At 35.9% G+C, this 288,358-nt stretch overlaps 8 protein-coding genes across 18 annotated transcripts in view; 4 read left to right on the top strand and 4 right to left on the bottom strand.

Annotated features, from left to right (window-relative positions):
- Nucleotides 1–31,871, top strand: part of LOC129758051 (uncharacterized) — a 159,116-nt gene extending 127,245 nt beyond the window's left edge. Inside the window, exons 10-12 of the mRNA XM_055755479.1 lie at nucleotides 9,749–9,941; nucleotides 16,175–16,275; nucleotides 16,695–31,871. Of these exons, the coding sequence (XP_055611454.1) occupies nucleotides 9,749–9,941; nucleotides 16,175–16,275; nucleotides 16,695–16,853 (453 nt within the window). The 3' untranslated portion in view covers nucleotides 16,854–31,871. The remainder of the gene's footprint in view (nucleotides 1–9,748; nucleotides 9,942–16,174; nucleotides 16,276–16,694) is intronic.
- A 24,803-nt stretch (nucleotides 31,872–56,674) lies between these two features.
- LOC129756990 (uncharacterized) lies at nucleotides 56,675–123,021 on the top strand. Of its 2 annotated transcripts, none has more exons than XM_055754072.1 (7): nucleotides 56,675–57,953; nucleotides 114,589–117,415; nucleotides 120,718–121,340; nucleotides 121,404–121,578; nucleotides 121,653–121,795; nucleotides 121,893–122,028; nucleotides 122,183–123,021. In XM_055754072.1, exons 2-7 carry the CDS (start codon nucleotides 115,127–115,129, stop codon nucleotides 122,384–122,386), a joined length of 3,570 nt encoding a protein of 1,189 aa, XP_055610047.1. In that variant the 5' UTR covers nucleotides 56,675–57,953; nucleotides 114,589–115,126; the 3' UTR covers nucleotides 122,387–123,021. The 2 variants fall into 2 exon arrangements, with proteins under 2 accessions (XP_055610047.1, XP_055610046.1); XM_055754071.1 differs by having other exon boundaries at nucleotides 121,875–122,028.
- Nucleotides 123,022–132,760: 9,739 nt separating this feature from the next.
- On the top strand, nucleotides 132,761–140,703 carry LOC129751508 (bromodomain-containing protein homolog). 2 transcript variants are annotated; one of them, XR_008738733.1, is made up of 6 exons: nucleotides 132,761–133,810; nucleotides 133,973–135,625; nucleotides 135,689–135,837; nucleotides 139,271–139,696; nucleotides 139,766–140,344; nucleotides 140,559–140,703. XR_008738733.1 is itself a non-coding variant. In XM_055747046.1 (5 exons), exons 1-5 carry the CDS (start codon nucleotides 132,917–132,919, stop codon nucleotides 140,226–140,228), a joined length of 3,585 nt encoding a protein of 1,194 aa, XP_055603021.1. In that variant the 5' UTR covers nucleotides 132,761–132,916; the 3' UTR covers nucleotides 140,229–140,441. The 2 variants fall into 2 exon arrangements, 1 of the variants encoding a protein (XP_055603021.1); XM_055747046.1 differs by lacking the exon at nucleotides 140,559–140,703 and having other exon boundaries at nucleotides 139,766–140,441.
- Nucleotides 140,704–141,780: 1,077 nt separating this feature from the next.
- LOC129751509 (cytosolic non-specific dipeptidase) lies at nucleotides 141,781–150,452 on the bottom strand. Its single transcript, XM_055747047.1, has 4 exons — nucleotides 150,197–150,452; nucleotides 149,815–150,049; nucleotides 141,952–143,070; nucleotides 141,781–141,895 (listed from the first exon to the last, which is right to left on the bottom strand). The coding sequence occupies exons 1-4, from the start codon at nucleotides 150,232–150,234 to the stop codon at nucleotides 141,848–141,850; spliced, it is 1,440 nt and encodes a 479-aa protein (XP_055603022.1). The 5' UTR covers nucleotides 150,235–150,452; the 3' UTR covers nucleotides 141,781–141,847.
- A 10,434-nt stretch (nucleotides 150,453–160,886) lies between these two features.
- LOC129754603 (OCIA domain-containing protein 1) lies at nucleotides 160,887–162,749 on the bottom strand. The gene is made up of 5 exons (XM_055750751.1): nucleotides 162,446–162,749; nucleotides 162,230–162,364; nucleotides 161,987–162,165; nucleotides 161,400–161,575; nucleotides 160,887–161,332 (listed from the first exon to the last, which is right to left on the bottom strand). Exons 1-5 carry the CDS (start codon nucleotides 162,509–162,511, stop codon nucleotides 161,055–161,057), a joined length of 834 nt encoding a protein of 277 aa, XP_055606726.1. The 5' UTR covers nucleotides 162,512–162,749; the 3' UTR covers nucleotides 160,887–161,054.
- A 3,868-nt stretch (nucleotides 162,750–166,617) lies between these two features.
- Nucleotides 166,618–199,600, bottom strand: LOC129757882 (dnaJ homolog subfamily C member 5 homolog). Of its 7 annotated transcripts, none has more exons than XR_008739841.1 (9): nucleotides 199,169–199,599; nucleotides 186,844–186,982; nucleotides 186,627–186,779; nucleotides 186,421–186,552; nucleotides 185,080–185,154; nucleotides 168,827–169,034; nucleotides 168,529–168,605; nucleotides 168,253–168,334; nucleotides 166,618–167,775 (listed from the first exon to the last, which is right to left on the bottom strand). XR_008739841.1 is itself a non-coding variant. In XM_055755257.1 (7 exons), the coding sequence occupies exons 1-7, from the start codon at nucleotides 199,186–199,188 to the stop codon at nucleotides 167,759–167,761; spliced, it is 744 nt and encodes a 247-aa protein (XP_055611232.1). In that variant the 5' UTR covers nucleotides 199,189–199,599; the 3' UTR covers nucleotides 166,618–167,758. The 7 variants fall into 7 exon arrangements, 1 of the variants encoding a protein (XP_055611232.1); XR_008739839.1 differs by having other exon boundaries at nucleotides 168,537–168,605; XR_008739837.1 differs by lacking the exon at nucleotides 168,529–168,605 and having other exon boundaries at nucleotides 199,169–199,600.
- A 3,389-nt stretch (nucleotides 199,601–202,989) lies between these two features.
- Nucleotides 202,990–207,895, top strand: LOC129757878 (protein FAM91A1). The gene is made up of 9 exons (XM_055755249.1): nucleotides 202,990–203,296; nucleotides 203,363–203,447; nucleotides 203,524–203,664; nucleotides 204,538–206,247; nucleotides 206,309–206,421; nucleotides 206,485–206,745; nucleotides 206,810–206,913; nucleotides 206,977–207,046; nucleotides 207,107–207,895. Exons 1-9 carry the CDS (start codon nucleotides 203,201–203,203, stop codon nucleotides 207,215–207,217), a joined length of 2,691 nt encoding a protein of 896 aa, XP_055611224.1. The 5' UTR covers nucleotides 202,990–203,200; the 3' UTR covers nucleotides 207,218–207,895.
- Nucleotides 207,896–213,084: 5,189 nt separating this feature from the next.
- LOC129757881 (glycine receptor subunit alpha-2-like) lies at nucleotides 213,085–263,680 on the bottom strand. 3 transcript variants are annotated; one of them, XM_055755253.1, is made up of 9 exons: nucleotides 262,304–263,680; nucleotides 234,298–234,404; nucleotides 229,566–229,866; nucleotides 229,415–229,497; nucleotides 220,702–220,866; nucleotides 220,378–220,616; nucleotides 220,049–220,237; nucleotides 213,965–214,152; nucleotides 213,085–213,884 (listed from the first exon to the last, which is right to left on the bottom strand). In XM_055755253.1, the coding sequence occupies exons 1-9, from the start codon at nucleotides 262,324–262,326 to the stop codon at nucleotides 213,719–213,721; spliced, it is 1,461 nt and encodes a 486-aa protein (XP_055611228.1). In that variant the 5' UTR covers nucleotides 262,327–263,680; the 3' UTR covers nucleotides 213,085–213,718. The 3 variants fall into 3 exon arrangements, with proteins under 3 accessions (XP_055611228.1, XP_055611229.1, XP_055611231.1); XM_055755254.1 differs by having other exon boundaries at nucleotides 213,085–213,875; XM_055755256.1 differs by having other exon boundaries at nucleotides 220,714–220,866.
- Nucleotides 263,681–288,358: the final 24,678 nt, after the last annotated feature.

Here is a 288,358-nt window from a genome sequence, read left to right as displayed (position 1 = left end):
TTCGATGAATTATAAAAATCCATCCTAAAGACGAGGTAAGGTTTTGGTATGTCAAGTTGAGAGGGTTAATACAAACAGTTAATTAAATTGCAAATCGATATTTAGAATAAGAAATAAGTTTCCAATCGTGAACGTCATATAGTGTCGTAAAATGAAATGTCTTAAGCCCAGAGTGATTTAAGACTAAATTCCGCCAGAGGCGAGCCAAATTTCTGACTTGTTTGTTAACACTTATTTTTAAACATTTTACTTTACTAACTTACTTAATGATCCCGCGCCGATCCTCCGGTGCATAGGGCCGTGGTAAAAGACCTCCACTGTTGACGATCCGGAGCCAGCGTCTTCACCTGGTCCCAGTCAAGATTCTCGTCGACAGTTCGGATTTCAGCGGCTAGGCTTCGCCGCCACGAATTTCTGGGTCTGCCTCTTCTTCGATGACCTTCTGGATTCCAATCTAGCGCCTCTCTGCAAATCTCGTTTTCATCTCTTCGCAGCGTGTGCCCAATCCATCTCCACTTACGTTCCCGAATCTCGATTTCTAGCGCCTTTTGATGACACCGGCGATGTAGTTCCTCATTCGAGATCCAGTTGCCAGGCCACCAAGCGCGGATGATATTCCGCAGGCAGCGGTTTACAAATACTTGCAGTTTTCGCGTCGTTACCGCATATGTGCACCAAGTTTCGCACCCGTACAGCAATACGGATTTGACGTTTGAGTTGAAGATTCGGATTTTTGTTCGTAGAGAGATCTGGCGTGACCGCCAGATGTTTCGGAGACTCGCAAACGCAAATCGGGCCTTTCTGATCCGTGTTTCGATGTCTTTTCTGGTACCACCATCAGGCGTAATCTGGCTACCAAGATACTGGAAGCACTCCACTTTCTCAACTTGTTGCCCAGCTACCATGAAACTGGAGGGATTTCCTGTGTTGATCTCCATCGACTTGGTCTTTCCGACATTGACTTTGAGACCTGCTGCCTTGGAACTTTCGGTGAGGTCGTCGAGTTTGCTCTGCATATCTGGTTGTGTTTGGGCGAGCAAAACAATATCGTCAGCCAGGTCAAGGTCGTTCAGTTGCTCCATTGTTGAAGGATTCCACGGCAATCCTCGGTTCGGTGCAAAGTCAATCGATCCAATCAGAATCTCATCCATTACGATTAGAAAAAGTAGCGGTGATAGAATACATCCTTGTCTCACTCCAGCAGTTACCGGGATTGGTTCGGACAAGACACCGTCGTGCAAGACCTTGCACGAAAATGCCTCATACTGTGCTTCGATGAGATGGACTAGTTTCTCTGGGACCCCTCGTCGCCTTAGAGCCGCCCAGATGTTTTCATGGTTAAGTCGGTCGAATGCTTTTTCGAAATCAACGAACACCAGCAGAAGAGAGTCCTGGAATTCGTTGATTTGTTCCAGTATGATTCGTAGCGTTGTGATGTGGTCCACACATGATCGTCGAGATCGGAATCCAGCTTGTTGCCGTCGGAGTGTAGCGTCTATTTTCTCCTGGATCCTGTTCAGAATCACTTTGCAGAGTACTTTGAGGGTTGTACAGATCAACGTTATGCCTCGCCAGTTACCGCACTCTGTCAGGTCTCCTTTCTTCGGGACCTTTACGAGGATACCCTGCATCCAGTCGGCCGGGAATGTTGCAGTATCCCAGATGTCAGCGAAAAGACGGTGCAACATTTGTGCTGATAGGGCAGGGTCGGCTTTCAGCATTTCAGCAGGGATGCAATCGATCCCAGGTGCTTTGTTGGATTTCATGTTTTTGATTGCCGCTTCTATTTCAGCCAGCGAAGGCGCTTCCGAGTTGACGCCATTTATGCGACTTACTGTTGGCGCTTCGAGCTGCGGGTTCTGTTGGCCATCGCTATTCGTGACTCGGAAGAGTTGTTCGAAGTGCTCAGTCCATCGTTTGAGCTGATCTGTTCGATCGGTCAATAACTGACCTGCTCGGTCTTTTAGCGGCATTCTTGCATTAGTCCTTGCACCACTGAGGCGGCGAGAGATGTCATAAAGTAATCGGATATCTCCATTGGCGGCGGCTCTTTCTCCCTCTTCGGCTAGGGAGTTTGTCCAGGCTCTCTTGTCTCGTCTACAAGCTCGTTTAACTGCCTTTCCCAGCTCCGCATATCGTAAGCGGGCGGCTGCTTTGGCTGACCCAGTACATGCCTGCTCAATTCCGACTTTCGCCTTTCTCCGATCATCGACCATCCTCCAAGTTTCATCCGACATCCATTCACTCCTTCTTCCACAAACTTTACCGAGAGTACCATGGCTCGTCGTGATAAAGGCATTCTTGATTCCACACCACTGTTCTTCGACTGTTCCGTCTGTCGGCAGCTCCGAGGCTCGGGATTCTAGCTGTTCAACGTATGCCCTTTTCACCTCTGAATTCTCCAACCGGCGGACGTCGTATCGACACCCGACTTTCTCCTCGCGCCGGTGGACACGTGCAACTCTCAGTCGTATCTCGCCAAGGACGAGGTGATGGTCAGATGCAATGTCTGCGCTTCGCTTGTTGCGGACATCAAGAAGGCTCCTTCTCCATTTTCGGCTGATGCAGACTTTTCACACTTTTCAAGATCAAGTAATTTTCCGATACCACGGTGAAAATTTTATTTGGAAAAAGTCTTCATGAAGGGGTTAAACCAAGAATAAGGGTGATAATGAAATAAAGAAAAAAAATTGAAAGCAAAATTTCCAAGTTGTAAAATTTATGAAATTTGTCGAAATTTTTGGTGATTGTGTTCAAAAGGAGTTTGGCATTAGCAGGATTGAAACCATCAACAATTACTCCATTCAGTATCTAATGCTAATCAGGCTAATGAAGAACATCAAACGCAACAAAGAGATAAGTAGGGGAGAATGAGGATACTTGATCCCTGGGGATACTTGATTCCTTAGCTATTCTTGAAACTGGAATGTCTTACAAAGATCAAATGTTCTAGAAAAATGTGCCAAAATGAGCAAAATAACAATGCTTGTAGTTTAAATTTTTTTAACAAAATAATTGTTTCAGTACATAATTGAACTTTGTTCGAAAAATTTCACAAAATGTAACTTGAAGATCTTTTTTTATCACTTTAAAATGTTCCTTACATGGTAAAATTATGAAAAAAATATTTGTTCCAATGTATCAATCGTTTGAGCGTAAAATGAACTTCATAATGCCATATTTTCAATGCAATAGAAAACACTCAACTTTTTTCAGAAAAAGTTTTCTAAAATGTTGATTATGGGTACATTTGATCCCCTAGAGTTGGGTACAATTGATCCCCCTTCCAAACGGCATATTCTTCTTCTGAATTGATCGTTATGATTGCGGATTACGAAATTACTAATATTTATCCAAAAACTAAGATTTATCAAACAATTGTCTGAAGAAAAGAGCAAAAATAATTAATTTTCTCTTAATATTAAAAAAAAAGCGCCTTTAAGTATGCAATGTTATTAGCGTTGAGACAAAGTTATAGAATTTTCTTCTTATGTCTGCTATAAATTGTGAAATGAGAACAAACATGACCAAAATAGTCAATTAACATTCTATCTTGAGGTTTTGTTTGATTTTTATACAAAGATTAAGGCTTCCTGAATAAAAGATCAAGTCTCCTTCAATAGGGGATCAAGTCTCCCCTAACTTCAGAAAAATCGCAATATTTTTACTCCCACGAAAATGCTTCTAGTTCATCAACGGGTTCAAGTATCGTTCTAATTTTTGGAGCATAGAAACTTGAAGTTACATGCTGCCAGAAAATGTCAAAGACGGCGAGTTGCTAATTTTTTTCCAAAAAGATATGGTGAAAATAAGAAAAGGGGATCAAGTATCCTCACTCTCCCCTTTATTTTTGTGATCGGAGACCATCGAAGACACAGGCCACAGCGGAACGAACAGCATCGATTTCGGATGATGCTTGTTGCTGCTGCTTACGACTATGTTGACGAACAAAATTTGTTGCCATATCATCCTCGGCCACTGCTAGTTTTGTATTATTGTCCATAAATCACCGAATTAGCACAACCTGGACGACATCATTAACCAGCACACCCCTAGAATTCAGTTTGTCAGTCGTGAAATCTTAAATATTTCCGTTCGCTGCTCGATAAACAAATTTCCATAAGAGAGTAAAAAAGGTTTACGCCAAGAACTGTCATTTGGCTGCCAAGGGCTGCCTAGAAATAGAAATGCGAAGTTAATCGAAAACAAGAATAGCTTTTTAGAATTCGATCGAAAGTATCCGTTCGAACGAAAGTCAGATACGCCATAAACAGAAATAAGGGTGATTGTCAGTTGTAAGAGGAAACACATCTTACCTGTTGTCCACTTATGGAATACGAGCCCTAGAGTTGTCTTGCCGATACTGGGAATCGAACCCAATTAGCCTGGCTTACCAAGACCAGACTCGAGCCAGCCTATCCGCTAGACCACATCAACGCTTATAAAATACCTAAATAATTTAATAAATGTCCAAGTACTTTATAAAAAAAATATCGTTTCTTCTTGATTTTTTTTGTATGTTTCCTGGGTTTTGACGTAATTTGTCCGGTTATTGCCCGGATTTAGGGTTCAAAATTTTGAAATCAAATGTTTTTTGTTGACCTAGCCCGATTTGGCCCAGACTGGATACGTGCTTAATAGTAAGCATAATAGATCTATCGCTTCTGAGAAACGTCTGCTTGTTGCAAAAAATCAAGTCTTTTGATGTTGGCACAAACATATTTCAGCTAATTGATACCTTTGCGAAAATTTTACTCACTCGCATGCTTTGGTGATTTTTTCCATTCTCAAAGTTAATTTCCTAAGTTCCAAGATTCTATGAGTAGAAACATTGCTGTACAAAACCACGCCAATGGATACCAAAAGTACCAAAAATGCCAGTCGGCAGTCCCGCTTCCAAAGCCGAGCTAACAGCGACAAATCCTTGATACGCGCAACAGGGCCTATTTGAAATGGAAATGTGGAATAAATCCTATCCGCTTTTCCTCGCAATCAGGAAGAGGGCTGGATCGTCCGAACCTGCATAAACATTCCCAAACAATCCACCCGACACGGACATCGAGACAGAAAGCCTGCCATGTGTCTTGTGGCTCAAGGTGACACGCTCCAACCTTATCTTATAGACATTTCTTATCGAATCTTTACATCATTTTCCTGTGCGTAGGAGGTTTCTAATATTTACGATTTGTATCACTGCTGCAACAAAACATAAACAGTGAGACCAAGCCCACCGCAAGTTGCTATTTCGGTCGGTATTTTAGATGTTTTGTTTGGTTGCGTTTTTATCTACTTACTTATTTTCGCACCCATTGTTGCGATCCAGGTTGGTATTTGTGTTTGTTTATTTTCTGATAGCGACTATCGGCTGCGTTGCTACCGGGTTGCTACATAAACTCATCCTGTAACAACCTACTGCTCGAATGCTATTTCTCGAATCAAGTTAGCAACTGTTGGTGCGATGATGGGTTGATAAATATGTTGCTGAATGTACTCGATTCGAGGTTTAGCAACCATTGGTGGGCTTAGTCTGAGTGAAGGGGGTGGTAAAATTCCATATTTGGGGGACGAGTGTCGATTTACATCATACAGTGGGCAAGTGTATTCTTACTGTTTGTGGGAAAACAGAGAAAGCTCAATCGACACAATACCGAAATCCACTCGACTTCTCCGGGGTGGGCGGCTCTTAACGTTGATTGGAAAATTGAGCCTCTCGAAGTGATTAAATGGTATAGAAAGGAAGGAAGTAAGTGGCAGCCGGGAAATGCCCGGAATAATGCTTAGGCCCGTTTGCCGGAATGTTTGTGTACCGATGAGTATTGTTGGCTTTGTTTATTTGTTGTTCATACGAGGAGGATTTGGCCAATTAGGTGACAGTGTGAGTAATTACAAAGGAAGAACTGGTATTGTATGTGAGATGCTTGTTGAACATCTAGAGAGGCTCCAAAGTACTATAGATCATTTGAGCAAATGTTGGCAATGCTTTTAGAGATTATTGTCCATATATGTTGTCCATTTTTATCATTCAAGGTTCTGTTGATTGAAGAGTTTGTTTGCTGAGTACGCAACAACTTTTTTTTTGCAATAAAAGGTCTAATGTCGTAACTTTCCTAATTGGAAAATTATTTGGAAAAAAAGTTATAGGGGAACTGGGGGTAAGACGCACACGTTAAGAAAAATCTTTTATAACTCGTATATGACGAATGTAATCCGACAAAAGTTTTGAAAAGGGGACTGTTGTTCACCAGAAGTATATAAACAGGAACTCTTAAACTAATAATATACGTCATGATCGTTTAATTTTGGAAGGGTTTCTGAAGTATGATTTCCATTTCGTTTGGGGCAAAGTGCGCATTTATTGATTCATATTCATTTCATTCATATTCATATTCATATATTTGCAGAGTTAAAACACTTCACAGGGGGAAAAATGGAGTGCTGCCAGATATACAGACATTCTTGGGAAAAGTTGTTTGAATCTATATGAAATTCTTAAAATTTCAGATATTTCCGTTTACATAAAAGTTATGATTTCCAATTCAACATAGATTTTTTTAAAAAGTTTTGTGATGAAAACTGCACAAAAATTAAAACCTTGGCATAATTTTTGAAAATCGTTCAATTAACAGAAATCATAATTTAATTAGGAATTTTTTTCGTTGTGTGATCAGTGTAAAGATTAGTGTTCAAAATTAGAACAGATGACAGCTGATTTTTTTTTGCTTTTAGATGCCGTAATTCTGTATGAGAAAAGTTTAAAAATTTCAAGAAAAACTCTTTAAAATTATTGTTTTCGTTTTACATCAAATTTATGTTATACAGACAACATAGGAAATCTATGTCTACAAATGTAAATTGAAATAAATTATGAAAATTTTGTAAGTTTTGCAAATCTTGTAAATATTGTAATTTTTAAATTTTGTAAATTTTTTATATTTTGTAAACTTTGTAAATTTTGAAAATTTTGTAAACTTTGTCAATTTTGTAAATTTTGTAAATTTTGTCAATTTTGTAAATTTTGTAAATTTTGTAAATTTTGTAAATTTTGTAAATTTTGTAAATTTTGTAAATTTTGTCAATTTTGTAAATTTTGTAAATTTTGTAAATTTTGTAAATTTTGTAAATTTTGTAAATTTTGTAAATTTTGTAAATTTTGTAAATTTTGTAAATTTTGTAAATTTTGTAAATTTTGTAAATTTTGTAAATTTTGTAAATTTTGTAAATTTTGTAAATTTTGTAAATTTTGTAAATTTTGTAAATTTTGTAAATTTTGTAAATTTTGTAAATTTTGTAAATTTTGTAAATTTTGTAAATTTTGTAAATTTTGTAAATTTTGTAAATTTTGTAAATTTTGTAAATTTTGTAAATTTTGTAAATTTTGTAAATTTTGTAAATTTTGTAAATTTTGTAAATTTTGTAAATTTTGTAAATTTTGTAAATTTTGTAAATTTTGTAAATTTTGTAAATTTTGTAAATTTTGTAAATTTTGTAAATTTTGTAAATTTTGACAATTTTGACAATTTTGAAAATTTTGTAAATTTTGTAAATTTTGTAAATTTTGTAAATTTTGTAAATTTTGTAAATTTTGTAAATTTTGTAAATTTTGTAAATTTTGTAAATTTTGACAATTTTGAAAATTTTGTAAATTTTGTAAATTTTGTAAATTTTGTAAATTTTGTAAATTTTGTAAATTTTGTAAATTTTGTAAATTTTGTAAATTTTGTAAATTTTGTAAATTTTGTAAATTTTGTAAATTTTGTAAATTTTGTAAATTTTGTAAATTTTGTAAATTTTGTAAATTTTGTAAATTTTGTAAATTTTGTAAATTTTGTAAATTTTGTAAATTTTGTAAATTTTGTAAATTTTGTAAATTTTGTAAATTTTGTAAATTTTGTAAATTTTGTAAATTTTGTAAATTTTGTAAATTTTGTAAATTTTGTAAATTTTGTAAATTTTGTAAATTTTGTAAATTTTATAAATTTTGTAAATTTTGTAAATTTTGTAAATTTTGTAAATTTTGTAAATTTTGTAAATTTTGTAAATTTTGTAAATTTTGTAAATTTTGTAAATTTTGTAAATTTTGTAAATTTTGTAAATTTTGTAAATTTTGTAAATTTTGTAAATTTTGTAAATTTTGACAATTTTGAAAATTTTGTAAATTTTGTAAATTTTGTAAATTTTGTAAATTTTGTAAATTTTGTAAATTTTGTAAATTTTGTAAATTTTGTTAATTTTGTAAATTTTATAAATTTTGTAAATTTTGTAAATTTTGTAAATTTTGTAAACTTTGTAAATTTTGTAAATTTTGTAAATTTTGTAAATTTTGTAAATTTTGTAAATTTTGTAAATTTTGTAAATTTTGTAAATTTTGTAAATTTTGTAAATTTTGTAAATTTTGTAAATTTTGTAAATTTTGTAATTTTTTGAATTTTCATAAATTTCTTTGATTTTGTAAATTTTTTTAAAGTTTTGTAAGTTTTTTTTAATTTCGTAACTTTTGTAAAGTTTTGTAAATTTTGTAAATTTTTGTAAATTTTGTAAATTTTTGTAAATTTTGTAAATTTTTGTAAATTTAGTAAATTTTTGTAAATTTTGAAAATTTTTGTAAATTTTGAAAATTTTTGTAAATTTTGTATATTTTTGTAAATTTTTGTATTTTTTTGTAATTTTTGTAAATTTTTGTAAATTTTGTAAATTTTTGTTTATTTTTGTAAATTTTTGTTAATTTTTGTAAGTTTTTGTCAATTTTTGTAAATTTTTGTAAATTTTTGTAAATTTTTGTAAATTTTTGTAAATTTTTGTAAATTTTTGTAAATTTTGGTAAATTTTTGTAAATTTTTGTAAATTTTTTGTAAATTTTTGTAAATTTTTGTAAATTTTTGTAAATTTTTGTAAATTTTTGTAAATTTTTGTAAATTTTTGTAAATTTTTGTAAATTTTTGTAAATTTTTGTAAATTTTTGTAAATTTTTGTAAATTTTTGTAAATTTTTGTAAATTTTTGTAAAGTTTTGTAAATTTTTGTTTTTTTTTGTAAATTTTTGTAAATTTTTGTAAATTTTTGTAAATTTTTGTAAATTTTTGTAAATTTTTGTAAATTTTTGTAAATTTTTGTAAATTTTTGTAAATTTTTGTAAATTTTTGTAAATTTTTGTAAATTTTTGTAAATTTTTGTAAATTTTTGTAAATTTTTGTAAATTTTTGTAAATTTTTGTAAATTTTTGTAAATTTTTTTAAATTTTTGTAAATTTTTGTAAATTTTTGTAAATTTCTGTTAAATTTTGAAAATGTTTGTTTTTTTTTGTAAATTTTTGTTAATTATGGAAATTTTTTTATGGGATTCGTGGTTTTTGCTTCACTCTGTATCAATTTCAACTAAATCCAAGGTTCAAATTAATGATACGATAAATTTTAATACATATGCAGCTATGATCCTCTTTGGCCGAATGCCATTGCATTAGGCAAATTTACTATCATCGTGGCCAGGAGAAAGCGCCAGGTCCGGAAAATCAAGGAATTCGACCTTTTTCTAGAAACCGGTCATCACTCATCCAGACCCCAATCCACTTTCCACTTCATTTGGCCCCATTTTTCCCGAGAGTTCCATCCATGTGAAACGGTACTAACCGGCCCCCGGCCAGCGAAAAACTTTTCATTCCTGTCCTCCCCCGAAATGGACTGGATGGACAATCTCGAACGCACTCAATGCTGATTGCTGCCCTTCTGCTCTTACTCTTTCTATCTACTTGCCAGGTGGAAAACTCGTTATCAACCTACGAACCCCATGCCTGCGTCGTTGTCTATTCGATCGTGGATCGGAACTCGTTCCGCGTGGCCGAGGAAATCCTCAACTATCTGTGGTCCGAGAAGTACACCAAGGAGAAGGCCGTCATCATCGCGGCCAACAAATCCGATCTTGCCAGGTCCCGGGTGATCAACACCGCAGGTAAGAAGCGAAACAGTTCTCGATCTTGTACTATCAACAATTTTATTGAGTTCAGGTGAGTCCAGGAGGGTCCAGCAGGCACGCGACCCAAATTCTTCTGACAGGTCCCGGGCGAGAGAGGCCTGCTAGAAATATGGGTACCGAAGTTTATAAGCCCATTTTGGAAGGCAGATCACGTTCCTCCCTATGCTCCTCTGCTAGCTTGAGAAGTTAAACTTGTTTCGAATAAGTGGCAAACAAATCCGTGCTTGGTATTCATAATTTTAAGTAAAACTGTTACTTTGAAAGTAACCTACTTAGGGCAAATTTGTAGGCCTTTAACTCCAAACATCTTTTCCGGAGGGTGTTGCATAAATATAAGATTGACTTCCATTTGTCAATAACTTGATTTTTTATCGTGTGACCGTGACATCCTTAGAGGAAGTTCATACTACTTTTGGAGAATAATTTCACCTCTAACATTCCAATTCCAATTTCAAATGAATTATCATTATTCTAAGCGCTGGATTAATCTGACCAATATAAATTGTTCAAGAGATGCTTGTAATGAATTCAAAAAAAACCTTCAAATCACAATAAAAATTCATTACAAAACAGTATTAGCTAACTTTGCAGTGGCTAATTAAGGTCGCGAAGCTTTTCACAGAATTGAATGTTTTCCTTCTACGTCATTTAAAAAAAAACAGACTATATCTATTTCATTCCAAGTAGTCGAGAAATATTTTTATATTTTTCCATTTTTACAAAATCCTACATATTATTTGTAATTACAATTACATATGATGCAATAAATATTTTTTATTTGGTTACAAGATAAAGAGGTACCCAAACATTACAAAAATGGCCAAAAATTCAATACAAATACAGAAAGAACAGTAATTTAAACAAATGAAAAATAACGAAAAATACAAAAACGACAAAAAGAATTAAATACAACAATTGAAAACAAAGTACCAAAGAGAAAAAAGTTAATTGCAAAATGTAACAGACTAGGTCAAATTGACAAAAATGAATAAATGACCCAAATTGAAAAAATTAACAAAAATGAAGCAAATGACAAAACTGGCAAAAATGACAAAAATGACAAAAATGACAAAAATGACAAAAATGACAAAAATGACAAAAATGACAAAAATGACAAAAATGACAAAAATGACAAAAATGACAAAAATGACAAAAATGACAAAAATGACAAAAATGACAAAAATGACAAAAATGACAAAAATGACAAAAATGACAAAAATGACAAAAATGACAAAAATGATAAAAATGACAAAAATGACAAAAATGACAAAAATGACAAAAATGACAAAAATGACAAAAATGACAAAAATGACAAAAATGACAAAAATGACAAAAATGACAAAAATGACAAAAATGACAAAAATGACAAAAATGACAAAAATGACAAAAATGACAAAAATGACAAAAATGACAAAAATGACAAAAATGACAAAAATGACAAAAATGACAAAAATGACAAAAATGACAAAAATGACAAAAATGACAAAAATGACAAAAATGACAAAAATGACAAAAATGACAAAAATGACAAAAATGACAAAAATGACAAAAATGACAAAAATGACAAAAATGACAAAAATGACAAAAATGACAAAAATGACAAAAATGACAAAAATGACAAAAATGACAAAAATGACAAAAATGACAAAAACGGCAAAAATGACAAAAATGACAAAAATGACAAAAATGACAAAAATGACAAAAATGACAAAAATGACAAAAATGACAAAAATGACAAAAATGACAAAAATGACAAAAATGACAAAAATGACAAAAATGACAAAAATGACAAAAATGACAAAAATGACAAAAATGACAAAAATGACAAAATGACAAAAATGACAAAAATGACAAAAATGACAAAAATGACAATAATTACAAAAATGACCAAAATGACCAAAATGACATAAATGACAAAAATTACAAAAATTACAAAAATTACAAAAATTACAAAAATTACAAAAATTACAAAAATTACAAAAATTTCAAGAATTCAATTCAATTTCAGAAATTTTATTAATTTTATCAATTTTGTCAATTTTGTCAATTTTGTCAATTTTGTCAATTTTGTCAATTTTGTCAATTTTGTCAATTTTGTCAATTTTGTCAATTTTGTCAATTTTGTCAATTTTGTCAATTTTGTCAATTTTGTCAATTTTGTCAATTTTGTCAATTTTGTCAATTTTGTCAATTTTGTCAATTTTGTCAATTTTGTCAATTTTGTCAATTTTGTCAATTTTGTCAATTTTGTCAATTTTGTCAATTTTGTCAATTTTGTCAATTTTGTCAATTTTGTCAATTTTGTCAATTTTGTCAATTTTGTCAATTTTGTCAATTTTGTCAATTTTGTCAATTTTGTCAATTTTGTCAATTTTGTCAATTTTGTCAATTTTGTCAATTTTGTCAATTTTGTCAATTTTGTCAATTTTATCAATTTTGTCAATTTTTTCAATTTTGTCAATTTTGTCAATTTTGTCAATTTTGTCAATTTTGTCAATTTTGTCAATTTTGTCAATTTTGTCAATTTTGTCAATTTTGTCAATTTTGTCAATTTTGTCAATTTTGTCAATTTTGTCAATTTTGTCAATTTTGTCAATTTTGTCAATTTTGTCAATTTAGTCAATTTTGTCAATTTTGTCAATTTTGTCAATTTTGTCAATTTTGTCAATTTTGTCAGTTTTGTCAGTTTTGTCAATTTTGTCAATTTTGTCAATTTTGTCAATTTTGTCAATTTTGTCAATTTTGTCAATTTTGTCAATTTTGTCAATTTTGTCAATTTTGTCAATTTTGTCAATTTTGTCAATTTTGTCAATTTTGTCAATTTTGTCAATTTTGTCAATTTTGTCAATTTTGTCAATTTTGTCAATTTTGTCAATTTTGTCAATTTTGTCAATTTTGTCAATTTTGTCAATTTTGTCAATTTTGTCAATTTTGTCAATTTTGTCAATTTTGTCAATTTTGTCAATTTTGTCAATTTTGTCAATTTTGTCAATTTTGTCAATTTTGTCAATTTTGTCAATTTTGTCAATTTTGTCAATTTTGTCAATTTTGTCAATTTTGTCAATTTTGTCAATTTTGTCAATTTTGTCAATTTTGTCAATTTTGTCAATTTTGTCAATTTTGTCATTTTTGTCAATTTTGTCAATTTTGTCAATTTTGTCAATTTTGTCAATTTCGTCAATTTTGTCAATTTTGTCAATTTTGTCAATTTTGTCAATTTTGTCAATTTTTTCAATTTTGTCAATTTTGTTCGTCAACTTTGTCAATTTGGTCAATTTTGTCAATTTTGTCAATTTTGTCAATTTTGTCAATTTTGTCAATTTTGTCAATTTTGTCAATTTTGTCAATTTTGTCAATTTTGTCAATTTTGTCAATTTTGTCAATTTTGTCAATTTTGTCAATTTTGTCAATTTTGTCAATTTTGTCAATTTTGTCAATTTTGTCAATTTTGTCAATTTTGTCAATTTTGTCAATTTTGTCAATTTTGTCAATTTTGTCAATTTTGTCAATTTTGTCAATTTTGTCAATTTTGTCAATTTTGTCAATTTTGTCAATTTTGTCAATTTTGTCAATTTTGTCAATTTTGTCAATTTTGTCAATTTTGTCAATTTTGTCAATTTTGTCAATTTTGCCAATTTTGTCAATTTTGTCAATTTTGTCAATTTTGTCAATTTTGTCAATTTTGTCAATTTTGTCAATTTTGTCAATTTTGTCAATTTTGTCAATTTTGTCAATTTTGTCAATTTTTTCCATTTTGTCAATTTTGTCAATTTTGTCAATTTTGTCAATTTTGTCAATTTTGTCAATTTTGTCAATTTTGTCAATTTTGTCAATTTTGTCAATTTTGTCAATTTTGTCAATTTTGTCAATTTTGTCAATTTTGTCAATTTTGTCAATTTTGTCAATTTTGTCAATTTTGTCAATTTTGTCAATTTTGTCAATTTTGTCAATTTTGTCAATTTTGTCAATTTTGTCAATTTTGTCAATTTTGTCAATTTTGTCAATTTTGTCAATTTTGTCAATTTTGTCAATTTTGTCAATTTTGTCAATTTTGTCAATTTTGTCAATTTTGTCAATTTTGTCAATTTTGTCAATTTTGTCAATTTTGTCAATTTTGTCAATTTTGTCAATTTTGTCAATTTTGTCAATTTTGTCAATTTTGTCAATTTTGTCAATTTTGTCAATTTTGTCAATTTTGTCAATTTTGTCAATTTTGTCAATTTTGTCAATTTTGTCAATTTTGTCAATTTTGTCAATTTTGTCAATTTTGTCAATTTTGTCAATTTTGTCAATTTTGTCAATTTTGTCAATTTTGTCAATTTTGTCAATTTTGTCAATTTTGTCAATTTTGTCAATTTTGTCAATTTTGTCAATTTTGTCAATTTTGTCAATTTTGTCATTTTTTTCAATTTTGTCAAATTTGTCAATTTTGTCAATTTTGTCAATTTTGTCAGTTTTGTCAATTTTGTCAATTTTGTCAATTTTGTCAATTTTGTCAATTTGGTCAATTTTGTCAATTTTGTCAATTTTGTCAATTTTGTCAATTTTGTCAATTTTGTCAATTTTGTCAATTTTGTCAATTTTGTCAATTTTGTCAATTTTGTCAATTTTGTCAATTTTGTCAATTTTGTCAATTTTGTCAATTTTGTCAATTTTGTCAATTTTGTCAATTTTGTCAATTTTGTCAATTTTGTCAATTTTGTCAATTTTGTCAATTTTGTCAATTTTGTCAATTTTGTCAATTTTGTCAATTTTGTCAATTTTGTCAATTTTGTCAATTTTGTCAATTTTGTCAATTTTGTCAATTTTGTCAATTTTGTCAATTTTGTCAATTTTGTCAATTTTGTCAATTTTGTCAATTTTGTCAATTTTGTCAATTTTGTCAATTTTGTCAATTTTGTCAATTTTGTCAATTTTGTCAATTTTGTCAATTTTGTCAATTTTGTCAATTTTGTCAATTTTGTCAATTTTGTCAATTTTGTCAATTTTGTCAATTTTGTCAATTTTGTCAATTTTGTCAATTTTGTCAATTTTGTCAATTTTGTCAATTTTGTCAATTTTGTCAATTTTGTCAATTTTGTCAATTTTGTCAATTTTGTCAATTTTGTCAATTTTGTCAATTTTGTCAATTTTGTCAATTTTGTCAATTTTGTCAATTTTGTCAATTTTGTCAATTTTTTCCATTTTGTCAATTTTGTCAATTTTGTCAATTTTGTCAATTTTGTCAATTTTGTCAATTTTGTCAATTTTGTCAATTTTGTCAATTTTGTCAATTTTGTCAATTTTGTCAATTTTGTCAATTTTGTCAATTTTGTCAATTTTGTCAATTTTGTCAATTTTGTCAATTTTGTCAATTTTGTCAATTTTGTCAATTTTGTCAATTTTGTCAATTTTGTCAATTTTGTCAATTTTGTCAATTTTGTCAATTTTGTCAATTTTGTCAATTTTGTCAATTTTGTCAATTTTGTCAATTTTGTCAATTTTTTCGGTTTTGTCAATTTTGTCAATTTTGTCAATTTTGTCAATTTTGTCAATTTTGTCAATTTTATCAATATCGTTATGCTTTTTTTTATTACAAAATGCTGAATTAGACATGCAGTGTATTTTTTACCTTATCAATTGGTTTACAAGCATCAAAATTTCCATTCTTTTTTCTAAAAAGCAAAATAATTTTGACTGCTATTTCTAACGATCATCTGACAGTTTGGAATGTCTTAGTTCTACTGTTTAGGTGATTATTGCATAACATTCGAATGTCTGGATGGGTTTTCGGTAGCTTGATCTAGTTCTAACTTGAGGAGGGACATTCGAATAAAATTACCCAAACGGGAATCGTGACCTAACGGCGCTGTTGCTTGCTTGCTAGCGATGTATCAATTTCATTCGGTATCCCAGTCACAGAAAAAGGTGTCTATCAAACTGCCCCATAGAAGTAAATTCGTTGATGTTACTGCCTTTGGCCTGGACCCTGACACTGACTGGCACTGGCACCGGAACATTTAGCTTCCAGATATTTGCATTCCCGAAAGCACCTCTCTGTCTCTCGTTTCACATTGAACTCGAACCCATCATCTAATTCCCGTTTTATGCGGTTTTTCGTTTTCTTCCCGCCCCAATCGACATCGACAAACACACATGGATCGCGGATCGACAACAAACAACAACAACAACTGGAAACCGACAACCCAATCTATGTGTGTCAATTGCAGAAGGCAAACAGTTAGCAACATCGCGAGAGGCGAAATTCATCGAAACGTCCAGCGGAATTCAGCACAACGTCGACGAACTGCTGGTGGGTGTACTGAAACAGGTGAGATGCCGCATATACTAACTACTTTTAACTATATAGTTGAACATATTTTTTACCCCTGAATGCATGCAGTTGTCGTTTGCTATGTTGGCTGCTAAAGAGGCAGGGGGAATTGAACTAAATCGGTTTAACGACAGAGCTTTTGACTCTATTGCTACTACCCCAACAGAGAACACCCAACTAGTTTGGAGTTTGGAGGCTTGGGGGTCTCTCGTCGTTTCTTGGACCGTTTCCACATTTTTTTCTCGCCCCCCTGGGAAGAAAACTTGCTCCATTTGTTAGCTATAATCGGGCCATTGCTGCTTTTGAAGGGACCTCCTTATGTCGTCGACTGGTTCGGAATTCCGACACATGCTTAGCAACTTGAAAGCAGCTTTTCTGTAGCCCGAAAATAAAATCCACTTTTAACTTTTTTCCAGATCCGGCTAAAGGAACAGCGCGAGAAGAGGGCGAGTGCCACCAATCTTCGAAACTCCCGCACCCAGATGTCGCTGCACATCGCCAAGGAGATCCTGCACAAAATTTGCCTCACCGACATCACCAAATCGAAAAGCTGTGAAAATCTCCACGTGCTGTAATGAGCCGGGCACAAAACAAATTAAAACTTGCCAAGTACCTAACCTTGTTCCTCGTTCATTTATTCCTGGAGACTGGAGCTCCTCAGACAGAAAAAAAAACATCCCTAGCACTGCTCAACCAAAAAAAAAAAAAACATAACCCCTCAAAAATCTATGCATGAAAACAGGTCCAGAAAAAAATCAGATTTCATTTCATTTGATAAGTCAACTCGGCTGGTATCAAAAACACTCATCCAAAACAAGAAAACAGAAGACAAACAGGTAATCCTTCTAAGCCTTTTGAGTTTGAGGTGAAGGTGAAGAAAACATGTGAACCAAGTTTGAAGAAAGAGATTTGCTCCCAATAACTCGAGACTTAAAACCCGAAACCGAATGAGTGCGTATTCATTTTAATAGGTACTAGAGTACTTTGCCAAAGAAGATAATTTAACTGTCAGTCAGACAGTAAAAGTCGTAAACCTACTCAGCTTCGAGAAAAAAAACTCCTAGCACGATTAGATCTACACATATGGAAGCTTGGAAAAACTTAATGCCGGTTAGTTTTTGGTGACGTGCTCGAAAACTTTTTTTCCTCCTTACAACTATATTTTTTTTTGGTTCCCTTTATTCAATCTTTTTTCTTCTGATTACCGATCCGACATGTTATAACTTCGGATTTCGGACTCCTGACATCTCCGACTTCTATGTTCTGACTTTTGACATCTGACCTCTGAATCTCGGAATTCGGGCTTCGAATTGCATGAACACTTGGGTGGGACTTCGGACTTCGGGTTTCAGATTTGGAATTTCGGAATTCGGAATACGAACTTGGAACTTCGGACTTTGGACTTCGAATTTCGGAACTTTAAACTTTGGGCTTCGTGCCAGAGGTGCCAGGTGTCCTGATAAATCAGGATTTGTCCTGATTTTTGGAAACCGTCCTGATTTTTTGAATTGTCCTGCACAGCGAATTTTCAATTGCTGGAAACCAGCAAAATTTCGTTGGTTTTTTTCCCGCTGATTTTCCAGCAAAATGCAATATGAATTGCTGGAAACGATCAGCAAATTCAATTGCTGGAAAACCAGCAGTCTGAAAAATATATAAAACCCTACAAATGTTTGGTTCATAAATTCAAGGGTGTTTTTCATTCATATTTCCGGAATTTACAATTTTTGAATGCTTTTGTTAGATATAGTTTGCTTTATTTATATCAGACACAACGTAACATGAAGAATCTAAATGTTTTCCAGCATCTTTCCGCGGCGAGAAAAGACAGCCCTTAATTAAGGTTTGACCAACGAAATACGCAGCAGTTGCTGTTTAAAGGCGTTTTCCGGCAGGAAGTAAATATTAATAAATTAATTACTCAATCTGAGATACTTTAAAAACTATCTTACCTCGAAGCGGTTTTTCAAAAATTTCGCGAAACAATATGTCGTTTCAGGCAAATTTACAGAACTAGGAAAAAAGAAACAATTCTCATCTACTGTGTGAATTGTCCTGATTTATCAAAAATGGGCTTTAAAATGTACTGAACTATCCTGATTTTCAAAAAATATCTAAATTGTAATAGAATTCATAGTAAAATCATCATGATATCGAACAAATTTGTAATAAAATAATTTAACCAATACTAATCTTCGGTTCAGATGATATTTAAATGGTGTTTTTTTCGTATAAACTTCAAGCCAGGCCATTGTTGCATAATTTAAGGCGTCTTTATTTAGCCTTTATTTAAGCAATTTAAGCAGATAAATCCTGGTTTTTTTCTTCATGGTGTCCTGATTTCTGACAAGTCTGGAAGATTTAAAAAAAAAAAATATGTCTGGAAAATTCTTGACAGCGAACCCTCTTTAGGGGAGAATGAGGATACCTGATCCCTGGGGATACTTGATTCCTTAGCTATATCTCCAAACTGGAATGTCGTACAAAGATCAAATGTTCTAGAAAAATGTGTCAAATAGAACAAAACAGCAGTGGTTGAAGCTCAAAAAACTTTAACAAAATAAGTTTTTGGGTTATTGAACTTTGTTTGAAAAATTTCACAAAATGTGACTTGAAGATCTTTTTTCATCATTTTAAAATGTTCCTAACATGGAAATATTATAACAAAAATATTTATTCCAATACATCAATCTTTCGAGTGTAAAATGAACTTCAAAATAAAATATGTTCAAAGCGATGGAAAACTCCCATCTTTTTTCAGAAAAGGTTTTCTAAAATGTTGATTTTGGGTACAATTGATCCCTAATATATGGGTACAAATGATCCCGGTATATTCTTCTTCTCAATGGATCGTGGTCATTGCTGATTACGAGATTAGTAATATTTATCCAATAGCTAATATTCATCCATCAATTATCTGAAGAAAAGGGCTAAAATAATTGATTTTCTCTTGTTTATAAAAAATTGCTCCCGTAAGTGTGTAATGTCATAAGGATTGAGAATAAGCTATAGAATTATTTTTATCTGACAATTATAGATTGTGAAATGAGAACAAACATGACCAAAATAGTCAATTAACATTCTATCTTGGGGTTTTGTTTAATTTTTTCCATGGATTAGGGCTTCCTGAATAAAGGATCAAGTATCCCTTAACTTCAAAAATATCGCAATTTTTTTACTCCCACAAAAATGCTTCTAGTTTATCTGCGGGCTCAAGTTTCGTTCTAATTTTAGGAGCATAGAAACTTGAAGTTACACGCTGTCAGAAAATGTAAAAGAGTGCAAGTTGCTAAATTTTTCCAGAAAGATATGGTGAAAATAAAAAAAGAGGATCAAGTATCCCCACTATCCCCTATATGTTGATCTTTGTTTTTTTTTTATCTTCAAATTTCAATTATGCAGTTCTGCGCATTCATATAATCATATAGTGCTGCCATTATCCGTGTCTAGATCGATGCGTGCTATGCTTAACTTCTTGCTTCACTTGTATCTTCGCAGCATTCCCCATTACAAATACATTTCAAACACTTTACTTATGTTTCCTGCAATTACACCATGAAAACTTTGAATTTTCATTATTGTAGCACAATTCACACCAAACCGATAAGTCTGAAAGTCTGGAAACTTAAAAAAGTGTCTGACGAAAGTCCAAAAAGTCTGGAAGATCAAAGGAAATCTGGAAGGTTGACAGCACTGCTGTTGCGGACTTTGGATTTCGAACTTTGATTTTCGGACTTCAGATTTCAGACTTCGGAAGGACTCTGGACTTCAGGCGTTGCTGTGGTTAGACGCAAAACGAAACCAGACTTCGTTTGGATTTCGGAGTGCATTCAGATTGCAAACCGCTCAAATCCTTAGATTTGATCAAAAATTAACTTTACTGATTTTGCGAAATAAAACTTAAAGACTTTAACTGATTTTTTATTCGTCAAATAGAGTTATCTTTTATTTATAGAATTCCCTAATAATTTTGATAATCCTCGAAATCCTTAGGAAATTGGTGAAAGTCCACAGAATTTGGTCATCGATCTGTAGATCTGTACGAGTGGTCAGAATCCTTAGATCTATGGGAAAATCCGTCGATTTGGCCACGTAAGTGATAACCAGGAAAAGGTCATAAAGTTTTATTTTATCAAAATCAGTACCTACATGTTTCGTTTCGCGTCTAACCTACGAATTAAAGCGGTACCAACGCCTGAAGTCCGAAGTCCACAGTCCGAAGTGTGAAATCCGAAGTCCGGATCCGAAGGCCGATAATCGAAAACTCAAAGCCAAAAGTCACAAATCCTAAAATTGAAGTCAGAAGCATAGTTTGCCAACTGTTTTTCAACAAAAGTCCGGAAGATTTTCAAAAAATCTCTGGAAAAGTTTGGATAGCAATCTTAGTAAATGGTGACCCTTTTTTTTGGACGGCAGATCTCAATTTTGAAGATATAGTATACAAATCATGACTTGTATAATCCCGTATAATACGCAGATATTTCTGCCACTATCAGTTACATGGGATCACACGTGCTATGTTTAAGACCCTGTGCAGAATTTCACTCTCTAGATCATTTTTACAACTTCATATTTCCTATATCATCATTACCTACCATTAAACCTTCATAAAAAAATTAATTTCTATTGTGCTGTTGAATAATTTATGCCTAAACCCAAAAGTCTGGAATTGTCTGAAAGACATCTCACAAGTCTGGAAGCATGGAAGCCTCAAAAAATGTTTGGCAGAATGCCAAAAAGTCTGGAAGATCCAGACAAAATCTAGAAGGTTGACATCACTGGTCTAAAGTCCGATGATCGGACTTCGGGCGGAGTTCGGGCTTCGATCGTACTAGGGTCGGAGTTCGGACTTCGGACTGCAGTTGGACTTCGGACACAAACCAGCGTTGCCAGATCTTCAGATTTCTCTGTTGATTTACGGATTCTAGGCACTTCTACGGATCTACGGATCGATGCTCGAAATCTACGAATTTTCAGCATTTCCTATGGATTTTTAACGGAATATCAAAAAAAATATAAGGATTCTGCGGATAAACGAAAATTCTATTTGACGACCAAAAAAAATTCATCAAATTTCCTTTTGCCGAAATCAGTCCATTTTTCGTCAAACCAACAGATTTGAGTGGTTTGCAATCTGGCGACTTTACGCTACTTCGAGCTTCGGACTTCGTGCTTCGGAACTTCGGGAATTTCGGGCCTCGAGCCTAGGGATTCGTGTTTCATGCTTTGGATTTCGGAGCACAAACTTTGGATTTCAGACTTCGGGCTTCAGACTTCAATCGTAAGATTTCGGATTTTTGGTTGTGGATCTGAATTTGGATTTGGCTTTGGATTTTTGACTTTGGACTTCAGACTTCGGTCTCCGGACTTCGGACTTCGAGCATTACTAGATTGCAAACCACAAAAATCCATAGATTAAACGAGACACGAAAAATGTACTGCTGTTGATGAAATAAAACTGGTAGAATTTTAGTTACTACGTAGAATTCCCAAAAAAAACTTGGATTCCGATCGGACTTCGTTCGGATTTCAAAGAACGTTGCCAGACTGTAATCCACTCGCATCCATAGATTTGAAAAAAAAAAACGAACTATAGGGGAGAATGGGGATATTTGATCACTTTTTCTAATTTTAATCAAATCTTTTTGAAGAAAATTTTGCAAATCGCCGATTTTTACTTTTTTTTTTATAAGGATTTTTATTCTTTTAGGATGATTCATCCCTCTTCGCCGATTTTTACATTTTCTAACAGCGTGTGATTTCAAGATTGTATGCTGCAAAAGTAGAAAAGGTTTCGTGGGACTAAAAAATTGTAATATTTTGAAAGTTGATCCTTTATTCAGGATGCCCTAAGCTTTGGCAAAAATCACGCAAAATCTAAAGATAATAGTTCCCTTGACATTTTTGGCCATATTATCAGGAAATTATTGCATAAATATTAGTCATTGCATAAATATAAATAATTTCGTGCTAAGCAATGATCCACATCCATTCAGAAGAGATAGGATCAAGTGACCCCATAACATACATTGTAAAGTCGTGAAAAAGATCTTCAAGTCACATTTCGTTAGATTTTTTAAACAAAGTTCAAGAACTCATAAAATAGTTTTTATTTAGATAACAGGTTTGATGTTTTGTTCAATTTGGTAAATTTTCAATAAAAAGTTTAATCCATGTCTTTGTAAGACATTCCAGTATCGAGATATAGCTGAGAAGTCAAGTATTCTCCCCTACAGTTTTTGCGAAACAAAACTCAAAATACTTTAATAATAATTATATTTGTTATATTTGTCATTTTTGTCATTTTTGTCATTTTTGTCATTTTTGTCATTTTTGTCATTTTTGTCATTTTTGTCATTTTTGTCATTTTTGTCATTTTTGTCATTTTTGTCATTTTTGTCATTTTTGTCATTTTTGTCATTTTTGTCATTTTTGTCATTTTTGTCATTTTTGTCATTTTTGTCATTTTTGTCAATTTTTGTTTTTTATGGTCTTGTTTAAGGTTTTGTCTTTTTTTTTGTTTTTCTTTTTTTTATTGACGTTTTTCGGCGAGATTTTACATGTTAAAAATTGTTTTTTTTTTTCAGTTGTCCAGACGTTTCGAGCTACTCTGTCATTCGCTCCTCTTCAGTGGACACAAAAGTTAAATTTACACACCTTGGAACTTTAGCCATTAGTCTTATAACTTGGGACTTTAGACTTATAACTTGGGATTTGAGACTGGAGTCTTGGGATTTGGGACTTTGAACTTGAGACGTCTGACTTGGGAATTGCAACAAGTGGCTTTGAACTTGGGACTTGGGACTTTGAATTAGAGACTTGAGTTTTGGAACCTGGGACTCTGGGCTCGAGTATTGGTACTTGGGATTTTGAACTATGGACTGAGAAAGTCTTCAAACTTAGGACTTTGAACTTATAAATTGGCACTTGAAACGAGGAACTTGGGATTTCTGATTTCTGACGTGTGACTTGTGAATTGAGACTTTGGACTTGGGACTTTGAGTAATGGGAATTGGGGCTTTGAGACTTGAGTTTTGGAACTTGAAGCTTGGGACTTAGAATTATGGGCTTTAGAAGGTCTCGAATCTTAGGACTTAGGATTTATAAATTGGGACTTGAAAATTCGAACATGGGATTTCTGATTTTGGACTCGGACTTGGGCTTGGGGCTTGGAACTTGGGACTTGGGACTTAGGACTTGAGACTAAGGACTTGGGACTTGAGACTTGGGACTTGGGACTTGGGACTTGGGACTTGGGACTTGGGACTTGGAACTTGGGACTTGGGACTTGGGACTTGGGACTTGGGACTTGGGACTTGAGACCTTAGACTAGGGACTTTGCACTTGAGACTTGGTACTTGGTACTTGAGACTTGGGACATTTGTGGGTCTTGAAATTCGGGGCATGACACTTAAAATTTTGGTCAGACTTCGAAGCTTAGGCTTTAGACTTTCGGTCTTCTGGACCTCAGAGTACCAACTTTTGATTTCATAAATCTTATTCTTCACTAAACATCTATATTCTGGCTTCTTATTACTGACATCTATATTCGGATTTATTAGTTCAATCTGCAATCAGTTGGATCTTCAAAATATTTGATAGTTGTAGAATTCTACAATATTTGTAGAATTCAAAGATGAATTCTATGTATTTCAAAGATTTAGCAGTGCATATTTACAAACATGAAAATATCACTCGAAAATAGACAAACTTACTAATTACAGTACAGTGCTAAAGAAAATCACAACTTTATCCGGCATGGAAAAAGCTCTAACAAAGCATATCAACAAGTTTTGGGAGGAGGGCATCTTAATCTTTCTATCTCTGAATATGAGTGAGCTATGTAGGCGCGGCGTTTCCTAGCCTGTGCAAAGATGAAAGTGATTTGAAAGACTTCACGTGTGGCAAAAAAAAAAAGCTTGACTACTCCACAGTCCATCTTCTCCTACGTCACTAGGTATGTATAATGTTTTGCCACTTTTCCCGAATGGGATGAAAAATGGTCAAAGTAAATCATCGGCATCGCACGAGCACGTTCGCTTGAAATGCTGCTTAGCTCCTGCTTATGGGAGGGTGGTTTTTTTTCTACTCCGAGAAGGGTGAACACTGTGAACAGTGCGTTTCATGTGGTTATTATCTAGCCGGTGTAAAATAATGGTTTCTTATGTTTCCATGCACAACATTTGATGGGACAAAATTTCACAATATGAACAAATATTATCTGTTAAAACTTACGGTTTTCTGTTTCGGATTTGAACGAAATCCGTCTTCTTCGTCGACACAACCAAAACTCAATGTTTTGGTTCTCCGTTTGTTTTGGTCGATTCGCCTATTGGGAACCATAGCGATTGATCATCGATGATTGTGGAGGACAGGTGATAATGGTAAATACGGTACAAATGTTTACATTATCACACTGTAAACTGAAACTACTCATACTGCGGTTAGCAGTTACACTGCAGTGTTGACTGTTGACAGACAGATATAATAAGTAGTAATCGCATTTTACTCATTGAGAAATGAGTACTTTCCCGCTGAGGACCGCCAATGCAGACACGAGCTAGCAAGATGTCCCAGGCCAGCAGGCTGGTTCCACCAGAGGTCGAGTGCGGGAAGGTTTGTGGTCCGAGAGAGTTACTCTCGATGCCGTCACGAGCCACGCTGCGGTTATTAAGCGTGAGCTCACGTCCGACGGCCGGGAGGAGTCTTAAGATCCGCAACCAGGCTACGCAGAGGTCGACAGGTCCGGCTGCAGCAACACCCCGGTTTATCTAATTGGGTACTGATTGCCGAGAGGGTTACTCTCGGGCTTTGGTTTTGCTCTGTAGTTATGAGTTGGTGGGTGCAAGCGCAAAGGACCACCAGCGCAGAGGATCATCAGTGCAGAGGCCACGAGATGCTCCAGGTCAGTCAGAAGGTGCCACAGGAGTTCAAGGACGGGAAGTTGGGTTCTGAGAGGGTTTCATTTCCACACGGTTTCATTTCCGACGGCTGGGAGGAAGACGCTCGGGATCTACAACCGGGATAGATCAGATACGAATGCTCCAGACCAATCCCGAAGGATTAGCTCGTATCGTAGATGGGAAGAAGCTGTTTGCCGAGAGGGTTACTCTTGTGATTTGGAGCTACGCTGCGATCAGTACGCGTGAGCTCATCTAAACCTACAGTACGTTTTTTGTGGCTTTGGAGGAGATGTTTTTGGCGACATGTTAGTTGCCAGCAACTTCAACAACTTTTTGGAGCGCTCGAAGCGTTGAAGAAACGGAACGAAAAGCCATGAAGCTGCAAGTCGAGATGATTATTACCGTGTTGGAAGCTGTTCCGGGTGCGTCGGAGGAGATGGTTTAAGCGACGGTTAGTCGCCAACGATTTCAACCACTCCTTGATTTCTGAGGCATTATGGATGAATGCTACAGATCGAAGTCTGGCTAATTTCGGACCCACCGAGAAAGGGCCCTGTTAGCGCAAAGAGGATGCTTTTCTGGGGTTACCAGAATGCAAATTGAGAGACCTGAATCAACGAAAGACACGAATTCGTCATCGATTCTGGTGCTACGCGGCTAACGTAGTCGTTGTTATTGATGAGGGGCAACTTCAGAATATCAGCGATTTGAAGCGCCGGGACGACTGGGGTTTATGGTTAGCGGTCGACTTACCCCAGGCCATTCTGTTCTAGACACGAACGTTCGCTGGACGCAATCGGTCAAAGATTTGATCGGTTGTTTGTAGTTTTGACGACATCTTCGGATATCTGTGCAACGGTTAGCGCACTGAGCAAGAGCAGCGTGTTCAACGATACCATCTACACATGATCGATAGGGTGTTGGTAACACTGCAACATGACACCGAAAACACTAATCGGATATTCAGATGCAGATTATGCCGATGATTTCGATTACCAAAGATCTGTATCGAATCACATAAACATGATCTTAGGGAATTTCATTTCATGGTCCACGAAACGTCAGCAGACGGTCAGTTTGTCGACTGAAGCAGAGTTCAACATCCCTTGTATGCAGTAACTGGAGGGAGCGTGGATCCATCAGCGGTTAAACTATATTAAAAGTTCATCAGCGAGATCGTGAGAAGCGGTCAGCTCTTTTTGCGACACATCTCTACTGAGGACCAGCAAGCTGATACGTTCATGAAGACGTTACCGAGGGCGAGGTGTGCAGAAACTATTCAGCATTCTCAATTTACGAATTGAGGGAAGGTGTTTAAGCTTATGGTTTTCGGTTTCGGATTTGGACGAAATCCGTCTTCTCCGTCGACACAAACAAAACACATTGTTTCGGTTCTCCGTCTGCTTTGGTCAATTCGCCTAGCGATTGATCATTGATGATTGTGAAACTACTTATACTTCGGTTAGCAGTTACACTGCAGTGTTGACAGATTATAATGAGTAGTAATCGCATTTTACTCATTGAGAAATGAGTACTTTCTCGCTGAGGGAATATGTATGAGAAGTGGAAAGTGACAAATAGCTACCGCTAATGAAATGAGTTGTTATTAAAGGATTTGACGAACAAACTCGATTAAAAATTAACTCTATTCCGGAACGCTGAACTTATCCTTGGCCGTGAAAACAGGTTGCCGGAGATCTGTTTGAAGTCGGGCTTCACATATGTTTCGTTATCCATGATGCAGCGTTCAACTTTCGTCAGCATGTTGAGGTACAACTTCTGGCACGGGTTTTGGCATACTTGTTCTGGTTCTCGTCGTGGTAAGGGACCTTTTGTACCTTGAACGTTCGAAGCCCAGCCTTAGGCTTTCAAGACTAAACTTCGGCTTAGGTGCAGCTTCTTAGCCACAGCCCGAAAGGAGGCGTTCGGGTGTCGGTAGAAGGCCCCAACTAAGCAGTTGTGATTTGTGGTGTTGTACTTTTTCCTTCACTTCTAGGCTTCCGATCGGTGCTCAATCGTTCCTCGAACCACTTAATCACTCGCGACACCGTGGAATTCGCGATTACCAACGTTTTGGCGATGGAACGATGCGAGAGATCCTTGTTCTCGTGATAAATGCGCAAGATTTTATCACGCACAACCTGTTCGTTCGATTCCATTTCCGCGAGTTTTGATCACAGGACTTTTCAACTTGCACGATGTAAACAATGCACTATGAACTAAATTCACCCAAGTTTTCATTACATTCTACCCAATGGTTAAAAAGTTAGAGCAACTTCAAAGTGTGGCAAATTTCATTTAAGATGTCTGGTAAACATGAAATGTCGTCAGTGATGTCGCCGTCGCTGATTTTGACGAAAACTCCAGTTTGAGAGTTTAGCGACAATACCGTTGTCATCGACTCAGCTATTCGTTCCATTCTTTTAATCAGGCGTTCAGAATTTCCAAATGAACTGCCGTTTCTGGACAGTTTAACCAAAAATGTTGCGTTTTCGGTTACTAAAAGATAATATTATAAAAGGTGAATTAACGCCTCAGGCCGTTAAACCTTCTCGGTTCACACACGTTTACCACTCAGTTCGACGCAAGTGGTAAACACACTACTCAAGTTTAAATTTCTGAAGAACAGAATTATTTGATATCTAAGATGATTATGACTATCCTACCTACCTACCTAAGGGTCCAGCGCCGATTGACCGGCGCATAGGGCTGAGATAAAAGATCTCCACTGCTGGCGATCCGGAGCCAGCGTCTTCACTTGCTGCCAGCCAAGGTTCTCGTCAACTGTGCGGATTTCAGCGGCTGGACTTCGCCGCCACGAGCTTTTGGGCCTGCCTCTTCTTCGATGCCCATCTGGATTCCAGTCAAGCGCCTCTCTGCAAATCTCGTTTTCATCTCTTCGCAGCGTGTGCCCAATCCATCTCCACTTACGTTCCCGAATCTCGATTTCTAGCGCCTTTTGATGACACCGGCGATGAAGTTCAACGTTTGAGATCCAGTTGCCAGGCCACCAAGCGCGGATGATGTTCCGCAGGCAGCGATTCACAAAAACTTGCAGTTTTCGCGTCGTCACCGCATATGTGCACCAAGTTTCACACCCGTACAGCAATACGGATTTGACGTTTGAGTTGAAGATTCGGATCTTAGTTCGTAGAGAGATCTGGCGTGACCGCCAGATGTTTCGGAGACTCGCAAACGCAAATCGGGCTTTTCTGATCCGGGTCTCGATGTCCTTCTTGGTCCCACCATCAGGCGTAATCTGGCTACCAAGATACTGGAAGCACTCCACTGTCTCAACCTGTTGTCCAGCTACCACGAAATTGGAACGATTTTCTGTATTGATTTCTATCGACTTGGTCTTTCCGACATTGATTTTGAGACCTGCTGCCTTGGAGCTTTCGGTGAGGTCGTCGAGTTTGCTCTGCATGTCTTGTTGTGTTTGGGCGAGCAAAACAATATCGTCTGCCAGGTCGATTATGACTATCGGCCTTTAAAATTGATCACTGGCTGATGCAGCTGATAAAATATTATCTTGCACATACTCGGGAATGCTTGAAGAGCCATGTTCAAAACAAAAAAAAGTTAAGAAGTTAAAAATCCAGATAGCTATTCTAAGGCTAAGCATCCGTTTTCGAGCGAAACACCCTGTCAGAAGTGTTGTAAAAATTCACCACAAACATCACCTCCCCTCAATCAAAAAGCATCACGACGAAAATCCCCCGAAGAAAGAAAAGTAGTCAAACCTAAGAGTTCCGAAAAACCTGACCTTTCACTTGGGGGGTGACAGACGGTGTCCCTTAATGGTAGCAAGTAGGTATACTATAACCGACCCCAGACAGTCGGTACCTTCATACATATATGCAGCCAAGCCGATAGATCCGTCGAAAGTTATTCATTCATTATTTATTTTTCTCTCCATCGCATCGCTCGCTCATTGACCGGCCCGGACTTGGGATTGGGGCCTGTTGGTTGGATCAAAGTGTACGCAACCGCAAAATGGAATGAGGACCGAGGAAAAACATAACATTGAGTTCGAGACTAAGTTTATGTTTATCTAGTATAACCTGTTGCATTTCGCTGCTGCGTGTACGGTGTTGACGAATGGAACCCACATTAGCTGGGTTTTTAGCTACGGATGATAGAAAACTTTTGCTTCAGAAAAGGTAAAGCGATACATATGGATGGATCGATGTTTGTGGAAAAAGCAAAAAAATCTTTCACGGAAAGTTGCCCACACTACAACGACTCTAATGCCATTCACTGATCTTGCAAACCGGGCCCGTGTAATTTATTAGCAAATATGGACGCGTTTATCACTAAGATGGTTACTTCCAGCGGGGAGTCGGTTTAAATGGGCATTATTACAGTATATTTGTTCAAATTATTAATTGACTCTTAAGGGGATAAAACCGTGAGAATCACTATTGATAACTTAAAAGTTTTCAAATGACTGAAACTAATGACCGTACAATTTGACAACTTATAATATATTCCTATTCAGTTCCTATTCTGTTACACTTCAAGGCCCACTAGATACTAATTTTCGGTATTCTTATCCCTTGTCCTTATCCATATGCCGCCTCTAGAAGCTTCCAAAGCATGAAAATCGTTTTCCGAAATAAGCAAACAAAACCAAAACCAAGCTATATTCGTAACGTAATACATGGATGAAACTGCAACGTTTCCCACCGAAATTAGAGGATGTTGTTTCGTGTGTGTATTTTAGGAGCCTTGCGCAAAACTTTTTTAGTTTTAGTTTCCGTAAACTGTACTTGCCGTGTAGCAGCTATTTTAAGGTTATGTGTAATAAGCACCAAACGCCGAAAGTTGACACAAAAGTTGAACCTTCGGGGAAAGATAAACAATATCATAAACAAACGATAGGAGGTATGGTCCCATCATTAAAAATTGTACAGTTGACAGGAGGACAGCTTGAGCGAATTTGTTGATCGATAGTGGTTAAGATCCTAACCAAATGTATTGAAAATAAGTGATTAAGCAAGCATCTAACTACATTCTGTAAGACTGGCTCAGAAACAACACATATTTAACCGACACGCAACCGCGTAACTTGGTAGGATTAATGCAGATTGCACTGTAAAAAAAATCGTAAGCAAAATAATTTCAATCGGCCTACACACCGGACAAATTGAAGCAGCTAAATAGTGGAACCTTGCCGTGGCCTAGCCATTGAATGATTACGGAAATAGCATTGGAGAGACACGAGTCCGACGATTAGCGGTGGACAATTATTACACTGTTAAATAAAATTAAAAAATTATATAGGGTATTTTCGATTGGTAAATTGAAAGTTCAGTGTTTAGCTATGTACCTATGTCTAATGTTTTGCGCACGGAAGTTAGCTGAAGAGCACCCGCGTTACTTTGAACTTAGTAGATAAAACTAGCAACTTATTGCAACGAGTTCGAAAAATTCTAAATCGCAAAGTCTGTGCAGTGTTTCTCGCAGACTATCCCTCTACTTTGCTCTGCTTTCCAGAGAAACAATCGTTGAAGCTTTAACGTTTTCTTCTTGTTGCTGTACCGTACCGGTCTATGCTGATTTGAGCACAGACATAAGCTTTAAATGGAATTACGCTTTAAACTTAACCTAACTTAGGTGCGAAAATTCAATGTTTGTATTTAAGACATTCCAAGAAGGGATCAATTTGAGAACAATATCACGAAACAATCCGATTGCTTTGTTAAGAATATTTTCAGTTGACTACACATTTAAACAGTGTTTTTCAAAACCACTAAAATGCACCCATTAACAAAAAATAATGTGTTCCACGAAGAAAACAGGTCTTTTGAACATAGCGAAACTTAAAACTCGGTTTCAGGACCAAGGGTTAAAACTAGAAGCACGGAAAGAAATCCTCAAATATTCAACATTCAAATTAATCAGAGATTAAAAATAATAGAATAATGCTTGATGAAAAAGCAGATACATACCTTCTTATATTTACCATTAAACACAAATGTTTTTTTACGGCAAACTACCGCCTACTAGTTTTCTGATCAGAGAAGCAGAAATCTCACAATTCTGTCAATTAGTACCGAAAAATGACTTTCAGAAAAAAAATTAAAATAAAATCACGAATTCAAGAGATGAAGGATTAGTTTTCAATTCTCGGAGATGGCCAAAGATTGTCAAATGTTGGGACAGTTAGTCGAATAAGCCAATAATGTTGAAAGGGCCTCGAATGCCAAGAAGTAAAATGTCTTCTCTTTCACAAACGAAAACCATCTTTACTGATCGGTGTGCTTGTTAAATAAAACACAGTAGGCATAGTGTGTTCCAATTGAGAGGGAGTTGTTTCTCCACACTGGTAAGTGATCTGATACATAGTTTCTAAGTCATCTAATATATACAGAGGAAAGAATTTAAATCAGAACAATATCCAAATACACTATTCTCTTTGCTGTCCATTAGTGGCATCATTCAACGTTGTTTATTTTTATACAAACTACTTTTTAGGAGTATACACATTAGAGCGAAAAACATAAAAAGGCCATTATATTCTTCTATACATAAAGTAGTTATTGATAAGAAGCATCTATAAAATCAAACTGACTTAATGGAATCATAAAAAAAGCGATGAAAAACAAGCGGTAATCAAACAATGCAGCACTGTTTCTCTACAAATGCTTTGAAACTGAAAAAATTGAATAAATTTAAATGAAGAAATAGGGATGTTCTATTCAAACAAATATCACATCTCCTTGAAAAAGTTCGTCTGAAAAACTGGAATAATCTATGTGTCTAATTTTAATTTTTTTTTAATTATATAAATTTTGACATTTTTGACATTTTTGACATTTTTGACATTTTTGACATTTTTGACATTTTTGACATTTTTGACATTTTTGACATTTTTGACATTTTTGACATTTTTGACATTTTTGACATTTTTGACATTTTTGACATTTTTGACATTTTTGACATTTTTGACATTTTTGACATTTTTGACATTTTTGACAATTTTGACATTTTTGACATTTTTGACATTTTTGACATTTTTGACATTTTTGACATTTTTGACATTTTTGACATTTTTGACATTTTTGACATTTTTGACATTTTTGACATTTTTGACATTTTTGACATTTTTGACATTTTTGACATTTTTGACATTTTTGACATTTTTGACATTTTGAACATTTTTGACATTTTTGACATTTTTGACATTTTTGATATTTTTGACATTTTTGACATTTTTGACATTTTTGACATTTTTGACATTTTTGACATTTTTGACATTTTTGACATTTTTGACATTTTTGACATTTTTGACATTTTTGACATTTTTGACATTTTTGACATTTTTGACATTTTTAACATTTTTGACATTTTTGACATTTTTGACATTTTTGACATTTTTGACATTTTTGACATTTTTGACATTTTTGACATTTTTGACATTTTTGACATTTTTGACATTTTTGACATTTTTGACATTTTTGACATTTTTGACATTTTTGACATTTTTGACATTTTTGACATTTTTGACATTTTTGACATTTTTGACATTTTTGACATTTTTGACATTTTTGACATTTTTGACATTTTTGACATTTTTGACATTTTTGACATTTTTGACATTTTTTGGCATTTTTGACATTTTTGACATTTTTGACATTTTTGACATTTTTGACATTTTTGACATTTTTGACATTTTTGACATTTTTGACATTTTTGACATTTTTGACATTTTTGACATTTTTGACATTTTTGACATTTTTGACATTTTTGACATTTTTGACATTTTTGACATTTTTGACATTTTTGACATTTTTGACATTTTTGACATTTTTGACATTTTTGACATTTTTGACATTTTTGACATTTTTGACATTTTTGACATTTTTGACATTTTTGACATTTTTGACATTTTTGACATTTTTGACATTTTTGACATTTTTGACATTTTTGACATTTTTGACATTTTTGACATTTTTGACATTTTTGACATTTTTGACATTTTTGACATTTTTGACATTTTTGACATTTTTGACATTTTTGACATTTTTGACATTTTTGACATTTTTGACATTTTTGACATTTTTGACATTTTTGATATTTTTGACATTTTTTGACATTTTTGACATTTTTGACATTTTTGACATTTTTGACATTTTTGACATTTTTGACATTTTTGACATTTTTGACATTTTTGACATTTTTGACATTTTTGACATTTTTGACATTTTTGACATTTTTGACATTTTTGACATTTTTGACATTTTTGACATTTTTGACATTTTTGACATTTTTGACATTTTTGACATTTTTGACATTTTTGACATTTTTGACATTTTTGACATTTTTGACATTTTTGACATTTTTGACATTTTTGACATTTTTGACATTTTTGACATTTTTGACATTTTTGACATTTTTGACATTTTTGACATTTTTAACATTTTTGACATTTTTGACATTTTTGACATTTTTGACATTTTTGACATTTTTGACAATTTTGACAATTTTGACATTTTTGACATTTTTGACATATTTGACATTTTTTACATTTTTGACATTTTTGACATTTTTGACATTTTTGACATTTTTGACATTTTTGACATTTTTGACAATTTTGACATTTTTGACATTTTTGACATTTTTGACATTTTTGACATTTTTGACATTTTTGACATTTTTGACATTTTTGACATTTTTGACATTCTTGACATTTTTGACATTTTTGACATTTTTGACATTTTTGACATTTTTGACAATTTTGACAATTTTGACAATTTTGACAATTTTGACAATTTTGACATTTTTGACATTTTTGACATTTTTGACATTTTTGACATTTTTGACATTTTTGACATTTTTGACATTTTTGACATTTTTGACATTTTTGACATTTTTGACATTTTTTACATTTTTTACATTTTTGACATTTTTGACATTTTTGACATTTTTGACATTTTTGACATTTTTGACATTTTTGACATTTTTGACATTTTTGACATTTTTGACATTTTTGACATTTTTGACATTTTTGACATTTTTGACATTTTTGACATTTTTGACATTTTTGACATTTTTGACATTTTTGACATTTTTGACATTTTTGACATTTTTGACATTTTTGACATTTTTGACATTTTTGACATTTTTGACATTTTTGACATTTCTGACATTTTTGACATTTTTGACATTTTTGACATTTTTGACATTTCTGACATTTCTGACATTTTTGACATTTTTGACATTTTTGACATTTTTGACATTTTTGACATTTTTGACATTTTTGACATTTTTGACATTTTTGACATTTTTGACATTTTTGAAATTTTTGAAATTTTTGACATTTTTGACATTTTTGACATTTTTGACATTTTTGACAATTTTGACATTTTTGACATTTTTGACATTTTTGACATTTTTGACATTTTTGACATTTTTTTACATTTCTGACATTTTTGACAATTTTGACATTTGTCACATTTTTGACATGTGTCACGTTTTTGACATTTTTGACATTTTTGTCATTTTTGTCATTTTTGTCATTTTTGTCATTTTTGTCATTTTTGTCATTTTTGTCATTTTTGAGATTTTTGACATTTTTGACATTTTTGACATTTTTGACATTTTTGACATTTTTGACATTTTTGACATTTTTGACATTTTTGACATTTTTGACATTTTTGACATTTTTGACATTTTTGACATTTTTGACTTTTTGACATTTTTGACATTTTTGACATTTTTGACATTTTTGACATTTTTGACATTTTTGACATTTTTGACATTTTTGACATTTTTGACATTTTTGACATTTTTGACATTTTTGACATTTTTGACATTTTTGACATTTTTGACATTTTCGACATTTTTGACATTTTTGACATTTTTGACATTTTTGACATTTTTGACATTTTTGAGATATCTGACATTTTTGACATTTTTGACATATTTGACACTTTTGACATTTTTGACATTTTTGACATTTTTGACATTTTTGACATTTTTGACATTTTTGACATTTTTGACATTTTTGACATTTTTGACATTTTTGACATTTTTGACATTTTTGACATTTTTGACATTTTTGACATTTTTGACATTTTTGACATTTTTGACATTTTTGACATTTTTGACATTTTTGAAATTTTTGACATTTTTGACATTTTTGACATTTTTGACATTTTTGACATTTTTGACATTTTTGACATTTTTGACATTTTTGACATTTTTGACATTTTTGACATTTTTGACATTTTTGACATTTTTGACATTTTTGACATTTTTGACATTTTTGACATTTTTGACATTTTTGACATTTTTGACATTTTTGACATTTTTGACATTTTTGACATTTTTGACATTTTTGACATTTTTGACATTTTTGACATTTTTGACATTTTTGACATTTTTGACATTTTTGACATTTTTGACATTTTTGACATTTTTGACATTTTTGACATTTTTGACATTTTTGACATTTTTGACATTTTTGACATTTTTGACATTTTTGACATTTTTGACATTTTTGACATTTTTGACATTTTTGACATTTTTGACATTTTTGACATTTTTGACATTTCTGACATTTTTGACATTTTTGACATTTTTGACATTTTTGACATTTTTGACATTTTTGACATTTTTGACATTTTTGACATTTTTGACATTTTTGACATTTTTGAAATTTTTGACATTTTTGACATTTTTGACATTTTTGACATTTTTGACATTTTTGACATTTTTTTACATTTCTGACATTTTTGACAATTTTGACATTTGTCACATTTTTGACATGTGTCACGTTTTTGACATTTTTGACATTTTTGTCATTTTTGTCATTTTTGTCATTTTTGTCATTTTTGAGATTTTTGACATTTTTGACATTTTTGACATTTTTGACATTTTTGACATTTTTGACATTTTTGACATTTTTGACATTTTTGACATTTTTGACATTTTTGACATTTTTGACATTTTTGACATTTTTGACATTTTTGACATTTTTGACATTTTTGACATTTTTGACATTTTTGACATTTTTGACATTTTTGACATTTTTGACATTTTTGACATTTTTGACATTTTTGACATTTTTGACATTTTTGACATTTTTGACATTTTTGACATTTTTGACATTTTTGACATTTTTGACATTTTTGACATTTTTGACATTTTTGACATTTTTGACATTTTTGAGATATCTGACATTTTTGAGATATCTGACATTTTTGACATATTTGACATTTTTGACATTTTTGACATTTTTGACATTTTTGACATTTTTGACATTTTTGACATTTTTGACATTTTTGACATTTTTGACATTTTTGACATTTTTGACATTTTTGACATTTTTGACATTTTTGACATTTTTGACATTTTTGACATTTTTGACATTTTTGACATTTTTGACATTTTTGACATTTTTGACATTTTTGACATTTTTGACATTTTTGTCATTTTTGACATTTTTGACATTTTTGACATTTTTGACATTTTTGACATTTTTGACATTTTTGACATTTTTGACATTTTTGACTTTTTGACATTTTTGACATTTTTGACATTTTTGACATTTTTGACATTTTTGACATTTTTGACATTTTTGACATTTTTGACATTTTTGACATTTTTGACATTTTTGACATTTTTGACATTTTTGACATTTTTGACATTTTTGACATTTTTGACATTTTTGACATTTTTGACATTTTTGACATTTTTGACATTTTTGACATTTTTGACATTTTTGACATTTTTGACATTTTTGACATTTTTGACATTTTTGACATTTTTGACATTTTTGACATTTTTGACATTTTTGACATTTTTGAGATATCTGACATTTTTGACATATTTGACATTTTTGACATTTTTGACATTTTTGACATTTTTGACATTTTTGACATTTTTGACATTTTTGACATTTTTGACATTTTTGACATTTTTGACATTTTTGACATTTTTGACATTTTTGACATTTTTGACATTTTTGACATTTTTGACATTTTTGACATTTTTGACATTTTTGAAATTTTTGACATTTTTGACATTTTTGACATTTTTGACATTTTTGACATTTTTGACATTTTTGACATTTTTGACATTTTTGACATTTTTGACATTTTTGACATTTTTGACAATTTTGCCAATTTTGACAATTCTGACAATTTTGACAATTTTGACAATTTTTACAATTTTTACAATTTTACAATTTTGACAATTTTGACAATTTTGACAATTTTGATAATTTTGACAATTTTGACAATTTTGACAATTTTGACAATTTGGACAATGTTGACAATTTTGACAATTTTGACAATTTTGACAATTTTGACAATTTTGACAATTTTGACAATTTTGACAATTTTGACAATTTTGACAATTTTGACAATTTTGACAATTTTGACAATTTTGACAATTTTGACAATTTTGACAATTTTTACAATTTTGACAATTTTGACAATTTTGACAATTTTTACAATTTTGACAATTTTGACAATTTTGACAATTATGACAATTTTGACAATTTTGACAATTTTGGCAATTTTGACAATTTTGACAATTTTGACAATTTTGACAATTTTGACAATTTTGACAATTTTGACAATTTTGACAATTTTGACAATTTTGACAATTTTGACAATTTTGACAATTTTGACAATTTTGACAATTTTGACAATTTTGACAATTTTGACAATTTTGACAATTTTGACAATTTTGACAATTTTGACAATTTTGACAATTTTGACAATTTTGACAATTTTGACAATTTTGACAATTTTGACAATTTTGACAATTTTGACAATTTTGACAATTTTGACAATTTTGACAATTTTGACAATTTTGACAATTTTGACAATTTTGACACATTTGACAATTTTGACAATTTTGACAATTTTGACAATTTTGACAATTTTGACAATTTTGACAATTTTGACAATTTTGACAATTTTGACAATTTTGACAATTTTGACAATTTTGACAATTTTGACAATTTTGACAATTTTGACAATTTTGACAATTTTGACAATTTTTACAATATTGACAATTTTGACAATTTTGACAATTTTGACAATTTTGACAATTTTGACAATTTTGACAATTTTGACAATTTTGACAATTTTGACAATTTTGACAATTTTGACAATTTTGACACATTTGACAATTTTGACAATTTTGACAATTTTGACAATTTTGACAATTTTGACAATTTTGACAATTTTGACAATTTTGACAATTTTGACAATTTTGACAATTTTGACAATTTTGACAATTTTGACAATTTTGACAATTTTGACAATTTTGACAATTTTGACAATTTTGACAATTTTGACAATTTTGACAATTTTGACAATTTTGACAATTTTGACAATTTTGACAATTTTGACAATTTTGACAATATTGACAATTTTGACAATTTTGACAATTTTGACAATTTTGACAATTTTGACAATTTTGACAATTTTGACAATTTTGACAATTTTGACAATTTTGACAATTTTGACAATTTTGACAATTTTGACAATTTTGACAATTTTGACAATTTTGACAATTTTGACAATTTTGACAATTTTGACAATTTTTACAATTTTGACAATTTTGACAATTTTGACAATTTTGACAATTTTGACAATTTGGACAATTTTGACAATTTTGACCATTTTGACAATTTTGACAATTTTGACAATTTTGACAATTTTGACAATTTTGACAATTTTGACAATTTTGACAATTTTGACAATTTTGACAATTTTGACAATTTTGACAGTTTTGACAATTTAGTTAATTTTTACATTTTGCTTATTTTTTTAATTTTATTGTGTCATCATCAATTTTGTAGGGCATTCAATAACCTAAAAAATAGAGAAATGGATTGAAATTTTCCGTCGTTTCTATCAGCTTCAAACATCGTTAAAACTAGTTTTGAAGTGTTTTGTGTTTTGATTTTTCAGTCAATTGTTTGAATGGCAGAGCGTTGCAAAATTGTATCGCGAAAACTTTAAAAGCAGCAAACAGCAAAACAAAATGGAAAACCGGCAGTCGATTGTGATGTAATACTCAATAGACAGAAGGAAAAAAAAAGTTCCACTGACTTCACCGAAACGAAACTCGACCAGAGGGCCCTCTCGAAATGACAATAGGGAGTGTAATTGTTCATACAACCAGCGATTTGATTGAGTTTTCTGCTGCATGACTTTCCACAGTTTGCCAGTCTAAATATCTGGGGTAGGTATGTTATTTTGCATGTTGCTAAAAGAGGGATGGGTAGGGGGATGATTTTGTTTTTTTTTTCTAGCTTCACCGGGAATTGAACAGCAGCAGGGAGGTTGCGTGAGGGCCCTTAAACATGCCTACAAAGTCGGTGATTGCGTTGCGTGCCTCGCGATCAGAGATGGGTTTGGGGGTCTTCTGTTTTTTATTTTCTTATTTTGCATGCTCTCTAGCTCAGCATGTGAATTTTGCCTTTGTTTTGATGATGAGTTTGGTAAAAATGTCTTACTTTCGATTGCTACTTTGAATGCATCCACAGCGTGCGGAGAGAAATTGAAAAATTTCATTCAGTTGCACTTCCTGAACTAATGAAGCCTTATTCAGGTTAGCGGTAGCCTCATTTTCAGATAATCAATTTCGGTACTTCCTGAGTTGCTTTTAAAATGTCATTGTGGCAATCGTACACTATTATCCATTCACGTTTTTCCTACTTAAACAATAAGTCAGTGTATCATTTGATTCAAAAACTTTACTAAATCGTACAGGTTTTTGAAACGTACATTTAAGAAATTAATCCTGATTTCCTTAAAATAAATCAGTTTGACAAAAGCTCAATCATTTTTTTTCTAAAACCAAATGACACCTTGACGCTAAGTTAATAATCCTCCCTCGTCTGGTGAAATAAAATCAGAATTAAATCCACCCAGCCAACCGCAAACCCACAATCTTAGAGCCTCTCACGGTAGCTGGCAAGAAAAACCACACTAAACAACGTCGCTCTATCCACACGAGCTTTTTCGTTTCGGAAGAAGAAAGCATAACATATCAACTTTTTCAACTTGGTATAATATTCAAATATGTTTATTCTAACGAACACTTTTTCTATACACAGGTTTCATTCCAGACATGTTTAGAACTGATACTGATTAATATAAATAAAAATGTTCTTAAATTTCGACCTTTTGATAAAGAAGACAACATTGCATTTTCATTTCTTGACCACTGTCAAACGATACGTATGAACGGGCTGTTTGAATGGGAAAGACGGTTGATGACCATAAGCTCAGTGATATAGCTATCACGATGTTATGATTCGACTGGCGATTGTTTAGGGTGGCTCAATTTTTCAGCTCATGTCATGCTCATGGGTTGAACAAATTAGAAAGAAAGAAAGAAATATTTGGTTTATATCACCAATTTTCCAATGTAACAGTTCATTGCAATAAAAAATTAATATAAGTAAATAACACCAATGATGGTGTCAACGTCGACAAACTATTATTTTCAACACAATTTGATTGTGTGAAATTATTAAAATTCATGAACAGTCAATGTTGAAAGATTATAAACCATATCTTATGTTGAGCTTCAACAATAGAATTCGCTCAGATAAAAACCCTTAATAAGAGAAAAACGTTCCTCCAAACAGGCTTTGGACGCTCCTCAGAGCCCTACAAGAGCGGTGTAACTTTCTGCTCCGCTCTTTAAATGATGTTGTGAGCGGAGCAAGAGTGGTCAATAGGATCAGAGTGACAATTAGTGATTGAAATCCTCAACCATTTTCTCATCAGAGGCATTCAAAATACACACTTTGAGGCCTCTTATAGTAATACAGGAGACGATACATATACATTCATTCAAACCTCCCCCCATGAGGAGGATCTGCTCCGAGAGACACTATCCGTTCGCTGCTCAGAACGAACTCTCTCAACGTTCGGTCGCTACATGATGCATGAAGTAGACGAGGCACACATACTCATTTACGTTATTGAATTTGATGGACTCAAGCCGATTGCTGTCCGTTGAGGAGAACATCTTCAACCTCGCCGCAAAGCAGCGTTGCCAGATTGAAAACCGCTCAAGTCCGTAGATTTGACGAAAATCGAAAAATGTACTGATTTGGGCGAAATAAAACTTGATGACCTTTTTTTTTTTTTTGGTCGTCAGGTAGAAATTTCATTTATCCGCAGAATCCCTTGAAGTTTTTCGATAATCCGTAGAAAATCCGTAGGAATTGCAGAAAACCCGTAGATTTCGAGCATCGATCCGTAGCTCCGTATCAGAATGGGGGTAGGCTTAATAGCGGCACGTTATCCAAACATACGGGAAAATTGTGCCTAGTGCGTAGATCTGGCAAGGTCGCCGCAAAGGTTGAGGCAACAACGACAACAACCGAACTTATTGCGTTGCATAGGCCCGCAACGTATGGAGCAAGGAGAGGGGAGGAAAAGAAACGAAAAAACTAGCTGCCTGCGTGCGGTTGCTGTGCAATAATAGCAATAGCAGAAAAACCTCGGGTATTCGATCCAGGCACAAACGAGGAGACTCGGGTTTGCTCTGCCTTTTGAATTCGGTTCCCTCAAGAATGTAACAGGAGATGAGTGAGAGCCATTCGTTTGGTTTTTTGGATTCGCTGCCTCGAATGTACCTATATTGCTCCTTGAAGGCGGGCCATGTGAGAGCGTATGCATCATCGTTTTTGTCGTTTTCGCTGCCTCAAAGCAACCTTAGCTTACGAGTAAAGCGTTGAGCGTGAGATGGTTGATCAATTCATGCTCAGCAAAATTCAATCACTGGTGACAATACACATAGGGAGCGTTTTTCGTCACTCAAACAACACTCAAAATTGAAATGGGTACTCTATAAGTGCGTCTCCCAAAGAGCACTCTGAAAGTGTACACTTAGTGCGTCCAAGTAATGAATGAATTGATGGTGTTGTTCGCTTTGGTTCGTTTTTTGCTATGTTTTCCGAAGATAAATCAAATAGATAATAATGTCAAATCGGGATAAATGAATCTAATAAACTTTGGTTAGAAAATTGGCATTAAACTACAGGCTTCTTTATTCTTCTAAAATCCTTATTGACTATCCCGACCAGCGGCAATCTCTTAACGGTTAGGTCCGAATTTGCAACTTTCAAAAATGCCAAATTGCGATTTTCTTCATTTTTAGATTTCGTTCATTTCATTGCGGGATGACCTGCTTCAATTTTAAATTTGTTTATATACTTCTGTGTGTGTTGCAACACATCATATTATGAATTCCATTCGAATTAAATAATTAAAAAAATTCTTGAAATTAAACTTCAACTTAAAATCACTTGAACTTTGAAAAAATCGAAAAAGGTGGATCGATTTGGACTGCAAGCCAGCCAAGAAACTGGTTACTGCTATTGCATAAATCAAGGCGTTTTCAGCACCTGGATTCCGCCTTTGTTTATGCAATATATGCAGAGCTGCTTACGATTTCCATGAATCAAGAGATCGCATGAAAAATTCTGATTTTTTGCTGTGAATTATCCTGATTTTTAACGAACCAACTTCGCAACCCTGAATTGTGTTAAGATGTAAACCATCAATTACATTACATTATAATAATATCATAAGACCCTTGGAATATGAACCTCTGCACGACTGCTTGCGAGCTATGCTTTCTGTGCGTCTTTATTTTTGTTACGAAAGGAAGGGCGGTTGCCTAAAACACACTTAATTTCCCTCAGTGTTAACACTAAGAGTACACTCTGAGAGCGACACTTACGGAGCACACATCACTCATGTAAGTGAGTGTCGAACATTTATTTTCCGGGAAGCTTGAGCAAAGTGTGTGCGGTTTGCCGCTCACAAGAGTGTGGGTTCCACACCTCTTTGTGAAGCTTTGCTCTTGCACTTCTGAGCGACACCTCAGGAGCCGTCCGAAGCCTGCCTCCAAAACACTTATTTCCCATGGTCCACGATCTTCCACTTTCCCCACCTTTTTCGGGCTATGGAAAAATATTTAATGAGACTGCAAATTCTGCTCAACGGATGCTGTTTTCATGTTTTGAACCAAGAAAAGTTTACATAGGGTGAAATCCTGAGAAATCAAAATGGATGGTTTCAGGTAAAACTTCATGACAGAAAAAAAAAACTACTAGGCAGATTTATGCAATATCCAGAGATTTCCCACTGGAGCTCTTGGATTGCGGCCTTTGACGTCGAGATCTTCCGTTCACGAGCTGCAATGTAAAGCTTCCTGTTGATTGTGACATTCTTCTCAACCATTTTTACTGGACTATACCCTCCGAGTCCCGCGTTATTACATGAAATGAGCTTTTTCCCATCAAATTTCATCGGTCTTCCGCTGCGGAGAACAGGGGCGGTCCTAGAGTTGGCTCTTGGGGGGGGTGATTTTCCAAATTTTCAAAAATCAGTCAATATGAAGGACCGTAATATCTGATGAAAAAAAAATCATTTTGAAAAAGCGAAAAGAGAGGGAGGGGTGGCGGAAAGGGGGCTTGTTTGAAGGTCTGCCACTTTCAAATGAGTTCAATGTAAGCTGCACACTGCTCCTCCTCCCCCACTTCCATTTCATTGAACAAAATCAGATGTATTTCGAAAAATATGAAATAAGAGAAGAACAATGAAATCTTTTAACAATATTTATAGAGCAACCAGCAAATCTATAATATTCACTCGAGGAAGAATGACCTTAACGGGTTAAACTCCTATCAAAAAAGAAAAAAAAATATAATATTCACTGCAAAAAAGTTAATAAAAAAGAAAATTGTCATAATTTGTATATCTGGTAGTTTGAAATTGTCAAATTTAAAGATCTTTAAAGAATTTCTTGATATAAATGTCATTTTACAAATGAAAATCATACACACGTTTTTGAGCTTCTGAATATTAGTGCTAAACCAAACAAAAAGTATAGTTTTGAGATAAGTTTTAGTTTATTGTTGCAAAGCATTTGAAACTGATTAATGGAGATTAAATTTTTCATTGGAGAAATTTACTGAATAATGATTTGGAAATTTCGAAATATTATTTTCAATTTGGAAACACAATGCTTGTTCAAAATTCTGGTTTTGATTTTTCAAATTCTCAATAATAAAAATCAACACTCTAAATATAAATATAGTTTGATATAAGATTATCAACATCATATACTGAAGTTTGAAGCTTCTGGAATTTAACTTTAATGGATTTGCTCTTAAATTTCAGGTTATAATACAACATTTTTAATTTTAATTGTATTGAAACAAATGAAAGAGCAACAAATAAATTATAAAGAAAATGAAAAAACGTTTTTTTTTTCTTCATGTATGTAGGTACTTATTCATAATTCCAAACTCTTGAAATGATATTGATTTATAATAAAAAAAAAAACATAGAAAGAAGCCATGAAGGATTAATTTAGTGAAGAGTGTTTATCAATTTCAATTGAAATAACCAAACTTTCAGATATAGAGTAACAAACCTTAAACTGGATTTTAACTTAAAATTTCAAAATAATTATGTGGATAAGCTGAAAGCTGTTTCAGCGATATATTTGATGTATATCTGTATATCTTGAAATCCAGTAGTATAAGTCAAAAGTCACTAAAAGCTCTTTCCTTGATGCATTGCCTTGTTGCCGAAAAAATAATCGATTGATAACGGGAAAATTTTAAGCTACAGGGCAAAAAATAAAACATAGGCAAACTGATTTTGGAAAATTTTTGCGTCCTTAACTCGATTTTTTGTCAGAAAACTAATAAGTTTAAAGTTTAATCGATCAATGATAACTGATGAAGCAACTGACTTACATGAACAACAAATAATTATTTTGAATCTATAAATTATCTTTTATTCATTCATCGATGCAGATTTTAGGGGAGAACACCACTAAGTGGCAAATTCCCGTAAAAAACGATACTGATATTGTTCCTAAAAAACAACGATTTGAAAAAAAATAGATTGAACAATTTTTTAATTCTATAACTTTGTCGTCCAGAAGTCACCGTAAATTACCCACAGTCTTCAGAAAAAATGATCATGAAGTTGGAACCTTTTTCTTAATCTTTTTGATAATGTACACAATTATTTTTAATAAATTTTAACTTTGTATTTCCAAAAGTTATACCGAAAAACAGCGCAGATAGAAAAACACAAATTTGCATCCGGTCAAAGTCATTTTTCAAATTATTTGCACTTCGGAAAATATGAATTTTGTTTCCTTGTGTTATAATTGTGAATGCAGATTTCGAGTTTTGAAGATGAATTTAAATCTCTTTCTTAAAACACAAAACGCTTCATATTGAAACAGCTTTTATAAATAGTTTTTATTCCTTTTTAGCTCTAAAAACGCATAGGGAACGCAAAAATTACAAACACTGCCCACAATTTCTCTTTAGGTTTATTGTTGCTCTGGAATCTCTTGTGTTTTATTAACGCATTAACTTGAATTAAGAAATCTTTAAAAGGTATTTAAAACTTAAACTGTAACTATTAAAATTTAAAAATTTCATTTTCAATTTCTGATCGGTAGTATGTACTTGAAACTTTTTACGGTCATCCATTATATGAATGCTTGATGTGATAGATTTCAAACCAAGTTAAATAAAATTGGATCTATTTTTTTTTTAATTTCTTAATAAAGTTTAGTTTTAAGTTTCATAATTCATATTTGAATGATGTAAAATCGAGGGAGAGATGAATTCGTGCAAGAGAATCTTTACTGTGATTCAAAAACTCAATTGTTATTTTGAAATCTAATTATGGATTTCTTCTAAACGCAAGTGAGAATAGTACTGCATCGGATTTTGGAATAATATAGACATCATTTTGTAAAGATTTAAAATTTTCAATTAACCAACTGTAACCAAATGATAAAATACAGAATTGGAAATGATAATTTATAATTGAATTTCAGATTCGTCTAATCATTTTATTCTTGAAGTATAGTTTAATTATAATATTTGGTCCCGATTCCTTCGGTTTTTTAAATATTTTGAACTACAAATAAAAATTATGATGAGGAAATTTCCGTTGTCGTTGTTTATTACGATTGAATTTATTTTGTGAAATATTGGTGTCAAACAGAAAGATTAGAAGATACCAAAGACTGTCAATGGAAGTCACACGTTTCTTAACCCTTCATTTAATGATTTTTTATATTCCCTTAAAAATCATTTTTAACAGTTGGAAATGATGTGTACATTAAAAAAAAAACTAAAATAAAATACGATTTTTCATTAATTATTGCAAATTTGTTACTTTATAAAACGAAGGGTTCAGCGTCTACTGAAAAACTGATCACTCCAATGCAGAATGTGACTACAATTTGAATTTCTTACTAATAAGGCAATTTAACACTTAAAATCCAAAAGGTATTTTTTCACTTCTTCGATGACGAAGATCTGTAAATCCATTAAACATGTAAGTAATTTCTGAAAATTAAAGGAAATTGCCAATCTAATGATTCCGTACATATGTATATATTTTGAGTATTTTTATTGTTTTCTTCTATCTGACCGAATAAAAATAAAACTGCATGGTAAAGGCAATCAAAGTATGACATCAGAAGAAAAGATATTCAAGTATTTCAGTGTTATAACAATACTCGCTCTCCTATTTGACTTTTTCAAATTTGTCGTTCCACTAAAATTCAAAACATAATGAAGAATTAAGAAGCTCAGATTTTGAAACAAATACAAAATTTATCACAATTTGCTCATGTTAATTTAGGCATATGAGGGATATTAGTGACAATTAAAAAAAATGTCTCTACATTTCATTACCGAGCTCAAATGTTAACTAGATAAATGGTTAGCAAATTTAAAGTCAACACTCTAAGTAATTCAACAGAAGTTGGTTGGTATAATTCGGTCCAGGGAATTGCAAGTTAAAGCTGTCTGAGTTTGGTAGGCCGACTTTTCTTCAATCTTGAGCCTTGAAGTGATAAACAAACTTTTTCGTTGATCAAACACCCCCACGGAGTGGAAAATTTTTGAAAATTCAAAAGCACATCTACTAGGGGAAATTCAAAGTTTTTATAGAAATTCGAGCATTTACGGATTTTTGTAACGGTTTTTTGCCGCTTGGGGGGGGGTGATCACCCCGATCACCCCCCCCATAGGACCGCGCATGGCGGAGAAATAATCAAACATAAGGTCACGGTGTTTTTCGTGCTGTAGAATTGCCTTTTAGAACAGACGAAAGCATGCTTTCGCTTTGCCCAAATTTAACCAATTGTTGTAAACGAAAACAATCTTAAAACGCTGAGAACTTATTCCCCACGCTAATATAATAGAATTTATGAGCTTCATTCATCGATCATCAAAATAAACAATGTAGTGACGATTTAAATATAAAAAAAAATAAACCAACTAGTTTTTAAGATTATTTTAGTTTAAATTTTTGATTCGGATCGCGGGAAGAATCGATTTATTTATAATTAAAGGGCTTGTGGTGATATAACTAAAAAAAATTTAGCACGATCTGAGGCATATGAACTGAGACATAAGACCTCAGACATAGGACCTTACACCTGAGACCTGAGAACTGAGGTACATATGAGATTTGAAATCAGAGACCTGAAATGAAATGAAAAATGGAAACTTAGACATGAAGTTTTTTTTTATTATCTGACAACTTGCGCCGAAGGTCTTCAGATCTTCCCCCATATTGAAAATTGGGTTCATTTTTACGACATAAAAACAGATGTGTTTTTTAGATTTCTAACATTTTTATTTTTTGAATTAGATTTTGTTAGTTTTTTTGTAAATAATAATTAATTTGAGTCGATCAGTGTTTGGCATCGCTAACTGAAAAATTAGCGCCGCTAATTAAATCGCTATCTCATACAAAGTTAGCGATCGCTAATTAAATACGCTAAATATATCAAAAAAGTTATCGCTTTAAGCTAAAAGCGCTAATCGCTAATCGCTAACTGTTAACCAACATTAAGGCCGGAACAAATATTAAAATTTTCTTTAGTCACGCACCTCCCCCTTTCGATTTTTCCAACTCCCCAAGGGGAAATTAATAAAGTTTCAAGGATTTAATTTAAAATAAGATAAATTAATTTAAAATAAGATAAATTTATCGTATTTTCATAAAATTATATGAGCAAAACCAAAACTGTCAAAGAGTTTTAACGAGTCTCTGTGTTCTATAAACGATTTTCGAACAATTAAAGAAAGAGCAAAAGAACAGAATGTGGCAAATGGGAGCTATATCTCTGTTTTTTTTTATTTAAATTTTGATTAAAAATTTATTTGATTAATTGGTTTTGTGCAAAAAAGATAGTATGCAATTTTGTTGCAAATAATCTTTTGTGCAATTAATTCTTTTTCTGTTTTGGCATTATTTTACATAATCCTCTTTGAAAATCTTTAACCTGTTTTCCCCTTTTTCAAATTTGCCGGAGCAATGTCAAACGTTTATACAATTTATATTTGAACTTAAAACGAAGGCTACAATAGTGATTTTATCTTATTTTAATATAAACTGATCTGTAAAATCTCAAGAAAACTGTATTGTGAAAAGTAAATAGCTCAACCACTTGAAAACAAATACTTATGAAGAAATGTTGAAAATAGTTTTATATTGTTTCACACCTTTTATTTATATCTTCTTCTGTAAAAGTTGCTAAAAAGAGTGCTTAAAGAGAGAAAAATGACACAAAATACATCTTTTCTCTAACTCTAGTACGCATTCCTCAAATGAATCCAATTAAGCAATCAGAATGATGCACAATGTCACTTTGACTTGATTAATGAAAAAAAAGTTTATTCTATCACAAAGAATTCGAGAGATTGATACAAATATATGGGTGTTAGCGATCTTCAATTAGCGGAACCAAAAAATAGCGGAACTTTTCAATTCGCTAAATCAATCCAAACTTAGCGGCAAAATTAAACCGCTAACAAAAAGTTAGCGTACTAACTAGCGAATAGCGGATTAGCGCTTTTGTGCCGAACACTGGAGTCGATTATTCCTAATCAGTTGAATCAGATCTTTTTTAAGTAGAGGTCTCTTTGATTTTCAAATATCATCATTAGATGTAAGGACATCAGATGACTTGTCACTTCTAGGACGTTTATCACATAAGAGATTGATTTCTAGTGAAATCTGGGACAAAAGATGTCAAAACAGGTGCAAAGCTATTTGAAATTGCTTTTTTTCATATCGAATTAGATGAAGGTCGAATTTTTGCTAGATATCATTAAAAGAGTTGCCAAAAAGAACGATGATCTTTAATCTTCAGCATGCAACTCTTTCTATGAAACGTAGCCACACGGCCGGGTCTGAACGATTGAAAAACTTGTAAACAAAGAGAAAAATCGGAACAGAAACTAGGCATTATTCTCAAACATACAAGAGGAAAAGAAATGAAATTACTTGAAATTTAAAGATTTCAGCGAATTACAACAGCAGTTTTCAAACCGTATCTAACGAAAAACCATTTTCTAAAACAAAATTTAAAAATTTCCAAAGAGACATTTGATTTCTTTTTATTTTATTTTTTTTTTCTCCTTCTTGCGACTGGCGAAGCTCTACACATGGTCAAATTTCTCTTGCGAGTGACTGGCTAAGCTCTTCACAGAAATCTAAAAAAAAAAAATGTGTTTTTGAGTTGTAAAAATCAACCCAATTTTCAATTTTTGGGAAGATCTGAAGACCCCCGGATGTCAGATAATAGAAAAAAAGCTTGTGTTATTTTTGAGGTGAATAAAAAAAATATAAAAATCTTTGAAATACATCAAATCACCAGATGTGGTATACCTCTACAACATGAGTTTAGAGTGAAAAGGTCCAACTATTAGGAGGAAAAATTGTTGCTTGACGCCATTATTAATAGCGGCTTCCGCTTCTCTTTTTAAAGCTGTAAATTACTAAAAAATCTCATGAAACATCCATTATATGCGTATTGTGTAAATAAGCTAAACGCGTAGAAGTCGGATTTATTGTCTGACGACGATGGCGGCATCCGCTCAACTTGAAAATGCTGTTAATGACTGAAAATCTTATGAAACCCACAGAATATGGGTATAAGTTGACAGGACTCAACGAGTAGAATTCGAATTCCGCAATCTTACGCCATCTTGAAATCTTAACAAGAACAAGAAGAAGTCGAAGTGGCGACTTCCGCTTATGTTCAAAATGCTGTGAATCATTGAAAAGTAAATGGAACCTCCACAATATTAGTATAAGGTGAAAGGGCTATACAAGAAGAAGTCGAATTGGGCATGCTGACGCTATCTTGAAATCCAAAATGGCGGTTTCTGCTTTTCTTTTCAAATCTGTTTATTATTGATAATCGCTTGAAACCCTCATTATATGGGTACAAGTTGAAGGGCTAAAAAGGAAGAAGTCAAATTTCGCTATATGACGCCTTCTTAAAATCCAAGATGGTGGCTTCTGCTGAACTTAAAGTTCTGTAAATGACTAAAAATCGCATGAAACCCCCGCAATACGGGTATTGGGTGAAAGGGCTAATCGAGAAGAATTCTAATTTCGCTGTCTGCCGCCATCTTGAAATTCAAGATGGCGGCTTCCGCTTAGCTTCAAAATACTGTAAATCACTAAAAATCGCGTGAAACTCCCGCAATGTGTTTTTGCGGGGGTTCCATGTGATTTGAAGTCATTTACAACATTTTAAAGGTAAGCGTAAGCCACCTTCTTGGATTTCAAGATGGATATTCGACTTCAACTTATGGTATCATTCCATTGGACAGTTTCAACCAATCCTTATTGATTTCATTTAAAAAGTCTGCCCTCATTTACTGTACCACTAACCAACAACTCAGAAATGAGGAATTCATTCTACGCATATACATAATTGGTTGGCTTGCGAGAGAAATGTCAAATTTCAGCTATTTATATGGCTTTTATAAAACCGTTATAAAACTACAAAATCGAATGGCACAAAATGACGCCAAGTTGATGGATTCACAATGTCAAGTTTTTGGAAATAATTGTTAAGGCCTATTTTCAATCAATTCCATAAGCTATGCGATGTTATTATGTCATGTTTTATAAAAGCTTTATAAAAGCACTGGTGATCAAAATTTTACAGCATGATGGATGATTTTATCAAAGAATTAAAAAAAAAGTCATGATAACTCCAAAAAGCCAGATTTTAGCTTCATTAGAGTTCTGGTGATGTATAGAATGCGCTTTAGCATTTTATGAAGATTAATGCTATAGTTCTAACGAAGTGGTGCTGATCTTAATAAAGTTAAAATCGTTACTTGGGAAGTGAAATGTAAGGAGTGAGACGTGATAAGTGAGAAACTATACATGAGAAGTGAGACAAATGTGACGTGAAAAGAGACAAGTGAGACTTGAAGAGAGACAAGAGAGACATGAGAAGTGAAAAGTAATAAGATAGCCCCTGAGCCAAGATTCTTTCGACTTCAAAAATTTTCATAGAAAAGGACTTATAATATTTTTCTCTTAGATACAGTTTTATTTCCGAAAACTGTGTATAAACTAAATATGGTTTTAATTTGTTCAGAAAAGAGAATAACAGAGATTTCTGGAAGAGTAGGCGGCTGTCAAATGAAGAGCACGTGGTTTTTGTTTGCTCCGAATGTTGCTCTGAAAAATTAAAATCTTATATTTCCAAATAAAGTGATTTAAGTGAATACCGTTGGAATTTTGTGAACTTAAAGTGCTGAGAGTGTTTTGGGTCACGGAAATCAGATCCATGGGTAAAGCTTATGGATAAGTTACTCCATGTTCACCTGGTTGAAATTAGTATCCTGCTTCCCAAAAGCGGATGAATGAAACGAGAGGTTGTGGTTGCATTTTTGCACATTTAGAGAAAAGTGTTTGTTAGTCCAAATCCTTGGATGCTACTTAAAAAAAGACGTCAAGTTGAAAGCATGAACATTAAAATTGCTGTGCTATTTTGAATGTTATTTTCAAAATAAACTGGCGAACATAATGCTGGTGTAAGAAAGAAATTTATGTTTGGACGATCGCTACAAATTCGGCATGCTGCGACCAGTCAAACCTTTTAAATATTCCCGATGCCTTTTATGGTTTGAAGATAAGTATCCTTTTCAAATGGTAGAAAGGTAATTTTTTTTTGTTTTTGATAGGAATTTAACCCATTTAGGTCATTCTTCCTCGGTAGAAAGGTAAGATGTTTAAAATGTATTTATATTTATACTAGCTGACCCGGCAAACTTCGTTAAGCCTTAGAAATGAACATGTAAATAAGCAGAAAATAGGTAAATAATTATATACGCTCATGAAACTGGATTGTTACCTTCAAACGGAGTGAATCGACACAGTTTTTTGACTATTTTTGTAATACTTCTGTCATATTATGGTAGTGCCTACCTCCAGGGGCAAAAATTTTCGAAGAAGATTGACTTACAACAAAACTGGAAAGCGAATATCTTCTGGGATAAAGTTAAAAATCTATTTTCTTCCGTTTTAAATTTTTTTTTTCATTTACAGAGGATCCTTAACACCAATATGTTCAATTTCTATTAACCCCAAGATAAGTGCCAAAAAGTGTTTTGTTGAAATGTGTCGTCATTTAAAGCAGTTTTGATCAACTGTCTTTCCTTTTTCGCCAAAACCATGTTTGAAATTTTCTTCATCGTATAGGTACCAAATTTGTAGAAATGGCACAACACTTTTCATGGTATGAAATTTCGGGATTTTTTTTATGCTGCAAATATATAAATATCAACAAATTTCCAAATCAACAAACAAACAACCATTCTGTTTTTCGTTATCTATCATGCATTTGATATGTTCTCTGTATTAGATAATCTCCTCTTAATTTTTAAAATAATCTTTTTTATATCGACTTTAACTTTATCATATTTATCGAGAAATGGATGCTTAAGCACTGAACAAAGAAAATTAGAACATTCAATATATGTGTATGTACATGGAATTTTCATTCACAGCAATTTCAAATGAAACGGTTATGAAATCTTTTTTTACTTTGAGATCTTGAATTTAAAATCAGAAATGAAATTCAAAAAAGTCTTTGCAAATCTATTCAGTTTTCATTATCTCTGTTTTGGATCTTGAATCATATTTTCGTCGAGACTTACATTTTTATTTTCCAAGCTTCTTGTATTTGAAGATGTTATTGAACCAATTATCTGTTCTTGATTTCTGATACTGAGTGTTGGATCAAATTATGAATTTTATTTTTACAAAGTTAACCCTATTTATATCCTTAATTTTGTATAGTTTTTTAGCACCTTTGTATGGAAGGAAGAAGTGGATAGTCCTTGGTTTTCTGATGAAATTCACATAGAATTACACAGTTAGTATCATTCTATTCTCGAACTAACTCATTACATTCTTAACGTTTACAAAAACCAAGTAAATAACTATTAATTTATAACACTAGTTTACAAAATTTTGAAAAAATCGTGAACTTTATTGACCGACCTATATTTTTAATGTGAAATCAGGCGCTGAATCCGAAAATGAAATTCAAAAAACTCTCAGTAGAACAGTTTTTGAGTTATGCTCTAATTATGAAAAATTGGAAAAAATAAAAAAGTACTTTTACTTAGATTATAATATATCTCGGACTGCATAAAAGTAATTTGAAATCTCTGTTTTGCATATTAAAGGTGGATAAATTTTATATGGATCATTTGAACTTCATTTTGGCGTGTGATCAACAGTATTGTTGATATTCGTGACTTCACGCTAGAAATTATTAAACCATTTATGTTTCAAAAATAACCATTTTTGACCTTTTCCCGGAAAATGTCATTTTATGAGTTCTCCATGAGAAGTCATAAAATGACTTCTAGGGGAGAAGTTCGAATATGGTTATTTTTCAACCGAATGGGATTCTAGCGGAGAAGTTGAAAAAAGGCTATTCTTTAACCGTTTTTTTAAAGAGCTGCTGTGTAATTTGCAGATTTGGAAGAGTTTCTAGTAAAATTTTCATTAAAATCTCCGCTTTCTATTCAGTATTCTTATTTATTTAAACCAATTCACTATATTAAAACAGTTATCGCTGTTTATCGAAAAATCCACATGACGTCAACAATATACAATTGTATTTTTTGAATTAGGTATTGTCGGGATTGAGCGTCACTTTATGCATTTCTCCTTCACTTCACTCGTACGAACTTTCCTTCGCAAAGTCACTTTCCAGAATCTTCGTAGAAAGTTCGTACGAGTGAAGTGAAGGAGGAATGCATAAAGTGACGCTCAACCCCGACAGGTATGTTCTGTTTTCCAAGTAAATTTTATTCATACCGAGATGATACTTTATAACAAGATTTTAAGGCAAGATCGCTAGATGAACACAGTTGAAACACCCGGTAGCATCAAAGGCCCCTCTCCTCCCACTACTACCGAATAAAAAAAAAAAAAAAACTAACATAACACCGGTGCCGGACAACGCCGGAAGTGGCGATATACCTTGGTGACATTTTGTAGATGAAAATGGTCAAAATATCATTGACTCCAGTACTGTTCGTTCACGAGGGGGTGGGGTATTTATTTTTGACCAGCGGGTGATGTGTTTAAAGCAGTCCAGCCCGTTCCAGCTTTTCCCGGATGGTGAAAAAACAGTCAGAAGAGTAACAATACCTAAAACAAAAAAGCTTTATTAGATAACCAACCTTTCCATCCTTGGAAGGATTCAAAAGTATTTTATGGAATGCTAAAACTTACGGGGAGTGTAATCCGGGTTCTCCTTTTCGTGCGGGGTCATATCTCTTCGGTGTCCTTAAATTTAATTTGATTTGTTTATTGTGAGGTTGCAACTTTTAGATGACGAAAATTAAAATATTTACCTTTGATCACCTCCAACAGATTCGATGTGTTCCGAAATTACAAGGACCGATTTAATCTGGAACCAGTTACGCGGAATAATCGAGTTGCCTGCAAAACGCGTTTGTCTGCAAATTGGCAATTTTCAAAATGGCTACGATAGGAAAACCAAATATCTATCCAAACCAAATATAATATATGTATATTCTCTGACAGCCAGGCCGCTCTCCGGGCACTAAGTACGTTCACATGTTACTCCAAGCTAGTATGGGAGTGTATTGTTGCACTAAGAAACCTGGCCATACGGAACAGAGTATTTTTATTCTGGGTTCCAGGCCACTGCGGTATCCTAGGGAACGAAGAAGCAGACCAGCTAGCTAGGGAAGGATCTCAGGGCCTGTTAATTGGACCTGAACCTTTCTGCGGAGTATCGAGGAGTGCCTTGAATATGGAACTCAAGAACTGGGAAAGCACCACTATTGTCTCCAATTGGAGAACAGCAGAGGGAGCAGCTCAGGCGAAAAGATTCATTGAACCAAGCGCACGACTCTCCAAAAACATGTTGAACTTAAGTAAGCATGAGTTAAGTACTTACACAGGTCTCTTGACCGGACATTGTCCAACAAAACAACATCTCAAACGGATAAACATTATTCAAAACGATGACTGCCGGTTCTGCGGGCTCGAAAAAGAAACTGCAGAGCATCTTCTATGCAACTGCTGCGCCCTCCTTAACAGGAGAGAGCGTGCTCTTGGGGCAAAGTTAATAAGCGCACAAGACATATGGTTGCATATCAGCCCTAAGAAGGTTATATCATACATCTTTGATATCATACCCGATTGGGATAAAATGCTTAATCAGCAATCAACTGTCACTTCAACCCATAGTGCAGGTGAGCCTGATAGCATATATTAACGCGGGGTAATTACCACAATAGATCAACTACTGGTCGCAGTGGGCTCTCCCCTACAAGGAAAAAAAATAGGAAAACTTTTTTTTTTTTTTTTTTTTTTTATTTTATACGGGATTTTCATCCTCTGGGATGATTCATCCCTAAAAATAGGAAAACCATATTATTCAAACATTTTGTGGTTAATGCTCAAGAACTACAAAAATGGTTTAAATTTGAGAAGGAAATATTCTTAAAAAAAAAACCATATTGGCAGTTTTTGGGTCAAAGTCATAAATTGGTTATTTTTGAACCGAAAATGTTTAAATTAAAATGAGCGTGTTCAGTTTACTTAGTTCAAAAATGCTGTAAACTAGTGTAATTAGACGTTCTCTTGATGTTATACCATAAATATGAACAGAAGATTCTGTAATGGAATATTTCATTGTTATCTGTCCAGTTGTTTGGATATGTCAAAACTTCCACAGTCATACGTAGAATATTATTTTTCTGGAATGGATTTAAGAAATTCTCGACTTAAATTTTTAGTAAATTTATTCCATTAAAAGTACATACTTACATTATGCAACATGATCAAATATGAACCACTGTAATACTCAACGCTGCCCAAAAACTTCGGACAGGCGTCGTCGTCGTTTTCGTGTGTGCGATCGCCGGCTTTTGCTTCGACGAAACGACGCGGACGCGGACTCCTCGATCGAAGCCAAAGACCCGAGCCAGAGCCTATCAGTATGTAACTTCACCGTCTTGGTTCGACTCCTGCATGAGTTAGTACACTTTTACCACCCGGAGAAATCGGTCGTACGCCAGCCAGTAGCTTCTCGCGGACTTTTTTGTTTTTTTTTTTCGAAGTTAAGGGGGTTCGTCGCTTCTTCTCCGGTGAAGTCACTCTGTGCTGTGGAGAAGGAAAAGCAGAGGGAAAAAGTTTAGAGCTTGGTTTGTGTGAATGTGTTGGCCTCAGACATAACTTTCGCGCCGTGTTTAACCCGTTGTTGGTACCCTGGAGAAGAGAGTCGTCGTGGCTCATTCGAAGATCGAAGGAGTGCTGCTGCTGATGAAAGGGGAACTGTAAATTCCAGCCAATTGCAGTTGCTGTGGTTGGGTTTTTTTTTGGTTTCATCTCACCAATACGCACACAAACAGCCGTGGTACTTGCCGTCTCGGTGCGATCGGGGAGTTTTTTTTTTCTTATTTTCGACTGCCTTGGGGGAAGAAGAAATATTTTCACCTGAAAGTTTCTGTCCGGAGGAGAAAACACCCGTATGCATGGTCGGATCGGCTAGATTGGATCAGCAAAATGGATGGGACGAGGGCACAAAGTAGGGTTTTGGCCGAAGTCGACGTGTCCACTGCATCCGGTTAAGGATGCTGCGTCGATCGCGAGTGTGCCTGATAAATCTTCTGCCAGGAATCCTGGGAAATGTATTCTAGTTTAATTGGTAACAGTGTTGACAACACAGTGCTGTGAAAATAGAAAAATTCTCATCCATATCGGAAAGCCGACGTCGTCGTGTCCAGAGTGCCACAAAACAAAGTGCGAAGCGCCTCCAAAGAAAAGGAGAGTGTTGCGAGGTGTAGAGAATTTGAATTATGATCTTGGCATCCGCAAACGTCCAGCGTCAGCGCAAGATATTACGCTATACTTTCCGCCCCGTCGAAATGCAAATGGGCTGAATGAAAGAAGGTGGTAAATGTGTATTTTTTCTTCTTTCTGTGTTTATTTCCTCCACTCGATCAGCGATATTTATTACTCTGGCTGTTGTTGGTGCAATAAAAAGCCTAAGCTAATTTTGTGTTGTGCGACCGAAGGAAAGTGAAAGAAGAGAAAGAAAGGTGTAACCTCTGTTATGCGCGCACGAGAACGATCCATTCGATACGGTCTGGGGCAGAGATTTTTGCTGCCATTAGTGTAAAAGTGAAACTGACTTCAGCCCTCAAAAGGAATTTCGGTTTGATTCCAAAAGGGATTAGACGAAGAACCTCACAAGGATCGACGACCGCCAAGATCGAGACAAACAAGTTCTTGAAGTAAAAGAGAACTAAGAAAAAATACGACAAAAAACATCAACCTCCCAGAATCCGGATTTTCCACTTTTGAGCCACAGCCGAAAGACATGCACCTTTAAATCACCAACCAATAACAGGTATGGATGCGTTCACGAAGCCACAGGTTCAAGACAAAGCCAGGAAAAGATGAATTATTATCATTAATAGGTCAGTTAATGACTGCTCATGGGCTTACGTTTTTAAGACCTCTTATACTTGTATACATACGTACGCAAGCCCGAAAAAAAGCCGAACGATGTGTAAGTTTGAGTTTCCACTAAACGCCATCATACTCGTTGTGGCTCTCTGCTTTATGGTCGATTTTTCTTTTGGGTGCTACAAATTTTGGCTCATCGTTTTACAGCATCTTTATCATGTTGGGTTTCCCTCAGATTTTTTTTGAAGACCGCATCTAAATAAACGAATTAGAAGTTATGGGGTTTGAATTGAACCTTTTCTAATATGATACAGCAATCGATTCGTTTTAAGTTCTAGGGGGGACTGAATTTCGAAAAACCCTTGAGCTTAGAGTAACCGAATTAAACCATACAAATTTCATTACCATGTTCAATGATTCAAATTATGTCCTTGGCCCTAACCGTGATTTTTTATCGGTGTGCTGACGTTGAATCAATAAAGAATTGGATTACAGGAATCAAATTTCAATATTATGTTTTTGAGTGCTTTTGAATCAAAGCAATCGAAACATTCCCTTTAATTCAACCAGAGTATAAGAAAAGTTCAGATACCAGTATTTCAACAGCAACTTACTAGCTTCTTCAGTGAGCGTTTTCGATTGATTACTGAAACAGATAGCAAGTTGCTATCGAAATACCGGAACCTAAACTTATACGAAATGTTTCTATTGCTTTGATTCAGTAGATTCATTCATTATTCAACCAAGTAGACTTACAACATATATAAGGATACATATACTGCTGTTATAAAAGCTCTCTCAACAAACATTTTGGCTGATTTATAACGACAATTCGCTGAACAAATGCTAAGTTGAAGCGTGATGGCTGTTTCAGCTTGTTAGCTGAATAAAAGCAAACTTGGGCGCTTTTTCAGTGTATAAAGAATTTATAGTACAGCCGATGCTCGATGGCGGACTTTGAAAGGAGATTTTTTTTTGTTTTCGTAAGGCATTACATTTTTCAGAATTTTGATGAAAAGCCTTTTTTTGTTGAAAAATGTATATGTATGCTTTCTCTGATGGTTTTTTATTATTTTGGTTCATAAAATCTAAACAAATCTGTCCATCGGTCTCATAAGAATAATTCCTTTTATCTAGCAATCTTGGTCGCTTAAGAAGGACAAATTTTCTTCGCGCCGCAGACGCCATGATAGGTTCTGCGTACTACAGCATGCAACTAATAAGCCGGAGGATTAAAGTTTGAGAAATAAGGGGAACAGAAAAAAAAACTGAGGGGAAAAGTGGGTGCCCAACATCGGGCCGACATCGGTCATCATTTTTTTTATTTCTTTTATTTTGGTTTGATGACACTTTCGCTGAATAACTTCTTCAAACCTGGATGATTAAGGGCTGAACAGCAGATTCTTTGTGAATTTTGGTGGGCTTCTTTCAACGAGTAGGCTGATTGAAAACTTAGCAGATATTTTTTCAGCCTTTTTTCAGCAAAAATATGTTTGTTGGGCTGATACCCAAATCACAAAATAGATGGGGAGTTTAACAATGTTTATGTTCCTATTTATTTATTTATTTATTTATTTAGAATTCTAATACTTTATTTGAACATTCATACCAAACTTTTTTTATCAACTGAAATGTAGTTTTTCATATTCAATTCCGAGAAAATTTGGGAAATAAGTATCTTTTAATTTCACTAAATTCAGATTTAATTATTACACTTTTAATTTATTGTTATATACTGCTCATTGTTTTCATTATGTCAACAATCTCAAAGAATACATTTTAAATTTCGGTTTTAAATGTCAAATTGAAAAAAAAATCCCTTGAGCTCTGAAAAGGATTTTGAACTTTTAATATTTCTTCGATTTTCTAAATGAGTACCGTAAAGTGGGATGAATCGAAACATTTTACGTAATAGTTCTGGCAAATTCTGGCAATAATTCGATTTTCGTAATAATTCTGGCAAATTCAACGTAATCTACGATTTACGTTTAATGATGTATATTCTGATTCTTAACGAAACTGAAACAAATGAAAATAAAAGTAGTAAGAATTATTTATAATTCACCTTACAAAAATACTGAAATTTGGGAAAACTATACAAATTTTGTTTTGATGTTTGTACATAATTTCCTATTAAATTTCAATATTATTTTGGTAGATGCAACCTCTTTAAAATGAATGCTGCAGTAGGAGTTTCATATTGTAATACAAAGACGAATATTTAAAATTTTCTGATTTTTTTTCTTCATTTTTTAAATTTGATCAAAATTTTGTGTTTTAATCATTGTTTTCAATTTCTCGAGCTATGCACAAAAACTGCTTACGTCCTCTGAAAGAAGAGAGGGATCTTAATTCATCATAGAAATATTTTTAGTATGCAAATACCTATGTAAAATATGGTTCCTTACGGTTGATGAGTTCTCGTGTTCTTTCATAAACGTTGTATGGGAATTGGGAGCTCTTCTATCTCTCTTAGAAGAAGAGGGAATAGAGGGGTCTCAAATAATCAAGTAAACATTTCTCGATCACAAAAATAAACCCATGCCAAATTTGGATTCAATTGCTTGATTAGGTAGTGCGCTATACATAAAACAATTTTTTAAATTTTGAGCTCCACAACAATTTTTCATGGATCTCTCTTTCTCTTCATAGATTACGAATAGCTATTTTTGTGCACCCTCCAAATGAATAGGGACATTGGTAGGTGAATTGGGAAACTCCTAAATAAATATGTACCAAATATTCGACCAGTCGAACATTATTTAAAAAAAGTTCGTGTTCATATTTATAGCAAAACAGTTCACAGTTTTATTTGGTTTTCTAAATCTTGTTAGATAATTCACAAAATATTTGAGTGCAGTGCTGAATATTTAGCAACACAATTACTAAAAACTTAAGGTTGAAGTCCTCAGAGCCTAAGGGGTATAAGTGACAAAATAGTCGATTTTGAGTTAATGATGCCAAACAAATCTTTATATTTCAAACTATATTTGGTGTTTTTTTTTTCAGATTTTTCGAATTTTTTTTTCATGATCCATTTAAACCATGACCCGCGGGCCACATGTGACCCGCGACCAAATTTTTGTCGCCCGCGAAGCTCTTTTTAAAAAAATTTTATTCTAAGAATTGATCGGTTTTTTCAGTCTGCGTATATCATTTGGAAAAAAAAATCTCAATTTACTCAAACTAAATTTAATACAAGATTATACAATGTCTTTGAAGTGATCTAAGCCAAAGGGGTAAAAGTGTATCGAAACAAATTTCAAGAAAACACGCTTTTAAATTGTTGTGTTTGGTCATTTTCCATGAACATTCGAACGTTTAAGTAAGCGAACATAATTTTAAAAATCTAAAAAATACAACATTGAGAATCGTTTGAAATTATTGACTCAGAATAGATCATTTTTGCACTTATACCCTTTTGGCTCTGCAGGCGTCATATAGTTGTAAAACATCGAAATTTCGGTATCTTCAATTCTCTTAGAAGAACGACTTTTTTTAAGCATAATTTTGATTTACAAAGAACTCAAATCCGTAGGGGAGAGTGGGGATACTTGATCCCTTTTTCTTATTTTCACCATATCTTTTTGGAAAAATTTAGCAACTCGCACTCTTTTACATTTTCTGACAGCGTGTAACTTCAAGTTTCTATGCTCCTAAAATTAGAACGATACTTGAACCCGTAGATGAACTAGAAGCATTTTCGTGAGAGTTAAAAAATTGCGATATTTTTGAAGTTAGGGGAGACTTGATCCTTTATTCAGGAAGCCTTAATCCATGGAAAAAATCAAACAAAACCCCAAGATAGAATGTTAATTGACTATTTTGGTCATGTTTTTCTCATTTCACAATCTATAATTGTCAGAAAAAAAATCTATAGCTTATTCTCAACCCTTATGACATTGCATACTTACGGGCGCAATTTTTTATAAACAATAGAAAATCAAATATTTTAGCCCTTTTCTTCAGATAATTGATGGATGAATATTAGCTATTGGATAAATATAAGTAATCTCGTAATCAGCAATGACCACGATCCACTGAGAAGAAGAATATACCGAACAATCTTAAAATAACGACATGTGAGGATAAGAATGGGTCGCTAGTTGCAATTTTTGCCTCTGGACTACGAAAAAATGCACAATGTTTGCCATTTTTTAGGATTTTTTGTTTACCAAGCTTATTTTAAATTCACAATATTATCAAAAACGTTCGATAGCAAAAGTATTAAGATTAATGAAAACAAAGATAAAGCATAGACACATTTTGCTGAAGCTTCCATTTGGTTTCCATCTTTCTATTATTGTCCATTCTTCTCATGCGAGAATGTCATTTTCATGATGTAAATAACCGAGGCATTCACATTCACGTTATTGGATTATTTCTGACATGATCCATGACTGATCATTTTTCTGTGGGATAGTGATCAAAAATAAATTTTTCCCATCCTTGTGAATGAATGAATATTTTAAAGCCTGCCCCTTTGGCTCCAAGGGCCTCAAATAATATTTTTGTAAAGCATCACAACGCTTATGTAATTACACTCCTAGAATTTCCATGAAATTAGCTTTCTTGTGAATATAAATTTATAGCAGAAATCTTGCGTAAATATATTCAAAATCCATTGAAAAGTTGAATTTAAGCCTTAGAAAATCTGATAAATTGCACATTGTTAAAAGTTGAAACGTTGAAAAGTTGAAAAACAGCTCCCTTTGAAAATTTGTAAAGAAAAACTCTGTGTTTCGTATCTTGACAATCTGAAAATGCAAAAGTGTGCCAAATCACGCCGACTTTTCAATCCTTTTTTCAAAATTTTAGTAAAAAGTACGGTTTTTACAACACTTTTTTACATTTTTTGTGATCATGATCTCGAAAAAATTTAAAAAAAAATCCTTATGTGCAACGTTTAGCTTCAAACTTCAGCTTTCTTGGACACTAAGTGAAAAAAATTTCAGCATTCCGAAGCTGTTCTGTAGATCATCTATAGATACAGTCTTTTTCCGAAGCATGGTTTTTCGGATTGTTTTTTCTTAGACTTTGTATAGCGGAAAACTTGAAGTGTTGAAGGTGAATAATGTTTGAAAAACATATTTGTGTTACATTACGATATCCTTGATTTTACTATTTTTTTTTTGATAAAACCTTACAAGCGAATCTTTAAAAAAAAATCAAAAATTTATCCATAATGAACATATAGCTCCCAACTTCTGTTTACCAAATCATAGGTGAAATTTTTTGAGCATTTGATAAAGTATGCTTCATTTAATATTGGAACCAGGCTTGCAATTTCTCTGACGAGAATCACCGACGTGCTCGGTTTTCGATTCTCGGTAGAGATTCTCTGAAACGCACCGCAGAGATTTTTGGCCGAACCTCTGTAGAGAATCTGTAAATTAACACGACAGAGCTAACACACACTACAGTGAAAAAATGTTTTCACCACGGAGAGCGACAGCGACGGCAGCTGGCTTGGCTTGTTGCGTTTACCAACACATACGAAGCTGAACCACTCGCCCGAAACATTCATCGTTTGTTGATGCTATTATTATGCACACCGTCGTGTTTGTTTTTGTTTTTGCTTTTTGGTGGCTTCAACTAGTCGGTTCTGTGTTTTCACCGGGGTGCTCTACAGTGACAAATCGTCGCACGCTGGAGCTATTGAACTAAGGTGTGTGTGGCTTTCGAAACCGGGGTGCGAATAATGTGTGGAGAGGATCGAAAAATCTCACCCGGGTGATTTGCAACTATCGCACGGGGGTGTTTTTTTCTCCGTTCTCCGTTTTTCTCTGCAGAGAATGGCATCTCTGATTGGAACAAATTCTTTTGCTCATTGTGGCGCTCCTAATGGACGGATTTGGAAACTTTTTTCACCCACGTGTCGGGAAATTCATTACCTTTCACCATGTATTTATGTCATAACACCAAACGATAGCATTTTGTAAACAACCGCCATGGAAGCCGAACGGAGAGATCAAATTGTGCACAGTTTTCTTGAAAATCCATTGTTGTCGGCATCGAAGCAAGCTAAACAGCTTAAAATGCCCAGAAATACCGTATGGCGTGTTATCAAGCAGTACAAGGAAACTTTGACGACGGCTCGGAAGCCGCATTCGAAGCGTCGGAGTGGAACTGTCGACCGGAAACTGCATGGGAAAGTCATCAAGGCCGTCAAGAGGAATCCCAATCTTTCAGACCGCGATTTGGCCAATAAGTTCCAGGCCGCTCACAGTACGGTGCGACGAATTCGTCTCCGGGAAGGAATAAGGTCATTTCGAGCCAGCAAACAGCCAAATCGGACGCTGAAGCAGAACAATGTGGCCAGAATCCGTGCTCGAAAGCTGTACGACCAAGTGCTGACCAAGTTCGACGGATGTATTCTGATGGACGATGAGACCTACGTGAAGGCGGACTTTGGGCAAATCCCAGGTCAAAAATTTTATTTGGCGACGGCTCGGGGGGATGTACCTGCAAAATTTAAGTTCGTGTTTGCGGATAAATTCGCCCGCAAGTACATGATTTGGCAGGGGATATGCAGTTGTGGACAGAAAACCAAAGTCTTTCTCACTGACAAGACAATGACATCAGAAGTCTACAAAAAAGAGTGCCTACAGAAACGGATTCTGCCGTTTATTCGTGCCCACGACCGTCCAGTAATGTTTTGGCCGGACCTCGCAAGCTGCCATTACAGCAAAACGGTTATGGAATGGTACGCAACGAACGGGGTCAGCGTAATACCGAAGGACCTCAACCTCCCAAACTGCCCCCAGTTCCGGCCGATAGAGAAATACTGGGCAATCACGAAGCGGAGGCTTAAGGCAAAGGGAAAACTTGTTAGGAACATGACTCAAATGAAGAACTGGTGGAATCAAATCGCCAAAACGGTGGATGAAAAAGGTGTGCGCCGCCTAATGTGCCGTATTACGGGAAAAGTACGAGAATTTCTTCGAAACAGCAATGAATAATTTTTTTAATTTTTTTTTTATGAAAGAGTAAAGAAAATCCTACATTTGTATGAAAAACAAATTATGAATTCGTTAATAAATGACTGAACTACACGCAATTGTTTGTGTTCCAATATTAAATGAAGCAGACTTTAGCTAATTTGAAACATATTTTCATAAAGAGGTCTAATAAATTTCTGCATCCATGTTTTACGTTCATAGGAGTCCAGTACTGGTTTCAAAAATATAAAACATGCCACATTCCCCTCAACAGAAAAAATAATCAAAATATATTGAAAAAAGTGAAGAATATTACCCCGGATTACGGTACTTCAAAATGAGCTTTAAATAAAAGTGATTGAGTCATCTAGTAGAGAGGTAAACACATTATTTTTTGAGATTTCAATTTTAGAGCTGTCATGTTTTCAGCAAGTTTTCAAATTGTAAAAAGTGTAGCAGTTTTGTTGGAAACGTCAACATCGTAGGAGCAAACCATAAAAAGTAAGAAGGGTTAAAAAATAAAATTATTTTTTTCCAAAATTTTCAGCTTTCTAACGATATTCTTTCAGGCAGATCTTATACATGTAAAGTATTTTAAAAGAGTTTTGAGTCCCTTAAAATGGAACATTTTAGTATTGTAGAACATACCTTCTTAATATAAACATTTAGACTGAAACGAGATACGTTTAAGATACTACGAATTAACATCTGTTTTCAAACAACTGTATCTTCCTAGTTCGGGTGAGTTCGGTTAATGTTTTAGTTGCATTATAATCAGGCAGATATCAAGTTTATAAAAATCTATAGTTTTCAACGTTAAACTGTTCTTTAAAGCTTTAATATGGATTTAAGTTAGTGATTGTTAAAACTGGCAAGCAACCGTTTCGTTTGGTCAAAACTTTATCCACCTCCCTCTCTCGCACGCAGAAGACATTGTTAAAGCCTCTCGGAAAAGGACATCTGAACGACCAATGATATGTTTTCAAACATTAAGCATTATTAATTTGTATTCGTTTTACTATTCTTATTCTTATATACTCATTGTAATAAGTTTACATTTTTCTTTACCTGAATTATGCCTTTGTTAAATTTGTATTCATATGCTAAATTTATTTTTATTGATTGATCAATTGAAATCAAAATGTTATGAACAAAAATGATCATTTTAAAAAAAAAACTTAAAATATAGCATTAAAAATCATTAAGCTACAAAAAACGATTTAACGACGAAAACTGAAATATTTTTATAAACGTAATATCTGCTCCATTATAATGCAACCAAAACATTAACCGAACTCACTCAAACTAAGAAGATACAGTTGTTTGCAAACAGCTATTTTTTCTTAGTTTTTTTTTTTTCAATATATTTCGTTTCAGTCCGAATTTTTTTATTAAGTATGTTCTACTTAACTGTTCCATTGCAAGTTACTCAAAATTCTTCTCAGCATACCTTGCATGTATAAGCTCTGTCTGAAAAGATATCGTAAAAATTCTGAAATTTCAAAAATATATTTTTGAACCCTTCTAACCATTGAATATTTCTACGAAGTTGACGTCTTCAATAAAACTACTACACTTTTCACAATCTAAAAACTTGCTGAAGACATGACAGCTCTAAAATTGAAATTTGAAAAAATAATGATTCTATCGCACAACTGCGTGATTTAATGACTTTTATTAAAAGCTTATTTTGAAGTACTTGTGATGTAGGAAAAATTTCCCGAAGACACTATAGGTCTATATCGCTTCGTTTTGGCGTAAACAACTTTGATCACATTTTTGTATCTTTTTCCCCTGTGTCGTCAACGTTCAGTTTTTGTTTTAAATTATTGTTAGCACTATAAATAGCTGCGTTCTGTATAGTTTTCCCCTACCAAAACAAAGTTTTGCAAAATCGTTGTTATTGTGTCGTTGAAAAATCTAAAATTTAATAAATTAATAGCACTCCTCCAAAATGGTAGTTTGTAATCGTTATTGGTTTTAAATTTGAATAATAAAAGTTGTATGCTCTTCTGAGAAATATTCACTTCTGTAACAATTGCGCGAATGACCTCCACGTTATGCTTGAGCACAAAATATTATGACAAACAAGGTAAGGGCAGTCAGTAAAAAAAATAGAAGAATTATGCCCATTACAGTTGGATTGCAACATTTTTTCACTGTCTCGGTATGGGTGTGTTACTTCGCGACCCTAAACCTATAACAACAGTATGTAAGAGCACAGATTTCTGCGAGAAAGACCCCGTCGATCGGAGGAGAAAGAAGAAAAGTCTTTCTCTTCTGCATGCTGCTGCAGACTCCTTTCACTTTCCAAATCCGCCGCGACGACGACGACGACGACGCGCGATGACGGAGAAGTGAGTCGGTTAAAGAAGAAAAAAAACGCTATATATAAGCGCGGATAAATTGATGGCGCAATCCAAAGTGGGCATTTTTAACTCTATCGTTTACGTGATTTTCTACTGTTATAGGAGTCCGAACTTTTCACGGTTTTGGGTGGAACTTTGCCTTTACCTTTGCTCGGCTCGTATGATCTTCAGTTTTTTTTAGATAAAACTCTTTGAAAAACGAAGAATTATTCATCATGGATATTTTTATTAGTTTTGTCTTGAAATATTTCAAAAAGAAACCTACAATAATGTACAAAAATTTCGAAAAAGAAGTTAAAATATTGATCATCTACCTATTGCACACCGTATCTGGTCGAGCAAGTCGCGCTTCGTAGCAATTGAATGGCGAAGTTCGGTCCGACTCGCTGCAGTTGCTGTGAATGTTTTTACACTTCTATCAATAAATATGGTAAATGATGTGTGTGCAAGCCGAGAAAAGAGCTCGCTTCGCCAAGTGTTATATATGCATTACCATTGCTGGCAAAATGAAAGCAAAACAACGGCTAGTAAAAATCATGTTTGGCAGCTTCTTTTCACTATACGTACTTATGGAGGAAGGCCTACCCATATCGCAGAAAACCACAACACAGTGGGCAAAAAGTCCGCTCGCCGATGATGATGGCCATTTGGCGGACCATGGCTTTTCTCTGGAAAAGTAACGACAAAACAACTGGCGGACGGTCACAAGACGGAACGAAACGGATAACAGGGCACCGAATGTGGTTTACTGTAGTTTTTATTTGTTTTTTTTTCCTTCAACCGATTTCACGGTTTAATGTCTTATCTTGCGGTACTTCTGGCATGTAGAACAGTTTCAAATGGAATTCGCTACTTATGTCAGACTGTTTCGTTTTATGTTTGTTTATGTAGGAAAAATGTTAGTCATTCAGATTACAATACAGTTGAGCTAATTGAATTAGCCCAATATCGTGCTTCCAACAATCTACTGTGACCAGCTTTCCAGATAACCTCTTGATGTTTGGTTGATCCAAACCAATTTATTTGGGGAGAAACACGTAAAACTAACCACAACAATAATGACTTTTTTTAGTGTTTTCAGTTCTTTTGGATGCGCAGATACATTTACTGAGAATCAATTTTCCATAGTGAGTGTCAAATTAACTGGATTTCAATCCCCGTTTAGGAGTAATCAGGATTCTCCGAAAAAAGCCATAGCTCCTCAAAAGAAAAATCATCTTATGCAGATAAAAAAATTTATTAACATCGTGTTTCTGTGCAAAATCACATGTTTGATTCAATGTCACTAAATATGTCGATGTCTAAAATGAATCAACCAACATGTGAGGTTGAATCAACAACGCAGGATTTTTCAGAAGCTCTCAATATTGCTAAATAAATGAAATTGATGCTTTGTTGACTGGACTGAGTCATTCATTGTGGTTGATTCCGAAGAAAATGACTCTGATGACTCTGATGTGAGATTTGACCTTCACAATTTCATATTAACGACATATAAAGATGATTCCTTGGGAACCACCTGCACGTTGTTGGCGGTGTACCACTCCATGGCCTTTTTATCGAACCTCGCCATTACCACGCAGTCAAACTTCGTCAGCATCGTCGTGTACAGCCTCCGGGATCGCGCTTTGGCCGTCGTATTTTGTTTATCATCGCGATTTGGAGTCACTACCTTCTTGTAAGTCGATAGTACGGCTCGTTTTTTGCTCGATGCACGGTTGTAGGCGATACACCCAGCTTATTTGCGGCATCTCGGAGAAAAAGGTCAGGGTTTTGCTTGAAACTACCGGCAACTCTCTTTGTCGTCTCAGCGGCTTCCGGTTTTCGATTCCCCCCGATCCAGACTTCCTGGCTGTCGACAAACGTTCCCCGAACACTTTAATTACATTTGTAACGGTTGATTTGGCAAATTTTAGCGATTTTGCCAGCTTTGCGTGCGAGTAGCTCGGATTTTCGCGATGCGCGAGCAAAATTTTGATACGCTGCTCTTCTTCCTTGGACGGCATTTTGACAACTGAAGAGTGAATTCCAAAATCAAAATAGGAGCAACATTCTACACACACACCTTTTAAATGAGGGGTGTTCAAGTTTCTTAAATGCAAAATTGAAAGAAATACGTCAAGTTGATATTGACCCAATTTCGACCGTATCACCCTTTATGTTGATATAAAAGAAAGACAACGATCTGTTCACTATACTGAGGCTATTTTTCAAGCCTCCTCAAGCCTACATGAGTAAATTTAAACTTTTCGGTTTGTATGGAAAAATTAAATACATATATTGTTTTGAAAAATCAACATCTTTTTTTCTTTTTTTTTCAGTGGAACCGAGCCTGCAAATAAGTTTTGTGCCAATTTTAAAATTCATTAAATTTCGAAAATACCTCAGTTTTTCTAAGATTGTTGACAAAAACAATGCATGTTCTATGAGATATTAATTTTTAGATTTTATCAGAAAATTATGAAAAGTATCACACTTTTGACTAAAACATACTTGAATCAGAACCTTATCGAGAATGTGATGTTCATGGCATTCAGAGTTATCCCTGCAATCGCAATGCCAACTGCATAGTGAAAAGATCGTATAAAATGTCGTCTGGAGTCAGTTTAAATCGGATATGATAAAAAATCCGACATATTTGTAAACTTTTAAATGAATTTTTCCGCGCTTCAGTGAGAAAATCATTGTCAAATTCCCTTTGCAACCAGCAGTGCATCCAGATGGCTTAAAATCAGATGGGAATTGAGTAATATTGACCAATGAGAGAACTGAAAAATATTGCCGCCGGTAACGATTTGAAGGCTATGAGAAGAGTAGCCAACTGTTTTTGAGAAAAGTCTAGAAGACTTAAAAAAAAAAAAGAATCGTCTGGAAGAAATGTCAAAAGGTTGGAAGCATGGAAAACTTAAAAAAAATTTGGAAGGCTAAAAAGTCTGGCTATCAGAGAGGAATCTTGTGCTGGGTGGGATGGCACCCAATTGGTGTAGTTTTCGTCGTTTTGGAAAGAAATAAAATTTATGTGGGGTTAGTTGCCCTACTTTGGACCTTTTGGCGGTGGTTTCAAAAGAATCATGCTCATAAACAGACGCAAAGTTTATATCTTTCAGGAAATTTATTGATATGTTTTTTTTTTAATATCTTTATTATAGATATTATCGGCTTTCAGCTGGTTTATCACTTGTTTATTAATATTTCATGATCTTATCTGTAAGTTTCAATGAGAATTTTCAACATGGGTTTGCCATTAAGGAGTGAATTCGAAAAAATGCAACACCTTGTTTTGTGAATCATTTTTGGAGGCGTTGATGGAAATTGATGAAATTTTCAGCGAAGTTACCTAGTAATGTAATGTTTACATATGCAAATTTTTGTGATGTTCTGTCAAGTTGTTTTTGAGATAGCGTCCGATGCATACTTTAAACCACCTATTTTCAAATCAAGGCAATTTTCTATTACGTTTGCTGTTTCCTGAAGCCTGACCTTAAAAATAACTCAAAATTTTGAATTTGGTCGATGTTATAACAAATCTAGCCGATTGTCCTCCTTCGGCACAATAACAACATATTTGACATTTTATCACTCCACCATCGTTTTTACGTAATGATACCATTCCAGATCCAACTTGAACAGAGTATAAACTTTGTAAAACCTTTTGAAGAATTTTGCAGAGAAAACGGTCACATTTGGAGACAGTCTTCTTTGTATTTTTAGCCATTCATCCTGTCAATCGTTATGAAAGAATGAGTAATTTGCAGTTTCTCAGATCGTTAACATCTTCTATACTAGACATTAAATTTTTCAATTGTTATTCTTGTTTATCTCCTGGAAATACAGGCGAGAATTGTCAACGAAAAGTTTCTGGTTGGAAACCTGTCAGGTGATCGCTAAAGAGTTCGTACTAAATTTTTCAAAATATCTCTCCACAAGCAGTCTGAATATTTTGCGCACGATTTTACCACCGTATTTTGTTTTTTTTTTCTACCGGTGGTCAACCTTTCTACCTTGTAGAAATAAAATCAAGTCTATCTATAAAACTAGACAAACCAGTCAGGAAAAAAATGACTTTTCAATCATTTCCTTATTCGTATTTTCGTATTTAGCTTGAAAAAACCACTCACATTCCTCTCACTTCATGAAATCAACAATCTTCACTTTTATTCAAATTTTGGCTGACTATTGGGTCCTCTAGGACTTCTTAAACGATTTACCATGTGAAATTTGGTCGAATAGTTGATTTCCAGCTCCTTTTGGGTCTCCGAATGGAACTTTACTAGATTTTTCTCGATGCTGCCCCAAAAATTTGGCAATGAACTTCAGTATTGGACGCTATCTCAAAAACCACTTGACAAATTGTCACTACATTTTGTGCACGTACACATTACATAAGGTAGCTTCCCTGAAAATTTCATCAATTTCAATCAATGCATTTAAAAGTGTTTCACGAATTTTCGAATATACTTCTCATTGATAAATTTGCTTTGATATGGATAATCAAAATTTCCATCTTTGAACCTACTGGTCCTGTTTTGGTATTGAACTGGTACCTTTCATTGGACCTATAATTAAAATATTTTTAAAAGTATGATTTTTCGAAAATTATTAAACAAATTCATTAAAAATGTAGTCATCAATCAAATATTATCATAAAAAAGTGTCACAGCTGTTTAACGATTAAAAATACTTCAATTTCTTAAACGGGATTTTTCCTTACTCACTCTAGTGTCTCAAAAACGCGCCCCAATAATTGAGCTGCCTGATTCACCACTGATGATAAGGTACATTTTTAAAAACGTTGAAAATTTTTTCGGAAAGGACAAAAAGCGGTATGGTAGGACTCAGAAAGAGTTAAAGGTCATTGTGGGCATTGGAGTATTTATCATAATCCTATACTAGTAAAATGAATTATTTACAATTTTCGGCATTTTAGTGCTGAAGTAGGCTCTAGGTCCAAATAAGGAGCACTCACCCTATGTATATTGCCTCCACTTTGGTAGGTAAATGATTTTTTTTTTCAACTTTCATACGATCATTCTATATTGTATATGGAACGTACACTGCCGGCCAAAAGTTTGGGATCACCCACTAAAAAACATGCAAATTTTGATCGTTCATATCTCAGCCGTCTTAGCACATATTGAAAATCTTCTGATCTCATTTGAAAGATAAAGAGCAATAGCTATCTCGGAGGTGTTTTGCCCAAATATAATGTTTTAGTTTTGAACTTAAAACTTAACCTAAAGTTATAACATTTTCAAAAAATCGCACTCAATATTCAAAGCCGATCATCTCGGGATAGGGTGGACCAAATTTCAAAATTTGAGTGGCATTAGAATCCCTATTCTTTACTTCTCAAAACACAATCAAAAAAATTTGAGAAAAAATCAAGAATGTAATTTTAATTTATAAAATAGACACTTGAGTTATCGTCCAAAAGTTTGGGATCACCTCTTTGTATGGTGAGTTAGGGATCATTCTTATAAAAACATGCAAATTTATTTTATTCATATCTTTCTCATCAAACATCGTATTGCAGATCTGAAGGGTTCATTTGGAAGCTTAGGAATTGTTGTTTCTTAATAAATTCATTCAAAAATTATATTTTGAAGTGATAACCATAAAAAAATCATCTAAAATTAATTGTTTTTTTGAAAGTTCCCGGTTTTTTTTTATAGTTCTCACCTTAAAATATAATTTTTGAATGAATTTATTAAAAAACAACAATTCCTAAGCTTCCAAATGAACCCTTCAGATCTGCAATACGATGTTAGATGAGAAAGATATGAATAAAATAAATTTGCATGTTTTTATAAGAATGATCCCAAACTCACCATACAAAGGGGTGATCCCAAACTTTTGGACTATAACTCAAGTGTCTATTTTATAAATTAAAAATACATTCTTGATTTTTTTCTCAAATTTTTTTGATTGTGTTTTGAGATGTAAAGAATAGGGATTCTAATGCCACTCAAATTTTGAGATTTGGTCTACCCTATCCCGAGATGATCGGCTTTGAATATTGAGTGCGATTTTTTGAAAATGTTATAACTTTAGGTTAAGTTTTAAGTTCAAAACTAAAACATTATATTTGGGCAAAACACCTCCGAGATAGCTATTGCTCATTATCTTTCAAATGAGATCAGAAGATTTTCAATATGCCCTAAGACGGCTGAGATATGAACGATAAAAATTTGCATGTTTTTTAGTGGGTGATCCCAAACTTTTGGCCGGCAGTGTATACCCCGCGTCGATTCTCCGGCGCATACACAGCAAACGAATATTACCGAGTTCGTTAATTATTTTACCAAATTTCTAAAATTTTGGAATTCGTTAAACTGATTGGTACTTTTTCATGACCGAGAAGTGACTGTGGTCAATTATTACGGTACTTTGTTCAGTGCTTTGTTGGTAAAAAAAATTACCGAAACTCTCCAGCTCCGAAGCTGTCCATAACTAAGATCATCTGTCAAAATATTAACAGTTGTCAACTTGACTGCTCGTTATAATACCGAATAATCGGTATTGTTGAACCGAAATATCTGTAATAATTACTGTATTATTATTGTTTAGCCAAAAAACTATAAAAGCTCGTTAATATGTACCAAATAACCTGTAGAGTGTACCGAAAAAGCTGTAATTGTTATCGAAAAACCTGAAATTATTACCGAAATACTTGTAATTTCTGTTGAATAATCTTTAAATTTTGCAAAAGTACCCTGATTTTTTTACAGAAAAGCTGAAAGAGATCTTTCGACGGGGGACCAGATGATTTATTTATAGCTGAAAAGAAACTTCTAAAAGAGGGCATTTAAATTTACCAACAGTACCTAATCTCTTCCACGGCTAAAAGAACACTAAAGTAAAAAAAATTGCAATAACAAAAAACTCACCTGATGCTCAAAGTTTCGATTCAGATTTTTAACGTTGTGCTAGGCGTCCTTGGAGTGATGCACCCGTCTGTAATTTCATTTCCGAATCTTTCCGCCACACTAGGCCGCACGAGCCACACCACCCGCGTCATTCCCCTCCGTTGAATTCCAGTGCTGCAGCTGGAATTCCAACGACTGACGGAAGTGCCGTCCATCTCGCAGCCGCCAGAAAATTTTATTAAAACACGTCAGAACGCGAGATGACAGCGAGATGACAGCGAGATGACAGCGAGAATGAGATAGGAAACTCAGAACGATGAAACAGCCAAAACTGATGTTTATCTTGAGATCGACGCTAAACAGTTTTGTCTTTACTGATTTCGGTGTTTTTTTATCGAAAAAACTTTGTTTACATAATTTTTAACATACTTCGAAAAGTCAAGAATCGATTACCGTTCTGTAATTTGATAAAAAAAATCGGTATTAATTTACAGAACTGTTTCGGTGAAATAAATTACCAAAAAAGAAAAATTACTGTGTGGGACCGTGGTAAAAGATCTTCACTGTTGACGATCCAGAGCCAGCGTCTTCACTTGGTTCCAGTCAAAATTCTCGTCGACAGTTCGGATTTCGGCGGCTAGGCTTCGCCGCTACGGGTTTCTGGGTCTGCCTCTTCTTCGATGTCCTTCTGGATTCCATTCTAGCGCCTCTCTGCGATTCTCGTTCTCAACTTTTCGCAGCGTGTGCCCAATCCATCTCCACTTAAAAGTCTGTGCTTCAATTTTCATAATTTTCGTGAAAATGGAAGAAGTAAGCATTGGAGCGGTCCAAAATATTTACGTTTCGGAAGTGTGGAGAGGAAAGCAGCTTCGTGAATAAAACAAATCTGGGACCGGTGGACAAAACTTTGGACTGCAAAGTCATGTGTGCTTTCGCTTTCGCCAGTAAGAAAACAACATCAGTTCGGGATGTGGCCAAAAAGTGGGATCTCCTCTCAATCTACCTAGAGATTATGCATCATACGTTATTTGGAAAGTCACGTTGATCTTTTCAGCTAAAGTTCCTCTTTCCCTCTTGATTGTAAACGAGAATCTAAAGCTTTTAAACTACCATTTTCCAATCGATGACTTGTTGGTGCCTCTGTATACGAGATTCATACTTATTAATTGAAAGGGGGGTCCCGATTTACTTTTAATCAGTTTTTCAATCTCTCTCGGTCCAATATCGGTCAGTCGGAAACAACTTTGTTTATAGGCGCGAAAAAAAACCCCCAAGCAGATTCCACCTGTGAATAATAATTGCTTTGGGCAGAAAAGCAAAAAAAAATCGAAAGTCCATTCCTCACGAAGGCCAATGGGAAGTATGCCGACAGGTAAACCAACCTGTACCTGCACTACTGCAAGATGGGTGAAACGAATTGGTGAAAAAAAAATTATCATTACCGGTTCGATTGAGTTCAAATGGGTCCCGTCCTCCAGACCCATCCCTCCCAAGAAGCTCTTCTGGATGTTAAGGTTGGTGGCAGCAGGCACGACGCAGGGATCACGCAGCGAATCTAAATCTGTAGCCCCATTTTCAATTGATGTGCGCCTGTTTTTCATGCACAGCACACATTCATGAAGTTTGCCGCATTCACGAGGACGGGATCAAGCAAGTTCCAATTGCCAGGTTTCATTCGCCGTTTCGTTTCGTTTCAACCATTCATCGCTGATAAGCAAAAATGTGGAAATTCTAACGGTGCAGCCGTCATTTCGCGTCTTACATACGCAAAAAGGCCTTGGAATCTGGCTTCAATTTTGTTTTTATTTTCCTGTTTTCGTTATTACCATTTGCTATTTTGTGTGTGCTCTTTCACCTGGCTGGCATCGCCGTGATATCAAGCGCCGATGATTTCGCGCCGCTCACTCAAATTGCTGCCGGTGAACTCAAAATAAAACAGGAAAAGTAGCACTCTAGCGGGACGCTGTCAAGTCTCTGATTCCTGGTTTTCAATGGAGCAATATCGAAAAATAATGGGAAAATAGAAATAACGATTTTATCGCAAATTGTGAGCCAATCCAATGCATGCATTGCATTGAAAGGCTCTCTAGAAATGAATTAAAAAAAAAAACATTTTATGTGAGAGATAAAAATTGTTAATAACTTCTAAATTCCACACTTGAATTTGAAATAGAGCTATATTACATAGCAGTATTCAACCAACGATCGAATTAAAAACCGTTTATTTTCGTTTTCAGAAAAAATGGGTAAAATCAGGTTCGACATCTCTGAACATGTTTTATGTAGAAAACAGAACTCTCCTATATTCAACGCACTATTTTCAAAACAAATGCATCGGAGGGTTTCAAATATGGTTGTCAGAATTTTCCCGAATTTGTCCAGGCCGGGAAAATCCGGGCTTTTTTTATCTAAAAACCGAGCAAAATCCGGGCATATGATTTCTAAATTTTCAACTAAAAATCTGAACTATATCCGGGGAAATTTAGTGTAAGCACAGGAGTTATTCAACGAAACTCAAGATTTAAATACTTGAAAAAAAAGTTTTTCATCGAATTACATCATTAGTTTTTAAATTTTGTTTTAGGCATATTAAAACCGACTGTGACTATTTTGAAGAAATTAAAAAAAAAGATTCGTTTTTAGCCGCAAAACTACAAAAATATAATAGCCTAATCTAATTTTCGATTTATTGATTTTGCAAATTATGTTAATAAATCTGGGTGAAATCTGGGAATTTTTTAACGAAATCCGGACAACCGGAATCTTTTCCAAATTTCGTATCATATATCCGGCAAAATCCGAATAAAACCGGGTCATCTTGCAGTCTTAGTCTAAAACTTTTTTTTTCAAGTTTGGGTTCAAAATTTACATTTTTATACTCAAATAACGGTTACAGTTTATACAAATTAAAAATTCACAATAATTTCAATGGAGCTGATTTTCAACTTGAACTTTGACAAAATTCATAAATGTTGCAGGAAACTAAAAATCATAAGTGAAGATTTACTAGAAATAACATCTCTCGGAATATTGATATTTTTTATAGAAAGATTTTTGTTATATGATTTTATTCGCCGTAATTTTGTAGTCAAATAAAAAGATTCCATTATCGATAGTATAGTGTCGAAAGTCTAGAATATCAGAACCCAAAATTCAAAAGACAGTAAAACAATATGGCAAAAACTAAACAAAAGTTATAATATCAGAAATATTCCAATTATCCAAAATATCTTAAATATCAGAAATATCCAAAATATCCATGCTATAAGAAAAAAATCCAAAACATCCAACAAACAAAAAATTCAAGAATATCTAAAATATCCTAAATATCCAAAATATCCAAAAAATCAAAAAAATTTCCCAAATATCCCAAATATCCAAAATATCCAAAATATCCAAGAAATAAAAAATATCAAAAATATCAAAAAATATCAAAAATATCCAAAATATCCAAAATATCCAAAATATCCTAAATATCCAAAATATCCAAAATATCCAAAATATCCCAAATATCCAAAATATCCAAAATATCCAAAATATCCAAAATATCCAAAACATCCAAAATATCCAAAATATCCAAAATATCAAAAATATCCAAAATATCCAAAATATCCAAAAACCAAAATATTTAAATATCCAAAATATCCAAAATATCCAAGAAATAAAAAATATCAAAAATATCAAAAATTATCAAAAATATCCAAAATATCCAAAATATCCTAAATATCCAAAATATCCAAAATATCCAAAATATCCAAAATATCCATCCAAAATAACCAAAATATCCAAAATATCCAAAATATCCAAAATATCCAAAATATCCAAAATATCCAAAATATCCAAAATATCCAAAATATCCAGAATATCCAAAATATCAAAAATATCCAAAATATCCAAAATATCCAAAAACCAAAATATCTGAAATATCCAAAATATCCAAAATATCCAAAATATCCAAAATATCCAAAATATCCAAAATATCCAAAATATCCAAAATATCAAAAATAACCAAAATATCCAAAATATCCAAAATATCCAAAATATCCAAAATATCCAAAATATCCAAAATATCCAAAATATCCAAAATATCCAGAATATCCAAAATATCAAAAATATCCAAAATATCCAAAATATCCAAGAATCAAAATATCTAAAATATCCAAAATATCCAAAATATCCAAAATATCCAAAATATCCAAAATATCCAAAATATCCAAAATATCCAAAATATCCAAAATATCCAAAATATCCAAAATATCCAAAATATCCAAAATATCCAAAATATCCAAAATATCCAAAATATCCAAAATATCCAAAATATATAAAATATCCAAAATATCCAAAATATCAAAAATATCCAAAATATCCAAAATATCCAAAGTATCCAAAATATCCAAAATATCCAAAATATCCAAAATATCCAAAATATCCAAAATATCCAAAATATCCAAAATATCCAAAATATATAAAATATCCAAAATATCCAAAATATCCAAAATATTTTGGATATTTTGGATATTTTGGATATTTTGGATATTTTGGATATTTTGGATATTTTGGATATTTTGGATATTTTGGATATTTTGGATATTTTGGATATTTTGGATATTTTGGATATTTTGGATATTTTGGATATTTTAGATATTTTGATTTTTGGATATTTTGGATATTTTGGATATTTTTGATATTTTGGATATTCTGGATATTTTGGATATTTTGGATATTTTGGATATTTTGGATATTTTGGATATTTTGGATATTTTGGATATTTTGGATATTTTGGATATTTTGGATATTTTGGATATTTTGGATATTTTGGATATTTTGGATATTTTGGATATTTTGGATATTTTGGATATTTTGGATATTTTGGATATTTTGGATATTTTGGATATTTTGGATATTTTGGATATTTTGGATATTTAGAATATTTTGGATATTTTGGATATTTTGGTTATTTTTGATATTTTGGATATTTTGGATATTTTGGATATTTTGGATATTTTGGATATTTTGGATATTTTGGATATTTTGGATATTTTGGATATTTTGGATATTTTGGATATTTTGGATATTTTGGATATTTTGGATATTTTGGATATTTTGGATATTTTGGATATTTTGGATATTTTGGATATTTTGGATATTTTGGATATTTTGGATATTTTGGATATTTTGGATATTTTGGATATTTTGGATATTTTGGATATTTTGGATATTTTGGATATTTTTTATGTTTTGGATATTTTGGATGTTTTGGATATTTTTGATTTTTTGGATATTTTGGATATTCTGGATATTTTGGATATTTTGGATCTTTTGGAAATTTGGTATATTTTGGGTACTTTGGGTATTTATAATTTTTTTGATATTTTGGACATTTTGAATATTTTGGATATTTTGGATTTGTGTGATATTTTGGATATTACTGATATTTTGGATATTTTGGATGTTTTGGATATTTTGAAAATTTTGGATATTATCAATATTTTTGATGTTTTGGATATTTTGAATATTTTGTATAGAGGAGATGTTGTGGATATTTTCAATATTCCTGTTATTTTGGAAATTTTGGATATTATGCATATTTTGGAAATTTTGGATTGTTTGACTTTTTTAGATATTTCGGATATTATGGATATTTTGGATATTTGAGATATTTTAAGGATAGTTGGGTATTTTTTATATTTTGGATCTTCTTGATACTTTGGATATTCTGGATAATTTTGATATTTTAGATGTGTTGAATATTTTTGATATTTTAGATATTTGGAATTATTCTGATATTATTACTTTTGTTTAATTTTTGCAATATCTTCCGGCTTTCAATTATACACTTTTGAATTTTGGATTCCGATATTTTCGACTTTTGACTTATGACTATCGATACTGGAATCTATGTATTTGCTTTTTGACTTCTGGAATTTTCTTTTGAATTCTCGTTCGAATTTATCCAATTTGATTCTGGTTTCATTTGACGACGGTCGATCGAGAAATATAATCAAATTAAGTTTTCAAACCGAAAGTACCTTCCAAAAGGATCAGTTTTTTAAACAAGAATATAAAAAAAATCATTGTGATCTAAATTGACACACTGCGTTGTCCTCAGGTTAAATAAAACTATAAATTTAAGTAAGCCCCAAAATTGGAAAAAATGTTACAATTCTAATTGAAAATCAGTTTAAAGCTAATTTCATTTTGTTCCCTGTGGTCACAATTTTTAATCAAATTATGATTCAGAAAATTAAAAATTCTCAGTTGTGATTCCAGAACAGATTCCAAAATCAAAGTGGAATTCTAGAAATCAGGAATTCTGAAAATCTAGCAGCTGAAAATGCATTGCTCCTCGTGTGTATGCCAGCCAGTAAAAGCAGCTCAACCTAAGTTGCCGCACCAGTTCGAGTACTGTTTGTTGTACACACTCGATTTGGCCCCATTTTCCAATGCCAAACTGCAGCTGTTTTTGGTATGGTTAAGTATGGAAGCATCCAATTACACCACGGGCCACGGGATGCATCCGGCTGGCTAGTTAGTGGAAGCAAACAGACATTGGCCATGCCGCAGCTCATCTCGATGTTTGTTGGAAAAAGCGGCGAGCGCAAAAGTGTGCAAAAAAAAGGCTTTTGCATCCATAGACAAACATGGCCGAGTGCAGCGAAAGTCGGACTAGGCGAGACCTACTTTAGCTAACTAAACTGACCGCCACCAAGCCAATTGGTAGCCACATGTGGTTTGCTAGGACCTGGGGAGGAGCTGCCTCAACTAAGACCAAACACAGAAGGGGTGGACAAGCTTGGCCTTTATTTTTTCGCGCCATTGCACGGATGGAAGCTGGCGATGATCTACTTAAGTAGGATTGAAGAGTGGGGCCAGCCCAACAACGGAGCCAACGGAATTTTTAATCAGCCGACAAGATGATACGGTTACGTACGAGACGATGTTGAGGAGCCGCCGATAGAGCGTGCTCTTATCCGGGTGGAAGATGTATATCATAAATCACAATCTCCGGTGGGGTTCCTACCTACCTACCTAAGGGTCCAGCGCCGATTGACCGGCGCATAGGGCTGAGATAAAAGATCTCCACTGCTGGCGATCCGGAGCCAGCGTCTTCACTTGCTGCCAGCCAAGGTTCTCGTCAACTGTGCGGATTTCAGCGGCTAGACTTCGCCGCCACGAGCTTTTGGGCCTGCCTCTTCTTCGATGCCCATCTGGATTCCAGTCAAGCGCCTCTCTGCAAATCTCGTTTTCATCTCTTCGCAGCGTGTGCCCAATCCATCTCCACTTACGTTCCCGAATCTCGATTTCTAGCGCCTTTTGATGACACCGGCGATGAAGTTCAACGTTTGAGATCCAGTTGCCAGGCCACCAAGCGCGGATGATGTTCCACAGGCAGCGATTCACAAAAACTTGCAGTTTTCGCGTCGTCACCGCATATGTGCACCAAGTTTCACACCCGTACAGCAATACGGATTTGACGTTTGAGTTGAAGATTCGGATCTTAGTTCGTAGAGAGATCTGGCGTGACCGCCAGATGTTTCGGAGACTCGCAAACGCAAATCGGGCTTTTCTGATCCGGGTTTCGATGTCCTTCTTGGTACCACCATCAGGCGTAATCTGGCTACCAAGATACTGGAAGCACTCCACTGTCTCAACCTGTTTTCCAGCTACCACGAAATTGGAACGATTTTCTGTATTGATTTCCATCGACTTGGTCTTTCCGACATTGATTTTGAGGCCTGCTGCCTTGGAGCTTTCGGTGAGGTCGTCGAGTTTGCTCTGCATGTCTTGTTGTGTTTGGGCGAGCAAAACAATATCGTCTGCCAGGTCAAAGTCGTTCAGTTGCTCCATTGTTGAAGGATTCCACGGCAATCCTCGGTTTGGTCTACAGTCAATCGATCCAGTCAAGATCTCATCCATTACGATGAGAAAAAGCAGCGGTGACAAAATACATCCTTGTCTCACTCCAGCAGTTACCGGGATTGATTCGGACAAGACACCGTCGTGCAAGACCTTGCACGAAAATGCCTCGTACTGTGCTTCGATGAGATGGACTAGTTTCTCTGGGACCCCTCGTCGTCTAAGAGCAGCCCAGATGTTTTCGTTGTTCAGTCGGTCAAATGCTTTTTCGAAATCAACGAACACCAGCAGAAGAGAGTCCTGGAATTCGTTGATTTGTTCCAGTATTATTCGTAGCGTTGTGATGTGGTCCACACATGATCGTCCGGATCGGAATCCAGCTTGTTGCCGTCGGAGTGTAGCGTCGATTTTCTCCTGGATCCTGTTCAGGATCACTTTGCAGAGTACTTTGAGGGTTGTACAGATCAAAGTTATGCCACGCCAGTTACCGCACTCTGTTAGGTCTCCTTTCTTTGGGACCTTTACGAGGATACCCTGCATCCAGTCGGCCGGGAATGTTGCAGTATCCCAAATGTCAGCGAAAAGACGGTGCAACATTTGTGCTGACAAGGCAGGGTCGGCTTTGAGCATTTCAGCAGGAATGCAATCGATTCCAGGCGCTTTGTTGGATTTCATGCTCTTGATTGCCGCTTCTATTTCAGCCAGCGAGGGCGCTTCCGAGTTGACGCCATTTATGCGACTTACTGTGGGCGCCTCGAGCTGCGGGTTCTGTTGGCCATTGCTATTTGTAACTCGGAAAAGTTGTTCAAAATGCTCAGTCCAACGCTTGAGCTGATCTGTTCGATCTGTCAGCAGCTGACCTGCTCGGTCTTTCAGCGGCATTCTTGCATTAGTCCTTGCACCACTAAGGCGGCGAGAAATATCATATAATAATCGGATATCTCCAATGGCGGCGGCTCTTTCTCCCTCTTCGGCTAGGGAGTTTGTCCAGGCTCTCTTGTCTCGTCTACAAGCTCGTTTAACTGCCTTTTCCAGCTCCGCATATCGTAAGCGGGCGGCTGCTTTGGCTGACCCGGTACATGCCTGCTCAATTCCGACTTTCGCCTTTCTCCGATCATCGATCATCCTCCAGGTTTCATCCGACATCCATTCACTTTTTCTTCCACGAACTTTACCGAGAGTATTATGGCTCGTCGTGATAAAGGCATTCTTGATTCCACACCACTGTTCTTCGACTGTTCCGTCTGTCGGCAACTCCAAGGCTCGGGATTCTAGCTGTTCAACGTATGCCCTTTTCACCTCTGGATTCTCAAACCGGCGGACGTCGTATCGACACCCGACTTTCTCCTCGCGCCGTTGGACACGTGCAACTCTCAGTCGTATCTCGCCAAGGACGAGGTGATGGTCAGATGCAATGTCTGCGCTTCGTTTGTTGCGGACATCAAGAAGGCTCCTTCTCCATTTTCGACTGATGCAGATGTGATCGATTTGATTTTCTGTTCGGCCATCTCGGGATACCCAAGTGACCTTATGTGCTGGTCGATGGGGGAAGAGCGATCCACCGATCACCATGTTGTTGTTGCCACAAAATTCTACAAACAGCTCTCCGTTTTCGCTCATCTGTCCTAGGCCATGGCGCTCCATGATGCGCTCAAAGTCCTGATTATCGGAGCCAATCTTTGCGTTGAAGTCGCCTAAGTGGATTTGAATGTCACCCTTCGGAATTCTCTCAACCACGCTGTTCAATTGACTGTAAAACTGCTCTTTCTCCTGCAAATCGGCAACGTCAGTTGGCGCATAACACTGGACCATTGTAAGGTTTCTAACCCGTGTTCTGAATCTGGCTACGATTATTCTTTCGTTTATCGGTTCCCATCTTATGAGGGCCGCATGGGCCTGCGGGCTTAACAGGAAACCAACTCCTCGTTCCCGAGTAGCATGTTCTCCTCGTATGCCAGAGTAAAGCAGTACTTGCCCGGACTGTGTCTTGTGTTCTCCAGTGTTAGGCCAACGGACTTCGCTCAGTCCCAATATCTCTAGCTTGAGGCGGCTAGCTTCTCTAGCAAGTTGAGCCAGCTTTCCTGGCTGGGCAAGGGTCAAAACATTCCAAGTTCCAATTCTAGTCCGTGTTTTCATGCTAAAAGTCGTTGCCAAAGTTCCAATTCGGTTATTTCTTCTCTCAGTTTCTGTAACAATACAAGATATCAGGAGCAGTAGGTTGTTAGCCTAAAGTCCCTATCCCGCGATGGGGCTGCCATCTTGGACTTAGCTGGCGGGAGCTGCATTTCATAAATTCAGCCGCTCGCTGCGAGACAGACGCTGCTTGAGCCGCCCCTGACCTGGAGAACAGACGCTCGGTTGTTGTTGCACGCCGCCCCTGACCTGGGGAACAGACGCGTGCGGCCACCTTCTCAGTCTGCATGCGACCAAAGCATCCACCGGGGTTGGGTACCCGATCTCCGCTTAGGTTACTCGCACCCCAGCCGGCACCGCGGGGAGGTAGAGATAGGAGTTGTGAATAAGAGGTGATATGACCACTATGGGGTCTCGAGTTGCACATTATCCACCGTTTACCAGCCGGTGGGGTTCGGGCGATAAGGAAATAGGAAGTCATTTGCCCAAGTGTGTGATATGTTTTAAGAGGGTTCGTCTTTTGATAGTTGAAGTCTTTTATTTGATGGTGTTCCCGAACAAGAGGAAGTAAATCACCTATATTTAAAATTTGTTTAAAAAAAAAAAAAAAATATTTATATTTAAAATTTATTTTTAAAAAATATTAAAAGATAAAATCTTATGATTAGAAATGCATCTTCATAAGACCATCAAGTTGCCATTTCGTCAGGTTGTCAGGTCTTAAGGCCGTTAGATCTCCACTTCTTTAGGCCGTCAGATCAGCAAACTATCAGATAGTCAGCTTGTCACGTCGTCGATTCATCTCATCTTCGAGTCAATATGACGTCATTCATCATTTCGCTAAAGTCATTCATTAGGCAATTATGTCGTCAGGCCATCAAGTCATCAGATATTTATGTCGTTAGATCTTCAAGTCGTCAGGTTATCAAGTTGTCAGGGCGTCAAAGTTATCAGGCGATCATGTCATCTGATTGTCTGATCATCAGGTCGTAAAGCTTTTAAACCTCAGGTCATGACTTCGGTAAAATATCAGATCGACTTCTTAGAAGGTCGTCAAATCGTATCATCTTCGAGTCGATGAGGCGTCAGGTCATCAGACAATCAATTCGTCAGACTATTAGGTCGACAGGCCGTAGAAGTCATCAATCCATCAAGCCGTTAGGTACCGGCCGATCTGTTTACTCGTCACATCAGGAAAGGCCCTGGAGAAGGTGATTCAGAAACGACTCCAGACGGTACACTGAAAGTGAGGGCGGACTCTCGGAGAAACAGTTTGGTTTCCGTAGATGACGCAGAACCGTAGACATTCTGTTATTAAAATAGCGGACAGAGCCAGGCTAATGAAGAGGAGAAGGTTCCGCTTTTGCACGTTGGTTACTCTGGACGTGAAGAACGCCTTCAGCAGCGTCAGTTGGTTGGACGACGATTGCGACGTCGCTCAACAAAATACACAGCAAAAATTATTTCCTATAAAATTACGCAAATGTCCTGTAACAAAAAGGAGCAGGAGCAGTTTACCGTAATTTCACAGGTCGAAAAACAAATTACGTGACATTTAATTTTCAGTGTACAACTTTTTTACAGGACATTTGCTGTAATGATAAATTAATCTTCGTTAATTTTCAAGGAAAACAATTGAAAATTACAGGTTTTGATAATTACAGGTTGATTTATTTTAAAGGTTGCAGTTTCAGTGACACGTAATAGTCAAAAAAATTTTCTGTGTGAGGGCCTTGGCTTATCTGTATAGGCTTGAGAAAAGTTATTTCTACAATCGCCAATACAGTTTATGACCGGTGAGGGCATACGGACACACGAGGTTTGCGGCGAATGAACCACCCATCGGGAGCTGAACTCGTAGGATTTGCAGATGATGTAGTCCTCTTGGCGAGAGGCTCCTCAACAGCAGTAAAGCTGGATGCATTCCAAGTGCCTGCGGCCAGCCCACGACAAAACCGAGATGGTGCAGATCACTAACCTGATCATTAGACGCTGAACCTGCAGAGACTTGGCAGCGTTCAGCGTCTAATGAACCTGCAGGTTATCACTGGATACCGGACCATCTCGTCCGAAGCCGCCCATCTCTATTGCTATTTACGATAATAAAGACACGCCCAACGTACGAGAACTCGCTAATGAGAACTCGATATCCAACTGGCAGCTGCTGTGGAACAGCTCAGCGAGAGGAAAATGTACCTATCGCTTATCCCGCACATCAGGAGCTGGATCGCAAGAAGACACGGTGAAGTGGACTTCCATATGACGCAATTCCTGACTGGTCACGGATGAAAAGGTGGTGCAGAGGATGTGTACGGACTCCAACACTTGGAATGCGGTCAGCGATGGGTTCACCCGGATCATGACATGCAGCTGGAGTTGGGGAGCATCTGAATAGTGTGCGTCCGTTCCCTTGATCAAAGCTACAAAGATAAGGTATCATCTTCAGCGTAGTGGAGGTCACAAGTGCGCCGCGAACGTGTGTAGGATACCCCACCGCCGAGGAGTATCCGAGTATTTAGAGCCGCTTCCTACGGGGGAAACTGCGGAGATAAGACAATATCTTTCTCGTAGCGGACCTTGTAGGAAGGGGGTAAACCACTGTCGGGGGATACCCACGGGTAGAGAGGTTTTCGAGAATCTCGAGTCGGTGTAGGATATCGTCAATGTAGGGAAACATCCGAGTCGTAGCGTTCATAGTCCCAAATGCGTACCGTGACAGGCACGGGCCAATAATTCTAGGGTTGACAGCAAAAGGGATACAAGAAGACCAGACAACGGTCGAGTACACTGACTCCATCAACGGGGGACTGTCGAGTAGAGTTCGTCCGACCCCACGGTTTGAAGCTACAAAGATAAGGTAACATCTTCTGCATAGCGAATGCCTAGGGTACGCCGGGTTCGTGCGTATAAGATGCTGCACCTTAGGGGAGTATTCGAGTAGTGTGATTCACAACGAACGAAGCTGCAGGGGTAAGATTTTCTCCGCAGTGGAAATCGTTGGGAAAGAGTTATTCCAAGATCGGGGGAAAACCCACGGCTAGAGTGGCTCTCGACGCCGGGTGAGCCATTCTAGTCGAAGTAGAATGACGTCTTTGTCGGGAACCATCCGAGTAGTTGCGTTGAGTCCCGCGCGTGTGCTGTGGCAGGCTTGAGTCTAGCATATGCTGTTCTCGATCGGCACACGACGGGCATAAATGTGGCAAACCTCGAATCCTGGAAATAAGAGGTCGGGCTTCGAGTCGTTAGAAGAAAGGTTTGCGTAGAACCCACAAGAGTAGAGATCAGGCCTTTAATCAACAAGGGGAGGGGTATAAGTGGTTACCTCGAGTGATTACGAAAAGAGGTCAGATCTCGAGTCGCTAGAGGAGAGATCGTGCCTTGAGTCGTGCAGAGGAGAGGTATGTGTACGTCAACCTCGAGTCACGAGGTTGACTCGAGTACGAATTTCGAGTAACTGCGAGGAAATGTCGGTTCTCAAGTCGTTAGAAGGGAGTTTGGACTTCGAGTCGTAAGGATGAGAGATTTAGCTGAAAGTGGTCTCGTCTAGTCTATGAGTATTGCCTTGGAGCGCTCTAGCGCAAAAAGACCTCTCACTATTGAAGCATAGTGAGTTAAACAGTTCCAGGTGGGAACTAGGTCTCCGTCCCCCCCAGATGGAGTTTAGGGAGTAGGAGGTATACACGGAGTGTATTACGAGTTTTCCCATTGTACCCATGGACTCATAATAACTGGGAGGGCACCGTGCCATGGGATACAATCCTTAAACCGGGATTTACCACCTGCGGTTACCAACTAAAAAAAATGCATTCAGTTCATCAATCCCTCAAATCGTCGACCCATAAGCTCATCAGATCTTCCAGTCGTTAAATCATCAGATCAGCAGATAGTCAAGTTGGCAGGTTGTCAAGCATATATGTTATCAAGTCATCAATTCGACTAGGCATCCAGTCGTCAGGTCGTCAAGTCCACAAGTCGTCACTCTTCAGTCATGATGCGGTCAGTCTATCTGTTTGTCAATTTTTTAGATCAGTAGTTCGTTATGTTGTAAGGGAAGAACGCTGGTAGATTTTCAGAGTCTCAAGTTTTATGGTCTTCCGATCATTCAATAGCCAAGACATCAAGCTGTCGATATTGTCTTAGGTCTTCAATGCAACAAATCGTCAGACCATCCTGCCATCAGGACATTTGAATAGGAGGACCTCAATCTGTCTGATCACCAGGACGTTAAGTCATCAGGCTACTAGGCCAATTGGTCTTCAGATCATCAAAACATGAGTGCCAAAAATAAACTCAGGATATTTACTTCTGTACAGGGTCTGTATAGGGTCATTTCTAAATAGAACTTAATATGTACCTCAGAATCAATTGTTTAAAACTTCGGTATAAAAAAGTATTTAATTCAAATTTGTGATATGATGCTCAAAATGAGATTGTAACTCAAAAGAGACACTCAGTATTGCCAATTGGTCAAATTTCTTTAAAAAGGTGAAATTATTCAAAATTTCGACAACACTAGAAAATAGTTACACCAGTGGCCGTAAAACCATATAATATTTTTTATGTGATGAAAGTATTTTTAAAACAAAATCCACACAGAAATTTTTTTTTCTGGAAAAAATTTTGCTGGTTTTTTACCGCTGATTTTCCAGCAAAATTTCCAGAATTTAAATTGCTAGAAAAAACAGCAAACGTTAATGCTGGTTTCCAGCAATTCAAATTGCTGGAAAATCAGCAATCCAGGTTGCTGGAAACCAGCTATTTCTTTCAAAACAACCAGTTGTATTTAGTACCTATCAAATTAATATTTCAATCCAAAATTAAATATCGAATACTGGCTGTGCATATAATGAGCAATAAAAAAACAATTCCATTTTCAATTATGTTTGTATTTATTTCGAAGAACTTTTTTTTAATTTTCTGGAGTAGCAGCTTTGAGCCAAAGTGTTTATCATTCACGACCTGAGAAAACAGTTCTGATTAGTGTCTTTTATGAAATATCTGGCTGTCCAATAAAAACTCACCCCTGATTTGATGTCTGGTTTCTAGAATTTAGAGAAAAATTAAGAAAAATTATATTAATCTAACCCAAAATTCGTGAAATAGAGTCTCACCTTGCTTCAGCGTACGAAAACTGACAGACTCCAATTTGACAACACGATTGCAGATCTTCCAGCAAAAATGACAAGAACACAAACGAATACTGAAAAATCCAGCAATTAGAAAACCGTTTGCTGATTTACAGCAAAAATTTGGATTGCTGAATGTTTTCAGCATTTTTTTTGCTGGAAATCGAAGCAAAAATTTACTGTATAATGTTTGATTCGCTGGAACATTCGTAGATAAATTCTTTATTCAATAATTTAGAGAATGCGTTGTTTTCATTTTATAGTAGGGAAAGCATTCTAAATCCTTCGGACTTTTACGCACGTGCCGGGGATTCCAAAGCAAGGTAGACAAGTAAAGCAAACTGCGGTCCATCCTGGTTGTCAGAATATTGTAAAACCACGTTCGTACTTTGTTGCTACGTAAAAAAATTGAAACACAGTTGAGCACAGTTTTTCTGAGCTAGCTTTATCTAAATAGTTGTAACCAATAACAACATGAGGTATTTCTTTCAATTTTGCATTTAAAAACCTGAACACCCCTCATTTTGAAGGTGTGTGTGTGAAGAATGTTGCTCCTATTTTGATTTTGGAATTCACTCTTCAGTTGTCAAAATGCCGTCCAAGGAAGAAGAGCAGCGTATCAAAATTTTACTCGCGCTAAAAGTTGCCAAATCAACCGTTACAAATGTAGTTAAAGTATTTGTGGAACGTTTGTCGACAGCCAGGAAGTCTGGATCGAGGGGAAATCGAAAACCGGAAGCCCCTGAAACGACAAAGAGAGTTGCCGGTAGTTTCAAGCGAAACTCTAACATTTCTCTCCGAGATGCCGCAAATAAGCTGGGTGTATCGTCTACAACCGTGCATCGAGCCAAAAAACGAGCCGGACTATCGACTTACAAGAAGGTAGTGACTCCAAATCGCGATGATAAACAAAATACGACGGCTAAAGCGCGATCCCGGAGGCTGTACACGACGATGCTGACGAAGTTTGACTGCGTGGTAATGGACGACGAAACCTATGTCAAAGCCGACTACAAGCAGCTTCCGGGACAGGAGTTTTATACGGCAAAAGGAAGGGGAAAGGTAGCAGATATTTTCAAGCACATGAAACTGTCCAAGTTCGCGAAGAAATATCTGGTTTGGCAAACCATCTGTACCTGTGGCTTGAAAAGCAGCATTTTCATAGCTTCCGGGACTGTTAACCAAGAAATTTACGTGCAAGAGTGTTTTAATAAACGTCTGCTGTCTTTCCTGAAGAAACACGGTTGTTCCGTACTGTTTTGGTCGGATTTGGCATCTTGCTATTACGATAAAAAAGGCCATGGAGTGGTACGCCGCCAAAAACGCGCAGGTGGTTCCCAAGGACAAAAACCCTCCCAACACACCATAGCTCCGCCCAATTGAGAAATACTGGGCTATTGTCAAGCGGAACCTAAAGTACACAGCAAAAAAAGTATTGCGATATTACATCAAATACCTGCACACAACTTGAATCGCAAATGGTACCTAATTTTACATTGTCTTGATGTACCCGGCTATTTGGAGTTGAAGAACATGATTCGTGTCGCTCATCCATACGGGTCAAATTTCCTAAAAAATGAAAAATAATGAAATTATTTTTCAAGCTGTGGGTTTGCTTATATTTTTAATTAATTTTTGTAGTACTTACAAGCCAAACAAATATAGCTGAAGTCCGCAATCCGTTTCTTAATTTTTGAAATGAAATCAAATTTGAACGTCAACAGAAGAACACATTGACTATTTGATGCAATATCACATTGAAGGTTGCGATATTACACTTCACGACGTATTCGCGTTGTGTACATCATTTAGATGTACTATCACAACAGAAATCCGTAATACAACATCATCTCCAGAAATTACATCGTCCATCGTTACATTTTGTTTTGCTGTGTAGACCAAAAAACTGCTAAGGACCAGCTACAGTTTAAGGCAAACTGGTTTTCTGCGGCGAAGAAGGTGGACAAGGTGGCTGTACAAAATCTGATGGCAGGGGTTAAGCATAAGGCCCGGCAATTCGGATTTGGAAAAGCGGAAGCCTAACTGAATATTTTTCCTGAATTTTATACTAAGTAAACTTGAAAAAGAAATTTAATTTGTTTTTTTAAATAAACGATTTCATCGATTTACACGCGTTTTTCCTTGACCAAGTTTTGACCGTATACCCTTTAGGAGTTCGAAAAACTATTTGAAAACTTCGGACGTGTTCAAATAAAAATTAAAATTCGAGGTGTTTTCCTCACTTTCTTCTTGATTTTTCTACTACTTTTTTCTTTGCTACATAACTTCTTCATTATTAAAAATTCAATGAGAAATAAATGTTTTGGTTTTTTATATTCCTAACGTATCATTGGACAATTTTATTTATATTTTTTAAAAATTTATTTCCCCGAGTTCTGACCGCTTTAAAAACGTTTTTTTTATTTTGAAAAATGCTGAAGAATCGTGGGCCACCAAAAGTCAATGGTGACACCCAGGCCCGTGCGAAGGACGCGTCCATGGGGGGGAGGTTTTCGAAATGCAAATTTAGCTAGAAATAATAACCATTCCAAAACCATTTTCATACTCATAACCATTGCACAATCTCGCAAAATTAATAAATTTTACTTCAATTTTCTTTTATTTCGAAATACCGGAAAACGAATGCGAATTCGAACTTCAAATAAAACCAGAACTTGAAGCTTCGGACTTAAAAATCAGTGCATAGAAATCCAATACATCAAATATAACACCAGATTAAGAAAGAGCTTAAAATCGAAACCCAAAAAAAATCAGACCAGGTCAGAGATTAACCATAATTTAAAATTGTTTAGCGAAATGATAAAAATTGTTAATTCTTATCATATTTATTTATATTTCTTTTCTTCATTTTCAATAAAAGGATTGATTGAAAAACTTCTCTGTATTATCTTTTATTAAAAAAAATAAGAACTCTTGTTTCTTTCATTTTGTAACTTGAAGAATTTAAATCTAAAAAAGCATTTTATCACTGAGTACCAGAAATTATATTTGATCGATGGCTCTCTTGAAATTATTATTTTTAAAATCAATTTAATCTTCATCAATGTATTTTTAATAAATTCTTCTGAATTCAATATGAATATTTTTTCCTTATCGATAATTTATTTGTGATTAAATTATTTTTAATCAAATTAATTTTTTATTTAATCGCTCATTCATTCATTAAATAAAATTTAATCACAGTTTTGAAAGTAAATTATCGAAAAAAAAATATTCATTTTAAATTTATAAGAATTTATTAAAACCACATTGATAATGATTGAATTTGATTTAATTTTTTTATTTAAATAGTGCCAGCGATCAAATAAAATCCTCTGGTACTCAGTGATTAAATCTTTTATTTTTAATTCAATTTTAACCGGTTGGGTCGATAAATTAAATTTGTAAACAAAATCATGGTAGTTTAATCATAAATCATGAAGATGAAAAAGATAAGTTTTTAAAATTAAACATTAAAAAAATTTCAAAAAAACTGCTGATCATTTCAAAAACATATTTATAGCATTTAATTGATAATTTTGATGCCTTTGTTCTAATGATTGATTAAAAAGGTATTGGTGTCATGAACTGGAAAATTTTGTAAGATTATGTCTATCATCTCTCATTTTTGGATATATGGAAATTAAAAGTTTAAAAATGAAACTTTTTTGTGTGAAATCAATCATTGATAGCTGATGAGCTTACAAATCCACATGAAAGGAAAAAACTGATTCTGAATTTGTTTATTAAACTTTACTCAATCAAGAAATAATATTTCGATTGTGATGATGATCATGATGATTAATTTAAAAGAATCGAATTCTACAGTTAAAAAAATTGGAATAACTAGTGTTTCCAACACGACTGAAGAATATTTTCAAGAACAAAAGTTTCATTTCATTTGAGGCTCTTGGAGCCAAAGGGGTATAAGTGCTCAAAAGCTTATTTCGAGAAAACACGCTTTTAATGTTTAATGTTTAGCCATTTTCCATGTATTTTTGAAGAATTTGTATATTTTTTTAATGTTAAAGTATGTAAACAAAACTTAAAAAATCCGAAAAAAAACCTCAAATATAGTTTGATATATGAAAATTTTTTTGGCATCATTATCTCAACCATTTTACCATGTATACCCCTTTAGCTCTGAGAGCCTCATTTAACAAATTTGTTGAAATCTGCTAAACGATTTGATTTTTGCTTTTTAGAATATCTGAAGTTCAATTAGGTAATACTCTTTTGAAAATTGGCCAAAATCTGTTATTTTTCAGAAATGGTAAAATTAAACAAATATAAAACATCTTTAACTTTTTCTCAATAAAATTACTTGTACTTGTGGCCTTGAAGAAAGATGATAAGAACCTTGATTTAAGAAATATTTTTAATGTTTAAAAGTTTTGTCAGAAAAAATGCAGATTTTTCTTCGATAATTTTCAACCTATTTTCAAAAATTTCAGAGCACAAAAATAATTCAAAATTAACTCTTGAATTTATTTCACCTCAGAGAAATGTAAATTTTGTGGATTTTAGTAACTTATCAAAATCCATTTGATTTTGGATTTCAGGATGATTAAAAACAAGAAACACAAAATTAAATTGAGACTGAAATGGGTTTCTTGAAGAATATTTAATATCCGTTTAAAATTTGTACTGATATAGACGATATTTTTTTCTAGGTGATAGGTAATAAATTTATAATTTATGGATGAACTTAGAAGAATTTCTTAAAAAAAAAAACAATTTTGAAGATGAGGTGGCGTTCATGACACACAGATTTGAGTTTTATTTCAAAAGGTTTATTAAATAGCAAATTGAAATGGAGAATTGAAAATTGGTTTCAATTCGTGAACGTCGTTATTGAATGAAATGTCTCAGGCCTGGAGTGAGATAAGATTAAAAACCGCCGGAGGCGAGCCGACTTTTGAACATGTCTGTTAACATTGTTTTCTTAACACCTTTTCATTTCTTGAACAGAAAAATTTCATTTGTAAAAAATCTCCATGGGGGGGGGGGTTACACCCCTAAACACCAATAATATGACAGTATTTTTGACATACCCTATCCTTGGAAAAGCCAATCGTAATTCACCTGTGATCCCATGGGAAGGAAAGGGATAAGTGAATCTGAATTGTTCAAGTATACTTTAAGTTTCAATTCAAGTTTGATCAAATGTAAATTTACAAACTTTTGCATACGGTTTTATTTTGTTGACAGATTATTCCCTTATGTTCTCCAAAATTAAACCACAATGCTGATTCAAAACGAAGTGGCTGCACGTGATTTCTCAGGTGTTATTATCACGTTTGGTACAATTTAGACATCTCGGTTTCTGTTTTTTATGGGTTGCGAGATCTATGCATGCTGACGGTAGGTATTTATATCATCCACCGGAACTAGTTTCAGCGTCGAAGAGCTTTTGTTTTTAACTAAGCAGCAGAGATGAGGGAAGCCAAGAAAAAGTAAATGGAAAACAAAACAAAGTTCCGGCCTAGGCTATTAAGTTTTCCATCCCACAATTTTCCACAGCTCGGAATTACTATATATTAGCGGCGCGATCATTCCGCACGCCACCACCCGGGTGTGTGGTTTTTTTTGCTAGCAGTTCGCAGCACATTGCATTGATGCGATTAATTTTGTGGCAAAACAAATTCCACCACCGACCGCTAGAGTACAAACATCGGAAAAAGTTATACCATACATCGGCCGTGAGTTGAGGAACTCGAAATAATTACTTTTTTGTGATATGCAATGCAAGCAATGTGGTGGTGCTCGGCTTTCCGAAACGTGGAGCAACTACACCGATCTAAAATAAGCACTCACATGTGTGAATTCTCCACTCGCGCACAGCAAAGAAAAGAAAGTTTTTCTTTTGTTTTTCCCTTTTGACTCGGTGCTTCGTCGGCTGATTATGATCGTCGTCTGCATTGTTCCATCGTCATTCATCAACAGCATGTTAGGCCGACGAAGACGGACGCCAGCCGAAGCCGAAGATATGCAACAATAAACGTATTGGAAGCTGCTTAATAGCCGAGAATCGTTGAATTAGATGAATAAATGATGGGTTGCTGTTCGTTCATCATCATTATCATCATCCTATATAGTATAAACACGTGTCAGGTTGGCTTCCCCGAACTACCAATTCCTGAAGTGGATTTTCCGTTCAAGGTTTCGCTTCGGTATTGCTTTTAATATAATAAAAAGGCTTTCTTAAGCACTTCCTCCATTTACCCAAAGATATTCGAAACGTCATATGTGGACGATACGTTTTGTTTTGCTCTCACCTACAACGAAGTGATGCTACTTTCGCGCATTTCCATCGTGCGGTAGGCGGTATTATTAGTGAGGGAAATGAAGGTTGGCAGATTTCCGGATAGCGATCTACATATGTTGGTACGAAGGAAACAAATGATGCAATTAATGTTTTTTCTTTGACGTTATCCAGAATCATAACTAATGAGAGTCGGGGAGATTTTGATCTTCGTAACGTGCGTATGTGAACAAATTGTAAAGGTTATTGTTTAAGATTCGATCTAATGTACTGCTTCCACTTTACTTCATATCGACAAAATATTTATATTGGCTTCATTTATCAACTCGAGCAGTTTGAATAAATAAGAAGATGTGAAAAAAAATTTCAATTTATACATAGAGTTCATAGTCTAGGTCATAGGTCGGCAACTTGCGGCTCGCGAGCCGCATGCGGCTCTTTTGATGCAAAGCTGCGGCTCTTTAGTTCACTGCGCTAATATTATATATATATTTTTGATTAAAATAAATATTAAATCGTGCTGAAACGATAATTGAGTCTCATAACCTGGCACACTGATGTTTATAGGTCCAGAAGAGAATCTTAAGATTGCATCCGCTGTAGGAACAAACGGAAAGGACCAAAAGTCTTAATGGACGCCTTATTTTACTTTTTTTAGCTTTTTACTGTTTTTGAAGCCTCAGAATAGAGATCATGATTTTATTTATCATTAACCGTAAATGCAAAAAAAACACTAAAATAAAAAAAAGGTGTATATAGTTTTGAATCAATCGAACACAAATCCAGCAAAATTAAAGTTGATTAGTTTCTAGACAGCTTCTGTGTTGTCAGCATACAACGAAACTCTCATCAAATTTTACATTTTTAACACTCGCAACACTATTTTGCCCTCTTTGAAAATTAATCTGTTGAAATTTTCTAAATCTTGTAAGAACTACTCAACCATTTCGAAAAATATTTACAACTTTGCGCGTTTAAACATAAAAATATGGGAAAAACCACCTCAATCCTATCATATTTATTTGAATCGGAAACGAAAATTTTAATGTACCTGAATATTAAATTTTATGTATTGAATATCTCATAAGCACTCCAGATTGCCCAGATTTCCAAAGAAAAAATTGGAAGATGCCAAAACTAAGGTTGACCAGATATCGAGGAAAATGGCCCGATTTTTGAGGATTATTCACAATTTTTACGAAATTCCAAATTTTCATCTTGTTCTAGCGAAATAAATTCGCATGCCATTTTTTGAAATTGTGAGTGAGTGAAATTGTAAAAATCATTTTCGTGTGTCTTTTATTAGCTTTTCTCTTGACTTTTTATGGAAAATCCTAGATATTGGCTAGATTTGCCCGGATGTTGACCGGTTTTGAGTTTAAAATTTTAAAATCAAATGCCCGGATTTGCCGGCCTAGATACGTTCAGAAAAATTCTGGAAAACCTTCTCATTAAATTAAAGGTTAAAAAAAGTGAATAGATACATGAAATTCAAATACAAAATTCCAAAACTAAGAATTAAGTTTAACAAATTAAATTTGGACAGCTTTTCAAACTCGAATCAGCATAGAAAATTAATGAAATTTTCAATTCTGACCTTCATACCCCGATGTAGTTTTTTTTTTATAAATAAATTTTCTGTATTGAAAAAAGAAATGCAAACCCTTTAAGTCTTTGAACCAAACCAAAAGCACATAAGTTTTGAACGAAGTTTCAGTAACGGGCATATTTTTTTTCATTTTCGATTAAGAGTTTATCACCGTACCTTTTTTTTTATTAATTTTCTTTTAAATCTTTTAAAGTGTCCTTAAACTGATTTGTCAGTTAAAATGAACTGTTTCTTTATAATTTATCATGAATTTCCTATGAAAGCTACAAAATCACATTATTACAGAGTTATACAAGCAGCGGCAGCTTTAGCAAGCATTGATGAATAATATTGTGATAATAATATGTATTGAATTTCATTTTTCATTCAGTTGGACGTAGAATACTGTAGAATCACATGTGACATAAAATGAGATTTTTTAATTTTCCGTCTGCATAAAGTTCTGAAGGCACGTTCGATTTATGTCATGAAATTTGAAAACTCTGCCAGTAATCAGGAGCATAATTTTTGAAGATTAAAATTTTCTATTACATAAATTTTAGTTCAATTTTACCTCATAATTCTGGGTTTTGGAAAGGATTAGCTTAATCCGGAGAATGATTTAAAATAGCTTCATAATTGTGAGAAAATTTATTTCCCTTCAATTTCTCATTTTAAGAGCTTTTTTTTGCCAAAGAAATTATAATTAACCTGCTTTTGTAAATATGTTAAAATTTTCACTTCAACATCATGCAAAGTGCACTGCCGGCCAAAAGTTTGGGATCACTCGCCTAAAAACATGCAAATTTCGATCGTTCATATCTCAGCCGTCTTAGGACATATTGCAAATCTTCTGATCTCATTTGAAAGATAATGAGCAATATCTATTTCGGAGTTATTTTGCCCAGAAATAATGTTTTAGTTTTGCACCTAAAACTTAACCTTAAGTTAGAGCATTTTCAAAAAAACGCACTCAATATTCATAGCCGATCATCTAGCGATAGGGTGGACCAATTTTCAAAATTTTAGTTGCATTGGAATCCTTATTCTATACTTCTCAAAACACAATCAAAAAATTTTGTGCAAAAATTTAAGAATGTACTTTAAATTAATAAAATAGACACTTAAGTTATCGTCCAAAAGTTTGGGATCACCCCTCAGTATGGTGTATTGGCCAAAAACATGCAAATTTATCTCATTCATATCTTTCTCATCTAACATCGTATTGCAGATCTGAAGGGTGCATTTGAAAGCTTAGAAATTGTTGTTTTTCCATAAATTCATACAAAAATAATATTTTAAAGTGATAACCATATACAATTTACTTGAAATTAATTGTTTTTTGAAAATTCACACTTATGATTGTGAATTTTTTATGGTTGTGGATTTAAAATATAATTTTTTAATGAATTTATGAAAAAACAACAATTCCTAAGCTTTCAAATGCACCCTTTAGATCTACAATACGATGTTAGATGAGAAAGATATGAATGAGATAAATTAGCATGTTTTTGAAAAAATGATCCCAAACTTTTGGTCGATACACCATACTAGGGGTGATCCCAAACTTTTGGACCCCTATCGCGAGATGATCGGCTTCGAATATTGAGTGCGTTTTTTCGAAAATGCTCTAACTTTAGGTTAAGTTTTAGGTGCAAAACTAAAACATTATTTCTGGGCAAAATAACTCCGAAATAGATATTGCTCATTATCTTTCAAATGAGTTCAGACGATTTGCAATATGTCCTAAGACGGCTGAGATATGAACGATCAAAATTTGCATGTTTTTTAGCGGATGATCCCAAACTTTTGGCCGGCAGTGTATTCATTTGAGCTTAACATGGATTTAAAACTTTTTTGACTCTATATTTGCCAACGTATCAAAATTTATAAACAATCAAACTATGTTAGAAAAGGTGACAATCCAGATGAAAATCCATGTACTTAATGGTTATCAGAAACAGATTAAAAAGAAAAATCCAAGAGTTTGAAAAAAACTCTAATGGGGTTAAAATTATTTTCGTAAACCTAATGTTCATTGATCATTCGTATATTATGATTTTTTTTTTTATTAAAAAAGGGAAAAAAATAATCTATAATGTGGCTCTTTCAAACTCTGAAATTTCGAAAATTTGAAGTTTTTGGCTCTTTTGACTCAAAAGGTTGCCGACCACTGGTCTAGGTATCTGGTCAAACTGCCGTAGTCAACAATTACTTTAAGACAAAACTTCGTAGAAACCGTACAAGTTTATGAATAAACGTCCGAGGGAATTTATTGATTGCGGGTCTAAAATGATCGCAAAATGGTTCAAATTATCATATTTAAGAACATCCAATGAAATATACAAAATACCATCGTAAACATTCTCCATTACAAGAGTTTTTCAATTCAACATTCATACTTCAGTTCAATTACCAGAATCCCGCTAAGTGCCGCAAATAATAATGGAATAATTATTCAGATATCGGCTTCATAAGTAATTTTTCTCAACTAAAACAAAACGTTTTAGATGACGCAGTTTTCAACTTGAAATATTTAAAATTAGGATTGGGAAAAATTTTCCAAATGGAGATTTAAGGATTGAATAAGGTCGGAATCAAAATTAAATTCTTCTTTTGTCCCCCTTCGTTTTTTTCGAAAATCCGGAAGGGGGAAATGAAAAAAGTTTATGGTATTTTATTGAAAAATTTCATGAATTCTTCGATAATTCATACAGTTTAAAGGACAAAAGTCAAACTGTAGATGGTGGGAATTTTATCACCTTTTGTATTTGAGATATTTTCAAAATTTCAACATAAAAAACTCGAATTTTTGATTTTGTGCAATTTAAATTGTATGCAAGTTTGTTGCATGCAAGCTTTTGTCCAATTTGTTCCATTTTATTGAAAATTTGTATTATTTTTTATTGTCCCCCCCTCGTGATGTTCCAACTCCAAGTGACAAAATTAAGAAGGATTTGTTCCGGCCTAATGTAAACTGAAATAATGGACGAAATACATTAAAAAATCTGCAAAATTATTAATCTTTCTGAGATTGCAACAACTTTTTTCCAAATCTCAATGCAATGATCTTATACGCAACTTAGAATTTAAAACATTGTTTTATTATTTGTAAAAAAAAATAACACAGAATAAAATTGTATAAAAATTTCTCGGTGACACGCACATAAAAATGGAATTTGTGAAAAATAATTTCAATAACCATTCAAGCGCCGATGTGGTCTAGCGGTTAGGCTGGCACAAGTCTGATTTTGGTATGCCGGGAGTACTGGGTTCGATTATCGGTATAGGCAAGAAAACTTTTGGGTTCGAATCCCATAAGTTGCCGACATGTAAGATGTGTTTTCTCTTATAACTGACTATATAATAAGAATGTTCAGTCAGTTGCCAGCTGGCCAGGTATATATACGAATGCCGGAATACCTGTAAGTACACTAGCCCACCTGATTGACTCATTCTTCCCAAATATACCCTACATCAATACAATTCATTCACTACATAACAGTTCATACGAAGCCATAGGGTCCGGGTATGGTGTACGCGCTGCATTGGAGATTTGTCGAAAATAATAATCCATGTGAGCACATACTTTGGCAGAAACTGCGGTGAATCCGTGCACCCATGGTGGATAACCAACATACAACATACATTAATTTCAATAACCATCCAACGTTCAATGCCAAGAACACTGTGATTGCTATGTGTAATAATAATAAAAATACGCACGGCAGGAGGAATGTTAGTCAATGAATTTCGATAAAGGTTAAACGTTTAACGCAAAAGAGAATGATTTTCAAAACAAATATATTTTTCTATAGGCCTACACCTTTTTACTGTGGTATAGTCTAAAGGTGCCAGAATTTCTTTAGCACGTATCCAGGCTGAGCAAATCCGGACATTTTTTTATCCAAAAACATGACAAAATTCGGACATTTGATTTCAAAATTTTCGACCGAAAATCAAGACAAAAAAATTATTTTTATTTTCAATCAAAACTCATTAGCAGACTTTAAATCGTAATTTAGGCTTCCAAAAACCCTTCATACTTAGTTTTATAAAACTTGCTTAAAAAATTTCGTTTGGGCGCATAAATGAACCATTTATAAAACACAATTTGTTTTTAGTTGTCTGATTAAGCAACTAAAAGAACAGATCAGGACAAAATCCGGGATTGAATGAAATCCGAGTAACGGGGCTGGAAAAAACTTTTCCCAAATGTTGTATTAAATATCCTGGCAAACCCGGATCTGGCAAGCTAAGAATAGCTTCAAAGTGATGAGAAAAAGTACAATTTGTAGTTGTTTTTTTTCATGTTTGGTGTTTTTCGTGTTTGGTAATAAGAAAAAGTAAATCAAATGATGTATCTGTTTACCAGCCGAAATTGAGAAGAAGTTATATCACTAAATCTTAGTTAGTGTTTATGGAAAATTCCAAATGATTTAATTTTTTTATTAATTCATTCGAAATTTTACATAAAAATTAACAAAAATTTAGTGATAAACCTTTTTTATCAATTTTTGCTGGTATTGTCTGCTATGCATTTGAAAAATTATGTTAAATTTCCTATCCAACATTTCAAATTATACACAGATGAATTAGTTTTGCTTTCTTTTTTCAGGGTTTTATTCATCAAATTTGCTATCATAAAATAATGACCTTTCATTTTAATTCTATCCATTTTAATTCTCTCTCTTCTTCCAAATTGTTAGTAAGTTATATTTTGAGTGCGGTCCGAAAAAAAAAGATTTTAAATTTAAATCGGCCGGTTTCGTTTTTTTTTCTCAGACTTTCAATAACATAAAACTCAAGTGTTGTAGTTGAATATTGTGTGGAAAACATACTATCACAGGATTTCCAAAACTATAAAATTTATACAAATCATTTGAGAAACAAAAGAGATATAGTGTGAAGTTGACACTCCAAGAACTCTAACGGGCAAAATTTCTGGAACGGATGAGAGATAAAACTGATTCATTTCAATTGATCTGAAACCTGAGACCTCGGATCTGATCTTTAAGAACTTAGACCTTACACAGCAAAAATTTTTTCCTGTAAAATTACGCAAATATCCTGTAACAAAAAGGAGCAGGACATTTACCGTAATTTTACAGGTCAAAAAACAAATAACGTGACATTTAATTTTTAGTGTACAACTTTTTTAAAGGACATTTGCTATAATCATAAATAAATCTTAGTTAACTTTTAAGGAAAACAATTTAAAATTATAGGTTTTGTTAGTTACAGGTTGATTTATTTTCAAGGTTGCAGTTTCAGTGACACGTAAAAATCAAAAAAAAATTTCTGTGTAGTCGTGAGATTTGATACTGAGAACTGAGATATGAAACACATTAAATACAAGACGTGGAACGTAAAACTACACAGATCAATTTTTTGACTATTAAGTGTCACTGAAAACTGCAACCTTTAAAATAAATCACCTGTAATTAATGAAACCTGAAATTTAAAATTGTTTTCCTTGAAATTAAACAAAGATTCATTTATTATTACAGCAAATGTCCTGTAAAAATGTTGTACACTAAAAATTAAATGTCACGTAATCATGTTTTCGACCTGTAAAATTACGGTAAATGTCCTGCTCCTCTTTGTTATAGGGCATTTGCGTAATTTTCCAGGAAATAATTTTTGCAGTGTATGGAGAAAAAAAAGAAGTGAGACGTGTGAAGTTAAAAATGAAAAGATAGAGAAAAATGAGACGAAAGACGTGAGAAATGGTAAATAAAGCGAGAAGTGAGTCATGAGAAGAGAAAAGTGAGAAGTGAAAAGTGAGAAGTGAGAAGTGAGACGAGAGAAAAAAGACGTGAGACATGAGACGTGAGAAGTGTGAAGTGAGAAGTTCGACGTGAAGCTGATGTGTAGCCTTCAACTGCAGAATTTTTTTTTACAAATTTCAACCAAACTTTAGGATTTCAGACTATTTTAACCCATTAAAAATAGATTTTTTTCCAAAAAAAATATGAAAAATATGTTAAAAATTGTTTACACTGTTTTAACAATAAAAGCTTTTGATTCACTTATGTATTTACGACTTCAATTTCTTAGAAGATGCCAAAAATAGAATTGTTATTCCATGATTTCATAAATATTACATAAGCATGTGTTACAGTGAAAATGTTAGATCGAAGTGTTTTCCTCCTTGATTATTACTGAATTATTCCTGGGTTTGTCCAAATTTTTCCGGAAATAGCCCGTATTTGGGGTCGAAAATTTTGAAATTTAAAACATGGTTGCTTGATAAAATAGCCTTGATTTTCCCGGCTGTTTAAATGCGAGGAAAAAAACCGGCAAACTTTTTGTATTCAAGGGTTTAGATTCGTCGTGTGGAACAATTTTTGAATGTTTTCATTTGGATTTTACAACCTCATTTAATTTGTTACAGATTTACATCTTTCAAGCTAATAGCAGATCAGCAAAAAAACCTTCAAATTTTTCTCAACGTGATGAATCGCTCCGCAAACAACTGTTACATGACCCATGATGCAACGCATTGCGCTTTGTTGGCTTAATAAAAAGATAAATCCACAACGGAGACCATCGATGGTTCATATATGGCGGAATGAATATCAATAAACTGTTATTAAAATCGATTTGGAGAGTGTGAAATGCCGCTGCCTCGATCGATTGTTCGGAAGCAAGAAAACAAATTCGCCAAAATAAACCGTAGAAAATTTAACTGGGTGGTTGGTTTGGCAGCATCTAGGAAGGAGTGAAAGCACATTCGAGAAAAAGATCCATCGATTGATGGGCACCTGAGCTATAATGTGAACACGTGAGTGTTTTTTGGTTTTTTGTTGGTAGTAGGTACTAATGATTTGGGAAATTGAACGGTTTCGATTAATGCTGCTACGCGTAGCGCATCTTCTATGCCTGCGCCTTAGTTGTTTTGGCGCAACGGAGGGGAGCTAAGGTGTTCGAGATAGGTTCGTGACGAAGAGAAAAAAAATCATGTAACCTGCTCAGCGTTTATCTGGGGCAGCATCTGCTGGGCGCAAGTTTTCGATTGGCTTCGTTTTGAGACTCCTGAGGAGAGCTAACTAAGTTTGTAAACAACTTGCTAAATTGCTATAGCTGTTGATTATCAAATGATTTTTTTCTCACAATCTTAGAGCAAGTTCACTCGTGTTGGGAAAACGTGGTTGAAATTTTGACACTTGTAGCACACTTTGCTCGTCTACCAAACACTGTTTTTTAAATCAATATGAATGTATCTGCTCTCTAAACTTCACATTTAACTATACTTCAATTCACTTTATCCTTTCCAATGAAAAAAGTTTAAAGTACATTAAATCCATAGAAGAAAATTTGAAGAGGGTCTAAGAACGTAGAAGGAACGCACTACCGAAAAAAAAACACGACCGTATTCGTCCAAGGCCAACCTTGTTTTTTTCTTTTTTGGGCAGGAAAATGTTATGTATGTATGTATGTTGTATGTTGTTGAACCCACCAGTGGCTGATAGGTCTTTCGACCCGAGGCAGTACGGAAAGTCTCGATCACACATTCAAATATTGTTCATGCTTAACTCACAAACAATAATTGCAGCACAACCAAGGGGTCCGTTACCACTGGCTTGGGACAGGTTTGACTCATCTTACTCACTTCAAACTGTTCGAAACAAATAAAGATACCTGGAAAGGTCCCTAAGAAACCTATTCCAGATTCCAAATTTGCCGAGATACTCCGGCTGGCTTGAACCCACAATCCATTGTATATCAGTTTTCCGCTCGTTTGATGCCCTGTCCAACCCCCCACTAGTCCCCAATAATAGAGTTAAGCTATTTTATTATTTAATATAATGAAATTTAAAAGATCAATGTTCAAGTGGTACTTAGCTGATTTTATTCCTTCGTTGATTCCTTTCGCCTTGAAGAAATCCAAACAATCTACAGGAAAAAGCTTCGACGCTGGCACTCTTATTTTTCTACTGTACCCGGAAAGAATCTCCCTTGTCAGAAAGATAATAAACTTTAAAAAAATCACTAAAGTTTCTCCACCTTCATCACTGATTCAAAATAACTTTCTTTGAATTTTTAATTCAAATCGATAAAAAATCCTTCCGGATCTAAATAGACATCTTCTTCACTCCACAAATCGACAAAAATGCACGGATTGAACTCGAATTCTATTACCGGTTTTCCCGAAAATCTATCTACACCAACATCAAGAATTTTCGTTATGTTTAAGTAAATTAATCACTACAATGACTAACTTCGAAAAAAATCTTAATAATGGAAAACAAAAATTTAATTTATAGAACACAGAAGAAAAACGCGGTCGCGGAAAAACAAACGACCGTTCTCGAGCAAGGCCAACTTAGCTCATTTTCTTTTTTGGGCAGGAAAATGTTATATGTAGAAATCAAACTTTTAACACTGAGTCAGTGCTTTCATGCTGATTAAAGCAGTGATTAAAGTTCGAGAAATGGAACCAACCGTACTCTGGAATAGTGGGCCATCCGAAGAAGCAAAGTCGGCAGTTTCCCCAACATTATCTGATCCAGTCAAGCCACGTTCCCAAATATTTTAGCCTAAGTTGAAGTTATTTCTGCGTCCTGAATAATTCGTCGTCATAGTGTTTCTGTGATTTGGTGAGCCCGTCCTGTATTATTTTTAATCTGTTTTAAATGTTCCTGTATCTTTTGCGTTTATCATCACATGGTTGGCCTGGCCTTAGTAGTACCTGCACAGTAGACTGGCCCATAACAAAAAAAAACCTTATATTCCACGCGGCACCCCCTTGGTTGGTGCATTAAGGTGAAAAAATGACTTTCTGAAAGTTTCAGATCATTTGGAAGAAGCACGAGCTGGCGCAAAGGACTTGAAATTTGTATGGAGATTTTCGGCAAAATGTATGAAAAATCGACATACTTTCACTCTTTGTGTTCTAAAATATGTTTCCAGTATGCTAGAAAGCTCAGAATTTCAGGAATTGTAGTTCAAACAATGACAAACAAGTTTGTTGAAGATTGTGACGCGATACGAGTCGACTGTCATGAGTTATACGCAATTGAATGTGTGATTTTTTTCTCATTTTATCGATATATCGTGAACGGTGCATAGGTGGATTTATAGTACTAACTTGATCGCATTGTCACACAATGAGAATTACAGATAGAAAGTTTGTGTCTTCGGCAAAGTTGTAGCTTATTTTATAATGAATATCTTTGCAAAAATGAAAGAATGGTTTGAAAAACTATAAACTGCTGCATTGTGCGACGACGCGATCAAGATAGTGCGATTATTAGCCCATACACCGTTCACGATATATCAATGAAATGCGAAAAAAGTCACACATTCAATTGCGGATAACTCATCACAGTCAACTCGTATCGCGTCACAATCTTTTACAAACTTGTTTGTCATTGTTTGAATTACAATTCCTGAAATTCTGAGCTTTCTAGCATACTGGAAAAATACTTTAGAACACAACGAGTGAAAGTATGTCGATTTTTCATACAATTTGCCGAAAATCTCCATACAAATTTCAAGTCCTTTGCGCCAGCTCGTGCTTCTTCCAAATGACCTGAAACTTTCAGAAAGTCATTTTTTCACCTAAATGCACCAACCTAGGGGGTGCCGCGTTGAAAAAAAGTTGAAAAAATCATCCCATACAAATTTGGGCCAGTCTACTGCACAGCATGTTCTTTGTATTAGATACAACGTTGAAAAAAAAAGTGGAACGCAAGTTCATCATTTTCCAAGATTTATACAAGTTTTCTGTTTTCTATTAAAGATTGATACTACAGATGAGACTTTAAACTTTTCAAACGTTTTCCTTGATGCATTTCAATTACAAACCCACACATCTAATGCTAATAATTAATTCCAGTTTCAAGAATTCATCCGTTATCTCCAAGATTCTGGGAAACAAAAAGTGAAAGTATTCTTTATAACTGCCTAAAATTAGGTTATTAGAACAGAGCTGTATGCAAACTGTTAAGCCAAAAGCCAAAATTGGTTCCGAAAATTGGATGATTCGAGCCGGGTAGAATTAATTCGAAAATGCGCCGAAAATAGCTGATAATTGAAGTGTTTCTGGATTTAATAGTTCCACGTTCACCACCAGCACTGGAATCATTTTTGAATGAATTACTGCTAGAAGAATTTCTCCGTTAAAGATAGGTAAACAGAGAAAGACAGAGAAAAAGGAAGGAAAACAAAAGATGCAAACATCATTAGCTTGTGGCAAAGCATCAATTTCTCAATGGGCTCTCTTGAGAATAATTGGTTGCTGCGAAGACCTGTCGATTAGAAGGTGTAATTGCGTTCGCACAATCCTATTTTGTTTTTTTTTTTTCGCACAGAACTGATTGAAGATTTTTTTTCATCTGTGAGTCAAAATTTAAATTACCATCCATTAGTAAGAATGATATATATTGTTCCGTTCTTATATTGGTTCGGGTTTCACACAATTTTTAAGCTAGGAATTAATTTATTTAATCTTTTCTCATAAATTCAACCACCTTAAAAAAAAACTACCAAAACATAACTTGATACTAAGTTGACCTATCGGGCAGACTTCAAGATCTGTCGAAAATGAGGGTCTGATAATCTGATGGTCTAATCACTCGACGATCTGGTTGCCTCAGGCTATCGAAGACTTCAAGGGATGATGACTTGATGATTGATCACTTAACAACTTGATCACTTGTTATCTTGACCGTCTGACGACTTGACGGTGCGACAGATAGTTGACACTCATGTTCTGATGATCTGAAGACCAATTGGCTTAGTAGCCTGATTACTTGACGTCCTGATGATCAGACAGATTGAGGTCTCCCTATTCTAATTCTAATTGTTCTTACAAAATCAGTTATTGAATCATAGACACCAAAATGCTGTACCCTTGTGAAATTCATTGAAAATTTCAAAGTTTTATCGGTATCCAGAACTCATTCCATTTAAAGTATTATAAATTTAAATTTCAACATTATCATCTTCTCGGACTTTGCATAATGTTTTCAACAAGCTTAAAAATCCTTCTCAATCGACAAAAAAAATCGTTCAGGTGAGTGCAGATAAAACTCGAATAAAAAAAAGTCTAGCTACACTTTACGCAAGGTGGCATAAGTGCATCATAATTGCTCCAACATTGTCACTGATTTGTATTCAAGAGAGCCTTAATAACCTATGACTAACCACACACCTAAACAAACAAAACAAACTCGGCAACAAACAAATGATTGCATAGACAAAGGCGGACAGGCAGCGGTTGCAATTTGTTACGCAAAACTCCGCACTTGCCGGGTTTTTAACTCAACTCAGCTGACTGACTCAGTTTTTTTCCAGTCGAGCACAAGGTAGCATAAATATTGTATGGATCCGTGTTAGTCTTTCGTGGGTCCGCTTCGCTTTGTTGACGATTCATCGCAGTTATACGAGTCCAAGGGTAGTGGATTTTCCCTCCGTCAAGAAAATGAAAAAAAAATGGAGACCCCTCCACACAGGCCATAAGCACAGAGCAGAAGACGGATCTGTTCAGATGAAGAAAAAACAACCGAACGAAATTTCAACCAAACGCGTACGAACGTCATCTTATGGTTCCGTTTTGAAGTTGGACGTTGAGTCTCTACGGATGATTAAAAAGATTGCATTCATCATTCTTGATCCGGATTCAAACGACCAGTGATTTTCACGATTATGTATGAATTAATGTTTCCTAGAGTATCATGAACTTCAGACAGAAGAAAAATTAGCAAATTACACATCATTTTACAGAATTTGTTATTTAGAGAATAGAATTAGGAATTCACAGTTTTGGAATCTTTATTGTTTACATCATTCCTCGTGGTTTTTTTTAAATTTTTGTGGTGGTTATCTTTGAAAAGTTATTCCAATGACATGCAACTTTTTCTTGATCGAACTTCCTTGTTCGAATCTAACAATCCGCAGCAAATGATTCATCCGGTCCTATTATGAAACATGCGAATAAAAATTTCTCCGGCACTTCCAAATAAGTACCTAAGTAGGTTTCAAACCGCAACTGGTGGCAAAAAGCGATGACAAAATTATCGAACACGGGTTCATGTACCTCCTGCGTACGGCCCAAGCGATTATTAAGTCATCGATGAAATGTAGTATGAAGTGAAGTTGCTTATTGTCGTTACTGTTGTTGTTATTGCTGAAATTGTAGGACAAAAAATTATCGCTAGCTTTAATAGTGTGTCCCTCATACGAGACACCGAAAAAAAGCTGCTGGTTGCTCACTTACGCCACGATTCGATATGGCAAACTTGGAATTGTGCAATTGCTGTGGCGCGACGCGCGTGACACATTGCGGCGAACGCACCGCAAAGCTAAGTATGGTGACAGCCAGCTGATAATGGCGATTCACCACTGTGAAGGGGTGATTGTTTGATGTTTTAGGGTCAAACTGGCGGATCGCGATCCGAAACCGATAAATATTTGACCTTGATTTGCGAAAGTTTCGATGGCGAAGGAGAAAAACCTCTTAAAAATTCCGAGATCTCAAAAATAAGCACATCACAACAAATTTGTCAACAAAAATCTTCATTGACAAATCATTGACAATCATAAATTTTGACAATTTTGACAATTTTGACAATTTTGACAATTTTGACAATTTTGACAATTTTGACAATTTTGACAATTTTGACAATTTTGACAATTTTGACAATTTTGACAATTTTGACAATTTTGACAATTTTGACAATTTTGACAATTTTGACAATTTTGACAATTTTGACAATTTTGACAATTTTGACAATTTTGACAATTTTGACAATTTTGACAATTTTGACAATTTTGACAATTTTGACAATTTTGACAATTTTGACAATTTTGACAATTTTGACAATTTTGACAATTTTGACAATTTTGACAATTTTGACAATTTTGACAATTTTGACAATTTTGACAATTTTGACAATTTTGACAATTTTGACAATTTTGACAATTTTGACAATTTTGACAATTTTGACAATTTTGACAATTTTGACAATTTTGACAATTTTGACAATTTTGACAATTTTGACAATTTTGACAATTTTGACAATTTTGACAATTTTTACAATTTTTACAATTTTTACAATTTTTACAATTTTGACAATTTTGACAATTTTGACAATTTTGACAATTTTGACAATTTTGATAATTTTGACAATTTTGACAATTTTGACAATTTTGACAATTTCGACAATTTTGACAATTTTCACAATTTTGACAATTTTCACAATTTTCACAATTTTGACAATTTTCACAATTTTGACAATTTTGACAATTTTGACAATTTTGACAATTTCGACAATTTTGACAATTTTAACAATTTTAACAATTTTGACAATTTTGACAATTTTGACAATTTTGACAATTTTGACAATTTTGACAATTTTGACAATTTTGACAATTTTGACGTTTTTGACAATTTTGACAATTTTGACAATTTTGACAATTTTGACAATTTTGACAATTTTGACAATTTTGACAATTTTGACAATTTTGACAATTTTGACAATTTTGACAATTTTGACAATTTTGACAATTTTGACAATTTTGACAATTTTGACAATTTTGACAATTTTGACAATTTTGACAATTTTGACAATTTTGACAATTTTGACAATTTTGACAATTTTGACAATTTTGACAATTTTGACAATTTTGACGTTTTTGACAATTTTGACAATTTTGACAATTTTGACAATTTTGACAATTTTGACAATTTTGATAATTTTGACAATTTTGACAATTTTGACAATTTTGACAATTTTGACAATTTCGACAATTTTGACAATTTAGATAATTTTGACAATTTTGACAATTTTGACAATTTTGACAATTTTGACAATTTTGACAATTTTGACAATTTTGACAATTTTGAAAATTTTGACAATTTTGACAATTTTGACAATTTTGACAATTTTGACAATTTTGACAATTTTGACAATTTTGACAATTTTGACAATTTTGACAATTTTAACTTTTTGACAATTTTGACAATTTTGACAATTTTGACAATTTTGACAATTTTGACAATTTTGACAATTTTGACAATTTTGACAATTTTGACAATTTTGACAATTTTGACAATTTTGACAATTTTGACAATTTTGACAATTTTGACAATTTTGACAATTTTGACAATTTTGACAATTTTGACAATTTTGACAATTTTGACAATTTTGACAATTTTGACAATTTTGACAATTTTGACAATTTTGACAATTTTGACAATTTTGACAATTTTGACAATTTTGACAATTTTGACAATTTTGACAATTTTGACAATTTTGACAATTTTGACAATTTTGACAATTTTGACAATTTTGACAATTTTGACAATTTTGACAATTTTGACAATTTTGACAATTTTGACAATTTTGATAATTTTGACAATTTTGACAATTTTGACAATTTTGACAATTTTGACAATTTTCACAATTTTGACAATTTTCACAATTTTGACAATTTTCACAATTTTGACAATTTTGACAATTTTGACAATTTTGACAATTTTGACAATTTTGACAATTTTGACAATTTTGACAATTTTGACAATTTTGACAATTTTGACAATTTTGACAATTTTGACAATTTTGACAATTTTGACAATTTTGACAATTTTGACAATTTTAACTTTTTGACAATTTTGACAATTTTGACAATTTTGACAATTTTGACAATTTTGACAATTTTGACAATTTTGACAATTTTGACAATTTTGACAATTTTGACAATTTTGACAATTTTGACAATTTTGACAATTTTGACAATTTTGACAATTTTGTCAATTTTGTCAATTTTGTCAATTTTGTCAATTTTGTCAATTTTGTCAATTTTGTCAATTTTGTCAATTTTGTTTTTTTTTCAATTTTTTCAATTTTTTCAATTTTGTCAATTTTGTCAATATTATGTGTTCATTTTAACATTCATCTTTCAATCCGAATGTTTAGTATCTATAATCTTATAAATAAAACTAACGAATTTTTTATTTTAAAAAAAACTGAAATTCAGGAAAGCGGTCTCACAAAGTTTAAAATCTGGGGTCGAATTTAAACGTTTTGATAACTTTTCAGTACACTTGCATACAAATAAATAATTGGAACAGTTCAATCTGGTTGATTCCTGATTCAGTTTTCATGTTCAGTTATAAATTTTAAAAATTTCAATTTTCGAAGTCATTTGGAAATTTTGATTCCATATTTCAAAGAACCATTGCTCAGAGTCCGAGGCTGAAATTGTTGTCTCAATATTCTCAAGCCGAATTTAAGTTTTTTACTTAAACTGCATATCAATCACAATCATATCTTTACACTTGACTGGTTTTTGACTATGATTTTTTATATTGAATATCTTTATTGTGTTACCAGTTTTTTCGTAATTCATTTTAATAAATGTTACTGCCGAAAAAATACTATCACTTGATGCTAATTTGCAGTGTTCGGCACAAAAACGCTAAAACGCTAATCGCTAGTTAGTCCGATAACTTTTTGTTAGCGGTTTAATTTTGCCGCTAAATTTTGATTGAGCTTGCGAATTGAAAAGTTCCGCTATTTTTTGGTTCCGCTAAATTAAGAACGCTAACTTCCATTTACTTGTTTCAAATTTACAAATTATTACTGATAGAAGTAGACTTTTTTTCATTTGACAAGTGAAGGAGACATCGGGCATCATTCTTACACCAATATGCGCTCCAAGTGAAATGGTCACTTCGAATGGTCTCAGGGCAGAGTGCCTCATACAGATTAACTTTTCTTTTCTCAACATTCTCAGACAAACAATTCAATAAATATTGTTAAACAGTATTAAACTATTTTAAACATCATTTATATAATTCAAAGCTAGAAGGTCAATTTTTAGAAACTGTTTTTTGCTTGCAAAAGTACAGTAAACGGCATACTTGATCAATATTTTACATGACTTAAGCATGGTCGTCCACATGTGGTGATTTGTTGAAATGTTGAAATTTTTTAGATACACGTTTGGTAATGCTTCTATCATGAGAATTTTGCATTATACTATTTTGAAAGTTTGAAAAAAAAACTGAAACCTGGTTAAAGATTTTTCTACAGACTGGGCACAATAAACAATCTGCACTATGTTTGTAAAGTATTTGAGCAAACGAATTGAGATACAACCATAATCCATGCTGTTACCATCCTGTTTACGTTATTGTTCATCAACAGTTAGCGATTAGCGATTAGCGCTTTGAGCTTGAAGCGATAACTTTTTCCGCTCATTTAGCGGTTTTAATTAGCGATCGCTAGATTTGAATGAGTTAGCGATTTAATTAGCGCTGCTAATTTTTCAATTAGGATGCCGAACACTGCTAATTTGTTGGATTTTCAGTATAACTGCTGATGAATTTGGAATGACAAATTTCGATTTTCCATGAAAACTTCCATTTGAAATAAAAACTCGTTGCACTAAATGAGGACTGAATAAATCGTTTTAAAAATTGACAGCGATTTTTTGACTGTAAAATTAACCAACAAAAGTAATGAGAGTAGGTATATGATTTTTTTTTCACAAAAAGCCATCAAAAACAAAGCTCCTTAAAATAAAAAAAAAAACAATAATGAATCTACAATCAATCAATCACACATTAAAATGGTCACAATTAAACCAAATTCAAGCATCATTAGTTCGCATAATACGATTTCATTTGAATTGTGATTTAAACCTTGTAATTAGCTGAACATTCCAAGTCGGTAATTAAAACATTCCTTCCGCACTCATCTCAGTTATTGACCCCGGCGGGCTCACGTTTTGCCGCTCTAAAAAATGCGTGAGCTCTCGATGATGTTACTCAACTGTCACGTCACGTGTGGTCAAAAGAGGAGGGGATGGGGAAGAAAAAAAAAACTTTCCCACTTGTGGAATTGTTTAACGAAAAATAAATGACACAAAACACAAGCAACATACGAAGAAATTTCTCCCCCGATCGAGGCACCATAACCAGAGCAGATTCAGAGCGAAGAGAAATGGTTTCTTCGGGCCTCCCGGCCTCCAGCCAGTGGCCATTGATTCGAACCAATCGATCATTCATGCATGCATGCATGAACACTGAACATGGCGCACGACGACTACCAACTGAGATTAGTTTGATCAATCCGTCTATGAGTCTCGTCTTTGGAAATGTCCGTCATGGCAAGGAACGGCCATTGAAGACATACCCTCGGAGATACGGATGACTGAGGCTACCGTACCTTGCCCTAGGGCATGGAGTTTTGATATTTTTTAATTGTTTACCCGGACATGGGCGATGAAATGTGGATGGATGAGAAATCGAATAGGGAATAGAAACTTTGAGGTTCATCGCTTAAGCTACGTTAACCAGCATTGAAGTCTCTCGACTATTTGGGGTACAATTATGAAAGACATTAATCATATTTTTCTAATTTGAAGAATCGTTCATCAGTTCTGATAGAAGTTTTCGCTTTCTTTTTCATTTCAGGATCCAAGCCTTGTTCGAAATTGCTTTTCCGTTCCAAATGAAATCTTCGGAAGATGATCATCCGGCAGCATCCTGGCAGAGTAACAGTAGGAAACAAAGAAACTTCTTCAGCGAAAAAAGCACCCGGCTGAGCCATCGCCAAGTTGTCTGCATCAATTATTGCCGCCATCACTGATTACCGTCATCAACGACGCGTCGGCGAAGCGTAGCCACACGCTAACTACTAAGAAGTAAAACACAAAAATTGCCATCAAACCAAAAAAAAACAACACGTAAAGAAAAAATAAAATTAAAGAAAACAAGATTAAAATCACTGCTCTAAGACACAATAAGACAAATTAACGCGACGATTAAAGTGTGAAATTGTTTCACAATTGAGATTTCGCGCTCAAGTCGAAACGAAACGAGTCAAAAGGAAGTTCCTCGTCGTTGAATGAAAGTAAAATCAGCCTTAAAACAAAAGAGAAGGAAGGAATTTTGCAATCTTTCGAACACACATACTCTTTAAGTCAAACAACAAGAAACATATAAATAGAAAATGTCATCCAAACAGTTTCGCCTGGCCATGCTCATTCATCGGGCGTACGTTTGCAGCTTGATGGGTTTGCTCGTTACGGCGCATTTCGCGGCTGCAATTTGCTCGGATGCAAACGCGGATTGCGAAAACGACACAAGCGCAAGCAAATCGAAACGATCGGCCTTGCCCATACTGAACAATGTCGAGGGGCGCGGCAAAGATTTTCTGATTTTCGACAATCACAATGAGGTAGATCAGGATGTGAAACCTTCTGCCGCATTGGTGAAGCAGCGAAGTGGGAAAGATCTACTGGATGATTCCTTCCAGTACAATAAGAACGTGGCGATGAACTTGACTGGAAAGTCGCCAAATACCCCGCCTTTTATAATGGCCAATAATCTGCACAACGGGCGGCAGAATTCGAATCCGGATATTCAGGATATTATAACTGGGATTGTGAAGTTGCTGAATGGTAATGTGAATGTTCATGCCAATACTCAGCCTACGAGGAGATATTCGGCTACTCGAATCAATAATCGAGGGCCTCCCCGCATTTCGGATGCCAATCCTGCGCCAAATGATTTCGAAAATGAACAAACTACTTCATCAAGACCGCCTTACAATTTCGAAAGACCTGAAACTCCAGTGAGGCCTTTCATAACAGGGGTTCCTATTCCGGAGCAGATCGTTCCTTCGATGCAACAGACCTTTAGGCCAGGATTTGTATCGCAAAACAGGCCTCCATGGCAGAGACCTAAGCCTCGACCTCCTATTTCACCCAATCGACGCCCGATGCCTCCTTACAAACCTTATCCCACGAATGTGGAATACGGAAAGCCAGAAAGCGATCCTGCCAACCACCCCGTTACGACGAATGACAACATTCTTCAGAGTGAAACTACAACCACAACTACGGAGAAGTACCAGGAAGAGTCCGATACGAAAACAACAACCGAAACCGACAATCACGAGATCATTACCGAAATTCCGATCAGCGAAAACAAGGAAGTGACGAAACCTCCACGAAAAAGTGAAAAGCCAAGAAAACCTGCGCCCGAGGTCAAATACACCATCGATACTCCAACGAGCAGCTCCGAAACTCCGATCGAAATCAGTACGACCACATCCTCGGAACAGTTCCAAACCGAAGTTCCCAGCGTCTACGAAATCAACTCAATCGAGTACTTGCCCTCGGATTCTGGTTCAACGGCCAGCTACTCGCTGGAACCATCAATAAGTGGAGAATCTTTCATCACCACCAAGGAACTGATAACTCCTACCAAAACCATGACTTCAACCACATCTTCATCAACTTCCTCAACAACCACCACCTCGACTGTGATCAGTTCTTCATCAACGACAACAACCATGGCACCAAACCACAAACCAGAACAAATCACCACAACACCATCGTCCTCTTCCTCAACCCCTACACCGGCACTAACCAAAACCACCACCGACTACCGGTTCCATCCACGTCCGGGTCTTGTTCTAGACGACCCCGATTTTAAACCCGGTGGCAACAAGAATCCCATCCGAACCCAGAACCCCTACATGCAGGCACCAGACATCCAGACTCGGCCCCAGCTCCCGCCAAACTACGGCGAAATCTTCGACGTCACCCTCTCGGCCATCCAGGGTCCGGCAGGTTCCGGATCCCAGCAAACCGTCAAAATCAACCCCTACTACAACCGACCCCCGCAAAATCAACCCAACGATCCAGACGATGCCAGCATCATCCTGACGGCCAACGGCAACGACGGCTTCGTCTCGATCGACGGCAAACGGTCCTACATCGATCTGTTCGGTGAATCAAAAACCACAACCCAACAACCGCCCGTTCAAATCATCCCGACCACAACAACCACCGAACCCCTCACCCGGCCAACGAAACAAACCCTGCAACCCGGAGTAACCGGAATCGGTCAAGCCGTAGCCGAAACGGAACCTCCACCGAAAACGAACAACCCTAGCAACAAACAAAACTCCCCGATGCAACATCGACCTCAACAACACCGTCCCAAATACCCCCTGCCTCCGGTTCGAATCGATACCTGCATCGTTGGGGACGACTCGACCTGTGATCAGGCCCAAAATGAGCGTTGCAAAACGGAAAATGGCGTATCCAGCTGTCACTGTCGACCGGGCTATGCCCGTCGTAAGCATCGGGAACCCTGTCGAAGGATCGTATCCCTGATGCTATCGATGCGGGTTGACAAGATCTACGAGCGGCGAATTGTGTGGGACAGTGTGCTGGCCAACCGGGACAGTGAGAAGTTCCAGCAGCTCAGCTATGAGGCGGTGCGAGCGGTAAGATTTGAATTTTATTACATTTGCGAATTGAAAATTGTTTCAATTGTGTTGAAATAGATGGATATCAATCTCACAACACAATAACAATGTTAAAAATTATCTATAAAATAATATTTTAAAAATTAACAAAAACTGACAATTGTCAAAATTGTCAAAATTGTCAAAATTGTCAAAATTGTCAAAATTGTCAAAATTGTCAAAATTGTCAAAATTGTCAAAATTGTCAAAATTGTCAAAATTGTCAAAATTGTCAAAATTGTCAAAATTGTCAAAATTGTCAAAATTGTCAAAATTGTCAAAATTGTCAAAATTGTCAAAATTGTCAAAATTAACAAAATTGTCATATTATCAAAATTGTCAAAATTGTCAAAATTGTCAAAATTGTCAAAATTGTCAAAATTGTCAAAATTGTCAAAATTGTCAAAATTGTCAAAATTGTCAAAATTGTCAAAATTGTCAAAATTGTCAAAATTGTCAAAATTGTCAAAATTGTCAAAATTGTCAAAATTGTCAAAATTGTCAAAATTGTCAAAATTGTCAAAATTGTCAAAATTGTCAAAATTGTCAAAATTGTCAAAATTGTCAAAATTGTCAAAATTGTCAAAATTGTCAAAATTGTCAAATTTGTCAAAATTGTCAAAATTGTCAAAATTGTCAAAACTGTCAAAATTGTCAAAATTGTCAAAATTATCAAAATTGTCAAAATTGTCAAAATTGTCAAAATTGTCAAAATTGTCAAAATTGTCAAAATTGTCAAAATTGTCAAAATTGTCAAAATTGTCAAAATTGTCAAAATTGTCAAAATTGTCAAAATTGTCAAAATTGTCAAAATTGTCAAAATTGTCAAAATTGTCAAAATTGTCAAAATTGTCAAAATTGACAAAATTGTCAAAATTGTCAAAATTGTCAAAATTGTCAAAATTGTCAAAATTGTCAAAATTGTCAAAATTGTCAAAATTGACAAAATTGTCAAAATTGTCAAAATTGTCAAAATTGTCAAAATTGTCAAAATTGTCAAAATTGACAAAATTGACAAGATTGTCAAAATTGTCAAAATTGTCAAAATTGTCAAAATTGTCAAAATTGTCAAAATTGTCAAAATTGTCAAAATTGTCAAAATTGTCAAAATTGTCAAAATTGTCAAAATTGTCAAAATTATCAAAATTGTCAAAATTGTCAAAATTGTCAAAATTGTCAAAATTGTCAAAATTGTCAAAATTGTCAAAATTGTCAAAATTGTCAAAATTGTCAAAATTGTCAAAATTGTCAAAATTGTCAAAATTGTCAAAATTGTCAAAATTGTCAAAATTGTCAAAATTGTCAAAATTGTCAAAATTGTCAAAATTGTCAAAATTGTCAAAATTGTCAAAATTGTCAAAATTGTCAAAATTGTCAAAACTGTCAAAATTGTCAAAATTGTCAAAATTATCAAAATTGTCAAAATTGTCAAAATTGTCAAAATTGTCAAAATTGTCAAAATTGTCAAAATTGTCAAAATTGTCAAAATTGTCAAAATTGTCAAAATTGTCAAAATTGTCAAAATTGTCAAAATTGTCAAAATTGTCAAAATTGTCAAAATTGACAAAATTGTCAAAATTGTCAAAATTGTCAAAATTGTCAAAATTGTCAAAATTGTCAAAATTGTCAAAATTGTCAAAATTGACAAAATTGTCAAAATTGTCAAAATTGTCAAAATTGTCAAAATTGTCAAAATTGTCAAAATTGTCAAAATTGACAAAATTGACAAGATTGTCAAAATTGTCAAAATTGTCAAAATTGTCAAAATTGTCAAAATTGTCAAAATTGTCAAAATTGTCAAAATTGACAAAATTGACAAGATTGTCAAAATTGTCAAAATTGTCAAAATTGTCAAAATTGTCAAAATTGTCAAAATTGTCAAAATTGTCAAAATTGTCAAAATTGTCAAAATTGTCAAAATTGTCAAAATTGACAAAATTGTCAAAATTGTCAAAATTGTCAAAATTGTCAAAATTGTCAAAATTGTCAAAATTGTCAAAATTGTCAAAATTGTCAAAATTGACAAAATTGTCAAAATTGTCAAAATTGTCAAAATTGTCAAAATTGTCAAAATTGTCAAAATTGACAAAATTGACAAGATTGTCAAAATTGTCAAAATTGTCAAAATTGTCAAAATTGTCAAAATTGTCAAAATTGTCAAAATTGTCAAAATTGTCAAAATTGTCAAAATTGTCAAAATTGTCAAAATTGTCAAAATTGTCAAAATTGTCAAAATTGTCAAAATTGTCAAAATTGTCAAAATTGTCAAAATTGTCAAAATTGTCAAAATTGTCAAAATTGTCAAAATTGTCAAAATTGTCAAAATTGTCAAAATTGTCAAAATTGTCAAAATTGTTAAAATTGTCAAAATTGTCAAAATTGTCAAAATTGTCAAAATTGTCAAAATTGTCAAAATTGTCAAAATTGTCAAAATTGTCAAAATTGTCAAAATTGTCAAAATTGTCAAAATTGTCAAAATTGTCAAAATTGTCAAAATTGTCAAAATTGTCAAAATTGTCAAAATTGTCAAAATTGTCAAAATTGTCAAAAATGTCAAAATTGTCAAAATTGTCAAATTCAATCTGTTTTGATGTTTCGGTGAATTCGAAATGCTTGGCCTGTATTCCTTCTTTCTTGGAAGATATAATTAAAGGTTTTTAGTCTTAGTTTTAGATCTGAGATGCAAAATTATACTTAATCATACTGCGAGCCTTCTTTCAATCAACTGCATGTTTACCTCAGCGGAATCCCAAATTGATTTTTTTTTTTGTACATTTATTTAACGAGGGTATGTAACATAAGTTTTCACCCTTCTTAAAACTAATTGTTATTTTACACTATGATTACAATTTTTCAATGAGTTTGGTTTCATTTAAAAAATCAATTAGTAATTTTGTCCTACTCACATCACCATACATGAAATTCTCCTGGCTTATCTTATATTTTATCCTACTCTCTGAGTAAACCTCACATTCAAACAAAATATGATTAATAGTGATTTGTACCTGACAAGTATCACATATTGGTGATCCCAAATTGATTCGACTTCGTTTCGTTTGGCAAATCGCTTATTTTCTCCCATGTGTAGTTACCAACTGCCCGATAATGGCCAGTCCATCCCAGCACCGATACAAATCTTGGCTAAATTGATGAAAACTCGATCGCGTCTCTATTTACTTGAATTAATGTTATTTCTCTCTCTCTCCACTCCATTCCATTTCTCTTTCCATAAATGTGCGTGAAAACCTGTGCTCATCGGGGGAAATCTGCGCGCCCGGCAGATGGACTCGGCGATGTCGATGACACCATTTTCGGACGAATTTATGGACGCACGGGTGAATTCCGTCTACACGACCAATCCGGCGGCCAGCGGTATTAAAGGGGTTTTCGTGAACTACACGATAAGTTTGGACGAAAATGCGGAAACGCTGAGGCCTCAACTGAAGTCGGACATCCAGCGCCACCTGTTGGGAGTTTTGCACCGGAGGAACAACAACATCGGTAACTCGGCGCTTTATGTGGACAGTCCAACTGGGGCGGTCTCCAGTGTTCAGGATGTAGACGAATGTACCTCGGAGGAGCTGAACGATTGCGATGAGGAGGCCAGCTGCTCTAATCTGTTTGGAACGTTCCGATGCGAGTGTAACTTTGGGTATCGGGACCCATGGGCAGATCAACCTCAAAGGGCTGGAAGAGAGTGTCTTTCCTGTCCGGATTCGTACTGTAACAATCGAGGCAGCTGTATGTTCGATAACGCTAATAACAAGCAGGTCTGCAAGTGCGTCGGCAGCTATTACGGAGCCCAGTGCGAGATTGACGGTGAAGTTTTGGGCGTGGCCGTAGGAGCTTCCGTGGCCGCTGTCGTGATCATAGTTTTGACGTTGATCTGTTTGATCATGTGGAGGTAATGTTGACATTTTACTTTAAACGGAGAGATTAGTCTCTAAATGTCTATTGTTTATTTTAGCCGCAAATGGCAGCGTGAGCACAAAAACGCCATGGGAAGTCCCGTTTTCGGTTACATGGGTGGTGCTCAAGTCAAAACTCCGGTCATGGGTCAAGCACCGTACCAGGTCACCCTGGAAGATCGGATGCGTTGGGCCCAGATTGCTGATGTGATGGCCCAGGCCAATCATTACGCGGTAAACTTTTTGAACCCTAACCTAGTTTTGGATTATGACCTTTATTAACATTATTTTATAACTTCCATGAGCAGGCAGAACCAATAGCCCCTCCCCGGCCAGCGTCAGCCATGTTTGGATATCCCGGCCGGCAGATGGGAACGCTAAGCACCCTGAGCATGCACGGAACATTGCCCCCGATGCATGCCGGCACGTTGCCACCGGTTCCGTTACCCAGGTCCGTAATTTGATGTTTACCCTTTTGAAAACTCATCCTAAAGGTCTAAAGAACCTCAACATCTTTACACTGACAAAAGATTTCCTATCCTCGACAGGTCCCTTGGCATCGGACGTAACGGCATGCGGACCCTGGAGAATTCGAGCTCCAGCGAAGAGGAGGACCGAGCAGATCTGCTCGGGCGGAACTTTAACGTGCCGCGACCGAAAAGTCGAAGCAACGCCAGCGTAACGGTGAGTAACGCCCCAGGTTCAAAAAGCCTTTTTTTAACGAAAGTTAGCTAATTTTCACAAATCGTGTATTCACGCTCAAAGAATAATACCCACTTTCGGGAAGTTGTTTCCTCAAGAATTCAAATATATAAAACTCCTTCTCTACACTCCGCAGTCCGGAATCTACTACGACGTGGATTACGCTCCGACGGGCGCCGATCAGATGTACGGCATTAGCAGCAGCCTGGTTGGACCGGCCGGAACCGGAAGCGGAGGACCTGCACCGTCGATACCGGCTTCCAAGGGTCAACCCAGCATACCAATGAGCACCTACACTTCGTCCAGCACCCGGCCAGTACAGACGACCTACTACAAATAGGGTGGCGCCCAAACTGGGCCTCCGTCTAATCCAGCAACAACTATACTCAAGACTGTGTCCTTCTGAAATCGTTTACTTTTCTTAAAATTATTCGGAGTCTCTCATCCCAGTGGCGTTAGAAAAGTTTCTCCAGGAAGCTTGAAATCATATAATCTCTTAGCTCCTCTAGTTAGAGGAGATCGATTTCTTAGTCGATAAAAACTGTTTAAGAGAGACAATAAAAGCACATTGATTGATGTGCTAAAAGTTTTTTTCTTTAAGAATTAGAAGAAAAAATACAAACATATTGAAAAGCTTAATTTGGATGTCTTAAGTTAAAAAGTCATACGGAAAACAAAAGCTATTAGGTCGTTAGTTTAGTTGATTGTGTTTGTGAACAAATCAAACAAAATGTGTTCTGTTAAATAAAAACATAATCGTACGCTGTACAATGTAGAAAAATTGAAAATCAAACAAATAAACAAAAAATCGAATTCTGACAAAACAGCGCTAATGGACTCAACTGTATAAGTGATAGTTAGTGTAATATGATGCCTACTTCTACTTTGGTCTGTAAGCTTAATAGAATCATGCTCAAGCAAGCAAATGATTATGATATTGATGCAAGTATTAATAATAGTAATAAATGGTTAAGTGTCGTGTTAATAAGGGTATTAAATCGATTTTATTTTCCGAAATATCCCTCAGTTTTCGATTGAAAAAAAAACTTATTTAGACTTTGCTAAATGGTCTTAATTCAAAATTTAAATCAAACATTAAAATCGATTACTAATTTAAAATTTTAGATTTTTAGTTTTTTCTATCATTTTGTTAAAAAAAAATCTTATTCTGATGATATTTTTATATAATTTTTATCATCGACATTCAACGATTATAGAATTCAGATTCAGAATTCAGATTCAGAATTCAGATTCAGAATTCAGATTCAGAATTCAGAATTCAGATTCAGAATTCAGATTCAGAATTCAGATTCAGAATTCAGATTCAGAATTCAGATTCAGAATTCAGATTCAGAATTCAGATTCAGAATTCAGATTCAGAATCAGATTCAGAATTCAGATTCAGAATTCAGATTCAGAATTCAGATTCAGAATTCAGATTCAGAATTCAGATTCAGAATTCAGATTCAGAATTCAGATTCAGAATTCAGATTTAGAATTCAGATTTAGAATTCAGATTCAGAATTCAGATTCAGAATTCAGATTCAGAATTCAGATTCAGAATTCAGATTCAGAATTCAGATTCAGAATTCAGATTCAGAATTCAGATTCTGAATTCAGATTCAGAATTCAGATTCAGAATTCAGATTCAGAATTCAGATTCAGAATTCAGATTCAGAATTCAGATTCAGAATTCAGATTCAGAATTCAGATTCAGAATTCAGATTCAGAATTCAGATTCAGAATTCAGATTCAGAATTCAGATTCAGAATTCAGATTCAGAATTCAGATTCAGAATTCAGATTCAGAATTCAGATTCAGAATTCAGATTCAGAATTCAGATTCAGAATTCAGATTCAGAATTCAGATTCAGAATTCAGATTCAGAATTCAGATTCAGAATTCAGATTCAGAATTCAGATTCAGAATTCAGATTCAGAATTCAGATTCAGAATTCAGATTCAGAATTCAGATTCAGAATTCAGATTCAGAATTCACATTCAGAAAGAATTCAGATTCAGAATTCAGATTCAGAATTCAGATTCACCAGTAAAGGCCGCACCCTACTCGTTGCTCGTTCAGAATAAGACTCCCTCCTCGGTGCTTCGGCTGCCGTTACTCGCTGCTCGCTGTGCACACACACAGACACCTGCATGGATATTATTATTCACAGTGTCGTATGGGGGTCCCTACTATCTACAGGGTTGTCGTCAGTGGTACGATACTACATCTACTTTCCCTTTTTGAATTGTTTTCAGAACAATGATTCACTTTATGAAAGTAGTTCACTTGATGACGCTCTATCAAATTCTTAGTTTCCCAGTGATAAGTTCTTGTTGCAACTGGCGAATTTTTGCTGATGATATCTCGAACAGAAGCTCAGGCCGTTGAACTTTCAACTGGATACTCCTTATTTTTTTTTAACTTCTACTCAAATGTTTTATTTATATTTTAGATTTTTATTTCTCAATTTCTGCTCTCAACTCACATCACCAACATCAACATAAGTTTTTTCTTCCTTCCAATCTCCCACTTCATTTTATTCTTCTGAGTTTTAAAATCAATTTCCGAATTGCAATCTCCAACTATCCATCTTCTTTATCTGCAACTAGCAATTTTCTCATTTACAACTTTTTATGTCGATCTTACTGCACATACAATACCTTCTATCTATATCTTCGTCAAAAATTAAAGAATTTCATATTCCTTTTTTTTTCAACGGTTTTCTACTCCACTACTACTTAATGCATTGTATTAACTTTTTTTTATCAAGTTTACTAGTCGGAATTCCAGCTTCCAACCTTAAACTTTTAGATACCAACTGCTAGTTGCTCTAGTTTTTTCTAACGTACAATTTGCAGAGCAAAGCGAGTATTGAAAAGGTTTAGTATAGTGTCGAAGGCAGTCAAGTAAGGAAATACAATACGTCGTGTATGGATTTTCACCGAACAATTCTTTCCGAATAATTCTATTTCATACACTTAGATATATATTCATCGGATGCAGAGATCTGAACCGTCTAGCATCATTTAACTCTCCACTTTTTCCGCTATTGCAAATTTGATACTTCCAAACTCATCAGTTCCGACTGCTTCAACAGGCATCCTCGATATTATTACAGGCGTCTCAAATTGGGGCGCACAAACTGCTTCATGATCGTTATTCTTGAGTCCCTAGACATATGCCTTTTTGAGATTCCAACAACAAGATTTGATAGTGGAAGTGGATCACAACTCACGTTCGATCAGAAACCGCACCTTCCTTCCCCGAACCATGCATTTTATTTCTATTTTATTCAGATGACACCTCAAACAGTGATGAATTCAAATTAGCACCCACACAAAAAAATTGAAGAACACCACAGTCACTTCTTAGGTATACGCCTTTTGTGTATAAGCGTATCAATTTTTATCTTCTACCAAACAATCACCTCAAGCAGTGATTTGCTTCAACAACTCTCAATCAAATATCAAAATAGTCGATAGCACAAGCTTTAACATTCAACCCTTCAGACTATCGATCGCTGCTGGTTCCGCACGGTTTTATACAGTACGGGTTCTTACAATTTGTTTTTTTCTTTTTCTTTGGATTTTCATCCCGAAGGATGATTCATCCCTCCGCTTTTACAATTTGTACAATACTAATTCTACACGTAGAATGAACAAGCCTCGCTTTGGAAGTAGGCTCTGTGAATTACGAATCATCTTTCATTTATTTGTATTCGGTCAAATTCCATTAAAACCTTCACATCACCGAGTCCACGATAAGTCGCTAGTAAGTTATCCATATTCTCTTCAACAGTCTCTCATATTGAACAAGAACCTCTCGATCTAGCAACGTCCATATTGGCAGCAATATCGATTGGACTGTCTTTTGTTTATACAGGTCCTTTCCAATTTTTCGAAAAAAAAACGCCCTTAACTTTTTGCATCTAAAATAGACCCATGCAAAAATTTAACGACCCTAACACTAAAACCGTATAAAATCTCAATAACGTACAAACGTATCGTGCTTCCATTGTGAATCATGTAAGGCCTTTGATCTTCAAAACTGCCAATCCCAATACAAATATTCCAGATTCGCTCCCCATCACAGCTTAGTTATTTTAGCTCAGTTATTTTGCTCACATCCATGGAACATTCTCTATAAATAAACAACATCCTTAGGGGATTCTACATATTTCTAGTCTCTCTAAGCAATTATATTTTCAACCATAATCCACCATCGCTGAAAAAATTGCACCTCCACTCTTAGAATATATTCTACCTTTGCTGCTGTTGGCTGTTTTCCTGCGACACTTTTTCCGAAATGTTCACACCGATAGACCACTTTAGAAATACTACGTGAGTTTCTAGTTCAACGCAGCACAACAGACCAAAATGAATCAAGACATTGCAGACGTGCCAAACTGCAAATCAAGGCAATCTATCATCATCTATTAAAAAAAATCCTTAAGTTTTATTCAATTCAGTTAGCATCATCTGACCCATAGACATCTTGCAAAAGAATCTACCAACATGACAACAGTTGAACAATACCTTGTCTACTCCTTCTAGTACTAACATGGTTTAGCCAGACCAAACAAACGCATCGTTTATGAAACTACAAAACCCAGTCAGAGTGTACGGCAATACAACAACAAAACTTTTTTTCATATCCCGCTGTAAACACCACCATTATGCTGACAATCCCATTGGTTACCTCTCGCCTAGTGCCGCTCGATATCAACATCATCAGCATTGACCGCATGGCAAATCATAATTTCCATCTAAGCAATCCATCCAAATCTCAGAACAACATGTTTCCACATTCACACCCACATTGTCAATTCTCCGTCTTTTTGGGAAAAATTCTTCCTTCAGTTAACATCATCTAGCAATCATTGCATATCTACCTCTTTTCTCTCATTCTCATTCAACAGACAGCCTTGAGCCAGCATAATCTACTAAGGGACATACTGCCCATTGCTTCCTCCCTGTTCCATCTAACACCACACACTCCACCCAGGCCACTCTGCCTTGCGAAGAGTCTTGTCATTCTATCACTCAACAATCAAGCAAGCCTATAGGCCAACCGCATTTAAGCGATTCACGTTTCTCCATTTCTCCTTAAAAGGCTTCAATTTTTTCCAATCCGCATTTAAGCGATGACATTTCTTTCCGCATTTAAGCGATGTCATTTCTTTCCGCATTTAAGCAAGCCATTTTTTCCTGCTCTCCCGCAGAATAGAACAGACCCAACTTTTCGTCCGCATTTAAGCGACTGTTCTATTACTAAATACTTCCCTGCTTTCACGCAGAATGGAATCAGACTTCACATTTTCCGCATTTAAGCGACTGATCCATTTCACAACACAATTTTTCTCTCTATTTTCTTCAAAAATATTTACTATTCAACTCACCAAATCAATCGCCATTTTCATCCTCGTCGTCAATGTAGTATCCAGTAAAGGCCGCACCCTACTCGTTGCTCGTTCAGAATAAGACTCCCTCCTCGGTGCTTCGGCTGCCGTTACTCGCTGCTCGCTGTGCACACACACAGACACCTGCATGGATATTATTATTCACAGTGTCGTATTCATGGGGGTACCTACTATCTACAGGGTTGTCGTCAGTGGTACGATACTACACAGATTCAGAATTCAGATTCAGAATTCAGATTCAGAATTCAGATTCAGAATTCAGATTCAGAATTCAGATTCAGAATTCAGATTCAGAATTCAGATTCAGAATTCAGATTCAGATTCAGATTTAGAATTCAGATTCAGAATTCAGATTCAGAATTCAGATTCAGAATTCAGATTCAGAATTCAGATTCAGAATTCAGATTCAGAATTCAGATTCAGAATTCAGATTCAGAATTCAGATTCAGAATTCAGATTCAGAATTCAGATACATAATTCAGATTCAGAATTCAGATTCAGAATTAAGATTCAGAATTCAGATTCAGAATTCAGATTCAGAATTCAGATTCAGAATTCAGATTCAGAATTCAGATTCAGAATTCAGATTCAGAATTCAGATTCAGAATTCAGATTCAGAATTCAGATTCAGAATTCAGATTCAGAATTCAGATTCAGAATTCAGATTCAGAATTCAGATTCAGAATTCAGATTCAGAATTCAGATTCAGAATTCAGATTCAGAATTCAGATTCAGAATTCAGATTCAGAATTCAGATTCAGAATTCAGATTCAGAATTCAGATTCAGAATTCAGATTCAGAATTCAGATTCAGAATTCAGATTCAGAATTCAGATTCAGAATTCAGATTCAGAATTCAGATTCAGAATTCAGATTCAGAATTCAGATTCAGAATTCAGATTCAGAATTCAGATTCAGAATTCAGATTCAGAATTCAGATTCAGAATTCAGATTCAGAATTCAGATTCAGAATTCAGATTCAGAATTCAGATTCAGAATGCAGATTCAGAATTCAGATTCAGAATTCAGATTCAGAATTCAGATTCAGAATTCAGATTCAGAATTCAGATTCAGAATTCAGATTCAGAATTCAGATTCAGAATTCAGATTCAGAATTCAGATTCAGAATTCAGATTCAGAATTCAGATTCAGAATTCAGATTCAGAATTCAGATTCAGAATTCAGATTCAGAATTCAGATTCAGAATTCAGATTCAGAATTCAGATTCAGAATTCAGATTCAGAATTCAGATTCAGAATTCAGATTCAGAATTCAGATTCAGAATTCAGATTCAGAATTCAGATTCAGAATTCAGATTCAGAATTCAGATTCAGAATTCAGATTCAGAATTCAGATTCAGAATTCAGATTCAGAATTCAGATTCAGAATTCAGATTCAGAATTCAGATTCAGAATTCAGATTCAGAATTCAGATTCAGAATTCAGATTCAGAATTCAGATTCAGAATTCAGATTCAGAATTCAGATTCAGAATTCAGATTCAGAATTCAGATTCAGAATTCAGATTCAGAATTCAGATTCAGAATTCAGATTCAGAATTCAGATTCAGAATTCAGATTCAGAATTCAGATTCAGAATTCAGATTCAGAATTCAGATTCAGAATTCAGATTCAGAATTCAGATTCAGATTCAGAATTCAGAATTCAGATTCAGAATTCAGATTCAGAATTCAGATTCAGAATTCAGATTCAGAATTCATATTCAGAATTCAGATTCAGATTCAGAATTCAGATTCAGAATTCAGATTCAGAATTCAGATTCAGAATTCAGATTCAGAATTCAGATTCAGAATTCAGATTCAGAATTCAGATTCAGAATTCAGATTCAGAATTCAGATTCAGAATTCAGATTCAGAATTCAGATTCAGATTCAGAATTCAGATCCAGAATTCAGAATTCAGAATTCAGAATTAAAAATTCAGAATTCAGAATTCAGAATTTAGAATTCAGAATTCAGAATTCAGAATTCAGAATTCAGAATTCAGAAATCAAAATTCAGATTCAGACAAAATGACAAAAATGACAAAAATGACAAAAATGACAAAAGGCAGCATCCATAAATTACGTAACGCAAAAAATGCACTTTTTTGACCCCCTCCCCCCATATGTCACAAATCGTAACGCTTAGACGTACCCCCTATGAAAATTACGTAACGCTGATACTAACCCCCCCCCCCCATCTTCTCATGTTTTTAAACACTGATTTTTGAAGATCAAAAAAAATTTTAACATTAATTTTTTTAACGTTCTTCAAAACGGAATAATTATCTATCCAAATCGCTTCTTAGTACTCATTGATAATGACTCTCTGATAAAATAAATTGATTGTCTTTTTACGAGTTGCTCTGTGCTTGTTCATTGATGGTCTTCATTTTGTTCATGGAGCATAACTTTTTATGTAAAATATACTCCACTTAGTAATATTCGTCGGAGTAATCAATATTGCATTCTTTAAATCAATTGAGAAAAAAAGTAAAATTTCCGTCTTGAGGTTGAATTGAGTATTTGGGGGTAAATGTACCTAATATTCGATTTTCCAACGAATATTTCACGTATGTTCAATACACATTTTAAGGAGTCTATCTCAGAATCTTTAAATAGAAAAGATCACAAACCACCTTCAACCATTTTGAAGCTTACAAGTTTTAAGGATTTTGGTTTGCTTATCATTTGCAAAATTTGCATGACATCAATATAGCTATTAGTTGCGATTAAGTAAACTGAAGTTTTTAATGAAAAAATCGTTACGTAACGATGAGCATACCTCCCCGCCTCCCCTATGACACAATTCGTAAAGCTTAAGCTTACTGCCTCCCCCCCCCCCCCCCTAGGAGCGTTACGTAATTAATGCTTGCCCCTTAATGACAAAAATGACAAAAATGACAAAAATGACAAAAATGACAAAAATGACAAAAATGACAAAAATGACAAAAATGACAAAAATGACAAAAATGACAAAAATGACAAAAATGACAAAAATGACAAAAATGACAAAAATGACAAAAATGACAAAAATGACAAAAATTACAAAATAACAATAATAATTCTCCGCTCGGTTAGATTTTCCAATTCAGGAAAAATTTACCGAACGACGAATTTTTTTTTTATTTATTCAAGTTAATGAACTTTGAATCAATGATTAATTTAATTATCAATTTTCTAAAAAAAAAACTTTAAAATAAGGTTAAATTTTTTGCCAATTGTAATTTTTTGTATAGCCACGAATGCCTTCAAAAAGGAATAGAAATTTAAAATTTTAAACAAAACAAATAATTCTCGAAACTTTATTTTTAAATGAATTAAAACTCAATACATTGAACTAGCTTAAAGCATTTTTTTTTTCTCACCCTGGCGGCAACCCAGTTGTGCACTAACTGCTGTCAACTTCATATAAAAAAGCTATGACAGCACTTAGTGCACAACTGGGGTTGAAAAAAAAAACAATATTAGATACACTGAACCTCAAAAACAGAGATGTTAAAATCGCGAGTCTACATACTCGCACTTTGCCCTTCTTTGCAGAACGATTTTATTTCGTTAAACTCAATCTGCAATGATGCTATCTAAAGATCAACTCGGAAAGCATCAGAAAGTAAGCTTCGGATAAACTCGGCGGGAGTAAACAGCAATCGGGGGAAACATCAGCAGTGTTACCACATCCAAATCTGTACCGTTCATCGAAAAAATCTTTTTCATCTGTACCGAAAACTCAAAAATCTGTACCAAAATCTGTACCACAGAGAAAAAAGTTCTGCATTAAATATGTTGATATGTGAAGATTTTGTTTCCTCTTTTTTAATCTTGAAAAAAATAAATACTTTATTTCACTAAGTACAGTTTTTAAGTTAAACACTTTTTGTGAAACTCATTTAATCATTTTTATTTTCTCTCTTCAAAAAACTTACATTAAAAAATATTTTTCATTACAAACACTTTCTAATGTTCTTGATGTTTATATATAGTTATATTAAAACGATTTTAGAGCGTCATATTTAATACGACATTTTTCGATCCGCCTTTTAATCTTAAATAACTTCTCGTTTTGAAGATAGCGTCCAATGGGTCAACACTCAGACGATTACGAACTTAAGTTTTATTGACATTTACTTACGAGAAAATGCGCTCAACCACTGCTGACGAGTTGGGGATTATAATCAGATATTTAATTATTTGTAGCAAATTTGGAAATTTTATTGTTCCATCGTGTACTTCCCAGTAAGGAACTCCTATCGTCAGAATAATAAAAGCTAACTTTTGACTTATTTTCCATAAAGTTTTCAATAAACTGGATGAAAGTCAAAAAAGTCTAAAATCTGTACAAATCTGTACCAAATTTTGAAAATCTGTCATCTGTACGTACAGATTCTGTACCAAAAATGAGCTCAAAAATCTGTACCTGTCTAGATAAATCTGTACATGTGGCAACCATGAACATCAGCGAAGCAAACGAACAGTTCTGCGAATTAAAAAAAAATCGTTTTCGTTCGGCAGCCGAACACATCAATCGGACAACGCATGGGGGCGTGGCTATAATTGATAGATACAAGGGAACGGGAAACGAGCGAGAGAAGGGTGCGAGGAATGTTAACTCGGTCCGTCGGGCAACGATCGCTCGTGAGCATTCGTGTACGGTAAGCTTCGTTCTGTTGTTTCGTTGGTGTGATTTTATTCCTGCAAGTCATCGAAAACATCAATTCGGAACTGTTCTCTTCGTTTTGTGTGCAATCGCGTCATGATTGGTACGAAGATAAAATCAATCTGCACACAACAAGTTAAACTCGGAAAAAATCAGCCGAATGATTCTTTCCGAAGCGAGTCTACACACCGCTGCTCAAAAATACCCAAACTTTAGAACTTTCCCCGCCAACCCCAATGAAACTCCCGCCTTACAGGTTTGGCTATTGGTGGCATAACCCAAAGTTAAGCTTTTAAAGGAGAACTCATCCCCCAAAATCTGATACCGCAATAAAATGGAAATCAAAATAAAAAAAATTACTGCAGGTACGGGAATCACACCCATACCTGCAATGGCTCTGTAATTACCATCTCAGGATGCTAACCGCTCGACCACCGAAGAGTTGTTGAGAGAGGCAGCTGCATCATCGTATATGCGAAACTTTCTGCGAATGAAGCAGGAATAAAAGTTATCCCCCAAAAAAAAACAGTTCTTCGCTTTGAACTGACCCCCCAAACCTTCTTTTTCCAACTGAACAACCCTAATAATTTTTTGAATCACCCCTCGCCATGACAGTTTTTTCCGCACCGCCGATTGCGCCGCGATGCCCAAAATCGGAGCGAAACGTAAACAATAAACAGTGTCCGGAGCGCAGATTTTCGCGTTATGTTCTGTCCTTAATCCCGGTAAACGGTAAAAAAAGTGTGCTATATTAAGTCGTTCCGCCGCGGAAAAGGTCCACCCATTCGTTTTGAAAATGGGTTTGGATAGTGCCATGCAGGACTACCTTAAGTCCCTGAACAAAAACTGTCCCCCCTTTCAATGTCCCAAGTGTGACAAAAAGTACAAATCGGTCATTGGTTTGCAGTACCACTTGAGCAACTATGACCACGATAATCCGTCACCGTCGACTTCCGGTGTGACACCATCAACTTCGTCGGCTGGTGCTGCTGCCGGGAAGTCTGATGAAACTCCGATGGAAGTTGACCCGCAGACACCGGTAAAGGAACAGCCTTCCTCGGATGATGAAAAAGTGAAGGAGAAGGTTGCTATTGAAGAGGAGAAATCGGTTCCAGCATCGGAGAATACGAGGTCCAAAAACAAAAGAGGTCAAGGGGAAACGCCCCTTCGGCCACCGAATAACAGTCGGCAGAAAAGTCAGAAGAAGAAGGGTCTGGGAGCTACTCCCAAAAATAAATCTAAACCACCTCCGCCGAAGGAATGTTTGACCTATCTGGAAACGGATGGGTTGGTCAAAATTGAGTTTGGTGGCAAGAGCATCAATTTGATGGTGGAGGAAGAGTTTGAACTTCTGGGGATCGATGAGGTGAAAGCCAGTTTGGAAGAGGGCCAGGAACTGATGGCGGTTCCTCCGCCCACTGAACCGGAAGTCAGCTTGCCGCAAGGTGTTTTCAAGGAGATCGAAGAGTACAACATTGCCGATGCACCGCCGAGACCGAACGCGTACATTCGATATATTGAGAAGAGCAGCGAGGAGCTGGACGGGGAGGTGGAGTACGATGTGGACGAAGAGGATACCACCTGGTTGGCAATCATGAATGAAAAACGGGCTGGGCAGAATCTGTGTCCGGTTCCGGTTGACTCGCTGGAACTGCTGATGGATCGACTGGAGAAGGAATCCTATTTTCAGGTTCGAACGTTTATTTACTTTGCCTTGTTCAGAGGGCTGGAGTTAATAATCTTAACTGGAAAAATTCAAAAAAGAATTTTTGAGGCTCAAAAATATTCAAATTTTACAATGACTATGAGGCTGGGGGGTTTGTGGTTTTGAATAACACGGTTTTTATTCCAGGCTGCAGTTACCGGTCAAAATGGTGCGATTGTAGACGATGATGCCGTTTGCTGCATTTGCATGGACGGAGAATGTCAGAACACCAATGTAATTTTGTTTTGTGACATGTGTAACCTGGCGGTGCACCAGGATTGTTATGGCGTTCCTTACATCCCGGAAGGTCAATGGCTGTGCCGGCGTTGCCTACAAAGTCCCAGCCGATCGGTGGATTGTGTACTTTGTCCCAATACAGGTGGCGCTTTCAAGCAAACCGACAGAGGCCAATGGGCTCATGTTGTTTGTGCTCTCTGGATTCCGGAAGTGCGATTCGCCAATACGGTGTTTCTGGAACCGATCGACTCGATTGAGACAATTCCTCCAGCTCGATGGAGATTGGTTTGCTACATTTGTAAACAGAAGGGAAACGGAGCATGCATTCAGTGTAATCGGAGCTCGTGCTATGCAGCTTTCCATGTGACATGTGCTCAACAGGCCGGTCTTTGCATGCGTATGGATCAAGTTAGGGGAAACGATACCCATCCTGTAATCGTTCAGAAGACGGCCTATTGCGATTCGCATACGCCGCTTAATGCTCTAGGATCACCTGAATCCGGAGCCGAAGCCGATCCAAGAGAAGCTTCCCGAGAACGGATGAAGAAAGCCCGAAAGATGCTCGCCATGAAGAGAACTTCTGCTCCGGTAATTCTCATTCCGACAATTCCACCGAATCGTGTGGAAGAAATTTCCAGCTTGGTGAACTTTGCCAAGAAGCCTCAGTTCATCCAACGTTTGATTGCCTACTGGACGCTCAAGAGACAACATCGAAACGGAGTTCCCTTGCTAAGACGTCTCCAAAGTCAGGGACAATCAAACAGCGCGCCTCCACCTATTCTCCCTCCGGCAGCAATAGCTGGCAGAGAAAAATCTGACGGCTCCCCCGATACTCGTGAACTCTACCAACAACTGAAATACTGGCAACATCTACGTCAGGACTTGGAACGTGCTCGTCTTCTCTGCGAGTTGGTCCGTAAACGCGAGAAGCTCAAACTGATCCAGATCAAAACCGTTGAACAAGCAGTTATGACCGAACTCAATCCCATGGAAGGAGTCCTTCACAAAATCCTTGACCAACTCGACGCCAAGGATATACAGGAAATTTTTAAAGAACCTGTTGATACCGAAGAGGTTGCCGACTATCGGGATGTCATCAAAAACCCCATGGATCTGGGAACCATGCGTCAGAAGCTTAAAACCGGTTACTACACCACCATCGAAGATCTCGAAGCCGATTTCACTCTAATGATCAACAATTGCTTGACCTACAACAACAAGGAAACGATTTTCTATCGTTACGGCATAAAAATGCGCGAAGCTGGTACGATAATTTTCCGTACCATCCGGAAGGAACTGGAGCGAGCTGGGCTGCTCGAAAAGCATCACCCACCGGTTGTGGTGGAAACGGAGGACTCGCTGGCGGTCGACATCGAGGCTGAGCTGCATCTGCTGCAGCAGGAACCGCTCAGTTTGGATGTGATCGAAAAACTGCAGCAGCAAGTCACGAAAGCCAACGGCATAAAGCACGCCTTGACGCGAACCAAGAAACTGAAGGCACTTCGTGCGGAAATTTCCAAAGTTAAGCGATTCCTCGCTAAGGAACAGGAGAAACAGGAACCGGTAATGTTTCTGCTGATTATTTCCCAAGGATTGTTTATAAAATATTATTTAACTTCGTTCTAGGCCGTCGAGATTCCGGTGCTGGAGACGCCGAAAAAAACTTCAACTGAACCGGCGCCGTTTTCGAAGTCCCCCAAACAGCAGCAAACTCCGGCCGTTAGCCCCCTGAAGGCTCTGAACAGTAGCCCGTCGCCGTCCGGTGTCAACAGAAGGTAAGTGGCTGATTCACAAATTTCAATTTTTAGAATAAGAACTCTTACATCGATGAAGAAAGGTTTTCTAAAAGAGTAATATACAGGGTTTGTTCGGAAAGTAATAGGACTGATTGTTTTCGCTGCGGTACGAACGTACTCAGATGGTCGTGCCATCTACCAGAGCTGCGACTTTATGCTTTTATAGTGATGGGAAAGATGCAAAAGCGCTTGATCGGGTGGTGGCCGATCAACTCACGAATGTGCCGGTTTAGAATCAAGGGCCGGTTCTTCAACATCAGCATCATCAACGTGCACAGACCTCACCTCGGAAGTACAGTTACCCAAAACATGATATCAAGATCGTCATCGGGGATTTTAATGCTCAGGTCGGCCAGGAGAAGGAATTCAAACCGACAATTGAAAGGTTCAGTGCGCACCAGCTGACCAACGAAAACGGCCTCAGACTTATTGATTTTGCCGCCTCCAAACGGCCGTACGTAGTACCTTTTTCCAGCACCGCCTCCCACACAAGTACACCTGGAGATCACCGTACCAAACGCAATCACAGATCGACCACGTTTTAATTGACAGCCGGCACTTCTCGGACATCATCGACGTCAGACCCTGTCGAGGCGCCAACATCGAGTCAGACCACTATCTGGTGATGGTGAAGATGCGCCCAAAACTCTCCGTAGTGAACAACACACGAAACCGGCGCCCGCCTCGGTTAAATATCGCACGACTGAAGCAATCTGAGGTCGTGGCAGACTACGCGCAACCGGTCGAAGCAGCGCTGCCGGCAGAGGGCGAGCTTGACGAAGCCCCTCTCGAGGACTGTTGGGATACCATCAACACAGCCATCAACAGTGCTGCGGAGAACGTCATCGGTCGTGTGGAACGAACTCGACAGAACGACTGGTTCGACGAGGAGTGTAGGAGGGTGATGGACGAAGAGTATGCCACGCGGGCGGCAGTAGTGCAAAGAGGCACCCGTCGAAATGTGGAAAATCACCGACAGCGGAAGAGGCAGCGCAGCAGTCCGACTTTTCCAGGAGAAAAAGCGCCGCCTGAAGGAGGAGGAGCTCGAGGAGCTGGAGCAGCTGCATCGTTCCCAAGATACACGAAAGTTCTATCAGAAACTCAACGCATCCCGCAAAGGCTTCGTGCCGCAAGCCGAAATGTGCCGGGATAAGGACGGGGGCATCCTGACGGACAATCGTAAGGTGATCAAAAGGTGGAAGCAGCACTTGGATGAACACCTGAACGGCGCACATGGAGGAGATCAAGACGGTGTGGAAAGGTACATCGCCGGCGTAGCCAACGACGTAGAGGAGCCACTCCCAACAATAAGTGAAGTTAAGGAAGCCATTCGCCAGCTGAATAGAAACAAGTCGGCTGGGAAGGATGTTATCGCAGCCGAACTCATCAAAATGGGACCGGACAAGTTGGCCGATTGCCTGCACCGGTTGATAGTCCGGATCTGGGACATAGAACAGTTACCGGACGAGTGGAAGGAGGGGGACTGTGAGAACTATCGAGCGATCACTGTCCTCAATGCCACCAACAAAGTGTTGTCCCGAATCCTACTCCGCCGCCTAACGCCACAAGCAAACAGATTCGTGGGAAGTCATCAGGCCGGCTTCATGGAGGGACGGTCTACGACGGACCAGATATTCACATAACGGCAAATCCTCCAAAAATGCCGTGAACACCAAGTCCCTATTGTCGAGTTCATTTGAATCGCGCAAGAAGCTTCGACAAAGTGATGGTCTATCCTGCATGAAGTTCAACGTGGCGCTAGAAGGTGTTATTCAACGAGCGGTGGGCAAAATGCGAGGCACGATTTTCAACAGATCCAGTCAACTTATTTGCTTTGCCGATGACATTGATATAGTCGGCAGATCATCTGCGGCGGTGGAGGAGATCTACCGCAAACTGAAACGCGAAGCAGGAAGGATTGGATTGATGATTAATACGTCCAACACGAAGTACATGCTGGCCTGTGGATAACAAGGTCACGATCGACGGCGACGAGCTGGAGATAGTCGAAGACTTTGTCTATATCGGCACACTGGTGACCGCAGACAATGACACCAGCCGTGAGATCCGGAGGCGAATTATCAGCGGAAGTCGTGCCTACTATGGACTCCACAAGCAACTGCGGTCGAGAAGACTTAGCCCTCGCACGAAATGAAACCTGTATATGACGCTCATTAGAGCGGTTGTTCTCTACGGGCACGAGACATGGATATTGCTCGAGGAGGACCTGCGTACACTCGAAAGATGAACCACGAACTCGCGCGACTCTACGGCGAACCCAGTATCCAAAAGGTGGTGAAGGCTAGCCGGAAACGCTGGGTGGGACATGTTGCGAGAATGCCGGACGACTGTCCTGCAAATCGTGCTACGAATCCAGTAGGAACAAGACGAGCGGGGTCGCAACGAGCGAGGTGGTTAGACCAAGTGGAGCGTGATCTGGCGAACGTGGAGTGCCCGAGAAATTGGAGAACGGTTTCCGTGGACCGAGTGAATTATAGGAATTTTGTTCGTCAAGTTATGTCGTGAGACGGTATACTATGTTAATAAAAAAAATAATGTTTTCGCTGCGACTGTACGTGCGTGCGTGTGCGTGCGCACACCGACTGGATTAGGTAAACGACGTTCCTAGACCAGAGGTACGCGATTTTTTATGTGTGAAACTCGGTAAATCTGCAACAGAGACGTTTGAAATGATCAAGCAGGCTTTCCCAGATGTTGCCAGAAGAAGTGATGTGTTTCACTGACAAGCCTTTTTGGAGGGCCCAGAAAAGGTCTGCGATGAAAACCGTGTTGGAAGACCATTGACTTCGACAAACACCGACAATGGTTCGAAGGCTTGACACGGATGGAAAAGGGATGAATCATCATAAAGGATGAAAATCCCGGAAAATGGGTCGCAGGTCTTCCATCGCAGTCTTCATCGCAGACCTCTTCTCGGCCCTCCAAAAAGGCTTGGTGCCAGCGAAACACACCACTTCTTCTGGCAACATCTGGGAAAGCTTGCTTGATCATTTCAAACGTCTCTGTTGCAAATTTACCGAGTTTCACACAGAAATTAACCGCGTCCTACCTCTCGTCTAACGAAAGCTGCATTTTCGGCTTGTACCGCTCACAGAAAACGTCGCCGCTCCGAAGTACAATCGCGACGGAAAACAATCAGTCCTATTACTTTCCGGACAAACCCTGATGATGGAGAAATCTTTAGATTTGCGCCTTCTGAAAATGGAAAGAAAATCATCCTCTAAGAACATATTGAGATTCAGGGCTACACGCCCTCCAATTATTTAAATGTATTCAATGTATGTATTCTGAATCCAAGATAAGTTGCTGCATTCTATTTTTCAATTTTGAATAGCAACTTCTCATTCAAGTAGGTACAATAAAAACCAAAAATCTTTCCTTCACTTCACAGAACGGCCGTCCTGTTCACCAGGAAGGCCCAGGCAGCGCTGAAGAAGCCGGAAAACCCTTCCAAGGAGGAAGCCGCTATCGCAGAAACCACCGAGTTGCTGCAGAAAACGGCCAAAAAGGGTGGCCGTGGAAAACGGGGTGGTTCCAGTAAAACCAAAGGTAGCGGCGCCAATGCAGCAGGTCCCAGCGGTCTTGGAGCGGGTGGCGATGGTGCCGGCTTTCTGGGTCTACCGGGTCCCTCGGGAACCAATCGCCGATCGGGCGAGGAGAAGAAATCTTTCGATGCCATCCCCGATAGTTTCCGCGTTTATCGCGGCGGTCAGGATCGGGAAATCTCCGATTCGGAGGACAGTAATCTCAGTTTTACCGGCAGTACCTGCAGTAGCTGTAGCGGGTTCAGTGGCAGCGGAACGGATTCGGAATTCGGGCAAGTCTCTTGATTGTTTAAAATCTAATCCACAGCTTGAAAATTTATTCTTTTTATTTTAATTTACAGAAGCTCCAGCATGGATGACGATCAGTCATTCTGTGACTCGGAAATGTCGACCAGTGAAACGGAGGTATTTCCGGAGAAACCATTGCTAGAGCCACTAAAGTTGGTATGGGCAAAATGTCGAGGCTACCCGTGGTATCCGGCGTTGATAATCGATCCGGAGATTCCGACCGGGTTCGTTCACAATGGAGTTCCGCTACCTGCGCCACCCACTGATGTGCTAGCCTTGAAGGCAAACTACGAAGAACAAGTATTCTTGGTGCTGTTCTTTGACGTGAAGCGAACCTGGCAATGGTTGCCGGCGAACAAGTTGGAGCTCCTCGGAGTCAACAAGGAGCTGGACCAAAGCAAGCTGGTAGAATCGAGGAAGCCCACGGAACGGAAAGCTGTTAACAAAGCCTACCAGGAGGCGTTGCACTATCACAGCCAGGTATCGAGTGCCGACGGGCCTGTTGGGAAGTTGTGAAGCAGTTGGACGTTTGTTGTGTTAAACGTTGAAGCAGACGATGATGAATACGGATAAATGTGTCTTTAGTATGTAGAAGTTACAATTTTGACATGACGATACAGTCACTAGTAGCGGTAAGATCATTGTTTTAACAAGTGAAATAAAATAAGTAGTTTTAGATGTAGACCATCAGTGTACTATTCCTAAAAAAACCGGCACCCTGACCCACATTCGAAGTTCAAATTGAATTAAAATAAACATTTAAACGTACACTTGTTTGCCTTCATGACTATCACATTTGTGAAATTAACTTAATTAATTTAATAATTTTTAATATTTGTTTTTCAGCCCTCCATGTAACCTACTTGCAACAATGGCCAATGTTAAGAAAAATTAAGATTTTGAAAGAGAATAGAAAAGAATTAGAAGGAGAATGCACTGAGTGGATGCAAAGGAAACAGCCACGAACCGATGATGAAAAACCAATGATTTTTGTTCGTAGCGCCACGAGTTCGGTAAGTGGAAACTTTTGATTCTATGTATTCTATATTTTTCACTTGACATCGAGGTATTCTTAAAGTTACCGAAGCACAAATCACTCCTAGATAATATAGAATATTTGTGTGATGTGTATCAATTGTTGACTAAGAATGTTTTGTACTTTTAATTTATTTTCGACGTAAGCGTTGTAAAGTTTCGTCATTCGGAACATTGGTTCCTTTCTAGCGTAATTCTGTGTCGGATTAGCTAGTTGAAACAGCCTTACACTACGTAAACTGCTGCGACCTTCGTTAAGGCAGATAAAAGATGATAAATAAGGCGATAATCTTCCACCGGTTAAATCCTTAAAAACAGTTTGTCGATCGATTGCCTTAGAATTTCCAGAGTGTCCAGTCCTACCAGCATGCCCAAAACTCGATACTCCGTCATTTCTGCTTGCCACCCAAAGTTTCTGGAAGCGTATTTCAGGAACTTCATCTGAAATCTCTCTCGTCTGTTTTTGTGAACGTTGTAATACAGTCCCCAAATATACTGGCGTTCTCAATAACGATCCGAACTAATCCAGTGTAGATTGAAACAATCATAGAAGAATCATTCAACTCGTTACGGATTCTACTGACCATTCCAAATAAAGAATTTGCCTTTGCTACAACTTTTTCTACATGTTTTGAAAAATTTTACTTTGGTTTCAACTCTATTTCCGAGTTTTTCACAGAATTTTGCCGAGCAACAATGTAGTCATTTTCTAAGCTGTTCTTGAGTAAGACATTGTACAAAGTCACACAATCCTTTGGGTGACGAAAAGGCTGAAACATTTTTAACTCGTCGGCATATACCAGCACGTACACATCATTCAGCTCTTCGGTAAATTCGTTCATAACAGTGATAAAGAAAAGTGGTCCCAAGTGACTCCCTTGTGGTACAATGCCGAGAGAAGAGAGTTTATGTTGATCAACCACCGAAAAGTAGGCTGACAATTTTGAATCAAATGTCAGGTTTTGTTAGCGAAAAACCTTAGAATTATCTCCGATGTGATATTCCTAATAACTTACAAATATGTTCAAACAAATAGTGATGTAAGCTATAGTATATTTCGTGATGCTTGGCATTGATAACAAATTAAAAAAAAAACTGCCTTACTTAATCTTAGAGATTTCGTACAGATAGGCTCCCAACAGTTTTGTCTGAAAAAAAAAACAAATAAATATATTAGACCAACAAATTAATATATCCAACTTACTCCCTCGACGTAGTTGCGGACATCGATCTTTTCGTTCTGCGAATGAGCTCCATCATCGGCCGCTCCCATTGGCAACAGTAAGACGTTCTTGCCGGTTGTTTGTTGCAGTGTCAAGGTAACCGGGATCGACCCACCTTCTCGGGTCATATCCGGATCCACTTGGTACACATGCTGGGTGGCAATTCGGGCAGCTTGGTAGTGTGGATGATTTGGATCTTCGGTCCACGGTTTGCCGCCATGAGCCATACGAACTGCGAAACTGTTGGCGGAACCACGTTCGGCCCACTTGGCAGTCAGATACTCCCTAACGTACTTTTCGATCAAATCCGGCGTTTGATCAGGCACAATGCGGATCGAAAACTTTCCGATCACCCGCTTGGGGATGACGGTTTTCTGGCCAGGCTCGTAGAAAGCTCCTTCTATGCCATGGATAGACAAGCTTGGGTAGCGCCAACGGTGCATCAGAATCTTAGTTTTGTCCTCATTGTGCATCAACCGTTCGGTTCCCAGTTGTCGCTTGTAATCTTCCACGCTGAAATCGATCGCATCGTAGATCGCTTGTTCATTCGGCAACAACGGAGCTACCTCTTTGTAAACGTTGGTGACCAAAATCTTGCCGTTCTTATCTGCCAGTGTACCCAAAAGATAAACCAGATCGTTCATGGCTTCGAAAACGGTTCCTCCGAAAACTCCGCTGTGCAAATCTTTTCCGGCACAACCGACCTCCACCTCGAAATAGCAAATGCCTCTCAAACCGTAAGTGATACAAGGCTTATCGGTACCCAGCCAATAGTTATCGGAAATGCATACATAGTCTACACCGGACAGGAAATCATCCTTCCGTTTGTACAACAGCTCATCCAATCCCTCGCTGCCGGATTCTTCCATACCCTCGAAGACGAACTTCAAGTTCACCGGCAGCTCCTCGCCAATCGCTTTGTAACCCTCGATGGCATGGATCCACCCCAGTACCGGTCCCTTATCATCGCTAGCTCCTCGGCCGAAAAGTTTGCCATCTTTTTCGGTCAGCACGAACGGTTCCGTGTCCCAGCCGTCTTCCAGGATGGCTGGTTGAACATCCAAATGGCCGTACAGCACTACAGTTTTCTTCGCCGGATCCTACGGGGAGTGGAGAGAAAAGGTGATGAGAGTTATGCATTATTTCATATTTATCTACCGTTGAGCCCCGATAAGAGTGTATTATGTATGACAATACCAGTGCTCGAGATAACTAGCTAAGCCTATTGGTGGAATTTTAATGATAGTACCGTGGCTTGTTGATCACCAATCTCCTTCACATCTCTTGGAGTCAAGAAGTTGTGGAATTTCACAGTGTGTTAATTGATTTTCATCATGCAAAACAGATGTAATATTTACATTGTGAAATATTCTATTCTCTAATTATAGATTTCTCTCTTGAAAATATTTGCATCTAGACTCTACAGTGTAAAACCAAGTTGACGTCCTTGGGATACACGTAATGTGGCGTTGAACACAATTTGCAGTGATACGGCTTTTTATAAAAACTAAAAACTATTTTAAAAAGTCCGATTTTTGATATTGTGCGTTCTCGAGTGCTTTGTACAGGTTTTTTTACAAAGTTCCTATCAATTCTTTGGAGAAAGAAGTACAAATCCGAACAAAAATCTTTAAAAAAAAATTGAATGCCAAAAGTCTTGAAGTTTTAAATTGTATAAATCCTAAAATTTAACATTATTTTGTTTTTTCATATGCTGTTAAATGGATCCGATTAGAAAAAAAAGAGTCAGAACTATGAAAAGGTAGAAATATTCCCAAGCAGACTTTTGATGACCAAATTGAATGCAAACTGATAACTGTTCAAATAAGTCTTAACTATCTGACTAGCGAACAAAGAATGAATTTATTTTCTATATTTTCACATGACATGAATTTCTATGTTACTGCGATCAGGCTGCTAACATTTCTCCCTTCTATCTCCAGAACACCAGGTAAGGCTCGAGACGGGAGGGCATCCGGACGGTTCGTTGGGACCTGACCCGTTCAGGAACGCTTGAAGATTGGTCGTCTGCTTGATGTGTTTCTTCTGCATCTACGAACTCTTCACTGCGAGCAAGGCTTTGTGGCTTAAAGTGTCCTCGAAAACAACAGATGAAGAATCTGATGTACCCTCGGATTGTTGGACTGGATGTTCAACCGGTAGTGGAATAGCTGGATCTTGAGCTTCGGTAGTGCAAATCGATGTTGGAGCCACGGATTGAGATGATAGACCAAACATGTCCACCAAAATATTTAGTGGAGAGCTTGGATTGGTGGTGTCTTGATTACCGTTGAGTCGAGGTTTCAATTGATTGACATGGGAGCGAATCAGCTTTCGTCGGCCATGCCAGGAATCCAGGAGCACGTTGTAGGTAACGCTGCCGATTGCCTCGATCACATGTCCAGGAACCCATTTCCAGCTGTTGGCTTTCTGAATTTTGGCGTAAACCTCGTCATCAACCTTAAAACGTCGGGAGCGAAGCGTGCCTTCACTGGGATGCGACTGCGGCTTGAGTAGTAAATCCAGTGTAGTGCGCATTTTCCTTCCAATCATCAGTTCTGCCGGAGATTTCCCTTTGAGAATCCGACTGGGAGTGGAGCGATAGGTTTGCAGAAAAGTTTGCAGAATCAGTTACGATTGTTTCTGGAACGCCAAACCTTGAGAACAGCTCGTTCCATTTTGAGTGGGCATCGATGATAATCAGGAAATGTTGGTTGAAGAATGGACCAGCGTAATCGAGATGAATTCGTTCCCAGGAATGTTTAGTTGCTAGCCATGGCTGAGGTGATACCTTTGGTGGGGATTTGGAATGTATGGCACAGCTGCTGCAACGTTTGATGTAATCCGTGATGCATTTATCGATTCTGGGCCAGAACACGTAGCTTCGGGCCACAGCTTTTATCTTTTCGATGCCAGGGTGCCCTCGGTGAAGTTGCTTGAGTATTCGTTGACGCAAACTGTTCGGAATCACCAGTTTGTCGGCCATCATCAGGCAGCCTTTCACAACTGCTAGCGATTCACGATTGGAATGAAACTGTTTGACCGTTTCATGCTGGATACTGCTGAGATCGGAAGGCCATCCTTTTTGGGTGAACTCGGTAACTTGCTGGAGGACAGGACATTTGCATGTCACACGTTGGACCAATTTGAAGGAAACAGGTAAAGATTCGATGGCTTCATCCAAAGGAACTTCAACGTCTTCTTCGAGTTGGAGGGATGCGATTATGAAGTCTTCATCCGGCTTGGTGTGGCTACTGTTCAGACGGGATAGAATGTCTGCATATCCGAATTGATTGGTGGATACGTACTGGATGTCGAAATCGTAGCACAGGAGAGTAAGCGCCCAACGTTGGAGACGATTCGCTGTATGTAGTGGTATGCCCTTTTTGGAACCGAAAATTCGGAGCAAGGGCTAGTGATCCGTCTGCAGAGTGAACCGTCGACCGAGCAGCATGCGATGAAATTTGGTAACCGCAAAACCGGCACCAATTCCGGATTTCGATGCGTCAGCAGCACCGATGATGTCCAAGCTCGGATCGAAGTGGGTCAGCAGTAGATCTGATTGGAGCGTCGTCTTGAATTTCTCGAAAGCTTGTTGGCATTCTTGAGACCAGATAAACTTGACGTCCTTCTTCAATAGTACATCAAGAGGTCGCCTAAGTTGGTGCATAGCGCGTACAAACTTTCCGTAGAAATTTACCGCACCAAGAAATGAGCGGAGAGATGAGACGTCTGTTGGTGCTGGCATTCGGGCGATGGCTTCAATCTTCGTAGGATCTGGGCGTATACCTTTTTCGTCAACAATATGGCCCAGATACTTGATTCGCCGCTGGAGCATGTTGCATTTGTCTTCTCGAAGACGGAACCCATACTCGCAGAGCCGGTTGAAGAGTGCTCGGAGTCGTTTGTGATGGTCGGATTCGGTCTTGCTGAAAACGATGATGTCGTCCAGGAACGTTTCAACGCCTTCGAGATTCGCTATCATTCCGTTCATCAACTGCTGGAACGCCCCGGGAGCGGATTTGACACCAGGAGCTAGTCTGTTGAAACGGTACAGTCCTCGATGGGTGTTGATTCGTCGTCCACTTCAACTTAGAGATAAGCATCGGACAAATCAATGATGCTAAAAACCTTGGATCCAATCAGCTTGGTAAAGATGTCGTCCGGCACCGGAAGAGGATAGTTGTGCGGCTCTAGAGCAGCGTTCAGACCGGTTGAGTAGTCGGCAGATTCTCACTTTGCCACCCGCCTTCTTGACAACGACTATTGGGGCGGCCCACTGTGAGAAATCCACTGGGGAAATGATTCCGAGATTCTCAAGACGATCCAATTCTTCTTCGACCTTCGGTATGGACATGAATGGAACCGGGCGTTTGGGCTTGAAAACCGGTCGTGCGTCTGGCTTCAAAAACAGCTTGACTCGAGTTTTCGTGCAATTTCCGAGTGAGTTGGCAAACACCTTGGGAAACGCTTTCTTGTACTGGTGGATCGGTTCGCGTGGTCTTCTTGAACTTTGTGGCAGATCGATGACAGTGGAAGAGACCACAGTCCGAACAGCTCAATCCAATCAAGGCCGAAAAGATTGAGGGATGGTTGATTGGCGACATAACACGTTCCAAACTTGGTTTGGTTGCCCATGGTGACGTCGCATTATATTTCGCCGACAAACTGCAGAAGTTTGCCAGATGCTGATTTTGCCTGTTTGAGAGTTGGTTGTAGAGGTGGAGATCCCAGCTTCTTCCATGTTGGCTTGAAACGACGGTTATATCGGAAGCGGTGTCGAATTGCAGCTCAATATACACGCCATTGACTGAGACGTCGATGAATTTACGTCGTAAGCCGCTGCTGATATGGTTGACAGCGAACTTCCCGTTGATCGATTTTTTCTTGCTGTGCTGCTTCGCTGAGAGACAGTTACAGTATCCCTCTTTGTTTCCGGTCTTCCCACAGGATTTGCAGAGGTGCTTGGTGAAGGGGCATTCTCGGACGAAATGCATACCTCCACATTGCCAACACGGTTTCTTGGGTAAGGTTGATTGTTGCTTGCCTTTCTTCGGGGGTTGATTGTGCGGTTTCACCTGCTGCTTTTTTTGTTTGAGTGCACATACTGAAGCAGCAGATAAAGATTGCTTCTGCTCGACCAAAGCGGTATCGTGCTTGAGGTTCTGGAGTCGTTGACATTCGACGATAAGCGTTTCCAACTTGCAGTCTCCTTCATCCGATTCCAGCTTGGAAAGTAGTCTGGTGCGGATATCGGAATCCTTCGACGATTGGAGGCCTCGGATAAAGATCAGCGTCTTGAATTGATCCGATGTGATCCTGCTTAACTCGAAATCCTCCCAGCATTTGTTCACCGTTCCGGCATACGCCACGAAATCCTCCTCCGGCTGCTTGACAAGTTGAAAGCAATTGTACCTCTTGCTGAACAGAGAAATCCGGGTTCCAAAGAGCTGTTTTAGTTTCTCGACAGTCTCTTCGAAACTAAAATCCCGCGGATGTCTCGGCAGAACAAAGTTCAGGTACCTGTCGTGGACTATCACGTTCAAACTCCTAAGCAGCAGCCGTACCTTGGCCGCATCGTCCAGCTTGGCTTCATTTTGAAGAAAAAAGACCTCGTACTTTTGGTACCAAAGGTCAAATGTAAGACCGTTTTCCGGATCGTAGCAGAACTCTCGAATATTGGACGACAGAGACTCGATGACCAATTCGGGGTTGTTAGTTGGCTGGTTGGGCACTGCTTGAGTGGTGAATCTCCATGACCGCCATTAAACGCGCGTTCTGTTCCGCCATCTGCCGATTCTGGCTCATGATCATTTTGAAAATGTCTTGCATTTGGTTGGAACTTCCTTCGGATGGATGGAACATCTTGTTCGGAATAGGCAAGGCTTCGTAGATTCTTCAATTACTCGTCGCCAATTGATAACTGTTCAAATAAGTCTTAACTATTTGACTATCGAACAAAGAATGAATTTATTTTCTATATTTTCACATGACATAAATTTCCATGTTACTGCGATCAGGCTGCTAACACAAACTGATACCCAAATGAGGTGTCAACAACAAAATGATAACAGTTTTCTTCTTGATTTGTATGAGATAGCAAATCTAGGCATTACTGAGGGTATAAAGACGTTCTTTTGACAGCAAGATGAAAATTAAGTAAGGCGTTGGAACCAAAAAAATGGAATAAAATTCCATTTTAATGACGAACTACACAAGCTTGTGAAGTTAAGTAAAGTAATTTTTTAGGGTAAAAAAATCGAGTGCTTTGAGGTATCCCAAAATCTAGTCCGGTTGAGCAGAAATTTTGCACAGTTTTGCAATTTGCACAATTATTTCAGAAAAAAAAACTCTGATAAACATTTGAACTGTTAATTGCCGAAATTTCGGAAAAAATGAAATCCCGATTTTTCAGCTTATCTTCTTACAGGCGGTAATTTCCTTTTATATCTAACTTTTTTTTAACTTTGTAATGTACCAATAAAAACGTACTTACAAAATTCAGAAAAACAAATCTTAACACATCAGATTATTGTAAATCAATTCGAAATGTGGTCCAAAAATTTAAAAACATTTAAAAAAAAAACCTTGTGACGACAGAACTGCAGCTACCAGTCCGTACCGGTACGGGTCATTGCACTGCGTGTTTTCATTTCTGGGTACGACGGATAGCTTTCGAATTCAATCGGAAGAAAGAAACACAAAACTGCACACTGTCGCCTTATCGCCTTAAACAAATACGCCTCCACTCGTTCCGCTGGTTCTTATACTTTTATTTGGTTCGTTTTCGCAACAGTTAAAAAACGCAACACACAAACACCCTCGCCCAGAAAAAAAAATTGGACGGGGTTCGTCCAAGCATTCCAACGACTCTCAAATTTCGTTCGATTCATTGTTATTTAAGAGTTTGGCCCTTACTTCAACTACGTCACGTTACTGGTGGTGACCCGTTCTTAGTAAAAAAAATTGTCTTAATTCCTGAAACATAAGTGTAACATACGCGTCATAACATTACAAATAACAGTGGCATCCGATGTCGGCCTTAAACTTGATCCAGTTCGGATAACCTACTAGGTACATACATGTATTAAGTTGAAATGACTCCTCGTGCAGACAGCGCACATTTAACCCGAGCGATTTGTTTAGAACGCACGTAAAGAGACTTGATACCTAGAACTGCACTTGAGTATTTTATGAATGGAAGAAAGATTGAATAAAATGAGTCAGATCGTTAGGAGAACTTGGCAAAAAAAACTTGATAACGTCGCTTTGTCCACTCATTGCTATACGGAGCAGTGTTATGAAACCGCATCAACGGAATTCTGCGGTAATTGAACAATCAGATAAATAGTTAATACGTGACCTTAGAACCAGTTCTAGGAAGTGACTTGAATATCCTAGCAATAAGCAGATTTTCTCATAGATTTATTTTGACCACTATGTCAAACCAAATGTTAAAAGATTCAAAGGTTAGAAGAACGTTATCAAGAGTGATGGTAATTATGAGAACACTTGGAAAAGAAAGAAAAAGATAAGCCCACCCATTGTGGTCTTCTCAGATTGGTCGTTAATAGCCAACAATGGCTTTCATATCATATAAGCCTATCAATCAAAAAGTTGTTCATATATGATATTATTGATAGGGTGAATGCATTTACGTTTGAACATACAAAAAATGAGGGAAACAATAAAGTTGTGTAAATAACTGAATATCTCCCGTAAAATCGATCTTCTTCTGATGAGCTTGTTTCGCATAGATACAAAACTACAATACAATACGGAGAGAGGCACTTCACGATAATCTTAAGGTATGTGATGATATTGATGATGATGATGATACTCACATTACCGAGGGTACCCAAAATCACATGGGGCAGATCGAGCACTCGACCATCGGAAAGGGTTTGCTTGCCAACATCGGCCAGCTCGATTGTAGCACCCAGCGCCTTTAACCGATCCGCGACCCAGTTGACCATGCGGAAGATCTCCGGACGAGAATCGGGCCAAGCCGAGACCGATTTGATAGCGACGGCTTCGCTCAAGGCCTCGATGTATTTGGCTTGGTTGGCATCGATATGGCTGCGATATGGAGACAAAAAAAAAGTGATGAAATGCATTAGTCGATGCGATAGCTCATCGATTGGAATTTACTCTACAGAAGAAAATGGTTGATGAGTTGGACCTCATTTTTTTGATCTGGAGTGTTTTATAATCTAGCCAACTCACCTGAACAGCTTTTGCAAAACCGCTGGTATCTCAGCCATTGCAGTGATTCTATCTCTAATAACTTAATATTCCAACAATAGAAAAAAAAATCAACTTTATCCGAAGCGAGACGAAGGGTCACAACGAATTGCACTTGAAAATCGACCGTACCGGAATGCAACTCACCGCAGACTAGTCGTTGGGGCAGATTTAGCAGAACAACATATATCGATAACAAGCGAATGTGCCGGTCGGTCCGCCGTTTTGCAGACAGAAAACGGTACACACAATGAGAGCCGGCCAGCAGCCAGACGATAACAAAACGCACATACGGTTTCTGTGGCCGCTTGTTGTTGACACAACCACAACAAAACCGTGGTAGGTCAGATTACACTGTGCAACGCGAGATTGATATTACGTTATCAACGGTATGACTCAATGAGGTAAATATGAAAAGAAAGAAAATTTATTTATGACTTATCTTAAAACAATATTGGCTGTCATGAGCTTAAACGTCAAGTAGCATCCCTAATGGTCATTGGAAATTTTCTTCAAAAGTGTTTACGATGTACCAGGATGTACCTAGTCTTAGAATTTTGAAAACGACAACTTCTGGGCGTGAGAATGCGATACAGACAGATTGTGTCAACTGTTTTGAATTAACTTTATATTTAAACACTGGCGCCTAAGCATTGTCAGCATCAGCATAAGGCCTTATGATCGGTGCTGTAACTAAAAGTCAACACCTTGTTTTCTGGTTCTCTGCGTCCTATTATGAGAATCATCCTAACGGTTTGTCAACCTAATGACAAGTACAATCTAACATAGCCTTGCTTTCTTCCTAATGAATTCGACCGAAGACAGATACAATTCTTAGTTTTCGTTATCGAGGATTTTTGGTCCATTTCGATTGAACGGCCCCCCCTTCTCAATCTTGGGTGAACACGATATTCCATCATAAAAAAATCTTTGGATTACCCAGAGATATGAAGTATTCATTTGAAACGTGAGAAAAGCACATTGGTAGCACAGCGGAATGTACGCTGGAACGGGCGGAAATTCACCAGATGTGCGCCAAAATTCATCAAGTGTGAACAAAATTCACCAATTGTGCGGCAGAACTCACCAGGTGTGCAGAAAAGTTCATCAGATGTACGTTCCTTCTTTGATTTTCGATTTACATGGGATTCGATGAATACTTCAACGCTGCTGCAATTGTTGTCGATTTTGTCATCATCTATTTGAACTGGGGTTCATTCGTTCTGCGTCGTTTGTAGAAGACAGTCGAGTTTGCGTTCAAGTGCTGTCGTATGCGAGATATATATTTGCTTTTTCAAATCCGGGTTTAGTTACCGTAAGAGCAGTTTTGCAGTTACGAGCAAGTGCGATAAGTTATTAAAGTTATCCGCGTGTGTTGTGACCAAGGTTAAAAGGATTCTTCATCCATCGCATCACCCTCGAAGCTGGCCGCCATTATCATCACCATCATCGTCTTGTAGACAATAGACATTGGTACCGTGCATAATCGTCAGCCATTCAACACAATAGGCCTCGCTGTTGGTTCGAATACAGATCGGTACAGTGTGTACCAAATAAGTATAACTTTTCACTTTCTTCCTAATATTTTTTTTTTTTTCTATATAAGTTTTTTTCCTTGTGTTTTTTGTCACAATTTTTTTTCTCTGTTTGTTATCGAGTTAATAAGGTTTTGTTCTCCACGTTAGCCCGGTATGTCGGAAAGCAACCGACTATCGGATGACGACGGCGAGGATGATGAGCACCCTCCATATCGGGAAGAAATCCCTCCCGTGGAATCTAAAGAAACACCCATCCAACCTATGTACCTATCGGACACCGAAGATTCCCCTTCCCCCGCTCTCAATCCAGCTCAACAGCCCTTTAGATTCGGCAATTCCCTTTCAATTAATGAAACTCTTCCCCGAACATCAAACCTAGCCAAACCATTTATGTTCGGTACTCCCTCAACAGACCAATCTGATTCCCCCTCCGATAATGTTGCAACATTGCCGAAATCTCCCCCTCGCCGTCGGGTTTATCAAAATGAATCGACGGGACCATGGGTAGTATACTTCCGGTCCAAATCGAAACCTCTAAACACAATTTCAATTTCCCGAGACCTCGACCGATCGTACTCTTCCGTAGTCAGCTACCAGCCGATGAGTCGGAACAAAATGCGCGTTGTTGTTGGTAGCTTGAAGGAAGCAAACACCATTGCTTGTGACGAGAGGTTTACGATCGAGTACCGCGTTTACGTTCCCGCTCGTGACGTGGAAATCGACGGAGTGGTAACCGAAGAGGGTTTGACCGTCGATGACCTAATGGAATCAGGTGTTGGCCGATTCAAGGATCCTGCTCTTCCAACGGTCAAGGTGTTGGACGCGCGTCAACTAAAATCAGCATCAGGCGAGGGGGAAAAACGAAAGTTTTCCCTGTCGAACTCTTTTCGGGTTACCTTTTCCGGCACTGCACTTCCTGATTACGTTGCGATCGGGAAGGTTCGTCTACCTGTGAGACTTTATGTGCCTTCGGTCATGTTCTGCCAGAAGTGCAAGCAGTTGGATCATACGGCCGCCTACTGCTGCAATCAGGCACGCTGCTCTAAGTGCGGGGAGAAGCATGAGGAAGCTTCGTGTACAACACCAGCAGCAAACAGGTGTTTATATTGCACTGGGGAAGCATCTCATGCTCTCTCGGCGTGTCCGAAGTACATATCGCGCCGGGAAAAAATCAAGACTTCTTTGAAAAATCGTGCAAAAATGTCCTATAGAGACATGGTTCTGAAGTCTTTGCCAATCGTCTCAGAGAACCAGTTTGACCTTCTAAGTGACTATGAATCCGAAGGGGAGGATCCATGTGAAGGAACATCAACTGGGCCATTTTCAAAAAATAATGTTTCACAGGCTCCAAAAAGGAAACGCATCACTAAAACACAAACCAGAGTAGCTGCCAGCAAACTTAATACTAAACGATATCCTCAGAGTGGAAATAGTAATTCTAACCCTCCTATTCAAAGTCCTCCGGGTTTGAATCCGTCCCCGAAGGACTTTCCTCCACTTTCTGGGAAGTCAAAACCCCAGGCTTTCCTTCAGAATTCAGGCCCATCAGTAGCTAACAGGAATGCAACAATTCCCAGAGAAACTGCATCTGATCCATCATCAAATGGTTTTCCCAGCTTTTCGGCTGATGGTAAGATGAAATTCTCGGAAATTGTTGCGTTCATCCTGGACTTTTTCAGTGTACCAGCAGGATGGAGGACTATGGTTAATATGTTTGTACCCCTTTTGAGAGAATTCTTGAAAAAGAAAGCTCTCACTATGACCCTCATCGCAGAAGCAATTTCTTTCGATGGATAATTCATCCAATGAGGGGAGAGAAATTGTTTCTGTATTGCAATGGAACTGCAGAAGTATTTTACCAAAATTAGACCCATTTAAAATATTGGTACACAATTTGAATTGTGATGTGTTCGTCTTATGCGAAACTTGGCTCTCTCCAAACATAGATTTCACCTTCCACAGCCACAACATAATTCGCCTGGATCGTGATGGTCAAAGAGGGGGTGGCGTTCTTTTGGGGATCAAGAAATGCCACTCGTTCTATCGTATTCCACTACAATCATCTCCGGGTATTGAAGTCGTTAGTTGCCAAGCTAGAATAAAAGGTCAAGACCTTTGTCTAGCCTCGGTTTATATTCCGCCATCTTCAAGCGTTAGCCGGAACCAATTGGCGAATATTATTTCACTTCTCCCAGAACCCCGGCTAGTTCTAGGAGATTTTAACTCCCATGGCGTGGGCTGGGGTAGCTCACGTGATGATGAACGTGCTAACATTATTTATGAGCTGTGCGACGACTTCAACATGACTGTCTTAAACAATGGGGAAGTGACTCGAATTAATGGATCCCAATCACAGCATAGTATTTTAGACCTTTCTCTAGCTTCTTCCTCTCTGAGCTTGGATTGTATGTGGAAGGTAATCCAAGACCCTCAGGGAAGCGATCATTTGCCTATCCATATTTCTATCGCCAGTGGTCGTAGTCCACCCGAAGAAATCAATATTCCTTATGACCTCACAAGGAATATAGATTGGAAAAAGTATGCATCGGATGTCATTGAAGCCATCGACTCAACAGATGAACTGTCTCCGGAGGCAGAGTACAGTTTTATTTCTGGAACAATTGTGGACTGTGCAATCGGAGCACAGGTCAGACGGAATGAAAGCTCGACAATACAGAAACGGCCTCCCACTCCGTGGTGGGATGGAGATTGCTCACGCGCGCGAGGTGAAAAGTGCAAGGCGTTTGTTGAGTTTCGCAGAACCGGATTGCCAGAGAAGTTCCAACGTTACTTGGCCTTGGAACGCAAGTTCAAGAACTTGATCAGAGGAAAGAAACGGGGGTACTGGCGGCGATTCGTGGATGGGTTATCTCGAGAAACGTCTTTGCACACGCTTTGGAGAACGGCACGAAACATGCGAAATCACACTCCTTCGAACGAAACTGAAGAAAGTTCAAGTCGATGGCTGATACAGTTCGCGAAAAAGGTCTGCCCGGACGCAGCACCAGCTCAGAAACACTATCGAGATACAGAGAATAGTTCCGAAACGGAGGATCAATTCTCGATGGTCGAACTTTCACTTGCGCTCTGGTCTTGCAACAATTCAGCTCCCGGACTGGACAGAATCAAATTCAACTTGTTGAAGAATCTGCCAGATACCGCTAAGAAACGCTTGTTGAATTTATTCAATAAGTGTTTGGAGCTGAACATTGTTCCGCATGACTGGAGACAAGTGAAAGTCATCGCCATCCAAAAACCGGGAAAACCAGTTTCTGATTACAACTCGTATAGGCCGATTGCAATGCTCTCGTGTCTCCGGAAATTGCTCGAAAAAATGATTCTCTTTTGGCTGGATAAATGGGTTGAATCAAACAATCTGTTGTCAAGTACACAATTTGGATTCCGTAGAGGCAAGGGTACGAACGACTGTCTAGCATTACTTTCATCAGACATTCAATTGGCGTTTGCCCAAAAAGAGCAGATGGGGGCAGTATTTCTGGACATCAAAGGGGCATTCGATTCGGTGTCCATAGAAGTGCTATCTAGTAATCTTAACTCTTGCGGACTTTCACCAATTTTGAACAATTTTCTATATAACCTGTTGTCTGAAAAAATCATGCATTTTAGCCATGGAGAAACCAAAGTTGAACGAATTAGTTACATGGGTCTACCCCAAGGCTCATGTTTAAGCCCCCTGCTATACAACTTTTATGTCCGAGAAATCGATGCTTGTATGGCACAAAATTGCACGCTAAGACAGCTTGCGGATGACTGTGTTGTTCATATCACAGGTAAAACAGACACTCAAATAAAACCTCCTTTGCAAGAAACTCTAAATAACTTATCACATTGGGCCAGGAATCTAGGTATCGAGTTTTCGCCTAGTAAAACCGAGTTAGTAGTTTTTTCAAGGAAGCATTCCCCTCCTCAAATAGAGCTCCTTATGATGGGTAGAACTCTAACTCAATCTCTTAGTTTTAAATATTTGGGTGTCTGGTTCGACTCTAAATGCCTCTGGGGAAAACATATTAGGTACTTGACACAAAAATGCCAAAAGAGAATCAATTTTCTTCGAACGATTACTGGAACCTGGTGGGGTGCTCATCCACAGGACCTCATCAGGTTATACCAAACAACGATACTGTCGGTCATAGAATACGGAAGCTTTTGCTTTGGGTCAGCCGCGGATACCCACTTGATTAAACTAGAACGAATACAGTATCGTTGTTTGCGTATTGCCATGGGTAGTATGCAGTCGACACATACGATGTGTCTCGAAGTACTGGCGGGAATAATGCCGTTGAAAAATCGGTTCTTCGATTTATCGCTACGTTTCCTAATTCGAAGTGAAACTATGAATCCTTTGGTGATAGAAAATTTGGAAAGGCTTATGAATATTAATCCGCAAGTAAAATATGTAAATAATTATAAAACTTTAAGTCAATTAGAAATAAATCCTTCTTTATTAAATTCGGACACGAGTCACTTTTACCCAATTAGCAGTTCCTTGATAAAATTCGATCTGTCCATGACCGCTGACATCCGTGGAATACCAGATCATGTCCGACCCAACATCATTCCTTCAATCTTTGCTTCAAAAGTACGTGAAATTGATCCTATGAAAATGTTCTTTACTGATGGTTCTAGAATCGACAACGCGACTGGCTTCGCAGTGTACAATGAGGGCTTTGAAGCTTCGTTCAAGCTTCGAGAGCCATGCTCCGTTTACACTGCTGAGCTAGCCGCTATTTACTGCACCTTGGAACACATTCGCACACTGCCCGTAGACCACTATTTCATCTATTCGGATAGTCTCAGCTCCGTTGAGGCGATTCGATCGATGAAACTGATGAAGCGCTCTTCCCATTTTTTGCTGGAAATTTCAGGGATATTGGGCGCTTTGATCGAAAATTCGTATAGGATTACCTTAGCTTGGATCCCGTCTCATTGTCTTATACAAGGCAATGAGAAGGCGGACTCATTGGCTAAGGTGGGCGCGTTACGAGGTGAAATCTTTGAGAGGATAATAACTTACAATGAATATTTTTCAATACCTCGCACTTTAGCGATTAACGCTTGGCAGTCTAGCTGGGATAATGGCACAAAGGGACGTTGGCTCCATACGATTATCCCTAAGGTTCCGACGAAGGCATGGTTCAAGCATTTTAACTTGAGTCGCGACTTCATTCGCGTGATTTCTCGGCTCATGTCAAGTCACTGCCGGCTTGACGCGCACTTGTTTCGTATTAATCTCGCTGCAACCAATGTTTGCGTTTGTGGGGATGGCTACCACGACATCGATCATGTTGTATGGACGTGTGAAAGGTATGATCAAACGAGGGCTTGGCTACTGGATACCCTTAGGGCCCGAGGTAGATTACCTGGTGTTCCAATTCGAGACATTTTGGCAAACTTAGATTTTGGATATTTGTTCCCAATTTACAAATATCTCAAGCTGTCTGACTTGGTCGTTTAGTCCGCTTACCCACGTAAACTCTCCCCTTGTGTGTTCTCCATTTAATGTCTGTTTTGTTTATTTATTAGTACCACCTCTCATCCAACGGGTTCGACACATTCATGAAGAAGGCTGGCCAGAAGATCGGAAACCGATACCAAACCGTAGCTACCGAAACCACAGCTACAGGAGGCCACCACCGGACCCTAATGGATCACTGATATCGAAGAATAAACCCTACAAACCCCTTCCTTTTCCCTTATTAAAATTTTGTTTTTTTTTTTTTAACTGTTGAGTCGCCGCGACTATTACGGCCCCCCTCCCTACTAACCAGTGATACAAAGACCCTCGGCACATTTAAACTTTGTAAAAGTAAAAGGCCTTTAATAAACTAGTTGTAAATAAATAAATATTTGAACTGGGGATGGATGGTTACTGTTGCCATCTCGAGGGCGACTTCACCTTTGGTGGTACTTACAACAACACTGAAACTTTGTGTTTAAGGCTTTAATATCAAATACATCGAGTTAACCTCAAATGGGTCTTGAATTCTTATACACTTTTTACGTCTAGATTCTCTACTAGGGTCAGACAAAGCAAGTATCACGCGACTCTACTGCGCCCGATATACGATATCCAGAAGGCAACGAAGGCGGTTCGCTGGGCAGGACATGTTGCGAGAATGCCGAACAAACTTTCCTCTACAACAGGTGTTTGCTTCGTTGCGAATCCGGTAAGAACGAGACGAGCAGCGAACGAGGTGATTAGACTAAGTGGAACGTGATCTGGCGAATGTGGGATGCCCGTGAAATTGGAGAACGGTTGCCATGGGCCGAGTGAATTTCAGGAATTATGTTGACAAAGTTATATCGTGGTCGTGAGATTGAAAACTATGTAAATAAACAATAATGAACGGCTTTGCATAGATAAATCATGCTATATTCGCACTCCGATCATCATGCTGAGCTGCATGCTGTAAAGTGACTTTACTTTTTACTTAAAATCTTCTTTATTTATGTTATTTTAATACAAGGATTTGTTTTACATTTCAAGAGATGTGTTGTCGTAACATTTCAGCTTCGATTTTATGTAATATTAATTTTTGGTTTTCAACATGAAAGTTTTTAAATGATAGTTTTGAAGCTTGACTTCTGTTTTTGCTTATAATTATCCTAAACCTACATGCCTAACCTAACTTATAATAATCAATTGTCAAATATATCTCTTATCGTTGCATATTCTGAGACTCTCGTTTTAGCTATGAATTTTTCTTTGATTTTTATAAATCTTGTTATCAGCAAGTCCATATTTGCTTTTTCGTGAACTGTGGTAGTTCTAGTACTTTTTATAAGATTCAATATAATTTTTAGAAACCTATTTTGTATGGTTTGTAACTTTTTTAAATGACTTTTTGCGCAAGTGTCCCAGATAGGAGCTGAGTAATCAATTACTGGAAGTACAATTTGTTTATATATGGCTAATTTGTTTTTCAAATTGAGTTTAGATTTCTTATTTATGAGAGGGTACAATCTATTTAACATAATCAAACATTTGGTTCTAGTGTTTTCTACATGACTACTAAACAGAAGTTTATAATCGATTGTTAGTCCTAGATACTTCACAGAAGTAGACCATGGTAGTTGATTATTTTCAAGAATTACATGGGTTTGTGGTTTATGTTTCCATGATTGGTTTAGTGGGAACAAGATAATTTGTGTTTTTGCTGTATTCAGTTTTATCTTCCAAGTATTTGTATATTCCATAAAAACATTGAGGCAATCTTGGAGCTTTTTAACCAATTGATTAGTTTTTCTACCTTTTACGGAGATAGCCGTATCATCCGCGAACAAGGATAGTTGGCCGTTATGCGGAGGTGGTATATCTGATGTAAATATTGAATAAAGAACCGGCCCAAGTATGCTCCCTTGGGGAACACCTGCACGAATTTCATATTCGTCTGATTTAGCGCCTTGAAGATGTACTTGGAATTTCCTATCAGTTAAATAGTTCAGTGTGATTTTAACAATATACGTAGGAAAGTTATACCTTACTAGTTTATGCACTAAGCCGTTCGTCCAGACTGCTGTAAAGTGAAGATTTGGTCTGCCGTAGACCGTCCCTCCGTGAAGACAGCCTGATGACTTCCCACGAATCTGTTTGCTTGTGGCGTTAGGTGGCGGAGTAGAATTCGGGACAGTACTTTGTAGGTGGAATTGAGAACAGCGATCGCTCGGTAGTTCTAACAGTCCAATTTGCCGCCTTTCTTGTAGATGGGGCATATTACCCCCTCCTCTCACTCCTCCGGTAGGTGTACTGTTTCCCAGATCCGGACCATCAACCGGTGTAGGCAGTCGGCCAACTTGTCTGGGCCCATTTTGATGAGTTCAGCTGCAATGCCATCCTTCTCAGCCGACTTGCTGCTATTCTGCTGGCGAATGGCTTCCTTAACTTCACTCATCGTTGGGAGTCGCTTCTCTACGTAGTTGGCTACGCCGGCGATGTACCTTCCCCAACCGTCTTGATCTCCTGCATGTGCGCCGTTCAGGTGTTGCCGCCCGCGCGGCATTCTCATCTTCCATCGCTCTTCTACACTCCTCGTCGAACCAGTCGTTTCGTCGAGTTCGTTCCACGCGATCGATGACGTTCTCCGCAACACTGTTGATGGTATCCCAACAGTCCTCGAGAGGGACTTCGTAAAGCTCGCTTCCTGCCGGCAGCGCTGCTTCGAGCGATGGCACGTACACACTAAGAATGCAGGTTGGAAAATCACTCCAAAATTAAAAAAAAAATGTAAATCATTCAACAAAAAAAGTTGCTATACTTTGATTTTTAGCTTAAAATACTGATGTTCGATAGGGCTTTTGCTCAGTACATGTGTGTTTGAGAGCCGTTGGGCAAACAAACGTGGCAGCTGATTGTAAAATGAATGCGGATTGAAAGGAAAATGTTATTTCTTGAATAATTTGGCCAAATCATGGGAAAAGTTTTTTTAATAAGCCAGTGTATCTGTCCAATAATGTGTAAATTTATTTCCAGCTTTCAAGTTGGCTATCCTGTAAAAATGAAGATTTTGATATAAATTCGACTCCTATCAATGGAAACATAACAAATATTTGGATTTTTCGATAAATTTCGCGACATTGGCAATTAAATTAATCCTCCGAGTGAGAAAACTCGTTATAGGTGGATCAAAATCCGCCTACAAAGTATCTATAGAGTTCATTTCAAGTGCCCTAAGGGAACATTTGATTTTTTTTTTAATTTTTTTTCTGCCCGGTTCCTCCACTGATGATCAATAAAAAATCTAAATAATAGTTCTATTTGAAAAAAGATTATTAGAAACACACTCACTGACTGTTACTTAGACACAAATCGCAAAGATTTTAGGAAAAATTCATCATTTCAGTTGAACTTCAGCGAAATTGTGTACAATAATCTCTAATGTGTGCCCACAGACCTCTTGTATGTATGTGTAGCAATAGCCTTATAAAACAAATTATTTAATGTCAAATAAAATCTTGAGACTTCAGTAATTCAAAATTCGTTCAGTAGTTCATGAGATAGTGGAAATTTGAGTCTTTTTCTTTTGGTTTACCTGATTTTCGCGTTCTAGTATCCATATGTTGTTGAAGTTTCAAGGAAGTTCTTTACGTTCATCTAAGACTGCCAAAAAAATATCTACATAGCTGAACAAAATATATTTCCAAAGAAATTTGTTGGCCTCGCGGCTAGGATTTCACTTAAGTATCAACAAACTAGGTTGTTCACCACTAATGCTGCTCTATATAGAAGCCAGGCTTGAAGCCGAGCTCTAAATGCGCCATGCGTGTTGTGCAAGTTACCCACTTTAGGACCAAGAATCTCCGTACTTGTTCTTGCTCTGAGGTCGAGTGGGTTCCTCTGCCGCCGGGCGCCGATCCTTTTCTCCCGGCACTTGCAAATAGCGATCGTCCGGTTGTTGACTGGGCTGTGCCGGGGCCGCTGGTGGTGTTGGTGGTCGATAAGCCGAACCCTGCTGTCGCTTCGCATAATCTTCTCTGTTCTGTCGACGAAGCTCTTCATAGGACTTGGTTACGGCCGGTGGCGTGGGAGGCAGTTGAAGGTCTTCCTCCAGATTTTGGAAAGCTGAAATTTGAAAAACAATATAAGGATGCTAGTTTTTTTTTTATTTTTAAATTGAGCTTATTCTTACAATCAACCGTTGGTCGTCCGCTATCATCAAGCCCAGAGTAGGTCGGAGTATTTACATCGATATTGAACGAATCGCCTCGAATCCCGCGGAAATGCTCATCCGTATACGTATCACTGGGTGAAGTGGGTCCAAAAGGCGACAGCATTGAACCTGTGCCAAAACCTTGATCGGGAAGCCTGATTCGAAAGAGTTATTTCAAAGTTTAGAATGAGAAACACTGAGAATTGTGTTTCAGAGCTTTTTGTCAAACACTTAAAAAGCATTTTTGTGTTTCAAGAGGATGTATAGATATCATTGCTTTAAATGCCGAAGGATACAAAACTTAATAGCAGAATGTGCCTAAGAAAATTTAAGTTGAATTCTTTGTTTTCATATTAGATTAGATAAAGCTTACTAAACTTGGTTAGGCTTTCCACTAAAGCAAGTGTGCAGGCATAGTTAAACTGTCGTGATGGATCTCACTATTCTACTCAGTTCGAATAATTACCTTGGAAATCTATCCACGATAAAATAACAAACAATTTATAATGTTAGCTACAGTAATCTTCATATTATAATAAAAAATCAAATATTGAAGACCAACTTACAATTTCTCCGCCCCGCCGGATGCGCCCAGCCTACGCTGCCGGAGCATTTCGGCCAGTCGCGAATTTGGCAATCGCATCAGCTTCTCGGCACACTTGGTCTGGTAGCTCACCTTGCCCAGGAAGTACCCGAGGGTCACCCCAAGGATAACCTTCGGAGCCGCGCCGAAGCGAACGTTGCCCTGTAATTTTAGAAATAACAAATGGATTACACTTTTTTTCGGAAAAAGTTAAATGAAGTGATACCTTCAGGTGTCCCTGTTTCACGGCATACCAGACGCCGAGACCAGCAGCAGTCCCCAAAGGAAGCGACCGCTGGAAGAAAGCTTCCCGATTGCACTCCTGCAACACCTTCAACTCTTCCGGTGAAAATTGATAGTTCTACGAAGGATGAGAATTTCATAGTAGAGAATTAAATTTTGAAACATTACGTCAGTTTTGAAAAGGTATATTGTATCTTACCATAACATTCTGTTGGGGATCCTGATATGGATTCTGGGCAGGGGCCATCGGTCCTGGGCGATCCATTTTTATTTGCAGCGGCCCTTTCACGAAAATTTACGTAAACACGCAGCGAAAAATCAAAACAATTCGTGATCACTGACCGGCTTCCAATGTTTTGGTTCTGGTGCGATAAAAGGCCGAGCTTAAGCGCATTTACCCGATGAAAATTGGAAAACAAAACAGCTGATATTTTGACAGTTTTCATTAGGCAAGTTCAATGCGTCAGAGATATTGGAATGGCACTCAGAAAAAAAATTTCAATATTTTTTTACATTTGAAAACTTCAAAGTGTAAGAATTAAATTTAAATTTAAACCTTAAAAAATTAAAAATGATGGGAATTCGTTAACTTAATTGAAGCGTACTACAACAAAACATCAATATAATTTACTTATTTGTGGATTATTCGATAAAAAATAACCGAAATATCAGTAATAATTACGAACAAACTGTAAAAGGTTCATCGATTTCATATAACCGAGTGTTCGGTAATTTTTATCAAAATAATGTAAAATATTTCCGAATGCTCGGTTGATTTGTTTGAACGTACACAGCTTTTACCGACCTCTCGGTAGTTTTTCACGAACAATTATCTAGTCATTTATATTTTTTGGGATTGTCATCTCGATTTTTGTTAACAGCCGATCACAAACGTGCTGGCCAGCTATTACAACGTTATTTAAACTGCATAGGTTTAATTTCTATTGCTAGCATTATTAATGACCTTAATTTACAGGCACCGGTTGATTTTTGCACCGAACAACCAACCGATGAAAACAACCGGTTGATCGGTAAAAAATACCGAGTGGTTGGTAAAAGTTGTGTACGTTCATAAAGAAATTACCGAGTATTCGGTAGAATTTTTCAATATTTCGGTAAAAAATTGTTACGATGGCTCAGTGTGGTTGAAGCCACAAAGCGCAAAAATTAAAAACAAAAGCAAACATATTCTGGGCAACTTTAATGTTGTTGCAAATTGGATTGAACCCATTTTATTATCCCCCATAAATGTTATTGAGTGGTCGACTTACGTGATACATGCTGCATAATATTCGGCGATCCTTTAGGCCTCCTAGAGGCTTCCATTCTGCAATTCCTGTCCGAATCCGTTCCGAACTTCCCGGACTGTGCGACACGCTTCGGATGACCTCACCCGTGCCGCACTCAGCGCTCGATGTGATCGCGAATCCACTCCGCAAATTTGTTCTTGATTCGCACAAACCAATTCCAAATGAGGTTTGCACAAACGCCTTCTGCACTGCCGCACGATTCGATTGCCTTGTCTCTTGGCCGACGTGTACCTCTCCACGTCGCACCGCTTAGTCCTCGGCTCCTCACCAACACATGCGCAAGATTCTCGCGCAGCTGTAGCACTGCACTGTAATTCCGTGCACTCCACCTTACTTCTCACTGGCATGCACGACACGAACTGGTTGCGATCTAGGTTGATCTTTCCGCGCCACGGACGATCCCACGGTTGCGTGCTGTTTTCGCGAACCAGAGCTGTGTTGCGTAGATTTACACCGAACTTACACTGCACCAACACATCCGATTCTTCGGAGCGACGAATTTCCTTCTTGTGAGCTGGCGCTCGGAAATTATTATTCCTGCTTTCCTGGCGAAACACTCCCCAAGCAACCAAAAGTTCGGATAACATTCCTCTATCAGGTTTGATCAGCTTAATCGAGTATGCTAATATAACTTCTTTTCAGCTCAATTTTTAAGTAGTTAAACGAACTTTAAAGTTGACAAAAAGTTCGCATAAATCGCCAAACAACTTCTAACCAGCTTCAAAATCCACTTTATAAGCAGCATAAAAAATCGAAAAAATTACTCTTCCGCTCCTTCAATTGCCTTCTTAAGTCTGCTATTTTGATTCATATTAATCAACTATATTTGTTACTAACTCACATTACATTTAAAAAACATGTTCTTACCAAGCCTCGAACCCGAGCTCACCGCTTGAAAGTTGAGATCCATACTTGTTGCCCTATATATACATAATGAGTAGGCAACGATTTTACTCGATGTGATGATTTTCTTTAAAACGACTTTCAGGTTCTTTATTTCTACTTAATTCCCACTTTCAAGCTGTTAAAAAGTTCTTCCGGAACTTAATGTGTACTTCATATACCTAGTTGTTTCCCAAGTAACGATGTGTTTATTTATGCAAACACGTGATGAAGTTCGAAAAAAGTAGATTTTAGCCTTTAAATCTACTTCAAAGTTTCTATAATACGAAGTTGCTTTTGAACGCCCGTTGGAACTAATTAAAAACTTTCAAGTTTACAAAATAGTACAACAGAGACTTTTTACGAACTATTGAGCTGTACAAAAAGACTTGCAACCCTTTGATAGCTACTTGATTTTGAAAAAAATGAGAAGTACGTAACAAGTAGATTGTTTTTCTTCATACAAACTTTAAAGTTCCCAAAAAGTAGAAACAGAAACCAAAACAGTTCTTTAAAGCTTTTTTTGAGTATTGGCTGAACTTGATAAAGAATGAAGTTCCATGGACCTCGAAAAAGCATTTTGAACAGCAAAAAAGTTCCACAGAACTTTTGTACAGCTATATATGAACTTATTAGTTCGTTCCTTAAGTGATATTCGAACTTTTGGTTGCTTGGGTCTCGCCCACGATCGTCTTCTGCACCGACGCATTCGCGTACACTCACAGCGGTTCTGTTCCACCCGCACGTTATCGACAATGGGTCGAACTGCTTGGTCATCGACTGTCCCAAAACCGATGAGTTCCGGGCCTTTGATCCTGCGCGGATCCTCGAAAACGCACTCCACAAAATGCTCCTGCTGCTAGAATCGGTGATTTTCGCCGTCAAGATTGAGCAACAAGCCGGCTCGGCGATTAGATGTGCGATTCCACGAAAATGCCTCCAGGAACTGAAGCAATTTGCTTCTCCCAGGGGGAAACGAATGCCGTGCTACGTGTCGATACACGCTCCAACCAATTGTCAACGATGTGGTCAGAAGCGTACAAGAGTGCACAGGCACGCAAACACGTGTAGCAGGATGTGCAAAAGGATGCACAGGAAGGATGTGTATAAGGGATGTATAATAAAAGGGGTCCTGTCGGAGAAAAGCGTCGGTCAGACGTGGCATGATAGTGATGAAAAAAGGTACTCACGTCTCCGACCCCTTGTGATTTCTTTTTCCTTCTATGCTGTCAAAACTTCCGGGCGTCTGTGACCCTTTTCTGGGTTGGCCGATTGTTGTGGCAAGCCTGCGAAAATGCGCGCTTAAGTCGTAAGCAAATTTTCGGGGGTTTTTGCTTACCGTTAGAGGGGCAGTTTTGGCTGGTTTGAAGGTCACGTCTTTCGCCCGTTCCGGCAATGTCGTCCTGCTCGAAAGAATCCAATAGCGACCAATCGGTGGAGCGAGCCTAGGGAGTGCAATTTGTGAGGATGCGGTTTTCCTGCTGTGGCTGTTATCAGCTTACCTGTCGATTCCTGCTTTCCGGAGACCAAACTCGGTGAAATCGACGACAGCTTCTCCCGACCGATGCCGCACCTTGAATTCGCGTGGTTTTGATTTTTGACCGGAAACACGAATGGCCAAGTAATGTTGCCAAGTTTCCGAACTTCCTCGTGATATTTTTGATTGACAGTCGTTCACACGCTTAACGAAGTCCACTCGAATAATGCGTTTTTCTTCGTCGTATCTTTTTTCAGTGTTTTTTGCTTTTTACACTCCGAGAAAATTTCCGATTTTTATGCAGTGCGTATTTGTATCTTTATGAGGGGAATGGGTAAAAAAACTGTTTGCAAAATGCGCTCTTATCGTATCGTCAAAATATAAGGAATAATTAATTGTAACAAAATTACCGAACACTCGGTAATTGATCAATGGCCATTTAATCGATGTTAGTTTGTTTGATCAATTTGTTTTTTTTACCGAATAACACCCGCCATAATACCGAACTTAGATTAACGAACTCTGCATGTTGAAAATTTGGTTAAGGGATGAATCATCCTAAAGGACGAAAATACTGAGTAAAAAAACAACCAAGACCGTCGATTCCCGCTTACTGCTAAGGGTCCGCATCTGGGACTCCAGAAATTCTGAAATCATGGATTCAACTTCGGATACGCTTGAAATAAAAACAAAACAGCAACATTTTCACTTCTGAGTATAACTGCCTCAAAGAAAACATTCGTTTATTATCGTAGGTTTTTTTTGTTTGCCTCTCTTGTTTTTTTTTTCTTTAATTTGTTCCGCCGCACGTGACGCCTGTGTAATTGATGACATCATGGTTGGAGGTTGGTTTCTTTAAAGATGCCTCATCATCCTTCTGATCAAAATGGCGCAAATTACTTGTGTACAGTAGTTACAACTTGAGATGTGCTGCTGCTGGTTCACGTTCACTCACTCACTACTCACAAAAGTACTCACTTTTGTGAGTAGTGAGTGAGTGACACTGGTTGGTGATTCGAAAGTTTGTGTGGCGCCCCAACGACTTTTCAATGTCTTTTCTTTGCATTAAAGAGAATTCAATTCTGCACAATTAGGAGAGAGATTACTACACAAAAATAACAGATTTTATTCTCGCGTTTCAAATTTAAATATATATATTTGTTTTATTTTGGTTGCTGCCTTATAATTTTTTTTTGTTTGTTTTTGTTTTGCAAAATCGAAATAGTAACACGTATTATATATAATGAGGGAAATTTTTACTTCCTAGTTCTATTATATACTTCGTTTTTTTTTCTCTCTGGTTTCCCTTATAGAATATATTGTATTATTTTGTTCACTTGTGTGAATGTGTGTGTGTTGTTGTTGTTCTTCTTCTGATTTGTGTTTACTTTAAGTGAGAATGAGGGTTAGTGTAAGTTTAATTATCTTTAGCAATAATTGGTTGCTCTAGTACTGTGATCGTTTTCTTGTTTGTTTGTTTTTATTGGTAGTTTTATTATCCATTTGTGTATCGACCTAACTGTAGAGTTACGATAGCCCCTATCGTTTTTTTTTGTTTGCCAAATGCGGGATGGGCACGAATTACTTTTGTCTAGCTGATTTTGGAAAAAAATGGCATTCATTATAATTAGATTTGTGATTTTGATGTTTACAACATAAACACAGTATTATGTTTGATTCTTCGCTTGTTTGTTTTTTTTTCTTGGTTTGTATCTCCATTTTTGCTTCTGGTATTCTCGTAAAGATGGATTTTATTTGGGCGTTGTTCCGCTTTGTGTTGTCACAATCCAATAGCGCTGGTGTTGTGTGCTTTATACTTCCATTAAACTGATTATGACCCAGCTTATGACGTTGCGAGTCCTATAAAATAGAATTGAAATTATTCCCTTCAAAGGAGATACGAAGTAGGGTGCATAATTTTGGTAACAGCGAGAATCAAGAAACTTTCAAAAAACTATTGTATTTGGGAAAACAAATGAGAACAATAATAATTTTGTGTTATTCAAAAAAAAAATTATGACAGTTTTTAGCACATAACAGAACAGAAATTTTTTGAAACGTTCTAGCTTTAGAAGTAAATTTTGGATATTTTAAAGACGTATCAGCAAATGCCTGGAAAATGGTATCAACGTTGAGACTATTTTCCAATAACATATAGATAAATTTTGAAACGTTTTATGTTGTGTTTCTTAGAAGTGTGTTTAGTGTGATATGTTGTTTTTTTTTAATATTTGAACATTGAATTGCCACAAATCAGAGTATTCACAAAAAATGACTGAAAAATCCAATTCTTGAAAATGTTCTGAACAGACAACAAAACACACGATTAGGTCATACTTAGACTGATTCAAAATATGGACATCTAAATTGCTCAGGTGCAGTGTGTTTGCAAATTAATGAAAAATCTTCTGGGAGTGACCTGAAAGCAGAAAGTTAGATATATTCGATGTATTCTGAGGTTTGAATTTTTTTTCTTTGTATACACCAAACCAAGATCTACCGAAAATTAATACAAAAATGACGGGATAAAAAATAAATCGTTTTTTTTTTTTCAAGAAAGAAGCGATAACTGCACGAAATCAAACAACAACTACTAGAAAGAGAATAACATACACATTTACCATCATTTTCTTTCTATCTGATCTGATTCGTCTGAGATGCTGAGACATTATCCGGGACGATTTAGCGGCCTAGTAGAAGCAGTGGGCAGGAGGGAAGGAAAATACATAGCATTTTGATTCATTTTTAGTTTTTGTTGGTACTTTTTTCTTACGTAAAAAGGGGGGGGAGAAGGGACATTCAAGAATCGATCGAGACAAACAAACGCGTGTACACTTTTCGCTATTAAGCTTTACCAACAGTTAACAATCAGCTCGAAACGGGTTTTCTTATCTTAACTAGGTTCAGTTACCTGGCGTGTAGACCGGCTGATTGCCGGTGTTCAGGCCTGTGCTCTCGGTTGGCTGGCCGGTGAACGGATTGGTCGGATTGTTGGACGGGGGCGGTGGCATCGCGAACACCGGCATGCCGGCACCCTGAGCCTGGCCGGCCGTCGGCTGTGACGTTACCGGACCACCCGGGCCGCCTCCGCCGTTGTCTTCCAGATCGGCCAGATCCTCCTGAAGTTGATTGATAGATGAAAGAGATTGGAATGGGAAATGAGAGAAAGTGGATTAGTTTTAAGCAAATTATATATTTTTTTTAACAGAAATCTGATCTTACAAGTTATAAAACAAAGAAAAAATTCTTGTATCACGTAATCTCTTTAACGATAGCTTTTTCAAAATATGAAAATTCTTTTTTTTTAAGTAACCAGTATCTAAGGTTTGATGCAGAAAAATCGATGGTAATGAGCAAATTTACTTCACTTGCTTTAAATATGTATTCGACAAGCTGTTGGAATTTAAATCGAACTGAGTGTTAATTATGCCAAATTTTGCTTTTATGTCTTTTGAGCAAAATTTGGTGCCATTTTGCCAGAAAAAGTAGTAAAATACCAAAATTTAGCACTCATTTTGTATATGTGGGTAGCACAGTTCTATGTAATCTTGGTTTAACTGGAAGTATTTTGGCATTGTACCACCTTCTTCGGGCAAAATGATACCAAATTTTGCTTTCAAAGCATGATAGCGAAATAAGGTATAATTTTGCCATAAAAGTCTGCTCGAGATGCACACAGATTTATTTTAATAAACTAAACATGAATCTCTAAATAAAAAAAATATCTAAAAACAAATACAACACAAAACATACAATTACAAAATTATAACAATGTCCACGTAAAGATAATAATGTAGATAATGTCACATGGATGTATGAGACAAATTTTGTCACGTACTTCGGAAACGAGCATTGCACTTTCTAGATTGGCTCGAAAACAGACCAAAATTTCAGCTTAACGGCTTGCCTAAGGAATGCTGCAAAGCTCTCAATGTTACGATTTTTTCACCTTAAAAATCACCCAAGTGGGAACTGGGCAACGAATTTGATGCCAAACAACTGCGAAAAATGCAAAAAAATATAGAGATCTGGGGTTATTTCGATTTTTTTTTTTTTTTTTTGATCAAACCAAATTATTATAACTTTCTGCGACTTTGGCATATTTTTTTTTCGAAAAACCGGCGATTTTATATGGAACTTTCCAGAATTACCTTATAAGATAAATCTCGTAGTTTTAAATAATTTGGCAACAAAAATAAAAATTAAACTTAGAATGCTTTGAGGCACGCCTAAATGAAGTCCGACTAAGCTGAAATTTTCAAGTCAGTTTGTGCGCCATTAAAAAATGTGCATACATATGGACAATTTATTTCAATAAACAAAACCAGGGTTGCTAGCGAATTTTCGTTTTGAAATTCAAGTTTTTCCCGGTTATATATGAGAATTTCCCATTTAATAGACTCATTTTTTAGTATAAAATCATGGTGAATAAAAAAATGAATTTAAAGGAACTTCTAAAAATTGTACCCCAAAACTTGTTAACCAGTTAGAAATCATGACAAATATTTCGGCGTCTTTTAACACGTAGTCGTCCCATACCAATGTGATAGATTTTCATGGGTTTTTTTTTAACGAATCTAACGAAATTGCCATCTATTCGTTGTTTTGTTCCAACAAGTCCGGTTAAATGGATCTTTATACAATAATGTAGTGCTTTTCAGTCACTGCTAAATTTTCAAGTATTTTTATAAAGTTCTAGAAAAAAATGAATAGAAACATGTAAAAAAATACATCGAAACTAATATCAAATCGCTTGTCAACTTGAATGGGTATTTGTCTTACAGTACATAACTTAAAATTATCAGATTGCAGGAAAAAGTTACTTTCTGAATGCAGTTATATTTTTTTGAACAAATCAAAATAGATGTTTTAGAAAAAAAACGTTTTTTTAAAATACTAAACAATGAATAACTTAAGTAGTGCCCTAGTCATTTGAACTAAAGATTCCTGAAAATATAGAAAACGTTTATAAGACAGGGTTGAACTTTAATCGTTTGAATGTAAGATATTAGTTTGTATCAAGGTAAAGATCTTAGATTTTTACAGGAGCTTGTTTTCGATACAACTTTTACATATAATATTTATTCCAGCGAAGGAAACTTTAAGCAAAAGTTAAACGTAGGAAGAATCAAAAACTTAACACTTGCGATATAATGCTTCGTTCTGTAGGACAATTCAAACGAAATAAACAACAACAACATTGAAAAACCAAAATCGTTTTCTAGCAAAAAACAGGTGGAACTCTGCTTAAAAACGTCATACGCTGCCAAATTATTTACTGTTCGCATAAATTAATTTTATGAAATAAACGAAAATTAAAACACGTACAGTCGAATTTGGATAAGCGGGAAACCTCAATATTCAAATGAAAGAAAACACCAAGTCCCAAGCTTTTAAAAGCAAAAAACCTCTTTAAGTGAGAGTTTAAAACCATTTTAAGTTTTCCCTGACAAGACAAGACAAGACTGACATTTGTAATGTGGTTGACCCTCTATAAAAGACAACCTGTTAGAAACCTGTTTAAGCGAGAAAGTAGAAAGTTTTGTGTTTAGTTTTGTCGCTAATTGTTTCATTATTACATTTACAACATTTGAGTTATTATCCCATATTGCTCCGAAATTAGTTAAAAAGGCGATTAAAACTTCGTTTGTTTCCAAATAAATAAACGAAAATAGGCGTTTATGAGATAAATCTATATCGTCACTACTCTTAAATTTAGAGATAATTTCAAAAATATTTTTGAAATTCTGTGAAAACATTCCAAACACGACCATTTTCCCAGTGAGAAGCCAAAATTCCCGGTTTTTTTCCTGGTTTCCCGGTGACGCGATGAAAATCCAAAGTTTTTCCCGATATTCCTGGTTTTCCCGGTTCGCTAGCAACCCTGCAAAACGAAAATCTAAATAAAAAGAACCCCTCTAAAAAGAAAATAACAAAACAACAACAAAAAACACACAAACATAAAACAATGTGTTTTAAAAGATTACTATGTAAAAAGTCCCCAAAAATAGGGACCACCCTATTTGAAACTGTTTGCAAAAAAAAAAATTACTGGCGATCCGATACCTCGGTATATGATGATAGCCGACTTTTCGCCAAAATATCAATTTTTATCAAAATCTAAACGGATGTTGTACAGTGAGCGAAATAATAATAGCACCACTATGTAATTTGCTTGTTAAAATATCAATGCTTGAAAAATACGAAAATTTTCTTTCACAGTTTGTTCTGAATTGCTTAACGGATAAATCAAGCATAAGTTTACTTTTTTTGGACGTAGCAATTGGCGTTGAGGACCAAAAATGTGAAAAAAGGGTGCGAAATAAGAATAGCACCACTTGAGGTTTTTCAACAAATAACAAGATTATTTTTCAAAATTTACTGTGTAAAAGTGAATAATAATGCTTCTACGAATTATTTGAATAGATAACTGCATTTTAAGGAGTTTTCCGGAATTCCAAAGGTTTTTAAAGGTTTTAAAAGGGGGTTTTAAGAGATGCTCCTCTAGCGTTAAGGAATTTGATATTTGAGCTGTAATTCTTTATCCAACTACATACTTTCTTCATAAAAATGGCGTGAAATGATGAAACAAACATTCGGTATTAATTTTGAATCAGAAAAAATAGGTTGGAAATCAAAAACTTTGATTTTGTTCAGTAAACCTAACTTTTTCCAGTTTCAAGTCGTAGATGGCAGCACTATCTTGCAGTTAAAACAAATTTTAGTCTCGATATTGATTTTCCAGGTTTATTTAGGCCCATATTCATCATTTTGAGGTACTTTTCCTTCACAGTTTTGTGGAAGTTCACGCTGCAGAAAGCTTTTCCGGATTTGCAAAAGAATCATCAGCGCAAAAATGTACAACCGAAAAAAATCCTGCTCATCTCAACTCCCGATTCAATTGCAAATCATACCAATAATACTGCTAGCCGTCTGGTCCATCAAGCTCCATCGCAAAGTATAACTTTATTCTGATAATCGGTCCAAAAAATTAACTTTTAGTGACCTTGATGCAATTCTAATTTTTTTTGGATTTAGTTATCTTAGAATTTCCAAAGCGTTCACACGGTACATGTATTTATTTCTTGACCAAAATAATCCAGCACTCTCTAATTAATCCCGGATATTCGAAAATGGGCATGCATTTGGTTAAATGGCAAGATAGTGCTGCCATCTATGACTTAAAACTAGAGAAATAGTGTTTGATTATTACAAAATATTAGTATTTTTGAATTCCAACCTGCTTTTTGAATTCAAACTCAGCCCTAAATCTATGTTTCGTCATTTTGCATCATACTTATGAATGTTAATGAAGGAATCAAGCAGTTTGATAAAGTTTTAAGGCTCATATATCAAATTCCTTAACGCTAGACGAGCATCTCCTAAAACCCCCTTTTAAAACCTTCAAAAACCTTTGGAATTCTGGAAAACTCCTGAAAATGCAGTAATCTATTCAAACAATGCGTTGAAGCATTATTATTCACTTTTACACAGTAAATTTTGAAAAATAATGTTGTTTTTGTTGAAAAACTCAAGTGGTGCTATTCTTATTTCGCACCCTTTTTTCGCATTTTTGGCCCTCAACGCCAATTGCTACGTCCAAAGAAAGTAAACTTATGCTTGATTTATCCGTTAAGCAATTCAGAACAAACTGTGGAAGAAAATTTTCGTATTTTTCAAGTATTCATATTTTAACAAGCAAAACACATAGTGGTGCTATTCTTATTTCGCTCACTGTATTTGCCTGATCTAACTGGCATTTCCACGAAAATTTTAGCAAATATAAGCTAAAAAAGCCTACATTCCGGCCTATTGTAAAATTGTCAAAAGTTCGAATTAAGCGTCTGCTATAACAGAAATCTGAATCTGAATTCTAAATTCAAGAATATAAGTTTCGAATCCAAACGAATAAGTTCTGAATTCCGATTTTGAATTTGGAATCTGCAATCTAAATTCCGAATACGTATTTGAAAGCAGCATTTTGAAAACTAAAACTGAATTTCGAATCTAAATTTTAATTTTTTGTTTTTGAATTGAAATTTTGAAATTGAATTCTGAATCTGAACTCTTAATCTGTGTTCTGAATTCCTAATCTGGATCTGAATTACCATCATTCCAATTGCTGAAGAACTTAGATTTTTCAGGGACCAAGCGTGTTTTGAGAAAATGATTATCAAGTTTATTAGAAGAAACTAAAATTTGGTTTTAGAAAATCGTTCTATTGAAAAATGAGATACATCGAAGCGAAGCCAAAATTATATGTCTTGACACTAAGATTTTCGTTCGATTGACAGTAAAAAATATTGCAGGAAATCAACTAACATGATTTATTTAGCTGACTTTTCCAGCGCTTGTTCTGTTTTGCTGAAAATTTTCCAGCAATTGATCATTATTGCTAAAAAATCAGCAATCAAGCAAGGTGTCAGATTTCGAACTTCGTTATTTTCGAAAGTAAACTTTAGGTATTGAAAAAAAAAAGTGATTTTTTCTTTCGTTTCGATCGTGATCGTTTTGCTATAAACTTAACAAAAAAAAATGAAAAATATTTTCTTGTTTTTCAGACTTTATAAATATTTTATCTCGAACGGACAAGCCGCTCGAAAATGGAGGAAGAACTTTCGTTTTGTTTTTGTAGATTAAATTGTATTTTATATTGTTGAATAAAATTAATTGTTTTATAGAAAAGCTGGCAGGCATTGCTGATTTTTCCAGCAATTCATTTTGCTGATCAATCAATACTGCTAAAAAGCCAGCAGGACAAAAACCAGCATAAAATTGCTGTGTTGTATGTTTTTTTTTTAGTAAGATTCTATTTTCTACAGGAAGATCCGGGATAACTGCCAAAACATTCATTGGACCCCATACATTTAAACATCGTCGGACAGATATACTCTTGCCAATTCCAAATACCTATCAATAAAGCAAATGAACAGGGCAAAGCTTCAGAAATTATAAACTTTTTAAACATAAAATGGTTTTTTTTTTAACTTTTTTCATACAAAACCTTTTTCTGATAACCTGGTAGAAAAAATTAGGTAAAATTAATTTTGAAATATTGAGAAACTAGAACAAATTACCTACGTAATGAATTTGATACCATAAACAACAGGTACAGGTCATATTTCCTCGTAACGGATATTTTGCGAACAGCTTTGGAAGGTTATTCTGAATGTTGAATCTGAATTCAGGAATAGAAAACTGAAAAATATTTGGTATGTGATGATAATACTTCTTTATAGAATTTCTACTCGCTCACTTTCATTATTTTACATTTCTACTAACTTACTATTCGTCTATAAAATTTCATAATCTTGAAATGTTCTTACTAAAAAGAACATCAATTTTCATCGATAAGGCCGATAAATTAGCTGACAAACATAACTAACGGTTAGTGATTTCTTCATGAGTCTATTTTCTGAATCTGAGTTCGGAATTTGAATTCCTATTGAAAATGATTCCATCAGGAAAGGTTACATTGTAGAAAAAGTTTAAGAAAACAGAAAAAAAACTGTTTTATTTGGAAAATGTAAAAAAATTACTGACTGTAATTAAAGTCGTAAAAAAGAGAAGATCTGAGTTCTGATCTGGAACTCAGCATATGAATGCTGAATCTAAACTTTGAATCAAAATTTCCTTTAAACCTGATTCTTGAATCTGAATTCTGAAAGATTCTTAGTCTCAATTTTAAATTTGTATTCTTTATCTTGATTCTGAATTTTAAATTTTTAATCTGAATTCTGAACATGAAATTTTATACTAAATTTGATACCACGAATTTCCAATATGGTTATACTTTGGATTCTTAATCCCAATCCGAAATTTGAATTCCGAAGTCCAATTTAAATTTTATTGTTTCAAAGTTTAACGATATTTTTTACAATTTATAATTTTCGAATCTTTAATTTTTATTCTTCCAGAAACATAAAACTACTCAAAGCTGTTAGTGGTACACAAACAACAAGACTTAAATTTGCCGAATTAATTTGAGCCTAAATAATGAAGAGTCTGTTATTATAAAAAAAAAGCAAGCTGCTATCAACTTAAAAAATGTTCCGAAAAAAACATTTTTCAGTCACTTTCTCACCAGAACACATAGGAACAAGCACTTCACCATTAGTTGGCTTAATTTTTTTAAGCAAACAAAACACACAAAACTAGCACTACAAGCATTAGTCACAGTTAAATAAGAAAGAAAAATACTTCCCTTCGACTAGTGTTAAACCCTTTCATACTTAAATTACTCAACTCAACTCAATTCAATGAACAAGGGTTTAGTAGTAAAGAATATTGCTTTATTGTGGTAACGTTATGTTTTTCGTTTGTTTTATGTTTTTTTCTAAGGAGACACCATTTGCAGCTAATGTTATCGATTGATAGTTGGTTCCCGTTTCAATTTGCTACTACGATCTTCCCGGTTTGGTAACGGAAAACTGCGTTCTGGTCTTATGGACTACAATTGGTGGATTAGTTTGTTTTGGTTCTTGAATGCTTTCACCAATGAGCAGTAAACGGTTAAAGTTGAACCTCTATCCTCGAAAGGGAGGTCCATTTAATACTTTTTTTTCTTCATTTTATGCTCATTTAATTTTTTTTTTCTGGTGGTACTTTTTAGTTTAAACCCTTTCTTCCGGCTATGGGAGAAAAAAAAACATTAAAAAACAAAAAATTTATGAGTATGAAAACTGATTCGAGATTCAAAAGGAGTGAGTTTGATAGATGAAGTCGAAAAAAATGATAGCAGTGACAGGTGAGCGATCTTCAAGTGTCGGTCTCGAGTGGCTTGTGACTTCGTAAGGATGAATACGAAAGTTTCTAAAGTATGTGGATAATAAAAAAAGGTTTGGTACATTCCTGGGCCAAACTTTCTTCCCAGGCTCTGAGCCAGCATCAACAATATCATTTTTTTTTTTGTAAAAGTTTTTTAATCTTTATGAAATAACTCTAACGCTGTTTCTTACGGTTTCAATATTTTATCTGATCGTTTTTTGTCGTCTGGAAAGAACACTGGCAAGAATTTTTGAAGCATGTTGTTCGACGCTGAATACTTCTTCGGTTGACCAAAAGTTGGTGTTATTCCGTATAAACCGTCCAATGCACTTTCCAATTCCACTTCGGCCTAAAAAACACAAAGCCGCCGGTTAGAGTGTCTGGAATAGAATTTATCACACGTGAAGTTTTCTCAGAATCTCAAATCCACCTCTCAATTTACCCGAAGCCATTTGAGTGGAGTGTTATTTAACCTAATTTGCCCAGTGTTGAGCCTTTTTCTTTATATGTTCTACCCACATAAAATTTTATGTCTTTAAAATCCCATAGAATGAACTGAAAGGAATTTAATGCTCAATTTTAAAGTGGTCTTTAAACTGGTGAAAAGATTAGAGAACGTGATCTGTTTGCCCCCTTTTACCCCTATGAAGAAGATGCGATTTTATAAAACAAATGTTTTAGGATTTACTTGGAAGTCGATCGATTTTTACATAATGAATCTCAATTTAAAACTTGAAAATGGACACCACCACGCCCAAAATTTCAGATCGTTTGACAAATTTATGCTCATGATATACAATTTTGTATAAAATTTTTTTTTTCGAAAAGTTAATTGATTAAAATATCTTTTTCATATAAGTGGGTTTATTTGTAATTAATGTAACCTCTACAGCATTTCATCAATCTTCAGGAAACAATCACATCACATAGAAATGCTTCCCAAGTTTTTTCCGGCTGAAAAACCGTTTTGGATCAAAGTTTTCCTCCTGTACAATATTCTGACAATATTACTAACAATATCAAGGGGATCGCTGTTGACATGGAATAAATTCTTTTAGATTTGTCGTCACGAAATTAAAGAAACAGATTTTTTCAGAACAGCTTTTAGACTCTTTACATAAAATGTTGAGTAAATGGTCGGGATAAAGGATTTCAAAATAAATCTGATGAAAAAGTAGTCTCTCAAAGCCAATGCAGTTGAGTTGACTTTGACACTTTTCAGACAATGCAAATTTCCCGACTTTCATACATACATAAGTTTTTTTCAACGAGTTTAATAATTTCAAAAATTTAATTTTAAGATTTGATGGTAGTAAAAAATAAACTTATGGATATATAAATTGTTGAATTATTGAAATGTTGAATTATTTGAATTATTGAATTATTTATTAAAAATCAGATTGAGTGCAAAAAATGTCATATCAATAGACAATTCGAGTTGTTTTAGTTGCATGTAGTCAATGAACGTCTTCAATTTTGTATGACAATTTGTATGCAAGAAGAACTTTTCGCATATACAGTAAATTCAAATAAGTTTGAAAAGAACGTCTTCAATTTTGTATGACAATTTGTATGCAAGAAGAACTTTTCGCATATACAGTAAATTCAAATAAGTTTGAAATGAATTTTGATTTAAATTATTGATTTTGCCCATTCTTAAGAATAATTGTTTGCCAGCATGAGAAGAAGCAAAGTATTTCATGAACAAAGTTATAACCATTTCGAAATAAAAAATCGCAATCCATTGAAAAGTATTGTAAAATTGCAGGATTTGCTTTCTGAAGCTTTCAATAATTTCATGACATGTTTTCGCGAAAGTTTTGAATCATCACACTTATTGGCTATGCAAAGCAGTATAATGTGATTCTTATTTTCATCCGGTTAACCAACTTTCAAATAAGCTGTCATAACACTAAAATTAAAAAAATATTAACCTATTTTGAATTTTTTGTATGACAACCAATATCATTTCTGGGGTACAAGTTAGGTTTAGTTTTTGTTCACATGCAATGTATTGCAAGAAACAAGAACTATTTTAAAAATACAAAATTATGTTTTTTTTTTGTACATCTCTGATGGTTTTTGAATGAAAATTTGGATTTTTCCGTACAAGCCTCCTTACTTATTCAAAACACGTTGTTATAAATCAGGACTTAATCAATCGCTTCCAAAATTTTTATTGCTATTTTTAGCTGTAAAAACAACCAAACAAAGTTATTGGAGGTATACGAGTTTATAAATTTGAAATTTCTAAACAAATTTTGCAGCGGAATTTTGTACAACAATGGGGCAGGAGGAGATTGAGCGGACCAATTGTTGCACGATCCAACATATTTTCTGGTTAAGTATGGATCATAAATTTTTTTCGAAATCATGGTGTTAAAATTGTCCAACAAACGTTCCGTATAGAAAACTGATACGAAAAATGTTTATTTCTGACGTAAAACCTTATTTGCCGTAGAAGGAATGTTAAGGTTTTTGTTAACAATTGGCACAAAAACCGCGCGAAAAAAACCAGAAAAAATAAAACTGTCGTAAGATACACACTTAGCAGCAGAAAATATCACAAAAGCCTCATTTCATCAAAAACATTCCGAACTACATGATTCAGTATTATTTTTGAGGAAAAGTCGAAAAACAGCTGAAATATTGACAATTTAAGTCATGCTGTGCAACAATGGGTTAGGGGACAACGATTGGCAAATCACCCTAATACCTTTTTTACCTAATAGGATACGAGGGTACGGACTTCGACAAAGTTGTTCAGCGGAAAATTTCCTTCAAAGAATTTGAAACTTGGCACAAAAACCATTAGCAGGCTCGGTTTCATAAGAGAAACAAAATCGATGGTGATTTTCCGAACAAAATATTTAATTTTCCCATACAAACCTAAAAGTTCAAATTTACTAATGTAAACGTTACTTAAAAATTCTGCAAAAATTCATGGATGAGTTTTGAATCAAAACGAACATTTTGACCCTAGGGTTTGAGATATTCAAAAATGACTCCAAATCGATTCAGTCTTGTATGCTATACTATGGATTCAATATATTGCTTTGAAAAGAAAGTTGGCAGAAACATCTACGGGTAAGGGTAGACCAAAAAGAGATAGGTAAATTTCTTTCAGAAAAGCAGAGAAACCATCTAAACAGTCGAGCTAATTATCAAATTTTTAGACATGTTAACATGCTATACTTCATTGAATCGCAGCATTTAGTGAAGTTATTAAGTTATGATTTTGAATAATTCAAGGGCTCTGATTTCAAATATGCATTTATTTTGTTTCTATCAGCTCTTGTTTTCGAGATAACTTTTGAAAATAGGTAAATATTAATTAAATGAATTTTACACTTTTTGGCGAGACTGTGGAATATCACAAATATTTATAAAATAAAGGTTCAAACTCAATAATCAACTTCCTTGAAAACCACGAGTGATTTTGAATACTAAAAAAAATATTTAAGTTTTTTAGATGATTTTTCCCAAATCCGCAAAAAAACGGGAATTTCGGCGAGATTTTTACGAAACTTCAAACAAAATAGAATTTTTAATATTTTTAAAACCATAAGTCAAATCGTATCGCAGTCTAAATAAGGTAAAATCTACAACATCGAATACTCCGAAACTTTCACGAATGATGTCCGAAAAAGTTGAAATCATATCTTTTCAAATTTCTTAAAATTGTCGTATTTTACAGATACAGATTACAGATACAACTCTGTAACAAGAACATCTAAGCAAGTTCTGTTTTCTAGATTCCATGAAGGATGATAAATCGATTAAAACAAGCGTTTAGTTTTCTTGTTTGTTTATTAGTTTATCAGTTGTTCAAGAACGATTTTATCCAAAACCGACCAATTCTAAAATTTCCACCTGCATTGAAATGATAAACAAATTCTGACTCAAAACATTTCAATATTGATTTGGACAGTTAGATCCAAAGATGAAGTTTCGGATAAACGTTTTCTGGGATGGAATATGTTTTTTTTTGTTTCGATTATAGTCGTTTTACCATCTTTATGGCATTCACGACTTTATCAACGGTGCAGTTGGCGGATCGTTATTGAAAAACTTATCCGGTACAACTGTGTTCGATGTTTGCTCTTGGGCTCGAACTCGCGGACATCGGCTCAGGAGACAACAGACTTGCCAACTGAGCTATATCACAAGCCCGATGGAATATGTTGAAGTTTTTAAAAGGGTTGGGATGATACTGAAATGGAAATCTTGTTGAAATGCAACTGTTGAGCAAGGTATGTGGTTCACAAATTTACTAAAAACGAGAAAACAAAGTCAGCATTTTTAGCGAATTTTTGTTTTGAAATTCTTTAGTTTTCCCGGGTTTCTCGGTAAAAAAAAATTATAATTTTTTATGTCAAAAAAAAGTTTAAAAATACTTAGTTCGGTCAATAAGCTCTCAAAACGTGATTTCATACCAAAGTATTTGATATTACAATGATAATCTATATTTTAAGTTTAGGGACCTTAAATTAATGAAATTTCTTAATTTACTCTCTAGTAGCTTGGTAAATTTGAGAAATGTCTTTACTTACCCTCTAGAAATTTGGTAAATTCAAAACATTTTCTATTTTACTCGAACTTTTGGAAAGGAAATATCAAACAATGAATTATTTAGATATTTCTCGATTCTTTTTTAATTAAACATCAATATGATCAACCTGTTCCAATGTTAAATACTCTTTCCTGTTTTTTTTTTTAAATTATTTTCCAAACTTCCTTACAATATTTGAAATTTTAAGATTCCTGGAAAACTTAATAGTTGGTATTTAGTAAAAATTATTTAAAACAAAAATTCATGCTAACTCTGTGCGTTTTCGACATAACTTCAAAATTCAGCAGAGAGAGAATTTGACTTAAAATTAATTTGGTGCGAATTTGATAAGAACATTATTTCAATTTCGTTTTTGATAGTAGTGTTCATTTAAACATTGAAGACAAATTTTCATCTTGAGATGATTCCATGCCGAGTTTTAATCGAATCAATTTGTTCATACATCTGCTAAACAACACATTAGGAAAAGAACCCAATGCTAACGTAACGGGAGAAATATTTTAATTATTTTTATGAGGATTCTACATTCGAGAAATAGTTCCTCGATGTTCTGGTGCTCGTTTTATAGCCTCGAGTAACAACATTTTTTATCTTGCTATACAAAAATATCAAAGCTTGAAAAGTATTTTTAAACTGTGACCCAGAAATTAGTCTTGGCTCAAACATTCTGTCAGCGAAACTTTTGTAGTGAAAAACGTTGGAATTTTGGACCTGTGTAAGTTGAAATTTCAGGGAAAGGATTAGATGAAAATTTATGTTTGAAAAACATGCAAAAAAATTTCGCCTTGTCTCCCGAAAGGACTTGAATCCACATCTTGCGCCTCTCCGGAACCTCTGTATTAACATTCTACTACAGGAGACTACCTGGCGTATGAAAGTTAAACTAATTGAATGTCGAACTCCATCGGAATGAAGGGAATTGTTCTCCCATCCCAAGGAAAAATTTTAGCTATATTATGGTCAACAAAAATTCGTTTGGACTATATCTTCATAAAAAGCTGAAGTGCATTCTATACATCAACAGAACTATAATAAAGCTAAAATCTGGCCAAATATCCTAGAAACGTCATCATGACACATTTTTTAATCTTCGATAAAATCATTATTCTTTGAAATTTTGGTTATCAAAGCTTTTATTTTCAAATACTTGACATTATGAATCAACAGGGCGTCATTTTGCATCCTTCGATTTTGCAACCAACATGGCGTTAGTCAATTCAATTACTTATAGCTTTATTACGGTCAGATAAATGGCTTATAAGTTTTTAACGATTTTATGCGACCCATACAAAAAGCTAAAATTTGACGTTTTTCTCGCAAGCCAACCAATTACACGCTTAGGATGAGTTCCTCATTTCTGAATTGTTAATGATTAGTACAGTAAATGAGGACAGACTTTTTAAATGAAATAAATAAGGATTGGTTGTGAATGTCCAGTAGAATGTTACCATGAGTTGAAGTTGTATTTCCATATTGAAATCTAACATGGCGCCTTCTGCTTGCTTTAAAATGTTGTAAATGACAAAAAATCGCATGAAACCCCCACAAAACGAGTATTGGGTAAAGGGCTAAACTAGAGAAAGTCCAGTTTTTTCTTTCCGACGTCATCTAATGCCCATATCGTAAGCATTTTATGCGATTTAGAATCATTTACAGTATTTTAAAGTTGAGTGGTAGCTGCCATCTTCGAATTCAAGATGGCGACGGACAACGAAACTCGACTTCTACTTGTTTAGTCCTCCTGAGCTCTTCCACTCAATGCTCAGATATTCATACCACTTCCAGTTTTTTTTTGTTTCGATTATAGTCGTTTTACCATCTTTGTGGCATTCGCAACTTTATCAACGTTGCAGTTGGCGGACAGTTATTGAAAAATTTATCCGGTACAACTGTGTTCGATGTTTACTCTTGGGCTCGAACTCACGGGCATCGGTTCAGGAAGCAACTGACTTGCTAACTGAGCTAAATATATCACAAGCTTTTTCAAAGATTAATAAAGGTATAAATTTTTTATTTTAGCTCAAAACCAACACACATAACACATCGAAAATGTAAAAAAAATGGGAATTCCAATTCAAATATGTGCAATCTAACCTTAGCGTGTCCTGTTTTGACATCTTGATCGAGAACTGTCACTTACTTTTATGGCGGTTTGATAATCAACCACTGAGTGCTGTTATAAAACATGTAAAAGAAAGCTTGAAGCAAACTTCTAAGTTTGTGTTTCATTGTAGTTCTAACAGAGCATTCATAACTTTAGTATATTTAGTGTTTCCTTATTAGCGTTACCAAAACTATCTGAAAACAAATGGTTGAAATAAGAATAAGCATTTTTCATGACTATAATAACCGTCATAAAACGAGCTGCACAAAATGATGCCATAATAAAACCATAATAAAACTCCCTAATGCTAGTTGGCGTAATCTGTGTTATTTATGTAGGATGTGATCACCACCATTTTCGTTGTTCATTTCTATTATCATCATTTCATTTTACGGTAGTATAATCGAAACAAAAAAAAAAAAAATTACGGTAGTAGACTCTTATTTGGACATTTGTAGCACAGCAGACAAGGCGAATTTTTTTCGCATGTTTTTCAACATCAATTTTCATCTAGTATATTCTCTGAAATTTCAACTTACACAGCTCAGTTGGATTCATTTCTTCATTTTTAAAAGTATTTCTCAACTATCAAAACTAAATGAGAAAATATCAGAAATGTTGACGTAGAACCTGATGTAATTGGCCATCACAAATTTGTTTTACTACGAACGTGAAAAAAAAGAAAATCTTCCATTTTACTCAAAAACCATGTTCAAAACCTTTGAAAAAAGGGTAATTTTGATTTTGATCAACCGTTTAAGACTCAATACATTTTTAGAGGTGAGCTTAAATCAATAAAACACGTGTTAAACCTTAATCGGTTCGTTTCTGCGAGTCACGTGATTTGACACGAAAAATTTCACCCCTAATTCTCAACTCCTGAAAGCGTTCCAAACAAGAAATATCAGCTCGGAGATGAGCTTGGATTGGAACGTGAAACACATTCAAACTCACGTTTCTTGACTGAAATTTGAATTTTAAATTGTTTAAAAAATTTGATACGTAACGTGACTTCAAGAAACGGGGCCATTAAAATACGATCTAAGAAAAAAACTTTCGGTGGAAATTTGTAGACATTCAAAGCCAATTCAATAAGGGGTCATCTAGTACAAAAAATTTTGTAATTGTTTCGTTGATTGTTAGTATATTTTTTGACTGATACTTGATAAATAAAAAGTAAAATTAAAATTACTATATAACACCAATATGTGAAATAATTTGAAAAAAGTCATTCTTTCACAACTTTTTTAATAATTTAGAAATCACTCGAGTATTTGAAAAAATATCTCTCATGTTCAGAGTTCGGTTGTATGGTTTCAATTTTATAGAGCCTCCCCGTTTGTTTTTACTCGGTTTATATAACTCTTTTAATAGTTATTTGTGGTATAAAATGGAATCAATAGTATAACCCTAACAAAAATGATGTATGAATATATTAAACATTATCTGTAATGGATGAATGTGCGGCGTGCATGGATTAGTAGGGAATCTACTGTGTTCTCTATTCTACAGGAAATGATGATGTAATCCATCGATGAAAGTAAGAAAAAAGGTAAATTAACACCAAGTTTGAGAAAATTAACTAAAAGTTTACTGTTAAATTAAATGAAAAATAACTAAGGATGTCGATAAATGTAATGGATGCAATAATACGATGGATGAAAAAACGGAAATCATAACAATAATGTACAAAAGGAGAAACATAAAAACCAATACATACTTTTCGCGTGGGCTGTTCGGTTACTACTGCTCCTTCACCTGCGTTGTGGCTACTACTGGCACCGGCGGCGTCCCTCTGCAGGACGGAAGGGCATACAGTATTTTTTGTTTGTTTGTCGTGAGAGTTTCGTATTTCCGGCATGTTAGACATGCATGTATTTTTGCGCCCCCAAAAGAAGATTTATATGTGAAAGAAAGAAATGCAGAAAAAAAAATCGAGTGATAGAAAACAACAAACGACAAATAAAATGAGCGGACGGACGACGACGGGTGCCGGCGACGACGACGACGAGGACGCAAATTTTTTGTAGACACAATGTGGAGGCGGATAATTAGTAATGTGGTTACTACTATGCGTTTTTTTCTTCCTATGAAAACGGTGCTAAATGATGTGCGTGTAGGGTTTTTGGATGAAGATAGATGAAAGGATCAGTGAATGACGTTAGCTTTGGGTTGTGACGCGGAACAAATCCAAAATACAACAGGGTGAATAAAAATTTAAAAAAAAATTGCGCGTGCATTTATACGGAAATTTTGATCAAAAGAATTTTGAATACTGGTTACAGGTAGGAGACAAAAATTGACGAGATGAGTAATGTACACCTATTCTAACGCGGTATTAGTATGATTTGATGCATTTAAAAGAAGAATTAAATAAGAATTCTTGTTCTGAATGCTTGTTGAACCCGTTCAAGTTTTTAAGGAAAGTAGGTAACTAAACTCCTTATACGTATTTTTTTTTTCATAGAGTATTTTTAAATTATTTAGTTTATTTCAAACTTATACCGCAAAAGAATGACGCCGAATTACTGATATAATACAGAAAATCCTAAGAAGAATGATTTGAAAGCTCCCTTCGGAATCAGTTCGTTGTTTGAAAATATAATGCAATTTTCCGACCAAACCAGGAAGATTTTATATGCCAAATATCAGAAACAGAAGAAATAACTGCGTCCAAAAGGATTGTAAAAAGTTGGTCACGCAATAAACAAAAAGGAATAAACAAATTATATATACACACGCACACGCTTATGGCACATCTCAAAGGCTCTCATATAACTTCCCCGAGCCGAGTTTGTTGTAAACTAACTGCCTAAAAAAAGCTCGCTGCATATGATTGAAATTGCGTTAAGAAAAACATGCCGTTTTGGCCTTCAAGTGTGGTGCATGTCTTATGGTCACTCTCAAGTTAACGGGAAACACACACGCCGACGACTGTCCCAAAATGACATCGATTTACATCAGTTTTCTTATCTATAACGCTTTTCTTCCACCAGTTACAAAAAACTAAACCTAACGGAACGAAACTCGTCTAACAATATCAAACCAAACGGTTACTTACGTGTAAATGATGGTAATCGCTGGTGTTCTCGGGCGAAGGTGGTTTGAATTTACCACAGCAGAAGTTGCAACAGCAGCAGCAACAACAGCAACAGTAGCACCCGGTCACGATGGCGCACACCAGGAAGATTGCCTACAGAGGGTCGCGGGAAGAAATAAATTCAGTGGAAATTGTTCCTTTTTGTAGGGCTTGTCCGAACACTTTACCTTGCATGTCGGCGATGTGACCATGAAGTACGCGTTGACATTTTCCTCGCCGAACTGTTCGGCGATGTAGAGTCCCAGGGAGCCGTAGTTGTCGTAGATATTCCGTTTGCTGATATCACTGAGAATGGCATGCGCTCGGTTCACTTCTTTGAACTAAAATATTAAAAAATAGGTGGTGAGCAAAAACATTTTTAACATCAACTGTTTTATAGAATACCTTTTCGGCTGCGTCTGGATTGTCTGGGTTTTTGTCTGGATGATACTTAAGGGCTAGCTTTCGGTATGTCTTTTTGATTTCATCCCCGGTTGCCGTCTTCTGGATGCCCAGCGTCTGGTACAGCGTATCCCCCGATGTGCTGAAAAAAGTATTGAAAAATTGATTAGCTTTCTTCAAAAAAAAAATAAGAAATTTTGAACTGTTGTACTGGACTTATTTGTTTCTAATTTTGTAAATGTTTTTATATTTCTAATTTCAAACCTATTAGTAACGGATCAGATTACCATTTACAGTACTTTTTTAAGAAAATGAAATCGTCATTTTGTCGTTGTGAAGCTTTTACTCCCCATCCTTCATTTTTTTTTGACAGAAAGCGCCTGAATTTATATTCTCCACGCCTGTTAATAGACAATGCATTAACTCTGGATGAAAAAATTGAAGTATCAAATGAGCCAGATTTCATTCAAATGATTCATATCATGATATAAAAAAAATCTAAATATAAATATTACACGGACAGATCGACTGAAAACAAAACAAAAATTATTTTTCAAGGTGCTGTCGAATCGAAACGAGTCATAATCTAAATTTCAAAGTAACAATGATAAGGTGCTCCTTCTACATATTTCGGGCACCGTCAAAGTTGCGAGCTGGAATTAACCCCCAGTCCCATGCCTAATGCGTGACACAAATAATTAGACATGTCGCGCAAGTAACTTGTAAGGCTTCTTATCAGCTCTCGCCAGAGAGAATGAAGAACACGAGAATCAGAAATAAAAAAAAGAAAGGCACTTCCATTAAACATTTTGTATTTGTACCTTGCTGTTAGGAGCAGTGGACAACGCGAAGATCCGTCACAGTACAATCGAAAAATTTTCAAACGCAAATGCAAAGAAACCATCCAAAGGCAGCTGCTTTTGTTGGTAGTGAAAGTAGGTTTAAGCACGTATAGAGAAAGGCAAGCAATATGAAAGGACTTGAAGGACGACACAGTTACTCTGGTCCTCCGAGATGAGAAAAGCCTGTGTCAGGGAAATCAATAATCCGTTCCTGCTGTGACACTGCTGTGACACTGCTTGGTGAAGTGGTCAATTAAAAACGAGTGTTGAAACCAGAGTGTTTCTAAAATGGAAAGCACTTGTTTGTTTCTTTTCTCAATTTATCGTAATCAATGTTGGGGTGGCAGCCAAATGGGTCATGTCGAATTTTTAAAACCGACCATAGACATTTTGTAGATTGGTCCAGAAACTGACCTGTACAAAATTTCAGTTCAATCGGACTTGATTCAGGGGTGCCCCAAAGCGCTCAGAGTGTCGGTTTTTTACCCTCAAAAATGACCAAAGGGATGACCAAACAAAATTGGAAAAACATAATTTTAATTTTGATGCAAAATGACTCATAAATGCTTAAAACATCAAAATCTGGTATTATCTCGATTTTTTTTTTCAAAAATCAACTTTGAAATTTCAAAAATTATCAGAGTGGAGACCCAAAGGAACTCAGAAAGTCGAAATTTTAATTTTGATGCTAAATGACTTAGAAATGCATTTGGTGTTAACTTAAAAAAAATTTTGGCTTAAAATTGACTTTCTTGGAACGGCCAGTCCCATTACCGTAATTTTTGGCTAATTGTTTCAAGATCTCGTCGTTTCATGCATTTCTAAGTCATTTTGCATCAAAGTTAAAATTTCGATTTTCCGAATTTAATTCGATTATGAAATCCTTCCCATACATCTATTGCTACCCCAATGTTCATAATATAGTTTTTTATATGATTTTATTGTCTAAGTTTACATAGTAAATAAGTAAAATTTGTAACTATTTACATTACGATCTGTTTATGGTGTTTCTATAATATAACAAAATCATCGCAGCGAACTGTTTAATAAAAAGTTTTCTAGTAAAGGGTGATACGGTCAAAATTTGGTCAATATCAATTTGACGTATTTATTTCAATTTTGCATTTAAAAAACCTGAACACCCCTCATTTTGAAGGTGTGTGTGTGTGTGTGTGTGTAGAATGTTGCTCCTATTTTGATTTTGAAATTCACTCTTCAGTTGTCAAAATGCCGTCCAAGGAAGAAGAGCAGCGTATCAAAATTTTGCTCGCGCATCGCGAAAATTCGAGCTTCTCGCACGCAAAGCTGTCAAAATCGCTAAAAGTTGCCAAATAAACCGTTACAAATGTAATTAACCCTCATCCGCATTAGGATGTCATTTTGACACCATTGCAAGTTTGAAGGCTAACTTTTTTCAGAAGCTTCAAAATACAAAAATTTCTTCGGGGACCCTAAATGAATTCAAAAGTTCTTCAATATTGCATCTTTACTTTTTTTATGGACGAACCCTGGAAGCCTGGACAAAAAAACTCCCTTTTCCGACTTTTGGTGTCATTTTGACACCACAAAAGTAAAATCTATTTAAGTCGTTTGAATTATTGTGAACTTCATATAAAACTTATACCAATAGAAACCTTGTAATGTCAGTAAAATATGTTTAGAACATTATATACAGCTAAAGTTACAAGTTTTCTCGTTATTCAGCATGAAAGAAAAAAAATCTGAAAAAACATGCCTCACGAAAACTGTTGTAGTTCATATGTTACACGTCCAAAAAAATATTTGCCTTATGCATATGAAAGCTGAAGTTAATGCCTACATCATGAAGACAAGAAATATTTTTTTAAATTTTTTTTAATGAAATGGTCACAAAAAGTTCAAAAAAGTGGTCTAAAAAACCTACTTTTCATTCGATTGCTAGTAAATACTGTTTGAGCGATGGTAGAGTTTTGAAAAAAATATGACTACAAAATGTATTGAAATTCCAACATTTTGCTGTCTTTAGATTTTTGATGCAACAAAAATTGAATTTACTGGAATTTTTCAAAGTTCACTACTTTGCGCGATTTTTTTACAAATTGAAATTTCATCTGTTTTTGTGGTCCACCGTCAGGTTGTACCCGGATTATCAGTGCTTTTACTTTGTTTGGACCAACCAAGAGTATATTCATTGGAAAGCACATTTAATCTACATTCTAGTGAGGTGCTGCAATTCACGCTGTGAGATTTCACAAAAATATGAAAATTATAAACATAAAATCATTCCTGAATTTCTAGAACTACAAGCACCTCGTCCAGCAAAACGTGTTTGTTTGCTCTCCGAGTAGGTAAGGTGGGTGGTGATTCGGGCAGAGAGCGAAGCCGACAGACGAAATAATGATACGTGTCGTACGTTTCTTGGTTGGAAATTTTCTATTGATAGTAGTTCTCGTTTGCCTGTCACGACACGCATCATTATTTCGTCTGTCGGCTTCGCTCTCTGCCCGAATCACCACCCACCGTACCTACTCGGAGAGCAAACAAACACGTTTTGCTGGACGAGGTGCTTGTAGTTCTAGAAATTCAGGAATGATTTTATGTTTATAATTTTCATATTTTTGTGAAATCTCACAGCGTGAATTGCAGCACCTCACTAGAATGTAGATTAAATGTGCTTTCCAATGAATATACTCTTGGTTGGTCCAAACAAAGTAAAAGCACTGATAATCCGGGTACAACCTGACGGTGGATCACAAAAACAGATGAAATTTCAATTTGTAAAAAAATCGCGCAAAGTAGTGAACTTTGAAAAATTCCAGTAAATTCAATTTTTGTTGCATCAAAAATCTAAAGACAGCAAAATGTTGGAATTTCAATACATTTTGTAGTCATATTTTTTCAAAACTTTACCATCGCTCAAACAGTATTTACTAGCAATCGAATGAAAAGTAGGTTTTTTAGACCACTTTTTTTAACTTTTTGTGACCATAGGTGGTATGAATAAAAAAATAGCAATTGCTTCGATAGCTTTTACTTTGCTCGAACTTTTGAATGGCAACATTTGAAAGCATTTGCTCAGCTAGATATGAAAAAGCTGAGTAAAACATTTACTTTCAACCTGCTCCGGATTAAAAATATGCATGCCATTCGAAGAAATTGACTAACAAAACTGCTCGAAAATAGCAAAAGCAATTACTAGAGCTTTATTCATATCAGCCCATTTCATTAAAAAAAATTAAAAAAAATATTTCTTCATGATGTAGGCATTAACTTCAGCTTTCATATGCATAAGGCAAATATTTTTTTGAACGTGTAACATATGAACTACAGCAGTTTTCGTGAGGCATGTTTTTTCGGATTTTTTTTCTTTCATGCTGAATAACGAGAAAACTAGTAACTTTAGCTATATATAATGTTCTAAACATATTTCACTGACATTACAAGGTTTCTTTTGATGTAAGTTTTGTTTAAATCGGTCTAACACGCCAAAAGTTATAACGATTTGAGCTTGTGGTGTCAAATTGACACCACAAGTGCTGATTAGGGTAATGAAATCTAATGCGGATGAGGGTTAAAGTGTTTGGGGAACGTTTGTCGACAGCCAGGAAGTCTGGATCGGGGGGAAATCGAAAACCGGATGCCGCTGAGACGACGAAGAGAGTTGCCGGTAGTTTCAAGCGAAACCCTAACCTCTCTCTCCGAGATGCCGCAAATAAGCTGGGTGTATCGTCTACAACCGTGCATCGAGCCAAAAAACGAGCCGGACTATCGACTTACAAGAAGGGAGTGACTCCAAATCGCGATGATAAACAAAATACGACGGCCAAAGCGCGATAATGGAGGCTGTACACGACGATGCTGACGAAGTTTGACTGCGTGGTAATGGACGACAAAACCTACGCCAAAGCCGACTTCAAGCAGCTTCCAGGACAGGAGTTTTATACGGCAAAAGGAAGGGGATTTCTATTTTTTATTTACATAGTATTCCGTCTTACGACATAACTTGACGAACATTATTCCTAAAATTCACTCGGTTCATAGCAACCGTTCTCCAATTTCTCGGGCACCCCACGTTCGCCAGATCACGCTCCACTTGGTCTAACCACTTCGCTCGTTGCGCCCCCGCTCGTCTTGTTCCTACCGGATTCGTAGCGAACACCTGTTTTGCAGGACAGTCGTCCGGCATTCTCGCAACATGTCCCGCCCAGCGTATCCGGCCAGCTTTCACCACCTTCTGGATACCGGGTTCGCCGTAGAGTTGCGCGAGCTCGTGGTTCATCCTTCGCCTCCACACTCCGTTCTCCTGTACGCCGCCAAAGATGGTTCTTAACACTCGTCGCTCAAATACTCCGAGTGTACGCAGGAAGGGGAAAGGTAGCTGATATTTTCAAGCACATGAAACTGTCAAAGTTCGCGAAGAAATATCTAGTTTGGCAAGCCATCTGTACCTGTGGCTTAAAAAGCAGCATTTTCATAGCATCCGGGACTGTCAACCAAGAAATTTACGTGAAAGAGTGTTTGAATAAACGTCTGCTGCCTTTCCTGAAGAAACACGGTTGTTCCGTACTGTTTTTTCCGGATTTGGCATCTTGTCAATACGGTAAAAAGGCCATGGAGTGATACGCCGCCAACAACGTGCAGGTGGTTCCCAAGGACAAGAACCCTCCCAACACGCCAGAGCTCAGCCCAATTGAGAAATATTGAGCTATTGTCAAGCGGAACCTAAAGAAGACCAAAGAAACTGCTAAGGACGAGCAGCAGTTCAAGGCAAACTGGCTTTCTGCGGCGAAGAAGACAAGGTGGCTGTACAAAATCTGATGGCAGGGGTTAAGCGTAAGGCTCGGCAATTCGGATTTGGAAAAGTGGAAGCCTAACTGAATATTTTTCCTGAATTTTATACTAATTAAACTTGAAAAAGAAATTTAATTTGATTTTTTAAATAAACGATTTCACCGATTTACATGCGTTTTCCCTTGACCAAATTTTGACCGTATTACCCTTTAGAGGCTTTTCTTTTATATATTTCGCAATCATAACCTAACTCCGTGCAGAGTGGCAAATATCAGCTTGCTTCTGCAAACCTTACTTCATTTTGCTATTAAAATTAACACAATTTATACACTTTTCAAATTGTATACTGCATTCGGTTGTATCGTGACCTTCGCCGCACTTACAACAACTTTATGAACATAATTCCAACACTTATAACAAGGCAAAACATAAAGGTCTTCAAAATTTTTGCAACGTTCCCAACCAATATTAAATATACCGCGTTTTAACAAAGTATTAAAAGTTTCCGAATCAACTTCCTCAGTAGCAATCATCGGATTATGCTTCCATTTCTTTTTCTTTTTTTTTTCAATATAAACTACCTTTATTACTGAGTCGTTTGAGCTGTTCTTTTTTTCAACTAATCGAAAAACTTTCCATTATGAAATTTGGGAATTATCCCATCCATTTTTCGAAGACTGAAGGTCCTTCTATCGACGCTAGAGAATAAATGCCTCTGGTAATTTCATATTAACCTGGTGTCGCCACAGCCGAATATGAAGTGCTCCAAATCATCATTTATTCCAGGACAAAGGTCACAATAAGGATCAGCTCTCGTGTTCCTCTCCTGAATATCCCGTTGTTTTCGATGTGATGATAAATATTTGGAGAGGATATACTCGAAGATCGTTTTACATTTTCGTTGTGGATTTTCTCTTAGAACTTTTGGGTTTCTCAGCCTTAGGAGATAGAATTGGTAGATATCGGATGAGAATGGTGAACGACGTAAGATATCTGATATGAACTCGGTAGTGAATTTTGATAAGGGCGAATGTGCCAAATGTAAACAAATGAAGTTATTAGCTGGGTTGAAAAATACGTTTGTACGTTTCTCGAAACAGTAATGTTGGAGCATTCGCAGTATTCAGAATTCGATACAGAATTGTTCTGACGTGAGAATACTCCCTAGCAGTCTTCACGAAAACATGTACCGAGTTCAACTTGAGTGCGGAAATCCAGGCGCAAGTTTTCTCTGAACTTGCACACAAGCTTGTACTTGGGTTTAGTTCGAACCTAAACTCGAGCACATTTTTTGTACCCGAGTGCGCTCCCCGATGTTCGTACTCTGGTTCGCTTCGGGTTCGTACCGAGTTTTGTACTCACAGTGGCTGGCTGAACTGAAATTGAATGTGTCTGCCTGTGTATGCCTGGGTATTGAATGTGGTATGAATTATTTTCTTCAGTTAGTTTTTCTATCGTTTGTGCGTATGTAAATCAATTTCAATGCTGTTTTTGAACATTTTTGGAGTTATGTATGGGGTTGTTAAACCGATTCAAATATATATGGTTGGTTCTTAAAAATTGTTATGAAATTTTTTTATCTGTCGGCTAAAAAAAAGAAGAAAAAAATTTTACCGAAAATTTGTTTTTCTGGAACTAGGTTGTTTTTCAGAAAACCGGTGATTTGATAAAATGTTTGGAAATTGCCATTGCAACTCTCGCTCCGCAAATCTCATAAAACAATGTTTATATTTCTGAGGCATTAAAAAATTCAATCATAAAATGGATAAATCATCGCATGGCGAGTAGAAAACATGGAAAATTTTGAAATATTTGAATGAAAAAAAATGAAAAAATTATCAAAATGACACAAATGGAAAAACGACCAAACAATCAATATCAAAAATAGCTAAATTGACAAAAAAGATGAAAATTCAAAAATGGCAAAAATATCACAAATGGCATAAATGAGCAAAATATTAACCTTCCAAAGCTGTTCGCAAAACATCCGTTTCTGGGAAATTGCAGTTTGATGACGTTCCCCCGGCCGTAAATGTTATCCGATTTTTATGATATTTATGATATTTATGATATTCATTGTGTAGGTTATTTATTCAAGCTACTCAACATTTCAAAATTAAGGCTATATGTATTACAAGCTTTGAGGAAACTGGTTCAGAAAGAAAAAAAAAATTAAAAAAATATATTTTTAAAATACTCCTAACTTGTGGCAGCTTTTCTGTATTTGAATGTTTAATTGATGTTTGGACTTGTCAAGAGTGTACATCTATCCGACGATGTTTAGACAGTTGGGATGCAATGAATGTTTTGACCGCCATTTAGTATCTTCCGCTTGAAAAAAGTCTTACTTTAAAAAACGACATCCAATTTTGGCTTTGCTTAGCTGTATTTCTTTTTTAATGAACCGATTTTAATAAATTAAATTTTAGTTTTTTGTCGTTAATTTGATTATCATTTTGATAGAACATAGTTGGTCTTTCAATAATCCCAGTTTTTCAGTATATTGGCATGATGTTCATATTGACCCGAACAACTTTGGAGGGTTAAAAATGACATCAAATATTTTCACTTTGAAACTGACAAAACAGGAAAATAAATAAAACTCATAATTATTTAGAAGATTCGTTGGATGGATTTCATTGTGCTAACTTACCACTGGTAAGATGTTAGAAAATTGAAATACCTCATTTAATTGAATACTTACCAAATTGAGAATTACATATATATTTTTTTATATGTTCTATAATTAATTTGTTATATGAACTTTACAGGCCCTTTTAATACAATTTTTATAAATTGGTTTTACAGTTGTATTTCGCATCATTCATTTAGTTTATTGATTTTTTACACAATTCCTTTATAGAAAAAATATGTTCATCATACTCAAAAGCTCATAACAGGCCGTACTAGATAATTCGAGTGTTTGTAGACTGGATTAGTCGCACATGAAAAAATGTTTTTAGCGTCCGTCTTTATAACTTTTCAATCGTTTTATTAATAATTGATCATTATTCCATTTATTTTTAACTAATTCACATAAAAATGAAATCAATCATTTCAGTGTGTTGCTCAGTTGTATGGAAGTTGAAAGAAAATTATTGAAATAAACATCGAAACTATACAAATTTTATAATCATTTTTCAAATGAACGATTAAAACTATTTTCATTTTGTTAAATTTTGAGATACAATAAACAGCGAATTGGAAAGCGAATTTTGAAAATAAAAAAACGATTTATTTGAAATCAAATTTTAAAAAAATTCGAACTGCAAAACATTATTTTTGAACCTCTGTTTTGTACGTTGAAGGTAAACAAACTTGTACTGATCATCTGAACATCATTTTAGCGTATGATTTACAGTAGTTGTTGATTTTTTTTGTAAATTATTTATTTGAAACGGCAGGTGTTGATGATAATGATGAATTTATGAACGAAAAAACGATAAAAATCGGATTTTATTTCATCGACAGAAACTTTATTGATGATTTTAGATTTCGATGGTAACATTATAAAATTGTTTGTTTTATACGGAACTCGAATGTTGATATAAAACAAAGATTTCAAGTGATTATTTATCATAATCGGTTGAAAATTGTAGAAGATATGGCCAAGGTTGCCGAAATCACAGAATAATTTATAATTTCAGAGCATTTCGAGCATATTTTCGTCACAGATCCTGTGTTATAGAATACAGTATTCACAGATTTCTGAAATTTGGTATGTCTTTCCAAAAAAAAAATTCAATCCATATTTACTTTGGGATTCTGACTCAAATTCATGAAAATGCCTACCCCCATTCTGAAAGTTAACATTTTCGATATTTATTGTAAAAATAAGCATATAGGACATTTTTTCAGTGAAAATCGTATTAAAACATTACAAAATCGTATTCAAACATTACTTTACGATAATAATAATATTAGCATTTTCATTTAACAAACCATCAAACCATAGCATCTGATTTAACAAAGGAAGAATAAAACATGGTAAATCTAACCCGCTTTGAACTTAAATTAATCATTGGCTTACCAGAAGGTCACTTTTTAACTAAGCAAAATCTGACCATCGGAATGGGTTGAGATTGAGCCTCAAGCGTGAATGAGATTAAAAAATATTTTGCTCGGAAGATGCACAAAAAACAAATTTTTCATTAATAACTTTTTTCCCCACTAGCCGATTGATTTTTTTTAAAAAAAATTCTCAAAGCTTAAATCAAGACAAATGTTTTACCCGAAGACAGCATCATGATTGGAATTGAAACAAAAAAGTTACCTAAGATGGTCAAGCGCTTATACTTTCTGCATTATATTCCTTTTCCTTAATTCTGAACATGGATGCGCGCACACGGGTTCGAACACGAGCTCGAACTTGTACCCTGCACTTTGAGTGCGGTGAGTTTAAATGGGTGCGTGTTGAACTTGCGCCTCGAAAGTTGTGTGCAAGTAAGTGCAAAAACTTGCGTGCACTTCGAACTCAAGTTGTACCGTGAAGACTGCTCCCTAGGAATTGCAGATACGTTCGGCAAACTAACATTATTCTCCAAGTAGCTCCACATAAACTGTAGATCTGATCCAGCTCGTAGAAGTCTATTCACCAGCAGAGATTTTTATTTAAGTGTTGATGAATGAAGGCCTATAGACTGGGTTGCCAGGTGCCCAGATTTGTCTGTAAAACCAAGACTTTTGACCCTTCGTCCAGACATTGGTCAGACACAGATTTTGCCCATATTTTTGCTGAGAGTGCCCAGATTTTACAGACTTTCAAAATTGAGTGATAAAATCAATATTCATGTATCGGATTTGATCCGTAAGTGGCAGATTAGACTAAAATCTGGCTTGTATTCATCGGTATTTGACCAATCACTCATTAAACTATATGTATATGTTTAATGAGTGATTGGTCAAATACCAATGAATACAAGCCACATGATTCGTCAAATTTAAATTTAATTTGTTTAGTACCAAATTTGTGATTTTCCGTATCCACAGACACACACAGACTTTTTTCAACATTGCCCAGATTTTTATCCTAAGCACCTGGCATCCCTGCCTCCTCTTTCTTTTGGAACGATCATTGCTTCAAAATCTACTCGGTTCCAAGATCTGCCGAATAAACTTTCCAATTCGGGCTATAATTTTACCAGTGAATTTGTTTGACAAAGAATGTAGATAAGCCCGCTGCAAGCTTTGTATGGAAATTTCAGGTTTATTGTATTACACACCTCCCATAATTTTTTTTGGTTGTTTTTACTGCCACAAATAGTAATAAAAATTTGGAAGCGATTTTTTCAGTCCTGTATTAGTGCAATGAGTTTCAATGTTGTATGGAAAAACAAAGCTTTTCATTCAAAAATCGCCAGAGATGTACTGAAAGTTCTATAAAATATATCTTTGGATTATTAATTCCTTGATTTTTTAAATCGATTTTATGTGAACAAACCTTAAACCTAGCTTTCACCCCAGAAAGGATATTCGATGTTATGCAAAAAAAATATATCAATTTTTTTTTATTTTAGCAGTTTTGAGTCAACTTTTGACTGCTCATTTAAATAAGCTGTTTAAACATAGGATAAACATAAAAAATCACAAAAAAACGACTTTGCATAGCCGATGAGTTTGTGGACTTATTTTATTTATCTTGCCAAAAACATTTTTTGAAATTTGTGAAAGCTCTACTGCCCTTCCAAGCACGATTGTCCCATGTAAAAAAAAACGAGCAAGCGAGAAAAACGCGATTGAAATTTCAGCTATATTTTCAGTTTTTCTCTTAAAACTCAAAATTCACCGACAGGTTTTTTCGTAGTTAACAGTTCAAGTTAATCATTTTACAATGTTTTCTACCAAAAAAAATACATTTCCTAAACCAAACGGAAATTAAGAGCCATCAAGTTCGTATTTGGTCTTAAATAAAATTACACCAATTGATAATCCTAAATTACTCCCGTATAAAAAAAAATAGTAAATATGATAGTAAAATGGACAACGAATCCTCTCTTTCGAATTCAAAATGTTTCTCTCCTGCCTAAAGGTTTGCTCTTGAAATTAAAGGATTTCCTGCTACCAGCTGCCCGAAATTGAAACAAACGGAATTGAACATACAGATTTGACTTCCTTCCTATGCTACTAACTCATTCGCGCAGCAAATCGTTCCAGCGGTGACGAAATGCAAATCAAATTTTATCAAACGTGTCAATAGGTGGTATGAATAAGAAAATAGCAATTGCTTCGGTAGCTTTTACTTAGCTCAAACTTTAGAATGGCAAAATTTGAAAGCATTTGCTCAGCTAGATATGAAAAAGCAGAGTAGAACATTTACTTTCAACCTGCTCCGGATTAAAAATATGCATGCCATTAGAAGAAATTGACTAACAAAACTGCTCGAAAATAGCAAAAGCAATTACTAGAGCTTTATTCATATCAGCTAATGAATCATTATTTTCCTTGCCTGTGCCTTTTGCAAACATTCTTTGCTCCGCTGCTGTGCGAAAATCGAAAACTTGGGAGGGCAGACGAAGACGAAATTGGTGTGTATTTTTTACTCCCTTTCTACTCGTCGTGGCCCATGTCGGAGGCAGGGGGAAATCGATTTTTCTCCAGCAGCAGTGAGATTTTCCCATTCCCATGAAGCCTGGCTGCAGCATTAGGGCAGCCCTTAATCGTCAGGAGAGTCAAGGACAGGGATTTCGAAAACTAATTTCCAATTAACTGATACTTACGATAATTTCCGCTTATCCATGTCGATTATGTGCCTTCCTTCGTGGGTGCAAAATATTCAAATATTTCTCTATCGGAAGAGAAAAAAATCCCCGAAACAAGAGGTAGTACTGCTGCTACTTCTTCTTGACGGCCACGGGTTCAACCCAGTCGAACGGAAGAATATTGTGAAAAACGAGAACTGCGACACCAAAATCTAAACCATTCGATCTCAAGCACTGACGAAACGACACACAAAAACTTCCGGCACGGTTCCGACAATCTGTTCCCGCACTTCGGTCACACACTTTTTCACTAATCTCCAACTTCTGCCAGCGGAAAATTTCTACCGTTCAGGCTTTTTTTTCCCCGTTCGACGACTATAACTGCAAAACGTCTCTGGCGTATCGCGAGCAGAGCTGCTGCTGGGGTGAAAATTTTTCCTCTTTTTTTGCAGGCGCAGGCAGATGGCGAATATCCGGGCAATGGAAAAATGTCAAAAAGGCGCGATTCGAGCAGGAGAGCGCTTGTCAGAAAGTGCAGAACTAAATCGAGCAGTTTTTCTGTTTGTTTTTCTGCACGCTATCAGTTTTTTAATCGGTGTTGGTTTTTTTCTTGAAAATTTAATATTATGTGTATAGCACCAAACCGAACAGCGACAGTAAAACTAGCGACGCGACGCAGTTCAGTAGGTGATTTCGATGTAGTACTCGAACATTGTTTATGTTATTTACTGTACATTTTCCTTAAGCCATCAATAGTATGCTTCAAGTCTCCTAGGAAACTCGCGCTGCGTCGTTATTATGATTATTAGTGCTCTCATTTTGGATTTTTTCTGCATGCATAATAGTGAATAATTTTGTTTGTATTCGGGAGTCCCAACATAGAAAACAGCGTTTCTATGTTGAGGAGTAAAATCATTGGTGACTAGGATTGGGAGAAAAAATCATTCTGAACGAAGATCCGCAACCTTGTTCGGGATTTTGAATAAATTTCAACCCGAATCTTTAATATGGAAAGTATATGGTTTTAGAAAATAGTCCCAAATATTTACTTTCGTATGCAAAGTTTAAGATTTCCTTTTCTGACTGACTTGAAAATTATAGTTGACGTTAAATTTTACAATTTTGTAGTTTCATATGATTTCTTTTTTGTAAATTTTATAATGTTTCTTATTCTTTATTTTGTTTAGTTTTGTTTTTACTTCATAATTTTATAAACCCATTTTGTGCATTTTCTTTACTATCTATGTGATTAATTTTGATATTTTTGTAATCATTTAAATTTTTATAATTTTTTCATATCTATTTTTTTCTGTTTCAATTATAGTTTTTTTTTGGTTATGTCTTCATTTGAAACTTTGAAACTTTTGTTTTTACCTTGAGGCTTTAAGAAACGGAAGTGTTTTTTTTTTTTAAATTTTTGCAAACTTTTAAAGTTTTGTTAGCATTTTTATGCTTTTTCCAGCTTATCTTGATCCATTTTGTAATAATTTCTTTGCTTTTTTTTAAATATTTTTCACTATTGGATTTAGCATTTTCAATGTATACAAGAGCATGCTCAAAACATGTAACTTAACAAAAATTATATCTTAACCTAAACTTATCATTTACATAATTTATGTGTGTTTTTTTCATTTTTATCATTGTAAACTTTTTTTTTTCATTCTTATCAGTTTCGCCTTTTTTGTCAATTTATTTATTCTTGGTATTGGTTTAAATTTTTATTTTTAAATTATGGTATCTAATCCGTTTATTTAATCATTTCTGTCATTTTTTAGTTTTTTAATTTTTTTGCTATTTTTCATATATTTTTTCTAATTCTTAATTTTTCTTAAGTATTTCTGTTTTTGTGATATTTTTCTTTTCAATCATTTCTTCATTCTTGCCGTTCTTGCCACTTTTTTTTCATTTTGGTCAATTTTCGAAACTTAATATTTAAAATTTTACTTTAAAATTATTCACTTCATTTCTGTGGCTTTTGTCAATTCTGTTTCTTCTAGTTTAACATTTCTGTCATTTTTTTAAGTTATTACCAGTTTTGTCATTTTTGTAAGGGTATCATTTTGTATTTTTTCACTTTTTCATACATAGTTTTTGTTTTTAGCTGACATTTTTCTCATTTAAGTTATTGTTGATTTGTTTGTCATTAATGTCATTTTTGTTGTCTTGACTAACTCCGATTATTTTAGATATTTTTATGGTTATTGTAATTTTTGACATTTAGTATTTTTCATCGTTTTGTTGTTGTTTTGGCTCTGTTTTAATGATTTTGCACTTTTTGTCATTTGTATCATTTTGGATTTAATCACAGAGAACCAGAGTTCGGGCTGGAGCCCCAACCGTGTGTAAAAATACCAACCGTGATTTCAAAATAAACGACGCCATTTTTGCAACTTAGCTAAGAGCCACCAGATGTCGTTACGAGTACTTTTATTTTTTCCATTTTTTCTACACGCTCAGACGATAGTACCTTCAACGAATGAAAAATGCGCTCAAAGCCAAATATATTTTCAGTCACTCAATCGGGTATTGAAATAATTGTATACGGTTTTTCATTTTTTGGCCTGTGTTTGTTTTTGTCGACATGAAATTCTCTACATCAAGACTATTTTTTTTTATAATTAAGAATAAATTTCGATGATGAACACGTGCAGTATTCTTTTTTCTTTCACAAAATTGTTATCTCGGTAGGATTGATGAAAAATTGGCGCATGGTGTTATCGGACGTCTGTAATAGGTATAATAGAAGAGGGGGATATTTGAAGAATTTATAAAATTTTTAAATCGTGTTGCTTTTAAAAGCCTTTTGCTATTTCCTTAAATTCTTAGGATTCTCAGGTGTGCGGGTAACCTCCATGCAATAACTTTGCTCTGTCTAAGAGGCCAAATTCGATATTAAGAAGCTATTCCAATTTTCGAATATTTTCGGAAGTAGGTACTGAAGTCCTATCCTGGCAGAAACGACGCGATGTTTACATGCTTCGTTATGAGAGAAATTTGATTAAAAAAAAATCTGATCCTTAACAAAAAGTGGAGTTTATCCATTAGAGGGGTATCATAACACATCATACAGAAATCCTGCGGTAAATGTTGACTGAACTTTTTTGAAATTATAATGAATATTAGAACAGACACATAATTAAAATCTTATATGAACTTTCTCTTCAAACAACTAAATAATGTTTGCTTTTTTCTCAAACAAAATCAGTGGCTCAATACAAAACGAGTACCAAATGAGGCAACATTGCCAAAAGAAAACGATTTCGTTAAAAGAGCATATAGTTCCTGCTGTAAATTTCATTATGTTGGTTTTTCTACACCCCAAAAAAAAGAAAACTAGCTGAACTCTGTTTTGGTGCGACCTGGAAGTAAATTTTGGGTTATTTATGTTCTGAGTGTTCTCAACTGTTATGACAAAAAAAAAATCGACAACAGCTGAGTCACTTAGCTAAGAGCCACTAGATGGTGCTGTTTTTAGGCCAATTTTAACGGGTTTAAAATGGCCGACCATTCAAATTCTTACACACGGATTCGACACATATTTGTTCGGGGCCCGTTCTCTGGTTCTCTGTGATTTAATGTCATTGTTGTCAGTTTTATATAACTTTCATTTCTATTATTTTGGTCATTTTTATCGTTTCTGTAATTTCTCCTAAATTGTGAAATATAATATATTTATTTAATAAAATTTATTTGATATATTATATCAAATAAATTTTATAAAATAAATGTAAAACCTACTGCTCGAATTTTTAACATAAACACGGCGCCACTGCCAATTTACAGTAGCGGCCCCGATTTTTTGAAAAAGTCAACACCGTTTCTGTTTTATCTCTTTTATCGCTCTCTTCTGCCAAATTTCTGCTTGTGTCACACAAAATTTCTTCACGCACGAAATTTCGCAGTGGACGTCGGATTGAAAAATAAATAATGAAAACACAACATTCCTTCAGTTCCGTGTTATGAAAAACTTACTTTCGGGTCAAAATTTCCAGTTGCTTCAAATATGGAACAGTGATTCGAGTAGGAAAGTGACCAAAAACATAAATTAAAATGAGTCCAGCGAATCCAAACCAGATATTGCTCAACGTGGAAGAAAGCATTCGAAACAAAATCAGCTGGAAGCAGCTGCCCGTGGAGCTGAAAAGGGTTACTCAAAACTAATGAAGGGATTTTCGAATCATCATTGATAACGAGTTACTTTTCCAATTTTAGGCTTTGCACGAAAATGAAAAACGCTACGAGAAGTTAGTACTGGAGTACAGTTTGAAAAACCAGCTACGCTATCGGGGAAACTTGGGTGAGTTAAAAAAAATATGGCTCCAGAGATTAGATGATCAATAATGTTACCTACTCTTTTTCCATGGTCATCTCAGTGCATACATCCTTTCGGCATGAGAAGGTCTACTACGAACGGTTGATCGAGGAGAATATCCGGGCTCTGCATCTGTTTCCGTACCATCTGGCCGACATAGTTACCAAGGGCCTCCGGCTGACCCCTTTTAACTATTACATTGGTGAGTGTTTTTTGGGAACTTTCAGGTCTCTTTATTTGATGTTTTGTTTGTTTGTTTTATTTATTTTGAAGAGACTTTAAATTTACAATTCATCTGCCTCTTATATTTATTAATGTTTTCTTTCGTTTCTTTTATTGGAATTTTCTGAACTTATCAACTTATTTCAAACTTGATAAGAATTACAAAAATGACAAATTTACAAACATTTAAAAAATGACCAAAATGACAAAAAAACATTAGAAAAAATGAGTTAAGTTATAAAAATGACCCAAACGACGAAAAATGACAAAAAAAAAACGAAGTACCTACCTACAAAAAATACAAAAATGACAATGACAAACAAAAAAAAAACAAATTAAAAAAAAATGACAGAAATCACAAAAAATTGCAAAATATACAGAAATTACAATAATTACAAAAAATTACAGGAATGAGAAAAATTACAAAAATAACAAGAATGACAAAATGCTATCAGTTCGTAAATTGATTTTCTGGGTGATGCATCGATTTTTTTTGGTAGATGTTAAATCACCTTCCAATGCTTTTGCATACAGTTTGTTTAATTTACGAACGCCAGCATCGTTAGAAAACTCTTCGATAGAAAAAAAAATCAATTTACGAACACGCCGTTAATTAATAAAATATTGCAGAGGAAAAACATTAGAAATTTTTTCGCATATTTTCATTATCCAGATTGAAATTTCTAAATTTGGATATATTGAAGGTTTTAATTTTTCGAATGTATTTTTTTTATTCATCTCTATCGTTTTTTATTTATTTTTTATTCATTTAAAATTTTGAAGTTGAAATGAAAATTTTTACAAACTGTACAAACCTCTTATCAAATTTGTGTTTTCTTATCTTCAATTCCAGACATGTTGGTATACCTTCTGAACAACGATCGAAACTATGATTCGCTACCGAATTTCACCGCAGCCGATTGCCTGAGGGTGGTTGGAATTGGCCGCAATGAGTACCTATCGATTTCCAGTGATTTGAAAACCAGCTCCCCGAAGCTGTTTTTCAAACGTAATCCCTACTTTCTGTTGCCGAAGTTCCCCCGGAGGATAACGATCGAGCCCTGGTGGAAGGTCGAGGTTGGGTATGTGCTGGAGAGTGATGTACAATTTTTGGGCGACCAAGAGCTGACGATTCTGGATCGGTTGATCGATTGCGGACCGCAAACGGCGGGGTCTTTGGATTATGAGGTAGTCCATGGGCTCTATCGGAGGGGTTTGATATATCTCGACGTGCCAATAAGCGGAGAAGATAAAATAAGCATTCCACCGCTGCAAAATTTTGTGATGAACCGCGTGAGTGGAGATTATTTCGAAAATCTTTTGTATAACGTTTTCGTTACGGCCGATGAACAGTCAACGATGACAGATTTGGCACACATCCTGCAGGTCCCACTAGATACGGTTAAGCAGGCCACCTCGTTGTTCTGTCGATTGAATTTTGCTAAGCGGAAACAGAGCAGCGTTCCTGGCAATGGGGACACGCATGAAAGTTGGAAAAGCGCAAGACTGGAGAAACAAATCTCGCAACAGGCAGGCAGTACCATTTTTAACTATCATGCTCTGCTTTTAAATCAAGATTCGATAGATAGTGAGCTAGCCGATTTGACTACCGTTAGCTCTCTGGATAGTCCACGTTTGGTTGAGGATAGTCCAACTGAATCAAATTCCATTCAGGAGCAGCTTAAAGCTACGGAAGAAGTTCAAAGATCACCAGATACCAAACGCGTTGGATTTATTTTCGACTCAACTCTCACAGCATTTCTGATGATGGGAAACCTTTCACCTGGACTTAAAACCCACGCTGTAACGCTTTTTGAAGTTGGCAAATTGTGTGACGAAGGGATGAACGATTTCTTGCGAGAGTTGGAGAAAGTGTCAATCCTGGATGCTGACGGAGAAGGGGAAGTAAGTCGATATTTTCACCATGCCATTATCTTACGATCTACAATTGTGGCCCTAAAAAGTGTTTTAAACACCGAGTTGGACCTTTTGCGGTTGGAAAGCTTGGAAGCATTAGATCAACGTACAAGAAATCGTTTGTTGGAGAAAAAATACAAATTCCTACTTGCGGCAGCTCCTCTGTCGGGAGTTTTGTCCTCTCCATTTACCATTCCGTTCTTCGGTCAATTCTACCGCACCTCCACTAACTCGCACATCTGGTCAAAACTATTCTACTACCACATGGCCGGTTACGGCCCGCCTAGTCTGCTGCTTGCCAAAGGTACCACACTAACCCATCTGCCTCAACTGTTCCTGGGCTACGGGAAACTCCTCATCACTATCGTCCACACGGAATCGTTTGTATTGAATTCGGAAAAATTCGCATCATTGAATGAGCATTTGAAAAACGGATGCGTCCTCATACAAGCCTACGGGATCAAACAGCCAGCTGAGCAGCACTACGAGGTGTTCCCCTTCGAGTTGGAGGTCGGCGGTGGGCTGATTAGTGAGAAAAGTGCTCGCTGGAGGCAACATTCGGCAGTGCGGCGACTGGAAAAGGTGCTGGATATGAGCAACAGCTTTGGATATCTTACTTTTGTACGGACTGGGGTACCGGATTATGGTGAATTTCTATTAGAAATAAATTAGTAATAAATAAACTCTTATTTTTCTAAAAATTTTAGGTTGCCAAGACTATGACGAAAATGTACACTTGACGAAACAGAAAGCGAAAGCCAACAAAGCAAAGGCTCACAAGGTTGAGTTGCAAGATCAGGATAATGCCCAAACTCAATTGGTAAATAATAAGCAATTTAAATTATTCTCTTAATTTTATTCTATTTTTTTATTGTATTAAAAGACTCGTTCGGATACGGTCGGTTCCATCACTTCGATTGAAAGTGACGATGCTAGTCTTATAGAGGATATCCGCCGAAAAAATCGGGACCCTGGCTTGGGAGAACCGCGACTTGGCGTTGGCTCAACAAAGGGCAGTCTTGGCGTTGATGTGAACGCATCATCGCCACCGGACGTGGACTTGGTGCTACAGCTCGCCGATGCTAGCCGAAACGCCGATTCCGATTCGGACTCACGCGAAAAACTTAACGGAAGCAAAATGGAGGTCGGTTACATTTATACTTAATTTATAAGCGCTCATGTTAACTTTACTTGATGTTTACTTTAAGGAATGGACCTTACTGGACGTGCATTTCGGAATTCCGCTCTTCGACGTTGATTGCAACACCAGCATATGCCAAAATATAATTAGAAAGCTCTGTTCTGAAGAGAAGTATGTTCAAATTCTGTGCAACTTTCAAGATAAAGAATCTTAACTTTTCTTTGTTTTTCATAGTATCGCCAACATTTCAGAAATCAACTCTCAAATGGAAACTCGTTACCTGAAATTTATATCACAGTGCTTGGTAAGTTCAAAATACTTCTTAAAATTCGGACATTCCATTAAATACAAACATTCATTCCAGTACTTTGAAGACGAAAATATGGAACTGGTAAAACCGGGCAAACACGTTCCAAAACCAAGAATCTGTTTGGCGTTCGAAAACGGAAAAATAAGCTACTGGCACGGCAAATAAATGTGCCCTCGTCTTCTGTCCACTCGTCCAAATTAAGTTTAAGCAAATTTAGTATTCATCAAAAACAAAATGAAACAAACAGCATGATTAACATTCCCTTTAGTGTTGAAACCTTGTGCAATTTTAAGTCCCATTTAAAAAATAATACAGAAACAAACCGATTGTTACCAGGGTATAGTAGCGTCTACTAACAACCTATATTATCTAGCATGTACCTACTACTTTTTTCCGTCTTTTTCCTGAAACGAAAGTGCGCACTAAACCGACATTCCGACCACTTGTCGATCGGCTTCGATTTATTTAAAAAAAAACGTTCCAGCCATATTTTATATTGCAAACAAGATTGATAGATTAGAACGTTAGTAAACGTAAGATTAGAATTTGTAATAACATTTACCAACCTGAATCAAAGAAAGATAGACAAACTAGAAGAAAAAATTAAGGCAACATATGGTGATGGGTAAACAAGCAAAAACAAACCGTACTGAAGTTGATAAGAAGATACACCTATTGGAAAAATTTATATTTTTAAATTATTATTTTTTTCAAGCTTAGAGTTTAGATGCTTTAGCAATAACCAGCCTCCTGTACAGATGACAAAGAATAGCGCCCTGCGTTTGCACCCGCACACCAGTAGCGACGACAGCAGCAGCAGAAAGTTTGCAATGAAAATAAATGGATGCGCAAATGCATTGAATTTTAAACTAAGTTTAGATTTAACATTGAAGAATTTTCCCCTCCCAAAACTCCAGGTGGTGGTTGTTTTGAAAAGGGTAAAATTACCAAAATTCTGTAAAAATATTTGTTTAGAGATTTCATAACCTAAAATTGAGTCTTTCAGGGTTTTTCGTGAAGAAGAATAGAAAATAAGAAGTTGAAATAGAAGTCAAAGAAGTGCGAAAATGAGTCAAGTTGCGTCGTCCAACAAAGGAGGCACCGAAGGGAGCCAAAAGAGTCTTCGGATTACGGGGACCACCAAAGGTTCCCAACAACCGGTTCAAGTACCCGATCCTAAAAATTTGAATAATGGAAGAACGGGCAAAACACCAACAATGTGGGAGCCTCCGGAGTGGTACGAAATACCAATGAAACCAAAAATAGCTACACTTTTTGCAACACATCAAGTTCAAAACGGACTGCGCAAGCACCCGCTCAGTGTGGCGAAAATCTTGAAGAGCACAAGGAGGTAAAATGGTTGGGCCGTTTCGGATTTAGAGTTGAGCTAAATACGACGAACGACTACGAAAAATTTGAGAAAATCGACTTCAACACACATACTCCAGTTCTTCAAACCCAAGTCCTTTACGGAATCGATCGCGTTCGTGAGAAACATCCCAGTCGAACTAGATGAGGATGAAATTCTGGATAACATCGAGTGTGAGTACAAGGTTCTGAAAGTTGAGAGAATCAAACGAAGCGCAATGTTCCGGATCAAATCATGGTGTTGCTGTTTTAGAGCTGAGGTATACGTATTTCCAGTCAAACAGTGCTTGAATTGTTGGCGATTTGGGCACGGAACAACACTGTACAGCGACTAAGCGGTGCGCCAGATGCTCAAGAAGTCATGCCGCTGGCGGAGAATGCTCCAATGCTGAGGTGTGCCTAAATTGCAAGGGAAATTACACTTCAACGGACCTTGCATGCCCAGAACGAAGAAGAAGGATTCAGATTGTCCATGACATGAAAAAGACGGGGTTGCCCTACATAGAAGACGAAAGTCAATTTCCGAAATTTTCTTCTTCTTCTTGTTGGCAGAAGAAGAGTATCCCGAGCTTTCAGGAAGACGGGAAAGTTTCGAGTATGAGCTGGAATATCCGTCGACTGGATGATGAGATGATTTCCTGCAAACTAACTTAGTGGAAAGAATAGTGGCTAGCGTTAGATGAGAGCTCATCCAAAGCTTAGGGGGGAAAATATGGATAAAGCCCCTTATTGAACTGAGTGATCTGGTAACGAATAGAAACAAAAAAAATTAATTAGCGGAATTGAGGCAGATGAACTGGTGATTTTCATGTACAACAAAAACAAGGAGATCATTGAAATTGAGAAATGGAATGACGGTACCCAAGGTAACCCTAGGTAACAAACCCTCAATAATGGTGAGTAAAACTTTGAAGATTGTTCAAATTAAAATTCAATCTCTAAAACCAAGCGAAAAAAAAGAATCTCTTCTAAACTTAATGATCCCCAGTAGGTCTCATTCAAGAAATATGGCCAATGGAAGGGGAAGACTGTCAATTTAGAGGACACTGTCTTTTTTCCAAAAGGAGGTGTCACGTCACCTACGGACACACCGCAGTCACGCATCGAACCCCCACATCATTCGCCATCACTGGCGAAGGCGATAAACGTCAAGGTGGTAAAGTGCATGACCAGCAATTTTGTGGCAAATGGGTATGGCGGGGTCGGAGTTCTAGTATCCAATGAACTATCGGTCGAATCAGTAGATACTCCAGGTTTCTATTTGTTAGAGGTAGTAGCAGTACAAATCCAGTAAGGTTTCGATCCAGTGATCCTCCTTTCAGCATACTTGGCACCAGATAGAACGGACGGAATCCAGATCTTGAGCCAAATAAGAAGAACAGTCACAGCCTATATCGAGCTGTTTTTTGGGTAGTTGCAGAGGCTGAATTGCGTGATCATAATCGGAGCGAATTTCAACGCTCATCACACGAACTCAGATTTCGAAACATGTTATCGAGGAGAGGTTCTGGAGGAACTGATAAACAACTCAAGATTCATCGTGCTCAATGACGGCTCGCCTACCACCGTAACTATACCAGGAAGAAGGGATTCTGCAATAGACCTAACTTTGGCCATTTCCGGAATCAGTGTTCGGCATTAAAGCGCTAATCGCTAATTTGTCTATTCCGTTTTTGTTAAATAATTATCGTTTTAATTCAGTTTTTGACCAAACTTTTGTACTAATAGATAGACAAACTCCACCACAAGAAATCAATCAAGGAAGAATGCCGATATATGGTTTTTTCTGGTGTCTGGCGTTAAATCGCTAATCGCTAATTAGTCCGCTACTTTTTTGCTGGCAAATTTATTTTATTACGGGATTTCAGTTGAAATAACGGATAAACAAACTCCACTAGGTGCCATTTTTCAAGCCGGAATGCTGATAAATATTATTTTCTGCAAGGTGATGGAGTTTTTTCAGCCGTAATTTTTCTAAAAATAAAGTTATAAAATAAATATATATAAACAAAAATGTAGCGGACCAACTAGCGAACAGCGTTTTAATGCCGACCTCTGTCCGGAATAGGTAGGAAAACAACATGGGAAGTGATAGAGGAAGATTGCCATGCCATGCCAATCCAGGTGGAAGTTACCAGCGAAATGCCGGTATTCCATCAAGCAACCATCAAGGTGAACACTGAAAAAGCTGTCTCTCTACTGAACGGAATTAGGCAAGAATATCTGTACAACCCCGAAGAATTGCAATCAATTTTTGAGAAATATATATAATAACATCCTTCGTGGTAAAAAAACGAAAATCCATTTATTTGAAGAGGATTTGAAGGGAATCTCTACCAACTAAAAAAAGAAGCGCTCAAAGCCTATAACAAGTATAAACGCGAAGAAGACTTCATAGAACTAAAAAAAAGGGCCATTTTCAAGGAAGAGTTCCGCAAAGCGAAGATGTTCTATGTTGCCGAACTAATAAGCAAAATCTACGAGGACACCCCGCGAAGCACATTCGGAACATCGTTAAAGGCATCGACGTTCCCATTCCAGGAGCATGGAACAGTCTCAAAAGTATATCGGAAAGAGAATAAATTGAATTCATGAATCACTACTCCAGAGAAGATAGGAGCCAAATAAACTGCCCGACAACAACCACGGACCGGACACTCGAAGTGTTCGAGCTTCCCCTCAAAAACCATGAACTGCTTAACGTAATAAAAGAAGAATTAGTCCGCATCAGGGGAAGACAAGATGTCATATGCTATCTACAAAGGTCTTTAGAAAAGAAACTAAAAGTTAGCAAAATACTCAATGAAGTCTTCATCTTCGAAAAAAAACCCAAGCGCTGGAGGATAACCGAAATAAAACTGATTTTACATTGCCAAAAGATAAGCTTTGCGGATGTACAACAGAAACAAGTTGCTGGTAATCTGTAATGAATCGAAAACAAAACGTATCCTGTTAAAAGACAGTTTAGAAAAGATAGAACAAAATTTGTTCACGAACTCATTAGCACGTTTGAAAATCGTGAAAGGGGTCGATTCAGCTCGGTCAAGAAACTACAAAATCAGACACTTGTTGACGCACGAGTTTATTCAGTTGTACTTAAGTGGAAAAGTTGATCCAATCCTTTACTCCAAGCTTCCGCAGATGCATATTTTAAGTGATAAGGCGACTATTAAAAGGTGAAGAAATGCTCGATGTATTCAGGACTGTGAAAACAGACTCGGCTAACGGAGAAGATAGCACGTCATATGCAGTTTTGAGTGGACTCAACCTAGAGTTACAACTTAAGACCTAAAACATGTGCCAATCCCGAAAAAGACGTCAGTCTCTGGGCCTGTCTCGTAATTACTCGTAGTCTGATGAATGTCAATATCAAATTAATAAACTCGGCAATCAAAAAGGGTATTTCCAATGTATGCTTGGTGAAAAATCTACTCCTCATATATAGCTTTGGTATCAGGGGCAGTAGAAACTTGCATCAACTCTAGTCGTTCGAGAATCCTGTGAAATTATCGGAAACGAAATAGCTGAACAAGTAGCAGTCGAAACCACTGAGGGATCTTTAACTCACTCACTTCGGGAGTTGTATTAGTCCCAACCAAGGACAAAGTCTGGAAAAACTGGTCGAGGAGGTTCACTCAAATTTGTCTATCGCAGGAAAACAGTACGTTCTAATAGATAGATTGCCTAGGAATACTGTGGGATATACGTTTGAAAATAACGTTATATTATTTATCAGTGTTTACTGACAGCGCTCTGCCAGCCAAATCAGCAGTTACACACATATACTTTCGTTTTCTCGTCGTATCCCATTCTCACTCTCCCACTAGAAAACGCGCTTAGGCCGTTCGGCTTTCGTTCGTCTCGACCAACCTTCACTTCTCAAGGAACCACGCGACCGACAAGAATCGTCTTCGAGTCAGGAAAGTTGAATCACAGCAGGCTCTTTCGTTTACTCCGATACGGGTCCCACAAATACCAACTGGTTCAAAGACCGTCTCAATAAAAAAAATAAATGAAATGATAGTTGTGAGTTGCATACGAATAGAACATTTATATACTCACAGCGAATATTCCAAAATAAACTCGAGTTAAACGACAAATGAGAACTATGTAAAGAAACAGAGTATTTGCAGAGAGGTGCTTGACTGAAATTCAGATGAGCATCGAAGAAGAGGGTTACACAGAAGCCCGTGGTGCGGCGCCCGCCGCTGAAATATGAACAGTTAACGAGAACTTTCACTGGCAGAGGCTGGCTCGTAAACTTTAACAGTGGCTAATTTTTTTTCGGCCCGTAAGTCGCTAGACAGTCGCCGCTAGAATTGTATGTAAAGCTAGTAGGTTTTTAACCATCACAGAATACTGTGAGTTCAAACGAATGCCGTTTGGATTAAAAATAACTCCAAATAGCTTTCAAGGAACGATGCCGAAAGTCCTATTATCCGATGACTCGATGTTCCAGCATTAGTTGAAGTCAGTTTCAATACTGTCACACCTAGACCTTACAAATGTCTTAATTTAAAAAGTTTTTAAAGTTTATACACGTACGAAATTGAATACTCGTAAATGTGAGTAAATGTTTGAATTATTTCTGAATATCCATGACATGGAGAGGTTTCTTTCATCAATAGACAAACCACCACCAGCGCATCAAATATTCGTGAGATTTTATTTAAAATAGATTTAGATTTTTGATTTTTTTTCTGTTCATAATCAAATTTTGACTAGATGAATGATTGATTGTAACTGGTATAATATATATAGTTATGTAATAGATTCGTAATAGAAAACGAGGCCAACGAATTCATAAACTCTTAACTAATGGAAAACCGAACGCTTACGCTTAAGTATAGATATACTCTGTTAGTAGTCGATATGCGCTTGATAATAATGTTAACAATGCTGTACATTCTAGTTGCTTTCTTGAAAGGCAATTTGGTGAGATTGTTGTTGTTGTTTAGATTTAGATTTGATTGGTAAGGAAAACAGTTTTTTTTGTCTTACGATTTTAAATGCAACCATACTTTAGTTTTTGTATAAACGTCTGATCGATATGCTAAAATTATGATTCGTTTTTTTTTGTCTTTTTTATTGGAATTTCGATTCTAAAGTTTTGTGTTTTTCCAGTTTCGAAAACTAAGCTGCTTTTATTCTTATAGCTAGATGCAGGGTGTGTTTTTTTTTGTTGGTTTGTTTGTTCATGGTATATAAATAGATTTGTTTTCTGCTTACTGACTGCTTATAAGTACTTGCTGTATGGGCACCTGGTATAAAGTTGCTCATTGTAGTTTTGTATAAAGCTCAAAGTTTCTTCCGGTTCGATTCGCTAATGTACATTGTCCAGTAGGCGATTGTAAAAATGAGAAAGCTTAGCGGGAAGATTATCAGCGAGATTTGGTCCAAGCGGCCACGCTGCGATCCAGCGTACATCAGCGCCACGTCTGCCACATTGCGGAAGCTGTGAACACTAGAAAATCATCAGTTTACTTCCGTCCTGTAGTTATCAATCGAGAATCAAACAGGTGGCTGTTTCCAGAAATAGCTTACCGTCTTCTGGTCATCACGGAAGTCACCTGCTGGGCGTTCTGGAAGCTGCCCGACCGGCTGAGGGGGCTGATCCTCGAAGGGTCGGCTTCTTGCGGTTGAATTTTGTTGGTGGCTCCTCCGCCGCTCGGGATTTTGAGGCCGGCGCTCTCCAGTCCGTTTTCTCGCTCCCGAGAGTGCGTTGAGTTCATCTGGGGCATGAAAAGGAGATCAACAGGACAAAAATTAGATCAAACTCTAAGATATAATCTTAAGAATATTTTTTTTCCATTTGGAATATTAGGTCGCTACATATATTTGTTATGATAAGTTTTGATTATTTTTTATAAATTTAGGATAACTTTAACAAATTTGGTGATTTTGATTATTTTAATCATATCAATAATTCGATTAAAAAACGAACATATATCTACATAGATATAGGATTTCAGTAAAATTTTCATGTTTCTTTTAAAATATCTATTTTGACCAATTGCATTCATTTTGTGAACTTGTGTTTTGATAAGGCTCAGTTTAAATGAGATTTATTTAAAAATGTTGACAAGTTCAGAATTTTTTTTGACAAATATTGATAATTCTTTTGACAATTTTGACAACACAGAAGATATCGATAGCTTTTAGCTGCTTTGAAATTTGTCAGAGCCAATTTTTGAATATTGTATCAATTTTGTAAATTGAACAACTTTCAGCAGTTTGATCAAATTTATAATATTATTGAATTCCGTCTTTTAATGGTTTTAATTTTTTTATAGAACGTTAACAATTTAACATTTTTTTATTTTTCCTATAATTTTGACAAAACTTTCTCTTATGAAAAATTTAGAGAATTTTTGTTATTTTTCCAATTCCGACCAATTTTCATACAATTCTAAAATTTGTCAATAACAACATTTATCTCATTAAAACAAACTAGACAAGTTTGTTGGTTTAGTGTATTTTTAAATCTCGTTAATTGAGAAAATTCGAACATTTTAAATTTCACGCAATATTGTCAATTCAATATCTTAATTGATCAAATTCTATCTTTTTTTATTTAAATTCCGTGTATTTTAAGTTGATTTTTCGTCAATTTTACTTTTTTTTCATCATTTCTGTTAACCTTCTCGTTGGATCAACTATTGTCAGAATTCTGAATTTTATAAAAAAAAATCTTGTCTAAAAGTATTTCGTCACATGTTTTTACGTTGATGAATTTGTACTTGAGAAAAAACAAAAAAAAAAACATGGACAATTTTTTTTTATTTATTCGTTAATTTAAATTAGCTCAAACCTTTTAGTTTTTAGGAGTTAGAATTCCTTTTTTAACATTAATTCGGGTATTAGTTTTAAAAATGGACGACCAAAACTCCGGGCAAATTTGATCTATATCCATAGTTCTTCGAAATAACAGGTTACCTCACCCGTCATATTAGTTGACAAATTTTCAGAATGACGACGTAGTTGTTATGAAAAAATGGCGAGCATTCTACTGAATTCTTCAGTTTTTCCATAATTTTTTTTTACGCCAGTAACCAAATTCATAAATTCGACTTCCCAGATTTATGAGCTTCTTATAAAAATACAGTATGTTTTTCGGTTCTGCACAAAATCAAATGTGAACTTTCCTTAGAAATATCTGAATTTTCGTGGAAATTGTAATTATTGGAAAATATTTCCAAGCAGTAAGCTTAAAAATTGATAATGTCGCAAGAGAACACATCAAACAGTCCTAATGAATAATTTGACACGCAAGTTTCGAATTCGTTAACAGTAAAATATTAAATTGGTAAATCATCGTTTCTCGTAACTACTTTCTTATTCGTGTTTTGGTATGATTCTTAGCTCTTTATTCAATACTAAAATCAATTGTTTTATCACCAATTTTAGTTCCTTCACATGACTTTTTTTTGCAAATGACGAAAAACGAAGATTTAAGTTTGTTTCATGTGTAATGTATGAAAAATCTCATACACGCTGGAATTTGATTAAGCATTTATGGATGAAAAATAACCAAAAAATTGACCTTTTTCCGTGTTATGCCATTTTATGACTTCTCTTTGAAAACCCATTAAATGACTTTTCGGGGAGAAGATCGAATATGGTTATTTTTCAACCGAAATTCAAAAAAGAGCTGCTTTTTGGGATTCATGAGGATTTTTTTTAATAAAATTTTTAAGAAAAATCAATGTAATTTTGTTAAAAAATTTCATTAACAATTTGTTTTTTTTACCTTTTTGATTGTTCCTATAATTTTGACATATTTGGAGAATTTTTATTATTTTTCAAATTTTGACCAGTTTTCATATAATCTTAAAAAAATCGTTGCATTTTTTTTCCAAATTTATATCAAATCATATCAGTTAAATTGTTTTCGAAATTCTTTAAATTCTTTTTTCTTTTCGTGATCCGTATCAGTATTTGTATTTTTTGAAATATCTGTAATTTTTTTTCAAGTCTTGAAGTGTTTGTCATTTTGTGTATTTTTTGTTGTTGCTATCTTTGAAATTACTTTGCTATTATTTTGTCATTTATATATTTTTAAATCACTTGTCATTTGTGTAATTTTTAAAAAGTTTTGGCAATTTCGTTATTATGGTCATATTTTTAAATTTGGTTAATTTTGTCCTTTTTCGTTCGTTCGCAATGTTGTCCTTTGATCAATTCACAATTTTGTCAACTTGTGAATTTTGAAAATTTTGTCAATTTTTCAGTGCTGTAAATGTTGTCAATTTCCTCAATCAATTTTAGTTTAAATTTCATCACTCAATTTTAATCAATTTTGTCGAGCTCGTCAATTTTGACAAATTGTCAATTAAATGCATTTTCATTTTTTTTTCAATTTTGTCAATTTAGCATTCCGTTAATTTTGTCAATTTAAATTTATGCGCTATGTCGATTATATCCATTTTGTCAATTCGGTTCTTTTTTTTTTTAATATTGTTAACTTTATCTTTTTTGTTGATTTATTTTCAAATTCATAATTGACAATCATCTCAATGATTTTAACAACTCCAATTTTATCAATTTCATAATATTGTTATTTTATTTTTTGTTATTTTAATTGTACAAAAAATAAGCTGATATGAATAAAGAATGTCTCCATTTCACTTCAATTTTTTTTTATTATGTTTTTCGATGATTATAATTTTAATGGCATGTGCGGCTTAATGAAAACTAGAGAGAATTTATTTTATTATGTTTTTCGTGTTTGTTCCTTTTTTTGATAGTTTTGTTAACTTGTGATTTTTTACAAATTTTACATTTTCAATTGTTTAAGTGTTAAATTTTTGTTTGTTTTTTAGTGTTTTTCAGTTGAATCATTTTTTTTATTTAGAAACTTTCATCTTTGAATTGTATTTTTGTATGGTAATTGATACAAACTTTTAACGGCTTTGATGCCTATGTAATATATATCGCTTATGAATTTTTTGTGATTTAGGACACTTTATGTATCATTTTCTATTTCTCATATTTGTGTTCTAAATAATTTAATTTTTATTGTTGTTTATTGTATTTTTATTGTTTTATTTCATCTTTAATTCTGTTGTCATTTTTCATTTTTTATTTAGTCCATAACTTTGTCATTTTTTTTAAAATTTTGTGAGTTTTGCAATTTGCCGTTTTGCGAATATCGAAAATTTTCAAATTTTGCTTGTTTAGTTAATTTTTTTTAAATCTGATTCGTTTTTGTCAGTTTTATCATTTTTATAATTTTTGTCAAATCTCTATCTTTTATTGTTGATATTTGAGCTATTTTTGTCACTTCTGCCATTTTATTTCTATTGTTGTCAGTTTTGTAACGTTGTCATTTTTGTAATTTTTTTATGGTTGTTGTCATTTTTGTCAATTTTACTTTTTTGTTGGAATAGTATTTTTTGTGATTTTTGTCGATTTTGTCATTTTTGTCGATTTTGTAGATTTTGTCATTTTTGTGATTGATATTATTTTTGTCATTTTTGTCATACATATTTGTAATTTTATTCATTTTTGTTGGTACTTTCTACAATTTTTGCCATTGTTGTGGTTTTCAGCAGTATTTGTTATTTTTTGATTTTTTTTTCAATTTATGATTTTTTTAAATTTTTCTATTTTTTTTTTGTTAATTTGCCATAATGCCATCGTACATTTTCAATTGTTTAAGTGTTTCAATTTTTTTTTGTTTTTTTCAGCTGAACCATTTTTTTATTTTAAAACTTTTATATTTGAATTTTGTTTCTTTTTTTTGGTCAAATTTGTGTTCTAATTTTTTTAAAAATTTTTTATGTAATCTTTAATGTTTTTTTTAGTTTTTCAATCACCCCATTTTTGTGAATCTTATCAATTTTATCATATTCTCTTGATATTCATATTCTATCGATATTGTAAACTTTGTCATTTTTTTCGAATTTTTAGAGTTTTTTCAATTTTGTCGTTTTGCAAATACAGACCCCGTTCGTTTTTGGCAACATTCGATTTTGGCAACATCCGATTTTGGCACATGTGCCAAAATCGAACGGTTTTTAGAAACAACATTACCTTTTACTTTTCGTTATAACTGGACTTATATAATTTAGACAAACACCATTCACACGTATTTAAGTTCTGAAATGGTGATAAAATGCAACAATAAAAAGAAAAGTTTTTCAATGAATTTTTAAAGTACTCGAAAACGACAAAAAGATGAAAAATTCAAAAAGTTAAAAAAAACAAAAGACTGAAAATGATGAAAAACAACTAAAAAGTGATAGAGAATGACAAAAACAGCAAATATGTCACATGAAAACAAACATTATAAACAAAACAAGAAAGGTGCAAAATGCATCAAAAACATGATGAAAAAAATAAAAGAATTAATACAAATGGTCGAAAATGGACTAAAAATAACGTTTTTGGTAATAATAATAGCTATTTTTTTAAAAATTACTAAAATGTAAGTTGAGATAAAACCCCGTTCGATTTTGGCAACATTCGATTTTGGCAACACAAAATGTACGGGCGTTTTGCCAAAATCGAACGGGGTCTGTATAGCAAATATTCAAATTTTGCAAATTTATTCGTTTTTGTCATTTTGATAATTTTCTCCAAATATTATTTTTTTATTGTTGACATTTTAGTTATTTTGGTCATTTTACTTCCCTATTTGTCAGATTTGTTATTCTGTCATTTATGTAATTGTTCTAGTTTTGGAAGCTTTTGTCATTTTTGTAATTTTTATCAATTTTTAAATTTTTTGTTGGCTTTGTCTTTTTTTGTAGTTGAATTATTTTGTAATTTTTGTCATACATGTTTATATTGTTTTCCATTTTAGTCATTTTTGTACATTTTACAATCTTTAAAATAGTTATAGTTTTTAGCATTTTTATTTTTTTTGTATTTTTTTTTGTGCCAATTTGTGATTTTTTTAAAATAATTTATCATTTTATTTTGTCATTCTTACATACATGTAACTTTTATCTTTTATGCAATTCTTGCTATTTTTGTCCATTCCTTGCGTGAGCTTCCATTACGTCGTATGAAACAAAATGTGAACAAACAGTTTTATTACGAAAAAAATATAAATACAAAAACTGATACAAACTAGTCACAATTTCTTTCCACATTTGTAGTCTGGACAACATATTCTATATGTGAAATACAAATTTAAAAGTTATTTTGATAACTTTTCAAGCAGTTTTCTATCAATTCTTAAGATGTTTCACACGATGTAATGAAAACTCACGGGTGATTTATTTTTTTTTTATTTTCATATTTGTACATTTTTAATTGTTTAAGTGATTTATAAATTTTTGTTTTTTTGTTTTTAAATCAATTTTTTTATAGTTCGTTATGTCAAACATCCATTATTTTCATTTCCTTTATTCAATTCTCTGTTTCAAATTTTGTAGGATTTTTCCAAGAAACCTTGGCTTTGCAGTTCCGGTTTGATTTATTAACATTTTAAAAGCACATTGTCCCGTTGAACGTGTCCATAAAGGAACGCCCAAGTCGTAAAAAAGTGTTTTACGCATTTTTTTCTCTCATGTTACTCAACACGCCATCTTGTAGTAAAGGGCTTCTAAAATGAAACATGTAATGTGACCCCACACTTCCTCTATACTATAGTTTGTTACTTATGAAGGAATAACTCACCGGTGTCTCGACTGTGTTCGGTCCAAGACTCAGCGTCGATTGGAGTTGAACTGCCGGAGGTGCCACGTGGGTAGCGTGAGACTGTTTGGCCACCACGCGCCAGTGCTTATCGTATCGGATCCCGAACAGCACTATGAAGTACTCCATCAGGGCAAAAAACACAAACAAGGTGCATGATATGAGCCACACCTGCAGATGGAGGTTAAAGGGAAAAAAATGAGTGTAAAAATTTAGAATAATTAGCCACCGGAGAAACGGGTTTCCCGAACAAAGAAACCATTTGGGAGCGCAATTACCTCCAGAAGAAATTAGCTAAAATTAGAACTTACCTCGAGACACTTGAGTTCCAGTGCGTCCGGGGAATTATTGCGAACCGTATCGAACATGGTGATGAGTGAGAGCAGCGTCGTCACCAGGAGCACCATTCGGCCGGGGACAATCTCCGGAACCACTACGAAGGAGCCCCAGGACATCGACACGAACAACGTCGAGGGCAGGTAGTTCTCGAGCAGATAGCTCTTGACCTCCCGAGACAGGGTGATCTCCAGTCGGGCCGAGCTGTGATTATCTAGAGAAATGCCCAAAAAAGAAACGAAAAAAAACACATACTCTCAGACCCCAATTCGACCGGACAACTCGGAGCATACACACACGGATCGTCTTACCGTCTCCGTAGTGGATTATCTGGGGCTCGGGCTCGGTGAAGAACGAGACGACGTACTTTGGCAGCCGGAAGAACCCGTCGCCAAAATCTTTCGGGAAGGTGAGGGCGTTGTCGTTTCGCCACCGGAAGCGCATTTCCTTAACGCTATATTTGTCTATAGGTACATTTGTCGGGCGAGGGTGAGAAAAGGCGCGGTTACAAAATATACCTATAGGCTCAATCGAAGTGTTGAGTATCAAAACAGTAGTGATGCTCTACTTTCTTCATGCACAAATATCTACTTCGAAATAGAATCAATTATTAAACTCATGATGATTTTAAGTGTATGTTCTAAAGATATTTTTGCACATTTCTTAACTTTCGTTTTCCCGCATGTTCATCATCTGATAAAGTTCTAAAATGTTCAGGTACCACTTGAACTTTGAAAAAAGCAATACGTACTGCACATGTTGTAAACTTCAAATTCGTTAGGTATTTTAATTGGACAAAAAATATAATTCGAAAGGACATTCATCGAGTGATTTGAATGAGTGTATAGGAAAGGTAAGTACCTTAAAGTAGAACCGTATGATCTTGGGCTTTCAAGGCTTGAATTTATTTTTTCCATCATATCAAAATTAGTCTTTGATAAGAAAAATTAAGAGATGCTATTTGGATTTTCCCATTAGTTTAAGGGGGGAGTAGGGTCTAACACTTTCAAAAAATTGATTTTTTTATTTTTTTATTTTCTTATTGTAAAACATTTCAAGAATGTTGTGTCAAATTTTCAAGTCAATCGAAGCAAAACTGTAGAAATTATAGGCCTTTATCTCCTCTTATCTAATACTGCAAGAGAGAGAGAGCAGAAACTTCAAACGCGTTTTTCTCGAAAGCACATTTTTAAAGTCCGTGGACATCGCCATTTGAAAACTACTTCACCGATTCTTTTCAAATTTGGAACATATTTTCTACATATAAAATACCAAACCCCAAAGATTTTCTTTTTTTTTACTTTGGGGAGATTTTTCCGTAAAAATCGTAGTTTTTACTTGAAACAGCCACAAAAATTTCATATCTTTTTTTAAGTTAAATAAAATCATTGGCGTCCAGAAAAACATCTATTAAAAAAATTTTGCTCTGATTTTTTGACTTCAGATGATTCTGTGCTGAGATACAGTGTCCACCGCAAATCCTGTTTTCTAAAAGGTATCCTTGAAAGTGCTCCGTCACCGGCTCATTTTTCAATATTTTTCTATGAAAAAATGACTAACGATAGCTCTAAAAAAAATTCGTGAAAATGGTGTTTTTTTACCCGTTAGACCCTACTCTAAATTCTATGATATCATTACGTTTCATAAAGTAACAAATTTGCAACAGTTAATGTATAGAAAAATGAAAAAATCGTGTTTTATTTTATTTTTTTTCCTTGATGAACTCATCATTTTCAACTGTTTAAAATGATGTTTTTAGGAAAAATAAAAAAATCATGAAACGAAGGGTTAAAAACACTTATAAAATTCTCGATCATAAACTTCATCAAAAATAATTATAATATAAACATCAAAAAAATATAAGCACCAAAACGTGAAAAGGGTCTATGTTCATTTATGGCGTTTCGAGAAAAACGCGTTTGAAAATTTTGGAACCTTGTTTAAATCGCTAATTAGAGGAATCTAGTCTATATGGTCAAAACGGTGCGTAGAATCATTCTAATTTGTTTTTATCGATACGAGGGTATTATTATGGAAAAATAGCTCGCAATTATTTATTGAACCTAGCTGGAATATGAGTTTCGTCTCAATGTTTTAAATAAAATTTATAAAATTTCCCTTATTTTTTGACAAAAGCTTCTCAAAAGGTTCTCTCTATAGGAGTGAGTGAATAGCTTTCCGTATTCTCCCCCTTTTAATGTTTTGCATCTAGACCGTTTGCTTCGTTGTGGAGTAAAGGGTGTATAAAACAAGTTGTGTGAGGATAATGTCATTTTTTGGATCTAAATTTTTTTAGATCTTTTGCTCAAACTGCATTGAAATCTTACGAAAACTGATAAACCAAAAACGGTTTTTGTGTTAAGAAGAGCTCGTATTGCCCAATTTGAATCCACTAAAAACGGGGTTTGTTTATTTTGTCTTTTATACCTTTTTCACATGGTGGTGCTGATATTCTTGATTCCTTAACTTCAGCTCTGGTTCTAAACGTGGAAATCTAAATTCTGTGTGTTTGAAGATATAAAGATGCTGAATCTTTTTATGTGGCCTCTATATTTGAATCAGATTTCGAAATGAAATAGATTTATATAGAGTAAGTGAGCCTTCACTTGCCATGCCAAAATGCATCTAAGTGAAATACATGTCAAGATATAGGCCTAAAAATAAGACAAAACCAAACATCGAAGAACATTTTATATGTTAACTTTCTGCATATTAGTTATCCACAGTTGAATCCATATAACTTGTTCTCAAATTATCCACAGTTTCAAAGCCAAGTCATATTTTACTGCATTCCAGGCTAGTAAGCAATCATGTTTGTCAAAGGATATTCATAGCTGCACATTACAGGACGTCTACAATCTTGGAAAAATTAGTCAACCATGCCTTAGAGGCCAAAATTGGGTACATTTACCCTATATAAAAAGCAATTTCCGATTGTTTTTTTCGTTTGTGTGTTTGTCTTCAATAGGCTCAGCCATCTTAAGACATAGAGAGCTGAAATTTGGCATGGATGCTTATTGGAACCAGGATTGATGAAAAATGTTTTTAGATTTTTGGATGATCCCTTTTAAAGGGGGTCATCCATACAAGACAAATATTGTTTTTGTGATATTGACGTTATTGTACATCGGACTAAGATGGAAATTGGCACATGGGAGGTTTTAGGAACAAGCAATTGATTTCAATTATCCAATTTTGGGTCAGGGGTTGGCAAAAGCGGTCGTCCATATTACCTATTCACTGCGATATTGACGATATTATACACCGGCTTGAGTTGAAAATTGGCACTCGGGAGAGACGAGCAATTGATTCCAATTATGGAATTTCGGGACAAAGGTCGGCAAAATGGGTCGTCCATTATCACTGTTCACTGTTTTTGCGATAATAACGAATTGGATCAAGATGAAAATTGGCACACGGAAGTTTTCAGGGACGGATTATCAATTTTAGGTATCAAATTTTGTGTAAGGGGTCGGCGAAAGGGGTTGTCTAATTGTTTACTGCTTTTGTGATACCGGCGTTATTGCTCATTGGATTTCAGTTCACGCATGTGGGTTTTAAAAGACAGGCAGCCAATTTCAGGTACCAGATGTTGTATAACGAGTCAACCAAAGGGGTCATCCATATTACCTAATAACTGTTTTTGCGATTTTGACAATATTATTTACTTGATTTAAATGAGAATTGTCATCCGGGAAGCTGGGACAAGCAATCGATTTCAGGTATCACATTTGGTGTAAAGGGTCTAAATATTTGAAAAAAAATTATAAAAAATATTTATCGTTTTTTGTAAGACGACTTGTGTACTTTTTCTTGGTGTCTCCCATCGGCTGGCACACACTTCAGTCATGTTATTGATTAGTTTTGCACACTTGTACTTCGTCAAATCTGTATTTTGGGTGGCTGCATTCTCCTCTTTAAGTTTCTGCTACTTTTTGGCCCAATACTTCTTTTTTGAAAGAAAATGTGGGCAATTTGGCGGATTCAGCTGTCTCGAAATTATCAAAACTTACACATGGTCGATTGCTTCGGGTTTGCCGCAACTTACGGTCGGATGAAGAAGAAATCAGTGCTGGTCAAGGTTCCGAGCAGACCAGTTACACTTGATTAAACTTGATTATTTTTGTGCCACTAAAAAAACGTTTTAACTGGAACGTTTGCTAGCAAAATCAGAAAAAAAGAAACAAAACCACAATGAGAATGAACTTTTAGTGTTATCGGTTAGTATAGTTCATAGTTGGGAAATAAACATACAAGAGTACTTTTCGTAAGCATTTAAAAACAGCGAAAACCAATGTTTTTGTTTTGAAAATTGTTGTTATTTTCCACAGAGCAGAGTCTGGGCAAATCATTATATTTTTTCCAAATAAACCAGCAAATATATATTTTAATCTGTTAGGGACCCAGCAGATTAGAAATGTGATAGGATTCAACCGCTGGAATTTGTTTGAAATAGGGTTTTTATAAGTTTTGTTTCCTAATTATATTATATATTTTGAATAATAATTCGTCTTATTTTTATTGAAGCCCCATTGTTCCTAAACTATAAGAGAATAAAACCAATCTTACACAATTTTTTTAATTTTCCAACCAAAGCGATGAATGGTATATATGCAGATAGAGGAAATTGGAACTCTTTATTTTGATTAAATTGTAATAATTCGGACGAAATACGTTGCAATAAATACTGATACTTGAGATACAGGATGAAATTTTTTTTTATTGTTTTGCTGTAGAAGAGAATGGAAATACTTGATCCCCTTTTTTATATTTTCATCATATCTTTTTGGAAAATTTAGTAAATCGCCGTCTTTTGTATTTTCTGATAGCGTGTAATTTCAAATTTATATGCTCCAAAAATTAGAAAATGATCCCGTAGATGAACTAGAAGTGTGTAGGAAAAAGAATGATATTGTTTTAAGTTAAAGGAGACTTGATCCTTAATTCAGGATGCCCTGAAGCCTTGATCCTAGGCAAAAAAAATAACAAAACCCAAAGATAAAAGGTTTTTGCCATATTAGTTCTCATTTCACAGTTTGTAAGTATAAGACAAAGAGAATTTTCAAAGCTTGTCTACTACCCTACAGTCATATCACATTGAAATTTTCTATTTTCTAGATAAATACAGTATTTTGAGTCCTATTAGTTATCGGAAAAGTATTAGTCATTTCGTGTTAATCTATAATCACGATCCAATCAGAAGAAAAATACATGTTATTTTTATTTTTTATTTTTTCATGTGGAAAGCATGTGATCAAAAAAGATCTTCAAATCATATTTTATTTTATTTTTCAAACAAAGTTGAATAACTCGAAAAATATAATTTTAAAAATTTGTGTAATAACAGCATTGTTGTTTTGTTGTTTGGCATGTATTCCTAAGGATCAAGTATCCTCATTCTTCCCTACTGATTTTTACTAAAACCATCTGACTTTTAAGAATAATTTTAAGACAAAAAATATCGGTATCTCTGAAAATTTTCCATATTGTAGAGGAGATTCACCCCTGCTCAACGCACTATTCTCGAAAAAAAAATTCAAAGAAGGGCCTAAAACATTGTTTTTAAAGTTGTGCGGAAAAGCACACGGTTTTTGAAATGAAAATTTTCCCTAATGATGATTAAAAAAAAGTAACTTCACATTTTCAAGCAAATTGAACGTTATCAAATGTTTACAATAGTTCAGAAATTTTGAAAGAAAACGATTTATAATCTGAATTGTGACGAAAATATAAAAATTTAGGAGGAAATTTCAAAACGATCATCAAAAATTAATTGCATGTGACTACGAAATATTCAAGCAGCACTTTGAAGCATTTCAAAATTACTGGCATCAAGTTGTGTTGTTTAATTTGTTCATTTTTATTGAAGTCAGAAAGTAGTTTCCAATTCAGTGAAGAAATATTTTCCCTACATATCTTATTATTACTTTAGGAGTGATACTTATGCAAAAAATGGAGAAAACCTTTTAATTATATTTAGTAACAAATTTTATTAATTTGATTTTTTGTTTCATTTTTTTTTTAATTAAACTAAACAATGGGTCTAATCTACAGTCAGCAGAACTTTTTGTGGAGATATTAATCCATCAGAATAATTAAATACATATTAAATAAAAAACTGTTGAAGATGATGAGTTATTTAGCATTTTGTGACGAAAGAATAGGATCGAAATAAGTAAATTGAGTCATTAAGCTCTTCTTTAACATTCCATTTGCAGGGGCTGAGGCAGTTTGGCAGTCGCATGCAAGGTTGCCGAAATTACAAAAAAATCTGTAATAACCTTGAATTTTGATCAAATTGTCGTTACAGAATCTGTGTAACAGACCGTAAATTTAAATAATTTTCAAAGTTTTTCGAAATTTTCGACACTTTTTGAAAATAACTAGTTTCGATGTCTCTTTCGACTCTGATTAGACACAGTTATGCGCTCAAATATTTCCTTGGAAAATCGGGATATTTACTCATGGTTGAACTTGAATTTTCGATAAAATTCATAAAATATATTTGAAATTTCTAGAGAGTCGTTATATATGAATGACAATTTTTTTGTCCAAAAAAACCCTTTTTTTCGACAACCTTGGTCGCATCAGTATTTTGATGAATCTGAATCTGAATTATAATATTTCAAAAAAGCTGTTGTAGAGTACACTCGGCTCGCGTTTTCATCGCATTTTTCTATTGCAAGAGTTGTTCCTTTACTGTTATACTCTCCCCAACTATTATGAATCGAGTATAATACCCAGAACATTTCAAATACGCTCATATAACTTCGAGTCCTTGTTTTCGAATAACATTGCTTGATCGGTAATTGTTTTGGATATTTATCTAATTTTTAATTTAAAAAACTCAAATCATGTCGACGCTTGATTTGCAATATGCATTCAACACTTGTCTTGAATATCTTGGCTGGGACTCGGTTAAACACAAGTTTGTTCTTCAGAATTGATTCACAACTTTCTGTCATAATGCAGGTTTGTTGGGGTGGTGTTTTCAATATTTTTTTTAAGTTAAATTTTTTGGAGATTCTTGTTGGCCATACTAGAAACTGTCTCAAAGTCTCATAGCAAAATAAACAAAATGGGAGACAAATAACACGTTTCATCAAACCAAAACCAACCAAAATATCCAAGGGTAAAATTCTAAATCATAATGTGTCCGTTCTATCTTACTAGATCCCATAGAAATTGTTTAGATGAATCGTTATTCAACTGAAATTGAAGACTGTCTGTAGCAGGCGAAAACAAAATATAAACGCAATCCTATTGACAATCGGAGCAAACCCACTTTGCAGCAATTTAACATGAAAATATCAGCCACCGTAAATTTAACCCTTTAATGCATGATTTTTATTCAATGAGAATACCAATTGAGCTGGAACAAATATCAATTTCTTCTTTTGTCACCACCATTCGAAATTTTCAAAAAACCTGAAGAGGGAAATAAATAATGTTTGAAATATTTTATGTAAATTTCAGAACAAAAATTCTTATTTCTGAAAGATTACAAAACCAAAAAAATATTGAAAAATGGGAGTAATTTCACCTTTTATTTTTTGATATTATAAAAAAATTCGTTAAAAAATTACTTGATTTATTGGTTTTGTGCAATAATATAGTATGAAATTTCGTTGCACACAAGCGTTCGTGCAATTTATTCCAATTTATTTGTTTTTCACATTATTTTTTATTATCCCCCCTCCTCGCGATGCTCCAACTCCGAGTGACAAAAGAAGAATTTGAAATTTGTTTCCGGCGTTATTGTATCAGTGGGATTGTAACATCTCAATATGAATTACACAACTTAACAGGTTTGAAGCCGTTACTTTCAGTTTTATAAAAGTTATTACCCATGAAAGTTGAAAAATAATTTTGGAAATTGTTGATTTATTTCGATACGATTTTGCAAATTTCTTCCAAACATTGTTCACAACATGCAGAAAAATGTTTGTGATTGATTGATTTTAAAAAAAATTGTTAAAAGTTCCAAATATTAAGAAACAAATGCTATTTTACAAAAACTACTTTAAATATATATATATATATATATATATATATATATATATATATATATATATATATATATATATATATATATATATATATATATATATATATATATATATATATATATATATATAGATATATATATATATATATATATATATATATATATATATATATATATATATATATATTTGCAATGTTTTGGTTTACTTCATTATCATATGTACATTAAAATATCATGATAAAAATACCAGTTTCATTTAATCTTAAAAATATTTTTTGTGAATACACAACTTAAATTTTTTTATGAATTTCCGAGATATTTGGATTTATATAAGTGTTGTTAACAACACTTTGCACTAAATTTGAAGCTTATATGCAAAAAAAATTAAAAGCCAACCCATTTGCGCTTTGGAATTATGTGGAAAGCAAAAAAGTCAATTTTGAACTTCCGTTGAAACTTTCATCACATAGCGATGGATGTGTACATGCAAAAATAAATATCCTGGCATTCACTAAATGGTGTACTGAAATAACGCACAAATTTACAGAGCGGGTGACTCAGTCCTTTAAAAATTTGTTTCTATAAGCGTTTTTTAGTGATTTTGGACATATACCGTGAACAAATGTGAAACCACATTTGGGCACCGAAATAAAACTTCTTGAATTTGTTCAGAAGTGTTTTTGAAATATACATTTTCAAACTTGCCCTTTCATAAACCAAAAAGATTCCCTCAAACTATAGATAATAAATAATTGATGTGGAAAACTGACATTTAATTTGAAATCGATTGAATTTTGGGGAGTACTTATTTGTATTCATTTGTATCAAAAACTGTTTTTAAAGTGTTAGTATTAGTGAAAAGACCTCTCTATTGATGAAACTAAGAAATTTCTAAACGTGGAGATTTACTTGTTACGAATGAAACCTACCAGTGCTGTTGTGCTAGAAAAGCTGAGAATCTAGAAGAACAATCAATGATTATGCGTTAGTAACAGTTCACTTACAGCTGCTAAAATCTACTGGGCATCTTTGTACGTCTAACGGATACAGAACAAAGTCCATATCACATTTGAATATTATTGTAGCTCTGCAAAGGAAGAAAAGAAAGGTTAGATTGTTAACAGCCCAATGATTTCTAAGTTTCTTTAGACTCACCCTATACTCAGCACAAGGGTGCTGTTTTTGTACAACCGCAGGCTGGACAGCTCCTCGAGCAGGGACATCACCTTCATCTCCCGGAGCTGCCGGATGTACAGGTCCGGCACCCAGACGGTGTCCCGCTCGGCCAGCGTCAGCTCCACGTACTGCTTGGTCAGGGACGAATCCTCCACCGGTGCCAGCCGGTTGTCCTCCCAGATGACCTGCAGAAAGACGTCGATCGAGATCTCCTCCTTGTTCTCGTCCACCCCCGATATCCGGTTGATGTAGAGCGACACTGACACATCGGTTTGGGAGGCTGCGGGAGAGGGTGAAAGGTTTTGCATTAGTGGTGAGCTTTGGACAGCGGTGAGCTTTGAGCGGTTCAAATTAGGGAATAGTGGCTCCAGAGAGTAAGCTTTTTTCTTGTGCTGGAACAAGTAAATAAAGTTTGTATAAGTTTTAATCAGTGGCTCCATAGAGTGACTGAATGACTATTTAAAAAATGAACAAGTGTTGGAAATAGTGGCTCCAGAGTGTAAAAAAAAATCAGTTACAGTTAGCTCAAACAAAATTTACATTGTTTCGATGCAAAAACAGGTCTGAATACATTTGAGTTTTAAAAAGTGGCTCCATAGAGTGAAAGAGAATTATTTTGAATTAAAAAAAATCATCTGTGGTAATTTATTCATTTTTTCTAGATTTTTTTTTGCTTAAGATGATGTAAACTTATGCAGAATTAACTTTGCTGCTGTGTTGTTTTCTTGGCCAAAAATATATCTTTTTTTTTTGTTTCGATTATAGTCGTTTTACCATATTTATGGCATTCGCGACTTTATCAACGTTACAGTTGGCGGATCGTTATTGAAAAACTTATCCGGTACAACTGTGTTCGATGTTTACTCTTGGGCTCGAACTCGCGGACATCGGCTCAGGAGACAACGGACTTGCCAACTGAGCTATATCACAAGCCCAAAAAAAAAAAAAAATATCGATCTAGTAGAGACTGTTTGGGTGGAACGAAAACAAAAAAAAACTTCCAAGAATTTCAAGACCTACATCACTTTCTTGCCAGCCACCCGAGAAGGGGGTAGTCCAGAAGAGAGGTGTCCTTCAAATCAACATTTCACGCCGTGGAATGAAGGGCAATTAACTTGAATTAGATGGATTGAATTGTGGTGAACAACTTTGCCGTCAATGCCGCGCCGACGACGACGACGACGACGACGGACGATAAGAATAGAACGAGATCGGGGTAAGCTGAATTGAGAAAAAACGAAGCGAAATAGTGTTAAACTTGCCACTGGACCCAGGTTGTTGTGGAAAGGTGTAACCGAGAAGCGCCATTCATCGGCTATAATTAGGGAGTAAATCATTCCCAGCGGAGGATTGCTGCAGCAGCAGGAGAGGTTCAAAGCAACAGCCTTACTGAACAACGATGGCGGTTGCCAAAAGTGGGTGCGGGCTTTCAGGTTCGAGCGAGAGTTTCAACTTTGCACCCACCATGTCTGGACCTGGAATTGCTGTTGTTTGTTCTTTAATGTTTTTTTAAGGAAAAAAGCTCCATAAAACTCTGATTTGAAACAAAAATATCTACATAGGATTTCAAAAATTCTTAAAATTTCCAGCTAGCTGCTTTTGATCTTTCTCAACTGTAAATATATACTCTTGAACTCATTCCTATCATTTTGCTCTTTTTAAGTTGAAAAGCAAAGCCGCCATATTAAAGTGAAAGAAAGTCAATCAGCATCGGTCTCAAGGAAAAGGTAACCTGAAACGATCCGAAGCACACGGTATAATCGATGGCCGTCAACAGTTGTTGAATGGGCGATGAAAGCGCTCCTGAAAGGTGAAAGGAAAGGCCAACCCCAGCCAGTGATAATAAAACAAATGGGTTCGAAGGGCAATTATCTTATTGAAGACACGTGATGGTGCCGGCCAGTCGAAGAAAGAAAGATATCCAATTGCAGAATGATGCAGATATAACTGCCTTCCTCTGAGTTATTAACGTTTGGAAATGCAACTCCATTGCTGATATACCTGTAGGCAAACAAAATAGCGGCGCCAAGGTTTGCTTTCGTTCGTAAATAGATTGGATGTAAAGGAAATAAAACTGCAAATAGATTGATCATGGTAATTTTTGCCCATTTCTTTGTGTCATTGCAAATCTACAGTTTTCTTAAGTATCTAAGATTTTTTTCATTTTGAAAGGTCTGAAAACCATTCAAAATGAAAGTAAATTTTTAGAACATAGTTTTTTTTTTCAAAGGCCAATTAATCAATGCTATTTTCCAACTTGACTAGATTGTTGAAAAATCGTTATTCACGTAATTTTCTCATTTTCTGTAATTTTTGTCATTTTTGACATTTTTGTCATTTTTGTAAATTTTGTCATTTTGATCATGTTTGTCATGTTTGTCATTTTTGTCATTTTTATCATTTTTGTCATTTTTGTCATTTTTGTCATTTTTGTCATTTTTGTCATTTTTGTCATTTTTGTCATTTTTGTCATTTTTGTCATTTTTGTCATTTTTTTCATTTTTTTCATTTTTGTCATTTTTGTCATTTTTGTCATTTTTGTCATTTTTGTCATTTTTGTCATTTTTGTCATTTTTGTCATTTTTGTCATTTTTGTCATTTTTGTCATTTTTGTCATTTTTGTCATTTTTGTCATTTTTGTCATTTTTGTCATTTTTGTCATTTTTGTCATTTTTGTCATTTTTGTCATTTTTGTCATTTTTGTCATTTTTGTCAGTTTTGTCATCTTTGTCATTTTTGTCATTTTTGTCATTTTTGTCATTTTTGTCATTTTTGTCATTTTTGTCATTTTTGTCATTTTTGTCATTTTTGTCATTTTTGTCATTTTTGTCATTTTTGTCATTTTTGTCATTTTTGTCATTTTTGTCATTTTTGTCATTTTTGTCATTTTTGTTATTTTTGTTATATTTGTAATTTTTCTTATTTTTGTAATTTTTTTAATTTTTGTAATTTTTGTAATTTTTGTAATTTTTGTAATTTTTTGTAATTTTTGTAATTTTTATAATTTTTGTAATTTTTGTAATTTTTGTGATTTTTGTAATTTTTGTCATTTTTGTCATTTTTTTTTGCCATTTTTGTCATTTTCGTCATTTTTATCATTTTTGTCATTTTTGTCATTTTTGTCATTTTTGTAATTTTTGTAATTTTTTTTAATTTTTGTGATTTTTGTAATTTTTGTAATTTTTGTAATTTTTGTAATTTTTGTAATTTTTATAATTTTTGTAATTTTTGTAATGTTTGTAATTTTGGCAATATTTGTCATTTTTGCAATTTTTGTCATTTTTTGTCATTTTTTGTCTATTTTTGCTATTTTTGTCAGTTTTGTTATTTTTCTTCAGTTTTTGCAGTTTTCCGTTTTCAATGCTTTAACCATTTTTGATCAATTTTTTCGACTCCTTTATTTTCTTTTGTAGAAATATGATCTGCATTGCTCTATAACTGTTTTCTTTTTTTCTGTCCGGCTTTCACGAAAGTGCTGTCCCAAAAATAACATTCATCATAACTGTTGATTCGATTTACATGTTCAATGAGCTGCAGCAAGCCGTCTTGAATGGGACACACTTGTTTGAATGTTGCTCGATAGTGGTTGAAAAAATACCAAGAAACTTTATGTGTGAATTGAACTTGATAGGAAAAGGCACATTATCCTAAACGTGCTTTAAGTGCCGGAATGGCTGCTTGAGTTGAACTCCTGGCACGTGGAATGAAAAAAAGAAAAACATTCCAAACGACTCTTGGAAATGTTGAATTAACGAATCGTAGGCTCGAATGAATTCCTTCAAAAAGTGGGGGCTCATTAGCAAGTGTGATTATGTTTTTGCGGTCATGGGCCTGACAAGAGGAGAATCGAGAAAACCTCGCTGCACATAAAAAACGATTCAAGCAGGACGATGACTATCGATTCCGCAAGACGAAAAACTTGGTTTTCGATTTTGATTTTTTTATATCTTCTTTGCACTGGAATAATTTTGGGGACGCATTATTTGGCGCGGAAATCAGTCAGGCTGTCGTAAAATTTTGGGAACCTCTCAAGGCTTCTATTTCCATATTTTCGATAAGCGTTTTAGGTACACGTACGACGTTATTTTGCTTAATACTTTGAAGGCATTTTTGTTGCTTTGCATTCGGAGTCCAGAGAATGTTCGACGTTTATTGAGGGGTTATATTCAGTGGTTTTATAGGCCATGGCGATAATATGTCCAAAATAAATTTACTGACAATAAAATAAGAAAATTTCTGTTTGAAAAATTCTTTCTTGACTAAGAAAAAAATCCATTGAAATTTCATGAACTCTGGATTCGGTATTCTTAGATATCAATCAAGATATCAAGTTCTGATTTCATTAAACGAAAACTGAAACATCGGTATTCTAACTCCAGAATACAAAAATATCAATCCAGAAATTTGTAGTAGGTAAATTCGTAGTTGAAAGCGCAGAAAATTACGATTCTTGAACTTGTAGTGAGGTGATTTTTGTTATCCATTTTACTCCATCATGGTAGCATTCGATAAGCTTTTTATTGGTAAAGGAAACGTAGTTAGGATCGAAAAGTGGAAAAAAGCACCTCCTTCAAGGAGGTAACAATCGTCATCGAGAAAAGCAACAGTCTGTTCAAATCAAAAGGTGAAGGAAAGAATACCTACTTCATTGAGGCTTAGATATACCTACCTAAATAAATGGAATGAAACTAGTATCGCACATTCTACTCACCTGGTTTAACATTCTTATCGTAGCTTTTACCGTCGCTTTGAGGTCCATGAGTTAATGCTCCGGCAACCGCGTTTATCCATAGCGCTGATGACAGGTAGAAGAAAACACTGCATGGATCGTTTGGAAAAGCAAGAAAAAGATGAACACGATTTATTTTCAATAACTATTCACATGATAGTTGGTTTTGGTTTGGTGATTGGGTGAAGTTGTGGCGTATCTTTTCAGCAAATGACGTAAGTCGTTTGATGATAGTGATATTTATTGCACAAAATTTACGTATTCGCACAATTTTTAGACTGTTTTAAGACCGTAGAATTTTCGGTTATAACTTATTATATTATAAAATTATGAATTTTGCTGAAGCTCGTCACTCATCTTCTTGAATCAAAATTCTTTCTCTTAAGACACCAAAACAGTACCAAGTAACCTGGCACCAAGTATCCTAAATTGACGATAGTTTCAGGTATCAATTGGAAATTCATTACAAAAACCTTTGTCGTCGTTCACAAAAAAGCTAGATGACTGTTTGATTTTTATCAAACACGTTTTCTTCTTCCGTGTTGTCAAACCCAATTATATTTTTATTCTGTGTGTTCTTCAACTTATGTATATATGTATGTACATATGTATGTATGTATGTATGTATGTATGTATGGATCCCCCATCGGTAGCAAGGTCCAGCCTATGTCTGTGTGGCTTGGCCTTCGAATTGCTTCTAGGGCTTCCACGGCCGATGGTTCGTCTAACGTCTAAGCATCTAACCTTCAGAGACCTACAATGGTTGGCAATCTACTCCGCTTGCAATAGTCTCTCAGATTATCCTCAGAAGCATTCCCACTGAAATATTTAGTACATTCAGTTTTTTATACAATTAAACACATCTTACCTGTCGGCCAACTTATGGGATTCGAACCCAAAAGCTTTTTTGCCGATACCGGGAATCGAACCCAGTACGCCTGGGTTACCAGACTTGCGCCAGCCCATCCACTAGACCACATCAGCGCTATTCTGTGTGTTCTTCAACTTATGTCTACAATTTCTCCCATCTCTTATCTCAAGCCAAGTTTTCAATGCACGATTTTCGTATATCTTTTTTTTAGCATATCGATATTGAGGACAGCGTAATATTGTAAGGCGAGTTGAGAGGACAGAAATTTCAAGCGGGTTGAGAGAACAGTTTTAACTTGGAAGGGGAATAGAGAGGACAGCCTGATCATATCGATAGTTATTCCAAGAGAGTTGAGAAAACATCTTGAAATTGAACGGTGAGTTGTGATGACAGCCTGATCGTATCGGTAGAAATTCCAAGCGGGTTGAGAGGACAGCTAGAAATTGGAAGGCGAGTTGAGAGGACAGCCTTAACATATCGATAGAAATTTCCAACGAGTTTAGAGGACAGCTTGTACAATGAACACACAGAAACCTGAGCAGAAATCCATCAAAATATCAGGATGATTTTGTGAAACAGAGATTGAAAGAAGGGTGGAATTGAGATAAGTAAGCATCGGCTACGCATTGTAGCGTTTTTATTTTACAAGATGGAACTTATAATCAAAGAGAAGGTTTGAAGAACCTCTTAGCTGAATGAAACTATGATTCACAAGATGGAAATTTGACATGGAACCCTAAAAGCCTGGTGTACTGTTTGCTGCCGTTAGTGGGTTGGTCCTACTAAACCACCTTGGGCGTCGTATGTCAGGGGCACACCTTGGTTTCACCCTACATCAAGGGGTAGGCTGTTCTCATGCACTTATACAGCTCACCCTTTTTCTTTATCACTTTTTCATTTTTGGGTTTTCTACTTCATCCTTTTTCTGCCTTATCCATTTTCCTTCTACTCCTTTTTTTCCTCTTCTTCTTTTGCCAACTTCAGATTGATGCAGAAGACCACAAGACGTGTGTCGATTAGGTAACGCTTTCAAAGAAACTCGCGCCCGTCACAGCATCCGCTCCCGTAAGATTTCGAGCCACCAAGGCATGGCCGATTGAGAAACTACCAAGCTAGAATCCCGTCACGACCACACCGGAATACGTTAGACCTTTTAAGCCCCACCACACGTATGAGTGTGGTTAATTAAGGCTATACCGCGCCCTTGCTTTTTGATTTGTGGCGTCATACGCGGCACAAGACCTTCTTTTAGATTGTCAAGTTTGGTTGACTATCTCTCTCTCTCCGCTCATCATCTTTCCTGATTCGTATTAGATCGCGCATGATTTGCGAGATTCCGTCGACTATAACACGCCACAACTGTTCGTCGTGTTGCGCACATTTCACTCACAACATTTTTAGCTTTCATTTTGGAGTTGTTGCATGTTCTGCCAATTCCTCCGTATTTACGCATTCCGGGCAATAAAGCGAGCTTATAAGCTTAAACCGATGAAGGTATAGCTTAAAACACCCAGGAACAGAAAGGATCTGTGTCAGGTAGAAGTTGACCTCTTCAAACTTCCGATTTATCCAGTCTGAAAATCGCGGGATTAGCCTATGCTTCCATCTTGCGTTGTTCGATGCATCCCATTGATCCTGCCACTTGAGCATTGACGTTGCTCGGTGAACTTTAAGCACTCCTCTTACAGCTCTTGCTTCGTAACACTCCATGTCTTCCGCCAGAGTTATGGGATTCATGCCCGCGTTGACAAAAGCTGCACCTGCTGATATGGTCCTGTATACCAGTGCTGCAATTTTTTGAAAGCACAGAATGAGAATGACTTTGAATTTCTATCAGTGTAGAAAGCTCAAGCTGACATGAATGGAGCCGAGACGTCAACAAATTCAAAAGCTTCTGATCGACTCAGTCATTCTCATGCTTTCGTCGAGCTTTGTCGATATATATCTGTCAGTCAGTTGAAAGCTCATTCGTAAACCAGAACAAACTTGTTTCGCTCGACTGCTACGATTGCGATTTTCGCTCTTTGTATTCGATCAGTGAATGCAGCATTACCATTCAATCAGTGTCAGCAAAAGTTCCTGACAATTTCGGTAGACATTTGTTTTTGCTATTTTTGCAATTGGAATTTTAAATGAAAACACGATTTGTAAACCGCTATGGCTAAACTATTTTTCAGGTGAGGGACGGGAGGCTTCGCAGATTAGAAATTTCTTGCTGATGTAGAATTTACTACAACTTTCTCAAGGGTAGTATTTTAGCGACAATGACTTGAATGACAAAATATATTGTCTATTTTTGTGACGAACTATCTGCACATAGTGTTTTTTACTAACCTTTTTCACAGATCATCCTTGTGATAATTAAAATAACCACCCCATGAATTTATCAATTTTATTACATTCGGATTAATTTCACTAACAAATTCATAAGTATTCCATAATATTAGCCTGCAATCGTAATGGGTTTTAACAAGTTTCAGGAAAAAAAATAAAAAACAAAATGTTAGAAGTTCAACAAATTCAAAATAAAAATTTACATCTCATGCAAGTGACCGACTACTCAAATAAAAACGCATCTTTGAAAGGTTTTTTCATAATTCATTTCATCGTTTGATTGTCGTAAACATAGTTTCTTCCGCAAGCCTAGCGAGTCGATTCGCCCAAGCTTTGTCACCATTCGACTAAACTTAATGATATTGAAATGAAGCTTTTATCACTATCAGCATTGTTTGCCTGAAACTGAAAATGAAGATTTGCTAATCTCATGAACCTGAAAAGAGCCTGAATGTATACTAACAATCGATGTCTCCGATTGGTGAATGAGTGTGCAAAGTGCTTTCGGGATTGAGCTTTCTGTTCACTCTCGTATGAATCCAGTTGGAATTGAAGTGACCGATACACTGCAATAAATTCCTTTGAAAATTGAAAGCTGACACTGAAAATTTGCAGCACTGCTGTATACACAGGAAACTCGCAAGGCTATCAGCCGATGTGTGCTCCGTAACTTGGATCTTTCGCGCTCTACCTCTATGGCGGAATTCCAGGCCGCTCCTCCGTATCGTAGTTTCGATAATGCTACGCTCGCAAGGGGACGCCACTCGCTACTCTTTGGACCATGGCAGTTCGGCGTAATCCAGGCCAATGAATTGATGACTTTAGATGCACTTTCACAACAGTATTTGACATACGCACCAAAACTTAAGCGATTGTTGACCATTGTTCCGAGGAATGTCAGCTGCTGTTTCTAAGATGTCATGTGTCTCCCAACAATAATCTCCATGTGCGGCACAACTCTTTCGTTGTTCTACGGCTGCACGCACCGGTTGATCGACAGACACGCACCCACTCTCGCTGAAACTGTAAGGTAACTGACGACGACGGTTCATGTCACGACAGCTCAGCCGTCGTGTGTGTATGTGTGTAGTAAGAGAGCTGGAGGGATATTGTCGACTAGAAAAGGCCTATCGGTCGAGAGAGTATCACAGTTCCGATTGAGCATCCGTCGCGTTCGGTTCGTCTTGAAGTTTGCTGCACTGTTGAAGTGTAAATCGTTCGCCGCCTTGTGCGTAGTTGTCGAAAAGTTAATTTTTGAAATGCGATGGATACGCGGATACAAGTTTGAAATCTTTTAAGTGAAAGTCAGAAACGTATCCCAAGCATTCGCTACGTGTTGTGTGAAATCCCTTGGCAGAAAAGAAAGAAAAATGGTGGTGCCACTAGGCAGATGCTGTTACAATTTGAAGTGGCTTTCGGGCTTTGAGAGTGTGTGTGCGATACATGAATGAAGAATGGAATTTCAAGGAGAATGAATTCACACAAGCTGTTATTTCTTCGGTGTTTATGTATTTATAAAGCGTTGAAGTGTCTACTTTGAGAATGTGTGCGTTTCACAGACGGGTTAAAGAAGCGCATCTTTACTAGTGAGGAGAGTGGGGGATGGGATATTAGTGAGAGAGTGAGCAGTGTGTGGGTGTTGAGAAAGGGGAAATTAGAATAAAGTGATTGGGCCAATCAGTAGATGTAAGATGTCATGAGGTCTTGAGCGAGGGCTCGTGTCAAAAATTCATCCATGCACGAAAGTGTGATGGATGCGGCGCAGCATGCAGGGTGTAAGCAGCTAATAGATGAAACATGTCTTGTCATGTTTCCTGGAGCAGCAGCAACCAGATTCTTCAATGTGCTTAAATGCGTTTCGGGTGAGACAGTTCCAATTTTTCCCTATATATTTTAATTGTGGATTGTAGTGCACCGCAATGTAGCTTGTTTTCGAAAGTATCTCATTTTATGTTTTTACACTATACTAATTTGTTCTGTTTAGCATTGATTACAGTGATGAATGCATTCTTTCAATCGGTTCATATATTGCATCTCATAACATTGATTTTATGAATATTATTTTCACCATTTGTATCATTCGAAATAAATTTTAATTGTTTAATGATTTCCAAGATATTCAAGAATTTATTTTTTTCCAAATTTATCGCTCCAATGTTTGTTTTCCAAGTTTTGATGAAAATCACCTACAGTTTTTTTTTTGTGGAGTAGTTGAAATAATCCTATCAGCTCCATGTCTTATTTAAGCAAAAGATTTTTAATATTTAATTTGCCCTAAAGGTTAGTAAAACGTTTCGAATAATCGTTTAAATTTTCAGAAAAGTGATAGGCTTCTAGATATGTGCCTTTTAAAAAATGCCGATGATTCTGCAATATTTTCTATTTCTATTAACATCCTTCTAAAATTTTTCGCCTCTTCTGTAGATGTATTTTAGACGTATTGTAGTTAGATTGTAGGTCGATGTTTTTTTTTTTTAAATTTTGATTGTAGGTTTGATAATTCTAGTTTTCAAAATTGATTTTTTATTACTGGGGCTATGGGAGGGCCATCCGGACACCTAATCGGAGCGATGTGGAAGGTAGAGTGCACTGGGCAGTTACCTTCATAACACATCGCCGAGAGAAGGCGGGTTCGTCTACACATCCTATGGAACATTCCACATCATAATGGCTGAATTTCCTATTTATTAGCAATAAACTGTACTTTCGGTGGAGACACATTATCCTAACCCTAAACGAATTGTACTTGTTACTCTACTTGTACCTTCACTCCCTTGGAATAGTCCACTCAAAGGCAGTTTAAAGTTTATAAATATGAAATACGGATCAAGTTATGATGCGTGATAGTTCACTGCAAACGGGCTGTGCCACGCTACATAGGATGGAAGATTACATCATACATCATACATCGGTCGAGAGAGTATCACGATCATAATTATGGGCACTAGCAGAACTTCGGATTTATGGTGATATATCTAAAGCTTAACTCCCTTTATCCAGATGCCAACCCTTTCTACAGATACCGTTGCAAGGTCTTCTACCCCCTCATTTGTTTCATCGGTGATCATGAGCACAATATCCTCAGCAGTTTCAGCATTAACACCTCATTATATATGGCATTCCCAAGCACAGGTGGAACCCTGTGGAACACCCGCTGTAAGGACAGTAGATCGATACCCAGTTTAGGTTTCGTACGTCAAGACTCGATTTTCCAAGAAGCTGCCTATTACTGGGTCCGGCAATTGAACTGCTACATTACTTCAACAGTTATTATTTCGTTGGACACGAAACAGTATAGAACGACCCCTCGTCGCTTTGTTTACATTAAGTCTTAGCTATCATTGGATGTAAGTATTACTTTTGTAATCAGATGTTATCCGGAAAAATGGATCTCGAACAGAAACGTAACGCTGTGGTTGCCTTGTTCCTAGCTGGCAAACGGCAGAAAGGCATAGTTCATGAGCTGTCCGATATAAGTGTGTGCAGAAGTTTTGTATACCGTACATTTAAAAGATACCTGGAGACCGGAAGTGCCAAAAAACGGTATGGTGGGGGACGCCGACCTACTGTGGTGACACCTGCCATGGCGAAGATCGTCAAGAAGCGCCTTAAGAGAAATCTTCGTTGTAGTGCCACTAAATTGGCAGAGGATCTCAACATATCGGATCGAAGTCTCCATCGGATCCTGAAAGATAAACTTCAAACCAAACCAAACCAAGCCCTACAAGATCCAAAAGGTTCAAGACCTTACGGTGAAGCAGAAACAAGACCGGGTAAAAAGAGCAAAGGAGCTGCTGAAGAGGGCCGCGGAAGGAAGGTTGAAGAATATCGTGTTTACCGACGAGAAACTCTTCACCGTACAGCAGTTCGTGAATAAACAGAACGGCAGAATTTGGTTGCCAGATAGATCACGAAGCCATGCCGACTTGCTGATGGCCACCCGGCGACAGAAACCAGCATCGGTGATAGTTTGGGCCGGAATCACTCGTGCGTGATGGCCGGACTCCGCTGGTTTTGTCTCTGAAGGAGTGAAGATCAAGCAAAATATTGTCATTGAAGTTGAAATCCGAAGTTTTCGCGCTGGTGATCGGCAACCTTGCCAACCAGCGACGTTGTGAAATATATAAAAATATCATTACTGGCAACGCTTGTGTAAAGTAATAACCAGCGTGCCTATACAGCAACGGTTGGTTGCATATTGAGCAAAAGTAGGCAAGGAGTACCAAAAGTTTCTCATTAGTCGGGGGTGGAGACGGAGCGCATTTTGACAGCGAATTGTTCGCCTACCATGCCTACGATTACGATTGCCACAAGATGAACGATTCCGTGTATTCACGCAGAGTAAACTTGAATTTTGGAACGAATTAAATCTGACTTTGATTCAAAACATTCATTTTTTTGAATCCAACTTCTGTTTTCTTTGAATCAATAAATTATAGTTTTGATTCAAAAGAATAATTTTTGAAAGAAAGAATAAATTTTTTGAATTGAATAATTTTGGACTTTGATTTCAAACAAATTCTTTGATTTAAAAGAAATTTGTTCAATTGCATATTTCTTTAGAAATAAAGTAAATTTTCTTTCAACCAAAGAAAATGTTTTAAACTGAAAAGAATAATTTTTTGAAACAAAAACTTCAATCTTAGAAGATATTTTGGATTGACTTGAAAGCAGAACAGAAAACCGAAAATTCTAATAAAGTTCGGCAGCTCGTTTTAAAAATCAAACCAGTGAATCGGAGTAAGCAATAAATAAGAAGGATTCAGAATGCAAAATGGTAAGTGTTAATTAATAAATAGTGAATATTTAAGTGAATTTAAGATTTTCTAAAACGCTTGTATAGTTACAGGACCACGGCCGACGGATAGATTTCCAAGTCTCTCGAACATGGTGAAAGCTGCGTAAAGTACCTTCCTAAATCCCGCGGTCGTATTCTTTCGGCCCAATCTTCAACGGCAATCACCAGTCGGACCAGCCAGCAGCTGGAGTGGCTTTCGGAAGTTTATTGACCAGCCCACGGAAAATGCGAAACTTTGTCAACGATATCAAGGACCCTACTCGGTTATAGTGAACCAGTGTTTTATGTGTTTGTGAATAAAGACGAATTTAAGAATTAAAATTGTATCTTTTTATTATTCTAACTCCTAATAGGAACTTCGAAACAACAGGGTAAAAATCTACCAATTGGAATACATGGAAAATGGTTCAATGAATAAATGCTTTTAAATCTATATCTAAATTACCTTTGAGCAAAGATAATAACTTTGAGTCAAATGAAACTGGTTTTTGTTTAAAAGCATTAATATTTTGAATCAAAGATTTTTCAAAAGAAAAAATCTTTGAAACAAAGGAAAATGCATGTGAACCAAAGGATTTTTTATTTATACTAAAACCAAAGAAAAAAATCCTTTGTTTTTGCGGCACTTTCCTTATAAATAAAAAATCTTTTTCTGCGTTTTGGTATAAGAACATACCCGAAGCTGTAAACGCCCTGATAATAACAAACTGACTTGTCGCCAGTGAGTGTCGCCAGTTAATGTCGCCAGCGCTCATTGACGATAACTCCGGTTTGGGGATTCAGCGACAATACATATCGGGAACTAGTTCTACAGAATGTCGTTGAACCGTGGGCACGTCGACATTTTGGTTCCAGGGATTGGGTTTTCCAAAAGGACTCGGTGCCGGCTCACAAAGCGAAGAAAGCCCAACTTTGGATTGCTCAACATTTTCCAGGGTCCATTTCGAGCTCCGAGTGGCCGCCGAGTTCGCCAGACCTGAGCACTATGGACTTCGCTGTTTGGAGTATGTTGGAGGCCAAAGTCTGCGCTAAGAAACATGAAGGTGTGGAGATACGATACGATGCGTTCCTCGACCGTCTGCGGCGAGTGGTTGAACTCAAGGGCGAACAAGTCGAATTTTACCAGTGAATTTTGAAAAAGTAATTTGTTTCCAAGGGAAATTGAATGAGCTTGAAATAAAAAATTTGTTGTTTTGATCAATTTATATGTTTATTTAAATGTAGCACTTCAATTGCCGGACCCTGTATCTTGCAGAGGGCATTGGGAGCAGGCATCATGTGGAGCGCTTTGGCAATAGCTTCCCAGCTAGCATTGTTGAAGGCATTCTTAAAGTCGATCGTCACGCAATGGCGCAGTTACGAATACCTGTCCGCTTCTTTTCGGATGGCATCCACCGTAGATCTTCCTTTCACCTCAACTTTCGCCTTCTGTGTAGGTAATAAGTCTGTTGAATATTATCCAAGGGGTTACTAAGGGTGTCCAGCAGACAAATGGGTCTGTACGATGATGGGGGTTTCCCAAGTTTCGGTAGTAGCACCAACTTCGCCGATTTCCACGGATTGGAGAAAGACCCCTCGTCGAGACACTATTGTATCACCACTCTGAAAGTATCCGGAATGGTCTGTGCCGCCAGCTTCAACACTACATTCGGGAATAGGGGCCTTATTCACCGCAAGTTTTTTGACGATAACCACAAGTTCCTTGTTCGTTACTGGCTCGATGTCGTAGGCTTCTGCGTCGTATGGGGTTTTTATTATTTGCAAATGGTTTTATTAAGGCATTTTACTTATAAAGTTTTTAAGTGCTGGGAGTATTATTCTTAACTTTGAGTTAGAAAGAGGGGGAAACGTACGGGGTTTGTGGGTACTGCGTTGGGCCATGCTGCGGGGAAAGATGTGCAACGATCTCTTTCATTTTTCCGGACACTTTTTGGTCAGCGACATTGGACCACCGAATATCGCCAGTTAAAACTCTATAGGCTTGACCCCATTGGTTATCATCTATGCTCTTGCATAATTCTCTTTGCTTGTTCTACTTAATAGCTCGCTTGAGCCACCCTGGCTGCTCGTGACACCTCTCGTTTCTCTGTCGGTTTCGTTTTTCGCCCGTCATCTGGCTTTTAGGCAGCTATTTAGTACGAAACTCACCAATTTCTGAGATCCACCAGTAAGCTGGTCGTCTCCACCACTTGGGTGTATTCCTTCTGGGCATGGAGCCATTTCCAGTATCTTAAAATTCATTCTAAAATGTAGATCGCGGTGATATAACGTACGTCTTGGTGGCCGAGCGTTGAAGGGGTTGAAGAATATGTAAAAGAAAGTATTATCTAAAAAACCCGACAGTGGACCCAAAATAATAGACACATGATAGATTTTTAAATTCTGAATCATTAAATTATGATTAAATATTTTCAAACACAGTGGATCAAGAATTAATAGTAAAAAAGTTCAAATTTTTTGAAGGAAGTATTTAAAAATAATCTGAACTTTCATACATATAAGTTCATATAAGAGATACATGAAAACGATAAGAATATAATTTAAAAAAAGATGCCAAACCATGTGTTTCGAATAATCCAACGTTTGTGCTGAGTAACCTCATATTGTCAAAAATTACGAAATTCGGAAAACTGACTATATTAACAGGATTGGCAAAATAAAAAAAATGACAAAATTTAAGAGAACAAAAATTACAAAGCTAATATTTTTAATCAAATTGGACAATGACAAAAAATAACCAAACTGAAAAATATGACAGAAATGATAAAAAATGACAAGATTGTTGAGAATTGTTGAAATTTTATCTCTTTTGCCAATTAATTGTTATCCGTGTTATAAATTTTGAAAATTTTGTCGAATTTTTTTAAATTTTGTAGATTTTTTTCTTTGTGTTCTTTTGTATTTTCGGCAATTTTGTCATAATTCGATTCTAGTCGATTTCTTTTTTTTTTTTTTAATTTTTGTTGATTTTGTTATATTTCTTAATTTTGTTTATATTGTAAATTTTTTTTAATCAACCAAATTGGGGAATATTTCAATGTTTTATTAGGCATTTTTTTTTTCAATTTTGTCATTAAATTAACAAAAATGACAAAAATGACAAAAATGAGAAAAATGACAAAAATGACAAAAATGACAAAAATGACAAAAATGACAAAAATGACAAAAATGACAAAAATGACAAAAATGACAAAAATGACAAAAATGACAAAAATGACAAAAATGACAAAAATGACAAAAATGACAAAAATGACAAAAATGACAAAAATGACAAAAATGACAAAAATGACAAAAATGACAAAAATGACAAAAATGACAAAAATGACAAAAATGACAAAAATGACAAAAATGACAAAAATGACAAAAATGACAAAAATGACAAAAATGACAAAAATGACAAAAATGACAAAAATGACAAAAATGACAAAAATGACAAAAATGACAAAAATGACAAAAATGACAAAAATGACAAAAATGACAAAAATGACAAAAATTACAAAAATGACAAAAATGACAAAAATGACAAAAATGACAAAAATGAAAAAAATGACAAAAATGACAAAAATGACAAAAATGACAAAAATGACAAAAATGACAAAAATGACAAAAATGACAAAAATGACAAAAATGACAAAAATGACAAAAATGACAAAAATGACAAAAATGACAAAAATGACAAAAATGACAAAAATGACAAAAATGACAAAAATGACAAAAATGACAAAAATGACAAAAATGACAAAAATGACAAAAATGACAAAAATGACAAAAATGACAAAAATGACAAAAATGACAAAAATGACAAAAATGACAAAAATGACAAAAATGACAAAAATGACAAAAATGACAAAAATGACAAAAATGACAAAAAATGACAAAAATGACAAAAATGACAAAAATGACAAAAATGACAAAAATGACAAAAATAACAAAAATTACAAAAATTACAAAAATTACAAAAATTACAAAAATGACAAAAATGACAAAAATGACAAAAATGACAAAAATGACAAAAATGACAAAAATGACAAAAATGACAAAAATGACAAAAATGACAAAAATGACAAAAATGACAAAAATGACAAAAATGACAAAAATGACAAAAATGACAAAAATGACAAAAATGACAAAAATGACAAAAATGACAAAAATGACAAAAATGACAAAAATGACAAAAATGACAAAAATGACAAAAATGACAAAAATGACAAAAATGACAAAAATGACAAAAATGACAAAAATGACAAAAATGACAAAAATGACAAAAATGACAAAAATGACAAAAATGACAAAAATGACAAAAATGACAAAAATGACAAAAATGACAAAAATGACAAAAATGACAAAAATGACAAAAATGACAAAAATGACAAAAATGACAAAAATGACAAAAATGACAAAAATGACAAAAATGACAAAAATGACAAAAATGACAAAAATGACAAAAATGACAAAAATGACAAAAATGACAAAAATGACAAAAATGACAAAAATGACAAAAATGACAAAAATGACAAAAATGACAAAAATTACAAAAATGACAAAAATGTCAAAAATGACAAAAATTACAAAAATTTTAAAAATCACAAAAATTACAAAAATTATAAAAATTATAAAAATAACATAAATTACAAAAATTAAAAAAATTACAAAAATTACAAAAATGACAAAAATTACAAAAATTACAAAAAATGACCAAAATTACAATAATAACGAAAATTACAAAAATTACAAAAATTACAAAAATTACAAAAATTACAAAAATTACAAAAATGACAAAAATTACAAAAATGACAAAAATTACAAAAATTAGAAAAATTAGAAATTACAAAAATTACAAAAATTACAAAAATTACAAAAATTACAAAAATTACAAAAATTACAAAAATTACAAAAATTACAAAAATTACAAAAATTACAAAAATTACAAAAATTACAAAAATTACAAAAATTACAAAAATTACAAAAATTACAAAAATTACAAAAATTACAAAAATTACAAAAATTACAAAAATTACAAAAATTACAAAAATTACAAAAATTACAAAAATTACAAAAATTACAAAAATTACAAAAATTACAAAAATTACAAAAATTACAAAAATTACAAAAATTACAAAAATTACAAAAATTACAAAAATTACAAAAATTACAAAAATTACAAAAATTACAAAAATTACAAAAATTACAAAAATTACAAAAATTACAAAAATTACAAAAATTACAAAAATTACAAAAATTACAAAAATTACAAAAATTACAAAAGTTACAAAAATTACAAAAATTACAAAAGTTACAAAAACTACAAAAATTACAAAAATTACAAAAATTACATAAATTACAAAAGTTACAAAAATTACAAAAATTACAAAAATTACAAAAATTGCAAAAATTACAAAAATTACAAAAATTACAGAAAACTACAAAAATTACAACAATGACAAAAATTACAAAAATTACAAAAATTACAAATATTACAAAAATTACAAAAATTACAAAAATTACAAAAATTACAAAAATTACAAAAATTACAAAAATTACAAAAATTACAAAAATTACAAAAATTACAAAAATTACAAAAAATTACAAATTTTTTAATAATTACAAAAATTACGAAAATTACAAAAATTACAAAAATTACAAAAATTAAAAAAAGGTTATGGTAGTTATTGATCCCAAAAAGCTTGTTGCTAGAAAACTCGCTTCAATGTTTTCGAGTTATGCAAATTAATTTGCACAAATTTATCAAAATGGTTAACTTTCAATTTTATGGTAAAGATCGTGGTGTTGAATTAAAACTGTAGGAATATGAAATTCGCACCATTTATACTAATCACGAACCAAAATATAATTTTTGATGCCATTTGCGCCAGTTTCTCATAAAAAAAGCAGTAGACTCACTCAATGATATGCTTTTATGGGCTTTTCTCTATCAGAGGGATTGATTGATAAGCTTTTGAACTGGTTGTTACAAAGCATATCTACTACCTAGCACATCATTTGTGACTAATCTTTTAGGACAATGAAAACAATTTTTACAGAAATTTTATTAGTTCGCCAAATTGACGGTTTTACCATTTTTACGGTGAAATTTTTCTCAAGCTTGTTTTTATTAAACAAAAACATCTGGGTTGAACATTTCTAATTAAGTTTTTTAAATTTCAAATTGTATTTTTCTTAAAGCACAATAAGGCAAGTGAGACGAAATTGTCATGCGTGACTGAGTTTAATTTCAAAAATTAAAGTTGTTCGACAGAAAATTTTCTTTGAAAACTTTTAAAAATGGTTTCAGCTATGTTAGGTAGCTCAGTTTCGCGATGAAAAAAAAATCATTATTCAACTTATCAAAATTAATCATCCTAAACTCCTCCCGACTACCCTTTATAATTTGGAATTAGTGACATATGTAATTGAACTCGCTTTAACCCCTAACTTTGTAAATTATGCCTGAAATCCAGTCTTGGCTTTTGTGACCAATAACCATTACCGAATGTCAGTTAAGCTTCACTGATCCTTCGAGCGGAACACTAATTGATTGTCCAAACTGTAGATTATGGCTCAAGTACAAGGAGTTGGTACATAAATCACTGGGTCGCATGAGCGAGCTTACGATATTTGCATTTTCTTATCATCTGCTTGTCACGCACTTTCTAAACTCTCGACGAACTTATCCCTGTTCGATTGTGGGGAACACTTAAGGCAAAATGAAAATAAAAACGCCGCATAGGAAAGGGGAAATCTAGCCCTGACCTTGCTACACCACTGCTGATTGCTACTATTTAAGTAGTGCCAATATGGCCGCCGGCATGTAGTTCTTATGAATGTATGTGTGTGTGTGAATGTCTTCGGATATCTACTTATTGTCCCAAAAGGCACCAGAACGAAGTAATGGGCAACAATCACGACCCGACCATTCATTTTTTGATTGTGGCTTTCCTGTGGCTCGGCTCGGCTGCCGGAATATCAACGGGAAGAAAAACGGCTGAGTAATGCGTGGATAACGGTCATCCAGGTGGGATTCATATTTGGTTGGTTTCCTGTGAAGCTTCCAAGGAAAAAGATTACCGACGCTAGGTGGTGTCAATGTAGTTCTATTTCGAACGAGAAAAGTCCTGTATCGTTGGAGAATTTAACTTGTTTTCTTTTCAAAGGAAAAAAAAGAGTTTTCCGCATGCCCTTCCAATTCCACCACATGGGAGCTTGGAGGCGACTTCCGTTATCGGGAAAGTGAAAATTCGCGTTTTCATCCGATGACGGAAGGAAGGCGCCCAAAGTGTATCACGTATCATGTAAATATTCTTGGAGCCAAGCGCAAGACATTGTAACTGTGCCTTGCGAACAGGGCTGTTTAGATTAGTCCACTTTTTTTTGGTACAGGCTCAACAAAATATGACTCCCTAATGATTCCATTCCTGGGCAACAGCCAGTAAATAGTTGCCCTTGTAGCTTCTTGCGTAAGATAGTGGATATCCATGAATAGCATCATCGCTAGATTTATGACGTTGCGTGAAAATAAACCAAAGGAGTAAATATGTTCCCTTTTACGTGTGATCGGAATTGGAAAAAAATCTGAAGTACTATGCTACATGAAGTTAAGATTGACGTCAACAACTAAGTTCTTGCTTTTCTCAACAGGTGATCGAACGAGAAATCACACATCTAAAGCGTATTTGGAGAAGTACAGAAAAAGGAGATGGAGCTTAACAAGTTTTACGATTTTGAACAAAACACACTATGGGAGATCCTCATACTAGCAAGCGGGCAATTTTTTTTCATATTTTTTTTAACAATTTGACGATCGTCCATACTTGTTATGATCAAGACTAATTACTTGGACCAATTTTAGACAAATCATGATCAAATTATGGTAGTGGTTTGTTTTGCTTGCTACGTTTGGGTGCATAGAAATCTGCCATAGTGAATGGACCAAAATACGGAATATCTTTGTCGCAAGTGGTCGCAGCTAAACTTTTCAGAACTAAGAATTACCTTTTTTTATTAGCTTCAAAGTCACACAAAACAACATTCTGGACATGTAACCTGAAATCAAACTAGATTAAATACAGAAAAATTTATCATTCAATGCGCTTGCACCATTCCAATCAATCGATTGCTTCTGAATGCTTAGAATACCTGAATTAGAAAGAAAATATTTTTTCTAATAATATTTGGGTTGATTAAACAATTCTTATCATATTATATTTAAATTCAAATGCATACTTTTGAATGCAACCTATATGCAAAGAATATTTGAATAAGGTAGTGTCGAGAGCCATATTGGATTTCTTTTGTGACGTCACGAAAACGTTTGTATCGGAAATTTATATTGGAATGGCAGAAATTTCAAAGAAAAATACGTTTTAGTACGAAAATTAATTCCAATTTCATTTTGATTGTTTTGTAAGGCCTCACCAAGCTATGAAGTTTTTTGGTCCTTTACAGATTGCATTATGTTTCTTTCTTATATTATTAATGAATGCTGATTTGTTAACGAATGCCTGATGATTTATTAATGAGTGCCTGATTTCTTTTTCTTGGTCGGCCGATAAACGGTGAAAGTAATAAAGTGATTAGACCACATATCGGGCAAATGCAAAAAGAGATACCTCAGTTAACAAAATTTAGCCTGAAATAACATGTTATTTGAAATTTTCCAGCAAGTCTCTTCATTTATTTCGACCAAAATAAAAAATGCAGAGCGCTTCAAGCCGTAAATACAATTTTTGTATCCCACTTGGATCAAATTATTATTTTTTTTTATCAAATGCATTGTAAGTCATCAAGAATATCCTACTTTTAAACAACGTTAAAAAATTGCAAACTAGAATGTCAACTCCTTTCGAAATCGGTAAAATTTAATCGTCCTCCAGAAGCTACAATTTTTAACTCACATTTAGAAAAAGAGCTTGTATAAACATGGTGATGTTTTATACGAAAAAATTACAATGTTTCTTTAAAGGACATATTGTATTATTGATTATTCTAGCTAGATTCTTTCGAATATGCATTTTCAAAACTTTATTTACAACAAATATGACTTTTTCAAACCTCTAATCTAATTGCTGTTTTTGATTGGTCTTTATTCAATCTTAAGGAATAACTGTATTCAAAAGAATTTATCAGATAAAGTCCAAAGTCATTGGTAAAAAACACTAGTTTATCATGTTGCTCTTCATCGAATTTTCAGGCTCCTGGCGTGGCCCCGTGGTCTAATCAGGCCCAATTTTTAAATGAGACCTTGTGCTAGGCCAAGGACAATTTCAACTTACAACGTGTTAGATTAGACTGGCCCAAATTTGTATGGGATGATTTTTACAGCATTTTTTTCAACGCGGCACCCCCTAGATTGGTGCATTTATGTGAAAAAATGACTTTCTGAAAGTTTCAGGTCAGTTGGCAGAAGCACGAGCTGGCGCAAAGGACTTGAAATTTGTATGGAGATTTTCGGCAAAATGTATGGAAAATCGACATACTTTCACTCTTTGTGTTCTAAAATATGTACCCAGTATGCTAGAAAGCTCAGAATTTCAGGAATTGTAGTTCAAACAATGACAAACAAGTTTGTAGAAGATTGTGACGCAATATGAGTTGACTGTAATGAGTTATTTGCAATTGAATGTGTGATTTTTTTCGCATTTCATCAATATATCGTAAACGGTGTATACAGTGAGCGAAATAAGAATAGCGCCACTATGTGTTTTGCTTGTTAAAAAATGAATTATTGAAAATTACGAAAATTTTCTTCCACAGTTTGTTCTGAATTGCTTAACGGATAAATCAAACATAAATTTACTTTTTTTGGAAGTAGCAATTGGCGTTGAGGACCAAAAATGTGAAAAAAGGGTGCGAAATAAGAATAGAACCACTTGATTTTTTCTAACAAAAACAAGATTATTTAAAAAAAATTACTTTGTAAAAGTGAATAATAATGCTTCTACGAGTTATTTGAATACATAACTGCATTTTAGGAGTTTTCCAGAATTCCAAAGGTTTTCAAAGGTTTTAAAATGGGGGTTTTAAGAGATGCTCCTCTAGTGTTAAGGAATTAGACATTTGAGCTGTAATTCTTTATCAAATTACTAACTGTCTGCATTGAAATGACGTGAAATGATGAAACAAACATTCGGGATTAATTTTTAATCAGAAAAAATAGGTTGGAAATCAAAAACTTTGATTTTGTTCAGTAAACCATACTTTTTCTTAGTTTCAAGTCGTAGATGGCAGCACTAACTTGCAGTTAAAACAAAATTTAGTCTCAATATTGATTTTCCAGGCTAAATCAGGCCCATATTCATCATTTTGAGGTATTTTCCCATCACAGTTTTCTGGAAAATCACGCTGCAGAAAGCTTTTTCGGATTTTCAAAAGAACAATCAGCACAAAAATGTACAACCGTCAAAATTCCTGCTCATCTCAAATTCCGATTCAATTACAAATCATACCAAAAATACTGCTAGTTGTCTAGTCCATCAAGCTCCATCGCAAAGTATAACTTTATTCTGATAATCGGTCCAAAAAATTCACTATTAGTGACCTTGATGCAATTCTATTTTTTTGGATTTAGTGATCTTAGAATCTCCAAAGCGCTCACACGGTACATGTATTTATTTCTTGACCAAAATCATCTGGCACTCCCTAATTAATCTCGGATATTCGAAAATGGGCATGAAATTGGTTAAATGGCGAGATAGTGCTGCCATCTATGACTTAAAACTAGAGAAATAGTGTTTGACTATTAAAAAAACATAAGTATTTTTAAATTCCAACCTGCTTTTTGGATTCAAACTCAGACTCAAATCTATGTTTCATTATTTTGCATCTTAATATGAATGTTAATGAAGAAATCAAGCAGTTTGATAAAGTTTCATAGCTCAAATATCTAATTCCTTAACGCTAGAGGAGCATCTCTTAAAACCCCCATTTTAAAACCTTTGAAAACCTTTTGAATTCTGGAAAACTCCTAAATTGCAGTTATGTATTCAAATAACTCGTAGAAGCATTATTATTCACTTTAACACAAATCAATAATCTTGTTTTTGTTAGAAAAACTCAAGTGGTTCTATTCTTATTTCGCACCCTTTTTTCACATTTTTGGTCCTCAACGCCAATTGCTACGTCCAAAAAAAAGTAAACTTATGCTTGATTTATCCGTAAAGCAATTCAGAACAATCTGTGGAAGAAAATTTTCGTAATTTTCAATCATTCATATTTTAACAAGCAAAACACCTAGTGGTGCTATTCTTATTTCGCTCACTGTAGGTCGACTATAAGTACTGACTTGATCGTATTGTCACACAATGAGAGTAACAGATAGAAAGTTTGTGTTCTCGGCAAAGTTGTAGCTTATTTTATAGCAAGTTCCTATCTTTGCAAAAAGTTGAAAGAAAGGTTCGAAAAACTATGAACTGCTGCATTGTTTTGAGTATAAAAAAAGAGTTTTGGTTTAAATGATCTTTCTTCATAATTTTTGGCGTTTATGTTTCATTGGTAGTCAATAAAAATGTTTATTCAAATCAAGCAAGTATATTAAACTAAGATGCTGAAAGTTTTCAACAATGAAGATTTTGTTTGATTCTGGTAAGTTTTGCGATAATGACTAATTATTTGCAAAATAATTTATTTTTCGGCTTCGCCGTGGGTGAGAAGTTTGTTTTAGTGGGAAATAAGCTTGACTCCTCTTTCTACAGTGTCATTTACTACCTTTAAACTGCTTATACGTTGTTGCCCTTTGTTGAATTCTTTGATAGTCTTCCAATGCTCAGGATCTATTGTTAAAAAAATTCTGGTATATCGTACCGATCGAAAAGTTTGAGCGACTCTGAATTAATTAAATCATTCAACGTTAAATTTCTGAATTCATTCATAACTTTTACCACAAGTTTTTTAAGTACTTGAGTATTTTTTTGACAATGCTTTAACCATCATACGTTTCTCTTCGAAGGTCTAAATGTCCCACAATAATGTTTGTAAGAGCTTTTTTCGCAACTTTTCGGAGGACACAAACTTTCTATTGGTTATTCTCATTGTGTGACTATGCGATCAACCGTCACTATATATCAAAGAAATACGAAAAAAATCACACATTGAATTGCAAATAACTCATCACAGTCAACTCGTATTGCGTCACAATCTTTTACAAACTTGTTTGTCATTGTTTGAACTACAATTCCTGAAATATTTTAGAACAATAAGTGTGATAGTATGTCGATTTTCCATACATTTTGCCGAAAATCTCCATACAAATTTCAAGTCCTTTGCGCCAGCTCGTGCTTCTGCCAACTGACCTGAAACCTCAGCTTTAAGAAAATGACAGTACACTACGTAAAGCACAACATTTAAAATATGTACGAATTATAAAAATGTGATGGAAATGTCATGTGATATCAGACAGAGAATCTGTACAGTGATGGACATACGCGGGAGTTGAAAGGCAACCAAGATGTACAGAAAAGACATAAATATGTTAACACAATTATCCAAAGGATAACCTGTCCCTCCCAATTCTAAAGAGGCGTATGGGGTGGAGGAAGGACGCAAATGGGCCTGTGGGACCATCACAAAAAAAAAACCTTCAGAAAGTCATTTTTTCACCTAAAGACACCAATCTAGGGGGTGCCGCGTGGAATATAAGGATATTTTTTGTTATGAGCCAGTCTAGTGTTAGATCTATGAGAAAATAATCATGAATCGATAGGTATCTACTGTGTTACTTATGTATAGAATAAGTTTGCCAGATTGCCCGGTTTTACCCGGACTTGCTCGGTTATATGATATAAAATTCAGCAAAAGTCTGGTCCGGACCAGTCTTACGGAATATGATGAAAATTTCACTCTGATTTACTCCATTTATTTGCAAAATCAAGAAAAACCTCTAATATAATAAGTAATTATAATTTGAGATTTTTGTCTCAAAAATCGAAATTTTTTGAAGAAGTTTTATCAAAATCATCATTACCGGTTTTTTGGAAGCCTACAATACGATTTTGAACCTGCTGATGTGTTTCGATGAAAACAAAAGTTTAAAATATTTTTCTTCATGATTTTTGTAATAATTTATGAGATATAACCTGGATTTTTGTGTTAAAGGGTGATACGGTCATAATTTGGTCAAGGGAAAACGTGTGTAAATCGGTGAAATAGTTTATTTAAAAAATCAAATTTAATTAATTTTCAAGTTTAATTAGTATAAAATTCAGGAAAAATATTCAGTTAGGCTTCCGCTTTTCCAAATCCGAATTGCCGGGCCATACGCTTAACCCATACCATCAGATTTTGTACAGCAACCTTGTCCACCTTCTTCGCCGCAGAAAGCCAGATTGCCTTGAGCTGCTGCTCGTCCTTAGCAGTTTTTTTGGTCTTCTTTAGGTTTCGCTTGACAATAGCCCAGTATTTCTCAATTGGGCGGAGCTCTGGCGTGTTGGGAGGGTTCTTTCCTTGGGAACCACCTGCACGTTGTTGGCGGCGTACCACTCCATAGCCTTTTTACCGTAATGGCAAGATGCCAAATCCGGCCAAAACAATACGGAACAAACGTGTTTCTTCAGGAAAGGCAGCATACGTTTATTCAAACACTCTTTCACGTAAATTTCTTGGTTCACAGTCCCGGAAGCTATGAAAATGCTGCTTTTCAAGCCGCAGGTACAGATGGCTTGCCAAACCAGATATTTCTTAGCGAACTTTGACAGTTTCATGTGCTTGAAAATATCTGCTACCTTTCTTTTGCCGAATAAAACTCCTGTCCCGGAAGCTGCTTGTAGTCGGCTTTAACGTAGGTTTCGTCGTCCATTACCACGCAGTCAAACTTCGTCAGCATCGTCGTGTACAGCCTCCGGGATGGCGCTTTGGCCGTCGTATTTTGTTTATCATCGCGATTTTTAGTCACTTCCTTCTTGTAAGTCGATCGTCCGGCTCGTTTTTTGGCTCAATGCACGGTTGTAGACGATACACCCAGCTTATTTGCGGCATCTCGGAGAGAGAGGTTGGGGTTTCGCTTGAAACTACCGGCAACTCTCTTTGTCGTCTCAGCGGCTTCCGGTTTTCGATGTCCCCCCGATCCGGACTTCCTGGCTGTCGACAAACGTTCCCCAAACACTTTAATTACATTTGTAACGGTTGATTTGGCAACTTTTAGTGATTTTGCCAGCTTTGCGTGCGAGTAGCTCGCGAGCAAAATTTTGATACGCTGCTCTTCTTCCTTGGACGGCATTTTGACAACTGAAGAGTTTATTCAAATCAAAATAGGAGCAACATTTTACACACACACACACACCTTCAAAATGAGGGGTGTTCAGGGTTTTTAAATGCAAAATAGAGTATTTCCTGAGACAGATTGTGGTAGGGTAACTTTTTATTATTGTTTTGAAAAATGTAAACACCAACTGGTCGCCATTTTGATCCTTGATGATAAGCACTGTTCAATGTTTTCTTTTGAAAACTCCTTTATAAAAACATTAAAATACCTTCATATCTTAACTTGATATGAATTTACAATAAATGAAATATTTTTTTTTTATTCTCCTCACCAAGGTACGCTTGCAAAACCACTACAATTGCATTGCCAATTTTATTTTGTTACTATCTGGTCTTTGAACATGCGTAATGCTGTTGTTATGTTTACCCTACCACGATATGCCGAGATAATGTAAACATGAGAAATCAGCTGTTCGTTTGACAAGTGGGGAAATGCCTTATTGAAAGAAATACGTCAAGTTGATATTGACCAAATTTTGACCATATCACCCCTTTACATAATTTGAAATGAAATGCCCGGATTTTACCAAAATTTAAAATAACACTGCCTGGATTTGTCTGGTCCGAGTGCGTGCAGGAAAAATTCTGCAACATCTAGAACCCATAACTTATTATATCACCATTATCGATATCAATACCTTTTTCCAAGAATAGTAAGAATCAGTTCAAATATTTATTGTTAGCCTGATTTTTCCTAATTTTTATTAAGAAGCTCCCTTATTTTCACGAAAAAATTTTGACAACCTGCTGCCCACACAAGAGGAACGAAAATGAATAAAGAATTTGTTATTATTTTAAAAATATTTTTAAACGTTTTGTGAAATATTGATGAGAGAAAAACTCTAAAATGCATTAGTTATGCAGCATAACTATGTATTTAAGATTTTCTGCATCGAGTATTTTTAACGATCAAAACAATCAATAGCTGTTACGATTACACCTAAAGAGACTGTCTTTAAGACTGCTTGGTTTTGCTCGATTGAAATGACACTGACAGAAGATCGAAAATTCTAATCATGACATTTCGTAATAACACCAACTGCTAGAAAAAACATACGAACGACCTTAAACATCTCTCGGTCGTGGAAACCAAACTTCTGATTATCACTACCCTTTCTTTTTGCAATCTGGATTTTCCACCGGTATGAAGTATGTAAAGTATGAAATTGGTATTTTGAAGGAAGAATAAAAAAGACGCACCATACCGACTCGTGGAAATTCTGCCTTAAAGGATATGAACACAATCAAAAATGTGAAAAAGCAGTGATAGTGTTTGTATAACGAAATATCGGAAAGCTCTCACCGGGATTTCCTGAGTGGAAAAAAGACAGATAGGATGAATATTCATAGAAAAAATAGAAATTAGGAAGCTTCTTCTAAGATGGTGAAATGGAAATTGAAGAACAGGTTAAATCAAAATCGCTTGTTAGACTCAACAAGACAATGTGTTTGGGTAGATCACGTCGGATTTAAAAGAAAAAAATAAACATAAATTTATTTTGTTTCGATTTAAAATAACAACTATCCCCACGAATTTCAGGGTGAATAATACGTTCAAGATTTCTTGAAATAAATACGCACATAAAATCAACTTTTAAGACGAGAGGTTCATATCTTAGTTACTCGGTTAAACAAAATCTCATCTCAGAGATCCACTCAGACACGTCTATCACTAACAATTGTCGTGATTTCACAATTTTTACGAAACTCAGACTCACAAGAATAGACCAATGACTAGTGTTGCCCAAAATAACAAACGTTGCTTAGAAATCTATTTTATTTTATACATCTTCAGTGTTGCCGAATACAACTATTATTTTATTTTTCAAATTTAGGTTTTTTTTTGCATATCCTTCATCTCATCTCTACATTCCTTCTCAGTACTAATCTCAATAGAATCTTTTATTTTCTGTTTTTTTTTTTTTTGTTTTTTTTCTAATACCAAAGTTTATTCCACTTAATATATCGGCCTCATCGATGAAAAGTGATGTTCTTTTTAGTACGGACGTTTTAAGATTATGAAATACTTTTCACTGATAAGGCAAATAAACTAAGTAACTTGCATAAATTACGGTGATCATCTGTTCATAAAATTTTATTTTTCAAATATTTTCTTCTCAATTGTACATTCCATTCTCAGCAAAGGCTTTTCAAATCTTTAAATTTTATTTTTTTTCTTCATATTATTCATCCAATCCGAAAGTATTCTTAGCAACAGCCTTCTCAATCTATTCTTTCCTGCCGATCTGTCTTTGTTTACCAGAGCCGGAATAATCCGAAAACATTTTTAAGCAACAGTCTTCCCAAATTGTGCTTTTCTTGTTGCAATGTCTCTTTATACCAGAGTCGGAATAACCCAAAATTATTCTTAGAAACAGCCTTCACAACCAGAAGTCCAAAACAAAACAAACAATCAGCAGCAGCAGCCTTAAAAATATGCGTCTACTAAGCCATTCCGTTATTCGCACCGGAAGGCCAAATCAAAATAAATAATCGGCAGGAGTTGCCCTAAAAATCTTCCTTAGCCAATTCGATCTTTTTTCATCGGGAGGCCAAATAAAAAAAAAACAATCAACAGTAGCTGCTTTAAGAATCAGCGCTTCTTTAGCCAATTCAGTCTTTTTCACTGGAAGACTAAACCAAAACAAACATTCAGCAGCAACATTCATAAAAATCTGTCCTTCCTAAGCCAATTCCGTCATTTTCCACCGGGAGGTTGAACCAAAACAAACAATCAGCAGAATCTACCTTAAAAATCTGCGCTTCCCAAGCCAATCCGTCCTTTTCCACCAGAAGGCGAAATCAAAACAAACGATCAAACAATTCCATATTTTTCCGCCGGAAGGCCATATCAAAATAAATAATCATCAAGCAGCCTTGAAAATCTGCGCTTTCAATGCCAATTCCGTTTTTTTTCTACCGGAAGGCCAAATGAAGACAAACAATCAGCAGAAGCTCCTTAAAAATCTGTGCCGCCTAAGCCAATTCGTCATTTTATACCAGAAGGCGAAATAAAAACTAACAATCAAACATAGCAGCAGCCTTAACGATCTGCGCTTTCGAATCTCTCCGTCTTATTTACCGGATGAACAAATAATCAGAGCAGCAGTCTTAACAATGTGCGCTTTTTCAGCATCTTCGTCTTATCTACAGGAGGAACGAACAATCAAAGCAGCAACCTTAACAATCTGCGATTTTCTAGCCTCTCCGTCTTATTTTCCGGAGCCGGAACCATTTCTAAACAATCTGAGCATCAGCCTTGCAAATCTGTGCTCATATCACCAACTACTCCATTTTAGTGATTTCACATTTCTTATGAACTCAGAGATTCACTCAGACACGCCTATCACTCATAACAGAAGAATCGATCAGAGACTGTTTGTTTGTTTGTTTGTGTTTAAAAAAAAAATAAATTTAATTTATTTTCTGCATATCCTTCATATCATCTCAACACCTTCTTCATGGTTTTCAAAGATTTTAGCTTTATTTTTAAACTTAACATTTCAATAACCTGAATACAGGGAGTTTTTTTTTACAGCCTTTTTAGATTGTAAACAAACCAGAAGGCTTGAATCCAGCTGGGTAACAAATGGTAGCTTACGCATCGAAACTCTACGAGATTTTCTAATAGTCATTGCACAATCGAAGAATCTGCTATTCCACTTCTCACTAAGATTAATCTTCGAATAAAGTTTGACGGTCAAATCTTAAAATTCTGTTTTATGCAATGAGCTTAGGCCCTTAGAATCGGAGGAAGATAAGTGGTAAAATAACCGATTTGAGTTAAGTTTTCTATCCGATTCTTCTTATTAATCAGAATAAAAAATGCAACACTTTGTTTTTTGAATGATTTTTGAATGCATGGAAGTAAATTGTTCAAATCTTCAATTAAACTACCTTTTAATGTAATGAAAACGTGTTAATAAATTGGTCACATCTGTTAAGGGGTTTCTGAGATATCTTCCAATAAAGAAGCTCATTGCCAAAATTTTTCGGGTAAAATCGAGCAAAAATCCAGGAAAATACCAATGGGAGACACAAACCCAGCCGGAAATCAACTATTCGACTAAAGTTCACATGATAAATCGTGATGATTGATTCCATAAAGTATCGTAGATCACGCATGTGGTACCCAAAAATGAAAGTCGAAAACTTTCTTCATTGGACGCTATTCCAAAAACCCTTTGACAGAACATCACAAAAATGCGCACATGTTAACATTAAAGCACTAAGCAGCTTCGCTGAAAATTCCATCAATTTCCATCTAAGCTTTTAAAACATAACTTATTTCAGTACTGTTAAAGTTTCAACCAATTTTAAAACACCGAAAGTTCAAATAGCAATTATGAAACCTTTAAATATTTTTTTTAATCTAATTTTCTCACTTTCATTAAACAACCAAAACTATTGATTTTTTTTGTTTTTTTTTTACATAAATTGCTTAGTTGGAGGGTAATTAAGTTATTTCCATAGACATTTTTTAACTTAACGGATTAGAGTAAAGTAAAGGGTTAAAAAAAAATTGAAAACCAGGGTTCCTTTTGTTTTTCACAATTAACATCCTATTTGTGATGTAGCACTTGAGTTAAATAACAACTACGAAAACGATTAAAAGTATGCAAAGTGAGAATTTTTATGTAATAACAGCAAAGTTTCAACTGTTAAATTAAAAATAAAATGCACAAAAAAAAGTTCACACTCTTTTGACTGTTATTTCATTAAAAATTATGCATTTTGTTTATCAGCCGATAAAAAACACACTTTTTTCATCACTAATTCATTAGATAGAATTTTCTAAACATTTTTCCAAAAAACCATAAAAACAGATGCAATCCAAAAAACTTTTGTAGCTTTGTAGCTTTGTTTCGATCTTAATTAGCTCAAATGTCACGTTGAGACACACTGCAAAAGTAATTCTTCAGCTTCAGCAATCGAAATTTTTGAATTTAAAAAGCAAAATTTTCCACTCAGATCATCCGACTTGAGAAAGACTTGAAAAACGATAGGTTCATATGTTTCTTAATTTTTAACGAGGAACAAAGCTGATTTAAAAAATCACACTTCTAGATGGAGCACCCTGTATAAAATCGTTCCTCTCTATTTTTAACTGTTTACTAGAATGATTAACTTTTTTATTATCTTACACAATGAACACAAGCTTCAGGTCTAAATATAAAAAACAATTTTAAGCGGATAATTTGTCAAATTACGTCATTACTGGAACTTGTTTCGTGAAAAAACACACTGTTGCATACCCTAAGGCGTAATATTTTTTAACTTATACAGAGTGCGTGCTATTCCTCATCAATCTTAACGCGGAATACGAAGTTATTGTAAAAAACATGTAAAAATTTAAATAAACACAGCCGAGGGAAAAATGAAAAAAAAAACCCTATCCGATTACGTAGGTTGAGGTCGTTCTCCAGGGGTGTAGGTACCAAATGATTTTTCTCAAGAGTCATGCAACGCGCATTCCCCCCACTCCTCTAAACAACACTTCTCCAATGATTTCCTCTGAACCCTTTCACAGGAGTGGGGCTACACGAAACACGAAAGATTGCCCCAACCAATGAATGCCTTATAATTATTTGGCGTGATCGGGTCTACAAAAGCTGGAGACTTGGGGGGAACGAAACTCTTCAAGAATCAGCCTGCAGGAACCTGGTTCCTTAAGTTGGCAGGTGTACGATTAACTACACTCTGTAGGTTACCAAATCAGAAGCGAAAACACTGACCTAAATAAGGAAACTGCATTCATAATCCTCTGCGCGTTTCGTGGCTAAGATTCATATTCGAAATCCTATTAGGTGTGTGCCGTTCCCGATTTCGTTTTTTTCTTCTGCTTGGTTGTTGTTGTTGTTGTTGTTGTTGGTGCTGTTTAGGCTTTCCGATGAATTCTAAATTGCGAGGGCACTTGGGGCTTAATGGGGGTGGAACACTTGGGGGGTACTTTTCATGTATATTTTTTTCTGGCTCCTCGGTAAATTACCCTTAATATTTATTTGGATTTTGTTCGACGGGTGGTGATGCACACAATTTATCGTTTCACTGAAGCACACTGGTTTAATTTTTTTCTCTTTCTTGGGTAGATTTGCACGTTTTCACAGAAGCAACACTTGCAATTTTGGGAGATTAATGATTTTTTCACTTTTTCTTCTTCTTCTCGGTACTGGTAATCTTCTCGGGAAAAGTTTTAAAGACGGCGGCAGTCAAATTGTGGTGTCCTGGTGGAAATCCACAAAGGAGTTCCTTTGGAGCTTCTCGAAGATGATCGGAAACGGCCCCAGGATGGAGCGTGAGCCAGGATGGAGGTCACAGTAATGTGGTGTTTGTTTTTAATGTTCAGAATCGATAAAACTTTGCCGTTTTCCGTTGCTCGTCGTCGCGTTTTATATTCCTTTCGTTGGGGCGTTTGGGCGCTTGAAGTTGGGACTGGGTGGACTGGGTTCCCGATTTTCTAGGCTCTGACCTTAGCGTAGCAACTTTTATTTCTCCGAAAACAGGTTTCGGTGCTGCTACTTAGGATGTTGGATGAATTTGAGCTTTCGCGCGCGTTTTTCTTCTTGTCTCGCTCTGTCAAGATACGTGTGTCTATGTCAACCTGAACGAATCCTTGCTCCCCAAAAAAAGGACGAAGGAAAGGCCGGCGGGGATAGTGGAAAATGTTCTACGAGGTTGCCGTGCTGAGTTAAAAATAGACCGTTATGCTTTAGGACACGCTCGCGTTCAAACTTTAAACAAAAAAGGAAAACACGAAAAAAAACAAAATAAAAATCCGCCCTAGAACGGGATTGAACTGTACCGGACCGAATTCGTCGACGGAAAGGTTCCCGTAGTTCGTCGTACCCGAGAAGATATCAACAAGGGCCACCTCCACCGCCAAAAACTACACCAATAATGCTGAGGGCGGCTCCAGGATCCCTCATCTTCGAACAGTCCTACACACTATACGGCAGTTATAATTAACACAAAAACCGATCGCACAAGTTGTCTTCCGCAGAAATCGTGAGAAATCGCGCGCCGTGTAATTAACAATTAAACCTACTACCTACTCGGCTAGGTTAGGTTATGTACACAAAATAACGGTTTGGATTCCGTGCGCGACCTTCCTCGGCGGCTTCAACTCGTGAACTGAAATCGTGAAAAACACGCGGTCGGTTAGGATTTCCGAATTCGAAAGCTTCCGTCCGTCATCGGCGGCAAAATATAACAAGAATCCAGGTGAGCACGCGTCGTCGTCATCATCGTCGGTTGCTTATCGCTAACAGTAGAACCATGCGGATATACGGGTGCTTCACTATCGGTGAACCCCTCGGGCGTGCCGTGGATTCTTACGGGTAGTTCTAATTCAATCATATGTTTGCTTGGGTAAGCTGACTGACTGCTCGACTAGCTGGCTGAATGACTGACTGACTGACAGACAGGTGGGTGCGAGGAAAATTCGTTTAGGGTATCGTCACACGCCACGCCGGATTTCTTTCACCTTTGTGTTGTGTTATGACTGTTGATGACTGTTGTGATGATGATGATGGCTAGTCGCGGATGCTTCCCGCACTAAACATTAGGGTTACGTTGAAAGCTTTTCTGTTCGATTTGAAGGCTGGCCCTTTTTCTAAAGTACAAACGGAGGGGAGGAAAGCGTTTTCGTGGTTGATGTGATGACACGGTGTTTAAGGAGATAGATTTGGAACTAGTTTTCAGGGATCGGTCTATTAGAGATGGATAGATATAGTTAGGTAAATCGTGCGATATATTGTAAAATGGAGCAATGGTTCTACTACTACTACTACGAGACTACTTTTCATCGTATTCTGGCGTAGATTTACATCTTACGGCAACACTACACTACACTACGTGTTAATTACAATTCCGAAGGGCATTTCGCATCTTAAAATAATTTTCTTAATCTTAAAGTTCTATTTTAATCAAAAGTTATTTCAAATAATTTTTCGAAAACAATCTTAATTTGGTCCAAACCAAATCATCCCTGTGATGTAGCGAATCTCGTCGAAAAAACGGTTAGCCGGTTAAGTCCGTATGTCTTAGATTATGTCCTTCCATTTATTTTTAATTCAACAGTAAAGAATTCGATCGATTCGGTTAGAACCAAGTCCTCCTGATTCCCATGCTTTTATTTCGCGACAATGTGGCGATAGGTTAAATACGAACCGCATCCAGTTATCGGAATCAGAATCAAGTGATGAAGATTCGGTTCACAAATGAAACCTAATAATTGGGAAATGAGTAATTTCCCGGTTAGGGTATTTGAGAAGTGGAAAGTCACAATTAGCTATCGCTGATGTAATGGGAAGTTGTTTAAGGACTTGACGAACAAACCTGTATAATGATAACTCTATTCGACAACACAAACCTGCGTTAAATACTTATTTCAACAGGTTATGGGCCCAGATACTGTTATATCTGAGATAATTACCAAACTAGCACCGCAAATAGATGCTCTGATCGACCAAATATATTATAGAACCTTCTCGTAGTAAGGAAATATGTCAAACCCATTTTTAGTCTATTTAATCATATGACTCCTTCGATTTCTCGATACCACATTCCTCCTTTACTTTAAAGACGATTTTTTCAACAAAGTAGAACATAGTCTTTCTGATACCTGATTAAATATGCTCAAGATCCTAGAAACCCATCTCATTATTTCTATCGACGAAACTTGGTTCAATTTAGATCACGGCAAACTCGCCCGATTTTTTTTACTTATGACATCACCTTTCTCTCCATTTTCCACCAATGAAAAATATGATTTTCTTTTGCTTGTAATACCTTCTGATTCTTCTGAAATTTTTCCATGTCTAATTGACCTGACCTTTTTTTATGGCCTAATCCCGCGCTGATTCTTCGTCATCCTTTTATTTCAATGGCGAATTATATCTTAACCCGTGGCGAAACCACATTGTCATTGTTTTTCAAATGGCGAACCCGCCTTATCTTTTTTAAATGGCGAACCCGCCTGATCACTTTTTTTCAAATGGCGAACCCGCCTTATCTTTTTTCAAATGGTGAACCCGCCTAATCATATTTTTTTCAAGTGGCGAACCCGCCTTATCCATTTTTTTTTCAAGTGGCGAACCCGCCTTATCTTTTTTCAAATGGCGAACCCGCCTGATCACTTTTTTTTAATATGGCGAACCCGCCTCATCTCTTTTCAATAATGGCGAACCCGCCTGATCATATATTTTTTCAAATGGCGAACCCGCCTTATCACACTTTATTTTTGAATGGCGAACCCGCCTAATCATTTTTTTTAAGTGGCGAACCCGCCTTATCTCTTTTTCTAAAATGGCGAACCCGCCTCATCACAATTTTTCTAAGTGGCGATTCCACTTGATCATTTTTTTTTTCTTAAGAGTAAACTCACTTCGTCATTTTTTTCATTATGCAATCCAGTCCGATCGTTTCGAAATGAAAAACAAACTTCCAATTTCATCTTCTTAAGATCTTTCCTGTTCTTTGCAATAGTGTAACTGTCCCCACGATTCGTTGCCCAGTGCCAGTTCCAATAACTGGATGATGATAAAAAATCTTGATTTGTATAGAATCATTTAATTAAAGTTGAGGATCTTTCCCTGCATCCGCCAAAACTTACTTCACACTGGCACAGCGTGCCGGCAGGTACGTAAGCCCTCTGGTACTTTCCATCTGCTGTGCTATCTGTAATCCCCCTCCAACAAAACACAAAATTAAGTTTTATTTGAGGACAGACTTATCTAGCTGGGTGGAAGATAAAAATGATCATTATCGTTTCATCATATTACACAGATAAAATAAGTATCGTCTGTGGATTAGTTGTTTTAGTAACTTAGAACTTCTTTCCAATGCAAAAAAAAATCCGCTTTTTTCTTTCACAATTCTGGAGTAATTTGTAGTTACTTACAGTTTAATCCTCGTCGCCAATGTTATATCTGAGATAATTACCAAACTAGCACCGCAAATAGATGCTCTGATCGACCAAATATATTATAGAACCTTCTCGTAGTAAGGAAATATGTCAAACCCATTTTTAGTCTATTTAATCATATGACTCCTTCGATTTCTCGATACCACAGATACGTCTGTAAAATTTGAAAACCAATTACCAGTCAGGGTTGAGAAGCTAGCCAGCAGCCAAAACACCATAGCAGAGGTTTTGAAGGTATCTTGAGGAATAACTTAAAAACACGTCTAGTTTGAAAGAAGTTTAATGGTAGAATGAATAAATACGCTGACAGTTTTAAAAAAGATTGCTTCGATCGAATTGACTGCTCTTAAAGGGCTTCTTCGATTACACCCTCTCTCAATCGGAGAGACCTATAATCTTCGGCTCAGGAACTGGAAACGTGTTAGATCCAACGCCTTGGTAAGGAGATCGGCCAATTGATCATGAGTAGTTGTTGATTCAATTTTCAGAGTACCATTCGCAACGTGATCCCGCAGAATATGATGGCGGATATCATTATGCTTAGTCCGCTTCGTGTCCAGGTTCTTCGCCATACCAATGCATCCTTTATTGTCCTCTTAGATAGTTACCGGTAGTTTCATTTTCTTGACTTCCAAACCAGCCAGGAGTCCGGCCAACCGAATCGCCTCAGAAGCAACAGAACTTAAAGCAACGTATTCGGATTCACTGGAGGATAATGCCACAGAATCTTGCTTTTTGCTTGATCATAAAACTGTGGAGCCAAAAACTTTGAAAATAAATCCGCTTACCGACTTCCGGTCTTCAACATCAGACGCCCAATCCGCATCGGCGAAACCCATCAGAGTCTGAGCGTTTTCATTCCGACGAAATATCAAGCTTATTTTCGTTGTGCCTTTCAGGACCCTGGGGAGCCTCTTCAAGCAGGCCCAATGTGCCTCACAGGGTGCCTGTTGGAAACGACCTAGATATCCAAAAGGGCAGCAAATATCGAGACGAATACAAAGCACTACCTATGGAAATGCATTTTCAGCATTTGACTGTTGAACCTGTCGTTCCAACAGGCTGCGTGGCGCCTGCTTGAGGCCATACAACGACTTCCGCAATTTGCACACAGCATTTGGTTTCGTCTTGACTCCTTGGGGAACTTCCATGCAGATATCTTCAACTATATCTCCATGCAGAAAGGCCGTATTCACGTCCATCTGGTGGAAATGGAACTGGTACTGCACAGCCACAGCAAGTACTGTACGGATCGTCGACAGCCTGGCCACCGGAGCATACGTATCTTCATAGTCGATACCTGCACACTGCAGACACCCTTTACGACCAACCTAGCCTTGTGTTTGACATCTCGACCATGTTCGTCCTATCTGATACGGAACAATCATTTTGACTTAAAAGGCATTATCGCTGTAGGACACGGTACGAGGTCTCACACTTGATTCGCACGCATGGAATCCAGCTCGTCTTGAATGGCCCGCAACCATGTCTTTCGATCCGGTCGTTGCCTAATGTCGTCATTACAAAAATGGCACTATAACCGGTGAAATAGTCAAACAACTTACCGGAGAGTCTGCGCTCCCGTTCGCTGTGTACCGATATTGTCTGATTTACAGGATCAAGTCGTTCTATGTGCGAAGGGAGCGCCCCAGTTTCCGAACGATCCGGTGCCTCTTCTTCATCACAAGGAACAGCTTCAGAAGTTTCGCCAACTAATGGGACGTTGGTTACCATATGATTGCCAGTCAGCAGCGGATCATTATCCACCACAGCACTTTCACCGCAATCCCTCTCTTGCTCGTGGTCTCATACGATTCGAACAGGTGACACCGTTGGATCCGAATAACAGCTTTCGTTGAACTTGACATCTCGGGAAATACGGATTCGCTTGGTTCTCCTGTCCCACAAACGGTATCCGTTTGGTGCATATTCAACCATTACCGTTTCGAAGCTGCTTGGATCCAATTTGGTTCGATTCTGTTCTGCAATCCACGCAAAGGGCTTGCAACCGAAAATTCGAAGCTTTTTGAAAGAAGGTTTATGGTTGTACCACATCTCGGCCGGCGTGGTAATCCGTGGCATGGCAGTCGTAAGGCTACGATTAGTCAAATATTTAGCAGTCAACGTGGCTTCCGACCAGATATACTTGGGGACCTTTGCATCAATCATCATTTACCGAACCTTTTCGATTACGGTCCGGTTGAACCGTTCAGCAACGCCGTTCTGTTGGGGTGTGTAGGCTACCGTCTGTGTCCAATATCCGTTTCATCAGATAGATGATAGCGAAATGAGAAAAATCACATATGAAGGACACGAAATAACGCGAACCCATGCCGGAGGATCGATTGGGCCACACACATCAGAATGAATCTCGACAGTGCTTCCCTTGAACGCATGCATCGCAAAAATTCAATTCGCCCAACTTCAAATCTGGATCAGTGGCTAGTTGATTTCTCATTAAAATTCCATGCTGGCTAAGGTGGCCTAGTCGCCGGTGCCACAAACTGGTCTGGTCCATCTCGCACATGTTTGCTCAATGGATGTTGACATTCACTTCAAGCTCGAACAATCCATTTTTCAACTTCGCTGTGGTAATCATCTGATTTTGCAATTTGAGCGTTGCAACCGAGCCGGAGAACACAACATCGACACCAGCCTTCGTCAACTTTTTAACTGACATTAAATTGTCTCGTAGGTCTGGAACAAACAAAACATCTTTGATTCCAAGAGCGTTTGTTGCTTACTCCATCGATTGTCCCGGCTTGGTTTGCCATCAAAGTTTCGTCGTCTTTGGCCACATTGATGATCACAGGAGGTTTCAAAGAATTGAGCTTAGAGACACATCCCTTAACGTCGTTGACGAGGTGATCGCTTGCGCCGGAATTAAGTTTTAATACCAATTTGGTGCTGCTTGATTTGACTGCACCACGGCTAGCAACAAACGAAACTGCATTCCTTTTGTTCACTTCTCTGGCTTCATTCTCGACTTTAACCCAGCAATCCTTGCTCGCATGTCCTTTGCCATCACAGCGGAAACATTTTCCTCGGATTGACACGAATACCAAAACGTTGGTAAAGTGTCACAAATAAACAAAAAAAAATGCTCGGAACTTGCTGACCTTCTTCGGTTTCTGGTTCTTTTCGCCTGAGAAAGCGGCTGCGTTCGATTCTCCAGATTCCTCTTGTCGGCCGGTATGCTTCATCACTTTCGCCATCAAACGTTGCTCAGCCACCTCCAGAATCAAATTTTCCTCTGAAAAATTTTCAAGTGTGGTCACCAGTGGATCGTACAAATCTGGTAGGATTTGGAATAACGAAACCACCGCATCCGCTTCTTCAATCCTGGCTCCAGCCGTTTTCAACTGCCGCAACAAATATTCAAAGGCCAATAGATGCGCCCGCATCGATTCTCCTTCTTGTAACTTCATCCTACTCAGTTGCTTCCGTAGTAGATTCTGAGCGCTTATCGATTTCCTCGCAAAAGAATCCTCAAGAGCGTTCCACATCTGACGAGCCGTGACCTTGTCCCGTACCGTTTCCAGGCACTCGTTATCCAGAAAACTTACGATGAACGACTTGGCTTTCTTATCCGCTTCAACGAATTTCATCCTTTATGCATGCACATCTGGAGCCTCTTCCGTCACGTCCTTAATAAGCCTACGGAATCGAGGAATATCTTCACTCTGAAGCTCCAATTTTGAAAACCGGGACCTCCGTCGAACTGCGGAATAACATGAGAATGTCCTTAGCGTGGGTGCCCAGAACCTTTTGATGGAATCTTGAGGAATAACTTGAAAACTCGTCTAGTTTGAAAGAAGTTTATTGGTAGGTAGAATGAACAAAAACGTGAAAACTTTAAAGAAAGGCCTGCCAGCAACCAGAGAATCACCAGTGCTGAGACCAGCCAACGAGATGTCCCAGGCCAGCCAATTCAAACCACCAGAATTCGGAGAGATTCGCGGATCGCGAGGGTTACTCTTGCTGCCGTCACGAGCCACGCAGTGGTCAGCATGCATGAGCTCACGTCCGACGGCCGGGAGGAGTCTCAGGATCAGCAACCGGACTGCGCAGAGATGGACATTTCCAGTTGAAGCAACATCCCGGATTAGTTGGGTGGTGCTGATAGCCGAGAGGGTTATTCTCGTGCATTGGTTGTGCGCTGATCTGGCGAACGTGGGGTGCCCGAGAAATTGGAGAACGGTTGCTATGAACCGAGTGAATTTTAGGAATTATGTTCGTCAAGTTATGTCGTGAGACGGAATACTATGTAAATAATAAAATAAATGGTTGTGCGCTGTGGTCAGCAGTTATGAGTTCCGGGTTCTATCTATACTATCGGGTTCCGACAGGGGTTACTCTCGATGCCGACACGAGTCGCGCTGCGGTTAGCAACATGGTTTCATTTCAGACGGCCGGGAGAAGGACTCTCGGGATCTGCAACCGCCGGTTGCCAACCGGGATTGGTCGGAAACGATTGCTCCAGGTGGAGAATTAGCCCGTATCGGAGATTGGAAGAAGCTGTTTGCCGAGAGAGTTACTCTTGTGATGTGGAGATACGCTACGATCTGTACGCGTGAGCTCATCCAACCCTGCAGTACGATTTTTCTGAGGCTTTGGAGGAGATGTTTTGGGCGACGACGGTCTGTTGCCAGCAACTTCAGCAATGTATTAGAGCCAGATTGGGCGCATTGTGCTGAACGTTGCCTACCGGATTTTTGGAGCTGCACTGCGGTTAGCATGCGTGAGCTTGTCTTCGATGGTTTGAAGCAGTTCTTGCGTTTTTGGAGGAGGTGTTTGCGATGTTTAGTCGCTAGGGTTATTATCCAATTCTTGCTGCCGATTCCTGCCTAAAGATGCAGTTTCTCGAAGCCATCAGGACATAAAGCCTTCGAGAGAAACGCGAAAAAGCCTGCAAGAAGTTGTTTATCTCGGGTTACCAGAACACAATATTCCAGAAAGCAACCTGCAAGATATGATTTATTTACGAAGTGGGGATCAAGTCCCAAGGGTAGTAGCACCCAGTGATGCCACATTAAAATCAGCGTTTTCTAGCCAGAAAAAAATCGATATTCGGTATGAAAATTTCAAAAATCGGTACCAATATTTTTACACAGCTTTTTAAACCAATTTGATTGAAAGAATATTAAATAAAATGCTTTTTTAGTTTTATGAACAAGTTGTTGCATGAGCTAAATCATTCAGTACGTTCAAAAGACGAACGATCCTGCGCCTTTAAACTCTTTGAATAAATAAAAAAAAAATCCACGCAAGTTGTAAACAATGTTGAAATGCCAAAAACAATATACAGTTTTAATAACCAGCTTATTTTAAGATCCATGTCAGCATTTCCTCTGTTTCAAATGAAACAGTTAAAACAGTTAAACAGATCAATAAGTTTATACAGTTTTTTTATTCTGCTGTTTCCTTAACAGTTTGGTAATCCAAATTAACTTTGCTTGAAAATCTGTCCATAGAAAATATTAATGAAATTGTAAAAAGAATTCAACCATATCTTGTTTCAAATCACTTTTCTCATAGGAATTTAGGCAACTTTTATTAATCTTCTCTTCAATCATAAGTCAGGCTTAATCTGCTGCTTATGGCGTGGTTAGCGATTTGACAATGGCGTATGTCGAATCTTCCATTTTTTTTTGATTTCCTATATTTTCCACATGGACAACTAGCATCCGTATAAAACTTTGTTACTTAGTTCATTTAGATATGGGACAGTAAAGAATGCTTGTATCTAAAAAACCATTTGTTTGGCGGAAATACTTTCTATGCAGGAAATAAAGGTAATCTTTTGATTATTCATGAAAAAAGTTGGAAAATAATATTTGGCCTTTTTTGTAAGAAATATTTCGAAATTTATTCTTGGTATCTCCCATCGGCCGATACACACTTTTTTCGGTCATGATATTGATCAGTTTGTCCCACTTAAACTTCGTCAAATCTTTCTATTGGGTTGCTGCATCCTTCTCCTTTAATTTATGCTTCTTTTTTACCCAGTTTGGCTCTTTTGAAAGAAACTGAGTGCAATTTAGTGGATTCAGCTGTTCCGATATTAATTAACAAATCTTGATTAATTTTGTGCCAATAATAAACGTTTTTACTTGAACATCTGCTAGCAAAATCTGACAAAAACGATGCAAAACCATCATGAGATGGAACTTCTAGTAAAATCGGTTAGTTAAGATCGTAGGTGGCGAAATATACGTACAAGAGTACTTTTTTAAGCTTTTTAAAACAGTGAAAACTAAAGTTTTCGGTTGAAAAGTTGTTGTTTTTTTTCATAGGAGCAGACTCCGGCAAATCATTGTATTTTTTTTTACAAAACAATCAGCAAATGCATACACCCAGCAAACATTTTTGTAGGTATATTTCGCAACAAACTTTGTTATACGTTTCATATACATTACAGAATCATCACATAAAATTCGAATAAAAAGCATTTACCAACCAAAGTGGAGGCAATATTCATACATATTTTTAGCTTCTGGCTTAAGCGATAGGAATTACACAAATTGAAAGATATTCAACACCATATTCGTAAATCCTGAAAGTATGCGGGAGAGCTCAAGCTTTGCTCTCAATGCGTGCTAACCATTGCCAGCGACAATATTCGCTCCTTTTCTCATTGGACAATTTTCCCAAATGAACAATCTGTTTATTTAGCAATATAGATTCAACTGAATCAAAGCAATCGAAAGATTCCTTTTAATTCAACCACGGTAAATGAAAGTTTCATATACCGGTATTTCGATAGCAACTTACTACATTCTTCAGTGAGCGTTTTCGATTGAACTGAAGAAGGTAGTAAGTTGCTATCGAAATACCGGTATATGAACCTTTCATTTACCGTGGTTGAATTAAAAGGAATCTTTCGATTGCTTTGATTCAGTTAAAAGTTTTCCTTTTTTCGTCAGAATTTTTTGGCCAATCAAATAAAGTGCCGAAAACTTGGGTTAACTTAATTGAAATAATAAACTGATACGGCATCAATCTACAGCAGTCTGATGGAGCCAAACATTGATGCAGTCCCATGTTTTTCTAAACGCCTTGGAAGGAAATGCGAAAAAAACTTTGAAGAAACCACCACCCTTCACAGGAGCAGTAGTATCAGGCAGCCACCCCATTTATTTACCGGGTCCAGCCAAATGCAAACATGGCTCCCGAGAGGTGATTAACGGTCGTTTAGTGCGAAATTACCCCCGGCTTCTGATAACATGTGATAATTATGAATGATGAATGGGGGTTTTTCATAACGATACGGTTTTTTTTGCTCGCTTTTATGCCTGCACGGTTCAAAGTTTTCTTCCCATGATGATGTCGTGTGCTTGATCGTCGTGGTGGTGAGCTTTGCTACTGGCGACGACCGAACTAATTAGACGGAGTGCCCTTTGCTGTTGTTTTCTGTAACGCTACTGGCTGGCTGACCAGAAGACCACGTTAAGACGGCACCAATAAAAGTGTGGAAAATGTGCCGTCCGAAAACATGGAAAATAATGGCGAAAAACCAACAGACCGATTGACCGCAAATCAGTCGTCTCTGGAGCCACCACGCAGGGGAGGTCCAAGGTTCGTGTGATGGCTGTTTTTTTTTTTTAGTTTTTGGCATCTATGAGGTTCCTCATGTTCTGCAATCCTGTTAACTGATTCAACTTCAACGGCTAGAAGGATGTGAATTAATTAGTATATTATTTTTTCGGTAGCTCAGCCAGGGGTGTGGCCGTTTTGCCGCACATCAATATTTTAGGAAGGGTTCCTTGTTTTTTACAATCTCTCTGGCAGCAGAGTCATCCATTTGGAAAGGTAGCAGTTTCTTAAACTTACGTTTAAGTTCTATAGCATTTTAGTAATGATCATTTCGATTGAATGCCGAAAATCAATTGATTCTTGAAAAATCACAAATAATTCAAAATTGTTTAGTTTGTAAAAATCGCTTTTTTGTTTCGAGTTTGATATAAATATTTGAATATTGAATTTAAAAATTTTGGTGTCATTCCGTAATTTTTTTTACAAAATAGGTAATACTTAAATTTTAATTTGTCTGCAATCTAGAAACCGTCTTACCAGAAGTTCAACCGACAAATGTTGTTGACCTTGGAAGATATGAACCATCCCAGGTAGCAGTGACTTGCTGGATACTAGTGGATATTTTTGGTCAATATTTTTGGAGGGCACTGCGGCGAAAATAGTGTGTCAAAGAAAATGCTAATAACGTTTCGTTCCGAGGACTCGGGAAAGTATGTTGAGGTACGCGTTTTTGTTGCTGGTGGAAGGGCAGCATTTAATTATGAGTATATTTTTATTCCCCGTCCGTACCAACTGCTGCTAGAAAGCTGTTTAGGATACGCACCAAACTTTACTCATAACGGCAAAGAACCTACTTTCAAAAGATAAGGACCGGTGAAATATTACAGCTAGGATCAACAGGAATTCTGCAAAAATATAAGTTTTGTTTACATTTGATCAATCACGTACTTTAAAACATTATTTGAATTTAACGGTGACTTTTTTTAGAGCTTTTTAAAATAATACAAGTTCTCGCTTTTCTGGAATTTTGGAATTCTAGAGAAAAATCTCACGCCTACTCAAGAGACAAGAGAAATTTTTTATTGTACTGAACCTTTGTTTGACGAAAACTTGTTTATTTTGTTAGATTTTTATAATAATAATTTAAAAAATTACTCAAACATCCATAAAAGATTCTGACATCACTGTCAATATTTTCGGAGATTGTTAAACTCAAGTTTTGCTCTCAAAGTTCATTCAAATCTTAGATAAAAACAGTATTACACCTAAAGTTCGGCAAAGAGTCATATTATTAAAAGTTGCAGTAGTGGCTCCAGAGAGTGATAATTTAAATTTCATCCTCTATATCGTTGAAACAGGGTCCCCACAGAAAGCCTAGATCCCAAATTGGTCATTTGGCATTTGTTACCGAAACGAATCGAAAAAATGCTGCCCATCACTCCGATCTATCAAAATGGTATGCGAGCGTTTCGTTTGACGAGAAGTGGCAGAAAGCTACACCGATACGATAGCGTGAAACATGGCAGCAGCAATCGACAGTCAGTTCTCCGACTGTGCAAACCTCAGCCACGGATCAACCACGCACGGCAGCCGCCCCGGTGATGTCACGAATATGATTTTCTCGACTTCTAACAACTGATTGGTGGTGCCCCTCACTTGAATTCGGGAGGTTCGCGTTTTAGGGTTATATTTTATCGCGCTACTTTTCCAAGGAGTTCTGTCGGTCGTAATGCAAATGGGCCTGGTCAGATTTGAGGTGCTTTCGGTTGTTGTTTTTTTGTCAGGTGGATTGCATTTTTCCACGATTTTAAACTTCACGTGTGAAGGGAAATTCGTCGGTTTATGTCATGCGATATTATTCTCACATTTCTTTACGGTTTCACTCTAAGTCTAATTGCAATTGACAAACAAGGATATTATATCTGAAAGTCTTCAAGAAAATAATATAAAATAAACGGTTCGATATTTTACAAGAAAATACTTTTTTTTCGATGATATTTTATGCCAATACTTTGCCAGAAGTCATTTTAATTTTTTTTATAAATCTGGCCATCAGTTGGAGGTTTATGTAGATACTATTAGAATTTTTCAAAAACAAAAGAAATGATTACATCGATTTTCCATTAAGTAAGTTTTAAGATGGATAGTAGAATTAAACGTTCTTTAAAAACAGGTGCCACCTTCTCGTGGTACTCAGTGAATATGGATTTGCATTGTTGCATTTAAAAGCGCGATATGAGGAACAGGGTGTATTTATTTTAGTTTGCCACACATTATGGTATCCTATGGAAGGAAGAGGGAGACTGCTCATTAACTCAAATTTCAATGTCATTGAGTATTTGGAACTTTAACCAGAATTCTTGACGATTTATGTAGAAAAAATATATCCAAATCAGATACACATTTTGAATTTCACAATTCTCAAATATGATATGAATGCCAGAACGTTGGTAAAGTGTCACAAAAAAAAAACAAAAAAAAAATACAAATTTACAACAATTTAGAAATTACCTATTTTGAAACGGAATTCTAAATCTGAAGCTTAGCTCAGAAGTCAAAATATTCACCAGAAAAATTCAAATCAGCAGTGATTCAAATGATCTTGATCTGAAATCTAGAACATCCAAAATGCTATGGTATTTTTGGACGAAATAGTAAGCTATTTTTAAATGTTTTGGCCTATTTAATTGTTTTGAATCACCGTCAGAAACGAGCTCGTTTCAAAGTGTCTTGCAAAGCGCTTTTTTACAATTGTTCATCGTTTACAAATTTACGAAATGAGCAATGATAAAAAAGATTTCTCATCACAAAAAAAAACAAACAAAATCTAAGTTTTTTTTTGAAAATTAGTGGCATGAGCCACTAAACCTATACGATTTCATAGTACTTTAGTCTTAGATAATTTTTATGTCTTTTGCTTTTCAACATTACCAATTTTCAATACGTATTAGCTTAAATTTACGGATACCATTGGTATAAGAATACTATTTTCCGAGCAATACAAACAGTGAGCGAATAGTACCACTATGTGTTTTGCTTGTAAAAATATGAATGATAAAAAATTATTCAAAATTATCCTCTACAATTTGTCATAAATTGTTCAACGGAGAAATCATGCATAAATTTACTTTTTTGGATTAAACAATTGGCTTTGAGAACCAAAAATATGGTAAAGGAGCGAAATAAGAATAGAACCGCTTATGTTTATCTACAAAAATTAAAATTATTTCCTCAAATTAACAATGTAAAAGTCAATAATAATATTTCTAACAGCTTTTTTTTTATACATCCATTTCTGCATTTCTAGGCGTTTTCTGGAAAATATTCCAAAAGTTTGAACAAGGGTTTTCGGAGATTTCATTCAAGCACTAAGGAACTTGACATTTGAGCTATAATAATATATCAATCTGCTTTATTTTTTCATTAACATAAAGTTGAATGATGTAACAAACGTTCTGACTCAATTTGAAATCCGAAAAACAGGTTAGAATTCCAAAACTTATGTATTTTTTAATCAGTAATCATATTTTTTTCTGGATTCGAGTGGTAGATGGCAGCACTATCTATACTTAAATATGTATACTTAAATAGGTTAATACTAATTCAGGTCTCAATATTGATTTTCCGTGTTTGTTCAGGTCCTCATTAATAATTTCAAGTTAGTTTTCCAACACAGTTTTGTTGGAGTTTACGCTGAAGAAAGCTATTTTGGGTTTTAAAAACTCACCAGCTCCAGAATATACATAGCACCGCCGAGGTTTCTGCTCATCTCTACTTCCTATTCAATTGCAATACATACCAATACCACAAATAGCCATTTGGTCCTGCTCCATAAAAATGTATAACATTAATAAGATTAGGTACTAGCTGACCCGGTGTGCTTTGCCACACCTTTCAAAAATCAATGAATTGCTTGAAAATATTTTTATTATAAAATGAGAGCTTTCACATCAAATTTTCATTGGAATACAAAGAGAGTTGATTATCTGAGATAATTTATTTAACTGGATTTAACATTGTTGTGGTATAATGGTTTTAAATTGGATATTAAGAACTTGTTTTTATTTTCCATTCTCCCCTGTAATGTGGGGAGGGTCCACGAACTGCTATAACACCATTTTTTGTAATCAAATAACATCAAATTTCACATATGGCTTTCAAATTTCGAGGTATACTTACTTTTACTTTCCTTCTTCCCGTTTCTCCTCTGGAAGAACGAAAGGTCTTGAATCTTAAAAAAAGCCTCTCATGCAAAATATGGTTTTTATAGCTTGAAAAGCTTAAAGATATATGCGATAAAACCTCTCACCATTCTCGGCTCTTTACCGTTTGGAATCTCTCCTTTAACAAAATTGAAAAAATGTTCGTACTCGAATACTTTTTCTTTTAAATTTGGTTCCATTCGTTCGATAAGTTCTCAAGTTAAAACATTGTGCGGAACTCTTTTTCTCCTCTCTTATCTCCCACTGGAAGGTTAAAAGAGTTTTTTTTAATAATCATAGAATCATTTCTCGTACCCCAATACTCTCCCCTGTAAAATTAGCTTAAATTTATTTGATGAGCTCTTGAATTAAACAAAACATACGTATGACACCTTTCTTTTCTTTCCTATCCCGTGAGGGGAACCAAATCATCTTAGAAATATTTCTTGTATTAACACGTTCGTCGCCACGGCACCCATATTCGGGTGACGGGTATATTTCCTGGGAGGCCCCGTCACATCAAAAGCGTGTGACGCTCTCTTACATGAGTTTACCGCTCAGTTTCGCCACGCGTTTCAAATATGGGAGTTCTCCCTCTTTGCTTTCTCTCTCTGAAATTTTCGTTGGGCCCGGCTAGTAAAACTACCAAAATGAGCGTGGCGACGAACGTGTTAAAATACTTTTCCCAATTTATTACCATCTGCTAGATTAGCACTCGAAATATCAAAAAAATGTAAGGGTTATCCTCTTCCCCCTTTCTATCAAATCAGTGAGAGGAGGAAGAAGCCTTAAACAACCATAGAAAATAAATTCTACCCAAATACCCTCTGCTATTATTTTAACAATAAGTTCTCCAGTGATCCAAACACATTGTTTGACAACATCCCTTCCTTCCTCTTCCCGTTGGAGAGAGGGAAGGGTCTCGAAATAATAAAAAAAAAACATTCCTCTTACTCTAATATACTTCCATGGTAAATCTAGTTTTTTTTATTCGATTAGTTCTCGACCCCTCCCCTTTTTATTATTCCACCAGTGAAATGACAGATGGGTCTCGAACATCGTAGAAACGTGACTCGTAGCATTATACCTTCCAAGGTGAAATTTGGATTCATTTGCTTTATAAGTTATCGAATAATGCATTAAATTATATGGAAAAACCCCTCCCCCCTTTGTATCTCCCCAATCGAAGAGGATGGAATCCTAAATAATCATAGAAACCTTTCTCGTATCCAAATAACCACCCATGTTAAATTTGGTTCCATTTGCTTGATAACTTCTCGAGATTTGCTTAAAATGGTATGGGAGGCCCCTTCTCCTTTTCTATTTCCTCGCTGGAAGGAGGGAGGAGTCTCAAACTATCTTTAACATATTCTTCCTATTCATATACCCTTGCATGCCAGGGTAGACCAATGTAGAAAATGTAGAGTTCTTTTAGCTGTTAATACAATTTTGTAACGCTCCCATTCTTATTTTTATTAATTTTTTGATCTGATGCATCGTACGTTGAAAAACTGCGAACCAGAATGCCAACTTGTGTCAAATTTGATAAATTTAGATATTTCTAAATTCTCATTAGTGATAGAAATGAGCAAACAGTAGTTTTCATAGTGACCGGTTTTATCTGCTTTTTATCCGTGTCAATATACCGAAAAACGTCTTTTTTTCACACGAACAATTATTTGAAAGTACGCGCTTGTGAACCGCAGCGGAGTATCGATAAAATTCAAATTGTGTCGCGCTAGAATTTCTGTTGAAAACTCATCATTATCTTCGAGTTTAACGAGCTAGTGGTAGCCATCTTTCCTATCCAATTCGTCGAGTCTTGCGTTACCACATCTACAACCAACCAAGCCATGGGTAGAGATAGGCCGAAACGATCAAATCGGGATCTCGATACTTCAGAAGAATACACCGATACCAGCAAATTGTTGGACCGAATCCAGAGCATGATCGATGTTGCCATCAACCAAGTGCTCTCAAAGATCTCGGAGACGAAAACTGAGATTCAGTCCGAAATTGCAACGCTGAGGGATGAGCTGAGCGAATACAAACAGGAGAGTTCAAAGTCTATCCATTCTGTCGAGGAAAAGCTTAAGCTCACACAGGAACGAATGCTTCATCTCACCAAATCTAACGACCTCATCATCACCGGTATACCATTTCGACCTAACGAAAAGCTTTGTGATATCGTTAGTAAAATCTCTCTTGCACTCGGATTTACTGATAGTGAACTCCCCCTGGTAAACCCTAAACGACTATCTCGCTCTCCAATTCAAGAATCTAGCTCACCACCAATACTGATAGAGTTCGCCTTCAAGAGTGTCAGGAACGAGTTCTACGGCCGGTATCTTAAAAAATGCGACTTGGCACTCACTCATATTGGCATCAACATTAACCGGAGGATCTTTGTCAATGAGAATCTGTCGGAATCAACACGTAAACTCAAAGGAGAGTTACTTAAACTCAAACGCACTGGAAAAATTTACTCAACGTTCACGAAGGATGGTTTGGTGTACGTGAAAACCTCAGCCGTAAACAACCCCGAGCTGATTAATTCTATCGACCAAGTTGCTACATGAACCTTTCCTTGTTTATCTCACTTCCTTCCAACACTATCCTTTGAGTCCCATCCTGTATTTCCTTTGTATCCGTCCGCTCCTAAAAGTCAAAATAAAACAACAAAACCCTTCCACTTTAGTTCTTCTCTTATCCTTCCCATATATCCCATGATTCCGATCCCTAAGATATCCATGATTCCTCATTCCGTCCTAAAAGTTAAGTTGCTGTGTTGCTGCGTGGGTGGGAGGCCGTTATCTTCAAACAATGGGTTGCTGCTGCAAACCGTCTATGGGCTGCTGTAACTACAAGAAGACATGGATTGTGCTAAGTACTTGCCTATACTGGTCATTAAAATAATGTTTTTGGTTAACTATGGGTAGTCTAGTGAAAGTTACTGAACACAAGCTGAACTTACTGATTAAATTGGGGTGGAAAAAGCTATGGTCTCTCGTAAGTACTTTTTTAATTTTCGATGTCTTTTAACAGAAACAGTGCTCCTGACAACCAAAATAATATTTGTATTCCGCGAACCGTTATGAACTGCTCATTACCGTGTGATAAACTTAATATTTGCCATATAAATATCCAAAGCGTTTGTGCGAGACAGATGTCCAAATTTAACGAATTAACTGCTTGTTTTGAAAATAGTAAAATTGATTTAATTTGTTTAACTGAGACGTGGCTAAATAGCTCAGTATCTGATAACAACATTACGATTGATGGTTACCAACTTTTGCGTAACGACCGATTATATGCCCGCGGGGGAGGAATTTGTATTTTTTACAGAAGTAGTATTAAATGTAACGCTGTTGCCTCGTCCAAGATTAATTCTGAGCTTCAGGATAAAACCGAATATTTGTGCATAGAAGTTATAGTTGGCAGTCATTCTTTCCTCTTGGCTGTTTTTTACAATCCTCCTCGAAATGTTTGTTCTGATAAAATTTATGATTTATTTACCGATATTTCACTCATGTACGACAACGTAGTACTAATTGGAGATTTCAATACTAATATGCTTAACCCTTGTGATTCAACTTATAACCTTAGAGACACGTTAGACAATCTTGGCTTTAGTTGTGTTAATAGCAATCCAACTCATTTCCATTCAAATGGAAGTTCTTTAATCGACCTCTTGATTACGAATAACAACGACTTTATTCTGTATCACGATCAAGTGTCTGCACCTGGTTTCTCGAAACATGATATTCTTTATGCATCACTCAACATTAGTCAGAAACACGAAACCAATTTTTCATACTTTAGAGATTACTCAAATATAAACTTAGACCTTTTACATACTTCATTCAATTCCTATGATTGGACTTTTTGCAACCGGATTGATGATCCCGATCTCGTACTTGAAATTCTGAACAGACGAATTTTAGAACTATTTGAAGCTTTCGTTCCGTTGAAAAAAACGTCTCCTAGGAAGAATCCTTGGTTTAATCAAGATATTAAAATCGCTATGAGCAATCGAGATGTTGCTTATCGTTGCTGGATTAGATCCAAACTGCAGGATGACTTTACACGATATAAAAGACTAAGAAATTTGGTGACAAACAAGATCAAGCGAGCTAAAATTGATTCTCTTTCTAATCGACTTCTAACAGCTAATTCAAACCAGGAGCTATGGAGAAAATTAAAATTAATCCAGAATTATAAGCCAACTAAACATGAAGTGTTCAATCATTCCAGTGATCAGATCAATGAGTACTTTGCTTCTAATTTTACTACCGACGACGAATATCTTCCTGTTCTACCACTGAATGAAAATGGATTCCATTTCACTACAATTGACTCCAACGATATCGTTATAGCAATTCATTCAATCAAATCCAACGCAATAGGTCCTGATCAAATTCCGCTGAAATTTGTAAAAATTCTCTTACCATCTTTGTTGATTCCTCTTTGTAAGCTTTTTAACATCATTATCAGATCAAATAAATTCCCATTAGTATGGAAGGTAACTAAAATCCTACCTATAAAGAAAAAATCTAGTAGTAAAGACCTTTCGAACCTTCGTCCTATTAGTATCCTTTGCGTTCTCTCTAAAGTTTTCGAGCGTGTGCTGAAATTACAAATTCAATCCTTTCTAAATTCCTCTAATCTACTTAGCGAGTTTCAGTCAGGATTCAGATCTAAGCATAGTACCACTACAGCGTTAGCTAAAGTGCTCGACGATATTCATAGCAAAGTGGACAAGAAGCATCTGTCCGTCTTGCTGACGATAGATTTCTCAAAAGCATTTGATAGAGTCTCACATGTTAAACTTCTAAAAAAACTCTCGTACCAATTTATGTTTTCACGAAGTGCGGTTACTTTATTGGACTCCTACTTGAAAAATCGAATTCAATTCGTATCATGCAATGATTCTCGATCCAGCTCTGCTCCAGTAATATCTGGGGTTCCTCAAGGATCAATCTTAGGACCAATACTCTTTTCTCTATTTATAAACGATTTGCCAATGTCTTGCAGAAACTCTAACATCCACATGTTTGCCGATGACGTCCAAATTTATTCGCATGCTTTTAATACTTCACCAGACTGTTTTATTAATACATTGAATACCGACTTACAAAACGTACACAGCTGGTCTCAAAGGAATCGATTGCCCATTAACTGCGATAAAACCAAAGCAATGTTTTTCTCGACTTCGCAAAATATTTCAAGTTTACCACAACTTCAAATTGGCAATGACAACATCGAATACGTAGATAGCCTAACAAATCTTGGTGTAATAATTCAAAACAACTTGCAATGGACATCGTTTGTCAATGCCCAGTGTTCGAAAATATATAGAACGTTACGTATGCTTAGGTTCACTTCACATTTTTTACCTGTAAACATAAAACTATTACTGGTGAAAACTCTTATAATCCCGCATATGATATTTGGAGCCGAATTTCTAGTCGGCGCGCCTTTGCTTATAATGAACCGGCTTAAAGTGGCATTACACAGTTGCATTCGTTTCATCTTCAATTTATCTCGTTATCATAGAGTTAGTCATTATCAATCACATGTTTTAGGAATATCTTTTGATAATTTTTATAAATTGAGATCTAGTATTTTTATCTATAAAATCATCAACTCGAGAACTCCAACTTATTTACTAAGCAAATTTATTCGTCTTAGAAGTAATCGCTTATTTAATTTTTCAATACCACGTCATTACACTGAAAGCTACAATAAAACAATTTTTGTCAGGGGCATAGCTGTTTGGAATGATCTTCCAAACAGTATAAAAACGAGTAACACTTTAAATTCATTTCGGAGAGAGTGTCATAGCTTTTTCAATGGGGGGAATCAGTAAGTTTTTGCACCGGATGTATACTAAGAGAATAGTTAAATTAGTTATAGTTATAAGGAATCTTCGAATACAAACTTAGCAGCACTAAATGTAGTATTAAAAAAGGAATTGAATTACCTTACACTACATGTTCAATAAATAAATAAATAAATAAATAAATAAATAAATTCATCGGAAAAGAAAAAAAAACAAACTGTAGAAGGAGGGATTTTTATCGTCTATTGGGTTCTTGAATTTTTATTTTTTTTTTTTGAAAAAAAAACTCGATTCAGGAGGAATGCAATTTTGCAGCATACAAATTTTCGGGCAACTAAATCCGATTTATTTGTTTTGTGTTTTTTTTTTTAATTTTAACCCTACCCCCACGCTTCCTCGTGATGTTCCAACTCCGAGTAACAAAAATAGAATTTAATTTTTTTTTAAACTTTCATTTTTTTAGGTGCATTTTTTTAAAGTTCATCATTTCAGCTCTATTTAAGCTTTATTGTGAGTATTATGCTCTATTTTTAAGTTATTTTGCATTTATTCCGGTTTCCTGGTCTTTTTCCATCTATATTTTGGTAGAAAATTATGTTCTAAGAACATTTTTATTATTTTAAATAACGAAAGCTCCGCAAAATTTTAACCAATCCATGGAAAACAGCTTTATCGTACATCATTTGAACAAAATTAAATTTCCCAACAATTGGTAATATAACCATGCCAGAATCCAACTTTTTCAAATTTTATCTTGTGTTTTCATTTAAGCAGAGTTTTCCTCACAATTTAACATTAAATTCAATGACCGAGTCGATTTTTGGTCATTTTTGAATTTCTCAAACCCTGGGATCTAAAAAGCTTTATTTTGGTTCAAAGCTCATGAATTTTAGCAGAATTTTTAAGTAACTTTTACATGAGTAGATTTGAACTTTTTGGTTTGTATGGGAAAATTGAATATTTTGTACTGAAAAATCAACATCATTTTCGTTTCATCTGTGGAATTAAGCCTGCTAATGGGTTTTGTGCCAATTTACAAACTCTCTGAAGGAAATTTTTCGCTGAGCAACTTTGTCTAAGACTTTAACTGTGTATCTTATTAGTTAAAAAAGTTATTAGCTGTTTAACAAAAATATGTCTTTTTCCAATGATAAACAATAAATTCAATTGACATCACTGCTGTGTGTCTCGCAAAGCATGGCATGAAAAGTAATTATTACTTTTTTAGGCACACAGCAGTGATGTCAAATTTATTGTTTATCATTGCCAAAAGACATAATTTTGTTAAACAGCTAATCACATTTTGACAAGTAAGATATAGAGATACGGTCTTCGACAAAGTTGTTCAGCTGAAAATTTCCTTTGGAGAATTTAGAAATTTTCACAAAAACTATTTGCAGGCTCGGTTCCATAGAAGAAACAAAAATGATGTTGATTTTCAGTACAAAATATTCAATTTCCCTACACACACCTAAAAGTCCAAATTTACTCATGTAAAGTTACTTAAAAATTCTGCATAAAAAAGCATGGATGAGTTTTGAACCAAGTTCCAGGGTTTGAGCAATTTAAAAATGACGCCAAATCGACTCAGTCTAATGACCAGTGTTCACTTTCTTTCGTGAATGGTCTGCGGATGAGTTTTGAAAAAAAAGGAAGCTTTTTTGACCTCAGGGTTTGGCAAATTCAAAAATCACCCCAAATCGATTCAGTCTAATGAGCCTACTTTTTGGTTTTTACAGAATTTTGCTTTTGATGATAGTAGTTTTAACATCTTTGTATCATTCGCGACCATATCAACCATTAAATACGGGGACAGTATTTTTTGTAAACTCATCCGGTACAACTGTTTTCGTTGTTTACTCTTGGACTCGGACTCGTGGAGATCGGCTCAGCAGGCAAGTGCTCTTCCAACTGAGCCTTTTCTGGGATTTTCATCCTGTTGGATGATACATTTCTCCCCCCCCCTCCCCCCCCCCCCCTCCCCCCCCCCCCCAAACAAGTCCTCTCAAATAGCGCAAGATGATACTACCTGAGGCAAAAAATAATTGAAGGTGGAGAAGAGCCAAACACACATAAATTAACATATCGTAAAATGGGATGAATCGGGACAGTATAAGAACTATTCTCGTATAGCAGGGTGGGGTAAAAGTACGACCTTAGTAGTATCCTATTTTCAGAAAAAATTGCAGTTGTTTTTGCGAAAAATCAAGAACATCATTTAATTCCTTAGACTTTTATCTCTCTTTTAAAAATTACAATAATAATCGAATGACAGATTGGATAGCAGTAGTGAAAATGCCAAACTGATATCGAAACGTACTTTAACTCAACCTCTGGGGAAAATAATTCGAATGATGTGGAGTAAAAGCACGACCATTCAAAATTCCAAAATTCTGTATGAAGTCAAGTCAGGAATTAAGTTATATGGTTATATCCATCTTCGCATTAATCAAAAGCTTCTGTATTCGTTTCTGATACAAATCCTATGCATAGGCGAACAACCTGCGCGAGTTTGGAGCTCTGCACTTTTTGTCCATATTCAACAGGATTACGAAATCCAGTTCTCATCGTGCTTGAACCATTTTTCGCACGATTACGATACATCATTCATACTTTTTTCTAATTTGCGATTTGTACTTTTGCCCCTTCAAGGTTTCTTGTGATTCAATGTTTATTTATTGTGCAAAGCAGAGAAACATTAATGAAATTCTTTTTTCGGCATTCGATAGCTATTTAAACAACTTAAAAGATACATAAACACTTTCATTGAACACATGAATTTTGTTTGCTTAAACAATTTTACCATATCTTTAAATATTACATCAATAATGGTCAAAACAATCTTACCTCATTTTTCAGAGTATTTTCAACTGATACGGTAAAAATATGTCTAGGTGTTATTTTTTTTTTTATTTACATAGTATTCCGTCTTACGACATAACTTGACGAACATAATTCCTAAAATTCACTCGGTTCATAGCAACCGTTCTCCAATTTCTCGGGCACCCCACGTTCGCCAGATCACGCTCCACTTGGTCTAACCACCTCGCTCGTTGCGCCCCCGCTCGTCTTGTTCCTACCGGATTCGTAGCGAACACCTGTTTTGCAGGACAGTCGTCCGGCATTCTCGCAACATGTCCTGCCCAGCGTATCCGGCCAGCTTTCACCACCTTCAGGATACTGGGTTCGCTGTAGAGTCGCGCGAGCTCGTGGTTCATCCTTCGCCTCCACACTCCGTTCTCCTGTACGCCGCCAAAGATGGTTCTTAACACTCGTCGCTCGAATACTCCGAGTGTACGCAGGTCCTCCTCGAGCAATATCCATGTCTCGTGCCCGTAGAGAACAACCGGTCTAATAAGCGTCATATACAGGTTACACTTCGTGCGAGGGCTAAGTCTTCTCGACCGCAGTTGCTTGTGGAGTCCATAGTAGGCACGACTTCCGCTGATAATTCGCCTCCCGATCTCACGGCTGGTGTCATTGTCTGCGGTCACCAGTGAGCCGAGATAGACAAAGTCTTCGACTATCTCCAGCTCGTCGCCGTCGATCGTGACCTTGTTATTACTGGACAAGCGGGTTCGGTCGGTCTCGGATCCGCAGGCCAGCATGTACTTCGTCTTGGACGTATTAATCATCAACCCAATCCTTCCTGCTTCGCGTTTCAGTTTGCGGTAGATCTCCTCCACCGCCGCAGATGATCTGCCGACTATATCAATGTCATCGGCAAAGCAGATAAGTTGACTGGATCTGTTGAAAATCGTGCCCCGCATTTTGCCCACCGCTCGTCGAATAACACCTTCTAGCGCCACGTAGAACATCATGTAGGATAGACCATCACCTTGTCGAAGCCCCCTGCGCGATTCGAATGAACTCGACAATTAACCCGAAATCCGCACACAGCACTGCGTTCAATCCATCGTAGCCTTGATCAGTCTGATCAGCTTCCCGGAAAAGCCGTTCTCGTCCATGATTTTCCATAGCTCGTTACGGTCGATCGTGTCGTATGCGGCTTTGAAGTCGATGAATAGATGGTGCGTAGGGACTTGGTGTTCCCGGCATTTTTGGAGGATTTGCCGTAATGTGAATATCTGGTCAGTTGTTGACCGTCCCTCCATGAAGCCGGCCTGATGACTTCCCACGAATCTGTTTGCTTGTGGCGTGAGGCGGCGGAGTAGGATTCGGGACAACACTTTGTAGGCGGCATTGAGGACAGTGATCGCTCGGTAGTTCTCACAGTCCCATTTGTCACCCTTCTTGTAGATGGGGCATATTACCCCCTCATTCC

This window comes from Uranotaenia lowii, chromosome 3, assembly GCF_029784155.1.
Source record: "Uranotaenia lowii strain MFRU-FL chromosome 3, ASM2978415v1, whole genome shotgun sequence".
NCBI classification, from domain to species: domain Eukaryota; kingdom Metazoa; phylum Arthropoda; class Insecta; order Diptera; family Culicidae; genus Uranotaenia; species Uranotaenia lowii.
This window is presented reverse-complemented; position numbering and strand designations above follow the sequence as displayed.

Coding starts and splice junctions, on each gene's coding strand:
- LOC129756990 (XM_055754071.1), top strand. CDS start 115,127: ATGTCATCCAAACAGTTTCGCCTGGCCATGCTCATTCATCGGGCGTAC. Junction 117,416..120,717: donor GCTATGAGGCGGTGCGAGCG/GTAAGATTTGAA, acceptor CGCGCCCGGCAG/ATGGACTCGGCGATGTCGAT. Junction 121,341..121,403: donor ATCTGTTTGATCATGTGGAG/GTAATGTTGACA, acceptor TGTTTATTTTAG/CCGCAAATGGCAGCGTGAGC.
- LOC129751508 (XM_055747046.1), top strand. CDS start 132,917: ATGGGTTTGGATAGTGCCATGCAGGACTACCTTAAGTCCCTGAACAAA. Junction 133,811..133,972: donor AGAAGGAATCCTATTTTCAG/GTTCGAACGTTT, acceptor TTTTTATTCCAG/GCTGCAGTTACCGGTCAAAA. Junction 135,626..135,688: donor AACAGGAGAAACAGGAACCG/GTAATGTTTCTG, acceptor ACTTCGTTCTAG/GCCGTCGAGATTCCGGTGCT.
- LOC129751509 (XM_055747047.1), bottom strand. CDS start 150,234: ATGGCTGAGATACCAGCGGTTTTGCAAAAGCTGTTCAG. Junction 150,050..150,196: donor GTTTTGCAAAAGCTGTTCAG/GTGAGTTGGCTA, acceptor TCCATATCGCAG/CCATATCGATGCCAACCAAG. Junction 141,896..141,951: donor TCCGCAACTACGTCGAGGGA/GTAAGTTGGATA, acceptor TTTTTTTTTCAG/ACAAAACTGTTGGGAGCCTA.
- LOC129754603 (XM_055750751.1), bottom strand. CDS start 162,511: ATGGATCGCCCAGGACCGATGGCCCCTGCCCAGAATCCATATCAGGAT. Junction 162,365..162,445: donor ATCCCCAACAGAATGTTATG/GTAAGATACAAT, acceptor CATCCTTCGTAG/AACTATCAATTTTCACCGGA. Junction 161,333..161,399: donor CGGACGACCAACGGTTGATT/GTAAGAATAAGC, acceptor TTCAAATTTCAG/CTTTCCAAAATCTGGAGGAA.
- LOC129757882 (XM_055755257.1), bottom strand. CDS start 199,188: ATGGATAAGCGGAAATTATC. Junction 186,553..186,626: donor TCACATCGCCGACATGCAAG/GTAAAGTGTTCG, acceptor GACCCTCTGTAG/GCAATCTTCCTGGTGTGCGC. Junction 185,155..186,420: donor GCGATTACCATCATTTACAC/GTAAGTAACCGT, acceptor TCCGTCCTGCAG/AGGGACGCCGCCGGTGCCAG.
- LOC129757878 (XM_055755249.1), top strand. CDS start 203,201: ATGAGTCCAGCGAATCCAAACCAGATATTGCTCAACGTGGAAGAAAGC. Junction 203,665..204,537: donor CCCTTTTAACTATTACATTG/GTGAGTGTTTTT, acceptor CTTCAATTCCAG/ACATGTTGGTATACCTTCTG. Junction 206,248..206,308: donor GACTGGGGTACCGGATTATG/GTGAATTTCTAT, acceptor TAAAAATTTTAG/GTTGCCAAGACTATGACGAA.
- LOC129757881 (XM_055755253.1), bottom strand. CDS start 262,326: ATGAATGCAGTTTCCTTATTTAG. Junction 220,867..229,414: donor CCCAGTAGATTTTAGCAGCT/GTAAGTGAACTG, acceptor ATGTACCTATAG/ACAAATATAGCGTTAAGGAA. Junction 214,153..220,048: donor CGAACACAGTCGAGACACCG/GTGAGTTATTCC, acceptor TTCATGCCCCAG/ATGAACTCAACGCACTCTCG.